This window comes from Indicator indicator, chromosome 8 (assembly GCF_027791375.1).
Source record: "Indicator indicator isolate 239-I01 chromosome 8, UM_Iind_1.1, whole genome shotgun sequence".
NCBI classification, from domain to species: Eukaryota; Metazoa; Chordata; class Aves; order Piciformes; family Indicatoridae; genus Indicator; species Indicator indicator.
The window spans coordinates 35,139,288-35,427,645 of record NC_072017.1 but is presented as its reverse complement, the minus strand read 5'-3'; the positions used below and the strand labels follow the sequence as shown (position 1 = coordinate 35,427,645).

Here is a 288,358-nt window from a genome sequence, read left to right as displayed (position 1 = left end):
ATTACTCTAGTTGCTTGCAAAAAAGTCACAAGGAAGAAACTCACCAAAAGACTCCTCAACATGTATTGATAAAATGTATTGCTATATTTCAAAGAGACATGAAGTAAAAAGACCAAGATGTGAAGCTATTTGCAAGCAAATACACTATTATTCATATTTTTAACTTGGCTTAACTGAAGCACATTGGTGCCTTTTTACTGAAGTGGTCTGCACCATTCAAGAGCATAGTCAACAACTGGGGTTAATACTGCACACCAAACAACTAATATGACTCTCCTGTGTAGCTTAACCACAACACCACAACGTGGCTATCCCCCATGTTGTAATCCTAACTCAAGGCTGGTTGATTCTAGAGTATGTAACTGCTGGGAAACTCTTTTCTTCAGTTAGAAATTCCAGCTATATCCCAGACGGGACAAAATACTGCTGACAGATTGGTTCTGCTCTCTGTGATTTGTGGTAGCAGAAGCGCTTTGGTGGTTTGCATATATGGGGCTGGGAAATCCCTGTGAGGACTTCTACACGTGCAGTTGTGTAAACCAGACTGCTGCTGTTACTTGAATTCTTAAGTTTGTTGAGGAGAACAGCAGTGAATGGGAAGAGGAGAAAATCCAATGATTTCAAACCAGTGCATTTAACTCAAACCCAGTACTGAGCACATTGTTGGAGTTTTTAAGTAAAGCAATCGATTTGGAAGCAGCGATGGCAGTACGAGTGATAGATAGATGGCAGCGTGGATTTCTTAAATCATATAAACTAACTTAATTTCTTTCTCTGATAGGATAAAAGGCTTAGTGGATAAGGTAAATCCACCAGAATAATGTGTCTCTGTTTCATGAACGTTTTTCCTGCAGTTCCATACAACAGTCTCACGAGAAAATTAGAAGCATGGATAAGATATGATTTTTATAGAGTATGATGGATTGTAAGTCATTTTGAGTGATGGTAAATATAGATGTCAAGGTATGTCTAAAGTGCTTGTCACATTGGTACTTATTAATAACTCAGTTTTGAGAGAGGAGGGAACTGTCTTTCTAGAATCAGTTCTGGCTCCAATGCTAAGTTAATATGCTCTGTTTTCATTAATTGCTTTGATGCTAGGATTAAGACTTCATTGATCGTGTGTGTGAATGAAATCAGTCTTGTTGGGACTGCAAATACCATGCAGAGAATAGTCATTAAAATAAATCCTTCTCTGGATGTGTCCCTGGCATACACCCTTGAGCCTCACACAGGGAATATGTGCATAGCCAGGCCACTTTGGGATTTCTCTATAAAGCAAAACTTCTTGTGCCCTTCTAGTTGGGGTCAACAGAATGACTCTCCATCTGCAATTACACTTGGGGGGGGAGGGGGGAAGGGGGAAGAAAAGCCAACCTAAAACCAACCTTGAAAAACTTACATTAAAAGAACATTAGGGTTGTAAAGCCAACCACTGAGTAATTAAGAAATAATAGAATTCAAGTGGTCTGTACAATTTTATTTCAGCTTCCTAATGCATATGTATTATGAAGCAAGCTTTAATTCCAGGAATCCATACTATTTTTAACTCAGGATCCTCCTTCAGTAGCCTTCTGAGTAGGAAAGAATTTCATGCAGACTGAGTTTTCTTCATGCAATTTCATGAAAAAAATCTCAGAATTTCATTCCAGGCCAGTTTGCAGCTCACTGTTTCTGATGATGTTCTTGCAAAATGGAGAGGATGTGTGCAGAAACATGGAAGCACCTCAGTGTAATGCTTCAGAAGCACTGAGAAGAAACATGCAGTTTTGAAGTGTAGCAACGATACAAGGATTTGCTGAAATCTTAACTGTTTTTTTTTTGATAAATCAGCCTGAAAAAACACTTCCAAATTCAAGTTGTAGTGTAGATATTTTACAATGCCTGTAATTAAAGCCATAATATGATCTATATGTACACTGAATCTTTGTGTCTGAAGGTTTGCACTGTTGCCTTAGATGCATGACAATTAGGCATTCTCTATTGAATGCTCTGGATAATACCATTAGATGCACAATAATTAGGTGTTTTCATCTCATTAATATTCATTTTCATACATTTAAATGCCTCTCTTATAGCATTTGTTAATTAACATACATTTACAATGGTATATTCCTCTTCCCCATTCACCCATTCTGACTAATGAGCTGACATATCAGATGACTTCTCTTACAGGATTCTGCTATTGTGTCTTTGGTGAGAACAAAGAAGGGGTTATCGTGCTCTTTGCGGGTGGTATTAGCGCAGCTATTTCTTCTCACAGGGAATTTGGGGCGTGGAGACTTTGTCCTCAGTGATGCTGTTGCAAAACAGAGGACTCCTTCCTGTTTATTTCCTTTTATTCATATTATTAAAGCCTGCCTCCCATAAGCAAAGTCTGGGCCCTAAATGTGTTTTTCAAATTGAAAGCAAATGCAGTTTTTACCCTTAAAAGTTTTATTTCCTACAACCTAGAGAATAGAGTGCAGCCTGCAAAACTGTAGTGAGGGACACTCCAACATTAAAAAATATCTTTCCTCTTTCATGTAAGCAGAGCTAATTGAAAAGGTAAACTAAAACATTCAGGGGAGTTGAAGGAAATCCCCATCTCCTGAAAATGTCTGCAAGGAGGTGAAGTACGAACCACAGTGCTGCTGTGTAATTGCACCTACTGGGGATATTCATTATGATTCGTGGGTTACTCTAGAGTCTGACTATTAGTATTAAGTTAGTCAGCTTGCCTGTGTATCGTACAAATATTGGAGCAGACTGCACAGCACCTCCCACAGTAATGCCTGTGCTTTTAGTTCCTTTATTGCTGCTGAAGGGATAATAATAATAATAATAATGATAATAATAATAATAGTAGTAGTAGTAAACACCTACAGAAAATAAACATAGGTCTTCCCGTAGATTTACCAAAGTTTTTGTGACCATACACTACAGTTTTTTTGATTCTCATCTTGTCAAAAATTAAGGGGAAAAACTCCTGTAATTTTTTTTTTAAAGAAAAAAAAAAAAAGAGAGTGGGGGAAACTTCTGTAAAGTTCTTCCTACTAATAAATCAAAAAGCAATCTCAGCAGTTAAGAGATTATTCAAATTCAAATGGAGAAAACATACCTGGAGGGGAATTTTCAAAAAAGCTCAATGTCAACTTAATTCTGTTCCCACTGAAGTCAATGGGAGTTAAGGCAGTACAGAGTCTTTTTCAAAATCTTAACCCTAGGATCTGCATACCCATCTAAGTTCAATGAGGTTTATTCTTTAGGAGATTCTAAGTTATTAAGGGAGAGATTTTTCAGTAGCACCTGAGGGATTTAGAAGCACAGTTCAATTAGGCTTTCACCGCAATTTGTGCTTCTAAATACCTGAGACAGGTTTGAAAATCTCACGCTAAAACCCCGTCTCAGCTGTTGGTTAAAGCCTCAGTGCACATGTCTATTCTGATAAAAATAGGATTCCAGTCTGAGGCACATGCAGGGTTTTGTGTGTGGCTGGATGGTATGCCAGGAGAATAGGCTGTCACATTACTGTTAACTATAAATGAAGGGCACTGTCAAGCGAGGAACATGTGAAGAACGTTGCAGACGCTGCTGCTGTGGTCCTGCCATGGGTTCTGCTTAATACCGAAGAGTCACATCCTGTGACCTCTGCTCAGCTGAGAGGCACAGAACTTCCTGAAGATGCCAAGAGGGTAAGTTAGTATTCGTTTTGAGCACAATGGAAGGATCTGGTGCCCCACTTTTTGGATTGTCATATCGTTTAGGAGTGAACACGATTTACATGGGTTTAAATGGCTCCTTTTGATGTAGTTTTTATACAGTGTTACTGCAGCCATCCAACAAAACCCTGTCCTGCTAGTGCAGAGATGATGATCAGATTTAGGTGTCTTGACAGCTCCAGCTTTTTCTTCTGGCAAGAAAAGACATATCTCTGCTTTCCCAAATTTCATGGAAGAGAAAACACCCATTCCTTTTAAGTGTCTGGAAGAGAAAAGAGAAGAGAGTTCTGTCAGGGCATTTGAAACTGGGAGAGTTTCAGCCTTGGTTCTTATCAAAGGTTCAAAGCTCAGTGTTACTTTACCTGAGAGCAGCTTGGCTGGCAGTGCCGAGTTGATGCTCTCACTGGGTGCTCTATCTATGACCTGCCAGTGGCCCAGAGTTTAATGTACCTTTTTTTTGCTCATAGGATGCGGTTGTATGTTCCACACATAGGTCAGATTCTCCTTCACATGCATCTGAGCGCTCCCACTGATGGAAAGTAATTGAGTGGCTACTGAACAGTATTACTGGCAGAGTGATGTTTTGTACCATACTGGTCCATCACAGGATCTCTTGTGAAGGTGCTTTGCTTTACATTTTTAACTCTACTGCAGTGCAGTTCAACAGGAATTTGGGAGTCAGGCAGGAGGAAATGGGAGTAAGAAGTTGATAAATGTTTCCTTTAAAAAGAATGACTAAGAAGGGATACTAAATTTGAATTATTTTAGTGTGCAGTGCACCACACAACTGAAGAGGAAGCTTGTAATTTATTACAGGGGCTGTCCTTGTCAGGCTAAAATTAAGCCTATCAGGACAGGCAGTCTTAGTCTTTACTTGAGTAAGCAGATGGGTGATGGAGAGTAAGTCTGGTTTTGTATCGTCCGTTCTTCTCAGCAAGCCTCGTACTAATGTCACAGGGACAAAAAGCAGGAACTTTACAGAGCATACCTAGAGAAATGCCAGATGCTCTTCTCCTGTGAGCAAAGGGGATTGAAGCAGCAGGAAATGAAAGGAGCCTCATCCTGACAGATGCAGGGGGATAGTGAGCTGTGCAAAGCAGGGTGAAATAGCTCCTCACTCTGTGAAAGGAAGGAGTATAGGAGGTGAAGTAGCTGTGATTCACACAGCCCATGCCAGCCTGTTCAAGGGATTACTCTCTTACTCAATGCTGAGTGACGTATTCCCGTCATCTTACAATACTGAACTTAAACCAAGCCCACTGGGGCCAAACTATTTCAAGGGAGAGTCTTTGGATTTGCACTGGAAATAGCAACTAATGAATGCTCTAAAAGGTTCAGGTTACATTAAGAATTGAGATTTGCTGTCTGACCAGGATATCTCTTTATGACAATAGAGTTGTTTAAATATAGATAACCAAAATATGAAGAATGGTATCATGGAGTTAGTCCTTGAGGGAGAACTGCTGCTCCTCAGGCCTTCTGAGTACACTAAAGCAGATTGATTCTCTGCTTTACCCACATAAAAGGGGTGGAAGATGGTTTGAAACAGGCAGTTCCTAAACTGAATGAGGCCAGGCAGCATGCAGCTCATCATCCAGTCAAAGATTAGTTTCATTACAGGCACGTTAATGATATGGGAACCTAAGATAGGTCACAAGGAGGGAACCAAACTGGAGATGAGAAAAGTGAATCATAGAATGGTTTGGGTTGGTAGGGACTCTTAAATGTCATCTAGTCCAACCCCCATGCAATGTGTGGGGACATCTTTAACTAGAGTTGCTCAGAGCCCTGTCCAAGCAGACCTTGAACATTCCCAGGGAGGGACATCTACCATGTCTCTAGGCAACCTGATCAAGTGTTCCACCACCATCACTGTAAAAAATTGTAACCTTATATCTAGTCTGAATGTCCCCTCTTTTAGTTTAAAACCATTACCCCTTGTCCTATTGCTACAGGACCTATTGAAAAGTCTGTCTTCATCTTTCTTATAAGCCCCCTGTAAGTCCCGAAAGGCTGCAGTAATGTCTTCTAGAACCTTCTCTTCTCCAGGATAAATAATCCCAGCTCTTTTAGCTTGTCCTCATAGAAGAGATGTTCCAGCCCTCTGCTTCAACAGGTCCATGTCTTTTAAGCGTTGAGGGGTCCAGAGCTGAATGCAGTACTTCAGGTGGGTTATCATCAGCATGGAATAGACAGGAGAATTGCCTCCCTTGACCTGCTGGCCACACTTCTTTTGATGCGCCCCAGGATACTGTTGCCCTTCTGGGCTGCAAGTGAACACTGCCCACTCAGGTCCAGCTTTTCATGTACCAACACCCCCAAGTTCTCCTCTGAAGAGCTGCTCTCAATCACATCATCCCCTAGCCTGAATTGATACTGAGGGTTGCCCTGACCCAGGTGCAGGACCTTGCACTTGGCCTTGTTGACTCTCATGAGCTTCACACAGGCCTACTTCTCCAGATTGTCCAGGTCCCTCTGGGTTGATTCCTCTGGCATGTCAACTGCACCACTCAGCTTGGTGTCACCTGCAAACTTGCTGAGAGTGCACTTGATCCCACTGTATGTGTCATTGGTGAAGACACTGAACAGTGCTGGTCCCAGTACAGGCCTCTGAGGGATATCCATTATCACCTATATCCAGCAAGATATTGAGCTGTTGGCTCCTACTCTGTGGATGTGACCATCCAGCCAATTCCTTATCCACTGAATAGTCCATCCATCAAATCTGTATCTCTGCAATTCAAAGAGAAGGATGTTGAGAGGGACTATGTTGAAAGCCATCCAAATAGATGACATCCATAGTTCTACCTTTGTCCACCAAAGGGCTAAGCTGTTGGAGTGGTCACAGAAAAATGTGTCACATAGAGAAAAATGCAAACGAGTGAGAAGACAGAAGTTTTCCCATGACCCAGATAAAAAAATTAAGAACTCTGGGCATCTTTTCTGATTTGGGGTAGAAAAGGTGCCTGATGCACAGTGTCTCCTGTCTGGTGGTCAGTCTCTGAACAGGTACTCACGCAGTCTGTTGTACTTTGCTTGCTGGGAACAACTGCAAGTCCTGATAACCAAATGTTAGAAATACCCTTCTGATTCTGTGTGGCTTGTCTGGCCTGTAGGCTTAGTCAAGAGTGATGTGTAGTAGGAGCTTTACTTTGACAGGAGGTCTGCACAGATTGGTGATCTGGAGAGTAATGTTTTTCTTCCTTCTTGGTCTGATCTTGGAGAAAGTGAGTCACTGCTGTCTGTCTTTCATTTGCTTGGAGGCTCTGCTGCTAGGGAGAACACATTATGGAACAGTCAAGTTTCCTGTCCTTTCTTCCTATACCTGTTTCTTTCTTGTGCTAATTTATCCCACTTAATATGGAAGAAACAACTGGACTTCAAATGGAGTCCATGAACAAGTGGCTCTAAAAGGTACAGATGAGCTATTTAATGAATGGCTTCTGGTCATCCCTGCCACTCAGCCTAGCTTACTTCTGCCTTTACCTGGCTCAAGGAGAAGAGGTGACAGGGTAGCAGCACTGTACTGTTCCCCTCCAGGCAGAATCTGAGACCTCTTCAGCTTCATGGGGAAACAGTGAACCCATAGCAGTGACCCTTGTGTGAAACGTTAGTCCTGTTGTAAGGAGCAGTGCAAAGCTCTTCTTAATGTCAGTGTTAGCATGATGAGCAGCTGAGGTGTAGAGGTGGGGGTACAAGAATTCTAAGATATTCTTTAGGGTCATCCATAAACTGGTGCAGATCCATGGCCTCTAAAGATGCTTCCTGTCCCTCACCCCCAGCTGAGCTGCTCTCACAGTGCTAAAGTCAAAGGATGGGACACTGTGCATATACTAAGATGAAAACAGCAGCCACAAGCTGCATTCGGTGCTGTTCTCTTTCCTGACGTAATCAAGGACTGTAAGTTTTACACACCAGTGCACAGATTACTGGCATTTACTAGGAAGCATGAGGAGCAGGCTGGCAACTGCTTGGAGGCACACAGAATATACAGGCAATTGCTCAGAAGCATGGGGCACACGCTGGCAATTCAATTCCCAACTGGTTTCTAGGGCAGGAGCTACCAATTAAAATTAAATGGATAAAAGGACTGGAAGCTTGGGAATGATGATATGCTCTGGAGAGAGGAGTTGCCAACAGCTTGTGCTACAAAGATGCTTCTCTTTCAGTAGATTTCAAATGGTGAAAGAAACTCAGGTAGCAGATCATTCTTTTCTTCTGCCTTCCCTGATTTTCATGTACTCAGTCGTGCAGCCAAAATTCCTACAAAGACAGGCAGGGCTGCTCCCCATGCATTCCAAGCAGCAAGCCAGCCTTCTGAGAGCTGCTGCAGTGAACATGCCAGCAGTCAGCTACACCTAGGAAGCAAGATTTTTAAAACCAAGCATCAGGTGCCTGAGCAGATAATATTGAATGATGTGGCTTAGATAATCTAATGAGAACATGGTGTTTATATACATGTGAAGTTATTTAGGGTTTAAAACAAACAAAACCCCAAACCCCCCAGATAAAAACTGTATCCATCTAATCATAGAATGGTAGGGGTTGGAAGGGACCTCTGGAGATCATTGAGTCTAACCCCCCTGACAAAGCAAGGTGGCATAGGGCAGGCCACATATGAACACATCCAGGTGGGTTTTGAAAGCCTCCAGAGAAGGAGACTCCACAACCTCTCTGGACAGCCTGCACCAGTGCTCCACCACCCTCAAAGTGACATTTTTCCTCATGTTGAGGTGGAACTTCCAGTTTGTGTCTGTTGCCCCTTGTCCTATCACAGGACACCACTAATATGTCTTTCACATTAATCGCTAATGAGTCTGTGAAGCAGACCTCCCCTTCTGATGGAGAAAACCGAAGCCTAACTAGGTTGAGGTTATATGACATATGTGCAAAGCTGGGGTTTAGCCTGTGCCCCTCATGCTGGTTCCTGAGGATCGTGTAGGAAGTGTGCAATTTTTAACTGCAGTTGCCAAACTGCAGCTACCATGGGGCAGATGAAGATGTAAATCACGATCTGTCATTGCTTATGAAGTCCAAGCATGCTTCTCTTGCTCCTCTCAGAAGTCATGTGAATGTTGATGAACTAGTCAGGTGGAGGCTACTGGTTGGGACAATTTCCACAAAAATTTGGTGAATTTACCCTTTTCAAAAAACCCACCAACTTGTATAAAAATAAAGACTATTAATGCTTCAAGATGTGGAGCACCCGGCACTTGGATTTGTTGAATGCCATCATGGTGGTGCAAGGCAAGAGCTGTGATCTTACCTGAACTCCCTGCCAACCATAGAAAAAGCTGTGCCCTACCATACACTGAAAAATGGTGGCACTAATCCAGTCCAAATGTCTAGAGGTAGCATATGCACTGTTTAAAGATGCATTTGTCACACGTAGCCTTTACTTGGAAAGCAGAATAAGAAAGTGGAAATCTCTCAAGCACTTCACCTCTGTTGGGTAACTTGGGAATCACCAGACTCGGTGCCATGGTGCTTCAGAGTCATTGCAGTACCTCATGTCAACACAATTCTGCAAGATGAGGGTTTGCTTTGTGAAAGATGAACTGTGTCGCTTTCAGATTTCCCTTTCAGAGAGCTTAAGGCAGAAAATGATCTGCCAGCAGGTGCAGAATGGAATAATTTATTATTGCTTAGCTTAATAAACGGCATCTTAAATGATGGTATTGATTACAACGTTGAATGAAAAGGCTGAGCTGGCAGTGCAGCGTTTGACACGAGCAGCGTTTTACAGTGTTTACAGTGCAGCACTATTGTTTTTGGAAAGTAGTAGACTTAAAATATGGTGGGGCATAAAAGTTCTAGGTGCTTCTGAATTAATTAAATTTTGTTCTAAAAAAAGGCAGGAGAGACTGCCTGGCAAACGGTGCTCACCCAGAGTTCTTGTCCCCATTGACAAACACAGCCTAATATTTGCTGTATCAATTCACCAAATTAATGGCATTAAAGCACAGCAAAACCACATTTGCAGCAGCCCTAGTGCGTTCTGTAGGATCTCCTGACAGGATAAACATGTCTTCTCTGCCCTCCTTTTTTTTCCCCCCCTCCCCCTCCAAACAAGCAATAAAAACATTTTGCATAAACAAATTCCAAATTACAACTAATCATAGGAAAGCTGACAAATGTATGCTATGCTAGGCTGTGAAAATACTAATCAAAGCAGCCTGTCAATTGTTAAAGTTAATGATTTAGATATGCAAAACTCTGACTAAATTTTTGTGGATAATTACATAATTATGGCTGGGTTAACACAATCAAAAATAGCAATTGCATGCTCCAACTTGAAATCACCACGGCGGTTCTCTGCTATCTTCCTCTTTACTGTTGTTCCCCCTGCACACAAAGTGCAGTAGGAAAAGAGAAAATAGCTGGGAGCCACCTGGGAAAGAAAAGCAACCTTGGTAGGTGCCTCCTGCGTACTCATCCACTCTTTGCCTTCTGCAAAAACAGTCCCCTGGAGAACAAAGCACCTGCTGGAGTGGGTGGAGGTGTGGAAAAAGCCAGCCAGGTGGGAGGAGTGGAAACAGAAGGGATCTGCTGTAATGAGCTGCAGTAGCAAGCACCTCTACCCATGTGGTAGTTCAGATTATCCTGAAGTTCCTTTTGATCCCAACCAGGACCTTCCCAAATGTACATCAGTGACAAAAAGGTGGTTAGGCAAGACGTGGGGCCTCTCCAAAAGAAAAACGGAGACCTGGTCATGACAGATGTGGAGAAGGCTGAGGTGCGCAATGACTACTTTGCCTCAGTGTTTGCTGCCAAGGGCTCTAGCTGCACCACTCAAGCTCCAGGTTGGATGAGGTCAGGTTGGATAAGGCCTGGAGCAGCCTGGTCAAGTGGAAAGGTGCCCCTGGCAGGGGCATTGGGATTAGATGATCTAAAAGGTGCATTCCAACTGAAAGCATTCTATGAATCTATGAAATGTTTGGCATAGAAGAGGCTATCAAGCTCTTGTATCCAGTGTGCCACCCACACGTGCTATGAAATGCTTCATCCAGCTGACCGCATGCTTGAAGCTTTTGCTCTCAGTGGAGGGGAAATTAAGAAGGTAAGAAAGCCTAACCTTGTTGGGGGCTGGTCTTTTTTCAGTTCCTTTGAAAACAGCTGAGTCTATTCCAAGCACCTTAGAAAAGCCCAGTCCTTGGAAATCTTGAACTTCTCTTGCAGCACCTTTTTTTTCCTTCTCGTGCTGGCTTCCTTCTCCCTTTTTATACTGGGTCTAAACTGAAAGAACACAGAGATTCCAGATGTCAGGAATCGCAAGGAGGTGACACAGTATAATTAAAATGAATACTGGGCTCTTTCCTGAATGTCACATTGACTGGGATAGGGTAATGATAGTGATGGGGATTTAAAAAGTAATATATCTCTTGTGTAATTTTTTATCATAATTTTTCTATACAGTTTCCATTAAATAGATAAATGACCTAAATGAAAAAGAGAAATAAAGTGAAAGCATAAAATCAGTCCCTGTCAAGAGCTACATAAAAAGAGTCAGGGCCCCAGCCTTCTGAAATTGGCTGTCTAAACTCCTAAATCTAAAAGTAGATGTTCAGGTAGATTGACTGGCTTTACAAGTGGATTACTAGTAGTAGGGACCTAAGATGAGGAAAGCAAATGCCCACTGGTGTAGATGGTTTTCCCCACTTTAAAACAGGCTCTCAAAGTCAGCTTCAGCTAATTGATGTTAGGGGGCCCCTTACTGCTTTTGTCCTGTTTTCAAGAGTAATTATTGTAAATCCAGTTGGTGGGTTGATCAGCCTGTAAGAAGGGCACGAAATTAAATAGTACTGTGGCTGGATGTCTGAATGAAACCTGAAATGTTGTTTTGGAAACCTCGCAAGCACCTGGAGCAATAGCAGGGCTCTGAGGCACTATTCACCAGTCTTACAATGCTTACTTCTCCTGCACTGTTGAAGCAAAAATAAACTTCCTGTACTTAGACAGATTTTAAACATTTTTTCTAGAAGACAGAAACCAGATGGAATATTTTCACAGCTGACACCAAAATTCACAGTTTTCGTGACTTCTGTGATATTGTGATTTATACAGGGACTTTCTGTATCAGCAGCCCTGAGCAGACAGCCTCTTGCCATTCAAGCTTTTAAACACTATTTGGATTGGTAGGTCAAAAGATTGTATTAACTGTGTGAAATGTGAAGTATCAGTGGATTTACATGATAGCTCTGTGGGCTGTTCTGTTTCTGCGTCTTGACTGTAAGTCATAATAATAAAATCTGTTAAGAGTACACTGCTCCAAAATGGATAGCAAATCCTTAACTGCCCTGAAATTAATCATTTCTAGAAGCAAACAAAAAATTCTTATGTCAGGGCATGAGCACAAGCCAGGCTATTGTCTTCAAGCCTTTGCTAGCTCTCTTGAAGAGAGGACATGAGTGGCAGAAGGCGTTCTGCTTGGGGCTGCGTGTTCTGCAGGCAGTATTTTCAGATAAAGATAAACCTGACCAAAAAAGTGTTGAAGTTTGGGTTTTTTTGTTTGTTTGTTTTCACCTGCTAGGGACTGAGATGCCAAGTTGAAGCTGCTGGTAGACCAGATAGAAGGAACTGGTGGAGAATGTGGGACCTGGCAGAGCTGGACACAGGCAGGGGTGTTTTGCAGCGTCTTGTTTCTTTCACTCTCCATTTGTGCTTCAATCAGCTTGTTGTTCTTTGCAGTCAAGGTTTTCCCCACCTTTCTGGGAATTCATGGTTTCCTGGGAGACTTATGTTGACCTGTGCCTGAAGAAAACTTCAGAAGCACATTGATTTTCCTGGTTTTACAGGGCTTTCTCTACACATGAGAGCATTATTTCAGCAACCCTGCTGGCTGCCTGCCTGTTTCGAGATGCAGTTTCACGTTTTATGTTTTCCTTTCCCAATGTTAGGTGATGTGGCTTTTGGCTGTGTGATATCCTTAGAAATCTGGAGCAGCACATTGGTGTTCCTGGTACTGACAGGACTCCAGAGTTCAAGCTTACTGAGGGAGGCAGTGCTGGAGGTATTCTTTGTGTGTGCGTCTTTACAGGATCCCATGCTCTGAAACCACCTCTCTGCATCCAAGAGAGCTGGTTTGTACAGGGCTCCAGAGATCAGAGAAGTGCCTTGTCTTTAATCAGCTGTTTGCTTAGGAAGGGATGTGTTGTTGCTAGGGGATGTAATTTCCTTCCAGCTCTGAGAAAGACAAAGGTATATATATTTTTAGGTGCTTATAATATGTGCACCTTATCTTTATAGGAGGATTTATTGTGCAAATCAATGATAAAATAAACAGTAACAGCTCCAATGACAAAATAAATGGTAACAGCTCCTACGCAGACAGGGAAAGGTTCAGTCTCCAATGCGTTTTTCCTGCTCAACCAATTCTTAAGGCTACAGGCAGACCAAAGTATCCTTCAGCCTTCTGTACCATGTGCCAGTCTCACCTCCAGTAGCATGATCAAATGAGGTAGTCAGATCTTCACAGTAGTACTTCGATGTTGTTTGGACTTCCCCCTCCCAAAAAAAAAAAAAAAAAAAAAAAAATTAAAATATGGTAGAAGTATGGTAGAGACAGAGCAAGATAATAACTCATGGCAAATCCTCCTGAATTGTATGCTAAATAAATGTTGGTTTGAATGATATCTGCTGAAAATTGGCATATGACAAAACATTTGGTGATAACATATGGAAGCAGGTGTGGGAGACAGTTCTAAGAAGCCTTCCACTTTTCTGTACATGTTTGTAATCTGGTGCCCTCAACAGTATCAATACTGCATATCGAAGCTGTCTCTATGCAACCTGGCTTACAAAAGCAGGTGCTGGGTTGAGTAGAAAATACTGACATTCTTAGCATGTTATTTCCCCTTTTGGACATTTATTCCCTGGGTTTTTTCCTTTCTCCTTTCCCCCACCCCCAGACAGCGTTAGTGAATACAGACACTGTATTATAAGGTTTGTGCTAATGAGCAACTCTTTAGAAGGCTGTAGCACAAATCCATAATGTTCTCCTTCTATAGACAGTCACTGAAATCCAGGAAACCACATTTTAAATATAATGCTGATCTACATCTAGGACAGTTTAAACAAATGCAGTCACTGTTGCAAGATACTTCCTCTAGCTACGCTGATCTGGCAAATTACTTAAATATATGCTCAAATCCTCTGTGTACTTGCTTTGAAGTCAGTGTGATTACTTACATACTCTGGTGGTTTGAGGCCTTAAAACACAGGAGGACATTTGGCATTTAGAAAAATAGGGCTGGAAGGAGCCTCCAGAAATCTCCCTTCTGCAGGATTGGTTATCTTTATGTCATTCCTGGCAGATTTTTTTCTTAAAACCATCTGGTGATGGACATTCCAGATTCCATATCTTTCCCAGGCTCTATCCCAGTGCTTCACTTTCTTAATTATTATAAATGTTTTTCTCTAATCTCTGATCTGCATCCATCCTGCTGCAAAGTTAAACCTGGTATTGTTTGAATTATCTAGCATGCAAGAACCCTGTTGTATGACCAGCTTTTACACATTTAAACTCTTAAAATGGCCTTCTCAAGAATTCTTTTCTCTGAAAATGCCAAAATTTTCAAATCTTTTCTCCTGGACACGTTTTCTGGATTTCTGGTCTCTCCCACTGCTTTTCTTCTGGGGCTCTCCAATTAGTCTGTCTCTGCCTTGCGCTCTCCTGCTCTCTATCCCTCATTGAATCTCAGCCCTTTTCTTGACACGACTGTAATTTGCCAACATTTCCTCAAACTCTGAGCTACCCTACTTGCAGTTGTCCTATGCACACCATCTGTGTACTCTCCAAGCACAGTAAGTGTGCTGTTTTGTGGCCAGATAGTTCACAAAAGAATCATAGCCACAGCAGAGTTTTGTAAGCTTCCTTTCCCTGCAGATTACTTGCTTCAGCCATGGGCAAATGAAAACTTTCTCTACATATCATGCCCAACCACTTTCGTACCTGTCTTGCAATCACCATGTTTTCTGGTGTGCATGTGACAGTGACATCTGAGACAGCACCAAAAGCTTTGCTAAATCAAGAAATGTGACATCTCCTGCTTTGCCTCTGTTGCGAGGCCTGTTCCCATAGGGCAGAAGGAAATTAAATTGATTTGACAGGATTTATTCTCTACAAATCCATACTAGCTGCTATTCATTTCCATGCTCTCTTCTACACGCTTACAAATGGTTTAATTACTTGTGCTGGTGGCCTTCTGAGGACTGAAGACTAACTGGCTGGTAACTCCCTAGGTCTGCTTTCCCCACTTTGTGGAATTAAATAATCTGTTTACTCTTTCCCAGCCTTTTGGCACCTCATCCTCTATTCCTGCATTCTCAGAGGTGACTGTCCAGTGCTTCAAGAGATTGCATAAGTGGCTATTTAAGAATCCGTGCGTTGAAATTCATTGTCCCCAGTCAATTTGAAGACCTCTGATTTACTTAAGGGCATTTTAATCTGCTCTTTCTAGGCCATTATCTTTCTGCTGTTCCTACATCTTCTGTTCCTTGTCTGCAGTGGCATCTGTGTCCTTTAGAAGTTTCTCAGCAGCACTACTGATTCTTCTCAACTTTTTATTTTTGCCTTCCATGAAATCTCATGAGTTCAGGCCAACTGCCAGAGTTTAATCCTGCTATCATCAATGGCTGCACTGCTTCTGAATCAAGGATTAATAGGAGACTATGGAAAGAACCTCAATTTCTGGTTCTTACTTGGACAGTAGTCTTGCTGAAGTGCAGAAGTCCTGAATAAAACTAAAAACTGCACTAATAGGATGTGTGGTGGGTTGCCATTTGGGATGTCTGCTGACCAAATTGGGTGAGGCAGGGTTGATTAATTTTCAACCAGAACAAACAGCTCAGCTGCCATTCTGGCAGCTTAATGAACTCTTGTGCCACAGTGCCTGCTTCTCTTTGTTAGAGCTGAGAATTTATTTTAACAAATAGTATGGTTAGAGAATAAATTGACCATGTTGTATTTGCCTTCTAAAATAGGGGGTTTTTTGTGGTGGCACTTTCTGGTTTGCAGTTGTTCTCTGTGAGTCAGGTAGCACAATGGTAGCCTCATCCTTTATCTGGTTCCCTCAAAGGAAGTGAAGGAGGGCACATCATTAGAGGTTTGGCTACGTTTTCATTCCTCACAATCTCCATGATGTCAGTTTTTCCATAGTCAAAAGTCTTCTGTTCAACTGAGATTGCTCTTGAACGAGTAACAATTCACTGTATATAAATCAAAACTTTCTGTGCTAATTATAATATATTTCTGAGGGCTTTTTTTTTTTTTAAGGGAAGAAATGCAAAAATTCAGTAGCTGAGGTTGTCATTCTAAGATGTGCAATGAGAGAGTAGTCTAAAAGAAACTGCAGTAGTCTATATAATTTCATGGGAGCTCCTAAGGAAATATGCCAATTTTATAGGGGTTCTTATGGAAAAATGCTGATTTCATGTGGATTCAGGTGAAAAGGTACATTTCATGGGATTTCTGAAAATGGCTGGATTTCACTGATTCCATGAAATCTGTGACAGCCATGGAAAAATGCAGACTCCTTGCGTGGAGTAAATTCTCACCGCGGTCTGCAGAACTTTTATTTTCTGTGTACATCTGTTCCTCTGACACATATTATGCATTCTGGACCTCTTCCTCATCTTGTAGTCTCTTCCTGTGAATATTTTACACTTCTTGATGGATGCATAGTGCTCTGATCCTCAGATGATAGAAATCCAGGACTGCCTACAAAGGAAGTTCAGTGTATGAGTGTGTGTGGGGGAAGGGCATGAAAAATAAGAAATACTAAAAACACAGTTCTGGGGATTTCATATCTTATGGTAATACCAGCTTACTTTATGCAATATAGGAGGGGAAATAATCAGGACTAAGGAATGGGAATAATGTATTGTATTCAACAATGTAACATCAAAAGCAACCTACTTGGAATTTGTAAAATTCTGGGCTGTGCAGAGGGTGCAGCACAAGGCCACCCGAAGAGCTTATAAAGCATATAAAGCTTCAGAGGAGAGTGACTGTGCTGTGGCATCTCAATTTATCCTCTTAGCAATACCCTCGTTGGCTAGGACGCCGGCGTGACTGTAGCATGCTTGCGTTGTTCCCTGCCTTGAGAGAGGAAGCAGAGCTGAAATAGATCTTGCTTTTCAAGGAGAGAAATTAAGACACAGAGGAGAAAAGGAATGCATCCTCAGACAGGGCTTGAAAATCAATGGTGAGATGAGGTGAAAACTTACAGGAAGGCTGTGTCAGAAGGGCATGGGAAATGACAAAGGAAAAGCGATATTAGATCAGTGGAGGAATCAGAAAGGAAAGAATTGTGAAGCAGATTAAGCCAAATCTATGCAGAGTTTTAAATGAAGAAGTCTGAACAGTGTCTTGAGACGAACAGGGAGCCATCTGATTAGCTCTGATTTAATGATATTCTTGAACATCTTTGTGTGCCTAAGCAGCCCGACTGAGAACATTCCTGACAGTGGAGATGAAGCCTCTCCTGGGGAATTGCCTTCCCTGCAGCTGAGGAGAGACATGGGGAAAAGTCACAAAGCACAGCTGAAGCAGTGGAGCTGTGGGTCGTTTCTCATGCAGAAAAAGCAGAGAAAATAAATATCAGGGTCCTGGGTGATGTTCTGTACCACTCCCACTTCTGTGAGGAATAGGAAGCAGAGAGCAGAAACTAAGGCTCGCTACTGATTGTCTGTATCTAAGGGAAGCCAAGGGTGGTTCCGAGGGGCAAGCAGTCAAATGAAAAGCAATGTCTAGTGTATGAGGGAGCTGCTTGTGTTAGCTGCAGTGGGCACTGGTATTTGTACACTGGGTAAGTGCAGAGTCCTTCATCTGGGAAGGAATAATAAACTGTACCAGTACAGGTTAGGAGGCGATTTGCTAGAGAACAGCCCTGTGGAGAAGGACCTGGGAGTCCTGGTGGACAAGTTCTCCATGGATCAGCAATGTGCCCTTGTGGCCAAGAAGGCCAATGGGATCCTAGGGTGCATTAAGAGGAGTGTGTTCAGCAGATCGAGGGAGGTTCTCCTCCCCCTCTACTCTGTCCTGGAACATTGCATCCAGTTTTGGGCTCCCCAGTTCAAGAGGGACAGGGATCTACTCAAGAGAGTCCAAGGGAGAGCTCCCAGGATGATCAAGGGACTGGCGCACTGCCCTGGGGCTTTTTGGTCTGGAGAAGAGAAGACTGAGAGGAGATTTAATAAATGTTTATAAATATCTGAGGGTTGGGTGTCAAGAGGGAGAGGACAGGCTCTGCTCACTTGCACCCTGTGACAGGACAAGGAGCTATGGATATAAACTACAGCACAGGAGGTTCCACCTCAACATGAGGAGGAACTTCTTCACCGTGAGGGTCACAGAGCACTGGAACAGGCTCCCCGGAGGATTGTGGAGTCTCCTTCTCTGGACACTTTCAAGACCCATCTGGATGCATTTCTGTGCTAGAGTCTATGGTCCTGCTCTGGCAGGGGGTTGGACTAGATGATCTTCAGAGGTCCCTTCTGACCTTCCGACCCCTGACATCCTGTGATCTAGTGATCCTGTGCTGCACGTTATGCTGGGGTTTATTGCCTGCTACCCACTCTGTTCACTGTACCTAAGAAGTTCCTAGGATCTGTATTCCCCTTTGCTCAGTTCCTATAAATACTAAATAAAATTTTGCCATGTATAATGTTTTTCAGAGAAAACAACATCACCCTTTGTTATATTATTTTGAAGGAGTTTTTGGCCTGCTGGGACCTAGAAATGCTTTTCCCTCTTCCCCATCAAACAACCTACAATCCAACTCTCCTTTGCATAATCCTATTTCAAATATGAACAATATGAATCCTTCAGTTTATCCTAGCAAGGAAATTTGGGGAATTTCATCATTTCCTTAGAAAATAAGGGCAGGGCAGCTGCCAAGCTGTCTTTCTACAGTTTTATTCTGGTGAAATCTAGTGAAGAAACTATAGTGGTCTTGATAACATATTCAGGCTTTGCTTTTCTCCTTTTCTTTTCCTCTTCCTCTTCTCTCTTCCCTCTTTTGCTGGCTCATGGTATCAGCAAGTTGTGTCTGCATTTTTCACTTGTAGTAGAAACAGCCTGCCCACCTCATTTTCAAAGGGTATAGGTCAGACAAGGTCCTACTGTCTTTCTCTGGCTGCAGCTTCCTGATACATCTGCATCTGTCTTGGTGACCCTTAGATCACTGTAGTGATGTCACCTCTAGAATTTCTACTGAAAAAAAAAGGCTAGTTGGAATGTTCTACACCAGCACATAGTGAGCTATTTGGGAGGCCTACCATTTAGCTCTAATGAGTTTTTCAGCATAGAAAAGGGATGTTCCTCTCAAGAATAACAAAGCCCAGGAAAAGATGTATGCAATAGCCTGTAGGTTAGGAGGAGGTGGAAGCCTTCATGAGGAGGTGTGGGAGGTTGTTGTGCATCTGGCTTCTGATGTAGTGACCTCTACTTTGCCAGGGAGTTGAACCATACTCTTCAGGATTGATTACAGCAAAGCTTCTCCAGCCCCACTCTTTATGTATAGCAGGGTTGGTGTTTATGTTACTTTGGGGCTTCTGTGCTGCATTGGATCCTTGTGGTGTGATCTTTTGTGAGGTTGGAACATGATGTGCTGGTGCTTCTAAGTCAAGAATATAGATCAGTTTCATTCTTTGAAACTTTCCAGTTACTCCTTTTCCTTACATAGACTGTAAGCTTGCCTTACCTGTTTTGTCAAGCCAGGTAACAAAAAAATGTCCACTTTTTAATATGTTTTGGCAGACTGTCCTTTCTTCCCCAGAAGCAATTTGTGCCAATATCTAACCACTCTACCAACTAAACATGCATGGCTAATGCCTACAAAACATATTGATGTGCCCTGCTTGGTGGAATTGTTCTGTTCACACCAGATGCTGCAACCCTGGCCATACATTTGTTGATTAGCATGCTTGATTAAACACACATACAGACCTGGAGATCACAATACAAAGACATGGACTATCTCAGCCTTTAATCTCAAGCATACCTCATGGGTAAGGGAGATGGATTAATATCATCACATGTAAATGTACAATTTTTAACTCTCAGCCCTCTTAACTGCCCCCACTTTGGGAATCCCCAAATATCTGTGAAGAGTCGTGAGGCCCTGGGATGCTTGAGTTCACATAAGCAAGGATGAACACTACCTGTGGTGGTTGTTCTTTCCACCAAGGGAGAGCTAGATGGCAACCCAGCTATTTCCTTTTGGGTGCCTCCTTTCAAAACAGTCAAAAGCAGTGGGAGCTGGAGTGCCCAATGCCCTGTTGTCTGCATATATCTGACATAATTTCTTCTCCAGAGTAAGCTGGCTAAATTAATTTGATTTTAAAGAAGTGAAGCACTGAGACTGTGGCTGACATTTTCAGGATTCCAGGACGCTATGTTCCCAGATCAATATGCTGATTTAGTAACATAACTTATGCTCAGGAAGGCCATGTGACACTCCCAGACCCATCCATCTTAGTCGAGCATTTCTATTAGAGTTGTGCAAATCCTTTCCAAGACAAGCAAGTGAGGTTTTACAAGTTTCCCATTAGAAAGGGATGGTGTAGAATTACAAACACCTCCTCTACCCCTTTTCTCACACCTGAGTCTCAAACAGGCCCTGACACAAGACCACGTCTGTATTGCTACCATCAAATAGGCAGGTACACATAAACACAGATGTGCAGATGCAACAAGCAGAGCCTACTGCCCATAAAACGTGCACTTGCATGTACAGATGGAGAAGATCCATTTTTGAGCAGGCACTTTTTTTTTCTCTTTTTTTCTTTTAATTAAAAGATGTACTTGAGAATGTAAAAGGGCACTTCAGGTAGTAAGACATCATGTAGTTAAAAAACAAGGAGAGACTTAAGTTCTTCACAGACTTGAATAGAATCAGAATAGTGCAGAAATGTGGTCTTGAGTTGATCTACATGAAAACAAACCAGCTTCCATTTGGTCATGTTGCTCATTGAATACATATCAAAAATGTTTAGCTGTAGGCCACTCCTCTTTATGACATGCACAGAAACAGCATGTTAGAGCCAGCGACTGTTGCATCACTCAAACAAAAAGTGACTTTAGGACACAGACAATATAAGTAAACTTCTTACTCTGGCAAAGTTCTTGGTAAAAGTTTAGCAGAAGAAACACTCCTCTCATTTTCTGTGTTAAATAGGTGATGTTGGAGCTTTCTTACATGACACAATGCTTAGAGTTTGTTGTTTCACTTGCAAGGTACTGGCAGCTGAATCTCCTGCAAGTGCTGGAAAAATCTTCCTATGTTGTTTATCTTAAAGTGCCCAGAAACTCTGCTTTAAACAATGAGCCAGCTTTTTCTTTTGAACAGAGCAGAAATGAATGTAGTTAGGTGATTGTAAACAGTGATGTTGCCTAACTTCTAAACCAATACCACTCGTTTCCCTATTTGCCCAGCTTTGATTTGGGGTATTTCAGTACCATACTGTTTACCTGTAGGGACATTTGCCTGACTACAAGTTTTAAGACCAGGCTTAAATTTATGCTGGAAAGTATCTGCTCTGTACCAAAGGCTACAATTTTTCTTCTAAATGCCTCCCCTCCTCCAAGCAGCCCAAATACTCCTTTAGCCCCTCGCAATGGCTGACAGAGCCTTACAGATCAAAACCATTTGCACTCACCAGGGAACCAGGATTTGAAGGATCACTAAACGTAGCCATTTTGTGTATCAACCCACGAGGCAGCACTTTAATCATGTATTTTCAAGGTTAGAGTGTTCATTTTGGCCTCATAGTTGCTAAGTGGCATAGAGATGTTATGCATGGTACATGGTAATGCTATAATCTATTGCTTACTAAAAGCCACCCAAAGTACTGCACTGTAATCAAACAGCACTTCTTGATGACACCCTGTGCTCCAGATGTGTCCTGAAACAGACTGCCACGAAGCCATTTAAAGATGCACAACCAATCGGGAAATCTTGCTCAATGGAGAACCTGTGTATAAACAGTTTTCTTTTTAAATGATGGGTTTGTTTTAATGAGGCATTTGTTAATAATAAGTTTGGTCCGTCCCTGTTATTCTAAACAAGGTAACTCATGTGGCTATGTTCTGATCCGTAACATGGGACCAGCCTGAGGTTAGTGTAGCTCTATGAAGAAGAAAATAGACCTGTGACTCCTCCTCTTTACTTGACTTTGATTGCTGACCGAAAACCCCACAGTTTTTATCCTGGGAAAAAAACCCAAACCTCAGATGACTTAACCATATGATGAAAGGTGCCCTCAAACTGGCTGTTTCTAACTGGCTTTTTATTTCCTTTTTTACTGCAGAACCTATGAATCATCCAAAATCTAACTGCTTCCTGTCTCAGATGCTCCTTACTAACATTTTCTGGTTACTTTAGACAGTATGGAGGACAGAATCATTTAGGCTGGAAGAGTCCATGTGTCCAACCGTTAACCTAGCACTGCCAAGTCAGGCCTTTGTCAGGCTTGTATCACTGAAAATCACTCTTTTGTTGCCCAGTCAATGGACAATCTTCCTGACTTCCCCTTTTTTTAGGAGGAGCCTCAAATGACTACTTCCCACCCCACTGCTCCTGGAACCCTGGCTGAATAAGCTCACGGTTCATAATGCTTCACCTCTTATCTTTGTGGATGTGCTTCCATCTCCTTGAGATGCCAGTCTTCCACCTGTGCTGCCTTCTTGGCTCCACCAGAGACCTCGTGCTAAATGTCTGCTTGTTGACTGGGGCACTGTACGGCCCAACCCAGCTGCCCTTTCTGCTGCACTCTCGTTCTCCCACCAGTTACAGGGGCTGCTCTTTCATGCCTCAGGGTACCTTGTACAGGTACCTTCAGGTATGGAAAACAGCCTCAATTTCTCTCTCTTTCTTGATTGAGGGTGACAGGTAAATGTCAGTGCATCTTTTTGCTGTATTTCTGAGACTAATGAAGAGGTGTTTGTGTGGGTTGGCCAGCCTCTGCTTCTGTGTGCAAGAGGCAGACACCTTTACAAAGTGTCAGCCAGACTTGTAGAGCTGTCTGGGACCTTTAAGCCTTGGGTGGAATACAAAGCACATACATCATCATTACTTTGTTGCCAATCACTGTTGATAACAAGTATACAAAGCTCAGAGTATATTCAATATATATAATGAATTCTTGGTGTAAGGTTGCTCTGGGTCTCTGTTGAAATGTAACCTCTGCCTTGGGAAAGAATGGACTATGCCTGGAGTCTTACAGTGTGTAGCATAAAGAGAAGCTGGCATATTTATGCCTTCTGAAGCAAGCAGAAGTCTGTTGACTTTCATGGGGCTCTGGATTAGATCTCTAATGAACATCTCCTGATGTCATTATAGGAGCAAATATTGGAACAGCATCATGAAAACTTCAGATTCAGTCGATACAAAGGATTTATGAATTTATTTATTTTTTAGAACATAAAGTAATTTGAAAATTACTTCTTTCCCTGCTGCTGTGTTCATGCTTATCCCACAGTGACCTGAGCCAGCCAAAAGAGTATTTGTCAGAAAGGAGCTGAGGCCAAGATTAGGACAAAGGAAGAAAAACCATGGAGTATAAAATCAACCAGTTGCTTCAAAACAAACAGACAAGTTGCAAATTCAGGAATAAAATCTGAATGCACCCAAGGAGATGTGGGGAGAACTGCCTGAGGCTGGTAAGAATTTCACAAGTGTGGTACGCCGGGTTGCAGAGAACCTGACAGTTTTGAAATGCAAACACACAATATGTAAAACTTAAGCCACAGAATTAATGATTCATGTTAATTTCACACTGCCCCCGCTTTGGACTAATTAGTGCAAATTAAATGCTGCATTTGTCAGGCACAGCAGTTTGTGCACCGTGTATTGCATTAAGAATTCTTTTTGGATCCGTTTGCACAATGCAAAAATAGTGTGAAAATATTTTTATTTCAATTAGTGATAGTTTCACAGTCATTAAAAGATTTCTTTAATAGGCTTAGACTCCCATGGCCTGCACAGCTGCATGAGGTCTGGTTTGCATTCAAAGGTAAGAAAAAAATGTAGTGGGAAGGCAGACATTTAGCTGACTGGATTTACTTAATTACCCCCCCACCCCATTCTAAAATGCCAAACGAGGCTGATCAATTAGCTGTCCCTTCATCGGAGGCCAATTGCTTAATTGCAAATTATCCCTAATAATTACACAGTCAAATAACTACTGGATTTATTTTTAATGAATGTGGGAGCCCTTAACAAGGATTTAAATGTACCCACCAGGATTGCTCAAAATCGACAGCTATCAAAGGGCTGGGATCTGCCACTCTTGCTTATGTGGAGGAAAACCTCCCTCTGCTTATTTTCTGTTCATTTTTAGCGCGACTCAGGAAGTGAAGATGCCGTGTCCGTGCTCAGTAATGTTTTTAAGGTCTAACATTTCCATTATTTCGGTGAGACAGGCTGAAAATGAGAGATTACTGAAAATGAGAACGGGTATCAGAACGTGGGATGCTGTGAAGCTGGAGCAGAATGTAGGCCAGAGCGTATAGAGCACTGCCTGTGCTGAAATGAGATGGAGCTGTGCCAGGCAGCAAAGACAGGGATTGTCCAAACAGCAGCAGCTCCCCTGGGAGGGCACTCCCAGTGCAGGGAGGAGGCTTTGCCCACTGGGGCCAGAGGACTGTGCCCACTGTGGGATGCAGCTCTCGGAACTGCCCTCCAGCAGGGATGTAATCAGCACTGACACCAAACACAAGGAAAGGCTTTTGGTGCTTGCTTGCCAGTTTTGTCAGAGGGAAAACATAAGAAAGGTGTCTTTCATTTCATTGGGTTTTTTTTTCCTTTTCCCCTTGCCCTCTCTCTTCCCCCTTCAATAGCTTTCTCTCTTCAAATTACCTTCAATCACAAGGTATGTGGACCCTGTTCAGTGGCACTGGCCACTCCTTGGCACACTTGTCAGACAGGAAACAAGAAGGGTACCTTGAAATATTAAACAAAATGAAGAACAGGAATTTAAATATAATGCTGTGTCTGCTCACAGGCAGGCAAAGAAGATTCAGTAGTTGAATTAGTAACAGAAAAATTGGAGTGTGAAGGAGGAAATAAACTGAATGCAAAGCAGCATGTAGAGGGGAGCTAAACACACTTTCTAACGTGGTGCAAGTTAATTAAAGTGGCTGAGCTGGTTTTGAAACAGAAGCTTGGCCTCTGTCTTTCCTTTATCTTTTTTGTATTGGTGTCCAGAGGTCCAGTTCAGAAATCAAGGTCCCACTGTGCCGACCACAATAAGCTCACTGTAATTTGGAGTCTTCCTCCACCATTGCCCAGCATCTAAGGAAAAAGCACTGTCTTGGTTCTGATTTCTTTTTCACTCCTGTGTTCCCTGCTCTTTGTAGGTCATGTGTAAGCAATTTTTTCTGCTGCTTTTTCTAGATGGGTTAAGTAATTAACTTGGAGGAGAATGGGAAGCTGTGATCTCACCTCACTTTGAAAAGCCTTTTCCTGAGAGTTCTGCAGCATGCCTCTTCCTCCTCTGAAATGTCTCACTCTGGATTCTGGCATGGGGAGTTGATATTCTTGACATCAAAGCCCCAGCTGGTGTCTTTCTTAACTGTGAAGGATCATGTGGCATGTTACAGTCCTAAAGAGATTTCCACACTGACAAACTGAGGCATGAGGGAATATTGAACTGTTTTGTGGCTTTTTTTTTTTTTTTTTTTTTTTTATGACTAAGCCCTGTCTACTTGTACTGTGCTACGATGAGTGTCAATGTTTGCTAATGTGATTACAGACTGAAAAATTCACATTATACTTCATGATTTATTTCTGAAGTTCCTAAATCATGGCTGGATCTTCTGGTTGTTGCCACATGAAACAGTGATCCCATGACTGGTATAAATTGACTTGTCATCTAAAATCTGGATTTATTTAAAGTGCAGATGATCCCTAAAAGATAAATTCAGAAGTATTCAGAGTTTTCATGTATGACTTTGATTGTCTTCTCTAGTCAACCTCTGTTGTTGCCAGTCTGTTGGCTTTATTCTGTACTGGGCTAATTAAGAATACACTCTGGTTCCTACTCATGGAAATAGCACCTTCAAGTTCATGTGGATTTCTACCTTGTTCACAGAAAGGAAAGAAAGATCTTACACTTGAAAAGCAGGTGCTGGATTTATTCTCTGTACCAGATGCCAATAATGGGGTGGAGGTGGGGAGGAATAATCTGAACAGATTTTTTTTCTTTCCCATCTTCCTGAGTTACCTTACCCTTCAGTGTTTTTACCAGTTTCTTATTCCTTCCACATTATTTTTTGGGCTTCCCCCCCCCCCCCTAAATACACATCCCAGTCACGACTGCTGTTTGCTCTTAAATTGTAATGTAGTCTTGGGTTTATTCAGATTAAGAATACCTTTTTTTCCCCAGTATTTGTCCCCCCCAAATAAATATCCATAATGGTGAAGAGTGCCAGAATCTAGTTCAATATTAATAAGAACATTCCAGCACTGGTGGTTTTCCTTCTGCTTTTCTTTTTAACCTGGAATGAGCACATCTTCCAGCTTCCTCAGCTCCTTTGTAATTTGTTCTGTGACCACTTTTCTGACAGCAACACCAGGTACAGCACCTCATCATTTTGAAGATCTCTCTTTTCCATCCTGTGCCTGGTGTGGCTTCTAATGCATCAGGAGTGTAAAGCAAGCTTTTCCTCAACCTGGGTGGAAGCACGTTTCTCAGTGGATCTTCTATTCCCGTGTTCTTTGTCTTGTCACAATAAACAATCAACAGTTCTCAAGAATGCTGCAATTAAAATTTCCTCAAGGAGCAGTGGTTGTTATGGATACTGTTAAGTACACTGCGAAGTGCCATGGGTTACTGAGAAAACAGCACTAATGTGTAGTCTTTTGACCTTATTTTGACCCGTGGAGGGAAAAAAATTAAAGGAAAAGATAATTCGAAAAGGTAGATAAAATACAGGTAAGCATTTTTATCCCGATGATGCATCGTGGCTGGAATGCTCCAGTGCTCCGCCAGCCTGCTGCTCCCCCAGCACATGTTTTCCAACAGAGGAAAAGCCAGCGCGGCCAGTAGAAACTGGCCTCTCTCACTGCCCCCCGGGCAGCCTCCCGCAGGCGCAGACGCTACTCGGGGCCCTGCTGCGGGCGGCTGCCGCAGGGTGAGCGCAGTGGGTGCCGCCGGGCCCCGCCCGCTGCCATCCGCGGGGCGGGAGGGGCATTAGTGACGCGGCTGGAGGAGCCCCGGCAGAAGCTCTGTTGCGGTCTCGGTCTCGCTACGGGAGCAGAGCGGCCGCGACCGCCGCAAGGTCTGCAAGCGGCGGGTCTGTGGGGCTTGCCCCTGCGCCCGGGAACGCTTCCCGCCTCCGGTGTGCGAACCGCTTTCTGAACCGGGACAAGTGGGGCTGTGGGCACCCCGTGCCTTCGCCTGTCCCACGGCAGTCTGGAGGAAAACCCGGCAAAGGCTCTGTGGCGCCGGGGATTGCTCCGGCCAGCAGCCTCTCAAGCGTGTAGCACATCCGAGAGGACTGCTTTTCTGTTCCCTACGTTTTTTTTTTAACTCCCTCCCTTTCTTTTTCTTAACTCCCTCCCTTTCTTTTTCTTAACTCCCTCCCTTTCTTTTTCTTAACTCCCTCCCTTTCTTTTTCTTAACTCCCTCCCTTTCTTTTCTTAACTCCCTCCCTTTCTTTTTCTTAACTCCCTCCCTTTCTTTTTCTTAACTCCCTCCCTTTCTTTTTCTTAACTCCCTCCCTTTCTTTTTCTTAACTCCCTCCCTTTCTTTTTCTTAACTCCCTCCCTTCTTTTTCTTAACTCCCTCCCTTTCTTTTTCTTAACTCCCTCCCTTTCTTTTTCTTAACTCCCTCCCTTTCTTTTTCTTAACTCCCTCCCTTTCTTTTTCTTAACTCCCTCCCTTTCTTTTTCTTAACTCCCTCCCTTTCTTTTTCTTAACTCCCTCCCTTTCTTTTTCTTAACTCCCTCCCTTTCTTTTTCTTAACTCCCTCCCTTTCTTTTTCTTAACTCCCTCCCTTTCTTTTTCTTAACTCCCTCCCTTTCTTTTTCTTAACTCCCTCCCTTTCTTTTTCTTCTCCCTCCCTTTCTTTTTCTTAACTCCCTCCCTTTCTTTTTCTTAACTCCCTCCCTTTCTTTTTCTTCTCCCTCCCTTTCTTTTTCTTAACTCCCTCCCTCCCTTTCTTTTTCTTCTCCCTCCCTTTCTTCTCCCTCTCTCCATATGAAAATGTGGCATGAGCAATTATTTTCTACTCCATGGTATTTAAGATTTGTCTCATCAGTCCTAAGCCTAGGAAGTGATAGTGAAGATTTAAATCCTCTACAGCTGTGTACTAGTGTATTTTCAGAAGTACAGAACGAGAAGGAATGCTAAAGGTCCTACCTTATGAATTAAATATTTTGTAAATGGAGGTTGTATCTTGTGAGGTGTTTCTCTTTGAGCATGTGCAGAACTCTGTGGGACTGTCCCCATGCTTGCTTAGGTGGGTATGTGTGTGTCCCTTGCTGTCAAGGCACATCATAGTGCAGCCTGGTAAAGCTCACAGGCTGGGGCAAAAGCATTCAAGCTACACAGAAATATTCATACCTAGTGAAGATACTTCAAACTTCCCTTCCTTTAAAAAAAGACAAAAGCAACCCTTTCTTTTCATTCAGTTCTAGGCAGTTTCTGATACTGAACTAAATTAGGAAACAGAGCAAGAGGAAGCAAAAAGCATTCCAAAGGTACAATTTGGAGTTAATGCTAAAAAAAATTTCAACATCTAGACAAAATTATAAGAAGCTAAGAATAGGAATTTGAGAACTACTGTGCCCTCTTAGCTGTGTCATCAATGTTGCTACCATGACACTGCAGTAATTTATTGTTGCAGAACATTCCCTCCTAGAACTCTTTAAATATTTTAAGGAATTGCAATTACATATTGCAGGGAATGTGTCCAACCATTTGAGTTTGCTAGCTTTAGAGACCTTAGAGGAGTCTATATGCAGAAAAGCAAACAAAACCAGTGAGAAGTACACACTGTTCAATTAAAATGCCAGGTTTTGGCTTGTGTAAAATCCTTTAAGTGTGCACATATATTTATTTTTGTTTTTCTGAGCTTTGTCCCAGTGGTTTGTGTTGACACCAGAAAGGAAATCATAAAACTGGGCATTTTGTTTATTCTTTTCATACGTTAATAAGTTATGTACTGTTTTGGACCATTTATGTGTTTGGTAATTTAAAGTTTCGTTGTCCTCAGAAATGTTAAATTCATAATGAGAGAGAGAAGTGATAGCTTCCATATCTTCATCTTGGTAATCAATTGTTCTGATGGATGTTGAATTGATATGGATGCAGGCAGGCAGGAATGCTGCTGGCTGAAGAGTACTACCACCCTTGGTGCCAGCCAGAACTTGCTGGCTCTCAAGTTTCATATGGAAACGCATGGGATGTTTTTGCTACGTGGGTGTGTGAAACCAGATGGTGTAGTTTCCAGGTTGTTGCAACAAAAGAGTTGGTACTTTCAACACAAAATGACCCTGCTCTGTGCATTCCACATGAATTGCTAATTCAGAGTATTTCAGATTTCAGAGTATGGTTAAGAAGAGGAAGGAGGCTTGGATGCTTCAGTAAATGAAGGGCCTTTTGTCACTCAGTTATGGGTAGCAATCCTCTACCACCTGTCCCTGCAGTGCATCACAAGGTGCATCACAGAACAGTAGTGCTATGCAAAGCACACTTCAAAATTGTAGTCTGGGAGGCAGTAGAGTTTTTTGTTTCTAACTGGCTTTAGCTGGGAGCCAAGGTTTTCCTGATTTCTGTGTAACTTTGGTTCCTAGATTACTGTGGCATTCTCCACTCCTGCTTTTGTCTGCTTTGTGAAGCTGCATAAGGTAAGTAATACATCTTGATCTTCAGAAATAAATGTTTGCTGCCTTTCAAAGTCACAACTGAGCCCACTGCTAGTAAAGTTAAAAGGAGTTGAGAGGGGTTGCCATGATGAAAGGTAATGGAGGCCTTTTGGGGAGTAATGCAGATATCTTGATGCATCAGGAAAGACTTGCTCATTCCTTGTTGTTTTCTCTTATATCATGAACCAGTGCTATGAGTGAGGGAGTGAAGATCCCAGCTGTGATTCTGGGCCTTTTGGCCCTTGACCATGCAGCATAGTGAAGTACTCCCATTTGTGCTTGCACCAGTCTAACTTCTCCCACTGGATATATCAAGGGATATGTGCTGCTGGAGCTGATGAATAACTGTGCCTATCTGTTACATGTTTTGGCATGAAAAATTTGTTCTGAGTTTTCCTCTTGGTGACACCAGTGTTATTCTCAAGCTGGCCAACAAAGAAAGTGTAGTTGAGAGTAGGGTATGGCTATTTATTTTTATATTCTCTTTTATCTGTGGTCTCAGTGGTGAGACCTGATGTGACTGGTGCCCTAACTCTGAGCATCTCTCAGGAGGCACTTGGCTCACCAGCCTGGAGTGGGCTGTACAACGCTAATTAATTCTAAAGAGGGCTGAGTGGATTCTGGGTATGATATTATTGTTGGTAGTGAGGTAACTGGGTGACACACCAGAGGAATTTGAAATTGCTACCTCAGTTCTAGCTCATTCTTCCTTAAATACACTCTTTCTATATTCCCTTGACTGCAGTGAAGCTGCAGAATATTTACCTGCCTGATTGTTGTTTGTAAATCTAGGCTCTTTCCTCCCCTACTTTTAAATCTTCCTTAGATGCTGAGAGGAAGAAACAGTGTCCAAGAAAGCGGCTGTAAAGCATTTCCTTTCTGTTCTGCCTCTCTGCATAGAGCTTTTTGTGGCACTCAGGGGTGCAGTAGGGCTTGAACAGTCCAGACAGTGTGCCAAGGCATATTCCTGTAGGACATCACTAGAGATCCCGGCTCGTAAACCCTGCCTGCAGAGCCGTAACTGGAGAGAGAAAGAGAGGGGAGGGGGGAAAGAAACAGGGAAAGAGGTGAAGCAGGGAGGACACAGGGGTGTAATTAAGGGTTTCCAGGGAAAGCAGAGAATAAAAACTGAGAGAGAGAGAGAGAAAGTAGTGGACAGATTGGGGACGTGGAAAGTAACAGTATTCGAGGGCTAGGCTGAAAACAAAGGGTCTGAGCGAAAGAAAAAAAGTTAATTGCAATCCTAGGGTAATATATTAAGATGAAAAGCTTGACCAATCACAACAGACCTGGGTGAAAAGTCCAAGAGTTGGCTGGGAATCAGCAGGCAGAGGCTGTAAGTAAGAGGGAGAGGTGGAAGAAGGAGGTTGACCACGAGAGCAAGAAAACGTGCTGTGCTTTGTTAGGGACTGAGAATCATTCAGCTGGAAAGGTCTGTTTAGTTGTAGACAAAATGCTCAGCAATTTACAGGGAGAGGGGGAAAGGGCCTTTTGCAAAGAGGCTGCATGAAGAGCTTCACATAGTGATAATTTTTAACAGAGTAAAAAGGACAATGATTTCATTAAACTGCTGGATGCTTAGCACAGTTGAATCTCAGGTCACTTGTCTGAGTATCTGAAAATAGATTTAAGGGCACAACTTTACACGTGTGAAAGACAAAGAAGTGGAGTGTGGGGCTTGGTCTTTTGTTGGTGTAAATCCATGGACATCAGAAGGCTTACCTGGACTGCAGAAGGCACAGATTACTGCTATTCATAGAATGGTTTGTGTTAGAAGGGACCTTAGAGATCATCTAGTTCCAGCCATCCTGCCATGGGCAGAGACGCCTTCCACTAGATCAGGTTGCTCAAAGCCCCATCCAACCTGGTCTTGAGCACTTCCAGGGAGAGGGCATCCACAACCTCTCTGGGTCACCTGTTCCAGTGCCTCACCACTCTCACAGTGAAGAACTTTTCCCTTGCATCTAATTAAAAGCTACCGTTTCAATTTAAAACCATTACCCTTTGTCCTAACCTCCTTTGTAGGGAGTCCCTTTCTGGCTTTTTTTTGTAGCCCCCCCTTTAGGTAGTGGAAAGCTGCTATGAGGTCTTCCCTAAACTACTTCTCCAGACTAAACAATGCCAACTTTCTCAGCCTCTCTTCACAGAACAGATGATCCTCTGATCATTTTTGTGACCCTCCTCTGGACCCACTTCAACAAGTCCATGTCCTTATACTGAAGGCCCCAGAGCTGAACACACTTCTCCAGGTGAGATCTCATGAGAGCAGTGGGGCAGGATCACTTCCCTCAGCCTGCTGGTCATGTCTGGTTTGGTTTTATTTGGTGCAGCCTGTGATGTGATTTGTTTTCTGGGCTGCAAGTGCGTACTGTCAGCTGAGGTCCAGCTTTTTACTCACCACCTTCTCCACAGGGCTGCTTTCCACCCAGCCTGTACTTGTGTTCTATTATAGTAGATTGTTGCCAAGTAAAATTTTCATTCTTAGAAATGAGATAATCTGAGGCAGTGGAAAGGAAAGTTGATGGAGCTCTTGCAAGCCTTGTTAGCACAGAATCTGCCTGGATGTTTTAGTTATGAATCAGCTTCATCTTGGTGTCTGATGAATGAGTTGAAAACTGCTGTCCATTTATGAGAAGCTCTTTATATACTGCAAATATTCTCATCTGTGTTATCTTGTTGCTCTCATAATTTATTTTTGCATTTGGCTAGCTTTCCTTAGATATGTTTAGTGTAAAACTGAACACAAATTCTATACTGCCTATGGTGTTAAATACCAATTTTAATGCAGGGTTTTACTGTATTTGGCTGTGACAGAACAGAAACTCAAGAATTCAGGCAGCATTAAGAGCCTCTTGAAAATTGCTGCCTGTCCCCTTGTTCTGACATCCGATGTGAGAAATTGGAAGGGGGATAAGTGAATGGAGCTGCTTAGGGGAGTTTGAGGATTCCTTTTCTTCCTTTCTTCAATTCATCACATCTTCCATTAAATTATGGATAAACTCTCAATTAGAACAAAAGACTAAAAGAGTGACAGCTGAATTTTCAGACTGATGACCTAAAAAACAATTACTTTAAAGACATAAGGAAACAAAAAGAATTGAGATGTATGACTGTAAACATCCAGAGGCACGTTATATTGCCTTTTCTCAGATAGATTCAGCTCCTGTATTCATGTTCATGAATAGCCCATTTCAGTGACATTACTGGGACAAGATCTATAATTTCTATTACTTCAGTTGCATCGGTTCAAGTCAACATCTCTACACACATCTGAGCTTGCTTAATGAATTTTCTGAGGTTTGTGTTATACATGCAGCAAGATGTGGCTGCTGTCACCAAATGGACACAGGCACTGGCAAGCACTGTCATTCTGGCTGCACAAGGAGAAGGCTGCAAAGTGCAAGTGGAGTAGTCCTTGACCAAGCAGCAAAGGACATTGTCAGGTGTCTTGTGCAGGGAGGGGTGAGAAGGAAGGTTGTAAATGGAGAATATCACAGAATAGCAGCTAAGGACTCCCAGGGAGCAAGTACTCTAGAAAGAACGGAATGCCTAAAAGTAATTCTGCAAACACCTTTTTGGTGAAGTTGAACAGAGCTTCCAAAAGGAGCAAGTAGCTTTACTAATATGGCTTGTTCAGCAAGCTATACATTGTTTAAATTAGCTAAGTGAGAAAGTAAGAAACTGTTACCAAACCATTGCAGGGGGTGAGGAATATTGCAGTTCGAAAGCGTGAAGCTCTTGAACTGCAATATTAGTTTTCTATGAGAAGCCACAAGAAGAGGGGGAGACACTTGGTTGCACAGGTAGTTTGGAATCCATCAATCAGAAATTGATTGTCATGGGCATCAGAGACCAGAACTGTGACCAGGGATGTTAGAAGATCCTGAGTTAACCTTAAAAACCAATAAGAATGCAGGAGGCAGCAGCACAGAGGCAGACCAGACCGCAAGTGCTGGGAGGAAAACCAAGGTGACAGTCCCTGAATCAGGACCACAAGCCATCACAAGCCCACAGAAGCGCAGGAGGCAGAGCAAAACCAATGACTCCAAGGGGAAATCTGCTAAATGCACCCAGAGCTCTCTTTAAACGCTGCTCCGGCACGCTGCGCTATCTGCATGTGATGGCTTTCAGCAGGCTGTGTGAAATGATTTGGTAGCCTTAGCTGAGTCCCACCACAGAAATGCCAAGCTTCTTAAGCTGCTTAACAGGCTTGGCAAAGAGGATAATGATTAACCGTTTATTAAAGTCAGCCCCTCCAGGTCAGGATGAGGGATATTGGTAGAGAGAGAGCGAGCTCACGCTGCTCTTGCCTTCCCAGTGCCTTTTATGCAGATAGGGGACTTCAGCCTTCAGGGATACAGTCACTGGTATTAAATTTACTTAAAAGTATGAAGTGGCTTCATTTCTGTTCTGAATACCACTGTAGGCTATTGTAAACTTCCCCTGTGCAGTCTGAATCTCCTTAAAGGGAGACATGCACTGGCTTCTAAGAATAACTCTACAGAGAGCAAGCAGTGTACATGTCAACTTAATTAAACGAATTTGTTTAAAATACGATCAATGGTGTGTGAAATTATATAATTATTCCATAAATACACTTTGTTAATTAATTAATATTTTAATTAAAGGGTAATTGGAAAATCTTTGTGTTACTACTGGTTTTTTGAAGGACTTGAATGTGTCTACCTCATCTTCACTGATTAGGCAAAAAAAAAGGGATATTAAACTAAGAGCCCAGGAGATTTAAATTTTTGTTAAACAACAACAACAAAAAAACCCTCACAAAAAACCAAAACCACCTCCCCCCAAAAAAAACAAAACCAAAAGCACAGGTGACAGCTATGTCCCAGTTTGCTGCAGGAAGGAATTTGCCTGACCTTTAAAAATCTTCCTTCTCAATCAGCCTTTGGTTTTTCTAATATCCTTCGTGTCTTTTATCCTAGGAGAGTGATTGTCTCTCTGGGAGGCTTGCCTTGAAATGTCTCCCTGGAAAAAGAACTTGGAACGAAGTGCTGTGGACTGCTTGCAGGTTGAGAGAGCTGGTATTAGCAGTTTGTCAGAGATAGACATAAATCCCCCTTTCCCCCCCTCATAATAATTTTCCTCCAGTATCTTTCAGTTTACCTGTTTATTTTGAAGACCATCCACATTAACAAACTCAGACTCCCTATTACTCACTGCCAGAGCAGCTCTGCAATCCCCAGACCACTTTTTGTAACTGCTGGTGTGGAATAAATGAAAAGAAATGGCTGGAAACTGGGAAGAGAGAGAAATGACTGTGACCCTTATCTTGCCCCTGGAAAGTCATATATAATTCACACTGAAGCCAATAGGATAGGAAGGACAAATTTGAGGCCTGTCTGTAAAAAATTATCAAGAGCTCCAAAATTAAGGCCCTGATTTTGCAGACTTGCACAGTTAAATGTGAAGGGCACCTGTGAAGAGAGCGGACAGTGTGCTGCTTGTGGGTCTAAAGCAAACTCATGCTTTTGTTTGTAGCTTTGTGATGTAGACAAATACCAACCAGGAAGTCCTAGACATAGCTATCCTGCATGTTTTGATCATCTGCTTACATGGCAAAATTAAACTCATAACTCTCTGCAGCTGTTAACTACTTACTCTGTAGCTGTTTGTGACTCCTGAATGCATCAAGGGCTAGTAGGCTTTGTTTGACTGTGACTGATCTAAAATGTCAATGCTTTTGTTTTTCTAACCTGTCCACCAGTACCACACCTTGTGTACACCTAGAAGGTCCTAAGAGAAATCATAGCTCACCTCAGTGACAGCACTGTGTGTGACATAGGAGGATTATACGAGGCTAGCACAGAAAGAACAAGGAGCACCCTCACTAGCATAGGGACAACTGAAAACTAAGTTGTTCAGGAGAAGATTATAGCACATCTAAGACAGGCAAAGGACCCAGGGTGCATAGATTGGCGCAGAAAAAGTTACACATCTTCAGTGATTTACAGAAAACAGTTTGCCAGGGAGCGTTGTTAAAACAAAATCTGACGTGGGAGTTAAAATATTCTTTAATTCCTAATTGCAGAACTGAGCTCCCTGCATTGTATCCTCACAGAAAGCTACTCTTGGTTGTCTTTACGTTCAGCAGTGAATCGCAAGCCATGCCTGACTTATTCATGCGTGAGATGTCAGGTGCATGAGAGCTTACATCACATGCCATGCCCATGCATAAAATTTTTAAGCCTGCCCTTGACAACTGCACAATTCAGCAACCTGGACTCAGGCTGCAAGGATCAAAAAGTAGGACAAAAATTACGACTGTTTATACAGCTTGGCACAATGCCACAGCAATGCTTTTTGCAAGAAGAAATACTTACTGTGAGTAAACACAGTTTAGAATGAGATTTAATGAGGCTATCTCCTCTGTGGGGATCCACACAGGGTGCTGGGTTTAGTGCTGCTTGAAGAGCCTGAGCTTTTACTTTGGTGAGTCCTTTGTTCTTTGAAGGTACAGGAAGGACCAGGGTAAAAGAAGGTGTCCATGACATAGAATCAGAGAATCAGAGAATGGTGCAGCCTGGAAAGGACCTCCAAAAGTCATCCAGTCTGACTTCCCTGCAGTCAGCAGGGACATCCCCAACTAGATCAGGTTTCCCAGGGCCTCGTTGAGCCTTACCTTGAATATTTCCAGGGAAGGGGCCTCAATCACCTTCCTAGGCAACCTGTTCCAGTGTTCCACCACCCTCATAGTGAAGAACTTCTTCCTGATATCCAATCTAAATCTGCCTTTCTCTAGTTTAAAGCCACAAAGGAAAACTTGTGTAGGCAGGAGGGAAATTTAATGTAACTGCTGCTTCTGCTTTTTTTTTTCTTTTTTTGCCATACAGCAGATTGTTTGACAAAGATGATAGCAATTAGAGCCAATGATAGCATAATTCATGATACTGACATCTGTCTGACAGAAACTGGTCCAAAATCATCAAACTTATTTTGAAGATGTCACTGAATAATCATTAGGTGATGATAATTTTCAGTTACCCCAGTGGAGAAAGGTTCCAGCATATTAAATGGACAGAAAGTTTCTGAACCTCAAAAATACTGCAGTGAGAATTTTCATCTGAGGCAGCGGGCTGAAGGTTTGCAATCCATCTTTCACTTCCTTGTGAAGCATAAGAGCAGAAAGAATAGTCTTTTCAGCAAGGCTGGAGAAAGTCTGAAATATTTGTGGAGATCTGTGTTCTGACTGGATTTACAGGTCCAAATTTTTCTTGGGGCTAACTCCACTGGCATCTCTGAAGTTGTGCCTTTTTATCTCCAGACTGAATTTGCACCAACTGAAAACCTGTAATTTTGACAGGGGCGTTTTATTTTGTTCAGGAGCTATCTAAATGTGAAACAGAATCACAGATGCTGGGTTGGAAGGGACTCCAAGGATCCAACCTTTCTAGATGGCAGTGTAGTTTAAATGAGAGTGCTCAGCATGCTGTCAAGCTGAGTCTTGAAACTGACCAAAGCAGGGGAATCCACTACTTCCCTTGGGAGATTATTCCAATGTCTTAACTGTTCTCATGAGGAAAAATTTTCTTCTGGATTCCAATCAGAATCTCCCCAGGAATAGCTTGTACCCATTATCCCTTGTCTTTTCCATGGATCTCCTTGTAAAAAGGGAGACTCAATCCTCCTGGTAGACATTCTTAATATACTGGCATGTACATTAAGGTCTCCCCTAAGTCTTCTTTTGTCAAGGTTGAACAAACCCTGTTCTCTCAGCCTTTCCTCATATGGCAGATCAGATTCCAACTAAAATCAGCTCAACATCATCTGCAAATGTTCAGGCTTGCAAAATTGAAGTTACCAATCTCCCTTGATAGGAAGCCACCTAAATAAATGTCTTTGATTTTTCTCCTCCCAGGAGGACTGGGAACAAGCCATGCTTAAGGAAAGCTGTAGCCACACAGCAGCACTGATCATTGAGCTTTCCATTTAAATGAGTAAAAATTAAGTTACATGACACTGGATGTTCATTTGGCTTTCATTTAGAGATCTGAGTAAGGCCTCAGTTATAGTGTAACTTTATATATCCTTTTTGTTTGTTTGTCTGTTAAACTCTAGAATTATCTGCCTAAGAAACAATCTCCCACCATAAATTTGGAAGGGACAAGTCCATGCAATAGACCAAATTAGGCCTAAATCAAACTAAGAGCTGAGTCTGAATAAATCTAAGCTGCTATGTTACGTACTTCTAGATTCCTCAGCCTCTTCCTGAAAGTCATAAAGGGATTGGGATTCCTTTCTCTGTAAATCCAGGAGGACAGCCAAAGCCTGCAGGGAAAATCTTGTCCCCTCTCACACTCCAGTGTAGAATGTACAACTTCTTACACATCAGCTCTGAAATTAATCCTCTTGGTCTAAGTGAATCTGAAGGAGCCTAGCATGGCATAATTTACATGATGAGGGGCTGAAAGAGATATGTAGCAAGAAAGACAGCAATCAGAAGTATGTAAGAAGATAGAAATTAAAATAAGTGGTAACTTACTTATGTCAGCTAGCTTGCTTTAGATGGAATACTTCAGATTCACTTAGATTGTTGTATGTGAATTTGGTCCTTACTGTCTGAGGGAGAGAGCAAGACCTCATCATTATTTTCTGGTGCTAGATGAGTGAGATGTAACAATATCAACATTTTTAAATTCCCATATACCAGATTTTAGAAGGAGCTGTGAAATGGATATGATTCTTGGGGTTTTTTTGAGACTTATGCCAGGAAAACAATGCACTTATATAGATGTGAACAGAAATGATTGCAGCCTGTTAAAGCAAATTAGGAAACATACTTTTCAATCTTAATATAATTCCTGGAGGAAGGAGCTTCTTGACTTGACTGGTAAAGATCTGAAAATGGTCAGAGAAAGTCATGGAGCTAAGTGAGGATTCCAATTACAGGTTAGCAATAATGCAAATACTGCTGCAGAGGGACCACTCAGCTTCTGCAGCTCGGTAGCTGTGGCTGTGGCTAAAGCACAGGCATAAAACCCTCTCCTTTTCATTATTGCTTTTAATTATGAGCACAATGACAGAGCTGGAATACCTGCCGCACACTGGGGCCCTTTGTGCGAGCCCATCAGCAGAGGTTATGCAGGGCAAAGCCTGTGGTTTTGCCTTCTGAAGATCCTTTCAGCTGAATTTTGCTTTTGTCCAGATGCCTTTCTTTGCTATTTACTCCTTATCTTCACTGGCTATTTCCCCTGCTCCACTGAAGATAAGGAACAGATGCAGCCTTACATGATGGCACCAGGGTTCAACCATCCAGCTGCGGTCATGAAGTTCCCATGTGCAACCATAAGACTCTTGTGAAGGTGCTCTGTGCAAGGCTGGCCTTGGAGCACAGACCACTTGGAGATGAGCAGTGAATGTCTAGTCTCATCCCTTTTTCATAAGGGAGCTTGCAGGCTTGGACAGAAGAGCAGGAAGCTGACAAGCTCTTCCTTAAACCCAGGAATAAGGCATTAGTCCATGCTCTGGTCTTCTGACGATTGGTGTGCCATTTGGTGTAGCATTGGAAGAATAAAAAGGACTGACTGCGCAGTCTGTGTGTCCTGAGGAAGAAGGGGCCAGGACATGTGGACAGGTAAGCACAGACAAAATGAACACCCCCTGACCACAGGTGAGAAATCATAACAGGAACCAATCATAAAAACAAGGAAGTGCAAGGAAACCTGGTCCAGGTTTTTGGCCCATTGGCAGTGCTAAGGTGCTCTAAGAGAAAAGAAGCAGAAAGAAGGTAGCGGAGCCCCTCTCCACAGGAAGCACCTTCTTGCCCATTGCAGAACCTTTGCCCCCAAATGGGTCTTGTTGTGAGGAGTCTGAGGAATGATTAATAGCAAAAGATACAGGCAGCTTCTGACTGATGCTGCTGAGGTGTCAGGGCTTGAGGTAATGCAGATACTCCTCACTCACCTTACCTATTTTCTGACAGCTCTGTGCCAGAGATTCATGTGGCAGCAAATTTCTACCTGTTGTAAAGGCATGAAGGATGACTTGTATATGTGAGGGCATAAGGTACCCTTTTGTCAACAGAGAAGCAGACAGATGAAAGCAAGAGTATGGCCTGGAAAAAGCTGTGTGGTGAGGATGGAGGAAAGTTAGCTAAAGCTGCTCTAGGGAATGGGAACCAGCCATACAAATGCATCAGCAGGAGCATGCCCACTAATAAGTGAGGAGGAGGAAAATGAGGGATGATTGGAACTCCTAAAATGAAGGGTGATTGGAAAGTAGTAAAAACCTTGGGAAGGTAGCTCTTAGAAAGCAAAGCTGGGGTAGCAGGAATAAATGCAAATCAGCTGGCCCGCATCATGGTATCCACATGAAGGCAATAAAGTGACAAACTTAGTGAATTGCTAATCACTGTTTCTCAGAAATCACCAAGAGCTGCAGCAGATCCAGAGAGGGGGGAGGGGGAGAAGTGAAGGTGAAATTCCACCGTGAGCCCAGTGGGGCTGAGCAATTAAAGCCCAGTCAATCCAGCAGCAGTCCTCCGGGAAATAAACCAGCAAGCGAACAGAGGAAAGAAAAATCTTTAAGGAAGGAGGAAAATGATGAATGGTGGGGGGGTGGCCCTCCACAGCTCTTCTCAAGGTGAGAGTAACAGTGCAAACTGAATTCCTGAAAGTTAAGATTTGAGCCCTGGGTTGTGATTTGGGGCTCTGTGTTGTTCTCTGGACAATTTGAAAGGTCAGCGTAGGGGAAGATTTGCATGGATGTGTATCTGTAAGGCTCTTCTAGCTTTTGTGGTGAGAAACAAATCCTGCAAGGGGAGGGGGCAAATTCTACTCTGAGAGTTGATAAGATATTTAAACATTAGTAGTTGTAAATATTATAATACATGCTGTATAAAACTATACCAGTGTCACATTTAGGATCTAAATGAATACAGGGAAAAGAGAACAGAGAAATTCAAGGGACAATGTAAGTGGTAAGGGTTTGAAATGTATTTTAATTTCCTACTGTAACTAGCCCATTTTTCAAATGTTTTCCTCATGCTATTTCCTATCAAAACATCTGCTTTACACAGCAAGGGCTAAGTTTTCAATTAGAGTCTTCCTCTAAGTAACCCAAGGGTCTTCTCTGAACCACAGAAACCTTCCCAGCTTAAACACTGCCAAAATCTGTAATGTCTCTGCAGAGCATTTAAGCTTTGTCAGGGCTTTGCCAAAATCTTTTCACTGAAATAGTGAATTCTGGTTATCTATGACTGAGGATACATTTGTAGTTAGATTTAGACTGTGGTATGAGTTGGACACGGCTGAAAATACGTGTGCTTTTTGGTCAGGTTTTGGATCAAGATTTAGGTTTATTGCTGCCAACTGCTCCCAATGAGAGGGGGCAAGTGGGAACAAAAGACCTCTGCTCTGAGAAGGCAGGGGGCTATTGCCTGAATGACAGGAGCAAAGACTCCCACCACCATAAAGCAATGGTGTAGTTATGAGCCCAGTTACAGCTGTATCTAAATGCTTTCAGGATTCATCATGTTGATGAGTTAGGCCAGACAACAATTTCAGTTTGCTTGTCTTTCACTTCTTGCTCTTGCAAGACTTTTTTTTTTTTTTTTTCCTGGAGGGGAGGTGGGGAAAAGGGAAGGAGAGATGGGATTTTGTAGGGTTTAAATTTTGGGTTTTTTTTTCCCAATAATGTGGCTCTGCCTGCAATTCAAATCAACAAAACCTGAGTGATACAGCAAATATAACAAAGAAAGAAATGCCAAGAAAGCTGGATAACTGGGAGTGGGAAAATAAAGTAAGAAAAATTAGAATCAGATTGGGAACAAAAATTATGAAATCCCTGATGTGAGGACAGACTGCGTGGGAAGAAAGGAAAGGCAGAGAGAGCTCAGAGATTTCTAGCAGGTGTTGAGCCTGATGCACACATCCTTTGCACAACAGTGAGTGGCTAAGCAGGGAGAATACAAAGAAGCATGACTGACATAAGCACAGTCACCATGCCGATGAGCACGGGTGCCTGTATTTATTAATAGGCCAGAGGGAAGATCTGAATGCAACAGGAACACTCGCTGCCAGAGGTGAGCTCTATCATCAGCAACATGTGGATGCAGGGTGGGAATCTGACATCTGATTATACTGCTCGCTCTCTCCGGGGAAAAAGGGCTGTTGAGGCATTTTGGAAATGTGCTTCCCAAAGACAGCCCAGGTACTCAGCAACTGGATCAGGGAAAGGTGGTGGTGGGACTAGGGGAATATGCCACTAACGTCACAAAAATCCTCAGTAGTCCTGAGCTGCTGGGGACAGATATTACAGCATATCATCAAGGAGGACTCTCTTGACTGGAGTCAAAGAGCAGCCGGCAGCCAGAAGCCTCCAAAAGCTCTGGCTGCTCTCCAGACCACCACAGCAGAGAGCTACCCCTTGCCCCTGCTGAACAAAGCTGGGCTGCTGTGGCTCCTGGAGGGGCAGAGCCCACATAGCTGTTCTCAGCTCATATGATGTAGCTCAGACTTCCAGGCTTTAAATTGCCTGCTTTGTGCTTTCCCTTATTTCTAAAAGGCAGGGACAGATAGGAATGCACTCCCTTTTTCCTGTCCTTCATATGAACACCTGGGTACTTTCCCCCATTTCTCTGGCAGTGTAGCTGTTCCCTTTCTGTGGGTTATCCTGGCCCCACCACCCTTGCCCTGGCTTAATCGCTGAACACAGTAAACATGCAAATGCCCTGGGATGTTTCAGCACTGGGAATAGCCATTCTCCTTGCTGATTGACAGCTGGGCCTCTGCTGGCACATTGGATGTGCATAGGAGTGAATGGATCTGTAGATAAACAGTTGAACTTTCCTAAACATTTCAGAAGCTATTGTGTGTCTCTGTGCGTATACCCACACATGGGCTTCTGCTGTGCTCCATGTGGGAGACCACTTTGCTCACTGAATGCATATGGCTTCTGCATTAATTATGGCTCTTCGTGTATTGCTGTGGCTTTTCATCCCTTCCCTTCAGTGCTAAAGCCTTCTTCTGCACTTGCCCAGTAAGCAGACCCCCAGTTTCGTGCTCCTTGCCTGTGCCATTTCTTTGCTTGGCAGAATATTGGCAAAGCCATTTGCCTATTGAGACTGTAGCTGAAGTGCCTCAACTAATTTCATCTTTTTATTCAGTCCTTCTACCTGCCTATGGCTGCTCCTGGTCGAGACATATCTGCCTCCTAGTTTTGTGGTTTTGGTTTTTTTTATTTCCCACCCACCCCCAGTCAGGCTTCCAGCCCTTTTATTGCCTTGCAAAAGGCTCTCTGCTGTGTTTGCACACACATTACATAGCACCTGGTGGCTGGAACAAATCTGACAGGTGCAAATGTGAAAACTAGATAGTTGCTGAGATATTTAGGAGCAAACCCCATAATTTGTCATCTTTTAATATTTGTGTTTCTTTGGGGGAATTTCTGGCTTTGGTTACAAACACCTAAAGAAGTCCTTGGATGAATTTTGAGTTTTTCAATTTTTAGCAGGTTTCTGCAGGTCTTTGTGATTCCTATCTTCATTCCTCTTTTTTTTCCTTGTAGAGGTGGTTACGGGAAACTTGCAGGAATTTGGCTCATAAAGTGCACTGCCAAAAAAAAATGGTGGGATATGCTAGTATAATAGCAAGTAGTGAAGAGGGAATTTAGTAGGCTGGAGGAGTTTTCTAAAGCCCTACTCAACATTTCATTTTATGATTCTTAATGACAAATGGTGATTGTGAATATTCATGAATTTTTCCCTGGGTTAATGTCATAACCTTTGCAGTAAAAAGGCTGTTTTCACCGGTAATAACTACCTTTCAATTTATTTATGCTTGTGGTTTTTTTTTCTACAGCAATAGACCCCAAATTAACATTCCAAGTGAGAGAAAGTGATTTTGCATGCTTGTTTGACGGGGGAAGGGGAAAAAAATATATTTTAAAGTCTTATGTTGTGTCTTTATTGAGGCAGTGGGCTCTTTGCTTTCAAACTCTTGGGCTGGAATGGATCCTGAGGAGAGCAATGAGACTGTCAAGGGGGCTGGAGGGAAAGTCTGATGAAGAAAGGCTGAGGGAGCCAGGGATGTTCAGTCTGGAGAAGAGGAGACTTAGAGGGGATCTTATCACTCTCTACAACTACCTAAAAGGAAGTAGTCAGGTGGGGGTTGGGCTCTTCTCCCAAGCAACTAGTGACAGGACAAGAGGGCATGGTATGAAGCTGTGCCAGGGGAGTTTTAGGTTGGCTATTATGAATCACTTCCTCACAGAAAGGAATGGACTGCCCAGGGAGGTGGTGGAGTCACCATCACTGGAGGTCTTTAAGAAAAGATTGGATGTGGCACTTGGTGGCATGGTGTAGCTGGTGTTGTGGTGTTAGGTCATGGGCTGGGCTTCATGATCTCAGAGGTCTTTTCCAGCTACAAGAATTCTGTGATTCTTATCTCAGTATAATTATTGTGCTGGAAAAGGAGTCTCAGTTCAGCTTTACTGAAAGACAACTCAGCATGTAGTATGAAGAATTTGCCTCTTTGAGCATGAAGAGTTTGCCTGTCTTTGTTTTTCCTGGTTATTCTAAGCATTAATTTAGGATTTTATCAGTAATTACCTTATAGCCTTTCCCCTGGTCAGTATTCCTTCTTCTCCTCCCTTTTGCCTGCCTATGGTTATATTTGGTGCCTTGTGGCCATTACATCTGATTTTGCTGCACTGAACTGGATGCGCCCTTTATCTGTCCATAAGCCTAATTTATCCACATAATTTTGAATTTGCTTGCTCTGTGTACCATTTTACACTTATGTCCTATCAGAAACAAACAAACAAGCAAAAAAAAAAATCAACTTAAAAAATTATATCCCCTTCAGGCCTTTTATATAAAAGTTGAACAAAAGGAGGTATGGTGCTGAAATTTGGGAGTACTGCCTTGCTCCTGTCCCTCTAGTCACCCTGAACAATGCCATTTTGCTGACACCTTGCTGCTTGTCCCACAGATAATTTTGAAGCCATTTGCTATTGCCTTTTTTTTTCTTTATGCTGTGCTTTACTGATTTTACAGATCAATCTCCTTTGTGGGGTTTGACACCAAAGGAATCTCTTCCATCTGGGTAAGTTATGCCAGCCACTTCACTTTTGCCTCTGTTGAGGCAAAATACTGAAAGAACTTAAAGCTGATTTGACAGACACTATGTGAATCCATCTGCCTTTCTTTTCCTGGGCTGCCTGTTTCTACATGTTGCATAACCCCATCCCATATTAACGTTTCCCATATCCGTTCTGTGGCTGCAGTTGGGATTACTGGTGAGTGAATTCCTAAATCCTCCCTTGATTTAAAAAAAAAAAAGGGGGAGGAAAAATAAGTTGTGGGGCATTTCTTGTTTGTTAGTGGGTTTTTTTAAAAACATTATTATTTTTAAAAAGTAGAGCTGGAGTAGCTGCTTTCTAGGTATGTCCAGATACACCTTCATCAGGAAGCTATCAAGCAATATTACTCCAGTTTTGCCAATTTCCCCTGCTATTTCCTCCCAACTTCGGAGATGCAGTTAATCTAAGTCTCAGGTCCTGTCAACTTTTAATAGTTCTAATTAACTAACTATCTGTCCAGATTGCATCATAAAGCCTTTTAACATTTAATTTTTTTCCCCCTCAAGAAAATGGATCCTTGTTTCCAGGATATGACCTTCAGCTTCTTCTGTACATACTCAAGCAAAGGATATTAATTCAGGCTCAGTGCAGCATCAGTCTCATCTGTCACTGAGTTCTCACTCATTCCCTTTCATGGCCCCATTGATTCCTTTCCCAGTCCTCTGCTTTTCAGATATCAGGTGAAAGATCTGCATTGAATTTCTCCTCATCCTTGCCATTTTTTAAAAAGCATTTGCTGCTCCAGTGTTTCCTGCTGGTGTTTACAATTGCTCTATTTCAAATGCAGTGTCATTGACAGACCTGCTAAGTAATATAATAACAATGCAATGGAGGAAATGGAAACCGTGGTGGTGAACTTCTCTGGATCTGGATATATTGAAATGGAAGTGGCTCTAGTTTTATAGCATGTGGTGTCAGACCAGGATCTGGCCTTGTAGGTGATACAGCTCATAAATTACCTGAGGCTTTTTAGCACGGCACAGTGGCAATGCTGCCTGGTAATAAGAGCTCTAAACAAGGTTTTGTAGAGTGCCCACAAGGATGCTTGAAAGTTGTCAGAACATGTTTTGGAGGAAAACTTCAGTTTCCTCAGGAAAGAATAATCTGACCTGGTTCTGAAATAACTCCTTTCCTTCTTAGAAGGTTGTTACTGCTGTATGTCTATGCTAGATTTTTTTGGGGTATCTCCATAGGGTTTTTTGTTTAATTACATGGCTGTATTTGGCTGCAGTTGTGCCACCCTACTCTCATTACAAGCTCGGGTCCTCATCTTATAAACATTTTCCTTCTGTCCATGAAGATACTACACTTCAGAGACCTGCTGTGAGGCTTTCCATATCCAGGGAGAGCATGGAGGAAGGTGCCTTGGGAGGGATGTTTCTTGTGTGCAAGTGAGGTGACTCCCGACAGCTCTGTGACCCAGAAAGCACCTTTGGGAGGCAGCTAAAACATGACCAGGCACTCAGGCCTGCAGGCATTGCTCGCCTGCTTTTGCAGATCATTAAGCAGATCAAGAGAGGGCAGAGGTGACGTAAAGCTACCGCAGTTTATCTATGAGGTTTCCGTAGCCTGCTTGATGGATGATCCCTATGCAGGTTTGGCAGCTGGATGCAGAGCACACACCACCTGTGCCAGAGCTTTGCACTGGCACAGAGCTGTGTAGGTCTGAGGTGTCACAAGGCCAGCTATTTCTCCAGCAGAGATGTGTAGGCATGGCAGCTCCTGTCTGTGCTCTGCTTTGGAGGGTAGAAACACCTTGTAGATGGGGTAGAGAATGTTTTTACAGAAGCTGTTCTAGCCTAGCTGTAACTGCTTCTTCTACTTTCCTTTCTCCCTCTCTCCCTTTCTTTCTGATTTTTTATTTTAATACCTTAATGTCTTAAATCATTCTCTGTGTTGCTTAGTACCACATCTGGCATTCTTCCCTTCCTTGCCGGTTTATGTACACATTGAATTAGAAAGCCGTCTTGTACCAGACCAAGATTTGCTTCCTCTGCTTAATGTAATCCACTCTGAGGTCTAGATAATTAAACTCTCTCACTATCACTGCTGTGGTCTTTTACATGTTCTGCTTCATACATGCTGTGTTTCAAGCTCCTTCCTGGTCAAGCTGCACACAACATATTCCTTTTAGTACATCTCCAGTGCAAGTATAATCCAAATCTGATACAACATAGTTTATTCCAGGCTTAATTTTCAAGATAAACAAGATTCTCTTTTGGAAACATGACTGAGACTCTGCAGCTGTGTTCTTACCTGCTCTTATTAAGCAACTATTTAGATACAGGGCTTTACTGAGGAGTGAGAGCTGGATGTGGTGAAGGTCAAAACAATATGCAGAGAATGGCCCGTGGAACTTGTCCTTTTTTCCTCCTTTTCTTCCACTTCCCAACTTCACCTCTGATCCCAAAAGAGCCTGCAGTTAATGTTCAACCTTAGACACAGACTGAAATCCATCTCTTTTTAAAGTATTTGATTGTCAGGCAAATGGCTTCAGAGTAAACCAGTACTTCCTCCTTGGCACTAGCTAATAAATTACGGTGGCAAGGCAAGCCAGTGAGGCTTGGGCAGAACCCTTCTGCAACCATGGTCCTTAGTGCAGCTCTTGCTAGGACACCCAGCACTACACACCTGAGCAATGTCAGCAGCAAAGTAGAATAGTGTAGATGGATAGCGAGTGGCCCATGCTCTTACAAAACAGCTGTCACTGTTAAATAGCATCCATGAAGAACATTTTGAAAATTGTGGAGTCAAGCACCAGTCATTCACCTGTGTAGAGCTGTCCTGTTGTCTGTTTCAAGTCCTGGTAAATGGCAGTCTCATAGTATGTCATATAGACCGTAAGGGCAATTTGTTAGGATGGGCACGCTCTGTTAGAGGGCTCTAGAACTGAAAAAGGAAGGGAGGGAAAACCAGAAATGTATCACTGCTTCATTGTGCACAAAGCATGCTTAGCTCTAGCTGAGTCTTTCAATCTAAATTCAGAATCGTTCCAATTTGATTTCAAAGCAGAAGTGAGGTGTACGACTGTACGCAGTTGTTTTCACGGCCGTCAAGGGTTAGGGCTGGGCACTAAACCAGTGACAGATGCTCTCTGTTAACCCCACTCCCCTCCCAAAGGGGAAAAGAAAGAGAATAGAGGAGAGAGACTTATGGATTGAAAAAAAAAAAAAAAAACCAAACCCAAAACCAACCTAAAACTTCTGTAATGAAAATAATAATAGTGAAATAAAATACACACCAATATATACAAAACTAATACTGGCCCCAACCGCTTTGATGGCAATAAGCCACAGTTGCCACTGATACTGTGGCACAAGTCCCAGACTGGGCTTAGCAGCAGATGGGAACTGAATTCAGCAACTTATGGATCAGAATCAAAGGTAGAACGGACAGAGTCCTCTTCAGACACTGGCCAGGAAAAGAAAGAACTTGACCCTTGTGATCCCTCAGCTTTACACTGAGTATGATGTTTATGGGGAATGGATACCTTGTTGGTCAGTTGAAGGTTGCCTGTCCTGTCTGCTCCTCCCTGAAAGTGCAGCCTTTCTTCCTACACCTCCAGTGTCATACATCAGATTTTGCAGTGACCTTGGCCTGGGTGCTAACTGGAAACATTGATTGTTATCACTGCTAGAAGCAGACACTGTCTAACAGACCATGCTGTTAATTTCAGAAAGTGCAGCTACTGCAAAGAGACTGAGCTGAAAAGTAAAATCACTGAACAGAATTAGTTGTGTTCTGACTCAACCCGGGACATCAGCTCAGCTTTTTCAGTCAGCAAAAGTGTAAATAATGTAAAATAGGATGTCACTTGAGGAAAAGGAGAAAAAAAAAAAAGAAAGCTGATGCTCTTTGTGATGTTCTGCAGTGGAAATAGAACTAAACAACATTAGAGATTTAAATACATTGGTACGGCTCAGGGCATGCCTTGCATCCAACTTATTCTGGAAAAAAAGAACTACAGAAAATTTTATTTTGGTTGTTTTTAATTTTGCTGTCTGTGAGTAAGTCTTCCTGTCACCCACCGTGGGTGTCTTTCAAGTGTATGGGGGGTGCTAAACATTGGTATTTATGTTAAAGTGGAAGCATTACATGGTTGTACTTCTGTGCAGCACTCGCTGTTTCTTTCCCACATGGAAAGATATGCTACTGCTTTGGTAGCTTGGTTTTATGAAGGTGGTTTGGGGCCTGTGTAAAGCAGCATTTTGCCTCAAGAGCTGATCCTATTTGAGAGGCCAAAATAGCAAAGTTCCTTGAGGTTTAAGCATATTGTGTTTGGTCAGGATTCTCAAGGAAGGAAGCACCTGAGATGGTGTTTTTTGTAGAGATGGCAATGCAAGTCATCTCTGTGCGGTTGATTCCCACTGGCACTCTGGGTATACAAGGTAGCCACATCACTGCCTGCCCATTTATTCGACCCAGCCTGCCACCACTGCAGCCAGAAAGACTTGTGAGGGTCCTGGTTGTCTCCTACTACTCAGCTCAACACTGAGGCTAGAAGAATCTGCTTTTCTTTGGGGTTGTTTAGCCTGGAGAAGAGGAGGCTCAGGGGAGACCTTATTGCTCTCTATAACTACCTGAAAGGAGGTTGTAGACAGTTGGGGGTTGGTCTCCTCGCAGGCAACCAGTGGCAGAGCGAGAGGACACAGTCTCAAGCTGTGCCAGAGGAAGTTTAGGCTCAAGATGAGGAAAAAGTTCTTCACAGAAAGAGTAATTAGCCAGTGCAATGTGCTGCCCAGGAAGGTGGTGGAGTCACCGTCCCTGGAGATGTCCAAAGAAAGATTGGATGTGGCACTTGGAGCCATGGTTTAGTTGTCCTGAGGTGTTTGGTATTAGGTAATAGGTTGGACTTGATGATCTCTGAGGTCTTTTCCAACCTGGTTGATTCTGATTCTGTGATTGTTTTTTATTCCCACTAAAGGGCCTTGTCAAGGAGTCACCTGCATCCTCCTTCCCTGGCAGCAGCCAGCCCATCAGATTGTGGGCTGTATCCTTCTACCTCTGTTTGGTTGCAGAAGGGAATCATCCAGCTGCCTCCATACCTCTTTCTCACAGAGCAGGTAAGTGCCTGTCACTGTTGCACTTCCCAGCCCCCCTGGGAGGCTGTCGAATGGAGCTGTGCTCCCGAGACCTGAACGTGTAATTTGCAACACGCAATTTGTGTCGCATCATACCTAGCTGGAGCTCTAGTTCCTGGAGTACCCAAAATATATCTACTAATAGATCATGTCATGTCAAAAATGAAATGGGAGGTGATAGTAATTGTGGACTATATAATTAGAAAGCAAGAATCAGAATGTCTGGCTAATGGCAACACCTGGAATACCTGCACAAAAAAAAAAGCTAACCAAAAATCTACTTGAAATCCAGGGAAGCAGACATAGGGCTGTTTCTGCCCCTTTAAAAAACTGCTCAGAATATTGCAAATTACACTTTCATCACACTTCTGATGGTGTGAACCACATGGAAATCAGGCATGAGACAATCTGATTTTTCAAAAAGGTCACATAGACTTAAGCTACGAAATTGCACACAGTAGTTTTTCCTAAATGTAGACACCTGCCTATAAAATCATAGTGAATCCGAGTTAATAAAGTTTGGTTGATGTTTTGGAGTCCAAAAGTCTGTCAGAAGTACAGGGGAGGACAAGGAGGGAGAAGCAGCTTTAGGGCTGTAGAGAAACAAAACCTTTTGTCTCTTCTTTTAAATATTTCTGACGAGCCCTGATTGAACATGGGATGAAAAGCTGCTGTCTTGAGATTTGAGGAAAACAAAGGATATCTGTTTCCACTATTACACTGAAAAGTTCTTTACTGCCTGAAAGGTCACCCCTTCTAAGCTTCCTCAGACTTGGGGCTTAGGTTTCAGGGGAACACAGCTGCTGGTGCTGCAGAAATCTGTTAGCAATAGCATGTGGTGTCTCTGAGTAGTCCATGAGGTCAGGAGCATTAGTTCTCTGTTTTTTATAGGAATTTCACATAGTGTTTTGGGTAGTGTATTTCACAAATGAAGTTTTGGCTTTTAAGGTTGCTGTGATGACATAAAGGGGTGGTATGTTTTCTCAGGATCACAGGATGTTAGGGTTTGAAAGGGACCTCCGAAGATCATCGAGTCCAACCCCGCTGCCCGAGCAGGACCATAGAATCTAGTGCAGGTCACACAGGAGCGCATCCAGATGGGTCTTGAAAGTGTCCAGAGAAGGAGTCTCCACAATCTCTCTGGTGACTCTGTTCCAGTGCTCTGTGACCTTCACAGTGAAGAAGTTCCTCCTCATGTTGCAGTGGAACCTCCTGTGCTGTAATTTATATCTGTTGCCCCTTGTCCTATCACAGGGTGCAACGTAGAAGAGGCTGTCCCCTCCCTCTTGACATACAGCCCTCAGATATTTATAAATATTTATGAACATCTCAATCTTCTCCAGACCAAAAAGCTCCAGGGCTCTCAGCCTCTCCTCATAGGGCAGTGCTCCAGTCCCTCAATCATTGTGATAGCTCTCTGTTGGACTTTCTCAAGTAGATCCCTGTCCCTCTTGAACTGGGGAACCCAAAACTGGATGCAATATTGTAGGTGTGGTCTCACCAGGGCAGAGTAGTGGGGGAGGAGAACCTCCCTTGATCTGCTGGACACACTCCTCCTAATGCACCCCAGGATTTTGTTTTGTTTAGCTTTGACTCAAACTCTGTTATGACATGGTAAGGATGGCAGAGTAGTGATCTGAGGTGTTGTACTGAGACTGGCACACAGTGTCAGGGTGGGCCATGGGTTCTTCTAGAATCAGACCCTAATATTTGATGTTGCTTTTGAGCTGATGTTTCTCTCTGTTATCTGGATTGTCAAAAAACTGCTCCCAGAATCTAAGAGAGCTTGTCATGACAATTGCTTGAAAAAAATGAACCAAAAACTTCTAGAAAACATTCTTCTGTCAAAACACAGCATTTTACAAAAACACAGAATGTTTCATGGGAGTGTGTTGGTTTCAATGAAAATTTCTCTGGCAAAATTTCTCAGGGGTAGGCTGCAGGTTTTAGTAAAGAAAGGGAAGATAGGATGACTACCTGGAAAATAGAGTGACCAGGTGTGGCATTAATGATGCCATAGACTGTCCAGCCTGGGTTTGGAGATGATTTATGCTACACACCTGCCTATCTGCCTGCCTCTCCCACTTTCTATCAGCCTTTGTCAGAGATAATTTGTCATGTGAATGGTTCACCATTTTCCAGTCATAAGAGTTACTGTGCAGGCCAGTGGTTAGGGTCCTGGTATCCACCATAGGGCACAGAGGCTAAAGTCCCAATGGGGATAAAGGCAGAATAATGACTTTGACCTCAGTTTTTCCACTTGTGAGCAGGCAAGTTGGCCACCTGGCTATTAGCAGTCCTATGGTGGTTATATCCAAATGTCCCTCTTAACTTTGTCACTTTTAAAAACATTTCCCTTTGAGACTCTTCTTTCTCCCTTAGGCCCCTTCATGGCCAACTGTAGCCTATCCTGCAGGAATTATTTCCAAGAGAGTCAGGTATCACTGACATCTTCATGACAAACATAGGATGAAGACCCACCTTTAGATGTGTCCAGTGAAACTCTTTTTCAGACAAAAACACGAAGAAGCAAACTCTGCTCTCCCTGATGAGCATATAAATCTGGTGCAGCTCTACTGAAGTCAAGAGTGAAAATCAAAGTAAGGGACTGGAAATTTTACCTTCTGGCTCAGAAAATAAGATTCAACAAAGAGTCTGATTCATCATCAAGGAAATCCAAGTCAACACCAAAGGTACATATTAATTTGCTGATTTGATTTAGTACTTGACTTGTGAGGCAAGGTGACCCACTGAAACATTGACTGGTCAACCTGAGCTGCTCTTAAAATGATATATTATTGAAGACAGGCATTGCTGTACCTGCAGAAGGGTGTATCTTTGGCATGTGTTACTGCTGCAGTGACTGGGCAGCCTAGTCCCAGACTGTGATGCATGCTAAAAAAAACCCAGAGAATTAGGACAAACTTTATCCCAGATATTTTTCTGTGTGCATGGAAACCATAGAAAATTCAGGTATTAGTTCACAACTAGCAAGCTTGTAGGAGATCTTTATTCTGTGTCCAGATCTCCAAGCCTAGCAACATGCAGCCCTCCCAAGATTCTAGTGTTGAAAAGCTCAGCCATCAATGAAAGGTGTGTATCCAAATGTCCCACTGTGGATGATGACCTGGCCCCAAACCTGTTTCTTTGCCTCACATGGTGAAATGGATGGAACAATTTGCACAGGCAAGTTGCTTGAATGGCTTTGGAATGAAAATGAAAATCTCCTGTCTGGCATGTCGGTCAGTTGGAGCTATGGGTGAACTGGTATGTCAGATCTCCCTATTGGAACTCCACACAGCAGATACGACCTAGTCTGGGGGGAAGCTGTAGGAGAGATTGCTTTTTTTGTTATTTATGAATGATTTCTTTGTAGCAGCTGTGTGAATTTGAACATCATGGTATAAGGCAGTGGAACATCTTCCTTACAAGGAGAGACTGAGGGAGCAGGGGCTCTTTAGCTTGGAGGAGACTAAGGGAAGACCTCATTCATGTTTATAAAGATGCAAAGGGTGAGTGCCAAGAGGATGGAGTCAGGCTCTGCTCGGTGATGCCCAATGACAGGACAAGGGGCAATGGGTGGAAGTTAAGGCATAGGAAGTTCCATGGAAACAGGAGGAAGAATTATTTCACTGTGAGGTTGACAGAACACTGGAACAGGCTGCCCAGTGGGGTTGTGGAGTCTCAGTCTCTGGAGATATTCAAGACCTGCTTGAATGAGTTCCTGTGTGATCTGTGATAAGTGATCCTGCTCTGGCAGGGGGGATGGACTGGATGATCTCTCAAGGTCCTTTCCAGCCCCTAACATTCTGTGATATAAGGATTTTATTTATTTGAAATTAGAAAAAGAAGATCTATAGGATTGATGCATTCCAACTAAAAATCCCCAATAACCTATTATGACGTCGTTAAAATATTTTAAACTAAATAGGTTATAATATTGTTATGAATGGCTGGTTTGTGAAAGCAGTAGTTTCCTACCACATGCAATAAAAAGCATTTCACATGCATGAAAAACTAGTGTACCAAATTTCAGGCTATAAATAAGGCAATTGTAAAATGTAAATGCTTAGGAGCACTGGCAAAATTCAGCCAACAAAGCGGGGATCAGAAATTTATACCCTCGTTACTGGTAATTACAGTCACATTCTTTACTGAACTGTATTCCCAGCCAACACATAAAAGTGTCCTAATGCATTACCTGCTTAGAACAAAGTCACCCCTCACACATGTGTGCCAGAAAGCGAATCCCCAGCTATGTGGCCATGTTAGCACATGGAGTTCTGCATGCTCTGCTGTAAATGTATCTACCTTTTAAGCAAAGTAGCTGGAAGCCCCTCAGGGTGTTCTTACGAAATGTAAATTCCCTGACTTGGAGACCTCAGCATAAAATTGCTACTTTTAGTAGATGGCAGTTTAACACTCTCCTTTCCATAAAAAAAAGTGAGGAAAAAGGAATGCAGTCTCATGGCTGGTTTTATGTATGCTTTGTCTTTGACCAAAGAAAACCAGTTTAGGCATCTATTAAAAGTAGCTTGTTTCTTTTTTTCTGTTTGTTTCCTTTTTCTTTCTTTTTTTTTTCTTTTTCCTTTTTTGTTTGTTTCCTTTTTCTTTCTTTTTTTTTCTTTTTCCTTTTTTGTTTGTTTGTTTCCTTTTTCTTTCTTTTTTTTTTTCTTTTTCCTTCCCCCCAGAAATAAGCAATAAATTCTTAATGCCATTGTGACAGATCAGTCTCAACCTGTCAATAATTCGTATCTGATACTTCCACTGCTTAAGAAGGAGTTGTGCAAAGATGAGCTGCCTTCTGGGTTCAGATTGACATCTCCTGCCAGGACTGTTAATATACCTGAGGAATAAAAGAAGCACACAGGTGGGAGCTTAACTTCATTAGTGGTCTTCTTGCAAGTATTTTGACAAATGAACCACATGAGTTTTCTTTTAATGATGTGAACTTGATGAAGGTGTCTTTAAAAGTCCAACTAACTAGATTCAGACACATGGAAAAAACAAACCATCCAGGAAATGTAGAAAGCACTCACAAATTTGGCTTCAGTGGAACAGTTGTTGTCCCTTCATATGAAAGTCTCCTTCTCTGGAGACTTTCAAGGCCCATCTGGATATGTTTCTCTGTGCCTGAGCTAGATTGTATGGTCCTGCTCTGGCAGGGGGGTTGGACCTGATGATCTCTTTGGGTCCCTTCCAAACCTGACATCCTGTGATCCTGTGATACCTTAAAATCAGGCCCTTTTCAATGCAGAGTGGGGTATCATGTGCTGTTTCTCCAGTTTTAAGACTGCTAAGCTGCAGCCATTAGGAAGACAGGTGCTCTTGGGCAGAGACCTTGTTGCTTGGAAAGCTGTGGTGACTGCAGCAGTCAGTGCAGCCAATCATTCAAGTCAAAGTGGTGCTCTTGATGGGACAGCAAACCTGGGGTATGTTACAGAAGATGGGAAGAAGATACTACTTACCTCAGATGAGCCGAAGTCCTCACTACTGCTAGCCAAATTCTGGATGTTCTTGATTTTGAAAGTGAAGTATCTAAACCAAATCACAGAAGTCAGGGTGGAAAAGTTTTCCTCTTAATCTTTCTAAGCACTTTAAGGCTTTAAAAAGTAAGCATCGATATTCAGTGCATTTAAAGATCTCTTTCTTGGGTGAATGGACCCACTGTCCTAGCAGTGTTTTTCAACCTTTTCCAGCTTGGACATACCTAAACATTTTCCAGTGGACAGGCAGACGCCCTGGTTAGCAGGTGTAAGTTTCCTTACAGAAGGTTTCCTTTTCTCAGGTTTGTTTTGTTTTTTTTTCATCCTATTGGAAGTAGTTAAAGGAGACCCAGCAATGTTGTTGCATTTCAATAAGCTGATTCTCTTCAGGATTTTTAAAGAGCAATGGTAAAACAGCCCTAAGTTTTAAAGCATAGTGTCACTCTATATAAAAATGTTCTTCAGGTACAAACAGCTTTCTTCCATTTAGAAGCTGAATGTTTCCTTGTCCAGCTCTCCAAATGTATATGGGCTCTGATAGTCATGTCTGTTATTTTTATTTTTCAACACTATTATTTTCTTTCTCCTTTTCTTTCTTCTTTTTTTTTTTTTTTAAAGATGAAGTAAACTACTTCTTGGACTTGACAATTAATATTGTTTGCCTCTGGTCCTAAGGACAGACTGTGCAAACATAGTGGAAGAAACTGTCCCTTCCCTGAAGGTCTTCCCTGATGACCTAAAACTAGAAGGACCTGATGGAGATTAGAACAGATCTTGCAGGTCAGTGATGCTGTCAGTAGATTTTGGCTGGTGTGAATGAGCAAACAAGTTAGCAGAAAATTTCATTGATAATGCACAAATTGGAAAAGTTCAGCACCAGATCAGAGATGTGTACAGAAGCTGGGGAGACCTTCCTCGTGGTATGCTAAGGGAACAGGTTGTACTCATCCTGTTCTCAGGGCTGTGTATGAACTGCTCCACAAAGCTTAAAGGGTGTATCATAAGGCTAAAGAGTGCAGTCCTACCTACCCCTCCAAGGAACAGGCAAGAGGAAAGCCATCTGAGCCTTCCAGTTACGTCATGCATTCTTCCTGATGTGTAGCAAAAGTCTTCATTTCTTTGGGCCTTTGTGGTCCTGCAACTGTTTTCCCTGAAGGAATTCACAGCTGGTTTCTCCACCCAAGCAAACTCTTAATAGAAATTTGCTTTTCTATCCTGTGAATGCATGCAAGAAAGAAAATGCTGTGGGTTTTTTATGTAGTCACATTTCAGATTGAACTAGATAATATAAGCACTAGACACATCATTATCTAGGGGAATCTGTTAATACTCATAATGGATAAATGGCTACAGGACTGTTTCTTGTATTAACAGTCACCAAACAATGCATAGTGTTTGCTAACTGCTGTTCACTTCTAAATATTTTGCGTTGCTTCCTCATTAATTACTGCCACAGTTTGTGGGAATTATTCCATAATTAATTGGCCTCTAAAACACTCTGCTGTATCTCTTTCACATTTGGGAAGTGCTACTCAACATCTTATTTTTCATACAAGTTGGTTTGGTTTTTTTTTTCTTTTTTTTTCTTTTTTGTAGAAGCTTTGCCAGAACTCTTTGAACCTGTCATCCTGGCAGCTAAAAACTTGGCTTAGGAATGGCTCCATGAAATGAGGTAGTCTGAAAAGTTTCAGAAGCAATGAAATATCACTGTTAAATGTAAAAATAATGTGGCATTTCTACATTATGAAATCCTTCCTACCAAAGTATAAGCCAGGCAATACTGTAAAAAGTTTGAATGCAGGCTACTTAATAATTTACGCAGTAACTCAGGAATTGGTTCAAGTCTTAGACTAATTTATTTGAATCCATTTGAATGATACGACTGACATAATGGCATAAGTAATAAGCTATACAAACCCAGCATCCTTCACCACTGTGGATCCCAAAGTAAAGCATGGGCTGTGGGAATGAAGCCAGAGCTTCAGGCACCTGTGCCAGCTCTATTATAGCTCCTGTCTTCCTCACTGCCTCTGGTGAGCTGTAGGGATTCAGCGTCACAGATGAGTGGGCCAGTTGCGCTTAGGAAAGAAGTGTCTGCTCTGCAGAGAGTTGCAGAGAAGAGAGAGGCAGGCAGAGATGCAGATATTTCTGGGGCACATAGCTCTCTATTATCTCTAATGACTGAAAATACTGGGAATGATTCTAAGTCTCATTTGAAAAAGCATCACAAATAGTAAATAGCCCAATCCCCACTTCACAGGGCTCGGTTTTCAAGAGCCAATCTCACAGTGCCAGTCTGTGCAGCACTCGACATGCAGGGCTCCTGGAAAATCTTGACATTTATTTAGGTGCTTACATGGGAGCAGAAATCTGAAAATCTAGTCCCAGCTGCAAGGGGTGCAAGGCCTTTGGGAAAATCCAGCCAATAGCTGGATTGTAAAGCGAGAGATCACACAACAACCTTGGGGTAAATCAGTTTTATGCACTGTTAATCCACACCCACTATCCAGGTGAAATAAGTAAAATAAAAGCTCTTAGTGCATTACACTAATGCAAAGCCCAAGATAATACTAGGGACACTCTCCCATAAGCCAGAACACCCACCTGGCTGAGGTCATGAGCACTGATGATCATGGCACAACCCAGAACACTGAGGAAGAGGTGTGAGGGACAGAAACAGTGGCAGAATAGGAAAAGTTTCCCACAGTGCCACCCCATCTGCCAGAACCACATGTGCCACAAACTGCTAAGTCCTGCCTGCTCTGTGCTGGTAATGACATCCATCTTAACCTGCCTGTTGCCTGCTCTACCAAAAGCTATTCTGCCCAATCAAAACAAGTAAACAGCATTTCAGTTTTCTGTACCTTCCTCCCTAACAGTCCTCTGTCATGAAGCTTTTGAACTATTCCTCGTTGGCTTTGGTTAGACCAAACAGCAAGTTGGGGCTTGCTTTTCTACTAAACCCTTTTGGGTGTATCACCTCTGGTTCCCTGTCATAGCCTGTTTTGCCTGTGCAATGAACCCACACTCAGAAGGCAAACACTTCAAGAAGGGCAAGATCTTCCCAGGCACAAATCTGCACAACACAGTGATGAGAGTTGCAAAGTGCTTCCATGAAAATGAGCTCCTAAGACATCACCACTACGTAGTAGATGCAGTTATGGCTTTTTATCGGAGAAAAGGATTCTGATATATATATATATATATATACATACATACATATGTACACACACATATATATATATATTTTTTTTTAAAGTAGTTGGTAGTTGTAGAGATGGAGGAGATCAGTAGTAGTGGCTACATTTAGTAGTAGCTGGAGATTGACTCAATTTGAACTAAATGAATACTGGAACTGAAGGACTGATGTGTAAAGGTGGGCCTCCTAGAATAAAAATACACATTGCATGGTTAAATATGGAAGAAGATTGCAGGATTGTGTGTTCAGCTCCTGTAAATCATAGAATGGTCTGGGTTGGAAGGGACTTCTGAAGTTCATCTAGTCCAACCCCCTCTGCAGTGAGCAGGGGCATCCTCAACTGGATCAGGCTGTCCAGAGCCCTGTCAAGCCTCACCTTGAATATCTCCAGGGAAGGGGCCTGGGCATCACCTCCCTGGGCAACCTGTTCCAATGTTCACCATCCTCATAGTGAGGAACCTGTTCCTAACATCCGATCTAAATCTACTCTTCTCTAGTTTGAAGCCATTGCCCCTTGTCTTGTGACTGAAGACCTTTGCAGTTCCTCTCCATCCTTCTTGTAGCCCCCTTCAGGTACTGGAAGGCTGCTATTAGGTCTCTCCAGAGCTTTCTCTTCTCCAGGCTGACCAGCCCCAACTCCCTCAGCCTGTCCTTGTAGCAGAGGTGCTCCAACCCCCTGATCACTTCCATGGCTCTCCTCTGGACCCACTCTATCAGGTCCATGTCCTTCCTATATTGAGGGTTCCAGACCTGGGTGCAGTACTCCAGGTGAGGTCTCACCAGAGCACAGTAAAATGGCAGAATCACATCTCTGGGTCTGCTGGCAACGCATCTTTTGGTGCAGTCCAGGATGTGATTGGCCTTCTGCATCAGTGTACTTTGATCTCCAAAGCTGCAAGGCCAGCTTCCACTTTTGTTAAATCAGATGTTTATTATTGGTTTTTTTTAATGAATCTGCAGCAGATGTGGTGGGTTGTTGAGACAAGTGGTTGTGGACCATCTAAGCTGAAAAGCATTAGCAATTAAGTTTTGATGGCAGAATTTGATAAAAGAAAGAGTCATTATCCTAAGTTTGCTAAGAGGAGTGATAATATTGTAGACTATTGAACATGACTAAGAGTACAAATGTGAACTTGGATTAAATGAATGAAAAGTGAAGGAAGTTAGTATTTAATTCAATACAAAAATGTTTGAACTCTAGGTTTGAGCTGGAAGTTAGAGATCTGAATTTTTGCATAGTAACAGAAGTTTTACCACCTATTTGATGACTGTGTGGTTATGTACGGTTGTGTATGTTTGATTAGAAACCAACAGCCAAGAGTGATCCAGAGCAGAACAGAGAAATGTACTGAGGAGTGCAGAATCAACCTGCTCATATTAATACTGTGACAGCAAATACAGCTAAGCTATCAAGATAGTAGAAAGGCTTTCTAGCTCTAATACAAATTCCCAGATTGTTTTGGCACTGAACTCAGAATTGCACAGGCAGATGCATAGGATGACTCTGAACATGATAGGAACGCAAATAGCTCCCATTGCAGAAACACAGAAATGCTATCCGTAGTACTAAATGGAAAAAAACTGATTTGAGGAGACATCAGTAAAAAACCCAAGTGTTGTCAGGTAAGAAAACGAGGTCAAAGTAAAAGAAATGTACTTTCTTCTAATGTTTAAGGAGGCAGAACCAAAGCTGAGTTTCAAACTAGCAGAAAAAAAAAAATCGAGGGAGATAAAATGATGCAGGAATCTGACTGAGACTGCAACTAAATCAAAGAAGCAGGAATTAATGATCTACCCTGAGGTATAATACACATGGCACAGTTTAGGTGGCCCAGCAGCAGCAGCAAATCAAGCTTAGTGAGAGATCTGGAATGGAGAAAACTGAAAAGAAAAAAAAATAAAGAAAGAAAACCCAGTTTACTGCAGAGGGAGAAGTTTATAATAAATGGGAAACAAGGTATAATGCAAAGTGAGTATGTGGGATTAGCTAGATGTATTGTTTTCTTTGTGAGAAATGTGACTGAACACTAATATAGCTTCTGTGTATGGAAACAGCAGCAGTGATTTGCAGGAAGAGCTTTAATGTCCTACCACAATACAGTCCCCAACCTAGAACTTGAGGTGAAAACCCTGCAGTTGTCACACCTCCCCCCCCCGCCCAGCCTTCTGGGGAGACTGAGTTAGATCAGCTGATACACTATACTTTCCTACCACCAAACCACCATCTAAACCAAAAGCCTTGTCTGTTTAATTATCTGCTATGGCTACTCTAAGTGGTACCCCAAACTGTGCAATTATTGTTACTCAGTCCTCTTTGTCCTTAGCCTGCTGTACGTGTATGGCACTTGAAGACAAAAGTGGGTTTGGGTGAATGGGGAGGTAATCCAGGCCCTTCACTGATGTGTGTTAATGCTGTGAGAGCATACACAGATGATACCATATTCTATTTGATCTACCTGGCTCCATCTCAAGTGCTTTAAAAGATGGTCATAGTCAGTGGAGAAAAACATCAAACAAAGAGTGAGATGAGAGCACGGCTGAAGGGAATAGGCAGGTTAAAATTGTTGATGCTTTTTACAAATCATAGGACCTGAATCATCTCTTCCCTTTCCTCCTACTGCCAAATCAAACAATGTACAGCTAGAACCAAGAGAAGTGTCCTTTTGAGGTGGAAAACAGCCTGTGATCATTAGTATACAGTTTTCTGTGCTGTGTCAAGCCATGCATCCACCTTTTCCTGGGTCATAACCAGCTGCAACCAGGAGAAAGGTAGCTTCCTAATGAAGTGGAAGCATTATGATATCTGACTTTTATCATTGTGGCTGAGCCAGCAGACTTCCCTGCTCACTAGGCCTATTTCAGAGCCTATGAGGTAAAGCCCTTTGGGCAAAAAGCACTGGAGGAATTAAGTGGTATCAGAGCCATATGTGTGTATGCAGATCCTGTGTGTTCTGAGGTTCTTCCTAACAACTGTAACACCCCCCCCCCCCCCCCCCCAACTTTTAAAAGATACACCCAGTGTGCAACAATGATATCTACAATCCCTTGTTGGGTAGTCTTCAAAAACATCCCTCGTGGCAATTCCTCTTCCAAGACAGGGACCACAAGAGGTGTTAGAGCTTGGTTTCCTTTGACTTACATGTGTTTGGACTTTCCAGCAATGCAAGAGGTAAGGCTTTTTCCCTAGTTCAGCAAATGTACAGCACTAGGAACTTCTGTTTGGAAAGATCTGAATAGATTACCCTTAATGAAGAGAGAAGAGGTGAGAGTTTCAGCCCTTTTGCTCCTTTGCACCAGATAAAAAGGAAAGAATAAATTAAGGCCACCCTCAGTATCCTGTATCCAGCTGACAGATTGCTGGAGGCACAGAAGAGGCCAGCTGTGAGGGTCCTGTTTTCCCTGTGGTAGGCATTGGCAGGGACAGGGCTTGGAGTGGCAAAGAAAGGAAAAAAAAAAAAAAAAAAGACAAGTTTTGTGATGTTTATGAAGGCTGCAGGACATTCTTAATTATATCACTGACTTCTCCAGCTCCCCAAATCAGAGTGACCTAAAGCTCTAGGACAGCTTCTCACTCTGGAGTAACTCTGGGTTTTATCTTTTTAGTCTCATTATTGGCATAATGGCTAATATATTAGAATAACATAAAATAGGAAGGAAACATCTGGGAATTTCAGGTACTTAGAGAAAAGAGAGATTTCATAAATATAACAATAAATGCAAACTTTATAATTTTCAATTTAAAAAAAAAATCAATAAATGGAAACACAGCAAGGAGAACCAAGTGTTGGAAGTGTAATACCAAAAGCTCTTGAATCATTTCATGATAGAATTTAAAAAACCTAAAAACCACAGGGAAAATAAACAGTGAACAGTGAAAATTCAACTGGACAAGAGGAAATGGTTCAGATAGGAAAAAATAGTTCGTTGGGGTGTTTTTCTGGGGTTTGACTACTTTGTCTGAGCAGCATATATTTCTGACTATTCCCTCTTTCACTCATTTTCTCTCTCCTAAATGTTCTAGGTGAGGAATGTGCCAGGGTCAGTGGGAGGAGCACTCTGACTGTACGTGCATGGGGTTTGAAACTTCCTGATGAGCCAGTGTGCAGGCTGGGCTAGAGTAATTGCAATAATTTTATGTTTCTATTGACATATTTATTCATCCTGGTGGCAAAATTTGCTTTGAGGGAAATGTTAACAGGCGTTTGATGGAGGAAGAAAGTATCACTTGCGTCCTAGAGATTCCTGGAAACATACAATCAATCTTACGACTGGAGTCTTCCACAGTGACAGATGCAGTGATCTTATGTGTCTGCTAGACCGAGGGAAGATCAGTGAGTCAAAATCATGTCCACTTTTTCCTCCCATGGCAATACTGATTTTCTGTCCTTCCATAAGGGTCTCTAATCCATCCCAGCTGTGTCTGCCTTTTAAATCCTTCTTCAAAATCCACTTTTTACTGTGATGCATGAAGAAAACACTCTGCCAAAGGGTACCTGGCTTGGCTGGTAATTGAGGAGAGATGGTTTTATAGTTAAAGAGGTCATACATAAACCAGACCTAGTAATAATTAAAACTATTTTGATTCATAGCTACCCTGTTGTGCACAGTTGCTGTGAATGTATGGTGGTGCTTCTATTGCTCATATCATCTTCAGTCTTCACCTTTTCATTACTTCCCACCATTGTTAATTGTATTGCTTCTTAAATTGTCTGCCATAAATCTGATCAGCATTTGAGTTTTGAGTCTTCTCTGGATCAGTCATGGAATGTACTTTGGAAACCTGTTGGTTCCTTGTGTGCTCTTGTCTTACAAGCATCTGATGCTTTGGCCTCTTCACTGTGAATGGATCATTTGGGCACTCACCTCACCTGATTGTGTCTTTTAATATATAAATCCAAGTAAAGGGGGATAAGAATCTTTAAAATGCCATTCAGGCCTAACTGTGACCTGTACTCTAAAGAAGATTGTGTTATTGACAGCTCAGGTTTGGTGCCCCACTGGACTGCTGTGCAGACAAACAACCATTGTACATACATCAATGTACATATGTTCATGCATGTAGTCATTTTTAAGTCTACCCCAGGAAGCAAATATCATTAGGAAACCCCAGTGCTTTGTCAGGAAAAGTAAAAAGGCTTGTTGAGTAGAATCAAAGACAGGGGAAGATCAGGTGAACAAATGACACTGAAGTGTCACTGCTCCAGGGTGAAGTGACCAAGGAAGGATATCAGCCAGCCAAAGTGAACAGTGAACTCAGTTCTGGAGGCTTATCAAGGGTCTGTTTAAGTCTGGGGTGCATATATTTGCTGTACACTCTATATCACAATGGAACAAGCGGGATGCAGACAGGTATCTGAAATACAGCTTTGATAACAACAGACATGAAAGATGAGTAACCCTAAAATCCCTAAATATAAAAGGGCATTTATCATGCTGCAGCAGGAAGTGTACCACAGGAATGCAGATGGAATTATACAGAGTGATGAATTTCATATGTTAGGAAAGTGTGGGAGCGCAGGAAGCCTGTCAGTGTGTGAAGATGTCCCTTAAAGGCCTGTTTCTTTCAGGTACTCTGTAGGTCTGCTGCAACTCCATTGTTTCACAGTCACAGCATGGCACAAGTGGGAAGCTCAAGTGTCCCCATTTCGTTGAATTTTCTCTTTTGTCCACAGTCTGCAGCGGATTTGGCAGTGGTGGGCTTTAGCAGCTGAGATTCTCCAGAGAGGAGGAGGAATGGTGGGAGAGAGCAACAAAAAGCTAATTCTGAGGTTGACTTTAACAAAGAGAAAGGCTAAAAAGTTCCAGTCATTAATGTCAAAATATTTAGAGACATTCCCAAAGGATACCTTTCATTTCTGATTCAGAACAAGGCTAATGTACCATTTCACCTACAAGTTTACCAGAGACTTAAATGATACACAGTAGGAACTCTGTCCAAAGACATACAAAGCTCTACAACTTGTAGCATGCATTGGATGGTGCATGAAGATGTTCAGATTGTTGAGGTGAGTGTGTTATTGGTGTTCTTGGTCCCTTGCTTTTAAAGATGAAAACCCAACACCTGTTTTATTCACTTATAGTAGTGCTTTTAAAATAACAGAGACATTTAAAGAATCATAACACCTGTGATTTGTCTAGAAGTACTAAGAGAAAATAATGTATTGTTAAGCAAAGTAATCGATGTCTTAGGTCTTTGACAACTGTAAAAGCAGCACCCTTTCACAGGCAGCACTATTAACTAATTTTTAATTCTCAGTAATAGTTGGGCTCAGGCTCTCTAATGATCCTGTGAAAACATCCACACACAAAAGAAATTGAGAGAATGTTTATTTTGTGACAGTACATATCATAGGTGACAGACAGTGTTCTCAAGGCTTTTTTTGTCGACAAAGACAACAATAATACTCCCTCACAAATAGCTGCATAATGACTACAATCTTCAAAATCCAAAGTCATTAAAAAATCTACATTCAGAGAACACATTCCTCACTTTTTCTGAAAGACAGTTTTTCCTTATTATGACTGTTTCCATTTTGATTGAGACAGATGCCAACAAATTTCTTTTGGGGTCTAGTCTTTAAAAACAGAACAAATTATTATCAGAAGCCAGCAGTAGAGAAACAAGACTGCAGTTTGATAGAACAAACTTGAGAAATAATCACCAGACATCTTTCTCCACGTTTTTGCCACTGAAAATCAGGATCACCATTTCCATGCAGATGCCAGCACAGCTCCTTACTTGTAATAGGACTTGATTCAGCACAGCTGTGATGGGGAGCATGGATCACACCATCTTAATATGACAACTGGAAGTCCCTGGGACTGCAGAAGACTGGCACAGCCCCTTGATCAATCTTGACTAGCATCATTTTGCTCTCGGGACATCAAATAGTGCTGATCTCTCATAAGTTTGACCCATATCTTGGTGATTTGGGCCAAGAAATAAATATCAGTTAGCATCACAACCTCACTAGAAATGACATAAACAAAAGCAGGAAGTGATACTTTCCCCTTCCCACCTCCCAGCTTTTCCCTAGGATTGCCATAAAACAAAGATCATTAAAAAGGACTTTTGTATTAATGACTGAGTGTACATTACAGTAATCAGATAATGGTTATATCAGCTTTCATTAGAAGTCTCAAGAAACCCATCATTGCTATGCATGATAAACTAATTTCTCCTAAACACTTTGACAGCATTGTTGATTAAAGCTTTAATGTTCACTTTATCTATAAGGGCAATTGTTTTTTGGTCAGTCTATTGCTTTGTGTAACAGCAAACCTGAATATTAAATGGGCTTGAGAGGTGTTAAGGAAAACTCTGCATACTGAGTGATCTCTACCCCAAGGTATTTGTATAGCTTTGGGTTTTTTTAATATAAGGTATAAAAGAAATAGCCCTTGATTACCTTGATCTTAATTATCAGCTAAAATGTCTTGCATCTTAAGTACCAAGAGTGATACAACAATAACACTAATTAACAATGGGCATTTCTGCCATCCTGCTTTGCAACTTGCAATCAAGTGGATCCAATGGAGCAGCAATAACAGACAGGATTTCAAGACCAAAGGTATATTGGTCCTTGTTCAATCACTTGATAATATCTCCTGGACTGCCTATAGCATGTTTTAACAAGATCTCTGTACTCAGGGCCTTGTTTCTTCTGTTCTGCAGATGCAGTATAAAGCAGGTGTGTGTCTGCTCCAGGAGCTAAAGTTACACCCAGCGAGGATTAACGCACCAACTGTAACGTAACCGCTATTCAGAGCACGTAGCAAGGTGTGCAGGGAATCGGCTGGCGTGCCAGCGACTGAGGGAGAGGTGAGAGGGCTTTCTCTGGGGGCTCTTCTAGGCAGCGCAGCGCTGGCTGCCATAATAACTCTCTTGTTGGCAGGAGAGAGCAGCTTAAAATATTTGTGTGACTGCACATTTGGATGGGACTGCACACACGTGAGAAAGGAGAGCTGTCTTGTTGAAAGTAGAGTTTGCTCACATGCCTTGTGGCACCTTCTGTATGTTGTTCTGCCCTGCTTTTCCTCTTGAATCCTGGCAGCACAGTTTGTCCATATTTCTTCCACTGCTCTTACCAGGTTTCTGTTTGTTTGCTTGCTTTTCAGTGTATTTGTTCTTATCCTCCCCAAGTCCAGCAGCTCATGTCTTGTCACCATTCTTGGGATGTCATGGATTCTTCTGACCATCTGTTGGCATCTGGGGTCTCGTATCCCTTCCCAACATCCTCTTTCTTGAATGTCTTGAGCCACAGCTGTCAGAGGATGAATATTGAGAAGGGTGCAGGGAGGTGGGATGACAGTCATAAACTGATGGAAACTGATCTAAAACTCAGCAGTTACCTCTTCTGTGAGACAATATCTGCTGCTGAATGTTCCCACCTTACAAAGGAGGTGCTTAGTTGCAGTCATCTAGATGACAGGCACTGTGCTGTCAGCATACAGCTACCTGTAGCATCTTTTAAACCACTTGATGTGTGAAGCAAGCAGCTGGCCTCCACACCCCTGTTTGTCTGTGAATACCTCTGAAGTCAGAACTAGGAACTAGTTCCAGGGACATCAATAGAGCATAGTACTTCTGTAGGATCATCCATCAGTTGTACACAGTGCAGCATCCAGAGTCCTGTGTTTTTACACCTTCTGACAGTAAAGCTGAGGGCTGATTTACATGACTTCAGGGTACAGTAAGGGAAATGGCCGTCTGCTGCCTGCTGGTGCTTATTGCAAGTCAGAATGATGGCCTGCAGAAGGATACAAGTGCTTCTGACACTGAGACCAGACCATCTCTGAGTCATGATTGATTGTCATTCTTCCCAATGAAGACTTAACCATAAATAATAGTATCGTGTGAAATCAAGTATTTGAAAAACATAAACTTATTCCAGACAAGCCAGAATCTTTAACAGTGAAAATGTGACAAGGGATGAAGGGAGCAAAAGGTTTACAAAACTGGATAGTAAAATGTATGTGTGCCTTTCATCAGTGTGAGGATTGAGATGGTAACAGAATCTTGGGCTTCTTCAATGAAGTGACCAAAGCACCACAATTACAGAGAAAAGAGTTTTCACTCAAATTCCCTTCCTGTGGAAATCACCTGAAGCAGATACTACTTTTCTCTTCTGTTGTTTTAAGAGGTTGTAAAAAGGTTGTCTTTGATTGCTGTGTTGGTTTCAGATGCTCTTCCAGTCTAACAGAGCCTGGAACAGCTTGGTGTAATCTATCCTGGGCATCCCAGGGCCCAAGTCAGAGCTCAGTTACTAGTGGGATGAGCTTAATTTTTCATTGATATAAACTACCAGGGGTGCTTGATCACAATGATGTATGCACATGATGTGAAACGAAAGTCTGGGTCAAGATGACTGTCATTCATCTGAAGATGGTGTTAAATTGACAAAACTCTGCTTTCTGGTTAAATCTTTACTGACCTTGATTCATTAAATAGAACTCCCTCAACATAAACTTCAGTACTGAGGTCAAGCAAAATCTATTGCTGCCAAGACACGTATCAACACTGAGAACGCGGCCAAGCCAAGGGGCTGGAAACCTCTCCCTGATCTTTACAAGGTCACAAACTGAAGTGCTCAAAAGCTAAGAGATGCCTGAGCTGAATTTATCCATGCAATCCTTGCTTTGCCAGCTTGGTGCATGGCCAGGCTCGCAATTGCCTGATCACATACTAGTCTTCCCACAGGATGGTTTCCTCGCTTAGTCCATGATCTCACTTCAGCATCAGTCTTTTCTTCCTTTACAAAGCTGCCCTCACCCCACACAGCCATATTCCAAAATTTCTATGGGTTCTGTCTATGGGTACCTGTGTACTTCTCACATATTAGTGAGTCTGTCTCTACACTCAGAAGTGGGATCATCCCTGTTTTCATAACTTGATAAGAGATCACTATACTTGAATGGGCAGATGATTACCTTGTGCTATTGTCAGATCTTCCAGTGCAGGGAATATGTTTACAGAAGGAATCTTTTTCAAAGAGCAGCCAAAAGGAGACACTCCAAAAAATATTTCCCAGATGCACCTCTCACAATTCTGTGTGAACTAAGATTCTTTTTTTCCTTATAGCTCAGAAATTTGTGCAATTTGGCCACATGAGGTATGTTCATGATGACCACATTTCAAGCTTTTGCTTCTAAGTGCAAAGGCATTAGAGCTCCCTAGAAAAGTAGTTCTTAAATAGTTAGCATTTTAGCATGGAAAATGTGTTTGTAAAGAATGAAGACTCAACAGGTTTAGAAACTGCATACATCTCAAAGGGGGAACTTTTAGTTCACAGAAGTCAAACTTGACAAATCGAGAAGGATCTGAAAGTAGGACCTGAAAGAAAAAAAAAAACCAAACACCAGCAGCAGTGATACAAATCTTTCATACTTTTTTTTTTTTTTTGGGTGGGGAGACACCTGAGCCCTGAAAGAACAAATACTCTTTCTGAGTAGCTGCCCCGTAGGAACACTTGGGCAATGCTATTTGGCAAAAAAAGAATACAACCCTATTGGCACTGAGGAGCCCTAAAGCTGATTAGGTGAACAAGCCCTCACTTGCTGTGTACCGGCCAGAGAGTGCTTATTCCGAACCCTCTTGTTAGCTGCTGGCATGACATTTCTGGCATGTCATTTAGATTCGTACACCACATGCCACTCCAGCCCTCCTCCAATGCAGGGCAGATTTTAGAACCAGAAAGCAATGAAACTGTGGCACTGATGCATGAGCTATCACTGAAGGAGGAGAGACATCTGGAAGTACTGAGCTGGTCTAAACAAACCCAGGTGTTTTTAGTAGCCAGGTCTTTGGACGTGGGTTTTATAGATCTCTGTCTGTCCCTGTGAGAATCTCAGCATTGAGGGTCTGAGGATCACGGTGGGAGTTCTTTTTCCTGGGCACTGCTGTCTCTCAGCTGGCAGTGTCCCATCGAACACAGCGCTGCAGCATTAACTCGCATCAGCGACGGACAGAGCCCTCTGGGATTCAGCATAATTGGAGATCAGCAACCTGGACTCCTGCCTAGGAAGCAGCAGGAAAGTGGCTGTGCTTGAAGCAGAATCAAACCAGATTCACAGTAATGGGAATATTTAAGCTGTGACAACTTTTTAAAAAATCACTCTGCTCCATTATTTTAGTAAATATTTGTAGGTGTCTGTAATAGGGGGGTAATCACTGCATTTCCTTTCAAACAAAAGCAAGGAAAGCAGTTTTCAGTAATACAGGATGATAAGTAAGGCATTCTAATGGATGGTTTTAACCTCATTTTTGCTGGCAGATTGTGTTACAGCAGCTCTCAGGTGTGTTTTTGTGCAGCACACAAAGAATAGTTCATGCCTTGTCTGTTCCTGTACTGATGCAAGAATTCCGCAGTAGCTGGTAAGCATCAAGGCATCCACTTTTGGTGAGGAGCTGGGATGGGTGGCATGACTTGATGACATCTTGGACTTCGTGATCCTGGAGGTATATTCCAACCCTAATGATGCTATGTGTGGAAAGCAGTGGGGACAGACATGAGGGCAGTGTTCAGGAAATGACTGGCCACAGCCATGAGAAGGAGGAGTGGTACATATATGCCAGCAGTCAGACTTCTACAGAGGAAGGAAAGAAGGTGCCTTGCATTGCTGGAAGCCACACAGATGAACCATAGCTCAGAGGGACTGGGTTCAGTATCATGTCAGTGCAAACAAACAGCTTTTAAGGTTAAACTGGAGCCTAGGTCCCAGAGAGTCCATGGAATCTGTAGCACAAAGGAAGTTTAAGAGTTATGAGGGATTCCAGACAACAGGGTTCAGCTGTGCTGTTGCTGGTGTGGATGGTGTACAAGACATTTCCATACGTTTCCATGCGTTTCTTATGCCAATGGAATAATAAAGAAATTGGTTTGGGAATTTCAAGAAATCTCGTGCATCTCTTCTTTGGTTTACCCCCTGTTCCCAGAAGGGGAAGACTGTACATTCAGAGTGCCCACAAGACTGGTGCTAGAAGAAAGGCTGTGCCAGAAATGTGTTTCTTCTTGAGGATAGAAAACAGGTATACCACCATTTCCATTTTCATCAAGGGGTGAGGAACAGAGCTGAGGGCAGGTAAAGGGCAGGTCCTGAATGAAAACCTACCCTCTCCCAAAGAGAAAGTGAGAGGAGCAGAGGCAGCTGCTTTTCCAGATACTAACTGCAGTTCTTCTCTAGCAGAGGCCCACACTCTAAGGGCAGTGTGTTTGGGACGTGCTGAAAGCTGGAGTCACAGTGCCTTCTGTCAGGAACATTTTAGAGCTCTTGGCTCAAGCAGAAGGAAACCCAAATGCTGAGCTGAGCAAGAGTCCTGATGGTGGATCTTTGGACTTTTGGAGCCCTAGGAAAACAGCACAGGAAAAGAAAGAGTAGTCATATGAGAAAAAGGGACCCAGCTAGCAGTCTGAAATGAACTCCTGCATACCCCAAGGGTCTGCTTCACCTCTAATTCTGGTGCAATGCTTATACTACTGAGGGATCAGGGTAGGTTTACAACAACAGCCTTGCAGATATATACTAGAGCCAGTCAGGGAACGAACAAGATTGGAAAGTCAATTTCAGTTTGTTTCCTTTTTTTTTTTTTGCAACTTTCTTTCAGAACAACCTTAATATTTACAAAGGTAGGGCGGCTCCCACTTTTCCCGTGTTGCAAAATACTGCTCTCACTGCATTCCTGCTAAAAATGAAACAGAAATGTTTTCTGGACAAAAAACAGAGCCTGTGATTTTTAACTTTCTGTCCCTCCTACCAAAGCACAGATTATGGTGAAAAGGACAATCTGGAGTTGTATTCTTATACTCGTCCTGACAAAGTTGTAGCTGTAAGGTTGGCTAACTCACCAATAAACACCTGCATGTTTTCCACTCTTCCAGTCCTCATCAGCTCCCAGGCTCAGGGCAGACTGCGAGATAAAAAAAAGACACATCTGAAAATAAAAACACCTTTCCTGAGCAGAAGGTTTCAGAGAAAACCCATCTGAATTGGATTCCACACTTCTTCCCTGACACCAGAGAAGTGTACAAGTTTTCCAGGCTGAAGCACAAAAGTTATATATAGTGCTGCAATTTAATTCACATGACAATTAAAAATATATATTAAATAGTCTTTCTTATACATGAGCCAAGATTACCAGTTTTCCCCTTTTCCTCTTTTAGGTTATTAAAAATGTAACTCCTTCAAGAGTAATAAATTAAGTTGGGAAGGATTGCTTAAGTGAGACCCAGGTTGTGATTAAAGGAAGTTTGGAGTTCAGAAGTCTGTGTTTGAAAAACATCCTCAGTGTTTGGAGGATCGCATATGGCTTTTGACAACTAATTTGGGAGAAAAGTGGTAGGGAATGAACCTCAACAGGAAAAGCGCTTGTTTTTGTCACTTTGTGACACTACCGAAACATCGTTTCCCCTCATTTGTATTTTTCCCCATAAGTTCATATTAAAATGTATCAAAACAGAAAAGACTTTGAAAAAGGCAGCAGAACTGTCAGCAGGGCTGACACTAGCTAGTTGGGAGGTTACGCTTTATTATGTAAATACACGTTTGGGGGGTGTTTTAAAATGCGTATCGTGTGGTTAGAGGTAGGTTATTAGCCTGAAAAACTGTACTGGTTCCAAATAAAGCATCCCAATCCATAATGTAAATGCCAGTGGTGTGACTTCTTGGAGTTCAGCAAGTTCCCTGATCAACTGTAACTGTCCTGTGTTGGTCAGTCTTAATTGTTTGAGTATTAGCCATGAGGCCACTGGTCCTTGCCAAATCCACCCCTTCTTACTGTTCGTGGGAAGAAGTTCCTGCAACGCTTTCTTGCAGGTAATTCCTTGGTTTTGAGTGTCTGGGTCTTGAATTGAGATTGGAGCAGAAGAAAATAAAACTTTGGTATGAGAACAAAGCCTTCATTTACTCACACATAACGCCAATGAAATGGTATGACTTTCACTTATTTTTCTGTAATTTACAAATGGCTAAAATTATTTCTGTGACAGAGGCATCCATTTCTTAACTGCTTATTGCCCGTGCTGGCTGCTCCAGGCTGCAGTAACATCCACGTAATTGCCAGCAGTGCTTGACCTGAAGGTACCAAGAGAAGCTGGATGAAGAACTTGTTATGCCTAATGTGTTCACTGAGCGCAGGCCCTTTTCTGTGCTTGCTAGAGCTCCGGGAAGGTTTTGGGTGGCTTTTTTCTACACTTAGTGGTTGAAATTTTTTAAGGCGCTGCTGTGTGTTTGCTTGCAGTGCCTGTGTGGCAGTGGCTTGCTGAGAGATGCATTTTGAATGTTGGTGGTGATTCAAGTGCGGGGTGTATGTGGCCTGCACTGACAGGTGCCCTGCACCTCCTGGTCTCTGGCACCAGTATCCACGCAGGCAAAGGGCAAATGTTCAGAAACTGCTTCCAGCAGCTGCTGAGACACTCCATTTCACCTAAAAATGTCTCAAACCTGCAGCACCTCTCACACCTGCAAAAATAATATTGCGGGGTGGGTGTCATTTAGGGACACACAAAGGAGTAAACGGGAAGGGAACTGCTGCGCGGCCGTGCACTGAACTGCTCCCGCTCTAGCCTGCCGGCGGCTGCCGCCGCTGCCGGGTAGAGAAAGGGGGGGGGGAGGGTGGGAAGCGGGGGGAACCCCGCCAACTTCCCGAGCCACAAACTTTCCCGGCAGTTGCCGCCCGCCTGCGGAGAGGGTGAGCGGACGGCACGGTGGGACGCGCCCTCCCCTCCCTCCCCTCTGCGGCGCAGCGCGGCCCCGCCTCCGCCGGCAGTCCCGCACCGGGCGGCCGCCGGCCGCAGCGCCCCGCTGCGCCGGGCAGAGCCGCGCCGGGGGAAGGGGTGGTGGCGGCGGTGGCGGCACCCCAGCGCTAAGCCGCGGCCGTGGCCCGTGCGCGCCTCTCGGCGGCGGCCCCGGCACCGGCGGGTGTCCGCATCCCTGCGTCCTCCCGCCGCGCTCCCTCACCTCGGCCACGATCGCCCCGCCGCCGCCTCCTGCCCGCCCTCACCCTCCCCTCCCCCGCACCGCCACACGCACACACACACACACACGCACTCCCGGCGTTGTGTACGAGGGCGGGCGCCGGGAGACGGGCGGCGAGCAGCGCGGCGGCGGCGGAGACCACCGCGCACACGCACACACACACACACACACACACACACATACTCCCTCTGTGCCTGCTCCTTCCTCGCCCCCCGCCGCCTCCCCTGCTCCCCCCCTTCCTCCTCCTCCTCCTCCTTTCTCTGCGACGAGCGAGAGAGGGAGAGGGGGGAAAAAAGCCACTTACAGGTATTTGTTTAGTGGATCGGCGGCTTCAGCTATCCCCCCCGCCCCCCCAGCCTCCCCGCCGCCCCTCGCAGTTTGTTTACAAGTATCAAAGTTGTAATTGAGGAGCTGCCAAGGCACATCTGGATATTTTTTCTTCTTCTTCTTCTTCTTGTTCTTTGTGTTAGGGACTGATGTGCAACTAATTAAAGGCAGACAGGCTGGTAGCGTCTGCACGCTCAAGCCCCCCCAAATAAAGAGCCTGGTAAGTGACTGGTTTGCTTTTCTCCCCCTTTACTTTCCCCCCTTCTCCGTCGTGAGTTATTTTTTTTTTCCTGGGGGGTGTGGATGTTCGTTTTTTTTTTTCTCCCTATTTTTGTTGTTGGGGGTTGTTCGTGGCTTTTTTGGGGTTGTTTTTGTTTTTTTTTTCTTGTCCTCTGGGAACGTAAAAGTAGATTAATGCTAGACTTGAGCAATAAAAGGGGCCGCTATATTAATTTATTAATTAATCTGCACGCGCCCCTCCTCCTGAATGTTAAATATGACCTTTGATCTCTGTCTTTGGCAGAGCAGACATGCAATATTGAACATGTACGGTCACATTCAGCTTCAGCAGGGACAGAATCGCGAAGCAAATTCTATTTATTTCATTCGTGGAAATGAGGGCGATAGTTAAGGCGACGGGGTGGGGGGAATGTGGGGTGTGAAAAATCAATAACTGCGTCTCGGGTACCCTTTTCATGCTTCGGAGATGCATCGATTAAACAATAATGACCCGGTTGGTGGGCACCATCATTTTCTCTCTGCTGGTGGCAATAAACCCCGAGAGGGGGCTGCGGGGAGAGAGGAGGTAGCCAGCGAGGGAAGCTTTTGTGGAGAGAAGCCACTTCAATGCTGGGGGGGGAATAGGGCACAAAATTGCGTATGTTACTTGACTTCTGGAATAAAAGGCTGAACGCTAACGTTTTCTTCCTCACCAGATGCGTGGCTTTCCTACACATGGCTGGCAAAACTAGTTTTATTGAGTAGTTGTTATCGAGGATAGGCGACTAGGTTTTCCTTTCTGGAAACCAGCAGAGGGTTTGGAATTTTTTTTTTTTTTTTAATTCTGTATGCAAATCCTTCGCATCCCCCCACAAGACGACGCTTAGCCCAGAGCTTTCCGCGGTAGCCTTTGTATTGCCACCAGACCTCTGAAGGCAGATGGAGCCTGGTTTTTTCCCTGACGTGGAAACACGGAGGTGGCTCCTGCGGGTTTGGGGTCGATTTTTTTACGAAGGAAAGCCGCCCGCCAGCCCCTAACGCGGCCGAGGGTGAGGTTTCTGCTGTAGACTTACGCTCCCTTCATCTGTATTTGTTTACAATAAAGCCCGCTTTTTAGTGTACGACGTCGGGAGAGGACGAGGTTTTTGCACTCGGTAGGTTGGGTTGCAAACGGTTCATTAATCTAATTATGATGGTAATTACGGTAATTGATAACCATTTTGAACTAAACATACCGGAGTCTGGAAACTAGACGTAGCCCCACGAGTGTCTCCCAAGTGAACGTTCCTGATCTATAGCCCCGCATCAGCAAAGATGCTGGAAATATCTAAACTATTCAGGTAGAGCATCTGGAAAACAAAGAGGCAGTGTTCATAAACTGAGGGCTTTTAAAGTTATGTTTATGTTTTGCTTTAGTTCGCGTAGGCTGCCATCATGTACCTTCCTCATTGCCATAAACTAAAATACCCTGCTTTCACCTCCGGAGGCGGGGGGGGGGGGGTGGGGCGGGGGGGGGAATAAATCGAGCACAGCGTTCTTACCCCCTCCTAAACTTTCCTCCCCCCGAATCAGAAAGCCATCTTTCCCCGCCGAGGGCTAGTTCAGCAGGTACGGCGATGTGCCCTCCCGGCTTCTGTCTCCTGCGAAGCCCTCCCTGCCCCGGCAGCGCCCGACGAGGGGTTGTCCTCGGGTCGGTGTCTGTGTGTGTTCGTTTTCCCCCCGCCCCGCAGCCCTCCCTGCGCAGCGGTGGCGGGGAATCCTCCCGAGAGGTTGGGATAAATACTCCGTCTTTAGTACAGCTGCAGGCGCCGGGATCACAAGCTGTGAAATTGCCTGCCTGAAGTATTTTATATTTTTTTTTCTAACCTAGCCCCGTTTTTCTCTGCGGCCCGAAGGTAGCCCACCTCCTCCCCCAAGCCGCGGCAGGGGGGTCCGAGGGGGCCAGTGCCGGCGCGACGAGCGCCCGGCGGAGCCAGCTGTGCCGGCAGGCAGCTAATGACCGCCGGGCGCAGAATGACACCGTGGCAGCTGGCGGCTCCCCCCACCCTAGCCTCCCTTTCTTTTTGATTTAATTAATTTTATTTTGTTTCCCCCTTTTCAACCCCCTTGCTTTTTCATTTTCTCCGCTGAAGATGGTAGGTGGGCAGCTCCCGGTCTGCTTGCCCAGTATCCCCAACCCTCGCCGCGGTGCCACTGATTTGTCCCGGGAATGGTTTTGCTCTGCCTGGGCTGCCCCCACCTCGCCCTCCCGCCCCCCCCCCCCCCCCGCTGTGTGTCTGTGTGTCCCTTTCGGCCCACCTGGGATGGCTGTTGGTGGCGATTAGAGCCCCCCCCCCGCCCCCTCCAGCGCGCGCACCCCCTCGGAAATGACTTTCTGTGTTTCAGCTGCGGCAGCTCCCGTGAGAATGCAGAAGGAGAGGCTGCCCGGCCAGACATCGACCGCGGGAATGCGCCCGGAGGAGGAGGAAGAGGAGGATTAAAAGACCCCCCCACCCCAGCCCTGTCCCTCTTCCCCAGACCCCCCAACCCCCCCTCCCGCCCCGTCCTTCCCCGGTCGTATCCCCCTCCTCGGCCATCATGAACACCAACGTGTGCGTGGAGAGCGGCCCAAACCCCGAGGCGCCGGGGCTGCCCAAGGACAGCCACCTGCCCGAGGGAGCCCTCAACAGCCTTGTGGATTACAACTCGGAGATGGAGAGGTACCGCTCGTTCGCCACCTTCTACAAGACCAACGGTGGTGCGTTCCCGCAGGCGGCCAAGATCGCGCGTATCACCACCCCCATCTTCCCCAGCGCCGCCGCCGCCGCAGCCGCCCGCATCGGCATGTCCCCCTGGAACTGCGACACCGCCACGGCCGCCGCTGCCACCGCCATGCTCTGGGGCAGCAGCAGCGGCGGCGGCGGCGGCGGCGGCGCGGCGGGCGGCGCGAGGAAGCCCTCCTCCGCCGCCGCCGCCTCCGCCTCCGCGGCCGCCGCCTCCTCGCTGCACGCCGGCAGGGGCGGCATGCACCACCGGAGCGACTCGCAGCGGCTGGGGAAGCCCGGCTGCCCGCCGGCCGAGCAGCCCGCCCTGCCCATGGCCAACGGCAACTTTCTCTCCACCCTCTCCCCCGAGCACTGCCGGCCGCTGGCCGGCGAGTGCATGAACAAGCTCAAGTGCGGCGCCGCCGAAGCCGAGATCATGAACCTCCCCGAGCGCGTCGGCACCTTCTCGGCCATCCCAGCGCTGGGCGGCCTCTCCCTGCCCCCCGGGGTCATCGTCATGACCGCCCTGCATTCCCCCGCCGCGGCCTCGGCCGCCGTCACAGACAGCGCCTTCCAGATCGCCAACCTGGCGGACTGCCCGCAGAGCCACGCCTCGGCCTCGCCCGCCTCCGCCCTGGGCGCCGCCGCTGGCGCGGGGGGCGGCGGAGGCGGCGGCGGCGGCGGCGGAGGGGGGGTCGGCGGCACCGGCGGCAGCGGGGCCGGGGCCGGGGCGGGCAATCCCGCCAAGAAGAAGCGGAAACGCTGCGGGGTGTGCGTGCCCTGCAAGCGGCTCATCAACTGTGGAGTCTGCAGCAGTTGCAGGAACCGCAAAACGGGACACCAGATCTGCAAATTTAGGAAATGTGAAGAGCTTAAGAAAAAACCGGGCACTTCGCTAGAGGTCAGAGGAGATGATTTCTTTTTCCCCAGCCTCCCGCCGTCCCTCCTCAACCCCCTGCCTCCCCCCCTCCAGTGCTTCTTGTCTAGCTTCAAGATGCAGCATCCCTTTTCCGAGGCCTCCTTCAGGCTCTGAAGGTGCCCCCATACCGCGGGCGCACTCCCCCACCCCCACCTCCCAGGCTCCCTCCCCGAACCTCCGCGGCGCTGCTCCGCCGCCGCTTGCCCGCCCCTCTCCGCCCCGCAGGGAAGAGAAACGCCGCCCCCCGCGGCACCGAGCTGGGCCCTGGCCACGGTCGCCGGCCCCCGCCGAGGAGGGACGGAGCGGAGCGAGAGCCGCCCCTGCGGGCGCCCCTGCCGCGGGCCGCTGCGCCTGGCGTTGTCCGACCCGGGGCCCGGGTGGGGAGCAGCGGCCCCCGCCCCACCAGCTCCTGGCCGTTCCGAGACGCCACTCGCCTGTTGTTACCTGCTATGCTGTTTCTGTCGGACTGCTACTGGCTGTCTCTGGGTCCTTTTTCCTTATTCTTTCTTTCTAACGGCGATCATGGCGGTGCGGGTCGGTGTGTAAGGGACGGGGAGGTGGGAAAGGGAAAGTTTTAGCTGGACGCCTAGCCCCCGCCGTCGGAAGTTGGGGAAAAGTAATGTCGAGTTCATCTCCAGGTTGGCAGGTAGCACTTTGTCCAAGACAGACAGCTGGCCGCAGAGCCCGGTGGTCGGTGAGATGTGCCCAAGTAATCTCTTTGGCAATATTTTTACAAGATAACCCACTCACGGTGTTCGAAACACAATGGAAAATAGCACAGGTATGACTGACCTCTGACTGCACTGTTCATTTTTAGGACGTGTCCTCAGACCTGGCAATGTGTTGCCTTTCCCAAAGCTGTAAGGACGGGTGTTCGGGTTTGCTAGAGGTAAAAGAGACAGGCAGACCCCATGCCGCAGGCATTTCAGTTAGTGCATTGGGTACGACAGACAGTGGGCACCAAAATACACACCAGGAGGAAGGCACCTGGTACCGGTAGGCCAAGGAAACAAGTGAGAGGAAAGACTAGTAATCATTCTCAGTCCCTTGTCGTTATTAAAATTGTGTGGCTGGTTAGGTGTACACATCAGATGCATCTGAAGCTGTTGAGGTTGATGAATTTAGTACAGAGGAGCAGTGTGTGCTGGGTGGCATCAAGAGTTGTAGTCACAGAAATTAGCAAGTAAGTGATAAATAGCAACTTCCCTCTGTGTGTGTGTGTGCAGAGCAGTTTTATACCCTTACTCATAGCTTGCAGGAGTTCTCTCCAAGAAGAGGTGGGATGAGGGATTCCAGGGAAGAAGCAATACCAAGAGCCTATTAGTTTGATCTGGGTTAAATAAATAGAGATAAGGCAGTTGCTCTTGATATTGCCATGGGACAAAAGCAACATCTGGGGATTTAGCTGAATTTTGGCTGATACCATTAACTCTTTCCTAACCAGATTCATATACCAACTGATTAAATCTTCCTTGCAAGAATGAACTGTCCTTGCTGAAAGTTTGTTCTGTAGCTCTGCATCCTCAGCTCTTCTCTATGAATGTATGGTGACCTGGCATAGGGTGCACTTCCCAGCTACAAAAAACTAGATTGGGTTTTTAGCTCTTATTTTTCTCAATAATATGTCTTTGTTGATTTCGTAGCAAGTTCACACAGAAGATACTTGATACCTCAGCTGGTTAATGAAGGATAGTAATGCTGAGTACAGCCTAAAAGAGACTTCTCTGAACCAGAGATGTGGAGAATCCCCTTCCCATGCAACCACCTAGCAGCAGGGGTGCCTTTGTACACCAGGTTCCCTCATTAGGCTTGCAGACCAGGACACTGCTGGGATTTAATGTTTGTGATAAATGATAGGTTCTGATGGCTTATCGATTTCTGCAGAAAGTGAGTTATCTCTGGAAGGAACAAATTTGTACGTTATCAGATCTTCCTGTGGGTTTGTGTGCATCTCTGAGCACAGTTCCAGAACTTCCTTGGTCCTGCAGAGGCATTTGTGACAACCTTAAAAATTGCTCAGTTTTGTTGTGAGGATGACACCTGTTAAGGTTGTTTAACTACTGTGACTAGTAAAAACCATGGGGTCATTAGCCACTTATGCACTCTTCTAACTTCTTCACTCTCTCTTTGTCTGGTTCTCCCTTTCCTGTTTGTGCTCTGCTAGATACATAAACAGAAAAACTCCTCTGCTGTGATACCGTGACTTGAAGGAAGCAGGTTTCCCTTTCCAGCTGTGGAGATGTCAGTAAGGTATTGCTTCTCTGCAGGCTCTGGCCCATCACAAAGTTCTGTCACAGGATGTGGTTAATTTCTTTACAAAAATGTGGTTTGTCAAGAGAGGAAGAGTATTCAACCTCAGTAACTTTCTTCTATGGCCATTTTTCATACGTCTTCATTCCTTTCCTCTTTGTTTTTTTTTCAAATTTTAATTAATAAAGAGTGACAGCAGGGCTTCCTAAAGCACATGTGGAGCAGCCGTGCTCTGGCTGAAAGGCCACCAGCTGGCAGGGTGTTGGGGAATGACAGGGCCTACGTGAGGGCACTGCAGCAGTGGTGATGGCTGTGGTGGGTGAGAGCAGGCCCAATGGAGCGAGCTTCTGGGGCTCATTTGGCCTGTTCTCTTGGGGAAGCAACAGCTCGGCTTGGGTGACCCTCTGTCACCTTGGTAGGCATGGTGCCATGGAAGTGTGACAAGGATCGAGGGGCTCACGTTCCACTACATGCTTGTGAGATTTGTGAATTTTGTCAACAGTGGCTGCAAGTTGTGGAGATGATTGAAGGCAGGGGGAGGAACTGGGTTTAGAGACTTAAATAAATGAAAAACAAGAATAATAACAATAAACAGTAAACTGGCTGATCCCACGGAAACCATTTCTCTCCTTTTCTTTTAAACCTCCTCTACTGGTGCAATCAAGGCATAGGATATAACTCTCAAGGTTAGTACATGGAGTTGAAGACAAATTCACGTGGATGCTTTCCAGTCCCTGACCCTTGCATTTTTAATGGAATGCTTCCTTCCCAGCATTTTTTTAAATGCTTGAATTATTTTTTCCTATTTTTTCTTGTACTCTTTTCACTTTAAAAGTGTCCCAATACTCTAGTATTTTTCATAGAATGTTATTATTACTAGGAAATTTTATGTACGGTAGTAATAAATCTATAAAAATAAGATTGACGTCACAACACAACGCTGCCTACTTGTGTATGTATATTCTGTGTTCATTCAGATTTACAGTCGGTTTAAAGAGTAATAATCTTTATTTACCCATAGAGACTACTTATTTTCCTCTGATTGGTGTATGCACCCATAACTTATGCTGCAGGTTCTGAAGATTAGGAGCCTAGCATTACTTTACATCCCTCTCTCTTGGAAGCAGACTGTCCTGACTCAGCCTCAGTTGTCTCCCTCCTCGTTTTCATTAGTGAGGCTGCAAACTCAAACAGAGGGAGGGGGTGGCTCACATTGGCAGGGTCTGAAAGGTTCAGCCCAAGTGTGAAATAGCTGCTGTTTGGGCATGCTGTCATCGTAGCTGGTACTGCTTGCTTTATTCATAACAGCTGCGCTAATTGATATGTGCACTATTAAAGTAAACATTTGCATACTGACCTGAAATAGTCAATACCAGCAGCCAAATCTGAGGCACCTCACTGAGTTGCATTTTGAGGTAGGAGAAGCGTGAGCTGGTCTTCTCCGAGGACAGAGTCACGGTGATTGATTTCCACAGGAACGGTGTCTGGTTCTGAAAAATCTTAACGCCATATGGCATTGCCACGAGGGAGGGAGGCTCCACTGGCAACCTCCAAACTCGCTCTCTGTGCTGTGATAGTGTGTGTGAGTGCTGTAAAGGGAAGACTGCTGAGCTCTGTGGATAGGGGTCAATTAGTAGGGGCCTCAAGAGGAAGCAATTTCCCTGCCGTCTATCTAGCTTTAAATTACATGCATAAGTTAAGCAATGGCATGATGGAATTGAGTAGCATGAGGAGGAACTGAAAAGCTTGATAAGGAGCAGGCAGCTAACACGATCCAAGTGGCTAACTGGAAGGTGGAAAGACAGACCACCTTGTAGTCTGCATTGCCATTCTTCACTGGAATGTTGCTGTATAGCAGTGCTTCTCTAGTCCCTGCCACTGCCTCATAGCCCTCCAGCTGGCTGAGGCACCCCATGTGGTAAAAACCATGCAAGTGGGCAAAAAACCAGTCCCTGTCCCCAGGCATTTACAGCTGGAGCAAGAACCATGGTCTGTCCGGAGTGCAATTCTCAATGGCTATTGGCTGTAAAACCCTGACCATCCCTCACTGCTGGCTTTTTCCTTTCCTCTGTGTGACTGCCCATTGCACTCTGCCAGGGTGCTCTCGTTTTTTCTTTCTCAGGCCTGAACCTGCAGACAGGGTGCCGGGCTCTTACTGCCACCTCCAGCAGAGACCAGAGCGGTTGCAAGCATCTTTGCTTACCAGCACCTGCCCTCTGCCACTTGGAAATCTTGTTGAAGCTATTTGCCCTTCCGCATTAAGATCGTGTCTTGCAAGGTGGGAATGGATTGCAGTTGGTGGGAGACATGGGGTTGAGGAAGATGTTGAGAGCCCAGCAGAGCTGAGCTTTTGGTCTAACTACGATTCTGGCAAATTACCAAGCGCAAGGAATAGCCTCTGAAATGAAGTTGGATGTCATCTGTTTTACTGTTTCATACATTGTTGTTTCCCTTTCCTCCTGTGATACTTACAAAGCAAAGGAAGTGCCCAAACCTCACAACGGTGTCCAATTTAGAATATAAGCTACTGTTTGATACAGCATAGTTTGTTAAAGGGGTAGGAAAATTCAGTTTCTCCTGCCTGAGGAAACCTCATAGTGGTGGGATTTGGTACTGAACTGAACAGAATTTCAAGAAATTCAGCAAATTGTACACCAGACAGGGGCATAACAGCCTCTTTCATACAAACACTGCTTTCAGCTTGCATTGGAAATTGCTTGCTTTAAATCCTTGAACTACAGTTGCTTACCAGTGAAGTTGGCTGTATGGTAAAAGAGGTTAATTGGTTGTGCTGGTTCCACATTTTGACTGAATTGAACAGCTCGTTGCCCTTTTTTCTAAGTATACAGGTGGGGTGTCAGGATTCTGCACACCAGACTTTGGATTTCAGTGTCATGGCTGTTTGGTCTGTTCTTTTCAAGCTGACATGAAGGAAATCTCTGTTTATTGTTTAGGTTGGACAAGTTGCATGTGTCTTGAGAAAGATGATGAGTGAAGCCATTGTTTTTTGTTTGTTTGTGGGTTTTTTGAGCAGTGATTAGCATAATAAGTGATTTATTAAAAAAAAATTGTTTCCTTTTTCCCAGATTGTCTAAATCACTTCAGACTACGCATTTCTATTAGAAACCATCATGACTTGGACTCCTATGCCAGCTACAGCACTTTGGGAAAATCTTAGGAATTCTGCGTTTGTACAAAACATTGTGGACTGTACACATCATGCCCCATTCACATAGACTCATTTAAGCTGGTAGATATATGAATGTCATGTTAATTCAGGGTGGGTAGCAGTAGGTAAGAGTTTCAATTTTTTTGCCTGTTCATGTGTGTTCATATTATTGGATTTTTGGGCCACTTTCTATGGAAGTCACCTAACACCTTTATTGAAGTCAGGGAAGACCTTGCTCACTTGGAGAATGAGTTAGGATGTCAGGAAGCAGTTCCTTTTGAAGAGAAATGTCTTGGTGGTGGTGTTTGGTTTTAAAAGAAATGTGCTCTAGAGAGCGAAACAAAAGAGGAATATTAATTTGTGTGCTCTTTCATGCGTTCAGTGCATAGCAATGACTGAGCACAGGTCCTTCCCAAATACTCCAAAAATTTGTAACTGTAAAAAGAAATGTAGTTTTCCAACTCTTAACATGCATGTATTGTGAGGGTTAGGCTTGGTGAAATGTTTTCTAAGCAGGCAAACCTAGAGTGTGCACCTGAAGGTCTCATCAAATACAGCATAATCCTTTCGATCGCTGGTTGCAGTGGGAAGCGGATGATGATTGTGTTGGGGAAAGTTTTTAGGATAAGGTTTTGGAATATACCCAGGTGAGTTAGGAGCAATAAGAAAGGAACTTGTGTCACCATAACAGAATCTTTGGGGCTTTGCCTCAGTTTCAAACAATTCCTGAGCAACGGACTGCATGTGTAAAAGTTGCCAGCAGATACCATGTCTTCTGAAGAGTACCACCACCCAAAGACGGTGTTTTTCTGCTTCTGTTACTGTCTGTATGTTTGGATAGCTCATCTGCTTTGAATGATCATACTGAACCACAATGTCTTGAAGCATGTGGTTTATTTTGACACTTTTTTGCTATTTGGGAGCCCAGCCTGCTGTGCCTGTCTCCTCTCTTCTTTTGGGTACCTTTATTGTTTTCCACAGTCATATCTCGTTTAGTCACATGCAAACGCCTGTCCTGAAACTGACTTGTTCTGTGATGTAATCTAAAGTCACCCCCCATTTAAGCATCCTGTGCTGCTTCTTGTGTGTTATGTTGCACCATACTTCAGATGCGACAGCTATTTAATAATGTTGAAGCCTTAGCTCTGCAGGGGCTAAAAAGATCCCAGCAGGCTTGTTAACTTCTACTCTCAGACATTATGGGAAATATTTTATCCTCCCTGGAACTCCTAGGTATCCTCTTAATTAAGACTATAAAAATCCATAGCTAGGTATGTGAAGTCTGTTGAGTTTATTTTTTTTTTTTCTTTTCAGTTTTCCAGAGTTTCTCCATTCCTTCCCATTTAACCAGACACTCCAGTTCCAAGTGAGATATGGGAACGTAAAAACGATAAAGGCAGCATGGGTCATGCTGAATACTGCTTTCTTGTTGGGAAGAAAACTCATTAAATGACCTTCCCTTACTCACCATAGGTTTTTTTTTTTTTTTCACCCTTGTCAGTATTTTCCTTTTTCTCAGTCTCTGAAGTGTCATTTTAAAACTTTGTACCTCTGCTGTGTCAGGGTATTATTCCTTTCAGTTTCAGACTTCTTTGGCCATGGTCTCTCTTGTACTTCTATAAAGGATCACCATTAGCTGGTGTCAGACTTCATTTGACTAGGAGTTATTTGTACAGAGATGAGAGAGATTGTCTAGAGGAAGCAGAGAAGCAGTATTAGAAATTGAGGTGGAGGGAGGAACTTAACACTGCAAAATGATGGAAAATCCTAGGGAGTTCAGGGTGGATATAAATTAAGGGCAGAGGAGGAGAAGGAAGGAAGAGCTGCAGAGTACTCAAGCAGACAAGGATGCAAAAGTGGTTGAAAGTTGATTATAGTATGCAAAGCCTTGGTGAGTGGGTACCTGCTGCTCTGTAGGAGCGACTCTCTTACTGTGGGGCAGACAACTGAGTGCTGGAGGTGATATGCTGACAGGAAGGGTACGATGGTAGTGCTGAAGATGGCAGTGAGATCAGCCCTGGTGAGAAGAGGGTAGAGTATGGGCTGCTGCTATGAGCAGGTTTGCTATTAGTAATTCAGGTGAGGCAGGTAAAAAGCTCACCAGGAACCATCTTCCCATGTGTCTTTGGGGGAAGGCCGAGACTTCATGCAGCAGAAGGGGACCTTGAAGAGGGTGTGCAGGGCTTTCCATGTGCCCTTACTGATAAGAAAATATAATTTCTTTAATTAATTTTTAAAATCAACTAGAATTTATTAAGAGAATCTGGGTATTGGGGTGAGTATGTGGTACCGGAGGAGCTCCATGATCTGAACAAGCTAAGGAAGTGATAAAGGAATACATACATACAAAGAAGCTGACATATGTGAAAGAAGGAGGGGATTCTTGCAGGTGAAATGCTGAAAATGATGGTTTGTTGTATGAGGACTGCTTGGCCATGGAGGTTTCTTTGGTGGTGTGTACTGTGTGTCCTAGGGAAGATGGAGCATGCTGACAGCATGTCAGCTTGCACTGTGTTAACACAAAGAATTTCTAAAAGAAATACCCCCAAACGACTGTGGTTCAGTGACATCCATCCTTCTGCACATCCCAGCCACTAGATGGGGATGTAAAGGTGGTGCAGCAATCTTTGTAGTTACAGATTGGCTTGAAAGAGAGCTGAAGAGCCCTAGCCATCTGTGTAGAAGGTACAAGGAGGGCAAAGTGGGATTATTGAGGTGCAGTTAAAGAGGTCAGAAATGGAAGAGGAGAGGCAGAAAGCATGTATTGTTAAATACGTGATCCCCCATATGAGTGGTGTCAGTCAAATAGAGGCCACTGGTTTTTGGAGTAAGCAAAAGAGGAGAGAATATGTTTGGAAGGATTGTGGGTTTGAGTATCTATCCACCAGGGAGTGGGTGGGAAAGGACTCGGTGATAGAAGCTTAGTAATGATTCAAAACATGTTGCCTCCAAATCGCCAGTTCATCTGGGCTCTGGGAGGCAGAGGTCACAGCTGGCTGGTTGCTTGGAAGGTGATGTAAAATAAATGTGAGGTCAAAGTCCAGTGGAGGTGACAGTGTCATGAAAATAATCACTGAGATGGGTCTTCATTGTCATCCTTGAACATTTCAGAAGACATTCCTGGGAATGAATGGAGTTCACAGCCATTTACAATCTTCTAATGATTTCCCCTCCAGTCAGGAATTGTGGTGGCCTGCTGTGTAAGAGTTTGCATTGCTGATCCTCTCCCTGCATCTAATCAGACAATACATGGTGCTCACTGGCTGTGAGAGAGACAAGCTGGCACCTGTAATGAGTCCTAGGCCTTGCATGAAAGTCCTCCTACAGCCCAGGCAGCCGAGTGCTGCATTTAAGTGATTTTCCCCCCACACAAGTTTTGCAGAAAAAGAACCAACCAAGCAGAGGACATAAGTAGTTAGCTAACCAGGCGATTTTTAGGTTCTGTGCAGGAGAAAAAGATGCTGAAGCCCCAGCAGCTCTAGGGGAAAGAGACTTAAATGTAGGTTTGGTCCTGAGAAAAGTGCCTCCTCTCTGCTTGGAGACCAGTCCATAAGAGATTACTGTACTCCAGAGCAGCAGTTTGGAGGATGATAGAGATGTCAGCCTGTGAGTGCAAAGACTTGTACCACTAGATGATGAACCAGCAGGGATTTCTCATTAACGGAATGAATGTTAACAAGAATAATTCTGGTTTGTGAGTTTGTGTGTGTGGGAAGGATAAATGATAGGGACTGATGGATGGTCTACACAGAGATTTGATTAGAGAGAAGGTGAATGGCAGTGTGTGTGAGAGATAGAGGGGGAGGTGTGTGCACGTGGTGCATCCATGGCAGAAGGCAGGCACGCTTCTAGTTGATAATGTCTGACAGAGAGTCAGCAGAAGGGAACCAGGCAGGTCCTAGGAGGAAGTAGAAGCTGGGCAATGATGTGGGTATTTAATTTTTAGTGTCGTTTGCATTGTAGGGTCTTGGGTTTTGTGTTGTGAGGGGGCAACAAAGCTGCACCCAAGAATTTCTCTATAGAACTTTTCTTACTAACACAGGTTTATGCTTTATGCAAATAGACCATTGGGATATTTGATGCTAATTCCCACAGCCAGTATGAGAGCACTGAGTGACAGCTTTTCTGACCCACTTAGCATCAGTCTTGTCTCTGAAGTGGCATAGAGTTAGGGCATGTATGAGCCCCTCCATGTCCCTGAAAAAGGAGACAGGCCAAACCTCCTGTTTAAGAGGCCAGGCCAGCAGACCAACAGAAACAATTCCTCATCTTGCCTGAGGCGTTCAGATGCCACTGGAATGCAAATAATTAGTGAGAAAAAAACCCAACAAAATGGTCACGTAAGCTGAACAGGCACTCTAACAAGCTTAGCAGCTTTATCCGTAGATACAGGAGTAGCTGAAAAACCTCAGGAATCGCAAGGACTGCTCAAGAGGGATGTAGAGATAGGGAAAGAAACGTGAATCCCTTTGGCAGTGCGACAGGAGAGACCCCCTAACCTGGAACTCCAAACCTCTGATGTCTTCTCTGCTGCCTTTGCCAGAGAGCTGTTGGGAGTGCCCGCCAGAGGCCGGAGCGCAGCCAGCTGGAACGTGGCTGCAGGGCAGCAGACGGCAGAAGGAGTTCCCGACCCCGGCTTGCCTGGTGCTGCCAGCCCCGTGCTCGGGGTGCCAGGCACAGGGAAGCCGGCGGCCAAGCCGCCTGCCCCCGCTGGGAGCAAGCGGGACGGCAGAGGTGGAGACTTGGCTCTGTCCCACAGCTTGCTGGCCAGAAGAGCTGTGCGGGCACAAGGGAGGGAGTGTGCTGGAAGGCAACCGCAGCCAATTATTCCCAGCCCGGGAGGTAAGGGGGAGTGGGCTCTGGCTGCATCCCGGGGCGATGCTTTTGCCTGCCAGCCTCGGTGCAAGCCGTGCTTCACCGCTCGAGCTGCCCTGTGGGCATTTCAAGGCCTATGGTGGAGCCGTGTGAGCCGCTCGGAGCTGGAGGTGCTCACTGGCATGAGGAGAGGCTCTGCTGCTAACATTTCCTGGGACCGAGCTGTTTTCCTTTGACAGCATTAGTCTGGATTCCTTATGATTATGGATCTGTTTGCCATCTGTTTTCCCCAATGGCGTTATGCATTTTTTTCAGATCAAAAAGGTGAAATAGTTTACTGATTCCCCAAATTTAATCTCATCTATAAAGTGGAAAAAAATATATAAAATAAACAATGATGCGTACTGAATGTAGATGAGGGACACGTTTGCTCGTTCTTTCTCCTGTGGAGAAACACATTACTCCTCAGACTAATCCTATTGATTTAGTTGGGGAGCTACTGCCTGCTGCTGATGCTGAGTCCAAGTGGCAGGATCTGGCCCTACAGTGGCAGGTCTCTCACCACCATGGGCACAGATCCTTTATTCCCCAGCTAGCCCCACTGAAATGTCCTGAGGTTACTTCTGAGTAAGCTATTTGAGAGGAGCTGGGTTTTCAAAACACGACCCTGACTTAGGAGTACATTTTTTGGATTTCTATTTGCAGTGTCCTGTGGCAGAGGTTTACTTTTCACTTAGTGGAACTGGCGGCAGAGAAAGTCAAATGAGTTTCCTAATCTGGTGTGTTCTAAATCTGGTTTGTCTCAAATATGGCCTGAGAGATGTGCAGTGCGAGTGGAAAAATAACTGCCAGCACGCAGATGCCTGTCCTCTCAGAGCAAATAAAGCTGACTTTTAAAATAAATGGTAAATCTCATCCATGGTATGGAGGGAGACAGGCCTGTAACTTAGGTAGGGGGAGAGATATTTTAAGGTGGGCTGTGGAAGCAAACTCGCCACCAAGCCTCTGACCAGGCGTACGTGTCCCTTTTTATCTCCTAAGTCCAATAATAAGCTTGTTATTAGGGACATCTGTTACTGCCTGATAACGCGCGCAGCGAGCGGCAGTGCAGCGTCGGTGAGCAGACAGGGGTTTGGCAGCTGAGGGGAACGGCAGCTTCGTGGACTGCCTCACACCTCGTCCAGTGCCAGCACGTCCCTCCCCTGGGCCTGTGGCTGGGTGGGAGGACAGCAGGAGCTTGATGCCTGGCTGCTCCCATGTGGAGCTCTTCTATGCCAGCTGGCGTGCACGTGTGCTGTGATGGATGGGTGCCTGAGCAGTGCCTTGTCCTCCGGGGAAGCAGCAGGTCCCCACAGTGTCTTGTGCTGTGGGACTCGGCACAGCTCTAGGGCAGGGAGTGGTGGTTGAAACATGCTGTGTGCCAGGCTCTGCCATTTCCTTCCTTCTACGTTTCCAAGAGATGCAATTCGCACATGGGGCTCTTGCCCCTGAGCCTCCTCGCCTGAAGAAAAACATTCAAGGAGACTCTGTCTGAGCTGAATCTGAGTGTTGGGAGGTTTTCCCCAAAGTCTTTGCTGTAGGTAATGTATATTTATGAGTGGAACAAAGTAGGCCATAGATCCTTTCAAAGGCTGCTTTCCTCTCAGGGTGGCTCAGTATTTAAGCAAGTAAGGAGTGGAGAGGCTGTCCAGATCACATTTGCTGGTGGCAGGGCAGGCTGGTGCCAGCATCCTTGGAGAATAAATTTTATAAAGAGTGGCTGACGGATCTGGGGCTGTTCAGTTTGAAAAAGAGGAGGCTGAAGGGAGACCTCATCACTTTCTAACCTGAAAGTATGTTGTGGAGAGGTTGGTGCTGGTCTCTTCTCACACGTAATTAGTGATAGAATATGAGGGAATGGCCTCAAGCGGAAACTGGGTATGTTTAGACTGGACATTAGGAAAAAAGTTTTCACAGAAAGGCACTGGGCGAATGGGCTGCCCAGGGAGGTGGTTGAGTCATCAACTATGGATGTGTTTAAAGTTTAGATGTGGTGCTTGGGGATATGGTTTAGGAGTGAACTTTGTAGAGTAGGGTTATCAGTTGGACTTGGTGATCCCAAGGGTCTTTTTCAACCTGAATGTTTCTGTGATTCTGTGATTCGGTGATCCTTCAACACCAACTTGGGGGCTGGGGAGGGCACCTGCCTGTGGCCCAGAGGGTGGTGTTAAAGGTCTTTTCCAAGCAAAATGGTTCTCTGATTCTGTGATGTTGCTCTGGGGGTCAGGAGATCACGTGGCTCTGCCACACAGGGCCACATTCCAGCCATGAGTCTGGGTCCATGCCACCACACATACCCTGCAGCCTTCTTTCCAGAGAAAGGGATGGAAAGTGAGTTTTGGAGCACGTGGATTCACACCAGATTCTGCACTCTTCTGTAATACTGTGTGTATAATTGATGTAATTTCCAGTGTGATCAAGCTGACTTCTAAAAATTAGCTTGCATCACTGGAAAAGCAAGGCATGATGTAGAGGAAAGACCAGATGCTTTCTTGCTGGCAGCCATGTGAGTTTTGTGGACTGGTGAAGTGAGTGACCCACATTTGCACAGCTGTAAGAACATAGTCACTGGTTTATTGCCAGTGGTGATCAGAGTTTCCTAGGCTGGGCTGCTGATTGATACTTTTCATGCAGGGGCCATGACTTCCCAGGTGAACTTTTTGGCTGTCACGTAGCACTGTATTTCTCTGTCTCTCATCATATATCTGTAAATGTGTATATTGAGATACATATACACACATATAAATGTATATTACTTAACAGGCCAAATCTCATATAGCTCCACTGGCCTAAGTACCAAACTGCTGCTCTTGTGAAAGCCATTTCAAGAAGGGATTGTCCTCCATGCTGAGAAGCTCACTTGAGGTTCTGTGCAGAGCTTGGTAAGGTTGTTTTTTCCCGATGTGGCTGGCACCAGTCCCAATGCTTTAGGAAATCCACCAGTTTCATTCACCTTGCCATGTGAATCTGAGGTTCATTAAGTTCCTTCACCCTGTCTCTTTATGTGGCTGTATAGGTCTTCGTAAAGACTTTCAGGTAGCCCAGATCTTGTTGAACCTATCTCAGGTACAGTATACTTCTCAAAGGGCTGTTGCTCAGTTGGATGGTTTTGACCAGGACTCCTCAAGAGGCATGAGGAGTGCCACATCTGGCCAATAATTTGCTGTAGCCAGCGTGTGAGTTTGCTTCAGTGAGAGCAGGATTTTTGCTCGTGGATCAAACATCAAAGGAGTCTTTCATAATGCAACATCTTTTAACATTGGTAAGGTATTAGGTCAGAATCATGTAGCACTCTGATATATTTTACTATTTTATTTCTGAATGTGGTTCACCTCAACCCAAGTGATTCCCTAGTCTCTCAGAAAATAGTTATACAGGTGACTTACACTTAGCTTTGGTTATGCAGCTGTGAATTTGGGCCGCTCCCCAAGCAGCAGCACTTAAAGCAGCAGCATCCTACTCTCCTGACTCCTGGTCTGTGTACCAAATCTTTCAGGCAGCTGTGAGACTCAGATGAAGAGAGAGGCATCTCTAGAAGGTTTCATAGGCATTAGGTCGCCAAAGGATGGGGCTGGGCAAGCAGGCGGGCCTTGGGTGAGCTTGCTGTCTGGCACCCCACACCTCATTCCATCAGTCAGTTGGTCACCCCATGGGGCTGTGGGAGGCATCATTCTCTAATGAATACTTCTACTGTGAAACTACAGAGCTCAACTGTCAAAACAGAGTCTCTGCTGAGGAATTTATACCACCTGCCAGTGTGCTGTTCTCATGCGTTGGCAGCATGTGTGCACACACACATGTAGCAAGGGTCTGCTTTTACTTTTCTGTGTGGGGCAACCAGGACAGATACATAACTGCCATTTTTCCATTGCTGCTTAATTTATGGGATTTTTAATCTTCTGCTGGTTTTGGTTGCCTTTTCTGCCTCTTCCAAAAAATGCAGCATGCTCAGTTCCTTATGTAAAGCTGATTTTTTTAAGCCAACAATTAAAAAATTCAAATGTTTGAGCTACTTTTTTTTTTTTTTCCTTGGTAGTGAAAGCTGGCAAGAAGAGAACAGAATAGAGAGTTTGAAAGCATGGAGGTCATTTCATCCTGAGTTTGTGCAGGGAAAAAAATTCTCTTGAGTGCCACACTTTATGGCATTAGCCTCTCAGAGACGTGGGGGCTGTGGGTTTTTGAGCTTCCTCCTGGGAGCGAGCCTGCCGTTTGTCAGCATTTGCACCAGCACGAGCAGTGAAGGCTTTTACAGCAAAGCCACACTGATCAGCTCTGTTTCTGCTCCTCGCCACCCCCCTCCAGGCTTCCAGGGGGATCTGTCTTTCCTGTCACTCAGGATAACAGAAGCACAGAGATCCAGAAATGTGCTGTAATCTTGCTGAGAGCTTGATTCCCCAGCTGGGACGCCCAGATTTATACAGCCAGGTAGTACATGGTCATTGCACTTAAGCTTGTATGTTAATGGGCTAAATGGGCTGAAGGTTCTCTTTTTTTTCTGGATGGGAATAACCTTGACTTTTGGAGTCATAAAATCTATGGATTTCATCACCTGAACTGGTTTAGATTTAACTCAATCCACCTATTCCATTTTAAAATCTTGCTTTTTTTTTTTCCTTCCTGTTTAAGTGTGGATTAATAATTCATTTCCAGATTGGGGGTTAGCACAATGGATATTTAATTGTAAATGTATATCTTTAATTAGAACTTGGTACACAGATGGAAAAAAATTCCTTATCATGTAGTTTTTTTGAAAGCACATATTAAACCACAGCTTTGCCCTTCAAAAATATTGTTCTGTTCATTTAAGGGTCTGAGTGACCTTTTAATCAGACATTGCAACTTTACTTCCAGCTGACATGACAACGTCTGACAGTAACTCAACCTGATGCTGCAAGAAAATAAATAAAGGCCATTTCAGTCACTATGTCTTTAAATCCCTCTGCCTGGCTGTGGTTTTGTGTTCAGGCAGATGGACCCACAGCAGTGTGTTGCATTTAGTTTTCGGGTTAAGGCAGTCTTTTGAGTTTATTGCCTTTGCATGTTTGGCTGTTCTTTTGAGGTCGATTTGGTCATGTGATTGTTTGCTGTCATTCAGAACTCCAATCTCCTCTGCAGTCAACCTCTTTATAAATTATAAATCTGTATACCTCGCTCTCAGCAGCCATTTTACAGCCCACACAGACCGGTGTGGATGATCTAGCAATTGCATTAGCTCTCCTCGGCTTACCTGGGGAGGAGGGCTGCTGTGCATTGTCACTACTTGTGCTCATGCTAAACACGTGTAGTGGGGCAGAACAGGGACTGCCAAAGGTGGGATATGTGCAATTCCTGCTTTTGGACCACCAACATGAAAAGACTCATTCTGCTCAGGGTGGTGTATTCAACAAACCAGCTTGTTGTCTCTGGAAGTTAATTCTTGGATGATTTATTGAAGCCTAACATTTGCAAAGAGGGAAAGGGTGTTGAACTGACCACAGGTCGAAATTCTGGGGGCATGGCAGAAGTCTCTGGTATTTCTGTGGACACAAGCAATAAACACAACAATAACAGCTCCCCTTTCTTATGGCTTTTACAAAGAGGAGCCATGTACTGCTTGTCTTGACTATCACCAAATGGGCTAATTATTCAACAAAAAACACTTGCTATACTGACAAGCAGTTCCCTGGAATTCATGCTGTATGCTGTAGGGTCTGTGGTGTATTGGATTTTTATGGAAAAAACCTAGGAAGACATTGAAAAGCCTCTCTTTGAAAGGGAAATGAAAGAATTCCTCTGAAAAGAGGCATTTATATATGATGCCAGCAAAATCAGTGAGAACTCTTCAATTGCAAGCATTTATTTGCAATTTCCAGAGTTTTGCTTGTATGGGAATTACATTGGATGTGATGCTGCTGTTTGTGGGCAATTCTTACTGAAACAAGTGCTTGTGTGCTGGGACAGACTGACACAAGGTTGTCTCAAGGCTTGCTCTCATCTCCCTGGTCAGTGCATAGTCCTTAGTTCTGGAGGAGAGACGTGGGAGTCTAGAAGCATGGGGTCAAGGGCATTTCCTTCATCTTTTGACTTTGAAGGTAATTGAGGGCGAGAAACACTGCACAGAAATAACATAGCCCTTGCAGGCTCATCGCCTCAGTCTCTCCTGCATGTTGTATGAGGGAATTTACTTGTACTCAGATGTGTATGGAGGCAGCTGAATGCAAATGGGTATAATTTTGCAGGGGGACATGACAGGCAGAGGACGGGGGGAGCGTAGCAGCTCTGCAAGTAGACTCTTTCTATGTAAGCCAAGCTCCAGCATATGTGAAAAAAAAACAAAAAAGGGTAGTCTGGGCAGCTGCCCCAAGTCAGTAAGATATTTCCCTCACTGAAATGAAGTCAAGGATGCACTTAAGTGTTTTTTGCATTGCAACCTAAATATGGAATGAGGTGACCAGCCTGAGGTTTGCAGATGCTGACCTCTACTCCCAAGACACCTGTCTGAGTGACAGATCAATGCCTTCATTATCCCCCTGTCAGAAGTGTTTTTGCCAAAGTGTGTGTCCAACCTGCCACCCCCCCCAAGCTGTAACCGTGCATCCAGTGTGCCAAGGCAGAGGCAGAAGCTGTTGTACAACTGTGTGGTTATTCTGAAAGCGCTGTCTGTTTGCCAGGAGATTTTTTTTTTCTAGCAATGTTTACATTTCTGTAACTACTTTGTTCAACTAACTAAGGAGAAGACAGCAGGTTAGGGATGTTACATACTGAGTACAATGTATCAGGTGTCATCCAAAAACGGTGTGTGTTTGGAGAAGGGATGTTTCTATTAGTTGTCAAGCAATGGGAGGCATCATATTGTTCCTAGATAACTGAAAGTATGCCTGAAATGTAAAGGAAAAGAACAACTCAAGTATGCCAATGCTGCAAAAGAAAGCTTAACTTGTTTTCTTGCTTTTTTTTTAGAGAACACCTGTTCCCAGCGCTGAAGCATTCCGATGGTTCTTTTAAGCAGTAGTGTATCTTATTTTCAAGGCAGTCCGAAGTGAATGGCAAGCTAAAGTCTTGTTTTAAGAAACTGCTTAGTCCACCATTGAAGATTATACTCAGATACTATTTTCATTTATGTATAGGGGTTTCCTCAAAAAAAAAAAAATCCAACCAACCAACCAACCAAAAGACAAAAAAATCTGGGAGCCTGGGGAATTGGCCAGCTTCTTCACATTCAGTACACTGATTCTTTCTTTGATGTAACTTAGCTATACTAGTGAAGTTGTTGTCTATTTTTAAAGTGGCTGTAAAAAAAAAAAAAAAAGAAAAGAAAAGAACAAAAAAAAACTTTGGGTAAACCCCTGCTGTAAAGTCATGTATCTTTGAAAAGTAACATATCTATACTTCATTTTCAAATCTCTGTGTTTCAGTACTGTAAACTGTACAGATAGCCACTTGTATTTTGTGTGTTTAGATACAAGGAGACAATCATGTCTGAGCATCTATGGAGATAAACGGTTTGTACACAACGGTGTGGTTCTGCGACTTAAATCCGGAGCAATAAATTTGAGCTTTAACTATGATTTTGCTAGTTGTTTAGCAGCAGCAGCAGCAGCAACAGCAGCACTGTTTTGCCACACATCCTTCCATAGAGACTTGATGCCAAGTTTCCCAGGATATAAAGATGGTGATGCATCTAGCAATTACCTTCCGTTGTGGTGGTGTGAGGGGGGAAGATATAACGTTTAAAGTTAATCTTTGAAGCACTGTATTAGAGTAGTGGTTTGTGCACTTGCATTGCTTCCAGAGGAGCTTTACAGAGGAGTATCTCTCAAAAAATGCTGTCTGGTGTTTGACTTGCTTTTCACTGTGCTCTGAGATGGAGTGCCCAGCATAGGTGGATGTGCAAAACCAGTCGCCTATATAAAAGTTGTTCTAGGATGCAAAACAAAGTGAGTATGAGACCTTAGAAAACATGGTGTCTCAGTCCAATTACCCTTCACCTGAGTCACATTTTCAGTCAATGGAGTAAATATTTTATAAAGTGGAAGGCCATATTTTTGGTCCAAGTGAGCTCATCACAGTTATAAATGAGTTTTGACAGTTGTACTGGTTTGGGTCTCACTTGCACTCACGTGTTCATTTGAGAGTTTGGATATTTTTGCAGTATAAAAATGTGCTTTAAAAAACCCCAAAAGTTTTGAAAAAAGACCACTTCTCCCCACATGTTTCTTGGTCCACTGATCTTAACTTTGTTGAATGCCTGGTCCCTTAGGACCCCTGAAGAATGCTCTGCTGTTCTTCTTCCTGCTGTAGCTGTGCGGAGGAAATGCCTTCTCCTCAAAAAAGCAGCACACAGAGGGATGTAACTCGTGTCGTAAAAACTATGGAGGGTACTGTACTTAGGGATACTTTTTACCAGTTACCATTGTTTTTTACTGCTTAGCTTCGTCATACTACTCCTGAGTGAAAAGGCCATGCTTTGAAAGTAAGCAAATGCTGTTGTGCCATGCATTTGATAGATTTCTCATTTTATACAAGATAGGACTACCGGTAGTTTCACAAAGAAGGTGCTGGGCCTGGAAATAACTGGCTAATTATACACAGCATGTTCTAATCTCCTGTCATTTCAGATCTTTCTCTGTTTTTCCATTAAGTTCTTCAGCCTTTAGCCCCTGGTCACACTCACTGGGTGAAGCGCATGGGATGGTTGGGAATGCTATGATGTGGGACCTGCGTAGTGTGGGGAGAAGCTGACTTTGGCAGGGGAGATATCTCACAGGACTGATGGGAGTTGGGAATGGCTCTGAAAGTGATGGAGGAGTGGAAACCTCCTGCGATCCCACATGTATATCAGCAGGGCCAGGCAGAGCGTGGGTGGTCCAGGGTAACTGGAGGAGCATGGGTGGGCTGGGCTTACACCTGTGTCCTCAACTTAAGGTCGATGCACGTGTCTATGTCTTCATATTGTATGGCATCACACACACAGCTTCAGAGATGGAATGTCACACTTGAAATGCTTCTATCATGGTGCCCCTTTTACAGTTTGTAAGAGATCCTCAGTTGAATACTCATCCAATCCCCATTCAATGAGGTCTGTTTGTATGGCAGCTGTGTATGGATTTATTTTGTGTTGGAGACTTTTTGGTTAGGGCCTCTGTTACTGACCACTAGACCAACTCAAGCTTTGTAAGGTCTTCTCTACCAAAACGCTGATTGATTTACAAACTGAAGTCTTATTTGCACATCTGGTGGTAAGCTTGCCTTGCTTTTTTTGGAAAACTGTGATTGCTTTTACAGAAGCAGAGGCAAAATTAATTTCAGGCTACATTAGGTGTACAAAGATATTCATAGCAATGTACCTACTGTCTAATACCCTAATGTTGCATGTCTTGTGTGGTTCCATTTTTTGTTTTCTTGTTTTGTTTTAAAGAACTGATGGATCTGTAAATTGTAATTGTGGTGTTTTACATGCCAATTCAAAACTGTTAAACAAACAAGCAAACCTGTTAATTATTGAAAATGAACAGGAGTTGTTGTTTTTTTTTTTCTTTGATTTTCCCATAAGGTTTTCATTTTGAATGTTGTTCCTTTGCACCATCAGATTTTGAGACTTTGCTGAAGCAGTATTGGTATGATGTAGTATGCATAGAGCATTTTAATTAGTGATGTTTGAAGAAGGTAATCCTTTTTTTCTGGCCTGTCTCTCTTCTCCACAGCCCTACACCCTTCCACCCACCCCTCTTGCCCCCGTTTATACACGTTTATCAATCGGATTATTGTCAAGTTCTAATTACCAGGTCTGTGCTTTTCACAAGGTCCAATGCCATTTTCTAGTGTGAAAATTTGTACTCCTCTCTCTCTCTCTTTCATTCTCACAGTGCAAAAAATAAAAAAAAAATAGAGGGGAGGAAAAAAAATAGCAGAACATTCTTTTGCCATCTTCTAGGTGTGAGCACTAAACCTAATGGAAGCATTTTTGACATACCCCAGATAAACTTAGGGAAAATGCTAAGGCTGAAAGGGAGGCACACATACCTGTTCTGTCAATTAATAACAGACCCTCCCTATGAGGGGAAAATACTGCCTTTTGTACAGAACCCCTGGTATGTAAGTCCTACAATTAATGTTAAAGAACATAAAGTCTTTAAATGGGCTATATCTGTAATCAAATAACGAAGAAAGAAAGTAGTTAAATGAACATAGCATTCAGGGTCGAATGCATTCAGCAAAAAGCAGTAGTGGGTCTTTGATCATGGTTAGATGCATAGTGATATCAAACAGTGGGTTCTCATGTAACAGCTAAATGTTTCAGATTTTGTTTTATTAAATTTGGCAGTTTCACGCTGAGCTCTACTGTATTCTTAGTGAATAAAAGACAGCTCCTATGTTAGAAAATACTCCATTTTCACAACTGCAGGGAACTAGGAGGGTTTTTTCTCAGAAACACGGGCCACAGAAATGTACTCCTTTCACAATGTTCTCCTATTTCTGAACTGTGCAGTTATCTATTAAATTTTCTAATAGATATTTGTGTAAGGTGTATGTATGCTTGTGCAATTATGGAAAAAAAGTTTTGGAAAACAGTGTATTTATGAAAAAAAAAATCACTTATGGGGCATGTACAAAACTGTATAAAAACATTGAATTTGCCCAGTAAAGTTGTTTTTTGTGATATTTCTGTGTTGTTGAATAAAGGACTTTAGTATTCAAAATATCTCTCTTTTTCCATAAACAGGTTTTGTTTGTGGGATCTTAAGCAAAGAAAACCTCCTTTAAAAAAAGAATCCTCGAAATGAGCGAGAAGGTTCAAATGCTGACCTCAGTCTTGCCTATGGGAATGAATGCTTATGAAGTGATGGTACCGTAGCTACAAAACTAATTTCTTCTCAGTTGGCATTCAAAAACCCCATAAATTGTGTAACTGAAGGTAACATTATACTCTGGATTTTTTCTAAATAGCCAAGAATACTGCCTTTTTAAGACTAGGAGTGTTATGTTGAGATTTTGAGGCTATGAAAAGGTTAGTGAAGTAGGAGCAAGTAGTAAGAGCTTTGCAAAAAAAGCCCTTCAGAAACTGTTTAATGCAGACCTCTGTTGTATAAAAAGAGTGGACTAATGAGGATGATGTGCTGAATTATCTGTTTAGCTTTGAAGGGAAAAACATAGGAAGGGGAAATCTTGTCTGTAACTCTTGCAAAATGCAAACATCCCGCGATCAGAGCCCCCTGTTGCCATCGGATTATTTGGGATTGCGAATACGGTTTGTGGGACAATGACAATAATATCTTCCTTTTTGTTTTATACTGCTTAACATTTCAAACTTCTGCTCTTTATCTGCCTCATAAACTACACCTAGCAAAAGAAACAGTTTCCTCTTGCCATTTCCCCATGCTACTTGCCAACGTTAAAGGAACTTCAGATAGGTGGAAAAGTTCATGACTGTGCTGGCAGCAGCATGTCACCTGGTTTTGGTGAAATTTGGAATGTCGTTTTTTTGCAAAATATTCCTTTAATAAACAGAATATCTGCTTTTAGGTGCCAAAAGAGGATTATGAAAGGATTTGAAACATGAGGTAGGTCCTTTGGTCTGTAAGATTCTTTCAATGCCAACTGATTTTCCACAGGAAGCCTCGGTGTATCCTTTGTTTTCTTTAAAGAAAGCAACAAAAGTGAAAGGAATAGAAGCGGATTTTCCATTGATCCTGTTTGTCTCATCAAAATCCGTAAGGATATATGTTCTTGGGAGATGTAGACTGCTCATTAGACAATGCCAAGAGTGAATCTTGAGATCTGTTTGAAGAGGAGGAAACAGGCTGCCAGGCTGCTCAGGTATAGTCAGTGATCTCTCTGGATTAAATATAGAATTCATAGGGAGGAAATACAGGCACTTCATGAGACGGTCGATTGGGAAGTGGGAAGAGGTCTCTGAGTTCCTATTCCTTTAATGCTTTCTCTTTCAACTTTTTTTCCCCTCGAGTATTGTTTTATACTAGTCTGAATGAAAAATATCCCTCAGCTCCAAGAGATACTCGCCCCAGATATGAACCTTGCAGTTTAAAGCTACCTCTAGCTTTTTAGAACTTTTTCTTTTTTAATTAAAAGAAAAAAAAGCCCCAGACAACAAGCAGGTAATTTTTCAAATCCCAAACTAACAAACTCATTACTGAGCCTATTAAAAGGAAGGAAAATACCCTTCTGTGTGAAAGCTCAATTCTTCTAGGCTGTGTTGGACTCGGTTTGGTTTTGCCGCCAGCCATTTCAATCCTCTCTTATATTTTTCCAAGGGACAAGTTTGAAATTGCAAATGGTGTAGTGATACAGGGCAACATGCCTTCAGGGAGGCTCTGGTCCTCTCCAGATTCCCATGAGCTTTACTAGATAGCTCATGAAATTGGAGAATATTATATATGTGACAGTTATGAGTTCTGCTTTACTTCCCTGAAAGGATCTACTCAGTCACCAGTGTGTGGTGAGCACAGATAGGCAGCCCCCAAAATCTATGAAGGTAAGAAATACATCTTTTTTGGTAGCAACCACAGAACACACAATGACATTTGGGACCAATGGAACTGTCTGAGGAAAAAGTTCGGCATGAGCAAAGATGTTGGGATCCACTCCCACTGTAGCTTTGTTTTTGTTTGATGTTTGTTTTTGAGGATGGACAGGCTTGGCTGGGTAGCTGGGTCCTTCAGCAAGGCAGCTTTGCCTAAGATAGGCAGGATGAAGGAAATGTGGATAGCAAATTGTAAACTTACAAGCCAGAGATGTAGACTGCCTGAAGAAGGTGCAATGTTCGGGAAGTAGTTCCATTACTCTTTGAAGTTTTGGAATTATCATAAAGGACTATCACTTTCTTTTCAATTTAATAAGCAGGAATAGTTTGTTGTGCTACTGCTGATGCCCTGAAAAAGAGGCTTTAAAAATTAGCTGTAACAGGTTAATTTCCCAATAAACTTTTAAAGTATTTCATAGCCTAATATGACTTCCCCATAAGAGAGCAGGTGCTGTAACTGTTGGGTTTGTTGGCCTGTATAAGGCCTTTTGACTTGCTGAGTCAAGGATCTTTGCTAGAAAACAGTGCAGCAGAATTCTTGCAGAAAGATATCTAGGTGTCATGATGTCAGCCAGAGCCCAAATTAATTATTCAGTGCAGTTCTTCCCAGCTTGGTTTATGATGTGTATAGGCATCCTGTATTTGAGAAGTAAACACTTTTCTTCCCTTACTCCTTAAAATCTGCTCTCTTTACAGAGTTAATAGCACTAAACACCCTGCACTTCTTCAGGAGAACCCAAAACGTTAGAAGAAATAAATCTCTTTTTTGGCTAGATGTTTTGCGTTGGAAAGAGAAGAGTTAGCCCAGGTCAGAAACCCCTGTTGCTTGCCCAGATCACCTAACACAGGTTTTCTCTGCATTGGCCATAGCTTGTGAGTACAGTGCATACATTGGCTTGCCAAACAGACACAATGCTACAGAAGAGCTAACCCAAAGCAAATGGGACCCAGTGGAGGATGTTCCCTCCACCTCCTCCCTCGTACATGTGGCGTACACAGTTTGTGCTGCCTGTCCAGCATGCCACCTGCTTCCAGGAGATCAGCTTTGCCATCACCAGAAGAAAAGTGAATCCCCCCCCAACTCTGATGAGCAGATAGCACGCTGGAGAGTTTTTGAGAGAAGGTTGCCACATCCAGTTAGTGACTAGAATATCTCGACCCATGTGTTTCACGTTAGCTTCTGTTTTCTTGCTGTGAATGTCTGAGGCCACCAGCTTTAGAAGAGGTAGCCTGACTGTTGAGTATACCTAGTCTCTTATGTGCCTACATTTTAATAGTCATACCTAAAGACTGATCCTGAATTTGACCAGCTGATATGTTGACTGAGAATGTACTGTTTAAAGCAAAATTACAACAGCTGGCTTTCAGCCTGGTTTTGGAGCATTAGTGGCTAAATAACTTGCTCTAAAGAAATCTGCCACCCACTTTAGGAGCTATCAACTAATTATTGCTTTCTGATATTCTGCTCTTACTTGTTTTGCCTTTTTATCCTGATTGTTTGCATTCCTAGGACTGATTTGCCTTTTTGATGCAATGCCATGTGATCGGCTGATTAATTTTTGTGAGCAATCATAAACTCTAACCTATGGCTGACTCGCTATATTTTTATGCTATGCTCCGTAAACATTCATTTATTTCTCATGATTACTGTGTGGAAACAGACTTTTACAGGCTAATAAACTTGGATTTGAACTGGATAAAGAGTTTCCTTGTGTCACTTCTTTGCTGTTTTAAAGAAAACAACTTAAATGAAGACATAACTGCACGAACCTTGGTTTAACCAGTTATCTCCACAGGTGCTGGAAATACCAGAAGCAGCAGTACCTTACTCTTGAGTTGATTTCATTGACAGTGAAGAACTCCTCTCCTTTAAAGTAAAACAAACTGTCAGGGTTTAGGGCTGGGAAGGGAAATCAGGGGTTTTCTGTAATTGGTTACTGTGGTATCTTCTCTCCTCTAGACCTGCTTCCTTAAATAGGCTGACATGCACAGAGCAGCTTCCAGCTGAGACCAATTAAGCAGAGCATTAGCCTCCAGTATGGCTCACTTGCTCTAACCAGGCAGTGCTCCTGGCAGCCCGTGTCTCAGTGCAAGGGACAGCTGGAGCACATGCAGGCGGCTGACCTCTCAGACAGGTGTCCAGAGCCAGCATCTTCCTATGCTTCTGGAGTCCAATGCCGCATCCTCAACCTACGATGCACAGAAGAAGTCTGATCAGGAATGACTCTGCAGGTAGTAGTGGTATTTTCTCTCTGAGATGGTTACCTCAAACCCAAGCAGCTTGGAAGTGCTGTTAGTGTAGTAAACAGAAGTAAGAATTCTCAAGTTGTTGCTGTTGAAGGCACCTCAGTAGATGAGTAAGCTGGCAGTATCTGGTAAAACTTTAAATGGTCCCTTCGAGAAGACCATTGAGGTGGAATAACGTTACTGCAGGGAGGGGCATCAAGGCTAGAAACAGGTTGGCCTACATGTAGTCCTCTGATGTAAAGAAGTCAGCATCCTTTCCATATGTCAATCTGATGCATGTCATGAGCATTATGCATAAAAACTGTGTTTTTCAGACCTTTGGAGGCCTAGGGCACACATGTGGTCTTAATCTTACTGAGGAGCAGAAAGAGTGCTAATGCTTTGTCGACTTTCAGGCCTTGGAGACAAGCAGTGAGATCAAATATCACAGCTGTGAAACTGGGCTAGGCAGGATCCAGCCTTTGTATACACTGAACTTGTCAGAGCTGCAGCTGTCCTAGCCAGAGGTCTGTGGGGGGGCACCAGTCTCATCCCTGCCTTTCATTTCCTAGTTCTGCTGGAAAGAGTGAGTTGTATAATATGGGCATGATCCCAAGGCAATCTCACCACAAAAAAGATTGCAAGAGCAGGATTATTAGCTGATCTTTTTATTTCCTTTTTTTTTTTTTTTTTTTGTTGATTGGTTGGTTTGATTTTTTTTCTTTTGCTGTTGTGACCCAGCACATTGTATTGAAACATAAGCTAGAACTGTGGCAGCTGAGAGAATCCAGGGAAAAGTACAGCTCTCCCGGGCAGGCAGAGGGAAGTCTTGCCCCTTCCTAACCCTCCTTCCTTCAATTCCTCCCATTCCCCTGTATTTTCTTCCTTTAACTCCTTCCTTCCCTCTCTCCTTCCGTTTTCCCCTTCCTTTAACTCCTCCGTTCCCTAGAGGAAAGCAGCTGAGGCAGCTGCCATGGCCCCTGCCCTCTGGATCCCCAGTGGCGTGGTTGGCATTCCAGGAAGGCCGTGGAGCTGCTGCTGCAGAGGCCTGAGCTCCCTGAGGCTGGAGTACCTGCAATGTAGGGTGCTTGGGGTGTGGGGCAATGCTCCAGCAAGTGGGGAGAGTGGGAAGGTAGCAATACTCTGGGGCTGCTGCTCTTCTGTCTGCACCAGGAGTTTCCGTAGGGAAATGGTGGGGGGTGCTGGCCTGAAGCAGTCAATGCTGAACTTTTCATGTTACCAGCATGGCAGTGGCAGAAAGCCAGTGCAGAGTGCAAGGGTAGAAATGAATACATAGACTACTTTTGCCCTAAAATGCCAGCACTGGCCAAATCTAGGGGGACTTTAAGGGGCAGAAAATAAGATGTGTGTTTGATCCATCACTGGCATGTCCTAAACTTTTCCCTGCCAGAGCTGCGGGTTCTGCAAAAAAGGTTAAAATAAGCCAGGCCCTAGCTAGCTTTTTTCCTAATTATTTTCTTGGAAATGGCTGAGTTAGTTTTCTTAGGACTTTGAACACACAGGTAGCTAAAGGCAGGCACTGAGCTCAAGGCAGACACCTCGCCTGGAAGCTTTCAGCCTGCAGAATTAAAGGTCTGACTAAAGCTACAAACTGCAGCAGACAGAACCTTGTAATAGGCGCTTCAGGTGATGGGAACTGCAGGTGTTGCCATTGGTTTTGCTGGAAGTGAAGGAGGGGGAAGTGAAGCAGTGCTGTGTGGAGAGAACCAGGCTGGTTCTCCTCTGGTGAGGCTGGAGACAGTCGAGGTGGGTTAGTGCTCCTTGGGTAAGCATGCCCTTAGCACAAAACATCATGGAATCATAGAATTGTTTGGGTTGGAAATGATCTTAAAGGTCATTGATTCCAACCATTACCTAGCTCTACTCTTGTAGGATGGAAAGCACAGCCACTGGGCAAGCCAGGCGGGTGGTTGTGGCTCCCAGTACAGTGGCAATCCTGGGCAAACAGCTCCCACCAATGCTGTATCTTGCCCTGGGGAACAGGCAGGTGAGATGCTCAATCCATCTTATGTGCCACGTGCGGTTTTGCCACAGAGTCTGTCTCTGGGTCATAGAATCATACAATGGTCTGGCTTGGAAGGGACCTCTGAAGGAAATACAGTCCAAATGTCTCGGCATTAAGCAGGGAACCCCATCTGAAAAGAGCCAGCAGCCCAGCTGGCTTCACCTTCCCACTGCAGTGTGCTGTGCACAGAGGAAGGTTATATCTGGGATGGTTGTTTAAAGACCTCTCCCAGAGGTGCTGGTGATGCCCTGGTGGAGCTGTGCTGGGGCTTGCTGCAGCCCCCTCTCTGCTCCTCAGCACTGGGGCATGAGCTGCTGCCATGTTTCGATGTGACACTCCACACAGTTCTGTCACATCGCCACTCCCGCCGCAGTCGCTGCGTCTCTCTTCTGCTTTATGTTAAAACAAGGGAAGTGTTGAAATATTTATTACCACCACAAACTCCAGAAGCCAAGTTTCATTTGTATAAGTGACTGGGATTTTTATTTTTCTTCCCCTCATTGTCAGTAATAATTCATTAATTATTATCTTAAGTTGTTGTTCTTCTCCCTGTGATGTGTCACCTTGCCACCGACTCGGCGGCAGTCTGTGTGAGATGTGGGGTATGCAGCACCATGGTTCTTGCTCCTGTGGGTTGTCACTGCTCCTTCAAAGCTCTTAGAGTGAGCACTGGAGTTCCCAATGTCAATTTTACGAAAGGGAACTGTGGGCTTTTTCTTGCTCATTCTCCAAGTTATTTTTGTGTGTGTGTGTGTGAGTGCCTTCTGCTCTGCCATAACCACACCTGCAGAACTGGAGTCTGCTTCTGTCCCTCTACAGCCACAGAAGACAAACCTTGTGTGACTTGCAGAGCCCAGGGATGCTGCACTTGGCCACTGCTGCTGGATGAGTGTTTATGCTCACTCTGGTGGGTGCACTGAGCTGTGTCAAACCTCAGTGGCCCTTAACATAGGCTCTAAGCATTGAAGTGTCATAGTGGGATGCAGAGCTGTGTAAAAGCAGTCTCAGTGGCTGTGGCAGGTTGGCATTTTTCTTAGATTACTCTAATTGCAAAGCCTTGCTTGCTTGCTTTCCCCTGCTTCTCCCTGCAGAGGCGGGGGGGAGGTGGCTGGGGAGTGGTAGGCTGCACCTGTGGGAAATGGGAATAGGAAACTTGCACTGGCAAATGCTTCTTGTTTGCTTTTTTAGAACAGAACATGAAGTCTGTCTCTTAAATTCCCTTTTCCTGGTGCCTTTTCCTCAAACACTGTCTTCACCACTTGTGCTTTTGCCACTTTTTCTGGTCAGAATTGTTCCCAGGGAGCACAGCCACTCCCCATGTGACCTTGCTAGGGGTGTGCCTGTGCCTGATGCCACCACTGCCATCTTCCCATAGATCATTTTGCTGGGTAAAAAACTGTCTGGTTGGCCAGACCCAGACAGTGGTGGTGAACAGAGTTAAGTCCAGTTGGTGTCTGGTCACTAGGGCTCAGTTTTGGGGCCAGTCTTGTTTAATATCTTTATCAATGATCCAAATGAGGGGCTTGAGTGCTCACTCAGTCTGCAGATAACACCAAATTGGGTGAGAGTGTTGATCTGCTTGAGGGTAGGAAAGTTCTGCAGAGGGACCTGGGCAGGCTGGATCAATGGGGAAGGGCCCGTTATATGAGGTTTAACAAAGCCAAGTGCAGGGTCCTGCTCTTGAAATCACAACAACCCCATGAATGCTCCAGGATTGGAGAAGAGTGGCTGGAAAGCTGTCTGGCAGAAAAGAACCTGGGGGTTCTGGTCCAGAGTTGACAGAACATGAGCCAATGTGTGCCTAGGTGGCCAAGAAGGCCAACAGCATCCTGGCCGGTATCAGAAATAGCACGGCCAGCAGGACCAGGGAAGTTGTGTTCTCCCTATACTTGGCACTGGTGAGGCCACACCTTGGATACTGTGTTCAGTCTGGGGGCCCTCATTACCAGAAGGACATTAAAGGGCTGGGGCGTGTTGAAAGAAGGGCAATGAAGCTGGTGAAGGGCCTGAAGAACAGGTTTGGGGAGGAGTGGCTGAGTGAACTGCAGTTCTTAAGCCTGGAGAAGGCTAAGGGGAGACCTTCTTGCTTTCTACAACTATCTGAAAGGAGGTCATAGTGACATGGGTGCTTATCTCATCTCCCAAGTAAGAAGTGATAGAATGAGAGGAAATCACCTCAATTTGTGCCAGGGGAAGGTTAGATTGGATATTAGGAAAAAAATTCTTTACTGTAAGAGTGGTCAGGCATTGGAACAGGCAGCCCAGGGACATGGTGGAGTCACCACCCCTGAAGGAATTCAAAAAACATGTAGACATAGCACTCTGGGGCATGGTTTAACATCCATGATGGTGTTGGGTTGATGTTTCCACTTATGATCTTAAAGGTCTTTTCAACTGGAAGGTTTCTTTGATTGTGGCTAAGCTGGTTACCAGAGCCACCAATGGCCATGGACACATCAACAAACTGATCAAGGCTGTGCTCTAACGGTACTGTCCAAAACCTTTGCCAGGAGCCAGGGAGAAGGCAGGAAAAGAGCTCCTGGGATGGGTGAACCTGCTTTTGCCTTTGGTAACTACAGGAGCTGAGCATCCCCAGTGAAACGTGCAATGAGGACTATCTTATGGGATGACCAAATGTGGCTGGCCAACTCCCAGCTTGCTTGGGAAGAGCAGCAGCTGCCAAGCCTGGAGGTATGTGGCTGTCTTGGTCTGTCAAACCTATCAATGCCACCATGTCCTGGAGCATCTGCACTTGCTTGTCATATGTGTGGGCATGTAAATGTTAACAGGCTGTGCAGGTTTGTTATTCTGACTCTACTTTTCGCTTCTTGAAAGATACACTCTGCATTTTGGCTCCTTTCCACGTCTTCCCTTCCTCCTTTCCCTTTCCTTTCCTGCCCTTGCCACCATAACACCCATTTCCTTATGGGGAGAAAAAGAGGAAGACCAAGAAAACATTAGACCTTGCTTTGTACAGTGGACCAATTCCATTGGGTCTGGCCTTGCTCTCCCCAGAACCCACTGGACCAATGCTGTACCAAGGCAGGGAGCTGCCCCTCAGTTTGCTGCTGGAACATCTGGGACTGCACCAGCGTAGCAGCAGCTGTGCTCTTAGTTTTGTGGGGTGGTGAGGAGGTGTTAAGATTTTGCCTCATTTCCATCTTTAGCCTTTGCTACAGTAACAGCTGGTGGGAGATGCTTCCTGGGAAGCAGAGCAAGCTGCTGGAGCTGTGGGGGTGAGCTGCCAGGGCTCAGTGGGATTCACCGCCTGGATAATATGTGGCCAGGGTTCAGCCTGAACGGGCAGCTCATGCTGTGTGGTCACAGGAGTGATTTGCCAAGAAGGGCTAAGATGAATTGCTTCTCCTCCAGGGAGGCCCAGGAGTGGGGGGGAGCTCAGCCCCAGCCCAGCAGTGCCCATGGATTCTGCTGCCTCTCACCAAGAAGGCTCAGCCCCATGGGAGAGCTGCTTTTAGGAGGTTCTTAATGGGGAGCTCAGCTTTGGATCACAGCTGTGGTGGTAAAGGAGAGCTTTTGGTGAGGATGCTTTAGCCAGGGAAGGAATGAGTGCTGAAGCACTGCTTAAAACACACACTCCCACAAATAAACACACAGTAGCTTTAGGGGGTCACCAGGCACTGAAAAACCCTGAGTGCAGCCCCAACCAAATGGATGTGAGCATCACTTGCTCTGCCAGGAAACGTGGTCAGCCTGCTCCCTGTCCCTTCATCAGAGAAAGGTGGTACCACAGCAAGGAGAGGAAATGGGAGAGAAAAAAGCCCAACAAGTGCTGCCCAGGTGCATATGAAGGAGGTGAGCATGGGGTGCTGGGTGCACGGCTGTACCCCTGTGGGTAGAGCTGAGCTCCTGGCCCTGACTGTAGCCCCAGTTGGGCTCTCCTCCCATGTCACAGCTGCCCCAGGGGCCTGCTTTTCACTGGTGACTGCCTCCTGTGCTGGTGCCTTTTCTGCACCATGGGCTTGACCTCCAACTTCAATGGCCATATGGCCATTGATCATATTTGCCATTGAGCCAAGTATTGCTGTCCTTGCACAGACTTCTACTGCAGACCAGAACCTCTCTCCTAATCCCTTCCCCAGTTGTTGGGGCATTGGCTGCTGCCATTGCCAGCAGGGCTGGCATTCCTGTGCCCACATGTGCAGGAGAAGGAGTCACCAACTGCTCCTGCTGTTGAACCATCAACCTGTGCAGAAAGAGAGCGCAGGTGGGCTGATAGTGTCTACATTGCACATGAGTATGGCAGGGTGGACCTGTGGTCTGGGCTTACTTCTGGTTCTGCCTTCATCCAGGAGCATCTCCAAGTCAGCTGCATTTCAGATGCTGGCAGCAGCTGGGGTAGGAGTAATTTGCTGGGCTGGGGTGTCGGTGGCTGACAGCTGCAAACGAAAGGGACGTTTGTTTGCCTTTAGGATCGAGGGGATGTGACACCTCTTGTCAAATCCCATCCTTGCAAATTTGGGCTGTGAGGCAAGAAGGCAGAGGTCATGGCAAAAGGTCAGACAAAGCAGTGCTGTATCTAGGTGGGTGTTTGCCCAGGCACAGACATGGCATGTAAGTAGCGGCTGGTTCAGCTTCCACAGGCTGCTACCCTGAACAGCTCAAGTGGTTTGACCAGTAGCATCTTGCAGGCTCCTCATTTTAAGAAGAACATTGAGATACTTGAACGTGTCCACAGAAGGGCAACAAGACTGGTGAGGGGTCTGGAGCACAAGCCTGGGGTTGTTTAGCCTGGAGAAGAGGAGGCTCAAGGGAGACCTTGTTACTCTCTACAACTATCTGAAAGGAGGTTGTAGACAGGTGGGGGTTGGTCTCTTCTCCCAGGCAGCCAGTGGCAGAACAAGAGGACACAGTCTTAAGCTGTGCCAGGGGAAGTTTAGGCTCAAGGTGAGGAGAAAGTTCTTCACAGAGAGTGGTTGGCCATTGGAATGTGCTGCCCAGGGAGGTGGTGGAGTCACCATCCCTGGAGGTGTTCAAAAAGAGATTGGATGTGGCACTTGGAGCCATGGTTTAGTTGTCAGGTGGTGTTGGGTGATAGGTTGGACTTGATGATCTCTGAGGTCTTTTCCAACCTGGTTGATTCTGTGTGTGTGATTCTGTGTGTGTTTTGACACATGCATACTTGATTTTACACCACGGTGATATTTCACACCACGAGAGATACTCAGAAGACCAAGTGAAGCCTCACATAGAATTGCTTCACTTGGAAAAGATCTTTAAGATCATTGAATCCCAACCATCATCTAACTCTAGCGCATCTTGTGCTAAACCATGCCCCTTAGCACCACATCTCACCTCCAGGATTGGGGATTCAGTGACCTCCCTGGGGAGCCTGTTCCAATCTTTGTGAACCTCTTCAATGAAGAAGTTTCTTCTATTACCTAATCTAAACTTCCCCTGGCCGTTTCCTCTCCTCCTATCCCTTGTTACTAGGGAGAAGAGACTGACACTCGCCTCCCTTCAGCCTCCTTTCAGGTAACTGTAGAGAGTGATAAGGTGTCACTTTCTGGTTTGATGGTGCCCCATGTGGGTTTTCACTGCTTTGGAGGCCTCTTTGAGAACTGGCCGTGTGCAGCCTGTCTGAAATAGAGGTAGGAATATGGATTTTTTTAAATGGATTTCTAAAATCTCTTTGTTTAAATACAGACTCTGGTCTGTAGTTGGACTCTGCTGGTTACCACTGGCTGAAGCAATGCGAACTACATCGGCTGTGGACTGTAAGGGATTTCCACAACCTGCTGCTGTTAACACAAGAGTTAAAGACAGGAGACTAAACAGATCAGGAAAACACAGGTAAGAGACTTCCATGTCCAGGAAAGTGGTTTGTGCCTGACACCATGCAGGGTGTCAGGTTTGTGTCCTGGGTCTCATTCCCACTGCTCCCACTGTCAGTGACACTGAGGTCACCCCGTGAGTCTGTGGCATGTGTGCAATCCCTGCCTCTGCCCTTTGCATCTCTAGCCCTGCCTGTGCTGCTGAAAGCTGCTCTTTTCAGCATTCATGGGAAAACCAAGCCTGCAGTTTACAAAGACCCGCATAGCTTCCTCTCTTCCCATCAGTAAACGCTTATAACCAGCACTTTGCACCATGACACCTCCTTAGAGATGCAGAAAACACATAGGTTGGTTGTTTTCACATACACTCACCTAACTGATGGATTGAGAAAGGGGAGGTGGGAAGGGAACTTCAGCCCTATTAAGCTGTTGGGAATTCGGTGCATTGGATTGAGGTGTTTGTATTATAAATACTGAGAGGAGCTGAGGAGCTCTCGGCATGCAGGGTGAAACCCACTAGTGATGGTGGAGCCCTTTATAAACATTTGCATTTTTCCAGAAGCAGGGGATATTAATCCAAACTATTTGCCTGGAATTTAGCTTCTGTGGTGGTGGCAATGTTGCCTCCATGCTGGGATGGGACCTTAGGCAGCAAGGCTGGGATGTGCACACATCTCTGCCTTGTCTACGTGAGGAGCTGCTGGCAAGCTGCCCCCTGGGTATAAATACCCACAATATTTGCACATGGATTTTAAAATCTAAAATAGAGCTTTGGAGCTCTTATCTATTTATATACAACATGCAGGTAGAAGCATACGCAGGTGAAATTTTTCAGGGGCTAGGGGGATTTGCAGCTTATTTATAGATAACCCAAGAAAAAAATCCCTTCAAAAATTACCCAGAGTTTTGTCTTTTGTTAGTTAATTTGTTTGTTTTTATTCTATGACTGTGCAACACACTAACAGTTAACCAGAAGGAGAGCAACTGAAACAGACTTAGACAAGGGAATAGCCCCAAGTTTTGCCACAGGATGGTTAGGTTGGATGTTAGGAAAAATTTCTTCACCAAAAGAGTGATCCAACATTGGAACAGGCTACCTAGAGAGGTGGTGGCATCACCATCCCTGGAGCTGTTCAAAAAACGTGGAGACGTGGCACTTTGAGACATGGCTTAGTGGACATGGTGATGTTGGGTTGATGGTTGGACTCAGTGATCTTAAAGTCTTTTCAATTCTAGGATTCTGTGATTCTAAGTGTCTGAGAAGCCATGTTCATATTTCTCAGGTAACACTGATGAGGTTTTGTTTCTGAAAGCAGGGCTCCATCCTGTGGAGTCATGACACCTGTGGAGGAAAGTACAGTTATTGTGGAAAACAGAACCTAACAGATCCCACTCTGCCTTCTCATTTCAGGAGGCTGTGGTGAAATTCAGATGGACAAAACTTCCTTTGTGGAACCTTTCACTTTTATCCTGATGGATGGGCCTGGCACTGTGTGAGCACTCATAGGTTAGACATCTCTCCCTGTGCTTCTTCCCAGAAACATGTCCTTAATTGTGGGCTGCTGCTCCCCACCCCCTGCCTCCAGCTCAGGCCAGACAAGCATCTGAGGGCATTTTGGAGAGTTGTCAGGTGGATTGGGCTGTGCTAAGTGAAGTGTGCAGTGAGGAGAGAGGGGGGAAAAAAAATACCAGGGCTGTGTGCCAGTTCTTCAACCTCTGGTAGGGTGACAACCTTGCAAGGGCAATGGAGCTAAACGTGGCTAAAACAGATCCTCTGGGGTGGGGACTCCCCACTTGTCATCTCCAGCACGGAGCTGAACTCAGCCTGACTGCCTGTAAAGACAGAGGAGTGCATGCATGTATTAGTGGTTACCTTTTGCCTAATAAAAAAGAGGGAGAAAAAAGAAAAAAAAAAAAAAAAAGGGAGAGGTCCTTTAGCGAGTTACTGCTTTTGTACACTGCTGCACCTCTGTGCACTGAGCTGAGACAGCTTCCTCTGTGCATTCAACTGAAAACAAAGAGTGAGAAGGAGAATGAAAGAGCAGGACTCAGCCTTCCCCACAGCTGTCTCTCGAACCTGAGCCTCGCTCCACTGCCTGCCTGCATGGGTGGGGGGATACATGCACGCTGTCCTGGGTGTGGGAGTCTGTAGGGGGTCACCAATCAACTTGCCCGTCTCTGAAAGAGGAGGGAGAAATAACAACCAGGCACAATTAACTAAAACAAACAAAAAAACCCCAAAAAGCTTCCCTCCACCCTCAATATTAACAAAAAAAAACCCCAAAACAAAACCAAAAAACAAAGGAAAACAACCCCACTCAGGATTGTTGAGGCAATAATTTCAATGTGCACAAACCAGTCTAAAATGGAGAGCGTTGCAGCCCCGCGCTCTTGCCGTGGCTTAGGTAAAATGGGTGCGTTAGCTGCAGTAATAGAGTGATCTGGCTCCTTCACCTCCACTGCTCTGCTGGCATGGAGGCGACTGCACACACAATGAGCCACCCCTCACTCCCTCCACCTTTAATTCCTCCGCCCCCAACACCCCCCTCCCCGTGAATCTATGCAATTTTTCTGTTAATAAAAAAAAAAAAATAAGAAAGGAACTAAGCCCTTCCTCATAAACCTAGCCATTAGCATACTCACCCTAATACTTTAATCCCCATCATTGTTTATAATCAGGCTGCACACAAGGTTAGGTGCAGTGCTGACTGATTTATGAATATATATATACACACACACACACACACATATATATATATATTTGTTGTTTTAATTGAAACTGCAACATTTAGGTTCCACCTTAACAGTGCACCTTAAAAGATTATCTCGGTTATTTCACAGGCACCGAGCCGGCACTAATAGTCCAAGGCAGATATTGAAAAGCAGCACAGGGCCAGGCAGATCTATTAGAAATTCCCATCCACGCGCCTCATACATATTGATTTCTGACACCAAGCAGCAGTGAAAGCCCCCGTGGGAATAATATATTTAGCAGGGTTCGCTGCGAGGAGGTCACAGAGTGCATACAGATTAGCTACAGAGGACCAAGGCACTAGTGTTGGAGCCAAATGCTAGATTTTATATCATTTTAATCTGAACTTTTATAATCCTTTTAGTTCTTCTTTCTCTGGATGGCAGAGGAAAGGCTCCTCTGCACGTATCATGCATCTTTTTTTTTTTTTCCTTTTTTCCCCTTCTTTCCTCCTATAAATGTGCAAATGCTGTTGTAATAGGGAGGAATTTACCCTTAGAATTAGCAGGAAGAGACACAAACAGGTTTGGGGTTTATATATATGGGTATGTGTGCGTGTGTATATATGCATTATATATATATCTATATATCTATACGTGTATATATATGCATGCCTGCTTGTGGATCATAATGGTCATTTCAGCTGGAGACATCTTTATCTGAAGGCTTCCTTCTGTGTGTGGATCTGTAAATCTCAGGCTCTAGTTTTAATGTGCAGAAATAAAGAGCTGCTGCAAGACCTTCTTTTATTTTATTTTTATCCCAAAGCCTAATTGAGCAGAAGTTGCATTTATGCTGTTGAGCCTCAGAAAGCAACAACAGCAACAGCAAAAAGACCTAAACAGTTTTAATTACCTTTCTGCACATGTGGGTGGGGAGGAGATGCTGGCTCATTATGTGGTGGGTGTTGGGGCTGGCAGGGCCAGGGAGGCGGGGGGGGAATGGGGCTGGAGGGGTGCCAGCATTGAAGGAGGGGAAAGGTTAGAGTTGACACACTTGGACATGAGGGTGAAATGCACTCTGACAACAAAGAAAACCAGGAGGTTGCAGCTAAACAGACACAAAGGCTCACGGGTGTCTTGTGGCCAAGAGAAACACACTGATTCCCATCTTTTTTGCTTTTTTTTTTTTTTTTTTTTTTGGGGGTGGGGAGGCAGTTCTCCAATCTTCCCACTAATCATTTGGTATTGCTGCAGGGCTCAGACCTGCCTAAGCAAGAGGTGGATTTTCACTCATCGCCTCAAACAATTAAACCCAGATCACAGCTACCTCTGCTGCACCAACACAAGTGGGGACCTCTCTCTAGCATGGAAGTCCCTCCCAGGAGGCAAAAACTCATCTGAGGCTTGTTGTCCGATTTGCAAAATGAAAAGGAGGAGCAGCTTTTGCCGCTTCTGTTGTCCCTCAAGCCAGCAAGATGCTGTGCCTCGGGCTAGGAGAGGCTGCAAGCACAGCCTGAGTGACACCATTTGTCTGGTTTTTCTTTTTAGGTCTTTGGAGGTCGATTTCCCTGGCAGAGGTGCTCCCTGGTACCTCACAGGGTGGAGCAGCGGTCAGGATGTCATGCAGGAGGAAAGCTGTAAGCCTGCAAAAAGTGGTGGGCATCAGCTGGGTCAGAAAAGCCCTGATGGGTGCTGTAATGCTCCCCAGTGCCTGAGGAAGGACACTCCCCCCACTCCAAAATCTCACCCCTGCAGCATGAAGCATCAGGTGCCAGAGCTGCAGCACCACCAGGTTTTGTCTGTTTATGAGAGGCAGGCAGGTGTTCCAATCGTGGATTGTCTGCTCCATTCTTGATACTTAAGAGAGCCCCAGACCAGATCAACACAGGGTGGATGACATTAGTCACCCCTTTGCTGCCCACTTGAGGTATCAATAGGCAGCCAGCTGCAAACCTTTTGGCGATGGGTGCTCCTGATCCCTTGGATGCTACAGGACAGCCACTGTGGGCTTCTTACAGTCTTATTGTTGATCTTGTCTTTGGATGCCCCCTGAGAGTAATCTTCTTCCTGGGTTTCTGTAGTGAGGAGAAAGATTCATAAGCTATGAGGAAAGTGCAAACCAGCTATGCTGGGTCACGAGAGAGACTGGAGCTCTTCTTCCCTTGTCCTTCAAAAGTGCAATGGTTATGAGCACCTCACCATCAGGTCTTGTTGTCTGCTAAAACTCCCCAGACATCTGCCTTGGTTACCTTTCCATAGACTGCTGGCTAGCAGTGATCTCTGTGAGCACAGTCACCTGTTTTTGTGGGTGGCTATGCTGAGCTTGGCATTCATCAGTGGTGCAGAGCTGCAGTGGCACACATCTCCCAGCTTGCACAGGTGCACTCTCTTGAAAAGCCCCTTTGTGGCATATCTGTGCCACAAACTCTGTGGCAACGGGTGCTCTCAGTCCCAAGGGTACTGTGATGCAGTTAGTGCACTACCTGTCCTAAAGGCCAGCTTTACAAAAATGGCAGTGATGGTCAGGTCTGTAAAGACCAAGAAGACTGTCCTCTGAACCCTCAGCTTATGAACCCAGGGCTGCTTTACATCAGTGTGGTTCTGTGAGCCTCAGACCAGGGCTTAAGCTGATGCCAAAGCTTGTCAGGGGTACGTCTTCCCACCTGGGCACTTCATGGGCTGCTAACTGCCATTTGCAGTTACCAGCAGTATGTCCACCACCTTATTGTGATGGCCTTGAGAGCAATAACAACTGCTTTAAATGGTGAAATGAGCAAAAAGTTCTTTTCATCAAATTTCACCTCTTGTACCATAAACCTCAGCATTTCTTATGAGTTGTGCTTGGATGCGCCAGTTGTTGGTATTTTGCAGAAGAGCTTGATGGGAACTGTGTCCAGCCCAGTCCTTTGACATTTGGAAAATCCTTGGTTCATGTTACATCTGCACTGCTGGTGAAGTTATTCAATTGAGCAGCTGCCTGGAGCCAAGTCCCACCTGCAAAATTCATCCTTTGTCTGAGATGGAAGTCAGTACTTGTGCACAAAGTAGGTGTTGCCAGGTATCTCTCTTGGAAAATAGCATATTTATAAGATTTTAATTATCTTTGTCAAGACAAAAAAATTGGGTTTTATCCTCTGTTACTTATTGCTGGATACTTCAAATTAAATTACAGCTGAAAAAAAAACCATATTCATTGACCTTAAAAAATAGTGGAAAGGATGCCTGAAGTGTTTAGGAGTGAGGGCCTTTACAGCAACTGCAGCTTGATCCATGTGAATAAGGACACTGTATGGAAAGCCACATTTTAGGTTTGTATACCACCTCAAATACCTGCCTGAACTTTTTGTTTACCCAGGATCCAGCCCAGAACCAGTCCATCCATTCACCACTCTAACAAGATTATTGCTGAGAACCTGGGACCTGATGCACCTCAGGTTTTGGTGGTCTTGTTTGTTGGTTTTTGAAGATCTCTAAGTGGAAAACAGAGACCCAGCATGCTGAGGTAAGGTTATCGCTTGCCCTTGCCTACTTCCATACAAGTACCCCATGCCTGAAGGACATGACTTTGCTTGTTCCAAAGTTGTGTTTGTCAAACTTCATGCTTTATCCTTCCACCTAGGTGCTTCCCTGAAGCATGCTCTGCAGCTTCTTGGTGAAAACTGTGCAAATCCTTGAAGGGGGCAACTGTTTCTTGTCCTGAAAGCTTTCTGCCTCTCAGGCACGAGCCCCATGCAATACTTGCCTGAGGCAGCTCTTGTACCAGAGCACACCTAGAGAGGTGCAACAGGTGAGTAAAAGCTGATGGTGGTGGTTATGGTTGAGGAGCTCCTGTACTCTAGCTGGGAATGGGTACTCATCAGTAATGAGAAAATCTGTGTTCACACCTATTATCAGCTGCTGTGCAAGGATTGAAGTCTGTCAAGGAAAAACAGGGTGAGAAGGCTGAGGGCATGCAGGGTGGTCTGGAGAGGAAACAGGCAGTGTGGCTGGTGATTGTGCTTGTGAGGCCAGTTCTGCAGGAGGAGCTGATAATTCGGCAAAAGACCCAGGACCAGAATATGTAGGTTTGAGGTACCTCCTGTCAGAGCAGCTCATGGGACCACTGATGTCAGGGGACTAATGAGTTTAGGAGGTCCCTCTGCAATGAGCAGCTGATTGGCTAATGGCAGGCATATTCCTGGAGTGTGTGGTCTTGATGTCATTACTCCTGACAGGAATAAGAGCTGCCAGGCAAACAGCAAGCCTCTATTGGGGGTTTGCACCAGCTGCTTGCAGTTGTTGGAGGTGATTCCTGGCATTGGGGTGGCTCTTGATGCCTGGGCCAGTTTAGTACCAGTCAACAGCCATCCTTCCCTCCTGTGTCAGGGCTTCTCACAGCTATGGTGGCTGGTGCCTCACTGTGAACTCAGACATGTTAATGATGAAGAGGTCTATCCAAAATCAATGTCTTTCTATGCTGTTGTGCTTGGTGTGTGTCCATATACCACATTACACCTCTTTTCTCCTCTTTTACCCAAAACTGTTGCCCTGATACCGTGAAACAGTGGCCAGGTGTTCATTGTCACTTGGAGAGCAGGGCCAAGGGAAAATAGCAATAGGTAGGGGGATGCAAACTAACCTTGCAGTCTTAGAGATCTCTTCCCAGTGAGGCAGAAATTAATATTTTTTTTTTTCTTTTCTGACTTGGGAGTTTGGTGGCTGCTTCCTTAGACCAGTCCTTGGGTGACTGATTTTTAGTCAGATGGACAAAATTCCATCAACACTTGTGCTGAGGCAACATTTGTTTCCTATTAAGTAGTGTAATTTATCTCAGATACATGTGCCCTGGCATATAGATAGGATCTCTTAGCACCATGTTTCTGAAACATGCTTTTGACTGTCATGGATAGCCAACATTGTCTAACACAATTGGTCTAGTGACAGCTCCCCACAAGTATATGAGGGGCTGCATGCTTTCTTTGGGAGTATGGTAGAGGTTTATATATATATGTGTATATATATATATATATATATATATGTAGTGCATATATATGTGTAGTATATATGTTTGCATTCCCAACTAAACAAAGGTTTTTTTTTTTTTTCTTAAGAAGTAGTCTCTGTTCATATTTTCTCTCTTGAAGAGGGAGTCCTCAGCAAATACCATCAAAATCTCCCCAAACTGATTTTTAATTTCAAGCTGTTGGGATCATTTAGAGATGTTCCTCCTCAATGCAGACCATTGTGTTGGTCAAAACAAATGCAATGTTTGTTGCCTAAGTTTCTGCATGGAGGAGGAGAGCAGGATGTGGGGCAGATGGGGCAGACTCTGGCTTTGGAAGGGTTGCGCTTCAGCTGGATTCACCTCTGGCTCACACTTAAAAGCATCTACACAGATGCCAGCTTCCAACTCTTTATACAGCTGGGCTTTAACACACCAAACTTGTTCTGGGATTTTGTCTCATCATGTGGTAAAAAGCTGAGGCTTGGTAGCATGTGAAAGAGTACAGTGCAGAGCCACAAAAATGATTAAGGGAGTGGAATATCTTCCCTATGAGGAAAGACTGAGGGAGCTGGGGCTCTTTAGCTGGAGAGGAGGAGACTAAGGAGTGACCTCATTCATGTTTATAAAGATGTAAAGGGTGAGTGCCAAGAGGATGGAGTCAGGCTCTGCTCGGTGATGCCCAATGACAGGACAAGGGGCAATGGGTGGACGTTGAGGTATAGGAAGTTCCATGGAAACAGGAGGAAAAATTTTTTCCCTGTGAGGGTGACAGAACATTGGAACAGGCTGCCCAGGGGGCTTGTGGAGTCTTCCTCTCTGGAGATACTCAAAACCTGCCTGGATGTGTTCCTGTGTGATCTGGTATAGGTGAGCTTCTGGCAGGGGGGATGGACTGGATGATCTTTAGAGATTCCTTCCAGCCCTTAACATTCTGTGATTCTCTGATTTTTGTCACACTACCTCACAGGCTGGGATATCTGAAAAGGAGCAGCGTTGGTACAGGAGGAACACCCTGTCCACATGGGCATCCCACCCCTTATGGTTTTAAAGTACTGGCTCATTTTATATCCCTATACTGACATTTGTTATATATTTATACATTTATATACATCCATATAGAGAAGGTTTATTGAGCAGTTCTAAGAGAGGGAAAGGAAATGTCTTATTTCAGTGCAGGTGTGCACATCATCATGTCTGCATGGTTGCAGATCAATGCAATGTGTAGTTTCAGCTCAGATTTGGGCAAGTAATGGTAAATGGTGAAAGTTAACAGCTGAAGCATTGATCCCTGCTTCTATTGGAAAGGGAATGCAGTGCAGTGCAACCTGTCCAGGGTGGCCTTGGTCATGCTGAGAGGAGGTGCTTGGGACAGTGAGTAAGGAAAACAAGTGGATTTTATCAACAATTTTGTTTAAAATTTGAAGCTAGAAGCTGAATTAGGAGAATCAAAACATAAAATCATGTGGTTCATAATTCATAGAACGTAAAGGAACAGTGATGGACATCAATAATCCAAAAGATTTGGTAGAGGAAGCCCTGTGAGAAACAGGGCTGTAGTCAGTGAGTAGGAAAAAAATACAATGGAGCTGCAGGGGCACAATGAGAAGGTCCAAGGCGTAAAATGAGATGCAGTCTGCAGAAGACAGAGACAAAAAAATAATAAATATGTTCCAGGAATATTTTAGTTACATCTCATGATGACCAGGAGAGGATGGCCCACTGTTAAATGGGGTGGAAAAGCCAGCAATAGGTGATGTCAAAAAGATAAAATCACCCCGTATCTTTCTTTTTCTTTTTTTTCTCCAGTTTTACCTGTGTCATTACCAATGAACATTTTTTGTTTGATGATGTTCATCTCAGCAACTAGGAGGTCAAGTTTAGGGTGGAAGGAGAGGACAGCAGGGTATTTTTCAGTAGACTGAATCTGAGGGAGCTCACAGAAGCAGTCATGTTGGCAATTATTTTTTGAGAACTGGTGGTGACTTGGAGAGGTTCCTGAAGCCTGGGAAAGGATAACCAGTGTCCATCTTTGAAAAAAAGGCAAACCAAGGGGGCCAAGGAGATGTAGACCACTCAGTCTACTTAACGTGTGGGAAAATGCTGGAAGAAATAATCAAGCAAATTATTTATGAGCCTCTAGAATATAGTACATAGATAAGTAACAGCCAACAGGGATTTGTCAAGAACAAATCATGTCAAACTCACCTTATTTCTTCCTATGACAGGGCAATAAGCCTTGTGGAGAGGCAATGAATATCATATATCTTCACTCAGCAAGGCTTCTGACACCATCTCACACCGCAGTCTCCTGAAGATGCTACAGGAACGTGGACCAAGAGGGGAAGAAAGCCACCCATGAAGAGGTACTACCCATGTGCCCCATCCCCATGGTGGGATGCATGGTGTTTTTGTGAATCCCTCTGAGATGGGCAAGGAAGAGCAGAGGCATCAAGGGAAAAGAGGTGGGGAGCCTGTGGAAAGGCAGGGATTCAACACACTTATGGGAGGCAGTGAAGAGAGCTGGAGGAAAGGTAATGTGCTTCAGCAAGGACAAGTACAAAGGGCTTGGTTTAGATAGGCATAAACCGCATGCACCCCAGGTGAGGAACTGTTACCAAAATAATGTATCAATGGGAAAAAATGGATCTGCTGAGGCTGAAGAGCTTCAGAAGCTGAACACAAAACACTACTGTGGGTCTCTTCACTAGGTGAAGTGCAGGGGGGAATTGCAGGTGAGTGAGGCTTTCTGTACTCCTCAGTGCTAGCAAGGGCTCAGCTGGCACTGTCTGCCCTGTTTTGAGCACTGCTCTTCAACAAAAATATGGATTACTTGGCAAGAGTTCAGGCAAGAGCACTGAGGGGGATGTGTGGTCTGAGGAGCATCTCCTGCACAGGAGGCTGGAAAGGGTTTATTTAGGCTGAGTCTGGTGCTCTCCAAATTGTGGATACAGGAAGGTGGGAGGTGAGGTGATGCTCTCCCTGGATCCTAAACAGGATCAGGAGCTGTTGCTGTGTGTCAGGAAGGTACCAAGAGGCTGGGAATGAGGGAGATGAATGGTAAAGGTGCAAAGCTCTGGAAGAAAGAGCGTGACCCGAGGGGGCAGTGGGTTGGCTGGTGTGGTGAAGAGTTTAGGCACAGCTGATCACACTGGGTGAGCAGACAGGGTGGTCAGGGCTCCTTCCAGCCCTTGTTTCAGGGGTGGAATTAGGGAGAGGGGCGTTTTTGTTTTCCTCTAATTCTCCCTTCAGCCTGGGCTTTGTGCCATGTGAGGTTGCTCTGCTGAAATCAGAGCAGGCTGCTGCTGCCTTGTCAGCGTTTGGGATTCTCTTCTGTCGACACGCCTGAAACGAGACCTGTGTTAATCAGCACAACGGGGAGAAAATTAATTATTCTCAGCACCTTCTCAATGGAAACGTTCGCAGGGAGGGCTAACCCATCCCCGCTGCCCCCCTGTAATCCTGTGCCGTGGCTCTGAGGGGAAAAAGAGGCACATTGGTGTCCGGGCTGATACGGTGTTCAGCCTGCTCCCTTCACAGGCGCATGCAGATGAAAGTGTAATTGCATGGAAGGTGAATTGATTGCAATTAACCTCGGGACTCGGCCTCAGGCTGGGGTGTCCCACCTTGCTCCCTGGGAAAGTGCCATCAGGGGCAGAGCGCACGGCTGATGAATACGTATATCACGGCGTGAAACACATCCGTTAGGGGAGCGAGTACATAAATCATCTAAGAAAACATGTATTATACCGAAATGATCGAATTATAAATGAAGCACATAAATCATGAGATTACGCTGTGGGATTGTATCAGGGGCCATAAATTATAGAGTGAAGCCCGAGGTTCACCAAGAGGTTCATGGAATAATGAAATGGGACTCGTATAACTTCAGGAAAATGCCCTTATCTCCATGAAATGCAAAGGCAAACTATCCAGCCCAACCACATGTAGTTTTGCAACATCTTCTGTCAGAAAGGCTCGCAACAATAGGGCCAGTTAAGCACAATAAGCCCCAAGGAAGCCTCCCCTGCCGCAGCAAACAACGATTACGCATTAAAAAGCATGTTCGAAAGATAAGTTTGTAAGGAAGATAAAAAGTCTCCTGCAGGGCTGATAGTTGGACGACGAAGCTGCTCCGAAGGTTGGTGACATGCGAGCAAGCTGAAAAAGCCTCACTGCTAAGTGTGAAAAGTAGGAAGAGTTATTCTGTGAGCCACCGCTTGATTTCCTATTGATGGAGAGCGCGGGGTGCTGGGGCTGGTGGGGCGCTTCGGATGGTAGCTGGAAATGGGCTCAGCAAGGTGCTGCCTTGCAGCTGCAGCTAGACAATTAAAAGTTAACATGAAAAAAATTCAAATCGATATGCTCTACAATTGGAAGTCGGTGGAGTTCAGGGGAGAAAAAGGGGAAAGGGATATTGAGTGCAGTCATTTCCTACCTGATCTTCTGCCGCTCTTTTTGCTTTTGTTGCTCTATTTTCCCTTCCTTGCTCACTCCCAAAAGTAATTGTTCCAAACCGATACAATTCAGCAGTGGAAAGGCCAGTCCGATAAAATGCAGGCTTCTCGTTTATTTTTGTGAAAGATAGCTTTGTCATTAATCAAACAAGCAGTTGTGAAAGAGAGTAATTCTCCTTCAGCTCCTGCCAGGCTCCCACATAATGGGATGAGTCTGGGTGCTAGGTTTTCTCCTGGTCAGCCAGTGTGTGAATATGTTGGTGCTATAGCGTAGCCCTGGGATTTACACCTGCTGCCAGCACTGCTGAGCTGGGTTATGGTTGGCATGTGTGTGCTAAGGGACTCCTTAGTCATAAACAAGGTGTTTGACCTGTTTCAGTCCTCAGGGCAGGCACAAGCTGGAGCCATCTGGATTACTGTACTGGGAATGGCTGGTTTATGGCTGACCCAGGAGGGGCACAGACTCAACCCTATTTCTGGAAGAAAATGCTAATAAGGATGCAGAAGATGGCTCAGGTGGGCAGCAAAACTAACATTTTAGGGAGAGTGCCTAAAATGTTTCATAGTACATAGCCATAATTTTTAATTAGCCAACATACCAGATGCAGCACTCACTAATGCACAGTTGCAAAATCCATCTTCAGCAGCAAAACCGGCTTCAACTTGGATGCTCAGCTCCCTGCTAATTTATTCTCAGTGAGCTTCAGATAGGAACCTGGGTTTGTATCATGGGAAAATAAATAGACTTTTGAAGGAAGAATGGGTTTTGGACTGCTAATCCCTGGGAAGGGCCACGCTCAGCCTCCTAACCAAAGTAAGTTGGTTAAAAATAAACAAATGGTTGAGCCTGCTAGGTATGAGCATAATCATTTTACTATATGATCTATGCGTTTCATTAGTCGAGGTACATGTTTGGCCATAATAAATGTGCTCCAGGAAATGATCTATGCATTTCTTTCTGGGATGTATGTGTTTCTCTGGAAAAGGTATGTGTTCATCAGCTATGAGTAATGCCCCTAACGGCACCGCATTATATTGCTCGGCTGGTATCAGCGCAGCATTACACATCCATTCCCTCGTGGCCGCCGAGACGCCAATTCAGCAAGACAGCAGATATCAGGCCCTGTCACTCCCGCACAGCCATGCGGCGCGGGCCGGAGGGCTCTGCTGCCGGGGGAGATGGCGTGAAGGAGGGGAGCGAGAGGGCTCTGTGCGCTGCCTGCCTGCCAGGCATGCATTAGGGGTGTGAAAAGCAGAGGAGGTGGTTGCAGTGGGTGGCTGGGCTTTGGCAGCACGCACGAGGGGTGAACCCGCTGGGGATGCAGATGGAGGTTTGCCCAGAAGCTCTGTCTTGAAAGCGCTCATCAGTCATTTCTGGTGACCTGGCAAAGAGCAGGGTGATTTCTTTAGCTTTCCAAGCTCACCCAATGCAGTATCATCCCCCACAGCTCCAGCTCCTCCAGCAGAGGCATCCCGGTCCCTGCTCCAAACCTTGAACCTCCTCCTTGTGCTCCTTGGCATTGCCACTGCCTTTTGGAAACAGACCCTGCCAGCACTTAAGGTGACTAAAACTCCACAAATAACGGAGAGAGGAGTTCCTAACTGCTTGATAATCAACCTCCTCCCCCAGCAAGGCTCCTTACCCATTACAGCATTGTTATTCACTTGTAATGACATCGCTTATTACAGCAGAATATATATTAGTCTTGGCCATAGGACTAATGATTTGTATCCGAGCCTTCATTTTAAAATCACTTTTCATCAATACATTCATTTTTATACATACAGCTTTATATAATTCATTACACATATTTCCTTTAACTGACCTATTTTCCTGTACCCTGCATCTATCACTGTAGATGCTATTCTGCTCTTCTGAAAAACAATCTTGCTTTTTCTACTCTTCTGTTCATTAATACACTCTGAAGCTGTGGTTACATGTAATTTTATATTAGCTTATAGTTTTCTCCCTTCCATCTGAGAAGAAACATTGATTCTGGAGAGCTCTGTAAAACCTGAATGAATCTGATTTAATTAGGAGCTCTACTGATATTACGTAATGCCCGTTTTGGTTTAGCCAGTATATGTTTTTCTGATTAGTTCCACTTAATTTCTCTCTTTCTGGAGAAAAATAAATAAATAAATAAAATTAGACATTTCATAGCGTGTCATTTGGTGGCAGCCGTTTTAAAGGAAACCATTTCTGATGGAACTAGTTCAGTGCTGAAACAGGGCTGAGCATAGCTCATGCTCCAAACTGGGTCAGCCAGGAACACTGGAGACCATTAAGAGCCAGGGAGTTTCTGTTTTCCACGAGGGAATAAATATTTTGGGTCAGGTCTTCAGCAAGTAGGAAATAGAATAGGTCACTGATTTACAAGCATCTCTCGATATATGTTGCTATATGCACCTTGGTAATGCGCCAGTCACCGAGCAACAGGGTCATCATTAAGGGCCTCGTTAAGAGTGGATAATGATAGTGCCTTTTGCCTGCAAATTTGGGAAGCAGCAGTGTCATGGATGAGCCTGCTGCTTTGGATGCTTTCATCACCCCTCTGAGTCGGTATTGGTGTGGTACCTGCAGGCTCAAGGGAGGGAGAAACCCACTCTGTGCTGGGCTCTGTATGTGGTCCTGTTCTGAAGGACCTACATCAGGAAGGGGAGGGGGCTAGGAATGTGCCCCAGGGGCAGAGAGATGGGCTTAGGGCTGCACTGGAGGTCAGGGGGTGTGGGTAGGTTGCAGGTGTGTGTCTTACTGCTCACTTTTGCTCACTGCCTAGTGCTGATGAAGCTGCCCCTGATGAGAGCATCTCCATGCTCTGCAGCTATGTGCTGCTCTCACTGGTGGAGGGGGACCTGGCTGAAGCAGAGTGTGTGCTCCTTGAAGCCGAACCCCAGATCCCACCCTTGTATTAAGTGTCATCATGCCTAAGGATGTTTTCAGGCCCCCCACAACAGCTTTGAGCCTGTGGTTGCAGAGCTCAGTGTGGGGTGCGAGTGGAGAGTGGGCCTGCCGGTGCAATTGCTGGTGAACGCTGTAGCTGCTGTTGTGGATGAACATGCTACAGGTCCACAGCTGGTCTGCTGCGCCCTCCTTCCCTCTCAAAAAAAAAATGATATAAGATGCAGTTTCTTCCTCCCCAAACAGCACAACTCCCAGTTTATCTCCTCCTTCAGCCTTTTTCTCCATCCTATTTCATTCTAGGCTAGTGGAGCCTGTTAGGATACCTGCCAAATTCTTGCTGAATCAGGACTATGATTTGTGTACCGGCTTCTCCATACTCGTTTGCTGACTACAATTTTTTTTGCGTAGACTCTGGGACATGCTTTTTTAATTTGCTGTGAACTGCTGTATCCTTTTCAGATGTTTTTGCTACCATAGCATTATGGTTATGAAATAAAGTTCAAAGAGCACTATTGGTAAGGAGATAGACTGGAGCATAAAGCAAGAAAAAAGCTGTCTGGCGATTTCCAAGTGGTATTTTTAGGGTGTCAGGTAGTGATAGGACTAGGGGGAATGGAGCAAAAATAGAAGTGGGTAGATTCAGATTTAATGTTAGGAAGAAGTTCTTCAGTATGAGGTTGGTGAGACACTGGAATAAGTTGCCCAGGGAGGTAGTAGAAGTCCCATCCCTGGACATTTTCAAGGCCAGGCTGGATGTGGCTCTGAGCAACCCATCTAGTGTGAGGTGTCCCTGCCCCATGGCAGGGTTTTGGAACTAGGTGATCCTTGAGGTCCCTTCCAACCCTAGCAATTCTATGATTCTATGATTACTTTGGCTTGTAAAATGTCTGTAGGTTTTGACAATAAAAAAATGAGAGAAACCAGATTATACAGATGGCCACAAATCCAAAATTACTCTGGTGTTTTGGTCATCGTCTGCACCCCCCAATGGGGAGATAAATCAATTTGCAGCAACTGCAGACAGCTATCTGAGTCAGAGCCAGAACAGCTTGCCTGCAGAGGCACAGTAAAAGTTAAGCGGCTGCTATCACAGGAGGTTTCCTGAAGGTGCAGAGGAATTGGGGAAGGACAGAGAGGAAATGAATCCATAAAACAATATTCCAAGTGAGCCTGCCATTTCTGTGAATGCAAACCTGTATGCAGTGCCTGACATTTGCAAGCTTGATGTGCTCCCACCTGTTTCCAATCTTGGAAGGTAACACAGAGTGGAAGAGGTTGCAGTTGTCCGAATCCACTTCATTTGTTGCAGTCAGCTGCTTCTTATTAGAAGGTGATTTAATGTGCATGGTGGCAGTAAAACTACTAGTTTTATGTTCTTTTAAGCTCAAATGGAAGCTAAACTTGGTTTTCTAAAATGCTAAAACCAGCTGTGATCTACTACAAGATTCTTGAAGGCCATAATGCTGGGCTCTGGTCAGCATACAAAATCTATAGTAACAGTGTCTCAGATTGTTGAGCTAAAGTATTTACAGTGAGAAAATGTTTTTCATTAAACTATGGAAAGAACATTGTGTAAACTAGAATTACTTTCCCCTTACTGCTGTTTTGCTTTTTTTATCTTATATGCAGTTAATTTTGGAATATATCTCCAGAGAGTTTCGAAGGAGCCTTTCTGCCAGTAAGGGACCTGCGGGTTCTAATTGACAAGTAACCGAATATGAGCCAGCAGGTGGCCAAGAAAGCCAATGGCATCCTGGCTTGGATTAGAAATGCTGTGTCCAGCAGGTGTAGGAAGGTGATTGTCCTCTTGTACTCAGCTCTGGTGAGGCCACACCTCGAGTATTATGTTCAGTTTTGGGCACCTCTGTACAATAGAGATATGGAGGTGCTAGAGCCAGTGCAAAGGAGGGCAATAAAGCTGGGGAAGGGCCTGGAGAATAAATCTGATGAAAAGCAACTGAAGCAGCTGGGGCTGTTGAGTTTAGAAAAGAGGAGACTGAGGGGAGACCTTATTGCTGTCTATAACTACCTGAAAGGATGTTGTAGAGAGGCTGGTGCTGGTCTCTTCTCACAGGTAATTAGTGACAGAACAAGAGGGATGGCCTCAAGCTGCGACTAGGTAGGATTAGGCTGGACATTAGGAAAATTTTTTTCACAGCAAGAGTGGTCACGTATTGGAATGTGCTGCCCAGGGAGGTGGTTGAGTCACCAACCCTGGCTGTGTTTAAAGGTCATTTGGATGTGGTGCTTGGGGACATGGTTTAGGGGTGAGCCTTGTAGAGTAGGGTTCTGGATTGGACTTGGTGATCCTGAGGGTCTTTTCCAGCCTGGATGTTTCTGTGATTCTGTGATTCTCTAAGCGTGTTGCTCTTATCCTTGTTGCTTTGAATCTACTAAGGCACAGCCTGAATTGGTTAATGATTTTCTAATATTTGTGACAGGCCATCTTCTCTGCAAATCCATTTTCCCTGTGTGATAATCACACTCAGTTGTAGACCTATAGCCACAAAAGTGTTGAGCAACACACTTGACGCATCCACGTGATGGGTGGCGTTCTTATGCCAAATGATTTCGGAGCAATATCAATGCCAAATATATTCCTGGCTTTAAATTCTGTTTTTCCCCTCATTGTGCACATGAACGCTTCTTTCCTTGCCATAACTCAGTGTTTGGAGTGGCTAATGGCAGCTGCTGATGATGCATTTTAATACATGTGGAAGATGCTCCCTGCCTCCTGTTCTTCTCCCCATGTCAAACAGCAGGCAAGCAAAGGCAGAGATGGAGTTTTTATTATTTGTCTCAAGACTGGTGATGCAATACCAGATGTTTCTGGAGGTTAAGGCAGAAACCCACTGGGAGAAATTGCTTCTTGTGGAAATGTCCACAAAGGTTCTTTCCTGGCACCTACTTCAGGCACTTCCAGGGTCCTGCACTTTGGCTACAACAACCCCATGCAGTGCTGGAGACTGGGGGATGAGTGGTTGGAGAGCAGCCTGGCTGAGAGGGACCTGGGAGTGCTGGTTGACAGCAGCTGAACATGAACCAGCAGTGTTCTTGGCCTGTATCAGGAATAGTGTGGCCAGGAGAACTGGGGATGTAATTCTGCCCTGTACTCAGCACAGGTGAGGCCTCACCTCGAGTACTGTGTGCAGTTCTGGGCCCCTCACTTCAGGAAGGATATTGAGGTGCTGGAGCAGGTTCAGAGGAAAGCGACAAGACCGGTGAGGGAGCCGGAGGGAAAGTCTGATGAGGAGAGGCTGAGGGAGCTGGGGGTGTTCAGCCTGGAGAAGAGGAGACTCAGAGGGGACCTTATCACTCTCTACAACTGCCTAAAAGGACGTTGTAGTCAGCTGGGGGGTTGGGCTCTTCTCCCAGGCAGCTAGTGACAGAACAAGAGGGCATGGTATGAAGCTGTGCCAGGGGAGGTTTAGGTTGGATAGTAGGAAGCACTTCCTCACAGAAAGGCTGATTAGACACTGGAATGGACAGCCCGGGGAGGTGGTGAACTCACCATCACTGAAGGTCTTTAAGAAAAGGTTGGGTATGGCACTTGGTGGCATGGTTTAACTGATGTTGTGGTGCTAAGTCACAGGCTGGGCTTGATGATCTCAGAATTTTTTTCAGCCTCAATAATTCCGTGATTCTGTTTCTGCCTCTGCTTCTGTTTTCTCGGCAGAATTTTGGATTTTGAAGCCTTTAAAGGATAAAGCAAGAAAAAGCTGTCTGGCAGTTTCCAAGTGGTATTTTTGAAGCATAAGCACAGACTGACCTTCTTACCCTTCAGACATACAGAGATCAGTGGATGGAGAAAGAGCAAGGAAGAGAGCATGGCATGACCACCAGTCAAATCAACAATTTCCCTGCTGACACTGCTGGTTTCTCCCATTTCCTTGACACTTAAACTTATGGTAAGGATGAAATGTTTCAGACCTCCTTTGTGAGCTATTCTAATGCATCATTTTTAAGGATTGCTTAGTAAAACCTTACTGATTGCACCTCAAATCTTGATAGACTAATATCACAGCTGAAAACAACTGTTTATGAGATTTTTTTTTTTGACTGGTGAATAGTACTAGTAGGTTGGGGGGGGTTGTGGGGCAAGCCCACAGAAGAGTGGGGAAAAGTAGAATTTTCCCTGTCTGAATCAAGACTATGTAGGAAAAATGTAACATCAAGGTCTTTGTGACTAGAAAAGATTTGACAGCACAGAAGTGTACTGTCTAGAACTTTTTACAGGTGTTGATATGGAGTTCTCCACCACTATATTAAAAAAACCTCCATGTCCAAAGCTCTCCTCTTGCTCTCCTGAGCAATACAACGCATGATTGAGGAAGCACCTGTAAGGAGAAACTGTGCTGCTGAAAAACTCCAGAGAGGGCTCCTGTTGGGAAACAAGTCTGTGCCCTCTTCTCATAGTTTCCTGGTTGGCTTCCCAAAGGAAAAATTGCCAGTGGGTCACACATGTTTTCAGGTCAATGGCTGAAAACAGGTCATCCTGACAAAGAGATTTTCAGACATTCAGGGTCTCTCAGGGCTGGTGGTTACTCCAGAGGGGCAAAGTAGAGGAAATGGAGAGCTTCAGAGAGCAGCATTTTCACATCTAGAAGTTTCACCATGATCCTAATTACCATCACTGATGGATTACTCAAGCTAAACTTAATTCTTCTTCTGCTGCTGCTGCTGCTTCTGCTTCTGCTGCTTCTTCTCCTTCTTCTGCTGCTTCTGCTGCTGCTTCTTCTGCTTCTTCTTCTTATCATCACCATCATCATCACCACCATAATGGAGTTTGAGGCAGGAACATGTATGTACCCCATAATTAGTATTTGACCAAGATTTAAGCCCTCAACAGGAGGACAAGGTGGAGAAATAGACTATAAAGCCATTTGGGCCTCATATCAAAAGCTCACTTGCATGTGATAATCAAGATCAAGGCTTCAATTCCGTGGACCCTTCTAAAAGGTGGAAAAAACAACAGTCCTTCAGGGTCTGGTCATAATCTTTGGGTTGCACATTTATGGTGAGACTGGAGAGCTCTTATAATATCCTATTTGGTGCCTAAAATGCCATTTGGAGCATGAAGCTTCTCCAAATCCATATGATTATGTCACTGTAATCGAGTAGAATCAAGTCCGAGCTTCCACCTGCCATTGGCAATGGCATTTGGACAGCATTTTTGCATAAGCAGTTGTGTCCTACCAGTAATGCAGGCTGATTAATTCAGGGGCTGACATGATGCTAGCCTTACAGCACAGTTGCTTCCTGGGTTTGCTCCAAGAGGAACCCCACGTAATTAACATGACTCTCACCCTTTCACTTTTAACATGCTTCCTAATTAAGCTCTCCAGAATCTGAACTTCACTTTCTAGCTGCAGTGGCTGCAAAATGATTTATCCCCTGATGATGTCCACTAGTGCCAACCTCACTGTCAGGGAAGCACACTGATGCATTTAACTCTTTGAATTATTTGATGTCTTCTCTTCTCCTGTTTAAGCACACAGGTCTGGCACAAAAAATGAATGTGCAAATGTATCTGTGGGCCATCTCTTCCTCATTTGGCTATAATGAGCCTATATGTAAGAAATTATAAGGGTGCATTAAAAAAGCTTTTGACCTGTAATTAGCTGCCTTGCCTTTTTTTTTTAAAAAAAAAACCCTTTATGTCACTCCATTTGCAGATTAATTAAACCTAATAGATGTAATGAAACACAAAGGGAGCTGATCGTGTTGTAGAGATTTGGTATTGATTAGTGCTCTAAAGCTGCTTTAGTGGATTTTAAACAATTATTGTCAATAGATAAATGTCTACAATCACTGTTTTATGTATAGAATCACAGAATGGGATTGGAAGGGACCTCTAAAGGTCATCTAGTCCAACCCCTTCTGCAGTAAGCAGAGGCATCATCTACTAGATCAGGCTGCCCAGAGCCCTGTTGAGCCTCACCTTGAATATCTCCAGGGATGGGGCTTCCACCACTTCCCTGGGCAACCTGTTCCAGTGTTCCACCACCCTCATAGCAAAGAACCTGTTCCTAACATCCAGTCTAAATCTGCTCTTCTCTAGTTTGAAGCCATTGGCCCTTGTTCTGTCACTGCAGGCTTTTGTAAACACTCTCTCTCCATCCTTCTTGTAGGCCCCTTCAATACTGGAAGGCTGCTATTAGGTCTCCATGGAGCCTTCTCTTCTCCAGGCTGAACAACCCCAGCTCCCTCAGCCTGTCTTCATAGAAGAGGTGCTCCAACTCCCTGATTATTTTCATGGCTGTCCTCTGCACCATCTCCATCAGGTCCATGTCCTTCCTATATTGAGGGCTCCAGACCTGGACATAGTACTCCAAGTGAGGTCTCACCAGAGCAAAGTGTCAGAATCACCTCTCTGGATCTGCTAGCAACACATCTTTTGATGCAGCCCAGGATGTGATTGGCCTTCTGGGCTGCAAGCATACACTGCCTGCTCATGTCCAGCTTCTCATCAATCAGCAACCCCAAGTTCTTTTCCACAGGGCTGCTTTCTAACACTTCATCCCTTAGTCGGTATGAACAGATCATATTGAGATACAAAGTCAAGAAACGTGTGGACTTGGCATTTCAGGACATGGTTTAATGACCATGGTGGTGTTAGGCTGATGGTTGGACTCAATGATCTTTGAGGTCTTTTTTTCCAACCAAAACAATTAAATGATTCTACAGTTCTATGTGTACAGTGGATAATTAAAAGCTCCCAGCTCATTGTATTTACACAGCACCTCCAGATCTTTGGCCGAAAGGTGCTGTTTACACAATATTAATGCAATTTCACATGACAAATGTGCTACCACGAAACTAAACATTCGTCATTCCCTTTCTGCGTGGAGGAGTGCCATCAGCCACTGACACACGCTCTCTGCAGATAACACCAACCGGGAAATAGCTGTTGCCTACTGGAGAAATCCCATTTCCCAAAAAAAAAAAAAAAAACCCAACACAGGCATGGCCATGGGCTGGAGGGTCACCAGGTACCTCGGGCCCCATATTGGGCTGGGCTGCCACCTTCCAAAGCCGTGATTCCCCATCCGGTTTGAATGGCGGCTGAGCGTGCTGTGAGGGCAGGCAGCCCCGCCTGCCTGCATCCATCGCCGCCGCTGAAATGGGAAGGATGTGGAGCCGGCAATGATGAGGAGGGTTCGCATGAATCCCCCGAGCCAGCGAGCCGGGCTTCCTAATTGTCAGCTGCGCTGCGCCGGGCTTGTTTAAATAATTAGAGTGCGGCGGCTTAAACAGACCGGGGGGGGGGGGGGGGGGGGGGGGGGGGGTGGAGGGTGGGCTGCCGTTTGTGTTTTTTTTTTTTTAATCCCTCCGTATGGGTTTTTATCGGTTGCTATCAGCTCCCTGCTCATTTCTGACACCGTCACTCTGACAGGCAGGGGGATGGGCAGGGGGGGAGGTGGAGGGGGAAGAAAGGTATTATAAGTACACGAATGCGGTGAGAAAGAAGCAGGATGAACCAACCCCAATGTATGCGATGGATGGAAACAATACACCAAACTATTATTTTATTTCTTTTTTTAAAAAAAAAGGGGGGAGGGGAAGGGGGAAAAATCTCTTTTCTCCTCTTCCGCCTCTTTTTCCCCTCCAAGAGGGCTAGCTGAAATCTTTCTTAATTACCGCTTATTTCAATGACAGAATTGTAATTTATCATTTAGTTGTAATTTGACATATGTTCACACCTTTGCCATTTCCAATTTCCTCCTTCACTCTAATTGTCTGCCTGGCTCGCCTGTCACGCGTGCCTCCTGGGATTAATTCGAGCTGTCTGTCTGCAGCAGGCTGCCGGCGCGCTCGGGGCTGCGGGGAGCGTGACAGTGTCACTGCGCACACACCGCTTAGCCAAGGCATTGCCCACCCGTCACGCTCCCGCCCCGCCTCGGCCTGCCCTGTTTATTGTTTAGCCCGGGTTTGCATTTGTGACTTTTCGGGGTTTTATTAGACTCTAATTACGCTCCCTGGCTGTCAGCTGAAAGCAGAGGGAGCTGTGCTGTAATTAGTGGAAGGGGGCCCTGGCAGCAGAGACGCAGGGACCGGTAGATGTCTCTCGCTCTGCCTTGAAAACACACATTGGCTTTCAACACTCTGCCAACATTTTCCTCTGTGGCTGTTTATGCTGCTCTCTCTCCCACTGATGTGGCCTTGATAGAACTATTGAACCTTCTTTCCTTGCCTTTTAGTCCTCCTAAGCCCACTCTCCCTCTAACACACTGCATTCTGCTTCAGCATCCTCTTAAGACAACCTATCCATGGCTAGGTCATCCTCCACTTGCTAGCAATGAATTTGGACTTGGTTATGTTTTATTACCATGGATGGAATTATAGCAGGGAAGGGCACTGTATGCCCAGCATGTGAATATACCCTGTGGCTAAAAATTAACGTGCCAGAAGCTGCTTTGGTCACCAAGGAAGTGCATGGGCACCTTTCCCTGTGGCCAGTCCCACCATGCTCATCTGGAGCCAATATTCTCCTTGATGTACATCTGCAACATGTGAGGCTGGGCTGCTGGTCCAAAAAAACCTGTCTTCATCAAGGGAAGTGATACTTCACTAGTGTTGCAAAGTAACACCAAAAATCAGGTCCTCAGCCATACTTTTCATGGGCAGCAGCTGAATTTGCATTGTGGTGTGCCACCTGGTCCACCTTTCTCTGTCCCACCCAGAATTCTCCCAGGTGCTCCCCTGTGGGCCTCTGAGGCACATATGGATGCTAATACACCTTGCTTCAGCAGGGCAGCTGGTACGGTGGCAGCATCTCACTTTGGCCATGAGGGACCACCCTCAGAGCTCCTCTTACAGATAAAGATGACCAGAGAAAGCTGTTCAGCGTGGCAACTGCTTTGTTGTTGTTTTTTTTTTTTTTTTAATTCAAATTATCTTTAAATCTTTCCTTGAAAGGGCAGGAAACATCCATTCCATTCCTGATTTTCCTGGGGGATTTTTTTCCCACAAACATAGACACATGTGCCAGGGTTGTTTGCAGCTGTGTCACAAGAGCAGGTCCGGCCCCAGCCACAATAAAAGTAACTTTTCCCCCCCAAGAGAAATTTGCCTCAACCAGCCAGCGGAGCAGATAGTTTGAAGGCAGAAAGCAGGCATACCCCTCTAGCTTGATTATCAGCATCCTCTATTGTGCGACCTCCTGAAAACCCCACTCCTTCTACTGTTGCCTCTGCATTTCTTTTGATACCAAAGTAAAGAGATATAAAGCAAGGGAAAGAGATAAACCACCTATTCCAACTGTTAAGTGAAGCCTGAAAATGCTGAACAAAAAGGTTTTAAAGAAAGGAGACAAATATTTATTCATTTCCCAATGATTTTAAGTGTTCCATCCTGTGTACCTGCAAGCACAAAAAGCGTTCCATTTTGTGTACCTGCAGGCACAAAAGAGAAACTTGGAGAAGCTGGAGTAAATTGGCCAGTATTGCCCCCTCTAAGTACTGAAAGGCCACAATAATGTCTCCTGGAACCTTCTCTTGTCCAGGTGAAAAAGCCCCAACTCTCTTAGCCTTTCTTCACAAGGTGGGTGCTCCAGCTCTCTGATGGTTGTTGCAGCATTCCTTAGGACCTGCTTCAACAGTTCCATATCATTCTTGTGCTGAGGACACAGTTCTCTGGGGACAGGATCTCACAAGAGCCAAGCAGAAGGGTAGAACCACCTCCACTGACCTGCTGGCCACTCTCCTTTTGATACAGTCCAGGACAGGATTGACTTTCTGGGCTGCAAGTGCACATTGTCAGCTCATGTCCAGTTTTCCATCCAGCAATACCCCCAAGTCCTTCTCCACATGGCTGTTGCCAATTCCTTCACCTACCAGCCTGTACTGATACTGGGGGTTGCTCTGACCCAGGTGCAGGACCTTGCACTTGGTTTTGTTGTTTTTTCTGCACTGCATACTGTGTGTCCAGTAACCACACATAACCTCCAACCATCACCTTTCTTTTCATCCGCTCTTCTCAGTGCCACAGCCTTAGATGTAAGTGATTTTAAGCCCAGTCTTCATGCCTCAGAGTGCCTTAATAGGTGCTTTAATACAGCTATTAATAAGCTAATACCTTGAAAACACAGACTCATTCAACTGACACAATTCCTCCCTCCCTAAATTAGCCTGAACCCCTCTCTGTACCATCCTGAGCCTTTCCTGGTGTCACCTTGACAACACACCACAAAAACAGAGTGTGCATGCCAGAGGTCAGCACATCTTGGTGCTTTCCCAAAGGAATTCATTACAGAGCCAAAGGTCACTGTGGGGGGGAAAAAAAAAAAAAACAACAAAAAACACCAACCAAACCAAGCCAAAACCTAAACCAAACCAGAACAAAATAAAACAAAACAAAATAAAACAACTGAACCACCACCTCAGTCCTGTTGGGGACAAACAAGCAGTGGCTGGCAGCACTGTGAGAGGTCAGCAAGATGCTGCCTGTCAGAAACCCCCAGAATCTCCTTCTCAGGAGACCTGTAAAGCCCACCTGGATACATTCCTATGTGGCTTGCCCCAGGTGATCCTGCTTTGGCAGGGAGTTTGGACTTGATGCTCTCTGGAGGTCCCTTCCAACCTCGAACATTCTGTGATTCTGTGATGTGCTGTCCTGCAGCAGATGCTGTGTGAGCCCAGGTACATTGAGCAGCCAAGGTAGTGCTGATGGAAGATATTTCATGTCTTGTAGGAGGCAAGAGTGAATCGTTTTATATTTATTTGGATTCTTCTCCCTCCTTTCCAACACCTGCTTCCTACACCACTGACTCTTTAAAACAGTTTTGGAATGTACTGTTTTTTTACTATGAGCTGCTGTTGAGCAGGATTTTTATCTTCTGTCTTCCTGCCTTTTTGCTATCCAGGATGGCCAGCCTTCTCAGGCAGTTTTGTTTGGATACCAGGATCTTTCTGAAGTGTCTGCAAACTTGTAGGAGCTGGCACTTCTGGCTTCCTTAGCTACCAAATTGTGAGAAGCTTGTGAAACTGCAGAGTGCCACAAGCTGAGTCCTAAAAAAGAAGGTCCTCCAAATACTTAGCCACATGCTCCAGCCTGGGGTACAAGGTGCTTATGGTTTAGTATTAGATCTTTGCTGTATTTATGGCCTATTTCGTATGTCAGAGCTATGGTGTTGAAAATCAGTGTGCTCATTAGAAGCTGATCCTAAGTGCTTTTGAAAATTCACTTTCTTTTTCATTTCTCCTAGCTATCAATTCTGGTTTTGTTTTGAAACTGACTTCCTGAGGTCTTATTCATTAATAGATAAGCAGCAATAAGTAGGTTATAAGCATACAGTAGGCTCATCTTCCATGCTGCCACATCCAGTGCACTTCCTACCTAGGAATAAATCTGATTTTTCAAGGATGGGGAACTCCTTCAGCTCACAAAGGGGCTCAGAAAAAAACCAAATCAAAACAAAACAAACACACTTTTGCTGTATCTGTGATGAGACCAACCAGCTCCAAATGGGAAGGAAGGAGTCAGTCCAGGCCCTAGCTGGAAAACAACCTTACAAGTAGTTGTTCTCTACAGTACCAGCTATCAGTTCAGAGAGTAAAGGGGATAAAATATATGGACTGAAAACTGAAATTCTGGGATAGTGGAAGGAGGTACTGAGTTCTGCTTTTTTTTTTTTTTTCCTTTTTAAATTATTGCCCTACTTTGGGGGCACTTATTGTCTCACCATGGGTATTCATTCACTTGTGCCACAGAAATGCTTCAGTACTGTCTCACCCTAAATTGTCTATAATAGACATTTAGGAGCAGAAACCCTCTCACAAATAACTCAAACTCCAAGCCTTGGTTGGCTGTTCCTGTATGGCTGAATGGTCAGTGTGGCTACACCTGCTACAGCCCATAAACATGCCCAGAGCTGGCAGGAGTAGGCTGTGCCTGAGCAGTGCACCCTGAGTGTGTAGGACAGGTACTGGGTCACCTGGTCTCACAGGAGAATTTCTAGTGTGGCTTGAATGGCTTGCAGAGAGCTGTGCAAAGAAGATAGTGGAGTGCTACTGCAGCAGTCCGGGATGGCTTTTCTTTGGTGCTCCCTCCACCTTCTCTTTACATTTCAATAAAAACCTCTGTTAATCCTGTTGCTGCTAAAGAAACAAAAGAGAGAGGAGGAGACTCCAGTAACACTTGACTGAGAGGCCTTCCGAGTCCTTTCTGAGCTTGTAGTAGTTTAGTATTGCTCTAGCTCCTACTTGAACAGGGTGTAGTGCTCTTGTAAATGCTTGCTCAAGAACAGATGAAGAAAACTCATTGTATCCTCAGTCTGCAAGCTTCACTTGCAACATCCACATAAATCAAACATAATTTTCTTTCAAAACAAACCAAAAAAATCCAACCCAACTGAACAGTAGCTGTCTGTAAGAATATGAAACACTTATTCCAAACAACAGAGGGAAAAGCCTCTTTCATTCATGCATCAAAAAAGAGACCTGAAATAATTTTGCTTTGAAGAAAGCACTGTCCTCTGTCCTTTAACCTGCACAGAGAGAACAAGCACCAATGTCTTGATCTCTAAATGCAATGTTCTGGGAAACTATGAGAAGGCAAAACCAAGGCAGTGTCCTCATGGAAATTGGTTTTGTACACTAAAATATAGTGGTCGCCATTGGTGCCTGCTATAAAATTTTTATAGGTAGAAAGTGGTAGGCTATCACACTTTTTATATATGCATATATAAAAGTGACAGGCAGAGGTATAGGATGCCTGAAGCTGCAGGATGTGAGTGTTATAGGCCACAGCCCTTTTACTTTTTTTTTTTCATCTGTAACATAAAAAGTTTTTCTGTCATTAGCTTAGCAGCTCAAAAAAACAATATAAATGCCTTCCTCTTCTCAGGATGGAACACACCAAGAGGCCTTCCTGCTTTCATCCAGGCATTTAGTACTGCCACTCTCTGCTTGTTAGCATTTCAGGGTGAATTATGGCAAGTTGTGGGGCTGGTTCGGGCTGCCAGGACTGTGGGTACCTGCTGTATGACTCAAGCACCCTGGATATGTCCAAGGCTAGTATGGGTGGGAGGGTGGCCGCCAGCACCTACCAGATAAAACCTCACAATATTGGAGGGCTGGCTGAAATGATCTTGCTAGCATTGTGGCTTCTGTCCCCAGGTGGCTTAAAAAACTTATGGCCTGAATGCAGAATTAGAGGAGGTCAAGAAGAGGATATACCAAAAGACACAGAAGCAACACCAGCCATCCCTCTAGTCCAGAGCATTGTCTCTGGCAGCAGCAGCACTGGAGGCTTCAGGCCAATAAACAGGAACCCCTTACCTGCTGTCTGAGCTTACCACACACCTTCAAAGACAGACCTGTTCCCAGACACCTTAAATTCAGCATTTGCCCATGGCTAGTGGGATTGTTGACATTCCTGTGGTAGTCCTGTCATCCAGAAGGTCCTGGTTCCTGTTCACCCCAGAGCATGCTGGTGGGGCAGTGGCTGTTGCAGCACATGATGCTGATGTGGTGGTGATGGTGTGGTGCTGATGTGGTGGCGATGTACCATGATGGTTTCATGCCATGGTTGGAAGAAGGCGTTTGCAAGGCATAAAGCTCCCCAGTTTTGTTAGACATGCCTTGCAATCTGGACCTGGAAATTATATTTGTGTGGAAGTTGAGTAATTCAGGCAGGAAGGTCAGATGGAGAATGGTTTAGGTTTGGGAAGACTTGGAAATCTCAGAAGACATCACAGGTGCAAACATTTTGCTGATGTTTTGGTGGCCTGCTAAACTTGCCTTTGTGTGTTGTGGATACAATTCCTTGTCTGGGATAGCCCAGACGGAGGTATGCAAGGTCCACTTGTGAGTCCATAAACACAAAATAAATATACTTCTGTTCTCTTCCATAGATCTGTTATCTTCCATAGATCTGCAAATAACTCTGGGCTGCAGCTCTGCTTCTTGCCTCAGCCAGCAGATCATGACCTGCACTAGCATGTCCTGTGCCCAACAGGAATATGCCCTCGAGGCCAGCATGGGACAACCTCTCTTGAGCAGCAAACATCTGTTGGGCTTGGGGACAAGCAGGCAAAGAAACTCTGGAGACTTTGCAAGAAGCATCCAGTTCCTCTGATGCCTGTCACTGTAAGTGCAATTTGTTTGAGGAAAAGTAGTCAGGGAGTAATAAAGTAATAATCTGAGCAGAAAAAGAACTGTTATCAGAAAATTATTTGTAATATAGCCTTTAAAATAAATATCCCAGCTATTCCTGTACTTTACAGTGTCATTTCTAACTCTAAAAAATCAGTATATAAATCTAACAGAGTAGCTATTCATAAAAGTTCAGCTTGAGTAATAAAAGTAACAATTTTCTGTAATGATATTTTATAGATTTGAATAGGACATATAAAATATTTTTGCTTTTATAGCATATGTAAAGGGAGGAAGTATACTATGCCTATAAAACAAAGATTACTTTAAAATTCTTTAAATATTTCTTTAACAAAATAAATAATAGTCATGATTTTTTTCCCTGAAAGACTGATTAAAGGCCATGTAGAAAACTTTTCAAATACTTTATAGAAAAACAATTCTCCTGCAGCTTCAGAGAAGACAGAGCACACTTCCCTCTCTCATCTTTTAATAAAGAAAATTCAGAGACTCTCTTTTGCCTTCCTACTGTGTTTCCCTCCCTCTGAGCCCTTCAGCCCAGTTCTCTGCCAGTCTGAGTGTGATACATGTGAGGAGAAGTTGGGCTTTTATCCCCTGTGATGCAATTTTCACAACTGCCAGCTGAACACTGGAGAAAAATAGATTTTCATCAAGTGTGGAGGAGAAGGAAAAATACAAATCTGAAAGGTAGGAGGCCTGGCCTTCTGCTTTATGTTGTAGAGAGTCTGGGAGGAAAAAAAATGCCAAGTTCTCAAGAGTTACTGTGGAGGGTGCATGAAGGTGAGCAAGATCAGAGCCTGACTCTCAGACCCAAACCTCTGGCCAAGCAGCACCATGCTTGGTGCCACCCTCCAAGTAGGATGGTAGTGGGATAGTGCCACTGCTGCACCATCCAGGCTCTGGCACAGGCTTCTGGGCACTACCCAAATCAGCCTTTGCAGCAGTGTCCCCTAATGGTCCTGTTGTGTTCAAGGATGGGGTCATGGAGCACCACTGTTCTTTGTGTCCAGTCGAGCCACACATCCATCAGTGGCACAGGGACGCTGGGAAGATTGCACAGCTAGGATGCCCATGAGAGGGTGATGGGTGGGCAATGGGGCACACTAGTGTTTTACATCCACAGGAAAACCAGCCCCCTGCATAGAGCTGAGGGGGTAACCTGTAACCCCGTGGAAACTCAGAGCCTAGTGAGCCTAAATAGCTCTAGTCTGGCAAGCTTTACAAAAGAAGCCAGACCATGTGATTATCTCTAAACCTATCTCTATAGGGATTCTCTAAGGCACTGAGGAGCATGAAATTTCCCTCTTATCTGTAAAATACATTTCAAATTTGCTTTGTCCAAACATGAGCTGAGCTACCTTCAGTGAAAAGCAGAGGAGTGCAGTTTGATTATGTGGTTAAAATAAGTCATAAAATAGGTGATAGGAAGGATGGCCACAAGTGGGGCTGCAGCCTCCTGGCCTTAGACTGCCACCCATACACTGCCTGGCATGCCAGTGCCCCCACAGTCAACCCTTCCACAGCCAACCATATCCTATTTGCTTTCAATCACAGCCCAGCAGGGTAAATTAGGAGCTGAGCAAGCCCATGCAGCCACCCGGCTTGGCCTCACCACCCACTACCATCTACCCCGCTGGCCTCTCTGCTGGCGCTTATTGGTCTGTTCCCCGTGCGCTCGCTGCCTGCGGCTTGCCCAGCAACACTGCAGCTGCCAGCACAGCACCAGCAGGCTGCGTGTGGCTCAGCGTGGGTGCCCAGAGGCATGCACACACACGCACTGCAATGTATAGAATGTGCCATTTCATCTTCTCTGCTGCCCTGCTCTGACATCCCTGCGTGCACAGGGTGTGTGCACAAGCGGGAATGCACCAACACGCCTGCGGGCCTGTTACACAAACACTCCCCTGGGTACTTACCTTCTACAACTGCTTGTAAGGCACGTTTAGAAAGGAGTCTTCAGCAAAAATGAAACATACCTTCTCATCCATGTGCTTTCGTTCAGCCTGGGGAAGAGAAGGCTCCTGGAAGACATTACACCTACATTTCTGTAGCTGAAGAGGGCTTACAGGAAGGCTGGGAAAGGACTGCTCAGAAGGCTTCTTGTGATAGCACAAGGGGTGATGGTTTTAAAATGGAGCAGGGTAGATTTAGGTTGGACATTTGGAGGAAGTTCTTTGCAGTGAGAGTGGGAACAGGTTGCCCAGGGATGTGGTTGAGGTCCTGTCTCTGGAGACATTCAAGCTCGGACGATGAGGCCCTGGACAGCCTGATCTAGCTGAAGGCATCCCTGATCAATGCAAGGGGGTTCGACAAGATGACCTTTGAGGGCCCATTCCAACCTGATGCAATCTGTGAACCTGTGAGGACCGTGACAGTTGGCTGGGGTTGTCGTGTGCCGCTCGCCGTCATTTTTGAAAGATCCTGGAGGATGAAGCAGGTGCCTGAGGGCCTATGTCGTTCCAGCCTTTAAAAGGGACATGAAGAAGGACCCAGGAAATTACAGGTCAGTCAGACACATCTCCATTCCTGGAAAGGATGCAAAATGGAACACAGGAAGCTCCTCCTCAAGATGGGGAAAAACTTCTTTACTGTGAGGGTGACAGAGCACTGGAACAGGCTCCCAGGGAGGTTATGGAGTCTCCTTCTCTGGAGACTTTCACAACCTGCCTGGAAGCATTCATTTGTGGCCCAGCCTAGATGACCCTGCCTTGGCAGAGGGCTTGGACTTGATGATCTCTGGAGGTCCCTGACACTCTGTGATTCTGTGATATATATATGTATATATTACACCCTCAAGAGATGGCACATATATATATATAAATGTATGTAAGCACATGAAGAAGAAGATACACGTTTTATTTTTAGAGCAATACATAACAGCTATCTCGATTTGCACATCCGCTTGGTAGTAAACCTTTGGGTGTGCAGCATGTGGTACAGCCATAAATAGATATACCTACAGGAAAAGGAAAACCAGCATGACTTTTACACAGATGTCTATTGCCTTGTCAATGTGTCTACATCTAAGACTTGGTTTCTGTACCTAGCTCAAGGTATAACCATCTCTCCCTTCCTTTGAGCACAGAGCCCTTCATGATGGGTGTCTCTGTACATATGACCATACACAAACCTTTTTTTTTTTCTAAGGTTTTTCAAGTAGGAAAATCCATAAGACCTTATGCATGACATGTTCAAGGGCTGCTGGCAGTGGATCAGCAGAGGCTGGTGTGATGAGGCTCAGGTATCTTTAAGACGACCACAAAGACAAAGTCTTCCAAAAAGAAAGAGAGTCCTAAGGGACAGACCTGGTCATCCCAGGATATTGTAACAGGTTATTCTATTCCAGTGTCTGGTATCACACTATTTAAGCAGTGTCTAGCTGGTATCACTCTCTTCTTCCTCCCTTCTCTTTTCCTCCTGAGAGCTTGTGCCTTTTTATCTCATGGTTTGTGTGGGGAGACAGCTTTTGGTTGGCAGAGGAATTTTGAGATATGTCACAATGCCTGCTAGGCCTGAGGTAGGGAGTGCAGCTTTGGTCTGCTCACAGGCCTGCTGAGGCTGGTAGGGGTGGAGGATTCTGGAAGGTTTTGGCCTGGTACAGAATCACAGAATTATCGAGGCTGGAAAAGACCTCTGAGATCATCAAGCCCAGCCTATGACCTAACACCACATCAGCTAAACCATGCCACCAAGTGCCACATCCAAGCTTTTCTTAAAGACCTCCAGTGAAGGCGACTCCACCACCTCCCTGGGCAGTCCATTCCAGTGCCTAATCAGCTTCCTAATATCCAACCTAAACCTCCATGCCCTCTTGTCCTGTCACTAGTTGCCTGGGAGAAAAGCCTGACCCCCACCTCACTACAACTTCCTTTTAGGTAGTTGTAGACAGTGTAGACTCAGCCTAATTTGTGAATTCATTCTAGCTGAATGCCTTCTGTATGTACATTTGGAAATAGAATCTCCAGTTAAACTTCCAATCAATGTGCAGCTTTTTTAATTGATTTTTTATTTCTACTCCCCAAAAAGGAGTAGAATATTTTTCTGTCCACTGGTCCTGAGTAGCCCATGGCTCTAAACCAGGACAGCTGGGTCAGACTAACAATTACAAGCAAACCACCCTTTGAGTCAAACACCAGGCCACATACTGGGGCTAAATGTTATACAAAAACACTTTTTGGAGAATTGCTGTGTTGTAACAGTGGCTGCAGTTCATGGTGCTATTGAGGACTTCATGGTTTAAATATTGGTTAGGTCTGATATTTTTTTAAATTTTACTTTTTATTTGACAGGTGGCATATTTCTGAAAAGTCAGTGCACATTTCTGAAATTTCATTGCACATCCATGCATCATTACCTGTTTTCTTGGAGCTCGAGGGAGATGATATTGTTGGGAGTTTTCTCTCATGTAGGCAACGAGGCATAACAGAAGTGAAGGATGGCCTTTGGGAGAGCAGCGTAGCTTTTCTGAAGCACAAGTCTTTGGTCCAACTGAAAGTCCAAAACAAAGGAGACTCTCTTTCTCTTTCTACCTGTACCTTGGTAATGAAAAGGAAACAGCAAGAGAAGGGGAAAAAAGAAAAAGAAAAAAAAAGTAGAAGCTTACTATTTTTAAAATGTGGTCTTAAGTTGAAGAGGCTGCTTGAGCAGAAGCAAATCCTCTTCAGAAATGTCTGACTGCGGTGCCAGGGTGAAATATTCCAGGAAAACAAGACAGAGGAATATTTTTACCAGTAAATATTGGAGTTGAACAAGATTGGCTCATCTCAAAGAAAATGATGGACAAATGCTGCAGGGCATGCTGAAGAAAATAAAATACTTACCCTTTGTCCCAAACCCATTCAGCTAGGGACCATTTTAGGAGCTGAATGAAGCTTTCTAAGTTTTTTTTTTTTCCTTTGCTCTTGTTCTTTTTTTTTTTTTCTCAATAGCAAACCAAAAGCATGCTAGTCTCTCTGTTGTTGGCTCTTTCTTGGACTGCAAACTCCTAGTCTGGAAGACAGAAGCTTTTCTCCCGAAGGCTGAGCTTTGTTATTTTGTTGAGGATTGGAACTGTTACCAAGCTCAGGGGATACCATCAGTGGTGGGACTTAAAGATAGGAAAAACTGGAAAACTCCACATTTCAAATACACTGAGACCTGCAGGCAAATCCCCCAACTCTCTCACCCAAGGCAGCCATTCTCCAAAAATGGTTCTAATTTATTTTGTATTTTGTCAATAATCTTTCTCTTTAGGCATGACTGCGTTAGATGTGAGAGGTCTGGGTGCAGGTTCAGTTTCTAAACTTGAACAGATGTGGGTTTTTTGAGGAGGTGTGGAGGGGTCATATTGTCCAGCTTTTTGCTAAGCTCATTTCTTGTTCTGTGGTCTGGACCTACAGCCCCTGCACCTGACGAGGACCAAAGGCACAGTGGTAAAAGAGAAAAGTCATCCTGCAGTATTTCACAACTTTTGCCACATTTTCGTGAGTTCTCCAGAGTACAGGAAAGCTTAGAATAGCTTTTTTTGTCTTTACGTTTGGGCTGAACAGACACTATTAATTCCTTCAGATCTCCCCTTCTTGCCAATCAAGGGGAAAACAAATGACTCCTTCCCACCTGCCAGACCCTTCCCTGCTCTGGGGTCTAGGCATTTCCACTTGTGCATTGCAGGCAGAAAGCTGAGCAAGATGTCAGGTGTCTTGTGGGTTGGTGCCCACGTTCTTGCAGGTTTCCTGAGAACAGAGCAGACAGGTGGCAGATGCACGGTGGCTTGGGAGGCTGCTGCTGTTGGCCTGATGAGCGACTCCCACTGTGTGAAGGCTCCACATGCCCCTGTTTACATGAAGGTTAACGCAGACCTTGCAAGGTGCCCAATCGCATCTGGCCCTTGTGTTTGTGCATCTGTCTTCCCACCCTCCCATTTCCCTGCCCGTGCCAGGAGCAGCCACCCTGCGCTCCCTGCACGCCCCTGGGCCGCAGAGGTGCTGCAGGACTTATGTTGCACACATGCCGAAAGCCATTAATTAAATTAGAGCTCTCCGGCAGGGGCTGCAGAAGCAGCTGTGTCATCAATCATCGTGCCGCAGGCTGACACGCAGGAAGCATCACATGGAGGGAAATTTCTTCTCTTCTAAGCTGACTGAGGGCTCTACTGGGGGTCCTGTGTGAGAGGGTGGCAGCATGGGGGCTGAGGCACCTGCTGGCCTGGAGACCACCCTCCCCACATGGCAGCGAGGAGCAAGTCTGTGGCTGAGGTGCCTGGATGTTGCTGCAGTGCAAATTAATTGGCATCATCAAACATCATCCTGTGGCTGTTGATGTCCCATTGCATTAACATGCTGAGGACTGACAAAGCTGCCAGCCCTGGGGCTGAGCCTGTGTTTGGCAGTGGGTGAGCGTGATGAGCTGCTGCTGGCCTACCTGCCAAGCCCTGGCTTGCCTGGATGGGGAGTCCGTGGCCCTCAGGGCTTGGCACAGGACACTCTTGGGCCCAAGCCAACATGCGTGGTAGCATGGCGTGAAATAGAGAAGATCAGTGGATCCCAACTGGGCACAGAAAAAGTGAGTATCTGTTATTCACAGGCACTGGACTACTCGATAAGAGACTTTCCACCCACCACCAAAGAACTATGTCTTGTAGACAGCTAATCAAATAAGAAAGGCTAAGAGTAGTCATTGCACACTCTGCAAATAGTAGTCCAGACACCAGAGCAAATAATTTGTGTCAGCATGGCAAGAAAAAAATGGAATGTAAACCTGTAAACAGCCAACAGATAGCAGCTTTTATACAGATATATATATGTGTGTGTATACATATATATATGTGTATATATATATGTGTGTATATATATATATATATATATATGTTTTTCTGTGTCAGCCCAAGGAAAGAACCCAGGCACGTTTGAATCTGTGATCCATTTATAACATCAAGTGCTCTTCCGCTCTTGCCCCATATTGGTGGGGATCTGGGGGGAGGCAGCAATATCTTAACATTCCCTGGGCCAGGACAAGGGGCAAGGGGTGGAAGTTGAGACACAGGAAGTTCCATGGAAACAGGAGGAAGAATTATTTCACTGTGAGGGTGACAGGACACTGGAACAGGCAGCCCAGGGGGGTTGTAGAGTCTCCCTCTCTGGAGATACTCAAGACTTGCCTGGATGAATTCCTGTGTGATCCTGCTCTGGCAGCGGGGTTGGACTGGATGATCTTGCGAGGTCCCTTCCAGCTCCTAACATTCTGTGATTCTGTGATTCTCCACATCCACCTCTTGGTATGCTACCTATGGAAGAAAGACAAAGCTTGAGCAATTTTCTTCAGGCCTGTTTTGCAGTGTAGGTCATCTCAGCAGAGAGTGGAAACAATAGCGCGTGCCAATCTCTCGGCACAAACGCTGACCCACACACAATGGAACGCTCCTAGCAACCGTCGAGAAAAACAGCAAAACTTTTAACACTTCTTTGTGCAAAACCCAGAAATAAAATTAGTTTTGCACCACCGAAAAGTGGCCTGCTCGTAGGCGATCTGCGAAGAGAAAATTGTCAGATAAATTATTTGTATTGAGTAATTTGATCGTCTCTCCTCAGAAGCCTAATGAATAGGCTATTTTCTGCAACAGCTGCTGCTCCAACTCTCAGTCACAAGTCCACGTGGTCTGGCTGTTCAATGGGAATTACTGTGCTGGCTTTTTTAAAATAACTTTTAAAAAAAGTAAAGCTAGGCATGCTCTGCTTGTCAGCAGAGGAAGGATGGAGCGGAGGAGATTTAAGCAGGTGGTTGAGTTATTGTGAAGCCCTAAAAATTAGCAGTAAAAAGGGTAATTGTGTGAAGGCACAAGTAACTTGCTTGTCACTGGGGCTGCAAGAGCCCATCACGGCTGCCCGTGATGCAATTCAGACGTGTCATCTGCATTTCACGTACGTTGCTATGGAGAGGAAATGCCTCCCAGATGGGCTCTGAGGCTGGATGGCCCTGGGGACTCTGCTGCCGAGTATGCTGTAATAATGCAACCACCTTGGTCTGGAGACGCTCCTCTCCGGTTGTCCACTTTATTTATATAAAGCCAAACACCATCTGCACACGTGTGCCAGTGGAGAGGGCTAGGAAAAGTAAAAGGTCTTGTGTCCCGCTTTTGAGCCACAAGCTGCCCAGGGCAAAAGGACAGAAAACATATTCTACCCCTTTCCCAAGGAGTAAAATAAAAATGCTCCACACTGGGTTGGAAGTTGAAGTAGAAATTCTATTTATGAACATATACAAAAGGTATTCAGGTGAAAGGAACACATTCACAAATTAGGCTCAGTTCTTCACCTGGGCGTACCAGCCCAAAACCTTCCAGAGCTTTCCAAAAACCTCCACCCCATTCAGCCTCAGCAGGCCCAAGAGCAGCCAAACTGCCTCATACACTTCGCCCCCAACTAGATTCAGGCTTACCATAGGCTTCAACAGGCCCTGTAGTGTAGCTGGAAATTCACTGCCAGCCCAGCCCAGAAACCATAAGATAAGAGCACGCACATCCCGAGCAGAGAGAGCTTTGGCTGTATGCTCCCTTAAATAGAGAAATGCAGGAAAATGGAATAGAGTAACAGATTACAATGTCCTGGGATGAATTGCCCATCCCCCTGGGACTCTTTATCCTCTGGAGAACACTTTCTTTATGGTTATACCAATCAACTCTTGATTTCCCTTAACCTACAACATCTTGTAACGGCTATTGGGTGGGTGGTGTGTGTGTGTAAAGGGTTAAATGCATTCTGCACTCACAAAACAATTTGCCACTCATGATATTTAGTCCATCAATATCTGCATTTGTCAGGGCATGCATAGCTGTGGTAGGCAAAGGCTGACTTGAACTTCCTTTATGAGTGATATTTATCTGTGTTTTTCTTTGACTAGATAGGGTAAAGTGTGATCTACTGACCACAAAAACCTGAAGTCTTCCACCAGCAGTGTGATATAAAAGCACACCTCTGTGTGCCTGCCTTGCTCCCTTGCCCTGCCAGTGCATTGCCTGTATCTGTCCTGTAAACGTTCCCATTCTTTGGGGCTCTTTGCTCAGGTCATCTTGCAGTTCAACACTCAACTTCCACACACTAGACATTTCTGCACCTAGAAAGTTAGTTGCAGGGGCAGTATTTCATAATTCTCTGCATAATCTATACAGAAAGTTAGTGTTTTACGTCTCTTTTTCTTCCTTTTCTTGGTGAGGTAATCAAGAGGAAGCCTACTGAGTGAACAGTGATAAGTATGGAGTACATACTGTGGTGAACTGAAAAGCTGCTCAGGTAGAAATTGGCTGTGTGCCATCTTTCCCTTGTGTTTCTGCAGGAGTAGATTTAATCAAACTACTGCAATAGGAGACACTGAAGGTGGATGCATGCAGGCAAGCAGCCTAAGGGAAAGAAAACGGCCCCAAAATAACCAAAGGAAGCAGTCAAATATGCATTTAGAATGAAGGATTTGGTGGTTAGCTCTTTGAGGCATGCTTACCACTGTGAGGACCAGTTCATTTAGGATGCCTCAGCTATGAGTCCAAGGTGGATACTCTCTCTTTCTGAGGCCATCTCAATTTCCCCAGGTAGTTAAAGTAGCTGGGGAAGCTTAGGAGTGCAGCAAAGGAGCCTGGGGGAATAATGCAGCCCTTGCTCTTGTCCCAGGACTGTAACCTTAGACTGCAGCATCACTTTTCTTTTGGGACAAATGCCAGGTTCCCTGCTCTGTGCAAACCAAGGGGAACATGCTGGCTTTGTGCCTGCTGTCTTTGAGCATTGGCTCTGACCCTTGTGGTTTGATCTGCTTGTATATTGCTTTTCTGTATGGATGGATGCATCCCTCATCTCATTTGGCTTGGGAGGGGCTGAGAACCCCCCAGCCACACTGAGGGCTGGTGAATGCAGGGAACCATTTGCACCCATGCTACTTTCATGGTTTCTCGTGGCGTTTGGTCTGAGCTGTGGAGAAAGCCATGCTTTCATCTACTAACTAACTGCAAAGGGAACCCCCATGCTTTTGTCATTTTCAGTACAGAACCTCCTTTGCTTTTCATGAAGGTCATTTGGCATATTGCAAGAGTATATGGAGTAGTTCACGTTTCATCTCAATTATTGATTTAATGTATATTGATACTGAAAGTTTTCTTAATTATGAAAGAAACTTTAAAATGCCCATTAGTTTTGTTTGTGGTGAATTTTGAGTGTCTCAGCCTCAAAAGAAACCATAGTTTCTGCTGTTGTCTGTGGCAATTGTGTTCCTGCCAATTTCAGCGAATGGATTTTGTTCTGAGTGCAGCCTGCCATCAGCAGCTGAGGGTCTCCATAGCCAGCAAGAAGCACAAGCTCTGCCATACCTGCTCACATCTCTCTTCTCACTCACAAAATCACCTTCAATCAAATAATCTTTTGGAAAAGCAACCTCCCATTCTCTTTTTTCTGCTCCTCCTGCTAAGTTAGTGCATAGAGATACCAAGGAAGGACTTTGTGACTAGCAAAGCAGCCAAGTCACCCCATCACCAGTACCACATAGGCCAACCACGAGCCACAAGACAAAAGACATTTGCTTGGGTTTTTAACAAGAGGCTAGCACAAGTTCAGAAGATCCACTGAGACATGCTGCCAACCTTAAGGCTGAAGGAGTGGGTGCCAAAAATTTGAAGAAAGGCACGTATTGCCAGAGGTTTGTCACCACCAGCAACTAATGTGTCCAGCTACAAAAAAGTGCACTTATAGGGGAGCAAGTTTAAACACAGACACCTGTAACAAGCACTGGGACTTTGTGATTCTGTGAACTAGACAGGGATGCATGAAATACTTAGGCTTGTATTCCTAAATAAGCTTCAACATGGATTTTGGAGTTCCCCTCCCCGTTTGGTGTCTGCTCATACCTGCACTCCTACTGACTGTGTGTGCAATGTGTTGAGTTTGACACTCACCTGGCTGAGTCGCCAGTCTGTGGACATTACCAGTCTCTGAGGACCTAGATAGTAAAGCAATATCTGCATGTTATAATTGCCATTGGTGTTGGTACATATGTGGCACAGGCAGATTGTAACAGCAGGTAGGACCTGGCATTCTGTCACATTAGTCAATTTTGTTTCCTCAGTGCATTTGGATGTATATATATTTTCTAGATAACTAGGATACTCCTTTTCAGTGAGGAAGAAATTTTTGCAATACCTTTCCTAGACTGCTCTGTGTAGGGCGCCCTTTTTTTTCATCTGAATTGATTAGGATTCATGTTTCTTTCCTTCAAAAGTTCTCTCTACAGTTCCTGTTTACACATGATACAAGATCAATGGGCTAATAATTAAGGCAGTAGTGTGATGCTATTTCAGGTCTGGTGTCTGTTTATTTGAAACAGCTGTCTACAAGTGTGGGCTGCATGATACAGAGGTTGCCATGGCTAAAGCCCATGTTTACTGAGTGCTTGGTAAATGGTTGCACAACTTTCTGTGTAAATGCCAGACAGCACATTGGAGTTTCTGTTGGGCAGTTTTGCTCAGGCACAAGCCATCTCCCCAATTTCTGTAACCATATTGATCTTATTTGCTTGCACATACCTGTATGGAGCGAGGCGAGAAAGAGATGTGCCACCAAGAAAAGACTAAATTTGTTTTTAGCCCAGAGAGGTGAGGGCTGAAAGGAGGCATGAAGCCAGCCTTTGCAGAGATGAAAGCCCACTGCAAGGGAGATGGGAATAATCTTCCCCTTCTCTGGTGGCTAGGAGAGGAGCAGTGGTCTTCAATTGCCGCCAGGAAGAATCGAGTTAGGCGTCACAGAGAGACTTTGTAGTGGTAATGATGGCAAGGCAGCAGCCTGCAGAGGCTATCAAATCTCCATTGATGAGGATCTTGAAGAGCAGATTAGACCTAGCTTTGGCAGGAGTGATATACTGTAACTAATCCAGCCTTAAATCAATGAAATGGGCTGGATGACCTCTTGAAGTACTTCGTAGTCCATAAGTCTATTTATGCCATTAATATGTGGAGGCAGAGTCTGATTAAACTGTGGTGTACACCAAGCACTGGAGCAGATGCTGTTTCTTCCATCCATAACTTGGTGAGAGAACAGTTAGCAGAGCTCTGTGGGAGGGAGGATGCTCCAAAGGAGGACAGGCACCCATGTGCCTCTTCCATGCAGGTCTCAGCTCTTCAGAGGCGGACATGAAGTCAGCAGGGGCTGCTTTCCCAAAGACGTACCCAGTGCCCCCTCTCATCACCTGCAGGAGGTCCAAAGCCCTTTGTGGGGTGCTGGGTACCTGGCTAGTGCCAGCAGCACACCCATGCTCTCATCCTCTCCGGGGTGAGGGGTGCAGGTATCCTGCATTATGCTTTGTGTTCCCCTGTCCAGTGCACCTCTCTGAGGGGCAGGGAGATGCTGGCCCTTAGCATGGCCATTCTTTTCATCTCATGCTCCAACTGAAGAAATTATTAGAAGAAAAAAAACCCAAACAAACTAAAAGAGCAATAGCAAGTGTGCAAAAAAAAGGTGTAATTTTTGTTCCCAAACAGCACATGCATTCATTTCCAGACGTGTCTTATTTGCGTTTGGTTCTCCAGATGTAAACCAGACCCATGGGGTCAGGCAGTACAGGTTTTCTATTTTTCACATCACTGCATCCGCAGAGGGACAGCATTCGGTATGGCTCACATTATACTGGGGAAAAGCCTTCCTGTTCATGCCATTTTTGAGAATTCTTGCAGTAATATTAAAGAAAAAAACAAAACACCTCTTTTTCTGCTGTGAAGGGCTGCTGCAGGCCCAGGTAAGGCTGTAGGCTGTGAAAGAGCACAGTCTTCTCTGTAAGATAGGGGAGACTTGGCAAAGGCAAAAGCAACTGGCAGAGACTGCACACCGTAAAAAATGGATTAGCAAGGAGATGACTTCTTGAAATAGAAAGGGCTCGCTTGTCACAGGAGCCTGGATTTACTTATCTGCCATTCAAGTACTTGCGTAATTATACCTAATCTTCATGTGATAAATTGATAAAATAGACTTCAACGTTGAGAAGGCAAAAAACCCCACAAAAACTGGATGTTTGGCTCTCTATTTACCTCAGCTGAAAACATCATTGATGTTTTTTGATACCAAAGATTTCAATTTCCTCTTCACTCCCTGGACCCCTCTAGCTTCTGGAGGCTTCCACTCCATGGTTTCTTAAAGGCATAAGCCTTAACCCATGACAGGTATCTGTGAGAAAATTAACAGCATTTACTGTGAGAGAAGCTTATGCGCATGTGATGGATTCTCAGATTCTTTCTTTGGCTGCTGCATTTTAGCTGTATCTCTTCTGAAACAAGAGCCTGTCCTGTTTGCAGTGCTTTGCAGAGCTGGCCTGATATGCAGCCACCTTTCTTTCAATATAATAATCCAAAGCTTACAGAGCTGTAAATAAAAATGCAACCTCTAAGCCAATGTGGAAATTTCTCCTGAGTCCACAGATGATCAAAATGATATTGTTGGAGGGCATTATTTAAGCTCATTCCTGTCAGCAGTTACTGTAATGCTCAGTAGCTGTGGTGCAAAAGAGTTTGGGGGTAAACACCCATTCCTGGCTGGAAGCATTCCTGTGTGATCTGGTATAGGTGATCCTGCTCTGGCAGGGGGGTTGGACTGGATGATCTTTAGAGGTCCCTTCCAGCCCCTAACATTCTGTGATTCTGTGATCCATCTCTCCCTGCCGCCACTGCAGAGGCATCCAAGCAGCAAAACACTGTGAGCTCCTTTCTGTCATGGCACAAGCCACACCACTGACTAGCTGGCCATTTCTAATCAAGCAGCAGTAAGCATTTTCTGCCTTACTCTGCTCCAGCTCTCAGACCATTAAGAAGACACCTTTAAAAGTGGCTCTTTCATCGACAGATTTCATAAGATGTAGCATTAATTATGTAAACTTCACATCAGCTCCACAAGGTGCTGGCTTTGTAGCAAAACGAAAGGTAGGTTTTGGTGGGTGTTTTGCCATCCCCCAGACTCATATTCCTAGCCAATATCCAGGTGGCCTGATGGCCCTGACTGAGGATGGCATTATGTTGTGAGAGGCTGTGAAATTCTGCCTCTGACAGTTATAGATTAGAAAGTAGAGGCAAACAAAGGATGGAGGAGAAAGTCCTAGCCATTAACTCTTGCTTTAAATATCTGTGCTTGAAAAAAGCTGTGCTTTTTCCAACTGGGGAACTGACAGGTGAGCTATGGGCCCATGGGAAAAAACAGCTCAATTTTTAATATCAAATACTCTAAGCAGTAATCACAGTGAGCAGCTTACCAGCAATTCAGTCTAGAATATGTTTGCATTGCTTGTCAGATAATTTTGAGCTGTGGACATATTCATGGAAATTGTGATCTGTTTCAGGACAATTCACAAACATGCAAAAGGACTAAATTCGGCAAATTGATTCTGCACCATGAATAGTTCAACCAGAACTAGTTCCTCATGATAAGGTATCGTGCATTTCTCATTTCTAACTCACATAAATGTGCTACTGTGCTATTGCATTGTTTATCACCACAAATGTTGACTTCATAAGTACTGAATCATGAAATTGAGATTGCATACAACTCTCTGCATGGAGAAAAGGAGCCCTGCATTACCTGGACTCTCTCTTCGGCTGCTCTTGCCAGGTACCACACTGTTGCCTGGAAAAAGAAAAAGACTAGGTGAGCTTCTCATACTTGAAACGAGATCCTTTTTCACCTGGGCTTCTAGCCATTGGGGTGGCTGCTGACATTAATTCTGTGCCCTTTGCTGTAACGCCATTACAATTATTTTTTCACATTCAGATTATTTTGAAAGATTAGAAGGAGGGATTTTTATTCCAGATGCCCACTGAACCCTGCTGTACCACTGTTAGTGTCCAAGTGGTAATGGATTCCAGTTATTTTGAGTTCATTTTGCCACAGGTCTGCAAGGAAAGAGGTATTTTGCAGAAGCAGTTTCATGCCTAATGGCTCTTAGCATTGTAGCTCCCCTAGCCCATGGTGACTCACACCACGCTGAACCCAGTGGGATTTCCTGCTTAGCAGGCAGTTCTGCCTCAAAGCTGAGAGGAATAAGGTCATTGGAGAGGAGCTGAATCATCTTTGCTGGAGGTGAAAGCCAGTTTTGGGGAAACACAGTGTTGTGGGTTTATGACTGGATGTCTTAACCATAGAGTTGAACAGTCCTCCAAGGGACTAGAGAGACACAGAAAATGGCAATCATTTGTTATTTTTATCCTGTGAGCCCTGCATCTGCTATATAAACAGGTTGCAGAGTCAATTTTCCTCTTTCTGCCTCTCCCTCTCTCCCTTTCCCAGTGTGGATCCCTTATCTCTGGCAGTGTGGGGGGAGGTTTGCAGCCTGGCTTGGCCTTGGCAAACCTAATTTGGTAGATGCACCATTCAGCTTAGCTTGGGAGGATAGGAAGGAATGGTGGGAGGCCATGGAGGGCAGTGAAGCCTGGCTTGTTGGAAGGTTTTTGGCTTAATGAGGTTGTTGAAAGCTGAAATGTGAATTTGGTGTTTTGCGTTTGTGTAAATATTTGTAATTAGTATTTCCATTTAAATTTCCAATTGTGCAAGGAGCATTTTTATTTTACTGCTTTGAGGAGAGGTAAAATATCTTTCTGTCTGCTCTAAAACCAAAACTAAGGCACTTGGAGAGCTCAAGTAGGTTTGGCTGTAAGTGTGAAGAGCTATTATTGCCAGCAATGTCCTTCTCCACAGTGGAGACCATTTAGAACCTGAAGGGGAGAAAAGATGCAGTCACTGAAGCCACACAATTGTGAACTTGGGAAAGTCAGCTTCCAAGATCAGGGTAAAAAGAGATTGATACATCCATGACTTGTCTTTATTGTCTTACAAAGCCCACAAACAAAACTTAAAACCTCATGGGACAACTTCAGGTTGATGGCAACCTCTGACTGCCCTAGGACTGGATTTTACCTGAGGAACATATTGTTCAGATGTAACATTGACAGTAATTTGTCTCAGCTGGGCTGGTGATTGCACACAAAAGCTTTCTCTTATGCTCCTACACTACTTGCATGGTTTTCTTTGTACTGCTGGCTGCATTTGAGGCATCCTAAGAACTGTGGGGAAGGATAGGCTGACCAGCTCTTACCCACAGGTCAAGCTTAAGCCATGAAGGACTATGATTTTTCTCTTACTTTTACCCCACTTGCTGTTCCCTTTTGGCAGCAGACCAGGCCAGCTGATATGCTGTGTGCCTGCTCTCAACCCCAGCATTACTTTTGGAAACAACTCACATTCCTCCAGAATTGTTGCTCAGTGGTTTCTTTTTTTTCTTTTTTGCCCCCCCTCTTCAGGTCTCCAAATGTACTAAAGTGTCATTAAGACAAATGGCAAACATTCCTTCTTTTCTCACATCTGTCAAAACTTCAGAAATCTACTTTCATGACATTTCACACAGCATTTTTTACGTACCACTCAAAGGACATAGAATCCTAATGAGCCATGCTGCTGTGATTTTCATCATCTGTGTGCTGCTGCCCCTCCATAGTAAACTAACAAAAGGCAGGCATGAGTTGGAAGGGACAAGTGTTATGAACAGCTGTAGGGTGGAAAGAGAGGGATAGAGAATAAGGCTGGTACCCACATAGGGTTTGGAGACACGCTTTGAATGAAGTGTCTATGTATTACTACCAAGAGGGAATGCTCCTAAGTACCTCAGCAGAGCATTTCCTCAGCCTGCAACCAACAAGGAAGCTGAGCTCCTCCACAGCAGAGAAAGGAGTCACCAAAGAAATACTCTGTATGACTTAAGACTAGCCTTGCATTTCCAGCCTCAGCAAAGCATTAGGAACTGAAAGGGGGCTTCCTTTTTGACCCTGGATTTTAAAAGCAATTCGTTGTTTCTGCAACTGCATACTTGGCCTGCAGATGTTAACTGATGTGCTTGCTTTTACTGTCTGTAAATGTACTGTCTGCTCTATAATAGTTTCTAATGGGAAAAGGAGAACACTACTTTTTCCCATCAAAAACAGAAGGAAAAATGTGTCCAAAATTGCTTAAGTGCCTCCTTTATGGAGGGGGAAAAAAAAAACAAACGGACAGCCATATCTTGCAGTTCAAGTCTGAGAAGCTAGTGGTGCTGGTAGCTCAGGTCCTGCCTTGTCAATCACTACAATACAAATAGTAGCCACCTCATCCTCTAGATAGGGGAAGGACACTTTCAGATGGACTGGCTGGCCTGTAATAGCTTGGATAACAGCAAAGTATTTAACAAGATGCTGGGCAAGTCTCTGTTAGTTTGTTAAAGGCCATGTGTGAGCAAAAGCCCTACTGCCAGTATGAGAGACACTGAGGAACAGCTCTGCTAGCAGCAGTCTGAAAGCACCCAGGAATGATGCAGGGCCTCTTCTGCCAGGAGAGTATTTTACCCTGATTACAGGATCCCAGTAGCTGTAGTTGTTGTAGGATGGTTGGTTTTGCATCCTCAGGATACAAACTATTCCATCTGGATGTAGTCTGTACTGCTAATTTTGTAGAAAATGTGGAGCTTGGAGGGTTGGTTCTACACAAGCAGAAATAAAGTGATACTGATTGTTGTTGGGGTAGAGCACACAATTATTGAAATGCCTAAGGAAAGGTCTTTAGGCACTGGTAGACCAGGAAGTGTTTCTGGTTTAGACCAGAACTACTATCAGGGGAAAAAAAAAAATTATGAGAAATATCATAAATGCCCATGCTACCAAACCAGCTAATAAAGAAAACTACATCTTGTTATTTCCTTGTCAACCTATTTCAGTTTTAACCTGATGGTTCATGCCCCATATCTATCTATCTATAAAAAAGGAGTGCTGTACATAGGTACATTTTTTTTGCATAGCCCTAACAGCTGACAGCACCCCATGTCCATCTGAGCAGTATGCTCAGTATGCTGGATGGCAACATGGCAGTCTCCCTTTTTATGCTCCTTCACAGTAGAGAAGATGACCATCATCTCCTGGTGACTGCCAGCCTTGTGGGACTGCTGGTGCCTCAGAGCCCTTGCCTGAAGCACCGCAGCCCTCCTAAGTGGCCTTGCAGGCTTGAGTTAGGTGAGACCTGCAACCTCCTTCCTGCCTGAGATGTGATGCACAGTCCAAATTACTTTTTGCTGCCTCCCCTGAAGTCAAAGTTCAGCTTTCTTCAGCAGCATCAGCCAGCAGGAAGCCTAGATAATCATTTGACATGGTAGTTGTTGGCACAGGGAAGTGCACTCCTGCCTCTGTACGGAGCCTTGTACAAGTTTTTGGATACACTTTGAGAAAGTTTCCAAATGAAAGAGATAGAAACTGATGAAAGCTGGATTTCACTTGCAGTGGGGGAAAGGGAGGAGAAAGATGGGTTACCATATTTCAGAGAAGATCCTCCAGGAGCAATGCTTACAAGGTAGCCACCTGCCCTACTTTTACCTTTCATGTTGGGTACTATCTTCTACTAACTTTCCAAGATTTTGATTCCCATTAATAGGAGCTTTGGAACACTAAAATTTCAGGCAACCAGCATGTATTTGGGGGAGCCCTAAATCTGAGTTTAGAAGAATAGTTGTAGTGCTTTCACACCACTGGCAAAATGTAAATTTCATTGGTGCAATGTTCGCTCATTATCACTGAATCAAAGAGAAGGCTCAGTTCCTGCTGGCACCCTCTTTAAAAGGGAAATAAAAATCTCTTCCCTTGCAGACATACATTGCTGTGTGAATGGATGCTGCTGCGGCTGCCTCGATCTTTGTGTCTCACATTTGTGTTGATTAGCTGCCATATTTTAGGGCTCTTTGCATTAGGCAAGAGGCTAGTGAAATCATTAGCATGCAAATAAAAGTAGATCTTTACCTTAAGAACTGATCATACAAAAGACACGACTAAAATGATGGAGATTATAGAAATGGGGAAAGCCACATGAACTAGGTGAGACCCCATGGTTTGAGGCAGGAAAGCTTCACTGGGGATAAATGACAGGGCTGAAGTGCACAAGTGAAAATAATCAGAACTCCTGTGTGAAGTGACACTGATATATTCTGAATGTCACATTACACTGCACAGTGCTATGCTTGCTCCAAAAAGGCCCTTTAATTACAGTTGCTCAAGCCTTAAACCCACAAAACTCCAGTATGGCCAAGGTGGGCCCCATTTAAGCAACATAAATCATGTTACTGAAGATGCAAAGCAAATGGGAAGTTAATCTCCTAGATAATTTAGCAAGACTTACCTGTGATATTTAATTATCTATGCATCTATTTAAGGCTAACATCAGCAAGGTTTAAAGGAGGGGGTCTAAAATTTTTTATTACAACTGTTATCCTTTTAAAATGTTTCTTTCCTCTTTATCTTTCCTTTTTAATGCTTATCTAATAAATGGCTTTTGGGGTTTGAGGGGCTTTTTTTGTTTGGTTTTTGCTTCTGTGATGGTTACCTGCTCTTCCTATGCTGTTGCCAAGGGTGGCAGCCTGTTCTGGAAATCCATTCCTAATTATCATCCCTTCCCAAGGATCTGCAAATGAAGGCAACACCCCCTAACTGATGTCCCAGTTCAGCAGCCCCAGGGGAGCAGGAGCAAATCCTATGGGGCTGAGGAGGCAGGAGTGAAGGTACTTCAGAGGTTTTGCTGTAGAGGTCAGGATGGCAGCATGTCAGCCATCTGTTGCAATTTGGCAGGCAGAAATTACTTCAGCAGTTTCATCCTCATCTTCCTGTTGCCTGTCAAAAAGGGGACCCATCCCCTCAGGCACCACTAGAGACATCCCACACTTGGATACAGATAAATAGGGGAAGTGTGCAAGCCAGAACTTAGCTCCTGAATTAAATGAGAAAACTCTGTCCATAGTAGTTTGAGTGTCCTGGAGAGTGCAACCTGGGCCTTCGTTGGCTTTGTTAACTGCTGGCCTAGCTATTTAAGTGAAAAATAATTCTTTCCTTGAGAGCTTTTCTCCCACAGTTTTCTTTTCACAGCTTGGCACCAAATAAAGTAGCTTAAGAAAAGAAAAATCCAAACTGGGGCAGAGTTTCATACAGAACAACTGAAAAGCCCTCTTGAGCTGTGGCCACACACAGTGGCATGTTCTCAGCTGTCCTGGGATCCCTCTCTTGCAAAGCGTGCTGCCTGCATTACTGTAGAGATTTTCTTTCTTCTAGGTGGTACTGATGCATCCATTAACAGGTCTCTGAAGAATGATTGTAGGTCTAATATCATCTCAGCCACCAGTTTTGTTTCACGCTCTTCTATGATTTTCCTATGCTAGGTTTTCCCAGAGGAATGGGGTTTATTGGTGTAAGGCTGGAGGGCCTTTGCTGTGCTGCCAAAAGTGCTTTGATACTTCACAGCCAGGATCTTGAGGATTCATCTGCTAGGCTGCCCCCCTAGGATGCCTCCTTGGCTGTCCTGCAGCTCCCTTCCTTTCACTATTTCCCTTTGGAAAGGCAGAGTTGACTCACCTCTGTGCAACCAAGCTCTAAAAACTCATCCCCATTTCAGGGAACAGCCACACTACTGTTGTCTTCAGCAAAACTCATCATCTGCTGAGCTCAGGGGCTGGGTGTGTGCATTCAGAGGTGTGCTGGCTTTGCAATACTAACTGCAATATTTTGCAGTTAGGAGGAAATTAATAAATATTACAAGTGATGATTTGGCAGGCAAAAAGAGCTGGGCTTCTGTCTACATCCAGCCTATATGTGGAGCTAAGCTATAGCAGCTGCTCCATCACCTACTGTCCCCTTCCTGGCAGAAAATGGGGATAAGGAAGAGGAGACTCACAGATTGAAAACAGATCTAGTGAAATAGCCAAGCTGCTACCAATGTCAATACAAAGTGTATAAAGTTATACTCAGCCCAACAAAGGCACAGCAGTCAGCGTCCAGGAAGGCAACCCTCAAGAGCAGAAGAAACAAGGAGCAGGGTGAAGCAGAGTCCAAGCAGGAAGCTTTAGCATAAAGATCCCCCTCTCTGTTGGGTGGGGAGAAACTTAATGAAATACCACAAAGACAGAGCCCTGGAACAGGCTGCCCAGAGAGACTGTGGAGTCTCCTTTGAATGGAGACATTCAAAACCCACCTGGATGTGTTCCTGTGTGACCTCCTCTGGGTGATCCTGCTCTGGCTGGATGAATTGGACTGAATGATCACCTGAAGTCCCTCCCAACCTCTAGCATTTTGTGATAACAAGTGTGATGTTTATTGTATGGGATACACCTGTGAGCCGACTCAAATCAGCTGTACTTGCTGACTCAGACCTGCTAATAGCCTGTAGCCCACAGCTGGCCTGGGATTCTGTCCCAGCAACACCAGGACAGTTCCTTAAACCATTATCAACAAAAACCCATGACTGGATCAAATATTTATTGAGAGCAAAGCATGAATAAAAAATTTAAAGAATATTAGTTCTAAACTAAAATGCTAAAAATGTTTTCTAGGCAGATCCACATGAAAAGATGAAAATTGCAACATTAGTGAAAAAGTCAAAGAAATTAATTATTTTTCTAAACAAAAATAAGATATTGGAAGGCATGTGAAGCGTGAGCCAAGAAATGCTTTTTAGTATCATGGTGCTCTACCATGTTCCCCACAAAGAGAGGATGTTATTTATCAAAGCCCTTTAGATCAGCTTGTTGAAGAAGAGAAGGCTCTGAGGAGACCTTATTGTGGCCTTCCAGTATCTGAAGGGGGCCTACAAGAAAGCTGGGGAGGGACTCTTTAGGATGTCAGGTAGTGATAGGACTGGGGGGAATGGAGCAAAACTAGAAGTGGGTAGATTCAGATTGGATGTCAGGAAGAAGTTCTTCACCATGAGGGTCGTGAGACACTGGAACAGTTGTTCAGGTTGCCCAGGGAGGTGGTGGAAGCCTCATCCCTGGATGTTTTTAAGGCCAAGCTGGATGTGGCTCTGAGCAATCTGATCTAGCATGAGGTGTCCCTGCCCCTGGCAAGGGGGTTGGAACTGGATGAAATGAGCTGTGGCAAGGGGGTTGGAACTGGATGAAATGAACTGTGGAATTAGTTCGAGACTTGTTGAGTCACTTGGATATTCACAAGTCCATGGGACCTGATGGGATTCATCCTAGGGTGCTGAAAGAGCTGGCAGATGAGCTGGCCAAGCCTCTCTCCATCATTTTCCACCAGTCCTGGCTCACTGGAGAGGTCCCAGAAGACTGGAAACTGGCCAATGTGACACCCATCCACAAGAAGGGACGGACAGAAGAACCTGGGAACTACAGGCCTGTCAGCCTGACCTCAGTGCCAGGGAAAATCATGGAGCAGATTGTCTTGGGGGCAATCACTGCATACCTGAAGGATAGCCAAGGAATCAGGCCCAGCCAACATGGATTTAGGAAGGGCAGGTCCTGCCTCACCAACCTGATCTCCTTCTATGATCAGGTGACCAGCCTGGTGGACGTGGGAAAGGCTGTGGATGTAGTCTACCTGGACTTCAGCAAGGCCTTTGACACTGTCCCCCACAGCAAACTCCTGGCCAAGCTGTCAGCCTGTGGCTTGGACAGCAGCACTCTGCGCTGGGTTAGGAACTGGCTGGAGGGCAGAGCCCAGAGAGTGGTGGTGAATGGTGCCACATCCAGCTGGCAGCCTGTCACTAGTGGTGTCCCCCAGGGATCAGTGCTGGGCCCCATCCTGTTCAATATCTTTATGGATGATCTGGATGAGGGGATTGAGTCCATCCTCAGTAAATTTGCAGATGACACCAAGCTGGGAGCAGGTGTTGATCTGTTAGAAGGTAGAAGGGCTCTGCAGAGGGACCTTGACAGGCTGGACAGATGGGCAGAGTCCAACAGGATGGCATTCAACAAATCCAAGTGCTGGGTGATGCACTTTGGCCACAACAACCCCATGCAGAGCTACAGGCTGGGGTCAGAGTGGCTGGAGAGCAGCCAGGTGGAAAGGGACCTGGGGGTACTGGTTGACAGCAGCTGAACATGAGCCAGCAGTGTGCCCAGGTGGCCAAGAGAGCCAATGGCATCCTGGCCTGCATCAGGCATAGTGTGGCCAGCAGGAGCAGGGAGGTCATTGTACCCCTGTACACAGCACTGGTTAGGCCACACCTTGAGTACTGTGTCCAGTTCTGGGCCCCTCAGTTTAGGAAAGATGTTGAATTGCTGGAGCATGTCCAGAGAAGGGCAACGAGGCTGGGGAGAGGCCTTGAGCACAAGCCCTACGAGGAGAGGCTGAGGGAGCTGGGACTGTTTAGCCTGGAGAAGAGAAGGCTCAGGGGAGACCTCATTGCTGTCTACAACTACCTGAAGGGAGGTTGTAGCCAGGAGGGGTTTGCTCTCTTCTCCCAGGCAACCAGCACCAGAACAAGAGGACACAGTCTCAAGCTGCGCCAGGGGAGGTTTAGGCTGGAGGTGAGGAGAAAGTTCTTCACAGAGAGAGTGGTTGGCCATTGGAATGTGCTGCCCAGGGAGGTGGTGGAGTCACCATCCCTGGAGGTGTTCAAGAGGGGATTGGACGTGGCACTTGGTGCCATGGTTTAGATAGGCATGAGGTGTAGGGTGACAGGTTGGACTCGATCTTTGACGTCTCTTCCAGCCTTCTTGATTCTATGATTCTATGATTCTGTGATCTTTGAGGTCCCTTCCAACCCTGAAATTCTGTGATTCTGTATGTGCTATAATTTGCTATTAATGAGCAAGAATGTGGTATTTCAAGTGTATTGAGGTAGAGGTTTTCAAAATTGCATTGTTGTTGTTTTAAATTAAATTAATGTTCCCCCTACCACTGATCTAAATGTGGAGTAACTGACCTGTTTGTTCCTGTTTACAGTGTTATTCATTTATTTGTGGCTTCTGAGAGGGAAACCCCACCACCACCTCTTTCCTCAGTGTCTACTTTCATAAAGCATTGGCCTTGCTTGTCACCCAGTGGCAGGAGTTAAAACTTCAGGAGAACCATTCTGGGTGGTCAGCATCTCAGGATGCACTTGCAGGAGTGGCTCTGTGATCACCACATGCTATGTTTTAAACATTATTTTTATTTTATTCTAGTTAACATGAAACCTTCTCTTCCAAACCCACATTTGGAGTATTGTGCAGCAGACAGCAGAGCAATGCACAAGAAATGGCTTCTTTCCTGGAAAATCAACAGTTCCTTTTAGTTGAGAAAACTGGAGCAATGTGTAAGCACTTGTGCTCACTTGGTCTCTTTCACTTTTTTCTTTTTCTTTTCTTTTTTTTTTTTTTTTTTGCTAAGATTATTCTGCTCTTACAGTGCCAAAGGAAAATATCAGTCAAAGCTGTGTCTCCACAAAAAATACAAGAGGTTTGCTGGAGTCCCCTGCTGTGAAGGGAAGAAGCACCAGGTGATTGATCCACCATGTCATTTTACTTTCTCCCAAGATTTCACAGCCTTAAATGTCTTTCTCTGCAAAGATCCTAAGGCAGGTGTAAATATGATTGAGGTTTTACACTGGAAGAGAAAATCAAATGTAAGCTTTAAGGGAAAGTGGAGTATGTGTGGAAGAAGCAGTAGCTGGATTCATAGGTGTCATTTTTGATGTGAGAACATACTTGCATTTTGCGGTTTTGGAGACCTGGGAGTAAGAGGCTTTCAACACCTTCCCCTCTCTTTCTGATGAGCCTCAATTCACCACCTTTGTGTGCTTTTTGCTTGGAACATGCTGGCTGCTGTGTATGTTGCACGTGGAATGCTGCATCCTTGCAGCCACAGCCCTTTGTGCTTGGTGCCTGCAGATGGATGGCTTTTTCCATCATCCATCACGGCTGTGACAGCAGACGGATGATCTACAACTCCGAGCGCTGTAGTGCTGATGATGTGGCTGTGGCTCTAGTAATAATGTGGGCCTACTCCAGGGACAGCAATGCTGCATGGGGTTCTTTTAAAGGTGAAGCATAAGGCTTAAATCTTCCCTTGTTTCTTAGCTGCCTCCCTCCCCAAAGCTGTTTCAAGTCCCAGATCAATGGAAAGGAAAAAAAAAAAAGAAAAATAAAAGAAAAAGGATTAATGCATCTCCGGCAGAAATATCATCAGTGGTGTGAGAGAGCTCACTGATTTAGATGCTGGACAGGATAACAGAAAACCAAGCTTTGGGCAGAAATGCAAAGGAAAGTCTGACTTTTGGGTCTCTTACCCTGACAGGTCAATACTGTCGTATGGGATGCAGAACAAACCTGTCTTCTGTGTAGCTGCAGTTTGACTCTTGCAGTTTTTCCACATGGCTCCTGTCTCTAGCCTTCATTAAAACTCCAGCTCCTGGAGGCAAGTGAGTTTGTAAAATTCCATTTTTCCTAACTAAACAAACATTACGTTTCTTGAAAGGAGATGTAAACTCTTCAAATGATGACATCAGTTACCTACAAAGGTTCAGAAACAAAAAGGTCAGGGAAAGAACTCATGTTTCCTTATTACTGCATTTCCTGGGTTTTAAACCTTTCCACAGATTTAGGGTTAAGCCATGATGCTCAATTGCTTAGGGGTAGCAGCCATACTGAATTTAGATCCTCACCTGGATCTAAATTCAGAGACACTTTCTGTCTCACTGCAGGCTGGCAGCTGGTGGTGCCAAGCCGGAAGCCAAATTTCTTTCCTTCCATCTCCCAAGAGCATCAACCAGAAAGGTACTGTCTGCTTTTAACAAGCTGGATGGCTTGGAGGCTGCATGCAGACCCCAATGCCACTGCTGTCCCTGCCAGCCAGGCACCACTTATTTTCTCTAGGAAATGAAACAAAAAATCCACTGGCAGGCATATCTGCTAGTGTTAGCTACAACTGTTTGCAGAGGACCTGACAGACGTGTGGCACTGAAAATGAAAAAGCACCACAGGTGACTTGACCCCTAGCTCTGGCTGAAGGAGGGAGGAGCTCCTTACATGCCCTGTACATAAGCTCCTACCTTTGCTAAGTTGTTGTTCTAATACTGCAGTAGTAGTAGAGAAGACGACAAGGATGGGGTTTATTTGCCCATATGAATTGCATCTTGTGGTAACTTCAGTAAACAGGGAGTATTCACCAAGCACCACTGCATTGCTAGGTCAGGATGAAGTATGCCAGTGTTGTGTATCAACTCCAGGGAGGTCAGCTTTCTTCTGATCCAGCTCTTTCACACCCCTAAGGACAACAACCCCATGTTGTCCACAGCTAGCAGAGGTCAAGCCTTGTCCAAAATGTCCATGCATACCCTGAGAAAGTAATTTGGGATCTGTATTGTTTCCCTGTGCCACCTAAGAACAAGACAGAAAGACAAGGAGCTGATTCAGACATCAATTCCCTCATGTATTTCACAGCCAGCCACCAGAAGGACCAGCCACAGGGCTGTCTCTTTTCATCTCTGGTGAAAAGCCCAGTTGGGAACCAGTGACAAAACTGCTTGACAATCCCCATCACTACTGACTCTGCTGCAGCAAAAACTGTGCCCCATCACTAAAGATGCTTTTACCTGGATAGTTTCTAACCTTCTCATGTACTCTTTCTGGGGTGTCTTGCCCTAGTCACAAACCCTTCAGCTGAGAGAAGATCCTCAGTGGCTTGGCCATCATCTCTAGTGGGGCTGCTAGAGGATTGCTCAGTTTTCTGCTGCCTTTGGTGACCTGGTGTCAAGTCCCTCCTGGCATCTTGGTGGTAGTAGGCATTATCTGGGCTCCCTTGGCACATTTCTCCATTCTCTGTATGATCTTGGGGAGTTTTCCCTTAACATGCTTGTAAACGGTTATATCTCTTCAGCCCTCTCTTCTCCGGCCTGAACACACCTTTCCCTCACAGGCCTTATTTTCCAAATCCTTTGTAACCTTTGTTGCTTTCCTATGAGCTCTTCCCAATTAATCTTTAAAAAAGTAGGTGCCCTACACCGAACAAAGTGTGCAATAGGCTCTGTTGCTAAAGGAGAGAAGCATAATTAGCATAATTATCTCACTGGGTTTCCCCACAGCTCAGCTATTAACCCTTTTACTGCTGGGACACCTTGTCCAGCTGGCAGTATGCAGATCCAGGCTTCTCTAGAGCACAGGTTGATGCAGGGTTTGACTGTCTGCCTGCTCAGCTCTGAGCCATTTTATGAGTTCCTGCAAAGGCAGGCTCTGATGTGCAGGCATAAGTCCAACCCCTGTCTTCAGGAAGGTCTAGGCTTCAGAGAGTGATGCAGAAAGTATTGCAACCTGGGAAAAGCCTTAAGGAGCGCCTGCCCCAAAGAGGCTCAGGGTGGCAGGTGGCTGCAGGAGGAGCTGGTGGCCCTGTTCCTGCCAAGGGGATGCTGCCACATTGAATGCCAGCCTGGGCAAACCCAGCAGCAACATCAATACCTCCATGGCAAAAAAACCCTTGCCACCTCTGGCTGCTGACAGAGAAGCTGGCTTTGAAATGGCAATGCCTGCAGAGAATGCTCACAAGCTGCACAAAGTGCTGCTGCCTGCTTGGGGCTGTGGCACCCAGCAAATCCCATCTTGGCTGGCTGGAAAGTTGCACCTGTCCAAGAGCAGTGCTGCTGGTTTGCATTGTTCTTGGGGCTTGAACAGTGACCTCTAGATCCTATAGCAAAACAAGACTTCCCAGCATTTTCTATTGCCATGCTACAGTGGTGCAATTCATTACTCTCTGTGTAGAATATTGACTTTGTTGAAATCTCAGCACATTTCTTCAATTTACCTCCCAAACACCAGGTTATACTTTAATCCTGTCCTTCTCAATATTTTCATATCCTCCTTGGTTTGAATAGTACCTAAATAGGGGCTTGCTCTTAAAGGCATGGACAGATTTGCATATCTGACTGTGCCAAGAGCTGCTAATGAAAATACCAATGAGCATGGGGGAATAAACTCACCACCTGTGGAGCCTTGTTTGGCATCCTCATTCAGCCTAATAAAGAATCATTCATGTTTAATTGCTACATTTGATTGTTTAATTACAGTTATTTTACATGCCATCTTGTAGTTATGTCTTGGCTTTAGATACTATCTGCTACCTTACTCCTTCTTGAATAGTGAATTATGCTATAATAGAAAATTACTTCAGGCAAAGAATTAGAACTAGGCCTTTAAATTATTATCAGGATTTTTTTTTTAATATCTGTTCATAAATCCCTTTCTATTTGATGTTTCTGTATGCATTCAAGTCCAGGCTTTTTCTTTCTGTGCAACACGAATTGTATGAATAACTCTCTCAAATGCTCTTGCAGAGCCACAATATGAGTAGCCTCATCTTCTCACTGAAGTTTTATCAGATTAAGTTGACTATGTTTAAATGCCAATTCATTTTAACCACTGCAAGGTTGGTGTTTTGGTTTGTTGTTTTTTTTTTTTGTATGGGCTTAACTTGGCATAAAATTAGTTTATTGCGGGTTCAATTAGTTGGGCAATGCTCTGGCTTCAAATCAATACAAATCTGTCCTAAATGTCAATAAGATGGTCTGCTTGCAAACCTGGCACCTGTTTAACTAAATGCATGGAAAAGAAACCCGAAAAACTCCTCTGCATCTTCAGCTGTGCCTTTTTGGTTAAACAGGGAGGAGGTAACTAGCTATTTGAAGTCCTGGGGCAGCCCCTTGCTTTGGTAGCTGGAGGATTTCTCTCTGTCAGAAGGTCTCCCTGAACCAAATTCCCAGGGCAGGTGTTGATGGCCTCTCCAGGTTGATGATGGACTTGCCCTGGGCAAACACCGTCATCATGTTCTCCGCAGCGGCAGTCTGGCTGTGAACCACCTGCCCCTGCCTTTCACTTACCTTTCAATAGTGCAAACTACTTTTTAACTAATGTGCTTAAGAACCTCTTCTATGAGCAATGAAGCACCTCCAGGTCATCTGACAATCTTTTCTTTCCGTTTCTGTACACCATGCTGTGTTCCCTGCAGGGCAGACATCAGCATATGGAGAGCAGTCCCTAGCTCCCCTCTTTGCTTCCCAAGCAGAGAGAAGTGGCACTGCCTCACTCTGAGCCCCTCTGGTTTTGCTTCTAATCTCATGTCTTGCCACATGGCTCCCTGCCTCTAGACTCCCATCCATGGGAGCATACTATGCCTCATCTTGCTGGTCATTTGTCCTTTCTGATCTTTGTACAAGAAGTTGACTGGCATTGGTCAGTCACCCTTCCTGGTATGCTCTGACAAATTTATGGAGAAGCAGCTGAAGAGATGCCCAGGACATTTAAAGTCTACCCTTTCTATTATCTTCTCCTTCAATCTTATGGTCTTCAATCCCACAACCAATGTCTTCAGGTGTTTTCCAGTCCCCTCCTCTCTTGGACAGCAGCATTCCCCCCCATATCACACCATCTTCTCTGCCACAGAAACACCTAACCACACAGTGCTCCTCCCCTCCCACATCCAAAAGCAAAAGACAGGTACCATCCACAGTCTGTGGTTTTGCCTTTGGCCTGCTTACCAGGGAACAAATTTCTTGATGCTTAAAATCCCCTCTTAGACAAGTAAAGACAAGCTGCTCTTTGTATGCCCAGGCACCCACAATGGCAAAGGCTGCACTCATCCTCCTTGAATCAGGCTGCAAAGAAACACGGCAGCATGGGGAAATGTGCCTGTCATAGATAGTGCTCTGCCTTTCGATCCTCCTATCTCCTCATTCTAGGCACCAGAGTAAACTCTTTACTTAGGCCATCTCTGTGTGACCAACAGAGCTACAGGAGGAGGAAGGTTTCCCTTTTACCCCTCCTTTTATTCCTGTTTTGCTAATGCCCAAAGTCTGTCTTTGAAGTGGTTGCCTGTGTGCTCTTCCCACCCTGAAGAGAAGTGACTTCCTCAGCCCAGTCTTTAATGGCATTCCTTAATAGGAGAAAACTTTAGGATGCTAGCAACTTGTACCCAATTTAGAGAATTTAGAGAAAAAATAGGGAAAAGGTACTTAGCAAATCAAATAAAGAATGAATAAATTCAGAGCACTGCACTCTGTGATGGTTCTCCATATGAAAGAAAGAACATGAAAAAACAGAAGATAAGTGAGCTGGAGAGCTGCAGGACAGTTTAATGCTAGTTATTTACCTGCTTGGAGGCCCTAAGGGATTTCCCTTTGGATGCATCTTGAGCTCATTCCCAGGAAATTCTTCCCTTGCTTTTACTGCTGCCTTGCCTCTCCCCTTCTCACCTGGTACAGCTAAGAAATGGATGCCACCTGAATGCTTGCTTTTTTTTTTTCAGGATAATTTCAGCTACTTCTCACTCAGTTAAGGTTCGTGTGCTCCAATCAATTTAAAGTGCTTTGCAAGAGTGTGGCACAGGCATATTAAATCATTATTCAACATTTGACCAGACATGAAAATAATCCACACTCATAACTAGGTTCATGGCTACTGCAATTACTCTGTGGAGTAAGAAGGGAGGAAACAACTACTGTTTCTGCAGGTGAGGAGCATCTTACTGAGACAAAGCTACAGCAAAGCAGGCAATTTCCAGTTCTTCTTCAACAAGCTCTCTACATCCTTTCTTGCCTTTGCACTCCTAGAAAGTCAGTTTTCCACATCCTTGCTACAATCAAAACAGGGCAAGATTTTAAGCTACAGTTCCACTCCATTTGACTGCAGCAGACTAAAAGAAAAATGAAGTTCAGCACTTAACCAACCCCCCTGCAATATTTCAGGGTAAATTAAAAATCAAAATGTCAAGAGGTTCAATATGTCAGTGGGCCTTTTGACAGAGCAGCCACTTTGAAGCCTAAATGGGAACTATGCTTTTTTTTTTTTTTTTAATGAAAACTAAGTGTGTGCAGCTGCTGCTCTCTTTCAAAATTCAGACTCTTCAATTTTGTATTTCTTTAGTAATAAAATTAGTAAAATATTTTGGCTGCTGTTCTACTTATTCTCAGAGCAGAAAGCTTTCATTTCCTAGAACAGCCACCTACCTATTTCAATGACTATTCTTCATTATCTGCATTAAGGTAAAGCCTGGGAATCTCACAGTTTGCTTCTTCTACTAAGCAAAAACTATATTTACTGCCTGCAATGTGTTTATCTTGCCTAGCCCTCAGCAAGTAATTTTTTTGTTTTGCCATCTCAGTTTGTGTTTGTAAAACAGGAAAGATAATAAATGATAATACTTACCTCCTTCACAAAGATGTGGTGAAGATTAATTAGTTCTTGTTTATACAAAGATTGGCAGTGGTGATCTGTGGGTTTGCAAAACAGGGGAGTGATTGCTATCACTGCCCCGCTTGACAAAGAGGTAGAGCCAAGGACAGGAACTGGTGCCACTGCAATGATTTACAGGAGTGATGATACATGCAGCCTTGAAGAAAACTCTTCCAAACCATCTGCACCTAAAACAGGAAAGAAATGCATATCTGGACATTCAGAAGTTGAGTTTGCAGAGTGACATTCACAGGGCAGCCCCAAGGCAGCCATGATCCTTTGCTTCTCATCAAAAGCAGCATTACCCAAGAGTTTTAAGGGGGTGATTTCGCCTCATTGGAGTCTGCAAATGCAATCACATGCCATCAGCACATACGTATCACAAAGAGCCTTGCCACTCTGCAGGATCCATGCCTCCCCAGCCTCACTGCAGGGACCAGTCCCAGCACAGCATGACACTGGTGCTCTGGACGTGGGCCTGAGGTAGAATTTGGTGAAGCTCAAAACTTACTCTGAGCAATACAGGGCGCAGCCAACTGGCTGCGGAGGTGCTTCTTGCTGCCCAACAGGCTGCTCTGTGCCTGGCCATACAGCCTCCTCCAGCTAGACAGCGTGGGCTGGCATGGACCTGACATTGGAGCCCACCTCAAGGAAGGTGCTCCTTTGCCACTTTGTGGCACCCCTAGGGTCTCCATTACCCACCAGCACGCACCCCTGCTAACGCTTTAGTCTGCTGTAAAAGGCACACAGATAAGCAATCCCCAGTGCTTATTCAATAACCTCCAAGATCATGTTAAACTTCTTACTCCTGAACTTTGCTACAGACGTGGTGATGGACTCAACCTCTCCCACTGCTGTGTGCCTTCCCTGCAGACACTGCCTGTGTGCATTGTGCTACAGCAAACTGACACCTTTGGCACTCAGCCTGCTGTGTTAGTTAGATACAGGCTGTCCAGTCAGCAGGTTAGGCTATTTTCATAGTGAAGCATCTGCAGTGGAATGTGTTTTTCCTCACAGCAGACCAATTTGTTCTCCTAGGTGCTTTTGAGCATGGCTGGCTTTCAGCCTGAGTTCACTGCAAGACAGAATGACAGGAGGATGGGCTGGCCTGAATACTTTCCCTCTGTCTTCCCCCCATTCCCTGCAGCTTTCCATAGGCTCCAGCTGTTGCTTTACTCCTTCCTCAGCAACTCCTTGCCACTCTGACATCCTTTGCTCACAGAATCACAAAATCACAGAAGGGACCTCAAAAGATCATCCAGTCCAACCCCCCTACCAGAGCAGGATCACCTACACCAGGTCACACAGGAATGCATCCAGGAAGGTTTTGAATTTCTCCAGAGAAAGAGACTCCACAGTCCCCAGGGCAGCCTGTTCCAGCTGCACCACCTGCAGCAAGGAGGAGCTATGGCATGTCCAGACATGATGATGCAGCAAATGGCAAACCCTCTGTGGGCAAACTGGGGCCTGTGGCCTGTAATGGCAGTGACCAGCAGCTGGCAACAGGCCAGGTTTGGGTGCTACAGGTGTCATTGCTGTGGCTGAAGTGGCATTGGTGACTAGCCAGGCCAGCGTAGGAGATGCTGGTCCTGCATAACTCCTGACTGCTTCTGACAACTCACCCAGTGGCACCTGGATAAGATCTGGTGGTGATTTTTCTGCTTTGATAGCGACCAAAACACTCTGTTGAGGAGAGGTAAATTTAGCAGAACATGTGAGATCTGGGAGACCGATCCCACAGTTCCTGTGTTGACCAGCAGGTCCCCAGACAGGATGGTTGGTCCATCCTCAAACACCTGGGTATCACCAGGGCCCCTTGAATCCCAGGATCTTACTTTGTGCTCCTCTACTTACAGCCCTTACTGCATAGCTACAGTTTTGTGCTGGTTCCTCTTCAGCAGCCTGCTTGCTCCTCTATTAGCCTTGTTTCTGCTGCACACCTTCCTAGATACAGGCTACAGCCATCTGAATAAAAACACAGCCAATGCCTTTCTCCTTTCACATTGTAAGAAAAGCAGCTCTGATAAAAATTCCCTGTAATGATACAATTTACTAGCAAGGATTTTTAGCAGCACAGACTCAGTTACTATGGTGGACAGCTATGCCATTAAGGTCAAAGTCTACAGGTTAGATTGTGCCTGACATCACAAAAATCTGATGTCAGGCTATAGACATGCATTTAGTGGTGTGAGTATAAAGGAAGGATGTATTTGGGACAATTTGAATTGCAAAGTATATGCAGGTGACAGTGCAATATCATGGGAGATGTTATTACTGAGATTAGAATTTACACTTACAGCCCAAATTGGGATTGTGTTTGTCTGAGAAATCATGGTACCCTGGAAAAAAAAATACTAAACATCTGATAATTTAATACTGACTGTGTCCAGTAAATATCCCTTTAGTTTCCTATTTCCAGATAAGATTAATTTTCTGATCAAAGAAGATTTGATCAGAACTGCATAGACAGTGCAATAGCAGTAATATTACATGGCTTGAGGATATATGTTGTACCTCAGAATCTCTACAGGAAAGCCAGCCAGGAGGGGATGATGATGGCTTGTGGTAGAAGCTCTGCAAGAAATAATAACTCCTCTTTGGTTTTGGAAAGGAGTTATTTTTATGTATTTCTTTCCTGCTGTCAATCAGAGAAGTCCTTTCCTCATGTTGAAAGCAAAGGCAGTGTTTGTAAAACTCTCAGGATGCTTTTGGCCAAACCCTGTGCTAATTACAATTATTGCTTGTTTGATTTCTTTTAAATAGTCCAGAAGTAGAGATGAATTTGGTTTGAATTTGTTTTGGTGTTTGTAAACTATGTTAACAAGATTAATCTCCATCTTCCCATGCTTCTGCCCTGTCCAGTGTGACAGATAGCCCCCTTCTCCTTTCCCTCCCACTTCCATCTATTCCTGCTAGATCAGCTTTTCCCATCACAGGTGGAGCATCCCACCCACACAAGCTCTGAATGGTTTCTGGTTAGCCCTTCACTGATCATTTTGCACTGCTGCCTTCCTCACTCTTCTGCTACCATCACACTAAGTATTTGCTGCTTCACGGTGCCTGTTAACTGGATGGTTTGCTGCTAATATCTGGCTCTGAATAGAGACATCTTACTCAAAGTATTCCCAGCACCATCTGCTGCCTTCCTTTATTTCCATTTCTAGAAAGGGTTTTGCTGATATCTGAGAAGCAGGGGAGGAATCTGGATATGGTTGACACAAATCCCAGAAAATATTTGACTGTTTGTCTCGTGTGCTAATTAGCGCAGACTCGGCCAAAAGTGTTCTGAACTTTTATTTATTTATTTCACTCATTTCTATAGCATCTATCACCATGACAGCAATGTGCTTCAACAGCAGGAAATTAAAACACATAACACAGGCAGCTAATCAAATGCAGAGGCAAATAGAAGAATTTTGCACAGAGCCCTCTGTGTCACTATGGTCCTGCTTTGACAGGCAGTTGAGGTTCCCTTTCTGCAGAAAAAAAAAAAAAAGATGTTTTGTTTGTTTTGAATTCCCTTTTCCCTTGGAAGCATAAAAATGAAATTGCTCTATCTTCCTCTGTTGGGATGTCTTATTTATTTTCCTGCTCATGGCTGTTAAAGTAGATGATGCTTAATTATTTCCCGAGTTTAATTCATGGCTTGCACAGTTCAGCATGGAGATTATGGTAAGACTGATGGTTTAAGCAGCCAGGAAGACCTGCTGAGGAGAAAGGTTAAACCTCCCTGGGTAAAAGGGGGACACCAAGCTGGTGAGGTTGTGTTTTATTGCTTTGCCTTCAAGGCAGCAGGTAGCAGCAGGGAGGGATTGGAAGCTCGTTGTGCTTGTTAGGAGTCACTGAGCTAGTGAGTTGATAATCTTAAGTCCTTTGCTTAATGAAGAAAAACTTAGGGACTGAACTAGGATGAAGGCAGGAAGGTTGTGCAATGGGGCTACAGGAGCCACAACCACAGGGACAGGTGTCCTCACTGGCCTGTCCTCACCCCTCCTCGTGAGGCAAGGACAAGGGCAAAGGAAAACCCAGAAGGAAAACAATTCTATGCCCACCTCGTGTATCTGAGAATGTTTATTTTGCAGGATTCAAACTAGATCTCTTATCTGGGCTTTGTGAAGCTTATAATTTTGGTGGTATTTGAACACAAGTGTTACTGCAGTTCCCAGTGAGTTGTGATTTTTCTCCAGTTTTTCCTTTCTAGGCTGTAGCCAGTTTCTGTTCCTGCACGTTGCACACTCTGACATGGGCATCACTTGCACATAAATTCAAATCCTTCCAACCCCAGCACAGTGCCTAACCATTGAGTCAGTTGCTTGACAGCCATGTGTGAGTAGTGTTTAGGTAATTGCTAACTTTCAACTTATTCTTTAAAAAGAAAGCTCTTTCAGAATGAATTTCAAATATGCCCTGGGAAGAGCCAAGCGCAAGAGTAACAAAGCCATTTTGGGCTCTTTTTAACCTTGACAGGGACCCTTTGAGCTTTTTACGTAAAGTACTGCATATGTCAGTCACAGTCTTGAGACTTCAGTCAGAAGTCTCCTATCTTCTCTTGCACAATTTCATCAACTCCTAGTCTTACAATTTCTTTTGGGGGCCACAGATTTTTTCCAAACCCCAATCCTTGTAATATTGCCCTTGCACTTATTTATTTGCATTTTTGTTTGAATTCTTCTGAGTCAACAATTCAAACAGCTAAGTATACCTATCAAGGAGCTTTCCTATTAAGCTTTCTTTAGTACTGAAAATTTAAATGCATTTTTCATTAGTTCTGATATAATGTCACAGAGTCACAGACTTAACCAGGTTGGAAAAGATCTTCGAGATCATCAAGTCCAACCTATCACCTAACACCATCTAATCAACTAAACCATGGCACTGAGTGCCTCATCCAGTCTTTTTTTAACTACTTCTAGGGACAGTGACCTTTGAGATCGTCCCCACACCATCTCATCAACTAAACCATGGCACTAAGTGCCTCATCCAGGCTGTTTTTAAACACTTCCAGGGACAGTGGCTCCACCACCTCCCCAGGCAGCCCATTCCAATGGCCAATCACTCTTTCTGTGAAGAATTTCTTCCTAACATGAAGCCTAAACCTCCCCAGCACAGCTCGAGACTGTGTCCTCTCCTTCTTTCACTGGTTGCCTGGGAGAAGAGACCAACCCCCACCTGGCTAGAACCTCCCTTCAGGTAGTTGTAGAGAGCAATAAGGTCTCCCCTGAGCCTCCTCCAGGCTAAACAACCCCAGCTCCCTCAGCCAACTCCTCTTTTACCCGATCAATGAAATCACACAAAACTTGAGTCCTACCCTACACCCAGCCAGTCTATGTAACTGGGCAGAGGTTTTCCTGCTTTCCTCCTGCAAGCCAAGTCTGGATTTCATAGAGTCATTCAGTAACTCCTCTCATAAATTCACATGCTAACATTAGCAGTCTAACTCCTCTCAAAACAATTATATTGCTACCTTAGACTGTAAACTTGGGTGTGTTGCTAAACAGCTGTTGTGTTTCACTCTACAAATGACCAGAATGATTCAAAGTGTAAAGCAATTGAGTCTTCTCCCAGGTGAGAGATGCTTCATGAATCTAAGAGACCAATTATTTGCCTGTCCCTCCAGATACATGCAGGACAAAGTAATTTACCAGTAGAGATTTTTCATCAGTGAATTATTGAAATGAATGCATTAGTCTCTTTTTTTCACATCTCTATCCATTTTTGGGAGTTATTTACTTGATATTAATTACTGCAAAGTCCTCACTATTTTGAGGATCCCAAGCAGTGTTATTTCTTCCCAGAAGGGCACATCAGTGTTAAACTCCAAATGCCACTTGATGTGATTTTGTAGAGATTTTGGGCATATGGAGCCATAAAAGTGCCTGAGGCCATCATCAGATCCACTTGGCATCTGTAATCAGGAGGAGTGAACTGATTGTCTTTGCTTTTTGTAACTCTGTGTTTGAGTAGGAACTCTCCAAACTATTTCATTTGATAACATCTTGGCAAAACTTTCATTTTGTGTATGTAGCTAGGCAGTCTGTCCTTGCTTTGAGAACTAATTTTATATCACAGCATTTTTCTCTTGTCTTTGTTTGTTTGTGGGTGCCAGTCTTAGAGACTGCTCTTTTAAAGTTTTTTATTTTCCTTGCATGCTTGCTTTAAAATTATTTGTTGGTATTGAGTATGATGTGTTTTAAATGGCTAAAGTAGAGCACATTGATGCAGATTCAATAGTCTCTGATTTGAGACTGCAGCAGCCATGGAACCTTCATATACTAAAATCAGAATGTACCACATGGATTCTGAAGCAGCAAATGTTAGCATCTCAGCAGTCCATACCATCAGTCAGGTTCAGACCAAAGCCTTTAAAAAAAAAATTATTTTTTGATTTGTAAATAGTTATACAAGGCTGTTTTCTGCACTGCAAATACAGTTTTCTATACTTGGAAACAAATCCAAGTTTGATTTCCCTTTATCCAAGGAAAGTAACTTTACAGACCCTAAAGTGAACAAGTTTTTTACCATGAGGGTGGTGGAACACTGGAACAGGTTGTCCAGGGAGGTAGTTGAGGCCCCATCCCTAGAGATATTCAAGGTGAGGCTCAACAGGGCTCTGAGCAGCCTGATCTAGTAGAGGATGCCTCTGCTTACTGCAAAGGGGGTCGGACTAGATGACCTTTGGAGGTCCCTTCCAACCCAGACCATTCTATGATTCCATGAACACTGCTTTGTGAACCTGTATGAACACAATCACACAATACTTTTTAAAACTGAATGTAACTGAAAGGTTTTTGCTGCACAGGGAATGGGTGGAGCTCACAAACGCCTACAAAGAGTAATGGGCTCTAAATTTCACCTCTGTTCTCTGATCCACAGAGGCAATTCCTTGTGACCTGATCCCAAAGTCTGCAGCAAACTGTTGTATTTAAGAGCCCTTGGGAGAGTATTTCATGGAATGGAGATTAGAAAGCAAGACCTGAAAATTGGAAAGTGCTTCGTGGTGTCTCCTTAACAGCTTAGGATTGATTCATTTTAGTATTTGTGTCTGGGTTGTATTCATTGCTGCCTCATAGATCAATGGCACGATGGAGTCCCAGCTCTTGTTGATGCAGCATATGGGAAAGGGATCCATTATCTTTAGTTCCCAGGACTATAAAATGTCTAATAAACTCAGCAGCAAGAGTGCCAGATTTGTGCAGCACTGCCAGCTGCTCTAGCCTCGTTGTCTGTTAAGCTATGTTTTTAGCTTCATTATTGATGGGGAATGCTGATAGTTGGGCAAATGATGCTGCTTGCAGATTTGAGACCCTTTACTAAAGCATCAATGGTATTAGAGAGTTGAAAGAGGTGAGCAGTAAAAGAAAACCAGTCAGAAAACAGCCCTTGGCACCTACAGAGTGAGCTCATGGTTCACCTGGCTTAGTTCTACTTTGGAAACTAGGAGGCCTCTGAAGTTGTGCCTATGGGATTTGTACATGAACACTCATTGCAGGAGACAGAGGCAAACGAAAATCATGCATGCTGGAGCAAGAAGGAGATCCAGCTGTGGGACATCAGTATTCATAGCAGGACTAAAGTTTTTCAGGAGAAATCCTGTTTCCCATGGCACTGTCCTAGCCTCTTCCCACCCCGCTTCCCCCTTCTTTCTCTTTTGCCAGACAGAATCTGGATCAGAAAACAGGAGAAATCCTCAGTTCATCACCTAATTAAAATATTTCTTTGTTGTCCCATAAGCCTCTTTCTCCCATGTCAGCATGACTTGTAAAGGTGACTTCAGCTGCTGTGCCTCCCCTTGCAGGGAGGGAAGGAGGGATTCATGCTGCAATGAGAAACCAATTTAAATTCACATGAGCACAGTCAATCATTAATTGACTGAGCAAACTCAAGCTGGCTGCAGGAGTCTGAGCAGGAAGTTCAAATGCCTCAATTCCAAACGTTCATCCCCTATTGCAGAGCCCTACTCAGGGTGCCTCTGAGCACTAGTTTGCTGCTCCTGCACTTTTCTCACAGTCTCTTCCTAACTGCTTACATTATAATTTGTCTGTCATCTGTTTTCCCCACCCACCAATCTGTGGCTCCTGCTATACCTCTGAAATAAATTCCATAGCCTCTCTGAAAATGGTACAAAACGTGGTCTTGCATATGGACATTGTTATGGTGGGTTGGGTAAACAGCTTTCTACTCTGCTTTGCCTGCTCCCTTGGCATTGTCACTAGGGGCACATTGCAGCTGCTGACCAGCATTGGTTTTTATTGCTTTCTTTGCTCCTGTGGGACATGGAGACAAGCACTGCTAGGGGAAGTTAGGTGTGTCAGTGTGAGCTGAAATTCCCCCCACACCAACAACAACCAGGCTAGCTCAGTCTGGAAGTGAATGAAAGCTGTATGTACAAGCAGATCTACAATCTATGGTGAAATGCAATGAATGTGTACAAATATACAAAATTCACAACATTTACAAATATATACAATCAACAGAAAAGCACAACCAAGTTCCCTTTGATTCCCCCCAAAGGGGACCTTTCCCAAGGGGCCTCTCTCCCAGGACCTTCCTCCCCCAGACCCTCCTGGCAGAAAGCAGTTAGGTAGAAGCAAAGAGAATTGTTAACTTAGCTCGCCAAGGGCAGTGTGTTATCTTCAGCCAGAAGAGAAGAAGAAACAGCAGCCAGACAGCCCAGCAAGTTGCCCTGACTGCAGACTGCCCCACTTGGTTTTGAGTAGTAGTTCTTAAACATTTCTATCTATCCAATGGAAGTGTTTAGAACAATCGTTATTTTGCTTTCTTACACCCAATAGTGACTTATTTACACTCTTGTGCTTTCTCTGCTTGAACTTTGAGAAGAAAAATTAAAGAGACAGTTTCAAACCATCACGTTAGGCAACATTTTCAGTCTCTCTTGTCTTTAGTTTAGGCACTTTGAAACTAACAGCAGGCACTCAAGCAAGTTGTTATGAGCCGGCATCCATAGCTCTCATTTAATCCATTGACTATTGATGCCTTTGATTAATCCCTAGCTATTTTTCCTTGAAAAGAGTATCCTGTATTCCACAGGCAGGATCAGTTAATGTATCTTGCACAATCTGGACAAGGAAAAACAAAATTTGTTTCATTAATGGTGGTATAAATGCAGAAAAAAATGTTCTCTTGAGTCTTACCTGGGCTAAGACCTGTATAGGTTTATCTGTCACCGGTACATGTAGCTAGGCTGCACTTGGTTTGCAGTCTGTTGTCATTGCTTAGTGCCTGCTGGCTCTTGACAGCCTTCCTAGAGGACTTCTGATCTCTGTCTTTGCCATCAACAGCTGCAACACTGGGAGAAAAAAAAAATGTTAAATGCTGGTGTTTCTGTGAGGAACAGACAGAAAGAAGCTCATGAGCCAGGAGTTTCTTTTCACGTGGACCAGAAGTTTTGTGCTAACTACTTTCTTCAGTTATTTAAAACTTATTTTAAAATATTTTAAAAATTATTTATTTAAAAATATTCTAAGAAATTTATTTTAAAATATTCTGAGTATTTAAAAATATTCTGAGAAATAACTTGGGGTCCCTTCAGGTTTTCCCTTCTCTTTACTGCCACATAGAGTCTCAGCCATTAGAAATGCTAAAGGATGACTTTCATGAAAATTATGGAGATGAGAATGGCATATTTGACAAAAACACAGCTTCTGCTTGGTGAAGCTGTATATCCTGATCAGAAGACACCAAGAGATCTATCTTTACTTTTGATAATGAATCTGCCTAAGGATTCATTATATCTATCAACACCTTGTTCAGAGCTTTTCACTCTTCTTAAAAATGCACTCCTACCATCTCAGATTTATCTCTCTCAAGTTTCCAGCCACTGGGTTTTTTTATTTCCTAGGTCAAAGAACCTCATGGTTCCTACTCTTTTATGAAGGTAATAGTACACTGTAATCAAGCCATCTCAGTCTTTTTTTCATAAGCTAAACAGATTGTGCTCTCTGTTTCTCAGCCTAAAGCACTTTCTTCAGCTCTTAAACCACTTTTGTGGCACTTGCCCAGGCTTTTTTTCTTTTCTGTGCAGTCACCAGTTTTGCTGCACTCTTATTAAACAAGATGAACTCTGGAGCTGAGTGTTGTCAGGAACTGGCCTCATCTAGACTGTATACCACCTAAAAAGCCCATGCCTGAACCTGCTCATGTTGCCCTCACTGCATGTAGGGATTATTTTACCTCTTCTTAGTGTGTCTTTGCTCTAGTAATCTGTGTTCAGTTGCTTCTCCATTATGACATTAAACATCTTTCCATTACTGTGGGATTACCCTGCTGCCCATTTCCAAGAGTGGTTTCTACTCCTCATCCCTAACCTTTACACCTGCTTGTATTTAGATACAATTTATTTGAATTGAATCATCTTCCACATGATTTTCAGTTTCTATGAGGAACTTCTAGACAGGTGGCTAGCACCTAACATAGGATGCTGACCTAGTGCCTCCTGTCCCAGCTCCACAGCAGATTTGCCCTGGGAATGGAATGTGGTCCACGGAAGATCATAAAATGAATCCCCCAGGCCTGTCTTCTTTGGGTAATAAAATGAGAAAAAAATTAACTCAAGTGTATTTAGTGCTCCAAGAATGGTGCCCCTTTCTTGTGACAGACCTGTTGCTACCTGTCACATCTTAGAGATTTCATGAAGAATCTTGGATGGAAAATGTTTTCAATATCTTGGTCATTTCTGATATGCAGTGTAAAAATCTCTGAATCCCACTCAAAAATATCTCAGACTCCATTTAATGCAGTCTTTACTGATATTGTGGAGTGCTTATTTTTTTTATCACCATGCTGTATGGTACTAAGTGAAACACCTGCCAATGGAAAGAGGATCACTGCCTCAACAAATATGTCATCAGAAAGAGAAGTGATTTTTTTTTTTGAGACAAGGTTTCTATTTATAATGATGCTGACTGACATTAATAATCACTTAAAATCTGTATTAGCACTTATATTTGGCATAAGAATGATGCCAGGAAGCCACTTCAGCAGTAAGAAAAATATAATGCCTCCACATTAGGTCTCCAGTGGTTGCTCTGGTGTTGTCTGCAACCATGCATGGGTGTTGCTCTGTGACAGAAATGGAAGGGATTGCCCTTCCCCTTTAAAATCCCTTGATTTTCCAATTGAGTCTGCATGCTCAGGCCTTTGCTTTGCTGCTCCACTCCACTTTATGAGGATGGCAGGATGATTTATTAGGGACTTCAGGAGGGAGACATGAGGGTTGCAGTCGCACCGCTCTTGCAGGGCTGGCCAAGCCCCCCCTCCCCGTCTGCCTCTGAAGCCAGGAAGCAGCTATTTGTATAAGACGTGGTGGCAGTGCAGCAAGGCACTCACCCATTAAAATGCTTTCAGTGCTTGTCCTTATGACTTAAATAAAGGCTTTGGCTGTCCAGGCAAGGGTTTTAGAGATGTCCTTCTCATTTGTGGTTTGTCTGGGGGGGGGGGGGGGGGTGGGGTTGTTGTGGGGTTTTTTGGTTATTTTAGTCCTTTGCGTGTTGTTACTGCTTACATTTCTTAAAGCTCCACAAATCGTAAGCCTGTGGCTTGCAGTGAAGGCATGCTGGTAAGTGATTTATAGAGGGTCCTACAAATCATATCGCATAGAGCACCACCCCTTCCCCCCACAGCAACAGTCATCATTTCAGACAAGCACAGTCTTCAAGGGAGCTAAGCTGTCCTTTCCCTGCTGAGATTTAGGAAGCCAAGCAGTAAAACGCAGCTAGAAGTGAAAGTAAACATGCCACAATAACAACCTGGCATTTAACTTTCAGCAGGGCTTAAGGTGGCCTCAGAGAAGCTCTTGCTTATCATTGGTATTATATTACAATATCTACAGGCATCTGCATATTGCTTTAATGCTTTTACACACACACATACATATAAAACCCCAATATGTAAGTATGTCAGCAAGGAATTAAAATTACTTCAGGAATTAAAAGGCAAGCAGGAATTCTAACAGTTAAATGCACTACAGAAATCTCCATTATTAATTGTGGCCTTGGCTATAGCAATTCGGCCAAACCTCAGAGTGGTTGCAGCAGACCTGAGAGCACAATTTGGCTCTGTGACACTAACCTCAGGATTTTTCATCCAGCAAACCCTCAGCACCACCTGGGAAAGACATCACATATGATACTCCATAGGGCACATGGAAATGCCCATGTATACAATACATGCTTAAAACCCTCTCAACCCTCCCAGGCTCCCAGACATGGTGAAGGGATGATCTTACCTGGCTACCCTCTCAATGCCTGGTGCAGCTCCCAGGCACTTGGGTAGAGGCTTTCAGTGTGGGAAGTTTGGAGATACAACTTGGTCTTGGGTGGCACTGGCAGATGGTGAATATGAAGTGGTTGTAAAATTGCCTAGACTGTGTTCTCCTTTCACTTGTTCTCTGTGCTGATCACAGAATCATAGAATAATTTAGGCTGGAAGGGACCTCAGGGGTCATGTAGGGCAACCGCTGCACTAAGCAGAGCCAATTAAACCAGGTTGTGCAGAGCCTTGTCCAGATGGGGTTATAATATTGCTGAGGACAGGGATCACAGCCTCTGTGGGCTCCTGCTCCAGTGTTCTGACTGCCTTTCTTGTGAAAAGATTTTTTGCTGTTATCTAATCTGAATTTCCTGGCTGCTGGCTTGCATCCACTGCCCCTTCTGCTACCCTGCTGCACCACTGGGAAGAGTCCAGTTTGGACTTTTCTTTGCCCAACTTTTAGGTAGTTCTTCCAGGTCAAAAAAGCAGAGCCCCATGTATTGCAAGCTCTGGTGATTTTAGCGGCTCCAAAGAGTTAATGCAATAGAACACCACAAAGAAAACAGTTCTGGTGCCTAGAAAGGAGCAATTTGCTGTGTAGTGAAACAACTGGATTAACAGATTGCAATTTAGAACAAAATATTTCACCAGGGAAGTTTACAAATAGTAGAAATTAAAAGAGTTTTTGGTTAAATTAAAAGTTCCTCTGCGGCTGGGAGGGGGATGTTTATCAGCAAGTTATGCCCTCTTAAAAATAATCAAAGCATTGCTGGAGCTATGGACTAATGCCTTAGCAAGATACACAATCTCCTTAATGAAAAAGTGAATTCCAGCCACTGTGATTCTCCATTTGATGAGGACACTTAGCTGTGATGGGGTGGAATAAAGTGCTTTATTATACTAAAGTGAACCACATTGCAAGTGTTGGGGATATGGTTAATGCAAGTACAGAGAAATTACAGTGTCTGTTTTGACTTTCTGATTTCCTCTAATGGACACACAGCCCCCAGGGCCAAGCACTCGGAGAGTTTTGTGCCATGCCATTTTCTCCAATTATGAGCGAGGCTTTTCCTGCAAAGTACCTGGCAGCAGAGGCTCATTCACAAACCTGGCATTTATAGCTGGGAATTTAAAGGACTCGCCTCCCGCATCCAGCGTCCTTCATTTTGATCCCATTTCCCTTTAATGATGCATTAGCCATTTTAACACCTTAACTGATGTCACCTGTGTGATGTGGGAAAAGCAGCAAAATTACCTCCCCTCAGCATTTTGCCTGTGGATTTTGTTAGCTCAGCATTCATCCTCCGACCCTGGTTGTTGTTTTTTTTTCTTTCAGGTCCACCTCAGCTCCCTGTTCAGACGCTTCGTTGGTGAAAGCAGCACATGCCGCTGATGGGGAGATGAGCAGGGCCATGCTGCTCCTGCCACAAAACTGCTTTCTGGTGTCAAAGGCTGCTGCAGAGAGGGGGATAAGGCAAATCCCCCAGGGTAAGCACACACCACCCTGGTGCATTCAGTTAGAGGGCTCTTGGATGGTGCTTTATGAGAAAGCCTTTCTGTCTCTGAACTGCTGTTGCTGATTTGGGCTTGGTTTTCTTCTTTGTTCATTTATTTTTCCAGTTGGAGTGCCTGAGGCAAACACCTCTATGGGAGCAGAGACTGTTGGAAGTAAAAACAGTTAAAAACTTGTGCATTTTACCTGTTGGATGAGAAGGTTTTAATCTAAATATTCAACATCCATTCATATATATTTGTATACACATACCTATACAAAAGGACTGCTTTGTCCCACAGCCTCTTTTCCTGATGTAGCCTCTCCCAGCTGCTTTCCAGTCTCTGCCAGTTTGTGTTGAAAACCCAAATCTCCAGCCAGTGTAAGATACTCTGCTTCACTGTTTAAATTTCTCTTCCCATCAATCCCCAGGCTGTTTGTTTTCCCCATTGCTACTGAACTGAGCTTGTTGTGTGGAGCTGAGTTATTACAATGGTCTAGCTTCAAATTTGTCTTGGTCTTGTCCAGACAACGAGGAAATACATGCAAAAATAGTCTCCTAGGAAAACTGACCGTGGAAAATTCAGCTTAAGGAGCAATAAAAGAATTTACTACTGTCACGCAGAAACCAACAGGAGAATTTACGTCTCCCACAGTAAGCTCCCTCTGAGGGCATTTCCATCCTTGGGAAGGGAGGGAGCTATCTTCAGCAAGGCCACCTCAGAGGCCAGCAGCTCACAGCAGTGCACAGCCATCCTCAGCCATCAACTAAGGACTATCCTCGCTGGGCCCACTTGGGTGCTGCAACATCTGCTGATAAGACTTTGCCCTTTTTCAGCTTTGGGGAAAAAAGCATCAGCAGCTCTCTTCCAGGAGCTGACACAGCCCAGCCCATGCGAGGGGCACAGGAGATTTTATTCCTCAGCAGGCTCTGACACACCCCCGGCCATGTGAGGGCCAAAGGGGATTTTATTCCCCAGCAGGCTCCCCACCAAAAGCCTTTGCCCTTTGTGCTTCCTACAGACACACTGCTCCATGTCCTGGGGGTTTCTCAAAGTCCCCTCTGCCCCCTGGTAATTTTCCAGTTGTTGCCTTTTGTTAGGCACAGCGCAGGATTTGCACTCCTCATTGACCTGGAGGAGGTCTCAAGAGGAGTTTTTTGTCTTCTTTCATGCAGGCAATTCTGCTGTTTCTGAGTTCCCAGCCCAAAACTCAAGGATAAACCAACATTCAGGCTGCCACTGGGGTGAGGCAGAGAAGTGTCCCCACAGGGAGTTTTGGGGAAGGGCTTTCCTAAGAAGGTTACTCCTGCACACATGGCTCCAGGTATCTGCACTGCTCCTGCAGAGCTGGGTGAAGGCAAAGAGCAGTGCACAGCCCTACAGGTTTCTTGTTCCCTGTGGCTGGCACATAGGTGCCCCGAAGACTTAACAAGTTTGTATGCAGGCATCTTTTCCTGTGTCTTTGTCGGTTGGTTGTTTTTTTGTTGTTTGTTTGGGGTTTGTTTTTTTGTTTGTTTGGTTGTTTTTTTTTCCCCAGTCTTGAGCTTTTTTCCCCTGCTTTACGTCATGCTTTCCATTTTAGAGATGTGTCAGATGATCTGTGATAAACTGACAGTATGTGCTGGAGCAGCAAGGAGACGAGGTCCATTTTAATGAGACTAACTCTACTGGGTAGTGAAAACTGTGCCTCGACAAGCTCCTAGATCTTAGTTTCTCTTTGCACAGCTTTTTAATGGCATAAAAGGATTTTTACACAAATAAGGAAAGGCAATTCCCAAAACAGATTTCTTTCAGTAGTCACTGAAATGGAAAGTTACTGCTGAGACTTGTGTGCTCTCCTTTAAGAGGTAAGCATGATCAGAAATCAGTATTCTCTTGGCTCCTGAAAACAGCCTGAAGTATTTCTGAATAAACAGTGTGTTTGCTTGGGATTCACTATTCACCTAGCAGATCTGCAAGTACCCTGTGTTTCCTCTGTGGTCATCTGCAGGAATTTGAACAACCAAAAGAAGAGGGGTGAGGAGAGAGCAGAGAAAAAGAATGCATGAAGGAGAATGAAGCTTTGACTGGACTTCAGTAAAGGGAACCTTGCAAATAGTTACAGAAATAAAAGCTCATTATTATCATGTGTGTGCCCTGAATTCTCTTGAGATGGTTATTGGTACAACCCCTGCACACTGGCACAGGGATTAAATCACATGTATAGATCACAGTGCTAACTCAATATCACAGAATCACAGAATGTTAGGGGCTGGAAGGGACCTCAAGAGATCATCCAGTCCAACCTCCCTGCCAGAGCAGGATCACCTAGAGCAGATCACACAGAAACACATCCATGTGGGTCTTGAGTATCTCCAGAGAGGGAAACTCCACAACACCTCCTGGGCAGCCTGTTCCAGTGTTCTGCCATCCTCACAGGGAAAAAATTTTTCCTCATGTCTCCATGGAACTTCCCATGCCTTCCACCCATTGCCCTTTGTCCTATCATTGGGCATCACCGAGCAGAGCCTGACTCCATCCTCTTGGCACACAGTCTTTACATCTTTATACACATGCACGAGGTCACCCCTCAGGCTCCTCCTCTCCAAGCTAAAGAGCCCCAGCTCCCTCAGTCTCTCCCCATAAGGAAGATGTTCCACTCCCTTAATCGTTTCTGTGGCTCTGCGCTGGACTCTTTCAATATGACCAACTTCACTGCACCAGCAGTTTGGATGATGCTCATGAGGTGAAAAGAAGGAAGACATCCAGCAAAGCTCAAGGTAAATGTGGGGAGGCACCACAGCACTCTCCAAACCTTTGTAATTTCAGGAAAGGACTCAGGTACCTTTCATCACCTGTTTTGCATCATTATTTCCTGTGGATGAAGTCAAGTCAACAAAAAGCCGTTCAGTGCCGTTATCATCTTCTAACTAACATGTTGGTAGGCAACTGAATGTGAAGGCAACCTAGTGTGCATTTCAAGGCCACATTCATTTTCTGACTCCCCACGGAAATTACTGCTCCTTCTTACCTCCAAGGCAGACTCCAGTAACGTGGCATGTGAAGTTGATCTTCCTGCTTAAATTATTACTCTTCAGGGCAGCCTGGGCTCATTCTTCATGCTGGTTGCCAATACAATCTTGGTGAAATTTGGAGAGGTAATCACAGTTCAAATGGGGCCAGCTGTACAAGGCCAAGGCTATTGATGGCTATTTTCTGAGGTTTGCTGTGGTCAGGAATGCTTGTGACATCAATTTCGATTCAGATTCCTGCAGAGACCAGAAAGACATCTTCACTCAGACCTTTACTTAAAGAATTCCTCACCATGCCTTACCAAGACATCTTCACTCAGACCTTTACTTACGGAATTCCTCACCATTTCTTACCAAGACATCTTCACTTAGATCTTTACTTAAGGAATTCCTTACCATAGGATAGAGGCTTGAACTGCAACGTGATTTTTCTGGAAACATTCAGCAATTAAGTGATACACAATGTAATTTATGCACACCAGCACTAGCTAAATGCAAAAAGACAAGCTAGTACTGCTCCAAGTGGCAAACAGAAGCTCTCTTTCAGTGGTTCTTTTTAACCTAGACTCCACTAGTTTAATATGTTCTGGAGCATCTACAGAGAGTAATTTTTATGAAATATATATATTTAAAATCTTGCTTTCCAGGGAAGCACTTTTATTTTTTATTTAGTACTTTTTCCTAAGATATTTTTGGACATTAGTGCATGAATTCCAATATTTTCTGGGAAACACTGTGAGTGAGTGAATAGATGAATAGGAGATGGAAAATACTCCAGACTGCGTAAGAGTTATCCAGGCCAGTTTGCCTTTATTGAAATGTGGATTTAGTGATGATCTGTTCAAGCCTGCAGGAAATCTTATTTAGCTGTGTATTAAAAGAAAATAATCAAATGTTTCTGACTACAAACGACTGCTATATTTTTTCAGCTAGACCTGGAGTATCTCTCCAAATTGACTGCAGTCTAGTCTTGAGTTTGCTCTTTGTTTGTAAAAGTCAGATTTATTTAAATAGCTATAGGAAATTTTATATATATATATATATATATATATACACACAGATATAGATAGATATAGATGATACATAGAGAGAGTTATAGATAGTTGTATGAGGATATCAACCAATTTTTAAAGGCCTGATCAGAACAGTTATGGGAAAGAGGTCAGCATTAACCAAATGCTAATTTTGAACTTCAGCAATACTAGACACTGGGTGTCCACTTAAGAATTGTGAAGTTAAGTTCCCAGCTAAGAATTGTAACTAGCATTTAAAGAAAAAGAAAGTGGGATCCTAGAAAACAGATGCAGATTTCTCCACACCTCTGTGAGTGTCCAATCTTTACTCATCTGATCAATAGCTTTATTCATGGGACACGTGTGATTTATTCATTTTCAGATCTCTCTAAAGAAGGTAACAAAATGATATTAAAATCTCCTCTTGCTAGTCAGTGACTAGATGGTATTCACCATGGGAAGAGCAGTAAGGCTGGCTGGCAAGGCCACAGGCAGCTTTAACTGCTATCTTTGTAGATTAAGGTGAATGGAGTAAGGTGATAAAGAAGGATTGGATTTCCATTCATCAGGATGGCAAGCAAACAAAACAGAGCAGGTGGGCATGCACAATGACACCGAGATGTGCCAGGGAATATCATCCCAGCACAGTGTAGCTCTGCATGTGTCACCAAAGTGATATTGGGGCAGTGAGACAGACACACTACTGTGGTGCTCTTACCCAGCCAATAGACCTTGCACTCCTCTCTTCAGACAGCTAACAGATTAGGTGCAGATAGGGCTTGTTCTGCACTAAGCACCACCCCTCATGCCAACCTCCCTCCTTATTACTCCTTCAGGGACCCTAAATGTTGCTAGCAGCATCTTGGGGGCAAAAAATTCCAGGGCCTTTGGGTACCACAGACCTCATTTATAGCTGTGAAACTTCGGGGAAATTCCAGGGGCCATATGGAGTACAGCTGGTGGCAGTTACTGTCCGGGCCCCTAAAAATAGCTCTTTAAATGAGTTAACAGCATCATGGCAACTGCCTGCTTGTGCTTTCTGTGCCTCATCGTGGGAGCACTGCAAAATTTGTGCTGCCTTGTACAATTAGACACCAGGGACTGCAGAAAACCCAGCTGTTTGTCACCCCTTCCAAGTGAACTGATGGGTGCTCTGCCTCACTAAAGCAGCATGCACTGGCTCCCCAGCCCCCACCTCCTGGGAGAGACTCTGCCAGGCCCACACCAACAACCAAAAAGCACCAGCAGCAAGGAGATTACAAAGATGCATCAAAAAAGCTTCCCTGTCTGTCTCCCCACACAGTGGACTTGGCAGATCTTTGATGGGTTTGAAGTCCTAAAAGGAGATTTCTGTGTTCTGGTAATGCTTGAGCCTCCACAAAGGAGATGAAAAGGAGGAATAAAACATCCGAACAGCTCGATCTGGTCTGAACTGCAAACATTCATTATGGCAAAGATGAATTTCTTCTGGTTCCTCCTCCGTATCCTCCTCCTCAGTGGTGGCAGCAAGAAGCTTGACACTCCAATTACAGGATATTCATGTTAAACAGAGAAGAGGGACAGCTAGGCAGTGGCAGACATCTAGAATATGGCATCCAAGGCTCTGTGCAGCCAGCAGGAACCTGGAGGAGCAGATTGAAACTACTCTAATGGCCTGGCTCGTCACAACTCTGTAGCACAGACTTAAATCAGCTAATAACAGTGTTACTCATGAGTTAAACCAGGGTCCAAATATGCTCACTTCAACAAAGCTACTGTGAAATAAAACTGCTGTCCCAGAGGCTGGAAGGGGCTCCTTCATGTGGGGCTGCTATTGCACACACCATAGTGAAGTGTCTTTTCCATGTGGGTTTTTTCCCCTCTAAGTTTTCCATTTGGGTGTATCTTGTCTCAGAGCCCCCAGCACAGTGTCTCAGGACAGGAGAGCTACTCACTCTACCCACTTACAAAACGGTGCAGATGAAATCCATTCAAAGGCTTCTGCAAAACCATTTGATGTTTGCAGCTCTGAGACTGCTTTGTCCTTTCAAACTTGAGAAAAGTTTTTTGTCTTTTTTTTTTTCCTCTCAGATGGAAGTGGCAATGCAGGCTAAGAAAAATGTCATTAATAATACAAACTGGGAGCCTTTGGGAGAAAATTTTAGTTTCAAAAAGTGACTACTCTGCATGAATATGTCATGCCATCAGAAGTTTATCTGGATTGTCTTGACTCTTCCCATATGCATATATTCCGCTTGTGCCACACATGGTTCTTTCTCCTTATTTAATTATGGTATAATTTTAAGTGCATACTTAAATTAGAACAAAAAGAGAGAAATCCATTCAATAGATATTTTTCTAGAACAAGAAAAACGTTTTCTTCAGATATTGATTTTTTTTATCAGTTTTTTTTTTCTCTATTTTTAATTTAAAGATACTTCTCTTATGTTTTATTCACTTGTTTTCATTAGGTAAAGAATACCTTGGCATGAAAACCTGTCCTGAATCTACTGCCTGCTTGACAGACAGATACAAAGACTTGAAACATGAGAGGAAAAGTGGATAGTTGCAAGGGAAAAAAAAATATTCAACAAAAGAAAGGAATTAAAACCCAGCGCGGGGGCAGGCATTAATACTGTGTGAGTATTATTGCATGCATTGGTTCCTAGGAGCGATGCACAGCATCTTGCTTGACAGGCTCAGACTGACAGACCTCGACGATGAATCTCTACTGCCTTCTAAAAAGGCAGGGGCCTCCTTTTTATCTCTAGATTGATCCCGACCAGTTTGCTGCAAGTAGATACTGCTTGAATTTCAAATATTGAGTGCTGGTATCTGCGATAGGTCCCGTGGCTGTAAATCACATGCTAATGTTTCTCTGTCTTGACTGGATGAGAATAAACATAATCATCAGGAAGGGGCCTTGAAGAAGCCACTGCGGCTTTAAATCTCCCATGGAACAGCAGCAGTTTAGGGAGAAGCGGCTGATAAAGCGGATTAGGGAATCCTAAAAAATGTAAAACCCACTCCTTTCTGGGCCACACAGAACCCAAAGCATCATTCCTAGCAAAATTAGGCTGCTGTGAAATTTATTGCCAGGCTGCAGAATTCAACTGAAAGTTAGCAAATGTAACACCCGTCTATAAGAAGGGGCAGAAGGAGGCTCTGGGGAACAATAGACCTGTCCCCTCTGACCCGGGGGGAAAGCTACAGAGCAGATCATCTTGAGAGCCATGTGTGGCACGGCCAGGCAGGTATGGGACAATCAGGTAATTGTCAGCATGGGTTTATGAAAGGCAGGTCCTGCTTAGCTAACCTGATCTTCTTCTACGACAAGGTGACCTGCTTAGTGGACGAGGGAAAGGCCACAGAATGATTAAGGGAGTGGAACATCTTCCCTAGCAGGAAAGACTAAGAGAGCTGGGGCTCTTTAGCTTGGAAGAGACTGAAGGGTGACCTCATTAATGTTTATAAATATGTAAAGACTGAGTGCCAAGAGGATGGAGCTAGGCTCTTCTCAGTGATGCCCAATGACAGGACAAGAGGCAATGGGTGAAAGCTGAGGCATAGGAAGTTCCATGGAAACATGAGGAAAAAAAATTTCCCTGTGAATGTGACAGAACATTGGAACAGGCTGCCCAGGAGGTGTTGTGAAATCTCCCTCTCTGAAGATATTCATAACCTGCCTGGATGTATTCCAGGTGATCCTGCTCTGGCAGGGACCTCGGACCAGATGATTTTTGGAGGTCCCTTCCAGACGCTAACATTCTGTGATTCTGTGATACGATGTTGTTTGCCTGGACTTTAGTAGAGCCTCTGACACCATGTCCCAGAGCACTCTCCTGGAGAAACTGTCTGCTCATGGCTTGGATGAGTGTGCTCTTAGCTGCTGAAAAATTGGCTGGCTGGCCAGGCCTAAGTGTTGTGAGTTAAATCCCATTGGCAGGCAGTCACGAGTGGTGTTCCCCAGGGCTCAGTGTTGGGGCCAGTTCTCTCTTAATGTCTTTATCAGTGTTCTGGATGAGAAGCTCAAGGGCACCCTCAGCAAGTTTTACAGATGACACCAAGTTGGGCAGGAGCATTGATATGCTTGAGGGTAGGAAGGTTCTACAGAGACACACAGGCAAACTGGATCAATGGGCCAAGGACAGTTCTATGAGGTTCAACAAGGCTAAGTCCCAGAGCCTGCACTTGGGTCACAACAACCCCATGAATGCTACAGGCTTGGGGCAGAAAAGGACATGGAGGTGCTGATCAACAGCCAGTTGGATATGAGCCACCATGTGCCCAGGTCACCAAGAAGGCCAACAGCATCCTGGCTTGTATCAAAAATCACGTTGCCAGCAGCACCAGAGACATGATTGTCTCCCTGTACTCAGCACTGATGAGGCTGCACCTCAAATACTAGGTTCAGTTTTGGGCCCCTCACTACAAGAAAGACATTGAAGTTCTGGAGCATGTTCAAAGGGCAACAAAACTGGTGAAGGGTCTATATGCCCTGATGGCCCAGGTGAAGCTTCCTCCATTCGGGGGTGGGAGTGGTAAGTCTTGAAGATATTGACTGAGGAATTGAATAAGAGGAAGAAGAAAAGGAGGTAAAACATTTTGATGAGACAAATTTGGAGGCAGAGGAAAAGAAATAGTGAGAAATGAGACAGAGTGCAAAAAAATGAGATTGCTGATGATAAAGCAATTCTGGAGAATATTTGGTCGAACTTCTTAATAGGGTCACCCCTGCCCCTTTGTGCTCTATGTTACTCTCCTTGTCAAAGAAGTCACTAGCAGAAAGCTTTGCAGAAATGATGATCATTACATGGATATTCATAAATATCCAGCATGCTGCCAGTCACAGGACAAGAACAGGCTGTGTTACCTCTCAGCCTGACCAGAGTTAGCCACAACAGCTGGAAATTAGCAATGTGTTTCTCTGGGGAGGAGCCTAAGTCCTAACACTGATGTCACGAGTAGCTGAAATGATGTCTAAATTTGAAAAGACAAAACCAACAATACTTCTTCAGAGGTGTTTTGCAACTGTAAACGAGGCAAAACTTGCATCAGCTATGAACTACGATGAAGTGTTATTAGCATTTGAGTTGCATTTCTCTTGGAAAGCCAGAACGAATTCTGACCCTGATTAAGGGTCCCTCCTGATACTTAAAAATGGAAGTGCATATGGAAATGGAGCTGTCCACGGTGTCACCACGTTGAGGCGAATAATAGCTTGCGGTGGAAGGGTGGAGAATAGATGTTACTGCAAGAAAAGCTGCTGAATTTCCTTTTGAGAGACTGATAATCCCACAGGCTTTTGCAAAATCAGCTTTTGATTATCATTGCTGATGATATTAGAAGACATCTCTGGAGTCTGTCCTTTAAAAACTGTTTCCCTAGTGCTACTTGAAAACATATGGGTTGGGAACTGAAGTGAAAAACTGGTGTTTTACTAACTCTCTTGGCATGATGGAGGCTTAGAAAATGATGTGCCTGATACCAGAGATGCATTTTAACAGTAAATGAAACCAGACTGCATAAAATTTCAAAATACTAGGCTAGTAAATGTAGATGAGAAAAGCTGGAGCAAGAAAAAGAGGCTGGTTAAAGAACCATACAAGAGAAGACAGATCAGACCTGCAGCTGGGGTAAACTGAAGCAGCTTCACTAACTTTAGTGGATCTATTTTGACTTGCATGAACTCACTGAAGGTTTAGACACATATTAGCAGGTTTTGAGTAAAACAGGTCTAACAGAGCATTTTCAAATGCAGTGAGTTCCTGAGGGCTTTATTAAGTAACAGGATGGGCAAGAAACTTGTAAAGTAACAATTGTGAGGGGAAAGGAACAGAGAGATGGAGCTGGTGTCAGTGTATTTGGTCAGCTCCAGTTACCACACCACCGATGCCTAGTGAAGAACTGGTTTCCTGGTTTCAAAGGGGGCACGTCTGCATGGGTTACTGAAAGGAAAATAGGAAGGGAAGAAAAGGGAAGAAAAATTAAAGAGGAAAGCTCCACACCCTGGCTTTCCCAAGCTTCCTCAGTCTAGTATCTTAGGAAACTGGACCATACTGCCAGTATCTAACAGACACATAACACCTGAGAGAAGTTCATGCCCTGCTTCCAGTGACTCTTACCTGTACCGTTTAAACCTCTTCCCAAACAACACAGAATAACCTCCAGAAGATGTTTTAAACCAGAAGAAGCATGCCTGTGCTGGAATTGCATGGGGTTAGTTTTGTTGGTTTAATAGGATGTTTTAAAAAAATAAAAAGCATTATGCTGATACCTCTTTGGTGTATTCGTTGGGCAAAATGCTGGCCTTCAACAAGGGAAAATGCTGGGCAGATTTCTTCCCATCAGTGGTACTACCTGTGGAAAAAGTGATACATTTTGACTATTGTAGAAGAGGTTTTGAGAAAAAACTGCTTTGGCAAAGTGCAGAATCATTGCATCTCTTGGCTAGGCATGCAGTTTTGATCCCCCACAAACAATTACTGATTTTGTAAACTTATTGCAATAGAAAAGCATTCCCTTTCAGTGGCTTTTTGCTCTACCTCTTTCTTTCTTTTAGACAGACACACCCCCACAGAAAGAGTCAGATGACTAGCAGATTTTTTGCCAAACATGCTACAAAAGTCCTTCCCCTTCCAAATGAGTGGATGGTGACTTTCAGGAGGTTTCTGTGTGCTCTTAATGAAAAAAATGAAAACTGCTTGCTGAGGTTGAAATTCTTTTGCACCAGCATGGGCAAGCTTTCCATCTGCTCCATTTCCCTAAACAGGTCAGATATCTTGTCCCATGGAAATGTTTGGGTTTTTTTTCAAATGGCAGAACTAACCTTTTTGCTGTGTGGTATTTACAGGGTCTGTGGAAGCTGCAAGGTTCTGCAGCATCCTAAAGAAATGGTAGATCCTAAAGACAGCTTTCATGTTTAAACACAATCAATTAACATCATCTGTTTTTCAAATTTCCCAGACCCTCTTTACACTCTCTAGCTAGGAGCTTAACCTCTTTTCCGAAAACCAACATAGCTAAAAACCACTTACTGTCACTCCCAGTTCTTACAGAAATCAGAACAGGTTTTGCATTTGACTACACACAGAAGTTTTATTTCAGTGACTTGAGGTGCTGGGGTTTTTCCAGTGGAAATAAGCTTGTATCCTTTATCCAAGAGATAGATTGTGTTATGAGAAAAGTAAAATTATTTTCTATTAAATGATGTCTAATTAAACGGAACAATAAAAACTGTTATCCTTTATGACTGCCAAGCAATTAAGTGACCTGGTGACAGGGAATTAAGTCAGTCTTCTTCCTTTGAAATGACAGCTGAAATAACAAAGGCATGCTTCTTTGTCTTCTGTATGTGTGCTGGAGGCAAAGGAGAAAGTGTGGGAACAGGACAATACATTGCCAGAAAAATTCTGTCCTTGTTGCAACTGCTGAATTGTTCCCCATTAATTTTCCTAAAGGCAGAATTTCCACCATTGTGCCACACCTTAATAAATAAACAAAAAAAAAATACCCTAAACACGTTGATCCATTCTAGTAAGATTTATAATATTCTCCAGATTGTTAATCTAAAAAGCTCTTTGGGTATACTTTGCTGGTTTTCTTTGTCTTCGACACCCTTCAGTGCACATGACAGTGGAGTAGGAAGACTGCTTGCTAGCTCATTGAAGGTGTGTGCCAACGAAACTTGTAATTTAAATGTGCCATCACACAGTGGGAACAGTGGGATTAGGGACATTTGGGTATAAAGACAGGAGCATCTAAAGTGGCAGGGCTGTGGCAAAATCACCAGCATTGCAGACCACAGCTTCTCTGTCAAAGATGGGAGATAAAGCCTCATGGGCAGGTGACAATACGGCTGCATAGAAAAGTTTCCCTTTTGCACCACTACAGTTGTCTTAATGATAAGAACTTAATTCAGTAGGCACAGGGTTGCTTTTGTTCAGTGATAGAAGCACGCAAGGTGACACAATCCAAGGCAAGAAAAGGCACGTGTGTATGAAAACAAGTCAGTCTGTTTGGGACATTATATTGGCATACCTATTATTTATGAACAAATATGCTCCATCTTTGGCACCCAGTCTTGGGATAGCTGTTGATTACACAGCACAGGGTGATAGGACCAGCATGTATAAACATCAGTGGGTGTTTGCCTATCCAGTAAAACCATACACAAAAATCAGTTCTGTACAAATGATCTCAAAAAATTGGTCCAAAGCTTGTAAGACAATAACAAACTGACAAAAAAAAAAAAAAAGGGGGGGGGGGGGGCATCTATTTTGCTTCCACTTGCCAGTTAGTGTTAGTTACTTGTCACCAGACATCTCACTAGCATGGCTGAAAGATTGGTTTGTTTCCTTCTGCCATAGCTGATATAATGGTGATCTACTACTGGACTCGCCTTGAAAAGGAAAAAGTCACTATCAAGTGTCCCTCATTAAGTGGCAGAGTCCATCTGGAACAAAGTTTATGTTACTCTACATAGATTTTGTTGAATTTTTAATTACTGCAAGTAATTAACTTCTATGGATGGAAAAAGATGAAAACAAAAGCTAAAGAGCAAGACAGTTTCATGCAAATATTTCTATAGCAGCTGAATACTCCCTGCTTTCACACCATGGTTGTAAAAGTTCCCACTTTGAGCTTGGAGTTTTCCTTGATGTTGATGGCATTAATAATTTCCAGCAGTGACAGACTTCAGAGTGTCAACAGAATTAGGGCAGTAGTGTCAGAAAATAGGAACATAAGCCACGCAGACCAAACATAGAGTTTTTAAATGTGTTTAGATTTCAAATCCTTTTAAGGGGTAGCATTGCAGGATTCAAGTGCCCTAGCAAATCATTAATGATAATATAAAATCCCAGCAGAATTATAGCAGCTATTTCACCATGAACTTGGCTATCCAAGCATAGAAAGAGTCCTTTTCGCCTCTGAGTCATTATGAAAAAAGTAATCTTTCCACCAATTTAGCAGGGTAGCCTGATTAGAGATTAAAACTAGAAACAGTGCCCCATATTGGCTGTACTTCTTAATACAGAATCAACAAAAATAATGACTGGACAATTCACACTACAAAACTCTTCAAGGACTATTAAATATCTCAAGAAATTTGTGAGCTGCAAATAGTTGCAGGCTGGAAAAGTCCTTGGAGGGAGCATCTCTACATGCTTGTCCTGTTCCCATACTTCCTAGGCACTCATTTGTTTCTGTGTTGGACTTGTGTTCAAGACAGCAACTTCAGCAGCAGATTCTAATCACTGGTCTAATTTTAGACACTCTAATTTTGGCAGAAGGCCAAAAGTTGCAATAAAGCAGCTTTGGTGTTTTGTGTCATCTCCAGACGTAGAAAGGGGCTATGGATTCACTACAGGGGTAGATAACGTAAATATATTAGAATGCATTATTAGCTACAGTGTTGCATGTTGCCAGTCTCATTTTTATTGCATGGCAAAGGTCTACTGAACTACCTTAGGTAATTCAGAGAGCCCAAAGGGTGACAAATTGCCAAGAATTTATCTATTCAGCACCACTGGCATAGTGCTAGCACTCTCTGATCTACATTAGACATTTCTTTGGGCAAAGAAGATTTGTCTGCCATTGATGGTGGATAGATACTGAGGGCTGAAATAAGGTGGAACTTCATTGTTCTTCAGCTGAAAGGTAGCCCATGGTAACAAGATTCAGGAGTCTCTATTCCTACTAAAAGCTGAACTGTATTGGTCTTGGAAAAGTGCAAGAATATTTTTATTTCAGAATGTCTTAGTGTTAATCCTAGAGAAAAGGAAAGGAGAAAAATAAAAGAGACAGATCCAGACTTCCTTTCAGTTGAAAAGAAATGGAAATAGAATGAAAATAGCAACCAATATGGGGAGAAAAAGGGACGTTCTTCCACAGCTTTCCCTTACAGGTATCAGATTTGACAGTCTTTGCTGGATCCTTCAGGATAAATTAATCTCAGTTAGAGGAGATTGCACCTCGCCACTTACTTATGATGCTTAAGTAAGCAAACTATTATAACCGGTGCTGCAGAGCATTGGCTTTTGATTGGTCTCCAGTCTTCATTAAAGCATTTTGGATATACTCTAGAAGAATCTGTGATACTAGATATTTGGGCATGTCACATGATAGGAAAAGAAGCAAAGATGTACCACATCAGACAAAGAGTTCAAATACTGTGAAAAAACTCTGTCGTTTTCGCCCTAAAGTTTTATTCTGATTCTAGACTGCTGTTATATCATCTTGTTACGTCATCTCATGTTCTATCACCTCATCACTGTTGAGGCTCTTATTTCTCATTAGCTGCTGGCCTCAGTGGTATCCTGTCACAGCCCATTCACCACAGTGGTCCTTCACTGGGGAAAAAGAGTTTTTTTAAGCCTTGCCACCTTCTAAATATAATGAAGCTTCTTTCTTGTGTGGGATGAGAAATGGTGACTAGAAATGTCCAGCTGACCTTCTCTTCTGCTTCTCTTGCTTCCCCTCTTAATTCATTTTCTGCACTGGTCTGACAGAGACGGAGACAGTTCCACTTCAGGCCACATTGCAAGACCTGTCTATTATTCTGTCTTTTGCCAAAGAGGCTGATTTGAAGGGGTGTGAATTTTTGTGAGGCTTTGGAAGTGTTGAATTGACTTTTCTGTCACTTTCACTACGTTTTACTTCCCGTGGGCTACAGCACTGATGGAAGTATTCTTATAGTCTATGATAGGCATGTTCTATAAGTAGCATGCAAAAGAAAGGGAAATGTTTTTAAAAATTAAGAATCACCCAAAAGTTTTACAAATATAGATGCTGTATGTAATTAACCAAAAATAACCACTGTATTTTTATTTTTAGCAAAAGATATGTAGTGAGAAGGAAAACTATGCAGTTTAATCTACTCCTTGGTATTAACTCTCATAGTATTTGCCAGTAATGGCAACATTATAATTTGTAGAATTAATTAATGATCTGGCATCTGATTTTGATTCATTAATGCTTAAGCCAGCTAAGTCTCAATTATCCTCTGGACTATTTATTCCTTAACAAGCTTTTAGCTAATGTGATTTTAAAAATATGAAAACAGGTCTTAACAAGCCTTTAAGAAGTGGCAATATTTTAACACTCCTCCTTTAACATTCCTATAAAATAAAAGAACCTTTTTTTTTTCTTTTATTATAGTTACATTTGAAATTAGACTTGGGGATTTGCAATGTATTCCCTAAATATATATTATATTTATATGTACCTGAAACCTAAGTTCAATTTAGTCTTGATTAAAAAACGTACTGAATTGGAAACTGTGTAATAAAGGATGCCTAAAACATACTGGCCCAGAATAGCTCGCTCAGTCAGACAGTTAGCAAATAAGTGCACAAGCAAGCAGATGCTACGAAAATTCAAAATTAATTCTATTCTCAGAGGATGCATGGACTAGGAGATAGCATCTGATTCTATCTGCAGAGGTGTAAATCCAGAGTAACACCTTGGCTAAAGACTCGTTACCCTGAATTTGACTGCTTATCCTCCCAATGATCAGAATTGGACTCTTCTGTGCCCAAGGCTAGGTTAAAGTAGCTGAAATATCCCATATTCCTTCATGACATTTTTGTGATGCAACTGAAAGCCTCTACCAATTTCCAGGTATTTATTATTTATAACTAATCCATTTACCAAAGTCATTTAAAGACTCCTGAAAATTTCTTCAAATGACTGGCATTTCTAAAAGTTCAATCACCACATCCTTTAGGAAAATCTGCCCAATGGAGTTATCTCTTGTGCTGCAATTGTGCTATGATAGAGGCCACTCAGGAGCTGCATACCTTTGATTTGGGATTGTCAGGCATCAGTTTCAGAACTGATCTGAACTGATCTTGAGCAGAGGCTTCTGTTGCCAGGCACTGGTGCACTGTTCCTGCCTGCCATCATTGTACGTCGTCCCTACTCACATCAAAACTGAAATGCATAATTACAAAGACAGGCAAACGAATGAATCATGAATGTTTTAACCAAATAATCTTACTTAATCACTTTAGTTACTAAGATTTGTTTTGAAGGTACCTTCTGAAAGCTTTCAGGCATTATGTAAATGGCAGAAAATACAAATTTAAACCATCAGTGCTGCAGCAGATGAAATAACTCATCTCCTGAAATCATGCTTCCTGCTCCTAAGGAGTCATTCAGTGGCCTCCCAATACTTGCTTGCCAACATTACACCATTGCCGCTGATACACTTGTTCTTAGTTCATGCTGCTGCAACAGCTACAGCTTTCCCCACACTTCACATCATGAAAAGTCTGAGATGAACATCTAAGAGTACCTTCCTTCCCATTTTTAGATCAGTACGCCTGGGTCCTTTTAGCCCAAGCTGGAAAGTTAGTCCACAACAGTAGAACTTTTAATGGAGTAAGCCACAATACCAACTTCTTGAAACCCAAGTAGATGTTAGCTTAGTCAGCTCCCCAAAACCATTGAGTGGGGAGACTGCTGAAGTCCCAAGTCCATTGAGTGGGGAGACTGCTGAAGTCCAAATCAAACCCTATTTGCTGAGTCAGATCCTCTGGTCCACTGAGTCCACTCTGTGAAGCTCTGGGGACACGAGGCGGATCTGAATTCAGTTTATATGGCTGGTGCAGAACTCCTGGCTGGTCACAAAACCAACTACTGGAGACATATCAGAAGCAAAAACCATCTCTGGCATGAGGAAAAGTCCAAGGTACCTGCATTGTTATGGCAAGAGTTCCTCTGGACTAAGAGGTGAAAAGAGATGTCTGAACTCAATCTGTAAAGCTAGGGCTGGACTGCTGGAAGCACAAGCTTTCTCAGTTGCTTAGAAAAGAGTATCGAGTTGAGAAATCACAGCAGCCCTGATAGCTTTTAATCAACTGAATGAGGAAGAACGAGGAGAGGTGGAGGCTTGGGAAGAAAAAATGCATAAAGCTTTAAAAGTTCCAGCTGCTATTCTCTAATGGAGGCTTGGTTCCTCATGAACGGTGGAATGGTTAGGCCACCTGGTGGTAAACAGCAAACCAACAACCTTTGCAATTGCCAAGCCACAATAAGTACCCTGAGGATCAGAGAGCTATGGGAATTGTCATAGGCTGGGGAGCTTTTCATTCGTAGGTGGCTGGTGTGCAGCCAGCGCTGGAAGAGAGCAGCTGGCAATGGCTTCCATCAGTTGCTATTCAGGTGCAATGCAGAACAGACAGGTTGGTCTGGTGTCTGACCAATTTCAGCCAGACAGCTGACCATCACAAGATTTTCCACCACAGTCAGCCTCTCCTTTCCATCAGCAGCCCAGGGACAGCTGAACTTAGGTAAGCTTCTGAAGCAGGAGCTTGACATGATGTTTATTAAGTGGCTGAATGAGGACCTCTGTCCCTAAATGCAGCATCAGGTCTGTGCAGGTAAATCAAGTGAGGCTCATGTGAATGGTGATGATTACACATTTGGGTTTCATATTTTAAGGAATACTCTACAACATAGTTTTCATTTCTCTGCCTACAGTTTGCATCTTTGAGCAAGTCCAGAAGTATAACAAAATATCAAATATAAATGGAGAGTGCATAGAAGATGCCAAACCTGTTGGTGAAGTCCTTAAGAAGCATTTCTAAGTGCTCATCTTTAATATCTAAGAAATTAGCTGAGCTAGATAGTGGTATATTTCTAGAGGGCATCCAGAGATGGGTTCAGTACAGCCAGATGAATATAAACGGAAATTTGTTTGAAAATATACTTCTTCTTAAATAAACAACTGTCAGTTATTTTGCCCAGTTCTGTCCACTGGAGCTTTAGTCTGATCCTAGTGAACAGTAGCCATGTCCAGCAGTTGTTCTGAGCATTGCTCCTAGCTGCTCTCTCCTTGCTGTTTGCACCTGATTCCATTGCTGCATTCTCTAACACTCGAAAACTCACCAGACTTGTGACTCACATTTTAATCTTATCCAAGTCACAATGTTTATTTCACAGGATGCCCAATTAAATGGTAATTCAGTCTGCTCTGGAGTTGTTTCCTTCCCCTCTGGTGATTAGTATTACCTGAATAATGTAGGAAGCACAGAAAAGGAACCACAATAAACAAGTTCAGTGACATCAGGAGACCAGCCTGCAACTTTCCCCACTGAAGAAGAGGGGAAAAGGGCATGCACAAAGATGTTAACATGGGCCACAATTTCTAATGTTCTCTGATTCTAAAGAATGGAAAGGAAAATTACACTGTCTTAGGATGTCTTAAGGACTCCCTTTATGCCCGGAGAAACACATGCAAGTGTGGGGCTATGCAAGCCACACAAAGTGAAAGAAATCCTCTGGCCCCATTTTCCCTGTCCTTTCAAGTGCCAGCTGCTGCCCTTTGTTGAAGCGAGTGCAATGTGACTATGCCAGTCCTTGCATCCTGCCTCCAATGTGAGCACTGGAGCTCCACGCTCTCAAAGTGAAGGAGTAAGCTCCTGCATATCACTTGCTGCATGCTAGTGTCCAGAAGCCTGAAAAACCTACCAGCTATCAGCTCACTGATTGACTGAAGGGGATTTTTATCATGGCACAGACTGGCATGCTTTCTTGGGGCTTCCTTTTCATCTTCATACAGGCATGTCAAGTGCCACGTGAGGCACAGAGACATAACTCTACTTCTTATCTGCTCCACAAGTGCTCCACAAGTAGCCTTCTGCAACACTCCAGGCTTATGTTGGAGGCTCCATATAAAACAAAGGGGCTGTTCTTCAAAATAAGGAAGAAAAAATGACTAGACTGTTAAATGTTGTCTGGTCTTTAAAAAGCAAATAAACAAAAGCCTCTTGGGAAATGTCACATGTGAGAAGCTGCTTAGGAATGCAGCTCAGAGGTATCCTGCTTTCCAGCTCATACAACTGCTAAGGCAAAGCCATCTGGGAGGTGAGTATCACCAGTTAGGGGAAATATTCTGGTTTCAGAATGGCCCTTTGCTTGCTGAAAGGAACTCAGTGTTGATGTAAGCACAGGCATCACTACCAAAGACATCTTGTCTTTACACAATTGCTTAAACCAAAATGTGCTTCTCATTCCTTACTCTACAGACACACACCACATGCTAGTTAGCTGAGCAGAGGCCACATTGTGCCTCTGGAGTTTACTGTGCATGCCCTGAGACAAACTGTGAGCAGGAGCTCACAAGGGCTGCTGAGGGCTGCCAGGAGTCCTGCAGAGCCAAGCAAAACTGTGGCAAGGCCCCAGAATCCCTGGGCATGTTGTGGGGCATCTCTCTCAAAATGCCAGGTGCTCTCTCCAGCTTGCAAAAGGAGCAATTTTGTGACTTAGAAAGAAATATTTCCATTTGAGCTCCTGCTGTGATGGTGCTTGTTACTCTGGGCTGTGCCTAAGTGGCATTACAAAGAGTTTCTGGCACAACGTGCCCTGTGCTCCCTGCCTCGTTTTTTGTTTCTTGCCTCTGAGGGAGGAGAAGTTTGGTGCTTGACTTTTTTGGCAATAACATTGTAAAACTCTTCCCAAAGAAAATTTCATTGTGCTTTGCAGAGGCTTTCTAAAAAAAATATAGATTAATTGTGATAATTAAATTTCCCTCTGAGTGATTTCTTTGATAAATGGGACTAGTTAGGACTTTCAATTAAGTACCAGGCCCTGCTGTGAAGTCAGACTGAGCTTCTTGTTGCAGGCATTTATTGCCTCATTTACACAGAGACAATCTGAATTATTTTACATTACAGCATTTTCTTTATCTGTCTTTTTTTACACAGGTATTAGAATTCCTATTAACCCTTCTATCAGGAAGCCAATTAAACAGGTATGGTCAAGCAATTTTTAATTGTTTTGTTATGGTTTAAATAAGCCTCCTGGAAGCCTGGTACTTAAAATCTGTCTCTTGTCCACGCTGCAGTTCTTTGCCACATAAACTCACTGGTTTGTTATCGTGCAGATTCTCACAGACTCCAAGTCGGTGATAAAAGAATATGAAAATAATATAAAGTGGAGGAGACAAAACACTGACCACAAAGACAATGTTTTGATGAATGGTGGTAATATGCAACAATTCTGTGAGCTGCAGCTTATGTGTTTATGTGTTGTCCGAAATTGTGAGGAAATGGTAACTACCCCTTGGAGAATTCCAGTTGGCAGGGGTGCACTCCACCCTTAAGGCTGCTATGCTTTAAAATTACATCCAGGCACTCAAGTATGGTTTCATGTCGGTTCAGAGTGTGGACTGAAGTACTTAAGATACACAATTTCAACCTTTTATGATGAAATTGGGACTATTTGGGGCTTTCTTCTAATTACTGGTATCAACAGTTACAGAACCATGCTGTTAACCAGGAAGAATGAGAGGTCCATTAATTTAACAAAGAGACCAAAAGTCATCCAAAAGAAAGTCTGTTTTCAAATGAATTCTACATCTAGACAGCAGAATGCACTGTCATTGCTAACAGAGAAGAAAAAGCCTACTAGACTTAGAAAATAGTTTTAAATTTTTATGAGTTTTCTGTAAAGCCATCCGCTGCTGTGCAAGCTAAGATACAACTGCAAGGTTTACCAACTGATGTGCTTTGAGATATAAATCAGAAACTAATTGCTTGACGTAAGGGAAAGACACGTTTTTCTCTCCTCCCACACTACCCAACAATATATACTTCTTCTTCCTTTATGCTATGTAGCATGTTTGAATCTGTGTAAGGAGAGTATAGCAATTTCTGATCGTGCTTTTGAGCTTGATTCTGATGCAAGCAATGAAATCCATGTGCTTCCCAAATGAGAGCTGGTCAGAGGCAAACTTTAATTCGCAGCACACTGAACCTTTCTCAGGAAGTGGGACGATTTCAGGAGAATCTCTGCCATGTAAAGGCATCATTCTGTATGTCCATATATGAATCTAAGCACAGGCAGACCTCAGATTGTCTCCATGGAGCAAGAGATGATATTAAATGAGTTGTGATTCCTGAGAGTTTGAATAATTGAGGGAAATCTCAATGCAATTAATGTAAAGCAAAGGACACGGACTCGGGGCTGAGAAATCAGGGTTTGTGGATTATTGAAGTATGACAGTAAATCCAAATGTCAGCTCTCTCCCCCCTTTCTCCTCCCCCCTTTCTCTACAACATAAACCACCAAACTCCCTGCTTCTAATGCCAATTTTTTATGCTCTGGCATATCTGATTTCTTAAACTGATAAGATCAAGATGACTGATACCAAATACTATAAGAGTACATTTTAAAAATCCAAATGCTATTTTAAATGCATGTTACAATGAGAACACTGAGTGGTTAATATTTATCTAGCTGCCTCTTTCTTGGAGCCACATATTGTCCTACAGGACTATGCTGTTAAAGTGGTTCATGGGAGTGGTGTGCATAACTCCTTCTTTTGCTAATGGGAGCTGGGTGCATAGAACAATTTAGCTGTTAGTGCTCCGAGGAGAAGAGAAGTTGAATAGCAGGGGCTTGGAGAGCAAAATAAAAAGAAAGCTGCTAAGGGCATTTGAAAATACACTCACTATTCTTTTTCTTCCAAAGCATTGCTGCAGTAAACAACTGCTTCAAGAATTCTCTTTAAATAAGTGACATGAAAAGGAAAAAAGCGTGACTTTGTAGCAAGAGCCATTCAAAACGTACCCAGGGTCCCAAACTAACCTTGGGGGCAGGAAAGCCTTTGCCAGGGGTGGGGGAGGGTGCTGCCATGGTGGTTGTTCATATTGGCTTCTTTCTTTGCTTTGGCTGGTTTGAAGAAATAATCCCTAGTGGACCCAAACATCAGGGACACGGTGTTTTCTGTGGGGAGTATATTTAGGCCTGGATTTAAAAATACAACTGCCTAAAATTAGACTCCCAAATCCACGTAAAGAGCTAAAGAAATGGCCTGGTTTTCAAAAGAAGCAAAAATCCACAGACTCCGGGTCAGGGTCCTGACCCAGCAAAGCAGATGAATATTCTCCCCAACCCCCCACCCGGCGGCAATGTGATTGCTCATGCATTTAAGGCTCAAGTGCTTAAGTGTTCCCTTAGGTAGGGGTTAGGGAACTTCAGCATGGGTGTAAAATCGACTGAGCATCAACCACTCTTTCAGATCTTGGCCGGAGGGAGGTTTTTTCATTTGATTGTTTTTTTATCACTTTGCTTGCGTAGAATTTTCCCAACCAAACCATATGCAGCAAAGTGCCTTTAAACACATCAAAGACCGTGGTCCCAAACTCTGCCAGGACAATTTCCTTTGTGGAGAGAGCTGCAAATATTCAAACTGTTATAGGGCTGTGTGCAGTTCCTAAGTGTAAAGCACACTGGAGAGCAGCTCCTTTAAAGGCTAAGCTAGTAGCAAGCTCTTCTCGATGATTAGTCAGGACTAGAAGAACCTGGGATATTAAAGAAGGCCAAAGAGCATTACACATCACACAACCCTTTCCTAAATGTTATGATGCAGATCTGTTAATGGTTAAAAAGATGGCTTAAGGTACTGGACCAGGACACAGAAACCCAGACTCCAAGCCCCACTTCCACCAAAAGATTTACATATGACCCTAGCAAGTCACTGGCAATTCACTTCTAAATCTGTAAAAGGGCAAGATACTTTTCTGCCTTTAGAATGAAAAGACTAAAATCCATTAGTGATTGTGAGGTGCTCAGATATTAAATTCTTAAGTGCTTAGATACATCAGTAGAGGAGTTTTCCAAAGAGACATTACGGAACAGATCTATGCATGCTTTTTGGTGTATTTGTCATAATGTGTTGTTGTATATCTTCATCCTTGATGTTTTATTTATTACAAAGTATTAAAGGCTGGGTTTCCTTATGGGGCTGGATTGACTTGGAGGAGTTCCACAGGGAAAGAAAATGTTTTCCATGTTATAAGACTAATAACATAACGGGAAAAAGAAAAAGCTTATGTTGCTGTTTGATTGAGACAATAAATAAATGCTTTCACTTCAGCCTATAGCATAGCATCTAACTACTATGTTCTTGTGCCTGTTCAGTCTTATTAAGTGTCTTGCTTTTCACCTATTGTGTTTTCTTTTACTTCTAGAACAGATGTGCTAAATGTTGCCAAAAAAAACAAACCCCAAAAGCCCCAAACATACCCTCAAACAAAAGTAATTCATGCCATAAAAGATATCACTCCATACTTCCTAAATTAAATGTCACTGTGGGATGGTCCCCATGACATCAACAAAAAATGCTGTATTATTGTTTAATTGTCTCCTCATTAGTGACAGTAATCAGGGCAGAAAAAGGCCAGATTAGAGATACCAGGGTCATTTTAAACTGAGGAATGATGGGCATATGACAGGAAAAGGAATTTAAAAGACTGACTTAAAGGGAGCTGAATATTTCTCATACTTAAACCAAGGCTGCATCTAAACCTTGTGCTTAAGATCCCACATCAAGACTTTTTTCTGTATTTTCTGTTTTCTCATGTGTTTGAGCTCTTTCAGGCATGTAACTTATATTTCGGAAATCAGCACAAACCTGATGACCTTCCTAAGCCTTAGTTGAGAGCAGTTGACAGAGGATGCCTTGCTTTAAGGTCTTCAGTAATTTGCGTTCTCTTTCTCAGAACAAAATCTCCCTTGGGCTGCTGGCTCTGCAGAGTATCAGCACCAGCAGGCAGAGCACTCTCACTGAGGATGAGCCTGACTTTACAATCCAGAATCATGTGTTCCAGCTGCCTACTGTTATGCTCATTAACAGTTGCTTCCCATGTTCTTCTTTTGGGGCTCTTTTTGTCTTTTATTAAGAGTCCCTTTGAGAAACTAATTCAACAAACAGCACCACATCTTGCTTGCACAGAGGTGATAATCATATATTTATATATTTTAATATGATCAGTGACTATGTTCTGAAACACAATAGAATGTCTTCATCTTTCTCAGTTGCTATTCTGAAAGCATTTTGGGAGCTTTCAGATTAAAAGGCACTAAATAAAATGCAGGGCTTCAACTATCACCCTAAACACAGTCAAGACTAAAACTCCAACTTTCTGTGGTTTTTCATACAATTGCTTTATATCCCACTTCATACTTGTCCTATTTATCCAATACTTTGATATAGAATTTGTAACACTGCACTCCACTTTATTACTCACAGTAATTCCTTTCTGTCAGCTTTTGGCTGGTACTGTAAACCACACAGGCTGAGGTTCAGTGTTGTAGTGCTGTTTGTAAGTTACTTTAACTCACTTTTGCACAGTTTGGATTCTGATCTGATCCTAAAGATTTCTAACTTTATATCGGTGTAAAGAGAGCTCTCTATGGATAACTCTGCAATTCAGAGCCACAGAGCATCCTGTTTTAGAGTGTTCTGTGATACAGCAAGGTGCTGAACATCTGGAGGTTGGCCAGAGCAGGCAGTAGAATCAAATAAGGTTTGAACCCATTTTGCTACTAAAACTGAACTCAAGTTGTCACAGAATAAAAACAACTCATAACATACCCCTGTCAATCTTCAAAAGACTTACAAAATAAGGGTTACTGCCCCTGTGTTAGAGCAAGAGATGCTCAGGTTACAGATTAGGAAAGTAAGGCAAAGACTCAGTTTACTACTGGCTACGAAAATAGCTGAGGATTAGGCTTTTAAAGTAGTTTTCTTCCAACTACACAGGGCAAAAGGTGAAGTCTAAGGATCTTCAAAAGTCTGGGTTTTTTCTTCCTCCTGCTGTTTACAGCCCTTCTGTTGTATTTTTCAGAAAGAAACAAATGCCCATAAACTTTTGCCTTCTTTCCCCCCTGCCCTTTTCTAGAAGAAAATTACACAAAACTAAAAGGTTGTCCCTGAATCTGCTCTATACTGCCTGACAAAAAAGACAAAAAGGGGGGAAAAGGGGGGGAGGGGAGCGGAGATGTGATTTGATTAAAGGCATTTTGGCCAACATTTAGAATGGAACACATAACATTGCTCTTCCCTTTGCTCAGTTACCCACAAGACCAAAACCACATTCATGCAATTTGCTCAGCCCACAGCCTGAAATCAATGAGGTCTATGCAAGAAAAGAGCACCTGCCACAGGCTGTTACTGTTTTTATTTATTGTCTGTATTATTAGACTATGCAGGAACCCAAACAACAAATATTGTCTAAAGCACTGTGTAAACATCCAGCAAAATGATGGCTCTGTCCCAAAGTGATTACAAACTAAACCAAGGACAAGAGACCACAGATGGATACAGACACAGGGAGAATAAAGGAAATGAGAATGCTCGGTGTGGCTGACAGCAGTATTACCTCACTAGCAGTCTAAGGGTTGTCAAAGCTTTTGTAGACATCATGGCACAGGAGTGCTTTAAGGAGATTCTAGAGAGCTACTGACAGAAATCTGAGGGTATTTATGCAGGGCACCCTCCAAGTATGAGAAAGACCACAGAGGAGAAAATGAGAAAGGCCTTGCTTTGAGATGAACATAAGAGGGATGAAAACTCTGAACAAAAGGAGACGGTGCATTTTAAGGTTTCTACAGCATTTAAATGTCATAGCTGCCTGCATTCCTAACTGACTTTAAGTGCGAGCCCTTTTTTTTTCCCCTCCTGACCAATCCTATTCACTCACATCCTGCTCCAAAAAAGTATATAAGGACCCAGCACAGCAGAGCTGAAGCCTGCTCAGGTTTGGCAGTTATTGGAGCTGCTCTGTTCCCTGTTCCTGCCTCCTGACAATGACAGATGATAGGTAGGGTCCCATGAGGCCTTGAATATGAAGATAGGCAGCTTATGTTGATGGGAGATAGGGGAAGGGGGAGGCAGCACAAGGGTGCCAAGAGAGGAGTGACATGTTCAAAGAGGCAGGCTAGGAAAATTATCTTTGAAGCAACAGCAGCCATATGCAGTATGGTTAGGGAAAAGGCAAGCCTGCGTGTGTCAAGGCCAGAGAAAAGGATGTTGCAGCAACTGAGCTGTCAAATAATGAAAACTTAGGTAACAATTTTAGCTTCATGGAAGAGTGGGAAAACAGTCATCTAAAAAGCTGGAAGATTTAAGAATTGGAGGTGGAGTGGTATAAGCAGCTGAAAGATGAATATTTTACCTGTATGTAACAGAGGACAGAGCTAACGCTTCAATACAGTCATGAGTGACAAGTAGCACGGTATGTTGTCTACAAGGAAAACAAGGTGGTAGAGGGCTTGAGAGAACAGAGAATAGTACCAAGTTCCTGTTCTGCTCTTATCTCTGCAGCTATTAAATACAGGCAACTACAGAGTAGCTGCCTAGAATAAGAAAACAATTCAGAAAAAAATTTAAGTGCAGTCCCATTAATACTTCCTTTTTTCCCCCCCATTCTTTTCAGGTTTAGATCCTGTCCAATATACCCATGAGGCTGTGTTTCATCTAACTCAGAAAATATGAATTCTTTCCTCTGTGCTCAGTAATAAACCACACAGACCTTGTGCTGTTTTCTGCTGTATTCCTAGAATAAGATTACCAGCAAGATTAAGGCCTCTGGTTGTGAGAAGGGAGATTTCACAGGATTAAATGTTATCCAGTCTGCTTCTGAAGCAGAGAATAAAATACAAGAAAGGACGGTGAATTATATTATTAGAAATATCACATACCACGGTGGTGCTAAAAGGGATAATGAAAGACTGAAAATTTAAATTATATATAGAAATAAAAAAAAACGAGGGGGGTGGGGCGGCGGATACTGCAAGGCCTGCAGATCTCATTTGTTGCCACAAGAGGGCACTCGTGGCTTTTTTTTGTTTGTTTCGTTGTGTGACTTCAGAGATTTAAATCAAGATTTCCCTTGGTAGCGTTTCCCAGGCATAAATCAAGCACAAATGAATAACCTTTGATTTATCATTCCTAATGGAGATGTACATCATATTGGCGTGTCATCACATTTCAACATTGGCCATTATAATGCCAATCATATAGTAATTTTCCTCTGTGTCATAATCAGCGATGAAGATGTACATTTCCATTCAGTACAATTAGATTTTCATGTTTCTTAATGGTAGCTGAGGGCATTAGGCAGAATACCTGCTTTCTCTGTCTCTAACTCTTTTGTGCTTATATTTTTCTGAAATTGTACCCAAACCATTACCCAGTCACCACTTCCCTGTAGTTAAACACCACATCCACTCATACAGGAGAGGGTGAGGAAGGTTTACACCATTAGTGCAAGCTGCAGGGGAACAGCCATCAAAATCCTGTAGGCAAATACACACTCTTGGCAAATACTTGACCTTGAATATTTGAGAGCTGTTTGGTATACTTCGTAAAATCAGTTTGGGCTTGTTAGTAATGTCCTAAGCTACCACACAAACCACAGTGAAGGTGTCCTGTCTAGGCCTGATCTTCAACTGACCACACTGAAGTGATACTGCTAGGAGCAACCATCCAGAGAAAACATAAGCCATTGCTGGTGGGAATGAAATGCTTCTGCGAGCATAGGCATTCTACTGGATGGTAAGGCAGAAGATGTGTTACCGGCATTTAGAACAGCTCCTGGCTCAACACTGCTGCCGTTCAGGGTCTGTGTACTACGAGTTCATACCAGCTGAGCAAGTGAAACACAAGTAGCAGCATTTTCAAAAGCACCTCTGCCTGTCTGAAAAATCCCAACAAGCATCTCTGGTGGCTGTTTTGGTGGCCAAGCAAGTCCTCTTCTACAAGGATGACGTATTTTTTGGTGCCTTCTTTCTCTGTCCGTCCAAACAGGCAACGCTGGTAGGGATGCCAGAGAGGGAAACGAAGACACTAGGACTGGAGGACCGGGACACTGCGCAAAGAGCTTTGCCACTAAACCCCGAAATCCATACACTTAAAAAATGAGCAAGTAAAGCACAACCCGACCCGTAAGAAGGCTTGTGTGTCCTCAGCGCCGTGCCCGCAGCACGGGAGTCGCTGGAAGAGTGCCACTGGGGCCAGCCCCCGCGGTGTGCTCGGCTCAGTAGCATCCCCGGTCAAGCGCCCGACGCGCGGCTTAAATGACACCCGCCACAGCCTGCTCCTGTTTCAGACTGTACGCGAAGGGGTCACCAGCCTCAAGGCAAGCCCCTCCGCAAGCCGCGGGGCCGCCGGCAGTGCCCGTAGCTGCCTCACCCGGGCGGCGCAGAAGATGGCTCCCGCGGGAGGTGGCGAGCCCGGCGGCTGCAGGGGCACTGCGGCAGGCGGGCGGGCGGGCGGCAGGGGGCGAGCGCTGCCCGTGGCGCAGCGGGAGGGGGGGCGTGAGGTGCCCCAGGAGACGCCCCCCGCCACCCCCTCCTGCGGGATTTCCCTGCGAATGCCGGGAAGGCTCGCACGCCCCCCTCCCAGCAGAAGCGCCCCTACTCCTGCACAGGGAAGGGACTGCCGGCGGGGGCGTTTGCCGCCGTCGAACGAGCCCGGGGCGGAAGGGCCAGCGCGGAGGGGCAAAGCGGCACCTCGGGGAGGAGCCCCGGCGCCGTCAGCGAACCCCTAACGCCAGCCACGGCGGCCGGGGCGGGAGCGGCCGCGCTGCGCCCTCTAGCGGCCTTTCGCGCCGCCTCGAGCAGCGCCGGCGGCGGGGTCAGCGGCCGGGCCCTGCCGCTGTTTAAGGGCTGGGCGGGAGCGGGGCCGGGCGTTGCACGCCGTTCTCTGAGCGCTCACGAGGTAAACCTCAGCAGAGAAAGGCTAAGAAGCAGCTTTGGGTCAGTAAAGTAAAGGGAACTACACTTTTCCTATTCCTTTTTCTCCTCAAAATGAACACTCTACTACAAGCACTCTGGTACTGAGGTCTTACCATATTAACAGGCGTGCTCAGAAGAGGACTACGGGGACAAACCGAACCATGGTACCCTGAATGGGTTGTCTAGTCCTTCTATGTAAGACATCTTCTATATATATTCCAACTCTGGAGTCCTGTTAAGGAAGCACATTTCTGTTTTAGCAAGACAAAATATGAATTTTCTGCTTGATCCAGGAAAAACTTTATTATTATGTTGTTACCAGGCAAGCTTGGAGATTTTATCTGTTTATGAAGTCAGAGAACTGCTTTAGAACCATAGAACTGTTTCAGTTGGAAAAGAGCTCTAACATCATCAACTCCAACTGTCAGCCTAAGATGACCATAGCAGTTAAGCCATGTCCCAAAGTGCCATGTTCACATGTTTCTTGACCACCTCCAGGGACAGTGACTCTACCACCTCCCTGGACAACCTATTCCAATGCCTGACCACCCGTTCAATGAAGAAATTTTTCCTATTCTGCAATCTAAACCTCCCCCTGGAACAATTTTAGGCTATTTCCTCCTATCACCTGATAGTAGGGACAAGAGACTGACTCCCGCCTCACTCCAACGTCCTTTTAGGTAGTTATAGATAACAATGGTGTTTCCCCATAGTCTCCTCCAGACTAAACAATGCCAGTTCCCTCAGCCACTCCTCATAAGACTTGTTCTCCAGATCCTTCACCAGGTTTGTTGCCCTTCTCAGGACATGCTCTAGCAACTCAATGTCCTCCTTGTAGCGAGCACCCCAAAACTCAACACAGTATTCAAGGTGCAGTCTCAACAGTGCCAAGTACCAGGGCACGACCACTTCCCTGCTCCTGCTGGCCACACTACTTTGTTCCCATGTGTAGCAGAACTGAGCTGTAAACTCAGCTTGGACTAAAAAGTTACTGTTTTGAACCTGGATTTAAATTACTGTTTTAAAATATATCTTATTGTGTTGATACAGCAAATTGCTTGACCTTTTCTATCTACCCTGGATGTAAAACCACTTCAATGAGTCAGATATCCTTGAGAACTGAAGTGGCCTTCTTACCTACCCTTAACTGCCATGGCTGCCTGCAGAGGCACATTTGACCTATTTGCAGATGAAAGAAACTTTATGTAGCGAACTTGAAAATGTGCTCAGGTTCAAACTGAATCAAGGCAATGCGTGTGTGGGGATGAGGTCAGGAAGGCCAAGGCACAGCTTGAACTGAACTTGGCAAGGGATGTAAAGAAAAGCAAGAAAGGCTCATTCAGTTACATAAACAAGAAAAGGAACGTTATAGAAAGCATCCCCCCTGATGAGGAACAGTGGGGAACTAGTGTCAACAGACAAGGAGAAGGCTGAGATTCTCAACATCTTTTTTGCCTCAGCTTTCACTAGCAAGCCCTCTCCTCATGGCTCTCATGTTGGTGGCTCTCTAGATGGAGACCAGGGAGACAAAGTCCCTCCCAATGTAAGCAAAGCAAGGTATGTGATCGCCTGAGGAACCTGAAGATATACAAGTCCATGGGACCTGATGAGATGCATCCCAGAGTCCTGAGGGAATTAGCTGATATAGTTGCCAAGCCACTCTCCACGATATTTGAAAAGTCCTGGCAGTCAGGTGAAGTCCCTGGGGACTGGAAGAAAGAAAACATTACACCCATTTTTAAAAAGGGTGGAAAGGAGGACCCTGGGAAGATCATGGAACAGATCTTCCTAGATGCCATGGTAAGGCACATGGAGGACAGGGAGGTGATTCAAGACAGCCAGCATGGCTTTACTAGGGGCAAATCCTGCCTGACCAACCTAGTGGCTTTCTGTGATAAAGTGACTATGTCAATGGCCAAGGGACAACCTATGGATGTGATCTCTCTGGACTTCTGTAAGGTCTTTGACATGGTCCCCCACAACATCCTACTCACCGAGTTGGAGAGATACAGATTTGATGGATGGACTATTCAGTGGACAAGAAATTGGCTGGATTGTATCCAGAGGGTAGTGCTCAATGATTTGAAATTCAGATGGAGAACCGTGACAAGTGGTGTCCCTTAGGGGTCCATGCTGGGACCTGTGCTATATTTTTATCACTGCTATAGACAGTGGGATCAAGAGCACCATCAGAAGTTTGCAGATAACACCAAGCTGAGTGGTGCTGTCAATACACCAGAGGGATGGGATGTCATCCAGAGGGACCTGGACAGGCTGGAGAGGTGGGCTCAGGTGAACCTCATCGGGTTCAACAAGAGCAAGTGCAGGGTTCTGCATCTGGGCTGGAACAATCCTCACTATCAATACAGGCTGTGGGATGAAGTGATAGAGAGCAGCCCTGTAGAAAGGACTTGGGGGTGCTGATGAACAAGAGCCTGGACATGAGCAGACAGTTTGTGCTTGAGCCCAGAAGGCCAATGGCATCCCGGGCTGCAACAAAAGATGCATCACCAGCAGATCCAGAGAGGTGATTCTGCCACTTTTACTGTGCTCTGGTGAGACCTCACCTGGAGTATTGTGTCCAGCTCTGGAGCCTTCAATACAGGAAGGACCTGATGGAGCCGGGTCCAGAGGAAAGCCACAGAAATGATCAGGGGGTTGGAGCACCTTTGCTACGAGGACAGGCTGAGGGAGCTGGGATTGTTCAGCCTGGAGAAGAGAAAGCTCTGGGGAGACCTAATAGCAGCCTGACAGTACCTGAAGGGGGCTACAAGAAGGATGGAGAGAGACTGTTTGAAAAGGCCTGCAGTGATAGGACGAGAGGCAATGGCTTCAAACTAGAGTAGATTTAGATAGGATGTTAAGAACAAGTTCTTTACCATGAGGGTGATGGAGCACTGGAACAGGTTGCCCAGGGAGGTGGTTGGGGCCCCATCCCTGGAGATATTCAAGGTGAGGCTCAACAGGGCTCTGGGCAACCTGATCTAGTTGAAGATGCCCCTGTTTATTGCAGAGAGGGTTGGACTTGATGAGTTTTGGAGGTCCCTTCCAACCCAGACCATTCTATGATTCTATGATCCAATGTCTAAAAGGTCTGAGGGCAATCCCAATTCTTTTCCTGGTAAAATATGCTCTGCAAAATCAGGACACCTCATGACAATAATTATAAAACAGAAAATGTACCTATCAACAAAAAGGCCCAGTCCTGGTTGTGGACGACTTACACAATTAATTACTTAAAGATAGAACTTGGGAAGAAATAAAAACTACCTTTTTGTCAAAGAGCAGAGAGCAAACACAAATTATTGCTGCCAGGTAAGGCCAGGCTGGCTCCCATTTTGAAGATGGAACCTTTTTCCACTTATACTAGGGTGAGTTAGGGATAACTCCACTGAAATCAGAAGTCATAACAGTGCAGAAGCAGACTGAGAGGAAAATGAGGTTCTTTCAATGCCTCCTTCATATGAAATGTGTTACTAATCAATGGCAGTTTCTGTAAATGTCACTCTCAGTTCCTATTTTCACTTTCAAATTTGTCAGTAGTATCCTGGTTAAAATTGTATAGTTCTGAAGCTGAGGCTTGGATTAAGTTAAAATTATTAGGATTAGAAAAAGTGCAAAACCAGGACCTCAGATCTGATCCTCTTTAAATTTCTGTGGGAAGGAGTTTGGATTCAAATCCCCAGATATGAACCTGCTTGCATGGTTTAATTCTGGGTCAGTAGGAGCCTAAATTCCTAGTCTGGTTTTGTGGGAGTATAATCCTGCAAGAGCGTTTGATTGTGGGATTTTGTGAGTTTTATGAATGATAGAAAGTGAGAGAAAGGAGGCATTTCATGGCTGTTGGTGGACAGTTTCCTATTCACGGGGTATGAAGGAACAAAAGACAGTTATTACCCTCATTTTATAAATCATTGAGAATACAGGACTTGGGAGGAAGAGTGCCAAAGATCATGACTGAAGGTTCAGAACAAAGACCATTTCTATACAGTGCCAGCACAATGGAACATCATTTTTTGGTTAGTTTTGAGGCATTATTATAACAAACACAATATTTAAAAGAGAAGTTTTGCAGGTTGACTACTTTGGTTATCATCATTTAAATCTAAACAAAAACATCAACATAAATTAATTTACACTCTGTTACTTTACCTAAGTCCAGAAATTGACCTACTATGGAATCTGGGTTGAATTCAGCTGGAGGAAATAATGACTGTGGGGACACAGCTGGTGTTTTGGGGACTGAGAGCATGTAGCAGAATGAAAATGTATTATCAGGCTAAAGATAAAAACCACACTGTGTGGGAGAGGCTCAGGCAAGAATGCAGAAGATGAAGAGAGAAGTCAGAGTGTTTAAGAGGAGTTCCTGAAGCGTAAACCACAACTTACTGGTGCTAATAGATCAATAACTGCTTTGGTTTGCCATAGCTCAGGGGAAGTCCAGGCTATTTTATCTCTTTGCACTAGAAGAGCATCCGGTATGAAGTTGCTAACGTAGGAGAATTATTCTGAGTGAAAAAGCATTTCCTTGTGTAAGCTACAGTTACTATGCTAAGCATTCAGCTGGCCTAAGTTACTTACCCCCTACTCAGCTTTGTCTTTGTGCATGTAGAAATGAAGTTGGAGGTTGCTTATTTGATACTGTAATGAATTTGAGTGATTCTGCAAGAGCATCTCAGTCCTGTGGTTGGTAAAATTATTACACATTTTCATTTCCTTTTCCAACATTTTAGAAAACTCTGTTTTCTCCTTGTTGGGTTAAAGCACACCTGTAAGTTTCCCCTTTCCCTCACTACATCTCCCATCACTGACTAAGGGCATTGTCATTATCCTGGAACAGAAGGAGTCTTGGACTAGATCAGCTATTTCACTGCCTCTGTGTGTCTGTGAGATAAGGACACAGGATTCAGTCTCTGAAAAGATCTTCTGAGTAGCTTTTGCATGTTTTTATGTGCCTTGCATTTATTAACTTCTGCATGTGACATGTATGTCTAAAAGCCAATGTGCTGTATTAGGGCCCAATCCCACAATGCTGATGCCAGTGAGGGTTTTATCAATTACTTTAATGAGCATAGGATTAGACATTTGTGATTATATGAAGAACCAATTATTGGGTTTTTCTACAAACCTACATTAAAACCTCCTTACAAATGTAACTTGCAGGGTGTGAATCAGAGAAAACATTGCCTTTCTGTTTCACTTTAAATTGGACTTCAATACTAAGCCTATTATATTTGGGCTTTGAAATGCAGCACATTGGCAGAAACAGACACATTTTGCCCTGTACTCCAGCTCCAAATAAGACAACATTGTGTGGTTTAATCTCTTCCTAGGCATTTCTTGCTTAAGGACTTTTACAGCTTCTGTATTAAAAAATACTTCTAACATCTTCCAGAGTGAGACCTCCCAATAGATTCTGCATGAAGGGGAAGGGGAAGGGGAAGGGGAAAGAAATAAGAACCTAAGCTAGAAAGAAGGCCAAGTCTGTGACTTACTGTGATGTATTCTTCTTGGGTTTGTTCACAGTCATGCAAATATGACAGCTGTGATGTGATCACCCACCTGGCCTACATACTGCACAGCACAATGCTGCAGATCGTTGTGTTTTCCTACTGTTGCTACTAATTATTTATCATTTCAGGTGATTACCAATCATTTCTTACACAGCTCCAAAGAGAGCAAACACATCTTCCAAGCCACACAATTTTTTATTTTTGAAGCTCAAAGAGTGTCTGACTTCAGTTGGTCTTTCTGAAAGTCATTAGTCCACAGTGCAGGTGAACGTAATTCCCATGTAAATCTAGTCTCTGCATCAGTAATTCATGCTTAAAATCAGAAACTCTAAAAGCATTCAAGTGAACAGCTGCGTTATGGACACAACCAGTCACAGGGTAGATGTAGGAACTTTTGAGGGTGTCAGGTAATGAAAGGACTAAGGGGAATGGAACAAAACCAGAAATGGGTAGATTCAGATCGGATGCTAAGAAGAAATTCTTCACTATGAGGGTGGTGAGACACTGGAACAGGTTGCCCAGGGAGGTGATAGAAGCCTCATCCCTGGAGGTTTTTAAGACCAGGCTGGATATGGCTCTGAGCAACCTGACCTAGTGTGAGATGTCCCTGCCCATGGCAGGGGGGTTGGAACTAGATGATCATTGAGGTCCCTTCCAACCCTAACAATTCTATGATAATGTTTTATCTTTTATGTCACCACAGAGTCACCCTGGTATTTCACTGCACATCCAAATAAAAAGATGGGTTTTCACAATCACTACTTTTGTCTTGTCTTTGGAAATATTCTGCAAAAGGTAGATATAAGGTGCATCATGTTTCATATTGGAATAAAAGTTTCTAGTATTGTTATGGTGGGGTGATTGGAGCAGGTTATTTTTTTATTGGCATGATAGGAAAATACTAAATGCAAGTTATAAACATCACTAAAAGATACAGTAAGAGAATCTTACTGTCACATAGAAACTAGAAGTAGCACTGTGTTCACCCTGGTTAAAACACTGTTTCCTAGAGGATATATTTCATGCTTGTGTATGAACATACAGATCTTATTTTAAGCTGAGAAAACATTAAATAAGAAGGGCTTTATGTTTTGGGTCATTAGGATTCAGGATAAAGCTCTAAAGTAATCACATGAAAGTAGTGGTGTGATCTAGGGGAGGGACACCAGCTTAGGGATCAAGGGGCTTGTGTTTCATTTCTAGCTACCTGTCTCTCTTGATAGTTCTGGCCTCTTCATCTCAGCTCTTAGTGATGTCATTTTTCACTGGTTGTCTGTCTTCACTATTTAAACTGTAAAATTCTTGTGACTAGCATTATTCTTTGTTATGCTTTTTTACACTGCTTACCGCAGGGGAGCTCTGTGGACTGTGTCGAGTATTTTTGTGTCTGTTCTAGCACAAAAATAAAAGTCTCCCCTCTAATTTGATAAAAGGAACAACATGATGGCGTCAGAAAAATAAAGGAGGGAAATTAATATCTGAGTTTCTGATGTAAATCTTAAATAAGAACAGAGTTTTCCTTATTATGCTACATGGTTCAGTTGGAGGAATTAACCAAAATTTATTCATGAAGCCAATTTAGCATTGCTCAGAATATCCATGAGTATGTTTGTGCTTTTCTCCAGCTGCTGAAGCATGCTACTCAGATTTACAAGAGAGGTGTTCACCTACAGGTTAATGACAAGTAAGCCCAAATTGACCAAGATACTTTGGTTGCAAGAGGTCAGATAGGTGTTCTGATAGCACCTCAGTTCTTTTCTCCAGCAAGCACACCAACACCTGCGGTGTCAATAGGTTGACCTTCACATAGAGAGCCTGGTGCCCTGAAATATCTCATTGCAACTGAGAATTGCTTTTCTATTTCATTTCCAAGAGCAGTTTCATGAGACAAATAGTTTTGATAACATACACAAATAAGGCAGAAATATAGCCGAAGGTGATTAATTTGAGACTGAAACTATTGAAAGCATTCTTCATTATTTTGTTACCTGTAGATTTAATTTGGTGAACAACTTTGTGTATTGAGAGACAGGTGTAGTTACTGGGTACTACTGTACAACAGCCTTAATGATTTCTTCTTCCTTTACATTTTGGTTCTTTTTTGTTTTCTTTTCTTTTTCCTCTGATTCTCTCAGACTGTTCCCTGTGTTGGTCTTTATGCAATTTCCTTCATAACATCTGTTTATACATTTATAAATTTTAGTGTTAATCCCTAGTCTTAGGACATCATTGCTTTCCAGAAAGAGGGCTAGATCTACCTGTGCTTTTAGCTACTTTGTGGTGTTCAGCTAATGCAAAGCATCTACAAAGCCACTGTAATCTGTTAAGCCTGATTTATGGCTGCTTTACTTCACCAAAGCAATACTAAGAACCCAGAAAGAGAACTTGGCCTCCATGCTTCTTTTCTTATTTCCCTTCTTTTTTAAGCATTCTTTTATCTGTTTTTCTTGAGTACATTCCCTTATTCTTCTATAAAATATAGCCAAGGGATTAAAGAGTAGTCAGGAGCTGGAAATAATTCCTACAGTAATTTATGTTATTAATAATTCTTCTCTTCATTATTCAAACAGCCCAATTACCACTGTATTCTCTTCTCTACAGTTCTCATAACCTATTTCACAACTGATTTTCTTACCATCTTTCACAACAGTTTTATTACTCCATCTCCTTATAACTACTAAGGTAGAATCAAAAACTCTCACAATAATAATCAGAGCAAGGCAGTATAAATATTCTATATGCCAAATCAACAACTAATCCTTACTCTTTGCAATATAAAAATATTCATACCAGCAACTTGTAAAAGCCAGTGCTAGCTAAATCCAGATCTTCAGAGCCCCCAGAGCTCAAGCATAATACTGGTAGTGCTGGAGTGAGTGTGTGTTTGCCTGTGTGCATACTGTGTGGGGACTCGAGCTAGCAACATTTTCAAAGACCTACTGGATGCCACACAGCACACACCTAGTGGTGATTTATCACTGCCAGTTGCTAACATCTCAATGATGACTTCATTACCAGCTCTCCAGCCCACAGAGCATTTAACCTACATTTGGGAGGCATGAATGCAGTGCTCTTGAGGGGACTGCAGTCATCACGAGGAATATGCAACACCACCAATGTGCAAAAGATGTTAGGATGAAAGAAGACAAGGGCTGCTCTTCTTCAAAAGGCAGTCAGGTTTCAGATCATAGTCACTGATGCCAGTAAAATCTAACGGATTGGATACTTAAATGGGAGAAGGCAACATGGGGTTCCAGCTCTGCTCTGCTGAGTGTCTAGTTTTTGTATTAGATGCTCAGCAGCTCAAGGACTAGAAACGAAGCCTTTCCTTTTCAGTCAGGCACTTCAGCTTCTCACTACGGCATTGCTCTTACTCAGCCCATGCAAGGTGGAGTACCTTCAAAAGGAATATTAAAAGTGGTCCTTTTCTAAATCTAGAATAACCTACAGTTTTGCAGAAAGGCGTATTGGGTTTGTGTGGCAAGATTTAGGTAGCAGGGGGGCCCACAGCTATGAGAAGCTGGCTCAAAGATGGACCAATCACTGGCCAAGCCTGAGCCCATCAGGAGCAGCAGTAGCACCTCTGTGATAACATATTTAAGAAGAAGGAAAAGTTTCTAAACAACAGCCGGAGAGAGGAATGAGAATATGTGAGAGAAACAACTCTGTGGACACCAGGGTCAGTGGAGAAGGAAAGTGAGCAGGTGCTCCAGGCACCAGAGCAGATTGCCCTGCAGGCCATGGCGAAGATCATGGTGGGACAGGCTGTTCCCTTGCAGCCCATTGAGGTTAACAGTGGAGCAGATATCCACTTGCAGCCTGTGGAGGATCCCACACCAGAACAGGTGGATGCCTGAAGGAAGCTATGACCCTGTGGAAAGCCCACACTGGAGCAGGCTCTTGCCAGGACTTGTGGGACTTATGCAGAGAGAGAAGGCCATGCTGGAGCAGGTTTACTGATGGAACTTGTGACCCTGTGGGGGACCCATACTGGGGTTGTCTGTTCCTGAAGGACTGGACCCCATGGAAGACACCCACAGTGAAGCAGTTCATGAAGACCTGTAGTCCAAGTGAAGGACTCACACTGGAGAAGCTAATAGAGGACATCCTGGAACGGAGGAAGAGCATGAGGAGTCCTCCCCTTGAGGAAAGAAGGAGCAGCAGAAACAATGTGTGATGAACTGACCACAACCCCTATTTCCCTTCCCCGCTGTGCCACTTCAGGTGAGGAGGAGACAGAAAATTGGGAGTGAAGTTAAGCTCAGGAGTGAGGGAGGGATAGAAGGAAGGTGGTTTTAAGGTTTGGGATTATTTCTCATTACCTTTCTCTGATTTGATTGGCAATAAATTAAACTAAATTCCCCAAACTGAGTCTGTTTCACCTGGAATGGTAATTCTGATGGTGATCTCTCCGTGTTCTTATCTTGACCTATGAGCCTTTGTGCTGGTTTGGGGCCAGACAGATCGTCTCTTGCCCCGAAAGGGACAAAAGAATGAGACTCACACAAACGGATTGGAGAGTGATGGAAAGTTTAAATGGAAAAGCGATTGGTGAAGCTACAGAGAACTACAAACTACAAAGCATAGTGACAAAGAGTATCCCAAAGCATACAGAACCCCTCACAGAATTCCCAAAGGCTTCCCAATCCTTCCCTTCTTCCCACCTGAGGGTAAACCCAAACCCCCCAGGGCTCTCTCTTTCCCCCTCCCACTGCTAGGAAAGTCTCAGGCTGGCCAGGTCTGAGACTGTCCCCCCTCCATTCTCCTCCTGGCATTAGGCCTAGACAGGCCTAAGAGGCCTTGAGGATACTCCCCCAGCATTACCCGATAAGAGAGGACATCTCCCGTGGGAGCAGAGAGGGAAGAAAGAGGAAGAGAATGACTTTGCAGATGGCCTTATAGGGTGCAGGATTTATGGGTAGAAATACGCCGTTTCCTGTGTCCACCCCTGTGGGTGGGCACCCAGGACACCAGAGGTGTATCTCATGCGGCAGTGGCAGGGGGCACCCAGCCTAAACTGCCACAGCCTTTCATTGTATTTTTAATCCCCTGTCTGGTTAAGGAGGAGGAATGATAGAGCAGCTTTGGTGGGCACCTGGTGTCCAGCTAGCATCAGCCCACCACAGAGCAATATTCCTTGCAAGTCACAGGATTCAGTACACGTCTAGTAAATCTAGCATTAATACTCTTACCATTGATTTTAAGAGTCACTGAATTTAAAGAAGAAAGGAACCTAGCTCTAGACTCAGCTTCACGGATCACAAAACCTATAGGTATTTCTTTCGTGGGACCAATACAAGGAACATTAGTGGTTCATGAATTATTACTTCCAAGAATGTCTTCCTTAGTGGCAGTGTTGGATTCAGAAAGAATTTGCTTCTCAGTGATGATTTGGAAATAGGAATCTTTTTCATAGTGCACTGCTAATCAATATTCTCCTTTGTATGTATAACAGATGTCAGTGCAGTGACAATGACTCCATTACACTCATCTTTCCACAACACCACGAGCTCTGATATCTTTTCCAGACATAGTTTATCAGCCTTTTAATTCCAAGTCAGTAATCTATATCTGGAGCTACCTGTATGTTTCTTTTTATACTGTCTCTTTCTCATCTTGACTCCTAAAAAAAAAAAATCACCATTACCACTTCTTTCATCATCCACCTATGCTGTGCAGCTTGCACACAAGATTTTGATGTGCAGTGCAACTTTTTCTCATTTTCTCTTTGTCCCTTCTGCACAGATAGCATCCATCAATATTAACATTTCATCTCTCTGATTTATCTCATTACATTTCTACATTACCAGTCAATTCATAATTTCCTTCCTGTAATGTCGCTCTGAGCTCATTTCCCATACACTCTGCACGTGTATATAGACAATTACTGGGTTTATTGCCTGCTTCCTTCCTACTGGCCTTAGCTTCCTTCCTTTGTCTTTATCCTCTAGCATTCAACATTTATGAGAGAGCTCTGCACTGAATTGTAACATCCCAGTCTACATCCAGAGCTGCCTGAAATACCATGACAGTAGAATCCTCTTGTACTTTCTTGTACTCAGGTGGCTGCCCACCCTTTCCACAAAGAGCAAGATTCAGTCATACTTTGGTCCCATCTGCTGTGCAAGGTCCCAACAGACCATTGAAGTCATATATGTGGAGTCTGCTTCCCTGGAGACTTTCAAGACTTGTCTGGATGCGTTCCTGTGTGACCTGCTAGGTTCTATGGTCCTGCTCTGGCAGGGAGGTTGGACTTGATGATCTCCAGACTCCTAACATCCCGTGATCCTGTGCGATCCTGTGAAACCAGGTAGAAGGCAGTGCAACCAGCACCCAACCAGTAAAGGGTTGCTCGTTCTGCCAAACTAGAGCAGGAGAGATGCACTGATTTTGCACCAACAGTTAGTGAGAAGACACTCTTCATAACCAGTGAATTCCTGATGGTTTGTAAGGAAATAAGTTGCAAGAAGGACTCCTGTTTCCAAGGACAGCCAACCTTTCCCTCTCAAAAGGCCACACTGCCACAAAGGCTTCTAGTTAGGAAACAGCCCTCTAAGCCTTGTGGCTAGAGGGGCAAACACTGTGTGCTGCATAGGAGGACAGCAGCTGGAAGCAGTGCCCAGGAGATGCAGGACTCTCTCCTGCCTGCAGGCCAGTTGCATGTGGACATGCACAGGGAAGAGCAGGTTATACTGTAAGACTCCTGCCATTTCCCTCCTGTCTGGAGGCAATTCCAACCATGCAGCTGGAGCCCCTGCTGCCCTGACAAGGATGCTGTTTTAAACTGTGGCGCTATACTTTGTCTCTGTGCTCATGTAAAACTTTTAAGTTTAGTACTCCACATAATTCCCTATCCTCAGCTGAATTCCTCCCCAAAACTTCAGTGTCATAGCTCCCCCCACTGAAAAAAAGGGATCAAAGCTTTCTTACATCCATCTTTCTGAAAGAGGAGGTGCTTGTATATATTTAATTGTTCACTAGAGGGCAACATTGTCTTAAAAATCAGTTTATTTCCCTTGCTCACACGGGAGTGAGTTACCACAAATGAGGACAGAGAGAAAATATACAAATATATATATATATATATATATATATACACACACACACCCCCAAATACACTGCTCCAAGAGCAGAAAAAATAGTGTCTATTGCAATGGTAAGGAAGTATCTCAGACTGAGACAGATATTGGTGACTACAGAACCACGCTGAAATTAAAAATATGTTTGTAGAAAATAAGGTCCTCATTCAGTGAGGTATTTAAATGTGCTTTATTCATCTGAGTCAGGACTTTAGCTCTGTTGCCCTCAATCAGACTAGACAGTGTTTTAGATATATTATATAAAAGCTTTGCTGAAGGACTCAGGAATGCTTCTGCATCTGGAAAAGCCCTTTGAATCACAGGGGACTGTAGATGAGCTGTTTCTGTTCCTGGGGAGACCAAGAGGAAAAGGAAGGATAGAAATAAACTCATGATATAGGAATTTATTAGGCAAAGAAATAACTTAGAATTGAAAAAGAGAGGCACTAGTGAATCTGGTAGCAAGAAGAGCTTAGCAGAATTTTCTTGGTTAGAAGAAATTTGAAGGTGTGGTGAGAGACACCTCTGTGGTCAAGAGTCCTCTTTGGGCTGATGCAACACCTGGCACAGAATGGAATTTGTTCTGCTTTTGTCTGACAATTTTTACTTGTCTTTTATCCCTGCTGAGGGAGGCAGTTGCTCTTGTTTGCTACCACTGCTGCCATAGTGGGATTGTTATCCCTTCTCCCTTATAACACTGCTGTAATTATGTCCCCAGACAACCCTGCCTGCAGACAGCTTCTCCCAGTCAGGCTTTGCACTCCTGCAGCTGCAAATTCTGCTGGTGCCCACCCATTACCTATTTTAGATACTCCTGCTGGGAAACCACAGGCTGTATGCCCACTTAGCAGCTGCATGCTGGTAAATGAGGTGGTGTTAGAAGTACCTGAAAACACTTTTGCTAATAGCATGGCTTGTCAGAGATTTATAATACAGGTTTATAACTGGATTTGAAACAAGAGGCTAAATTCACACAGTCCTTTGTGGGGACCATGTCTCTGTGCTAGCATAGGTTGCTGAAGGATGGAGAAGTGGATATGTGTGCATACCAGTTGAGGTGGTGTTGGTAAGCTGTGGCTGGTCAGAGAAGCAGCAGTTGTGCTTCATCTGCAGTCTCACTGATCCTGCTGCAGGGCTGTGGTGGTTGTGATAAGCCCAGAAATGCTCAGAAACATTTGCTTGTCTGCTAGCAAACCTGTACAGGATTAGAATTTTGATTTTGAAGTACCTGCCTGCCTGTGATCTCAGGCAAGATAGTCAATGAACACATCTGGATGCCGACTGTCAGGGCAAGTACTTTGCAGGGGAGCAAGCCAGTGGGAGGCTGTGGCTTGCTACAGGTGCCTGCTGCTGCATGTCATTAAAAGCACAGAGTTGGAGTGGCCAGTAACACTGTTTTGAAAGGAACCCTGAGAAAAGTCCTATTTGCTATGAGGATTGTTAAAAGGTGCAATAGTAAAGCAACCCAAGGATCTCACCATATCATAGAAAGGTCCAGGCTGGAAGGGACCACCAAAGCTCATCCAGTCTGACCTCCCTGCAGTCAGCAGGGATGTCCCTAACTAGATCAGGCTGCCCAGGGCCTTGTTGAGCCTCACCTTGAGTATCTCCAGGGATGGGGCCTCAACCACCACCCTGAGCAACCTGTTCCAGTGTTCCACCACCCTTACAGTGAAGAACTTCCTCCTGATATCCAATCTAAATCTGCTCTTCTCTAGTTTGGAGCCACTGCCCCTTGTCCTGTCACCTCAGGCCCTTGTAAACAGTCTTTCCCCATCCTTCCTTTAGGCCCCCCTCAGGTACTGGAAGGCTGCTATGAGGTCCTGCAATAGTGAAGCAACCCAAGGAGTTCCTCATATCCTGTTTGTAAGCAGTGTGGGAATGGCTTGACGTACACAGCTGAGTTATGCTATTTGCTGTTCAACTATTGTGGCTGATACCAAGCACTTCCAGAGTATAATTTGTGGGTCAGATAGCCTGTGTAATAGCCTATCCATAATGTTTGATTGTGTCATCACTGCTTAGAGAGAGTAATGCACAGAGATTATGGTTCTGGAGTCAATACATAGGGCTCTTCAGATTTGCATGCACAATAATTCTCTGGGGTACTAGCTGTCATCATGCATTTACTCCAATAATACTGACTGCTTGCTGGTTTGCAATTCCTTAGCAACTCAAAGATCAATCCAGTCAGCTACTGTGATGACTTCCTCAAAATTCTAAAGTCTGAAACCATAAATGTTATCACAAATGGGGCCAGGATCTTTGGTTGATAGCAGGCTGCTGTGAAACACCATCATAATTTGTAACAGTTTCTCTCCATTCTTTCTACTCATACTCTTTTCCTTATGGCTGATGTAAAACTGTATCATCAGGAGTCTGAAATCCGCTGTTTCACTTTCCTCAAAGACCAGTGCATGTCAGCTAGTGCAGGTGCATGTGAGGAATTCCCAGAAGTTTACTAGAAATCTAAAGGGACCAAGACAGGCTGGAGAGGTGGGCTGAGGAGAATCTCATCAGGTTCAATAAGGCAAAATGCAAGGTCCTGCACCTAGGCTGGGGCAATCCTAGATATCCATACAGGCTGGGGGATGATGAAATTGAAAGCAGCCCTTCAGAAAAGGACTTGAGGGTACTGGTGGATGAGAAGCTGGATATGAGCCAACAGTGTGCACTTGTACCCCAGAAGGCAAACTACATCCTAGGCTGCATCAAAAGAAGTGTGGCCAGCAGATTGAGAGAGGTGATTCTGCCACTTTGCTCTGCTTTGTTAAGACCTCACCTGGAGTACTGTGTGCAGCTCTGGAGCCCTCAATACAGGAAGGACATGGACCTGATGGAGCAGGGGCTGTAACACCTCTGCTACGAGAAGAGGCTGAGAGAGCTGGGGTTGTTCAGCCTGGAAGAGAGAAGGCTCCAGGGAGACCTAATAGTGGCCTTCTAGTACCTATAAGAAGGCTGGAGAGGGACTATTTCAAAGGCCTGTAGTGACAGGATGAATACAGTGGTTTGAAATTAAAGAGTAGATTTAGATTGGGTGTTAGGAACAAGTTCTTTACCATGAGGGTGGTGGAGCACTGGAACAGGTTGCCCAGGGAGGTAGTTGAGGCCCCATCCCTGGAGATATTCCAGGTGAGGCTCAACAAAGCTCTGAGCAACCTGATCTAGCAGAGGATATCCCTGCTCAGTGCAGGAGGGTTGGACCAGATGACCTTTGGACGTCCCTTCTGACCCAAGCCATTCTATGATTCTATTCTATAATATACACGTTCAGGTGATGAGATCAATGAGCAGTGGAAAAGCACAAAAATAATATTTATAAAAACATGGTGACCCCAGTGGCACATGGGCTGGGTGAAGATCCAGTAGTCTACGCTGCCATGTCACTGAGAACGAATGTGGAGCTGAGGGAAACCCATTCTTCCACTGAGTGGGCCTGGAGCCTCATGCCTCCATTGTCCCCTCAAAAAACTGCTTAAGTGCTTGTGCAACTGATAACAGAACAATGGTTTGGCCAGTCCCACCCTCTGCTTTCTACATAAGAGCAGAGAAGAGGTATAAAAGGTATAAATATCACCCTAGCTTAGTTTAAAGAAAGGGAAGAGAATTTGACACCAAGTAACAGGGACATATCAACAGGTCTGCCCTCCTCCCCCCCAAGAAGGGATGCCTTTTGTGCAAAATTCATAACCTCAGCTACACCAAAGTGCTTCCCCAGGAGATTTTATGCTTGCAGTTACAATCCTATTTTACCTATAGAATAACTATTCTGAAGTTTCATATACACATGGCCAGCAATCTTAATGAACCTGTGTATGTTGCATGTAAACAACCTGTACTACTGGTGCACCTGACTGCTGCTTTTGAATGTGGCTGGGCCTAGACAGGTGGTTCCTGCATGGGGTGTCAGACTCATGGTCACAGCAACAATTGCCATATCTATCAAGAGATAAGTCCCTAGCCCCTCGAATCTCTGAGGACCAGCTAGAACACAAGTGGATTCATCTCTTACTAAATTTATTCCTCACCATATGCAACAGGCATTAGGGCCAGCCCTCTTGCTGGGGAGGAGGGAGCAGCTGGTGAGGAAGTTCCTCCACCTCCCTGTTCCTCCCACCTCTATCATCTCCCTTCTTTCCCAGCATGACTTTTCATTTCCTGCCTTGGAGGTGGCAGAGCTTTGTAGTGGCAGTTTCAGTGAACGCTTTCAAGGGGGCTCAGGGGGACTGAAGTCAGTGAAGACAGAAGGAGGCTATAACCTCTGGCACCCAAAGTGACAGCTGCCACAGCCTATCATGTCATGGTTTTTCAGGCTCCAGAGGGGAAACATCTTGTAAAAGATAAGCACGTATACATATATCCAGGAGGTTTAGGGCTGCATGTGTTCCGGGCAAGATATTCTCAGCTTCTTTATTAACAGCTGAAAGCAGGATGGATTTACAGAATCTGTAACAAGAAGTCATCTCATGATATGCTCTGGTGACAAGGCCAGGGATGGACAGAGGCATGCCCCCATGTTACTGAAGAAAGTCAGTTTCACTTAATACCAGTTCTTGTTTACAGGTTTGCTCTGCTTTCTCATGAAGTGATATGTGGCCCTTTGAAATGTAGGTGCTGAAATGCTGCCCGTGCTCAAAAAAAGTATGTTAAAGATGCTGTGTGCTCTGGAAGGAGCCCTGTTCCTTGCTTTCCATTTGGAACTTCCTCACATGTCAGATATCACAGGATCACAGAACATTTGGGGTTGGAAGGAACCTCAAAAGATCATCCAAGTCCAACCCCCCTGGCAGAGCAGGATCACCTAGAGCAGGTCACACAAGAACATGTCCAGGCATGTTTTGAATGTCTCCAGAGAAGGAGACTCCATAACCTCTCTGGGCAGCCTGTTCCAGTATTTTGTAACCCTCACAATGAAAAAGTTTTTCCTTATGTTCATATGGAACCTCCTATGCTCCAGCTTGCACCCATTGCCCCTAGTCCTATTATTGGACAACCTTAAGAAGAGCCTGATTCTGTCCTCCTGACACTTGCCATTCACATATTTATAAACATGAATGAAGTCACCTCTCTGTCTCCTCTCCAAGCTAAGGAGCCCCTGCTCCCTCAGCCTTTCCTCAAAAGGGAGATGTTCCACTCCCTTAATCATCATCTGCTCTGGCAGTGGGGTTGGACTTGATGATCTCTGGAGGTCCCTTCTAACCCCGAACATCCTGTGATCATTGTGGCTCTGTGCTGGACTCTTTCAAGCAGTTCCCTAAGGTCCTTCTTGAACTGAGGGACCCAGAACTGGACACAATATTCCAGATGTGGCCTCACCAGGGCAGAGTAGAGGGGGAAGAGAACCTCTCTCGACCTATGTACTAACTACTCCCCTTCTAATACACCCCAAGATACCATTTGCCTTCTTGGCCACTAGGGCACACCACTCCTGGTCCCTCTCCTCTGCACTGCTCTCCAACAGGTCAGACCCCAACCTATATTGATCCATGGGTTGTTTTTTCCCAGGTGCAAGACTCTACACTTGCCCTTACTGAACTTCATTCAATTTCTCCTTTCTCAACTCTCCAGCCTGTCCGGGTCCCGCTGAATAGCAGCACAGCCTTCAGGTGTGTCAGACACTCCTCCCAGTTTTATGTCATCAGCAAACTTGCTGACAGTGCACTCTGTGCCCTCATCCAGGTCATTGATGAATATATTGAATAGTGCTGCTCCCAGTACTGACCCCTGAGGAACCTCACTAGACACAGGCCTCCAATTAGACTCTGTCCCATTGACCACAACTCAGACTTCTTTCCTTAATCCTGGATGCATGTCACTTACAGAAGGAAACCTCTTGCTTTTTGCTTTTCACAAGAAAAATGACAAGGTTCTTTAAGCAGATAGTGCTAGTTTTTGCATTCATTTCACACAGAACAAATCAGTTTGGCAGAATGCCTACTTTTTTCAGATAACTGATAACACAGTGGGACAGCAATGACTGAAATGTCCTCTACCTCAGGAAGAGATTATCACTGCAGCATGTATCTTGCTAAAACCAAGCAATGAGTGTTTGACTGATCAAAAAGAGTCCTCACTAGCATAAACACAGGTATTAGTCTCAATATAATGAATTGCTGCACTTTAAATAGCATTTCTGCCAGGTGAACTCATGCATTTTGTCAAATCCCACATTGCAAGACTCTTTAACAAAGCTTTTCCTGTAATCCTCAGTTTCTAAGCATAGATGACTCTACATGGTATGCTTAAATTTTTTGTTTGTTGTGGGTTTTTTTGGTTGGTTGGTTTTAACCAGTTCCTAAGTATTAAAGGCACAAATTATTAAGAATATACAACTGCTTTATCTTTCTTAACATCCTATGGCTGTTGCCAGTGACCATAATGCTGAACTTTGAGTCAATTTGTGCAACAAATTTGAGCCCATTCTACACAACAGGGCACTGAGACCCATGGTAGGGTACCTAGGTGTGGATATGATATAGACTGAAATATTTTTGCATTTCCAAGTGCACTGTGTTTTACAGAGAGTTCAGCTGGCATTTCTTCCCCAGGGCTAAGTGCAGGCAGAAGGAAAGCTTTGTGGGCAGCAGGGTAGAAGCAGGGACACACTGCATGCCCTCTGAAGCTTTTGTGTTTGCTTGCCCTGTAGAGCTTTTTGTATCTCTCTTTTATGACTGAAATGAAACAAATTCTCTGGGGAGAGTCAAAAACCATAGGAGAAGGACCACATTTGTAAAGATTCTTCATTTCAAAAGTACATTTATCCAACAGCATCATCAGGAACTGCTGTCCCAAAAGGGTATTAGTGAGTGTGCTGGAGGATGCTGACAGTGGGTAAAGTTTGATGTGGATCTTTTATGTCACGCTTCATTCCCAAGAGCCATACCTGAGAAATGCAGTTGTAGCACAAGAATAACAGAGTTTTCTGTGCCCTTTGTCTCTCTGCAAGTGATACAAGTATCTCTAGATGGTGAAGATGCTGGAAATCATTTACTCTGCTTACTCATAGCTATCCTGGAAAACATTCACACCAATTTCTTCTCATTTTCTCTAAGTAATCATCCACAGTGACATTTGTGATTCATTCAGTAAAACAACTACTTGGTGGAGATAAAGACAGTATAGCTGACGTTATCAGCATGGGCCACGGGTGACTATTCTCAGCTCTTATGAGGATTTCATCTGGCAAGGACCTCAGCACAAAATAAACAAGTTCTACCACCTTGCAGGAGCAGCTCAGTGTAATAGCATGAACTAACCCATCGCTTGCAGTGAGTAAAGGTTTCTCAGCCTTTGAGCTTACACCGCATAACAGAACATAGGCACGGAAGAGCTGATGTTCCACGCTTTTTGACAAGGGAAAGCAGAGAGGTGAACTGTAATCAAGGAAAGTGTGTCCAGCAGGTCTGAGGAGGTTCTTCTTCCCCCTCTGTGCTGCCCTGGTGAGACCACATCTGAACTACTGTGTCCAGTTCTGGGCTCCTCAATTCAAGAGAGACAGGGATCTGCTGGAGAGAGTCCAACAGAGCCAACAAGATGCTTAGGGGACCTGAGCATCTCCCCTATGAAGAGAGACTGAGAGCCCTGGGGCTGTTTAGTCTTAAGAAGAGAAGACTGAGAGGGGATCTGATTGATGTCTATAAATATCTGAGGGGTGGGGGTCAAGTGGATAGGGCCAATCTCTTTTTGGTGGTGTGCAGTAATAAGACAAGGAACAACAGATACAAACTTAAACATAGAAGCATAGAAGGTTTCACCTCAACATGAGGAGAAATTTCTTTACACTGAGGGTGACAGAGCACTGGCACAGGCTGCCCAGAGAGATTGTGGAATCTCCTTCTCTGGACACATTCAGAACCTTTCTGGATGCATTCCTGTGCAGACTACCCTAGGTGATCCTGCTTTGGCAGGGGGGTTGGACTCGGTGATCTCTGGAGGTCCCTTCCAACCTCTAACGCACTGTGATTCTGTAAATGGCTGTCACAGATAATTAACACAGGACCATTTCTGGTTTTGAAGCTTGGTTACTGGAATAGTGAGACCTCTGAGCTTTATAACATACCCTTGTAAAATGCCACAGGGGATCTAAAAGCCTACAGGACAAGATCGGGGGGGTTCCTTGGTTTTGTTTTCCCAAGCAATCACAGGCTGTTGAACTTCAATGGTGACTTTACTGGAGCAATGACAGGACTGTGACAGATGATTTACAGAGTAGTGGGACTGTACTTCTTCCTGATTGACAGGGAGCTGCATCTCACCTTTGCTGCTGCTTTGGCAGTGGAACAAGATTTGCCTGGGCTGCAGCTCAACAAGCATGAAGTCACCCACCCACTTCGACAAGCAGAAACCAGCAAGACTTTCTACACCCTCAGCCAAGCTCTTTATGGTTCTTTATTATCCAGCAGGTTCTCTACAGATAATATAGTGACTATATTTTTTTGACAAACTTAAGCACACTTAGAAAATTCCTGCACATTTCCAGACAAGACGCCCCACACTGTCCTGCACCAACTTACTATGCCTGTTCTGTAAAAAAGAAAAATCTAGCAGGCAGAGGATTTTCTTTTCCTCTCTCTGTTTAACTATGCAACTGTTTTGGTTAGAATAAAAAGAAACACAGCACAAATAAATGAAATATAGGTTGTGAAAATAGTGACATTTATCTCTACTAATAACTTTCTGGATGTTGTGTGGGGAGTCTGTACAAAGGGATGGTTATTTTCCAATCCCAAGATTGAAATTTGAATTGACTTGTGTTATGGTGCCCGGTGGGATGAAGGACACATGAAGCAGACTAATTCTATTCCCTCCATGAGTAATATGCTCAGTTTTGAAATGGATGCTGATGTTTTGTATTTTAGAGACTTGTGCCTACCTTCCAAATCTGAAGAAAAACTCATTTCTAGATTTAACAACAGCAGAAGCATATTTTCTTAGATGTTCAGCTAACACTGTAGTATATAGGATCTTTAGGGAGGAAAAAAGTAACAGTCTTTCAGTCACCAGCTCAATTCTGTTAGCAATATTAAATTGAAATCCTCACAGAAATCCTGTTTATTCAGTTTATTCCCCACCAACACAACCAAATGACTGAAGTGGAAAAGCATCCAGGGGACTTCACAACATTGAAGGTTAAAATAAATCAGAAAAATTATTTTCTGTGATGGAATTGAAATAAAGGGATTTTGGCTTCACTTTCCAAATATTTGATGTACACTAAAAACCTGCTCAAAGCTGGATATATAAGAGAAATAATGGTAATATCTAAATCAATACATCTGCTTTGAGCCAGACTCTCAGAGCTGATCTACCAAAGGTACAGTCAAGCGAGCACCTCATAAGGCAAGTCTGTCTGTCACCATCACTCACTGCTAGCCCTTCCACGGGAGCTGAGGCAGCACACACCCTCAGCTACTGACAGTGCCTTGAGTCTCTACTGAGTGCTGAGAAGCTGGAAAAGACAAGGATGAATAAATGACTGAAATTCAAGGGAATGTGAAACGCTCTGCTTTCATTGCTGACTGCAATAACTGTCATCCCTACTATTTATAGGCATTAGGTTGCCAGCTCTGCACAGCCCCTAGCAGCCTGGCCAGAGTCACCAAGCACACTGCCACCAGCTGCTGGGCAGTGGCTGCCTCAGAGCCATGGCCATGCAACTTCAAATGCAAGCTGTGCAGCCTTCTGCACAGTCCTCTGTGTTTTCCCCTGCTGCTGCTGCGCCATGCCATGGGATCAGGGTGGCACATGTGCCAGCACCGCTGCCTTCTGCCCACAGCAGTGGGGAAAAGGTCCTGTCTGATGGAGGTAACCAGCACCAGTGCTCCCCTGCCAATGCTGGGGGTTTTATTCAGGCAATGAAAGCAGAGCAGGTGTCTAAATCAAAGTGCTTGCTGTCTGTCAGCAGATCCTAGAAATAATTTAGGACAATAAACATGGCTGCAGATGTTGTAATTTCTGAGTATTTTCTTTTAAAAATATTCTCAGCTCTGTTCACATTGTGGTTTTTGTACCCACGGCCCCTGAGCTGTACCAAAACATGATTTTACTTTCCTTGTTACCTTGATGCAGACAAGCAAGGAGAAAAAAAGGTAAAGACAACTGCAGCCAGCAGTAAATCAGCAACTCCAATTATTTTTGGCCCTTATTTAGGTTTACAGGGGAATAAATCTCTAGTTTAGAGTTTTCAGCACTTCTAATTAGCAGAAAACAAAGCTAGGAGGCTTTAGCTACTTTGAAAGACAAAAAGCAAACTATAAAAGCACGAGGCTACACTTAGCAAGTAGTGTGGGGGAATGAAACTGTGTAACCTGATATGGAATTACATACATCTCCACCGTTTTCTTAGCTTCAGTCATAACAGTAAGCAACGCTTTCCCTAAATCTTACTAAATACATCTCAGTAGGTCCCTGAAGCATGTTTACTGAGCATATTAGATTAAACTTACAGGACTTTGCCTTTACCTCTATTTACTTCTCTCCTACTCCACTCAAATCACTGGGTGCACTTCACCACCTTGGGTAGGAGAAGAGACAAGCCTCACAGTGTATTCTTTGGGCAGTTATTTCCTCAAGGCTCAACAGTACACAGCAGGACTGTAATTCTTCCAGCTGATGCTGGTACAAGATTAGATGCTGTGTGCAAACATCCAGTTGCACTGGGCTGCAATATCCTTGTACTAGAGGAACTGCAGTTGCAATTTAGCTTGAAACATTTCGCGAGTGTATGCTGAATATGGGCAGTATGGTGGCCCTCACTCTGACCCAGATTTGTCTCTGCTCACCTACAGGAGCAGATTCAGCTTCATTTCATAGACTCAGTGGTTGAAATCCCAGTGAAGTGTTTCCAGTAAGGGCTGTCCCTGTACCTGCTTCCAGCCCTAAACCATGTTGACTCCGTTTATTATACAACTACTGCTTCCACTGACTTCATCCTTCTGTAGCCAGGTGAGTGAGAACAGAACCAGACCCAGGCTTTAACAGCTTTTGTTACCATCAGCAAAGCAAGCAAACCAGACATGTATTTAGCCAGATCACTCTGCCTACCTTAACATCACCTGACATGAATTCAAACAGAACTACCTCTCCTCTACTGAAGCTCCTAAAAGTGAAAAAAATACCACATTTGTTCCTGCTCTGTTGACTGTGAAGGAAGGAAAAACCTGCAGAGAGTTAAATGCCAAGTATGGGGCAGTGAGATCTGTGGTATGTTTCTAAAAAGGCTAAAATAACTTGTGCTTTATAGAAATGGGATGTGAGCTGGAAACAAAATAAGATGACTTGTGTGTTTGATTGTCTTCACTGTTTTGGGTGCTGCTTTTTATTTTTTCTCCATTTACCTTGATTTGGTTTTGTTTTGTAAATTCAGTACATCAGGGTCTGTAAACAGTGGGAAACCTGCTATATGTTGAAATAGCAAAGGCTGTGCTGAACCACCCAGGAGGATGGATAAGGAGGAGAAAATGACAGGATTCCTAGGTAGATTATCAAAATAAATAATTTTAGGCATCTAGTTAATTCCAACAAATAACAGACAGTAGAAAGAGAATAAGACTTCATAAAGTGTTTCCCAGTTAAGCGATCAAAATGCACATGCTCAGAAATATCCAAATGGTCTTCTAGGGAGAAAATGGAGATGATCAGCACTAACATTTTAATATTCAATAGGACATTCCAGGTCCAACAAATCCCCTTTTTAAGCTACTTTTTACACACAGTAAGGCAACTAATAAGGTGACAGGATTCTTTGCAAATCAACTTTAATATCCACATTATGCTTTTGCATCCACACTGTTTGTTCAGTCACAATACAACACAATTATACCAAATAGAACAGAAGAGGTTCAGACTTATTCTCCTTCCCTGGGAAGCAAAAAAAAAACCAAAAAAACCACCAAGTTGAGTTGGAGGGCTTAAAAATGTAAGAAAGAAGCAGATGGATATTAAGTGACCAGGAACACATTTTAACTGGGAATTAGATGATTTCCAGTCATGAGAACTGTGGATTTATGCAACAGACTCTCAAGAGAAGTAAAGAGGGTAAAAAGCCAAACTGTCCTAAGATGGTGTTTGGCTGTTTTGAAAAATGGATGATGTGTCAGGGTTACCTCTAAGAACAGGGAGAGAACTTGAAATTCAGGGGATTCCTACAGTAAGTGATTATTGTCTGTCTCCTTGCCAGCTGTTTAGTCTGGTATCTACCAACTACTGCTAGAAATAGCCAGCTTCCTTTGGTGAGTGGGTAGGTGGAAGGCAGGGCAAGGGAAGAACTTAAGATGCCAGCCAGGTCTCCACTGAACACAAGAAATGAGGCAAGCTTGTTGCAAGCCAAAACGTCCAATGCTAGTTTTATGTGAGCTGGCTGAAGATGTTTTGGTATTTGGCACGTAATACCATGCTGCTAACAGAGCAGCCTTCGTACAAGATTGTCCACTGTTCAGCTATTGTTTGGGCATTCAGATGCTCCTGCTGGGACACATGACTACGTGTAGCATAAGGATGTTGCTGAGGTTCAGAACTGCATGCACAGATGCTAATATCTGCATTCTCCTCAGGTGCTCACACCCTTTCACTGCTCTCCCAGCCTTCTGCTGCATGTTACAGCCTGGCATCACCACAGGGGTAGCAAGAGTAGAGCTGTGCCCACCCACACCTCCCCTGCTGCAGTTGCAACCTGGTAGTTTCAGTTGAAGCATACTTTCAGCTGCATAGCTAAAGCAAACTGTGTTGGGACAGCGAAGGTGACGTCTGGGGCCACAGCTCGGTCTTGCTTCCTTTACAAGGTTGCACACTTTTGGGAGATAGATGGCCAGGAACAGCCACATCTTCAACCACTTCACAGAGGTATGCAATTGCTCATCCCTTACAGCAACAGTCAGCTCTGCACAGACTTCAGCTACGGGACAGTGAGAGAGAGGGAGTGGGAAAATGCCAAGTCCCTGCTTAATTCGACCACATAACCCTCTGAGACACATGGAAAGGTTTGGAAAGCTCTTGAGTGTCACAGCTCTTGTTCCAATAAATAGACTTTTTTAATGTAGTCCTGATAATTTCAGCATTTTTCAGGCTGAATAGCTCCTGAAGGTCAGTTCTTGACCCGCTTACTGTCTCTGAATATTACTTTTCTGCAGAAGCAGCTCTGCTGTGTCACTGACCTTGTTTCTGCATCTGTGCAGAGAGATCTAAGGGACACACACATCCTAATGTTCTACTCAAAGGCAGCTGTCAGAATGAGCCTCTAAAATTCAATCTGTTTGACTAAAGACCAAAATCTGCCAAAGTAAATGGAGCTGTACCAGTCTGTCTCAGAGAAAACTGAAGCAACAGAAACTCTGAACCACAATAAAATTAATCTCAGTTAGAGCACTGAGAGCAGCAGCAAGAGATATTACCGTCTGAAATACATTCCAAATACTGTGAAACACTTCAGAATCAAATACTGAGCAAACACTAAACTGGAATACACTATGACATTGCTTGAGAGTCTGATTTATCTGGTAGTCATATTGGATAGCAAAAGCCTGGATTACCTCTTTAAGAAGTCTCTGCTGGCTGGAGAATGTTCAGCCATGAAAGCAATGATTAGACATGAGTTAAATTATATAAATATGAATTTGTCAGGCTAGAAGCACCAACAAGTACACCATCCTCAATACAGACTAAGGGCCCTAGTTTCCCCAGTTCCTAAAGTTAGTATAATGACTATAGTCCAAGATTATGTCCTGGGATCCTCATTTACCAAAGATGATATGAAGGGACAGTTGATTCTGATAGTTGGAGCCTGCCTAATTTACAAGCTTGATTTCTATTCATGAGGCTGTGTTTACACGTGGTGCTAAGCAGTTTTCTCTCCTTTTCTGCCTCTAATTCAAGTTTGAACTGTTAAGCATTTGGGTTAGAACAAGCTAATGACAAAACTGAATGTGCATCTTTAATTATAGTGTGGTATGGACCATATTCTACACATAGACTTCTTCAAAAGCACATTTTATTCTCTAGATCTGTAATTCATAGTGTTTAGACCTAGAAAGTTTTTTTTGTATTATCCACTTAGGCTTTAATTCTAATTATGCCTTACCCATGGATATTTGCCATAACATCTCACATTTCTATTCCAGCTCTTTTTAATTAGAAACTGATTGTTCCAGTGGAGCTACTAAGAGAAACCTGTTTTCACTTGCACTTAGGCAGAAATGTTATTGCCTCTCCTGCCATAATTGTCTGTTAGCCTTTATTAGTTTGCATTGATCTGACACAATCCACATTTTGGGATGCTCTCTAAATCTCTCTGTTTGAATTCAGCTTAAAATGAAATCGATGTTACGTCTTCTTTCTTTTCTTTTTTTCAACACACCTCTGAACCACATAAAAATAGCTTCAGCTCTTTCACAGTTCAGATTTCTGTCCACAACAGGCTGAATATTAGTTCACTGCTACAGGGCAAAGCCTCTGCAGCAAAGCTGAAGAAACAAGAAATAGTACGAGACAAAAAAAAAATCATAGTACATCTTTGACTGCTCATTACAAATTTATCTCTGAAGCTCTTATCTGCTGGTCCCAGCCCTCTGTCCCATTCCAGCCAAACTGTGTGCACAGCAATCACCCAAAATACTCAGCTATCCTGGCTGCTGCAATGAGCTCTGAACTTTACACTCCTCTATCACACCTCAGAAGTCAGAGGCTAGATTGCTTTATAGGTTGCTTGCTTTCCTCCCCATCTGTCTTCAAGGAGATAAATATGTAACTGGTTAACTGCAAGACCAAGAGATGTGATGGTTTGCTATCAAACTCCCTTAGGCTTTTGACTAGTGCTGCTTTACTATCCCTTTCAAAAGTGTGGGTGACATACATTAATCTGCAGGCACTGCTCAAGGCTGGAAATCAGGAGACATCGACTCCGCCAATGTTCTGCTGCATGACCTTGGGGAGCTACTTCAGCTTACTCAACTTTTCTTTCCACTTCTGCCCTTGGTCTGTTGACTCTGTTTTTGACGGGAATACAATCCGAGGCAGAGATAGCATCTTATCATACTTCTAAATGACATAAAATACAACATGACTGGCACTTTTTTGTGTTTCTAGATGCTAATGTAATATGAATAAGGAACAATTAAGTTACTCCTAAGTCCTATTGATAGCATTAGTTCACTTAAGACGAGAAATGTTTGGTAGCCGAATGACGTCAAGGAGTGAGATATGCAGCCTAAGATCATTACCTTCAGATTAGCCTAAACCACAACGAATTGTCTGAACTCAAAGTACTTTTAAGTTCTGGGGGTTTGAGCCAACAGTATTGGAAGCTAGTTAGTGTTTCTCAAGAGGCCTTCAATGCTGTGCAATGACTAGTTCTCTCAAGAACTGTTACTGGAAAAGCAGAAAGTGATTTATGGGCTACTAGAAGAGAGGCATATATTAGCTTTCTGGAGCCATTTCATAGCTCAGTATTTTACAGCAACCTGGGCTTTGACAGTGACAGATCTAACATGACTGCGCTGCCTTGAACTGCATTTCCTTTTTCAATTCCTCACAGAGATGATAGACTGCCAAGCCAATTTCTGAGGCATGCTGGCTTCTTTGGGTGACCCAGAAAACAAGAGCACTGCATAAATGCTCCAGCTCTTGGCCAGACTGGGTTTTATGGAAAGCATCTCATCATTTTTCTTCAAGCACCAAATGCTGAGGCCATCCACTCCATAGAGCTAAGTGGATAATCTATGGAAAATTGAGGGCTATTCTCAAACCATTTCCATCCAAAGACTTTCCCCAGCCAATCAGGAAAGAAACAGTGCATGCTAATTTCGACCAGCAAGTTCCTGATTTGGCTTTCCCCCAGAAAACCTGCTTGTTTTCTTCCTTGCTTATTTCTGTTCCATTAAACTTCCTTTGCCAATTGCAAGAGCACAATTTGCACTATATTTGGGCTTTGTTAGTTATAGGCTTAGGTTGGGTTTGCCTGTTTAGCACCTTGTCACAGTATTTATGAAGGTGGTCAAAGATCACTAGCATACCACTGCAAACAGCTAAAGTGCCCCAAATGTTTCCTTTTTACAAAGAAAGTATTCCTAAGTGTTAATGTTTAAGAATATGTATTATCACTTATTAAGAATATCAATCCATTCCTTCTACAGAAAGACCACTGAGTGCCCAAGCCCATCAGGAACAAAAATGCTTTATGGAGGTGTTCCCCAGTCAAACTGGCCTTTGTGCTAGTCTCCCGGCATCATCAGGTTCCCCAGCCTGTACAAGGCTGATTTGCTCATTTGATGGGAGTTCTCCACCCTGGCCTCTCCCATCCTGCTTCAGCACTGCTGCAGAAGACAGTGCTCCCTAACTGTTTTTCCCATCCTTGTGGGGGTGAGCTGCTGGGGCATAGTTGCAAGAGTGGACCTAGGAGTTTGCTGTCTGTGCTGGGGAGCTGGCAGGTGCTCCAGCCAAGTTTTAATCCAAAAGCAGTTGGATACATATTTCACGGAAAGAAAGTGTCTGACTGAAGTGAGGTCCCTTACTCACTTTCAAGTTTGGCATTTGGCCAGGCATATTTTGTGTCAGAGAAGCACAGCTCTTCATTAAGGCAACAAAACGTATAGGAGTTATTTTCAATTACAGCTTTGTCATCATAAAAGTGGCTTAGCAAACTGCATCAATGTTCTGAGCAAAAATTCTGTGATGGTCTCTTTCTGCCTTCTTTTGCTACTGTATTGCAGCATAATCACTGAACAGCAATGTCCAGGCTCAGAGACCAGTGTGCTTTGGGGTTTGTGCCTGTGAAATGAAGGTAAAGACTCTGCTTTCTAGTCAAGTCCTTTTTCTGAGTGTATTTTCTCCACATATTGTTATGGAAAAATATTGGCATTGTTTGCTTCATTTATGTAATAAACAAGAAATATTGGTAGGACACAGCGCAAGAGTACTTAGTTGCTTGGTGTATTTTAACTTGACAGCATCAGAAGCTGCTTCCAGAGGCCATCAGCCATCATCAACCTGACAAAAAAATGGTGCTAATGCATACTTCCCTCTCTGAACTATGCCATGCACAGCAAAGATAAGCACTGCACGTTCAGGGAGGCCAAAGCTGAGGCAGAGGTTTTGCCAAGTGAAACCACAGGGTGCAGCAGAAAGTGGAAATTGGCAGTGAGCTAGGAGCAGCGATGGAGACTGAAAATGAGGGGAGAAAAATAAGAGCAGTTTCCTGGCAACAGAGCTGGACGTAGTGGTCTGAGAGCCCTGCAAGTGTAATTGCTTGTGTGCCATTTAGACCACCCCACCTCTGTTTAAAGCGGTCTTGTGTATGCTGTAAACACATTATCCTACAGCAAGTGCTGGGTCATGTCTTAGGCCAACAGCAAAAAAGAACCATCTGCCAAATGTCCTCCTGCTTGGCAAAGTAGAGATTTGTTTCACTTTGGGTGATATTACATTGTCCACAATATTATTCTGCAATAACTAGAAATCCAGAAACAGCAGCTGAGATGGAGAGATTCTGCTAACTGTTTTCTGAAGCACAAAACAAGAGAAAATCACCCTTTGGATGACTTTATGTTAGTAAGTGTATCCTTGTGTCTTCAAAAGAGAAACCCAAACTATGATTGAGGCTGGATTTAAAAACAAATCCTTATTCAGAGGTACCCAGGTGAGGAGAAACAGTTAGAAACTGAATACAGTCCCAGGGCAGTTCTTGAGCCAAGATCTTTCCTCATTTGCTTTGATGAACCTCTGACTTAATTTGTACAAAGGAAATCCTTTACTGCCTCATCCCAGGGGCAGAGCTGGCACCTTGCTCCAGATTTCTACATTCTGTGAGCGTCACAGCACTTGAAAGTGCAGCCTGGGGAATGAGCACAAAAAATTGCAAATTCTCTCTCAAGCTACTATCCTTTAATTTAACTTGAATCATGTATATTTGAAAATAAATTATACAGCCAGAAAAATCCACTTTCAAATCCTGTTGAAAGTTATAGTGCAGTGAGGCATCACCTCTGCCATTATTTGGCTTCTTGTTTTACCTCTACCTTACTCTACCTAAGAGTCAACCTTAATTTTCCCTAGTATCTGAAATACACTTCTGAATCAATCCCCCTTAATCCAGCTCATACACAACTGTAAGAATTGTGTATCACAACAAAGGCACACTTAGTCTAGTGTGCTATCTCCAGTGATGGCCAACATTGGACATCTGTGGCTACATGCCAAAAGAGGGACAACAAATGGTGTTATTTGTATACTCTCCCAGTCTTCAGTGATTTTTTTTTTTTTTGGACCAAAATCTCTCTGCCAGATATAGTGACTTTGTACACCACAGCCCACACTCATACCTGATGTTAGGAGAATTGTAAATAGAGGCAGAACTTAATTTCACAGCTTCTCTTTATGAATAGGAGGCGTTAATGTTTTTCATTACAAATCTTATTCAGAAATAAGGTATTGGAAATTGTAAATTTTCCAGTGGGTTGAGACTAAATGTGTTATTTCCTGATTTGCTCATCACTGTTGGCTGCAGCTGGCAGGACTTTGATCCATACTTTACATTGCCTCTAAAAAATACCAACCACTCTCCAGAGTTCAGCTGTTTTTTCTGCACTTTTTAGCTTACACAAATGCTGAACTCTGGACAGTTGACTTCTAAACCCATGTTTTCATTAGTCATCTGTTAGGGATAGCCATCTCACAAAATGTTTCTACTCATATTCTCAGTGTAGATGCCAGAATTATTGATCAGTCATTCAATTGCCTTTCCAAACTCTACACATTTTTGAGTTTCTGAATGGTAAGGATGATCTCTAACTCCTTTGAGGATGACTTCTAACTCATTGGAAAGCTGAGTTAGAATAACATAGAGTGTAAATATAAAATACCACAGCTATTCCTAAAGTAGTTTGTGTGTAGAAAATTGTATTGCAGTATAAAAGTATCTTCTTGTGGTACAATTAGGAAGCAGGTTGAACTAAATTAAACTGGGGTCAAGAGCAAAAATTATGAAAAAGAAGTGCATATACATGATAGGAGTTATTCAGGAATTTCTGAACAGTGATTCCAAACTAATTCCATGCCTCTGTGTTACCAAGTAACACAGCTGATTTACCCATCTGGGCAGTAGAGACATTAACACAGACCTGTTGCTTTTAATACCAAAACAAACTCATTTAGAGCTCAGGTATTTCTATACAGTACTTCCTGAAGGTATATGGTTAATAGAAAATGAAAAACCACAAATACAAGCATCAGAGCAGTTAAATACCTCATGATGATCTCAGATGGAAGGTTACTGCGTCCATGGGTGAGGCACGGTAACTGGCTGTACTCAGGCTTCTGTACAGGGCTAACCTAGGGAGGTATAAGCACCATCACTCAGAAGAAAAGCTGCTTTACTGCTATTTGTGGTCTACCCTACATAAGGTTCTGCTTCAGGGCTCTCACTCCAAGAAGGACATGGAGGGGCTGGATTGTGTCCAGACAAGCGCAAGGAAGCTGGTGAAGTGTCTGGAGAACAGGTCTGGTGAGGAGCAGCTGGTAGAACTGAGGTTGTTTAGTCTGGGGAAGAGGAGGCTGAGGGGAGACCTCATTGTTTTCCAGGACTCCCTGAAAGGAAATTGGAGTGAGGCAGTAGTGGGTCTCTTCTCTCATGGTACAAGTGACAGGACAAGAGGAAACGGCCTCAAGTTGTGTCTGTGGAGATTCAGGCTGGATATTAGGAAAAATTTCTGCCCAGAAAGGGTTATTAGCCATTGAAACAGGCTGCCTAGGAAGATGGTTGAGTCACCATCACTGAAGGTATTAGAAGATGTGTGGATGTGGTGCTGAGGGACATGGTTTAGTGGCAGTGGCTTAGCAGCAGCAGTGGGATTGTGAGCTCTAAGCAAGTGATTGGACTTGATGATCTCAAAGGTCTCCTCAAACCTCAACAGTTCTATCATTCTATATCAAACATCCTGGATCCTAACCCCAGGTTTTCCTCACATGGCTTTTGCAAATCATCTTTCATCACAATCAGTGGTCAATGGTGTGAATCCATTTTATTTTGCATTGCAACAGGTTAAGACTGCACACACAAGAGTTGGCTAACTGCCCAAGAGGGATCTACAGCAAGATAATGACTTGCTAAATTACGGTGAAGAACTCCCTCGTGCTTAATAGTTCTGCATATGTATGCTCTGGATCCAAATATTTGGCACAGATTTATACAGGAATGACCATCTTAAATGGCTTCCAAAGTGTTTCTAGATTATTTTTCAAGGGGAATTTTAAACACTTGCCATTTTCTGGTGCTAATTTACCTGCTCAAATCATCCTAATTAGCAGCTAATGGCAAACTATTGAACTGGGTGATAGCATTATTTCATACTTAAATTTTGATTACTGACCAAGCAATACTAGGATATGATCTACTGATTTGTTTTGAATTAAAAACCCATCAACCTTTATTACATCTATAATTTTCTGTTTAATATTCACTGTTTGTTCCTTCAACACAGATACACTGCCAATTTATTTATTTTTAGAAATAATGAAGTGATAATTGCCATCTCAGGTTCTTTTCATCACTATGTGAGATTCACTGTGACATGAAAGAATAGAAGAGGACTGGGCAGGGGGTGTATGTGTATTAACCTGGACCTAGAAGAACCAAATATATTCATAGCCAGTACATCTGCCTGAGATTTGACTCTATGAATGCAGTCCTGTGAGGCCAAGAAGTTGTAACCCACAAACAGCAGTGGAAGGAATATAAGAAACACAAAACATATCCCATCTAAATTTTAGTATCAATAACAGCCCTGTGGATGAACAAAATGAGCTGTGAGAGTCCCAACACATCATCTCCAGTCCATGCTAACTCCCTGCAACATCAACTATTAAGAGACCAATCTAATTTTGCACCTGAGCTGACTGAAGTTTGGAACATCAACTAATGTTCTGAAGTGTGAAAAGATGCTTTAAGAACCAAAAGTTAGTGCTAGCAATAATTTTTTTCAAGGTCACAAGCTTAAAATTATGAGCCCAGCTTCTCTCCATCTACTGGATAGTTCAAACACAGCTTCAATTCCTGCTAAAAAGTTTATTGACAGCTGCTCTCTAATTATATTTTTTTTTTTTTGGAATTAGTTGACCATGGGGTTTGAGGAATTGATATTGATCAATCACATCTCATGAAAATTACACAGAGCATACAAATCCTAACTGACATTCGGTGGATAATAAATTAGGCCACAGTTGCCGTAAAAAAAAAAAATATTTGTGTCATTACCCAAACTTCACACCAGCAAATAAGTACTCCATAAAATACAGTGAAAGAACTTTGAAGAAAAACTAATGTGTAAGTAGGAGTGCTAGATCAGAAATTAGGCTTTTATTAAGTTTCATTATTAGTGCAGAAAGGGGTTTTCTGGTGGACAAAATGCCTGGGATATAACATTATATATGCAAATATGCAGCAGTCTTTATCGGGGTGGTTTCTCTTCCACAATGATGATGGCTTGATTTTGCTGCTTAGACCATTGGCAAGGTAGTATTTGCCCATGCTAGGATAATGTTGAAGCCTGTGTCTAACCAGAAGCAGAACTAGAAGGCTGAGGAGTGCCTTATCAAGAGTAAAGGATCTTACAGACAAAACTGATTTTTCTGATACCCAATCCATCCAAAAGATTCTTGAATTCCTCTGGTAAAGAGCCTGCTGACTACTTACACATACCATTCAAAAGGCTTTTGTAGGCACCCGGAAATAAAGATTAAGGCCATTAAACAAAGCAAACCAAAGTTTTTGGCTAAGCAGCCTGCTTTTCTTCTGCTTTGGCACTGGTGATGCTGTATGACAAGCCCCTTAGAAATACAGTACCTAACACAGATTTGAAATCTTCTTTCCTCAAATCATGACAAAAAAGAAATGCAGTAAATTTACAATGGTGTTAGACAGACAAACTAGCAATTTAATATCCCAAAACACATAAAGAAACACTGGGTTGGGCCCACGAAGCATGCTGCATGAGCTGTTATCATATAGCCATACCCAGTGCTGTCTCCTCCACTATCACAGTACTTTGCAAAGGCTTGGGTAAAACAATCCAGGCAAGCTGACAAAACACTGCTTGAACAGTAATTACAGACAATCCACTTGTACAAAAGCTGAGCAACAACTAAATGCATTTGCAAACTTCCATGTGCTAGACAAAAACATAAAGGTCACTACTCTCACAAAACAAAACTGTTCAGTTGATTAGACAGTCATGCTGCAATCAGAGCTTCTAGTCTAAGGGTGTATCCCCTCACTGACTTCCCTAGGACTATGCAACACAGTGTTATTCCCTCCAGGTCTCCCATTCCCTCCTGGAAGGAGAGGACATTTCTTAAAAGCCTTGTCATTTAAATGCCAAAAAAAGCACTATGAAATCTTCTCTCTGTAGATGACTGATGCACATTCAAAATACTGTCTGCCCTCTGAACCTGTAAATCAGTTGCAGAGCCAAAACGGCAAACCTACCTGAAGAGTTTAACCATGAGCACAAATTTGCTCAGTTGCATCATTACAGATCATTCACTGAAGTACCCCATTTCCAGCAGTGCTTTGCCTTTAAGAGCAGAGTTACACTAGACACATGCATAATTGCATCAACAGTAAGTGGAGTAGAATTTTGGCTTTAAAAAAAAAAAAATCACATACAGCAAGTACAAAAAGGCTAGAGAGACCTAGTCCAAACTGGTCTGCCATCATCTCAGCATTGTGACCTACCAAAAGCCAGACCCAATTTGCTTACCACAAAACACACAGCATCATTCAGACCTAAATTTCCCACTTAGGAAAAATCTTTCACCTCTTGACAACAGAATATATGCTAAAAAACTAAACCAAATCAATGTGCTCTGATGTGCTCAAAAGCATTGGGTACATAATAGGTAAATTTCAAAAGCATACTGGTAAGTGCCTCACAAACAACATTCCTGGTCTTGCACAGCATTTTTTGGAGTAGATTTTATGCACTTGTAACTTCTTAAGCATTTCAAAATCCATTTTGCATGTGGTTCAGGACTTGGCAAGAGCCAGGATCTGGACATCTTATGACCTCCTGATCTTGTTAGCAAGGAGAACAGTTAACTGTATTCTGAGTTTCAGACTTGACTGATTTTGTTTGTGTCTGGAGATAACCCACCACTGCTTTTCCTCTTTTTCTGTCTGTCCTAACTCATGCTTCTATCTCCCCAGTTTCTCATTTCCAGCTTTCTCTTGTTAAAGCTCTATCTTGTGCATTTTGAAGTTGGTTCTTTTGGATCTCTGACATGTTTGCTGATCTTCAAGGCCGATAACCCTCTCTTCACTGATTCCTGAGCTCACAGTTTCACGTGGACAGCCAGCTACTTGCTGCTACAGGGATTGCAAGAACTCAAAATATTGGTAGCAAGCAGGAGCATAAAGACAGTGTAGAGAAAACCCAAATGCAAGGCCAAGCAAAAATACCTTCGAAGCTATCATGTATGATGCTAGAGGGTGGCCAACTCTTTGCTACTTCAGTCAATCACACCAGGAAATCCAGTCCTGCTTCTGTCCTAAATTTGGTGCAAATTGCTGCTGGACATCTGCTCCAAAAACAAGCCACTCTAACATGGGAAGAAAGCTTCTGTCTTTAAGTGTAGCAAATTTGTGGGCATATATTGTTGCAACAGTATCATCTTTCACATACTGTAGCTGTTCTTCCACTCCAGCAGTCACACAAATCTTCTTTCAGCCATAGGGGCATCTCTAAAAGAAGCTTTAGCCTCCTCTGGCCTTTTTTAGCCCCTTCATGTGTACAGGGGAGTGAGTATGTATGCACATATATTTCCACAGTAAAAAGTTCTTTAAGGAGCACTGCATAGCATACAGCAGGAAAAAATATAGCTGAGTATAAATTATGTCATCTTATGCTTTAAAGACACACCCTTTTTTGTTTTTTTCCAAAGCTACAGTGAAAATAACACGAGCATTTCCTTTGCTTTATTAGATTGTGGTCAGAAAGGCATCCTCATGTGCAGGAAGAAAAATGTTCAAGGGTAAGTATAAAATCCATGAAGTGCAGAAGGTTTTGGTAGAAAAAAAATGAAAAAAAAAATCAATATGACCTTTTTGACAGAATTCTATAGAAAGTCTTTATAATAGGTGAATAGAGCCTTCATATAAGTACAAATGAGAGTTATTAAAAGTTACAATCCTGGCAGCTTGGAAGGTGCTATAAAGGGCACACGTAGCAGTGACTCTGGGCAGACAGGCAGGAGAGTGCCGTGAGGCTATGCAGCCTCTCCTCGCAGCCTCTCCTCACAGCCTCTCTGATGAAAAGAATGAGACCTTTGCCTCCCTAATAAAGCTCCTGGAATAGAAATGCTGTAAATTCAAGCCACTGGGAAATCAAGGTCTAAAATAAAACCTCATGTCTCTGGGTCCCAGAACATCTACTTCAGCTTCCTTTTCTTTCATCAAATTGCTTTTTCGTCTTAATTGGCTCTTTGCAAAATTAAAATCTCACCAAAACCTCACCAAAAATAACCAGCTCTAAGGCAGAATTCCTAATGATTTGGAGGTTGCAGAAAACCATCTCACAAATTCCTGTAAATGCCTGGCATCACTATGCACAGCAGCACAGGTCAGGGGAAGTCAGAGAACTAACAAAACCATTAGCTCGGAAGAGCTGCTGCTGGGGAAGGTGTTCAGTAGAGGGAAGGATGATTAAGAGAGAGGAAATGAAATAGTGCAGCTGACAGCTTGCCAAATCAAGTGGATCATTTTGGGAGGGTTTGTTTCTAGGCCTTTTGTATTTAGATTAGCTTGCTCTTCTTCCAAGGAAGCAATACACTCTGCAATTTGAGGATTTTGGATGTTATTTATTATTCATTAGCCCTCTTTGGCTAATTGGACCACTACAGACTTCCCCAAGTGTTCTCCATGCACTGGGCATTGACTTTATGGTAGTTCCAATTAAGCAGGCACAAGAAGGGTCAAGAATGCATTTTTCAGTTATTTTCCATAGAAACACAGAATCATGAAGGCTGGAAAATACCTCTGAGATCATCAAATCCAACTGTCAACTCAACACCACCATGCCCACAAAACCATGTCCTGAAGGGCCTTTTCTGCTATTTCCCAGTTACCTCTACCTAACTTTGCCATTATCCTTGGCTTCTCCCTCAGATCCCATGTATCTTGTCTACTAGTCTTTCATGCTGGTACTTCATTCCCTCTTTCCCAGTGTCCAAAACATTCATTCTGTCATCATCCAGCCACCTCAATTCTTTTTTCCGGGAAATGGCAGGAATAAAACCATACTCTCCTACTGGTCAGGGTGTGAAAGATGAGTTTCCTAAGCTGAAAGCAGCATTGGTAGGAAAATCCACTGAGGTGATTTGTGATGATTGGTCCATATGGGAAACCAGATAGTGCTAAGAACATTGAGCAAATATGCATTGATACTAATGTTATAGCAACAAGAATTGTTATTCCTCAGGTAGTCTTCTCTCCCTGATTTCAAGGAGGGAATCTTGGCAGCTGAGAGGCTGTCCTTTACTTCTGTGAGCAAAATGCAGCATGTGCTGTGCTTGAGGACTTAATACGCAGTCATTGGAGCCTTGCTATTTTAGGTTTGTAAAGTCAGCAACATTTCAGCTGCTTCCTGGGAAAAGATGCAATGTACTTGGACTCAAGGGAATGAACTGCACCTACTGGCTGCTGTAAAACACCTCTGCTCTTAAAGCAAGAGCAAACATGGGAAACAAGCAGTCTTGTTCACCCAGAAGAGCTCAGGCTGACTTGATGCAGGGGGACCAGCTTGGCCCTGTGCAAAGATGAGAAAGCTGCTAAGGCGAAGGGAAAGGGAGGAGCACATGGTGCTCTGCTACCAATCACCCACAGAGCAAACTTGAAAAGCTAAAATCCAGCAACAGAAGAATGTGGTTTAGGACAAACAAGATGTCATCACTGTTTCCTTATGCTTTTTTCTCTGTTGGAAATCTTGATAATATCCAAGTCTTTTATCTGTGTTTATTCAGCACAGGGGACAAGAAAACCCAGATCTTGATGCCATCTTTGGGCAACACTACATCACATCATAATGCTTACTAATGTGAGTTTTAAACCATATGCTGTAAAATGAGAAGAAAGAAGCATCCAGAATCGATCTGCTGTTCACTACTCATTTAGGTTTTGTTGACTCTGCCCATAAATCTCTACCATATGGGCAGCTTCTAGAATAGTTTGCAATCAGACAACATTTTCTTGAATGTGAGATAACATGAGAAAAAAGAAAATGGTCAAGTAAGCATATGGAGGCAATGGGTGAGAGCTTCAATTTCTGAATCAGAAATTAAATAGTCTTGGAAAGATATGACGTTATTTAAATGGGAAGGACAACTAATAACAGAAGGTCAAAAGAGAAGATGCCAGGCTGAGTGCCTCAGATTTTATTGCCAAACAATTACCCCTGTCTTTTCAGTGGTTCTCACAATTAAGGAGGTGTGCATTTTTCCTTCTTCAGTGCTGCAAATTTTACAGCCTGAGAACTCCTCTAATCAATTTGAAACATTTCTGCAACCATTATACAAGGATCTCATCCTTACACTTCATAACTCTTTTCCAGAGAAACCCCTAAATATATGACTTCTTCAGATTCATCTATTTCTATTTTTTTAAGCAAGCCTTACAAAGACAGTAGTTTGGCTCAGGCTGGTATTAGCAAAAGTGCCTTATGGATGGTATCACTAAGGGATTAAGGTGCTCTGTGCCACCACCCCCCCTCCCCAAAATAATTGTTCATTTAAAATTAATACAGAAGTTTATGTAAACATAGATATAAATTCTATGTAAACCTTTATGCAGTTCAGAACTTCATTTCATGTATTTGTACTTCTGTTTAGGTTAAAATGTGGAGAAAATGTTAGTCAGGGAATATTTTCCTATTAGAAGTGTAGGACAGTGCAGTATTTTCCACTCTTCCAGCCCAAACTAGCAGATACAACTCTGCAACTGGAGATTCAGAGAATCTCCATGGCATGCAGTTTGCCAAAAGGACTTGAACCCTTGAACAGCCTAGAGGAATGCCTAAGCACTACACTGTCATCTGTCTCAAGGTAACTGAAGATCTTTCTTTCTCCCTTGCTTATTAAAAATCCTCCTACTGTCAGAAGTTACAAGTGGTCCTAAAGAAAGCTTTCTGGAGGCACCTGACATCTGAACAGCAGCTTTGGTGCTTGCAATCGTATCCTGAAATCCATCACACAACTGCATTTTAAATGAACAAGAAACACTCAGAAATGAAGCACATTTCAGGAATGCTTGGTTAGTGAAACCACATGCTACCCTAAATAATGCTAAGTAATACTGAAGTCCTGACAGCTTCTGAAGTAAGTGTTCAAGCTCTGGCTAAAAGACAAAAGCCTTTGTACCTGGGAGAGATTCACAGTTTAGTTTTGGCTGTTGCCTTTGGAGAAGCTTTAGTTTGTGCTGTCAGTGAAGAAGAGTCAAATCTTTAAATGTGTCATGCAGTCATAAGATTTGCCTTCTTCACACAAGACAACAGGACCACATCCCAAAGGATATGATTCATGTCTAGATTTACTGTATCTGTCTTTGCCATTGCTATAATCTAGCAGACTCCAAAAACACAATTATGGGTTTTTTCCTCCATCATTAAAAGTCTCATGCATTCTAAGTGTGACCTGTCTACATTTTTTCTGTTTGGAAGGAAATGTACTGTGTCCATTTGCTTACACAGAGTGGGGACATAAAGTATAGGAAGATTTAAGTGACTTTAGTCACTAGGCTTTAGATTTTAAACTTAAGAAAGTGAGTTTTGGAACAATTCCTCTTCAGTCGCTCATCTCAAGCTAGGTGCAGTGCTTTACCCTTTGATGTAGGGTCTCACAAGGAATTCTCCCATGGAACTAGTGATAGAACAAGAAGAAACAGGTTTAAGTTGTGCCAGGGCAGTTTTAGTTCGGACAGTAGGTCGAGAGAGGTTCTCCTTCCTCTTTACTCTGCCCTGGTGAGGCCACATCTGGAACACTGTATCCAGTTCTGGGCCCCTCAGTTCAAGAAGGGCAGGAAATTGCTTGAAACTGCTTGAAAGAGCACAGAGCCACAAAAATGATGGAGTGGAACATCTTCCTTACAAGGAGAGACTGAGGGAGGTGGGGCTCTTCATCTTGGAGAAGAGGAGACTTAGGGGTGAGTTCATTAATGTCTACAAATACGTAAAGTGTGAGTGCCAAGAGGATGGAGTCAGGCTCTGCTGGGTGATGCCCAAAGACAGGACAAGGGGCAATGGGTGGAAGTTGAGGCATAGGAAGTTCCATGGAAACAGAAGGAAGAATTATTTCACTGTGAGGGTGACAGCGGACTAGAAGAGGCTGCCCAGGGGGGTTGTGGAGTCTCCCTCTCTGGAGATATTCAAGACCCATCTGGATGCATTCCTGAGTGATCCGGTATAGGTGATCTGGCAGGGGCACGGACTGGATGATCTCTTGAGGTCTGTTCCAGCCCCTAACATTCTGTGATTAGGAAAAAATTTTTTACTGTGAGAGTGGTGAGGCATTGGAAGAGGCTGCCCAGAGAGGTAGTGGAGTTGCCATCCCTGAAGGTGTTCAAGAAGCATGCATATGTGGTACTTCAGGATATGGTTTCGTGGTCATGGTATAGTTGGGTTACAGTGGGACTCAATGATCTTAAAGGACTTTTCCAGCCTTTATGATTCTAAGAACTAGGGGTTACAGCAGCATCTGAGAGCCCTGGCAATATAAGTGGCAAGCAGCAATGAGTGTCTGGTGGATGTCTTCAGATGAAGTTAAGCACCTGTTCAGTGCTGGCCCTTCCTACAAGCCAGCTACAGATTTTTCCCATTCTTTGTCTCAAAAGCCATGTTCCTTGAGAAAGTGCTGCAATTTTGCTCAAATAAAGACTGCTCATCACTTCCATTTCAATGCAGAAAAACCTGAAAGGAAAATACTACTTTAGTCCTCTTAAGAGGGAATCCAAGTACATGCAGTACAATGGAGAATTATTATTTTCTAGATCAGACAGCTTGAGGAACAACTGGAGATATCATTACAATCACCTCTGTAGTTCATGACCACTGGTGTTATTTGCATTTCAAAACAGCAAAGTTTGACAGCTTATTGCAATTCTCTACTCCTAACTTGTTGGGTTCCTTGCTAACACACTCCCTCCTTCCTGACTGTCCCCAAACCCATAGACTCCTCCTTTTGAATGATTAAAATTATCCCGCAGAGGTGAAGCATATTTATCACTCAGGAGTGCTCAAGAGCAAGCTGGCATGTTCAGAAAACATACATCACAGTATCAGGGCATTCTTGTATCTCATACTCTACTTCAGTGCTATCATTGCATTCTCCTCAGCTGAGCTGACCACTATTAAACAGAGTTCAAAGTAAGATTGTGGTGTGCACTTCAGTATTCTGTGTGCAAGCTTCCCTGCTCCCCTACACACTAAAATTTCTTTCTAGGGCAGTAAGCAAGAGTTTAAATTTATTTGCTCACACTTGTACCTCTCTGAGCCTCCTGTTCTATTATTTTTAATAAATTAAAATCCAAACAGCCTAGGACTCTGACTGCAGGTTCAAACAACTCTTGCATATATTCCACCGAATTTCATCAACAGCTGGGGGGAATATTCACCACCAATATTATGTTTCCTGTTCATTCCCCTCATTTCTCCTCTAGTGCTTAATGAAGCAAAGATGATTGCACACACTGTGAAAGAGATAGCAGGTGAGTGTGACAGCAGGAAGAAGCTCAAGCAGTGTTTGATGGACTCTGTGGTCCTCTAAGTCTCCCTGCCTCAGGATGCAAAAATGCCTTCTCTAGGAAGGAGCTTAAGAGGGCTGACCTAGGTTAGACAAGAAGGCTGAAAGCCACTGACTCCACCGTTAGCTAGACTCTGATAAGAAGGTGAGTTGGTGGGAACAAAGAGAACAGTAGTTTTGCCCCTAAAATACCAGATCCACCATTGGCAGCACTTGAAGGTGTTGACTTGTGGGGAGCATGAAAGGGAGGGAAAGGAGTTTTGAATTGTGAGGTAAACTGGGATTTGAAGCAGCCAGATTTTAAATATCTGGGAGCTGCTGCCAACCTGCTCCTCTTCCAAAGCCATGCAGAACATGGCTCTGCTTGTAGGGACTGAAGAGGCAGCCCATCTGCTGCAGAAGCATCTCACATGCTCTGTGTTTTCTTTCCTTTCCTTACCATCGTCACCCTCATTCCCAGCAAGGACACCCATCTCACCCAGACGTACATAGAGTGCCCTAGAAACACCATGACATCTAGCTCCAGAAAAACCCAGGCTCTGCTCTGAGGAAGCTGAACTCCAAACATCAAGACCCACTAGGCTGTAGTAACTGCTAATCTTTATCTTCCTAAAATCCTGCATCTAATGAATTACTCTGAATTTCTTCAGTGAGTCGCAAAGAGTGGGAGTGACACCATTAGGGAGGAGTTTCATACCAATACAGGAGATTGCACTTACTGCTCTTAATTCTTTAACTTAAGATTTAAAGTATACCTATACGGTGTAGCCCAGTTCTTTTGGTAATAAAATTTAATATTTCCATCAAATCTGCTACTCAATTCCCTTAACCTTCAGCACTATATTTCTTTGGGGGCTGCTGGCACTGTGGCTTGACATTTGAAAGGACCTCAGTAATAAACCATCTCTTGTTGCTAATTTCTAAGTGGCTGTTTACACCAAGCTGTCAGTGTCCTGAGTGATTAAATCCCACCCCAGGGGAGCCTGTGAAGTGGTTCATGGCAATTCTGCAACCACTGAGGTGCCCAGCTCAAGTCCTCCAATGACACCAATGTTATCCTCCACAGCAGCATTTTAAAGGCACATAGACACACATGTATTTCAGCCTACATCAGTGTTTTAAGGCATGACATACATTTTACTAGAAGGATGTAAAGGATGAAGTGCCAGAAGTTTGAGCAGTTTGCCCAAGGTCAGAGAACAACCTGGGTACATGAGCACAAGCCTACCAGAACCAATCCTGACCAGCAGAGCCAAGCAGATGAGGCCCTCCACAGGCAAACAGAAGTGGCTTCCAGGTCACAAGCCCTGGTCCTCATGGGGGATTTCAACCACCCTGACATCTGCTGGAGGGACAACACAGCAAGGCACCAGCAATCCAGGATGTTCCTGGATTGCACAGATGACAACTTCCTCCTCCAAATGGTAGAGGAACCAAGAAGAAAAGGTGCTATGCTGGACCTTGTTCTCACCAACAGGGAAGGGCTGGTAACCAATGTGAGGCTCAGAGACAGCCTTGGCTGCAGTGACCATGAAGCAGTTGAATTTAAGATCCTCAGGGCAACCAGGAGGACATATTCTAAGCTTACGACACTAGACTTTAGGTGTGCAGACTTTGATTGCTTCAGGGATCTGCTGGCCAAAGTGTCGTGGGACAAAGCCCTAGAGGGAAGAGGGGCACAGGACAGCTGGGCAGTATTCAAGGACCACCTCCTCTGTGTCCAGGAGCAACGTATACCAACAAAGAGAAAAGCAGGGAAGAATGCTAGGAGCCTGCCTGGATGAGCAAGGAGCTGCTGGACACACTGTCACTTAAAAGGAAACTCTACAAGGAGTGGAGGAAAGGACAGCTGGAATGGGAGGTATATAAGGAAGCTGCCCCAGCAGCAAGAGCCCTGGTTAGGAAAGCCAAAGCACAGTTTGAATTGAATCTAGCCAGGGAGCTCAAAGGGAACACTAAGAATTTCTACAGGTATATGAATGGTAAAAAGAAGCCTAGGGAAGGTGTGGGCCCCTCAGAAAGGAAACAGGTGAAATGGTCACAAGTGACCTGGATAAGGCTGAGGTTCTCAATGACTTCTTTACCTCAGTCTTCACTGCAAGGGCCTCCAGCCACACTCCTGGAATAGTCATGGAAGCTAATGGCAAGAACCAGAAGGAAGAACTGCCCATCATAAGTGAAGATCAGGTTCGTGATCACCTGAAGAACCTGAAAGTGTTCAAGTCCATGGGACCCGAGGGCATACACCCACAGGTACTGAGGGAACTGGCAGATGAGGTTGCTAAACCCCTCCCTGTTATATTCCAAAAGTCCTGGCAGTCTGGGGAAGTCCCCATAGACTGGAAAAGGGGAAACATTACTCCCATTTTCAAAAAGGGTAAGAAGGAAGAACCAGGGAACTATAGACCAGTCAGTCTCACCTCTGTTCCTGGTAAGATCATGGAGCAGATCCTCCTGGGGGCACTACTGAGACAGAAGAATAGTGAAGAGGTGATTGGGTACAGTCAGCATGGGTTCACCAAGGGCAAATCCTGCCTGCCAAACCTGGTGGCCTTCTATGACAAGGTCACAACATTAACAGATGAGGGGAGAGCAACTGATGTCATTGACCTGGACCTGAGCAAAGCCTTCCACACTGTCCCACACCACATCCTGGTCTCCAAACTGGTGACACATGGGTTTGATGGGTAGAGCATGAGATGGGTAAAGAACTGGCTTGATGGCTGCACTCAGAGAGTGGCTGTCAATGGCTCCATGTCCCAGTGGAGGCCAGGGACAAGTGGAGTCCCTCAGGGCTCAGTCCTGGGACCAGTCTTGTTCAATATCTTTGTTGGTGCCATGGACAGTGGCATTGAGTGCACCCTCAGCAAGTTTGCTGATGACACCAAGCTGTGTGGTGCAGCAGACAGGCTGGAGGGAAGGGATCCATCCAGAGGGACCTGGACAGGCTGGAGAGCTGGGCACAAGCCAACCTCATGAGGTTCAACAAGACAAAGTGCAAGGTCCTGCATCTGGGTCGAGGCAATCCCAAGCACAACTACAGGCTGGGCAGTGACTGGCTGGAAAGCAGCCCTGAGGAGAGGGACTTGGGGGTGCTGGGGGACAAGAAGCTCAACAGGAGCTGTCAGTGTGCACTTGCAGCCCAGAAAGCCAACCAGAGCCTGGACTGCAGCAAGAGAAGTGTGGCCAGCAGGGCAAGGGAGGTGATTCTCCCTCTCTACTCAGCTCTGGTGAGACCCCACCTGGAGTACCGTGTCCAGTTCTGGAGCCCCTATTACAAGAGGGATATGGACATGCTGGAACGTGTCCAGAGAAAGGCCACCAGGATGAGCAGAGGGCTGGAGCACCTCTCCTATGAGGACAAACTGAAAGAGTTGGGGCTGTTCAGTCTGGAGAAGAGAAGGCTCTGAGGAGACCTTATTGTGGCTTTTCATTATCTGAAGGGGGCTACAAGAAAGCTGGGGAGGGACTTTTTAGGATATCAGGTAGTGATAGGAGTAGGGGGAATGGAATAAAGCTGGAAGTGGGGAGATTCAGGCTGGACGTGAGGAAGAAGTTCTTCACCACGAGAGTGGTGAGAGCCTGGAATGGGTTGTCCAGGGAGGTGGTTGAGGCCCCATCCCTGGAGGTGTTTAAGGCCAGGCTGGATGAGGCTCTGGCCAGCCTGATCTAGTGTGAGGTGTCCCTGCCCATGGCAGGGGGGTTGGAACTAGATGATCCTTGTGGTCCCTTCCAACCCTGACTGATTCTATGATTCTGTGATCTTGTAGGCTCTAACAGTTCACACAAGTTAATCCCCAGAGAGGCTTTATTCACATTTAAAGGAGTGCTTCCCAAGGTGGCACTGTTCACACATATGAGGCCTCCACAGCACTTAGGCCAAAGAGACAGGAATGCTGATGGCAGAATAGTTATTAAGCTGTTTGTGTCCAGGCCTGCCAGAGTGCTAAGCTGTATTTACCCCCAGCAGCATAAGCAACCCTTGCTCTTGCTTGAGGCCTTGGCAGCTGTGCAGTCCTACAGTCAGCAGCAGCATGGCAAAACTCAGGGAAAATGAGCAGCCCTCCTAGTGCCAGCCTGGCTGAGAAGATGGATGCTCCTGTCCCCAGTGAAGTGGCTCTGCAGCATGCAGAGCTCCCTGGGCCATTGCAATGGACCCCTCTTCAGGAGAATCTCTGGCACCCCCAGAAGGTGCTTCCTCTCCACCTCATGGAATGGATCAAAAAACCCCTCATTTTAAAGGCCAATTCCCCCTCTATAATAAAATCCCATCCAGGAGACAAGTTCCTTTTCCCATTCATAGCAAGCAACAGCCCAGCAGCAGACAGAGGCCATTAGGCAGCTATTATATTTAACTGCTGGGCAATCACTGATTGCACACAGAAGATAAACTCTAATATCAGAAAAGTTCCTACCAACAGGAAGGAAATGTCACCATTGTGGTGTCTAGACATTACCAGGATGCCCTAAATCAGATTGCAAATGCAGGTCAGCACTATGAATTCTTATCAAAGTAGCTAAAATGGTGGCTTGCCATTAAAGGGACTTCAGCAACAGTCAGTGCCCCATTGTTCTCAGCTCAGCGGTGCTCAAGTCATGTTGTTTAGGGATTGCCATCAGAATGGCAGCCTGAAAGACTCAAGAGCAGAACAGGAGCTCCACAGCTTTAGTAGCAGACTTCTTACTCTGTCCTTGTCACAGGCACACAGAAAATAAACCAAAAGCCCAAGGATTTACCTCATTCTAGCCCTTGGAAAACAAGCAGCTCCTCTGCAAGGAATCTTCACCTGCAAGAGACCCTTGCAGAAGGGAGCTACTACCATCACCACACCTTCAGATTCCCACTCTTCTTCCTCATTGACCTCAAGACTACCAAGGCACATGCTGTACAAAGGAAAGAACAGCCTCAGCATGGGTGCTGCAGAGGCGGGGCAAGACCCACTAAGTGGTTTCCAGACCCAGCTACTGCAGGAGCAATCTTGGCTCGCAGCTCCCCATCCTTCAGTCTTACAAAGGGCATTTGAAAGAGGCAAAGTAGCCCTTGGACAACACAAGTGAGAATAGCTGCTGTACTGAGCATCAATAAAGGCAGCTATTTGAAAGGGTTCCTGAGTTTGTAACAGTGAGGACAAGCCCCGTTCTGTGCCACCAGTGGTGCTGCCAGCAGAAGCAATTCTGGCAGTGGTTTCCCAGGTACTGCCACTAAAGAACAGCATGGTGTGAGGATGGCTGCTAAAATGCTGGCATCATGCTGCATGTGAGACCAACCATCAGCAGCTGGTGAGACCAACCATATGCACACAGCAAGGCAGCGAATGAAAATTTGTAGTAGCTGCAGACAGGGATATTTCTGCAGGAATTTGTCTTGCAGCCTGCTCCACAAGATTTTTTTCCAGTAGCCAACAACATAATACAAAAATTTCAGACCACTCTGGGGCATTAATAGGTACTGGAAATGGCCAAGTCTTTGCTTATTACAGAACCAGCAATAATAGCTGCTCCCCCTCCCAAACTGAAGCGTAAAGACACTGAGCAGTAGCTGGTGCTCAGAAAGCACAGCTACAAGTCAGCCTGGAGCCACAGAGAGCCCTTTCACAGGGTTTGGATGTTCAGCGGGAGGCATGGACCCACTTGCTGCTTAATTCATTTTTCAGTCACCATAACCACGCAAAATTGCACCTCAGTATAGCCCCAAAGTCATACAGGATTGTTTCTGTGTACAGCGTTGTCTTTTCATAAAGTACAGCTCTTGAGGACCATCCTGTTGTGCTCAGTGGTCTTCATAAGCACAGACTAGAAGAAGCCAGAGGACAACAGTGGTACCTGCCAGAGGAACTGCCCACTCCAGCACAGCTTGGAGTAGCAGCTGCAGAAGTGCACTTGTATGCGAGCAAGATGCACCTTTATGAATTACTAAATGAGCACTGTTCCTGTAAGGTACTGCTCTCCTTTCGCTTTCAGTTTATGTGCCCTGCTGTCCTGTAATGCCACTCCTGAACAGATGGATTAGTAAACTAAATTCTACAGCATTTTGACTCTGCTCCAGCCAGCAACTTGCAGCATCCTACTCCTTACACGGGAATCAGTCTGCGAAATGTGCCTGTGCGTACATCATCCATACTGAGGTGAATCAACATTTAACCTTTTAAAGAAAAGCTATACAGGAATGAAGGAAAAAATAGAGCAGGCTGTATAAAGTGCACCAACGGTCTATAAATTCCCTCCCACAATCACTTAACTGTTTTCCAGCACCTCTCAAACAACAAGGAGTGCACTGAAAAGCCATGTAGACCTACAGTAAGGAAGCACCTGGAGAAGAGGGTTGTTTATTCACCCCTCACCTTCCCTCCCCAATACCTGAACCACCAACATTAACAGAGACACATAAAGGGTGCAATGCCCCAATTCCTCCTTTCACACATAGCACAACATTGCTTTCTTTTGTCCCTGCATGCTGCGAACTGTGGCAGAGCAGCCATAGCTCCATCACTGTGTTTGTACCACATCTGCTCATGACACAACTCATCTTCAGCAGAGGAGGCTCAGCAGCAATGAAAAGTTACACCTATGTTCATGGTAGACAGGGTGTTGCAGATACACCAGCAGGCGAAAAGGTATTTTAAAAAATAAACCAATGTACTCACAGAAGTGGAGCCTGAAGGGAAGAGACTGAACTGCCTCAACAGGATGAAGGAAAGCAGCCCATACCAGAGGGTCCACACGAGACATTGTGCAGTAATAGCAACCTCCTCTGCTTGGGAGACATCAACATTCAGCATCTTTCCACTACACCTGTATGGAAAGAAAAAACACCAACAAGCTCTAAACTCTTCAAACCTTCTTTGTTGCCAGACATACTCTTTAAGATAAGTGAAAACAAGGGGAACAAGCTCTTTCTCATCCCATATATCCAAGCTGGGCACTGTGACAGAGGTAAGAGATTTAAATTTTTTTTTTAAGTCCTGAGCAAATTCTCACAGAGACTGTTTGCAATTTGTGTCATTAATTCTACGATCTGGAAGACAAAAGCACTCTTTGTGAGGCCTTGCCTTTGCTCTGGTGAGTCTGAAAAGGGAGAAGGAAGAAAATCACTGAATAACCACTACCATTCAACAAACACCCAAAACATGGTTAACAAGTTACTATTCTCCACAGGAAAATAGGTCCCCTGGTTAAATCACAGTGATCTGCTGCTGCTTACATGAAGTCCCACATTGCTTGCTTTCAGATATTGACGATACTTTCTGTTTCAGCCCGTGCCAAAACAAGCATGAGGAGCAACTACACGCAGCTCTTCCTAATATCCCAGCAATGCTTGGCTTTTCTTTTAGAACTCCAAGCAGAGTCTGTGCAGCTTGTGCACTTTGCTAGCAAAGATGCAGCTTAGAATGCCTCAGAAAGGCTATGCATTGCAATATACACTGGGGTAGGTCTGGTCCCTCTAGCACAGGCTGGGCTCATTTACTCCCCATTACACTCCGCCTATGTCAAAAGCAAAAACCATGCAGTGAGCCTGAAACACAAATACTGTTTTACAGAATGTTCACAGACACACCTGAGGCAGCATATCACACCCCATCAGAGCTGCATTTCATAATCTGATAGTGGTAACCTGTGTAGCCTGTTCTGGGACAGGGCTTAAGTTCATATGGATTAATTTATGGTACCAAGCTTATTGAAAGGATGCTGGATGCTTGTCCTGAGGAAGAAGCATCCTGCTGACTGCTGTAGTCTTGTGCACAGTGTCTAGAGAACTATCCTGGAATGCATAATCTAGAGGTACAGTAAAGCTGCCTTTACTTTGGAGTTTGCTCCAAAAGAAAGACCAAGACTGCAGAAAAAGACACTGACTGAAGTTCCCCGAGGAGGCAGGACCTAGGAGCTTATGGCCATGGGTTAGGAAGGAGTTGTCCTGCCACAATCAGCCATAGGGCAATGCCACACATACACCTGCCTCAAAGTCAAATGCAGGCAAAAGAATGAAGTGAAGCAGCCCAGTCTCTGCTTGGGTTATAGTCTCAATAGTAAAGCAATCTGCTATATATCCCTAGGCCATAATTTCCTGACCTGGCTGAGTTTACAGTGAAAGGTCATATTAAGATATGATTTAATTTTACTCTTTTCCTTGGCAGCCCCTCCTAAGGGTAGCCAGCTGTCTTTGCCCACTTCCTAAATTATGCTATACTGCAGTTAAATACTGTTATTGTCAAAGTGAAATGTTTATGTTCTTTCCTAACCTTTTGTCTAATCTCATCTTCCATCTTCTACCCAGAAGATGAAGACAGAAATAGAAGTAATTACACTTCTGAAAGTCTGTCAGGATTTACTAATAGCTTCCCCTCAACCCTTTCCATAGTATGAAAAGTGAAACTGATGCTGCAGTGATAATGGCACATTTCTACCAGGATAAGCAGGGACAAATGAGACACAGTGGAGTTTGATCAGCCATCTCCTAAAACCCCCAGAGATGTTAAACCTGACTTGAAATATACCTGTGGCTGGCTGGCTGAAAGCCAACATAAGCCTCTACCCTGCTTCTCAAGTAGAAGCTGCATGCCCCTTTCCAGAAGTCGAGAGGCCCTTCTCAGAAAAAAAAAAACTGACTTTTTTTCTATTTCTTTCTCTTCAAGCTCCTCTTCACATATACATATCCATATTATACAAATGTTGTAAAGCAAAGGATAACAATTCTAATAGCAGCAACCTTTAATCTAGGCCAGGAACCTACTTGCAGACCTCCAATACCTGGGGTCTTGTACTGCTGTGTTCAAGAATTGCAGACGAATGACATCTCTGTGTGACACTTCATATTAACAAAGCTGAAACACTTTCAGGTGTACAGTTATGTAAGCCTTCTCACTCAATCATCTCCCAGTCTTCACACTGTTCCCATCTTCCTTTCATCATTTGAGTAAATAAAGCCCCTAAGTTGCACTGCACCTTGTTTTTTTGAAACCACAAAATAGCTCAAAATAGGCTGTATTTAAACTTAACTAACAAGAGGTTCTTTGGGAGCTGTTTGCAACACCAATATGCAAAAATGGCTTTAATCTGCAAGGGGGCAGATTTAGACTGGATATTAGGAAGAAATTCTTTACAGTGAGGGAGGTGAGACACTGGAACAGGTTACCAATGGGAAGTTGTGGATGCTCCCTCCCTGAAAGTGTTCAAAGCCAGGTTGAATGAGGCCTTGAGCAACCTGGTCTAGTGAAAGATGTCCCTGCCCACAACAAGGGGGTTGGAATTATGTGATCTTTAAGGTCTCTTCCACCCCAAACTGTTCTATGATTCTATAACTGATGCAAATCACATACCCAGTAATTAGAGCATAATCTCTGGGTAGGTTACACAATGAAGGACAAGTTACTTTTCTAGTTATATCTCGCCCAAAAGTGACTGCAAGGTCCTCTGCAAATACCATTTCAGCAGAACTGGGAATTGCACTTGAAGATGAAGGCTGAAAAGCAGCACCATTTGTTCACATACACAAATTGTTAAACTGGCCATGTAAGTTTGAAATATTTCTCCTCCGTATGATTCATTAACAGCAACAGAACTGGGCTGCATGAGAGATGCCTACAGAATGTCTGACATTCTTTACAGTAATGACAGGTTGGACCAGCAGTAGGAAAAGAAATACATGGCATTTTGACCTAGTTTAGCCACACAGTCATTACTTACACCAGAGGAATATGTCATTCAATGGTGATTACAAAGGCAGTTACAAATTGCCATCATGCTATTTGATAATAATAATAAAAATAAATGCATACAAAATTGTCACTTCCAAAAGCCAGCCTGTTATGAGGGCCACAGAGGATTTGGGAAATAGCAAGACTATTTTAGACTTGCATTTAGCAAAGTTAGGAATCCTTTGAAACATGTAGTTGAGCTCTGGCTTTAAAAAGCAATTACTGAGCAAAAAGACTAAATTAAAAAAAATAAACAAACAAAAACCCCAAAAAACCCTATAAAAATCAACAAGATCAACTGCAAAGAACTTGCCTTGGCTTGCTTGTTTTTCCACTAGTGAGAGAGACTGAAAATAAGAACAATGTTCTTACTCAGGATATCTGTTTCTGCCAATAGGCAGTGCATTTTCACTTGTTTTTAAAAGGATTGTTCTAGCGTCTTCATACCCATATCTGCATGTTCACTGGATCATCCCTGTATAACAAGACATCTGAGCATAGTCCTGGCACCTAGCACCTGATCAATAAGCTCAGTTCTACGCTGATTTCTTCTGCAGAACGACATCTTCTGCATTGATTTTTCTCATTTGCAAAAGCAGAGACAATAACATCAATCCACTGACAGGTGAAGCCTATTCCAGTGATTCTTTAAATTAGTGTTGTGAAGGGCTCCAAAGGCAAGCACTCAGATGGAGAGCCATTACCAGCATCTTTCACCTAACATGTTTATTTAGCACACTAGAAATTACAAAACAGTGCTGTTGCAGCTGACCCAAAAGGCAGGACTGAAGGTGGATGCTCCCCAGCCTGTCTTCCTCTCCATGTAATTAATTGCCATCTGGTCTGCTCTCAGCTGAGAGCCAGCAGTGAGCTACACACGCTAACCCCAACTAATATAACCACATCTGTATGATTAGAAAGTTAAAACAGGTACAAAGACATTCAAGATTCAACTTGAAGAGAGGCTTGATTCTGCATTTTAAGTATCAAGCAGCTTGATCAGAAACAATCCAATGTCAATAATGACATATCACCCAAGCACAGGACTTGGCAGTGCTCATTTATAACACAGATAACTCCAGAGACTGAGGCAGCAGCTTCACACCTCTCTCATTTATATTTGTAGCTTAGTCTGTTGAGGATGCCCCAAGAGCCACACACTCCAAGGAACTGAGATACCCCACCACCACATGTAACCCAGTGAATAAGACTCAAGAATGCCACTAGTGCTGTAATAACTGGTGTCCTCTGTCAAGAAGCCCAAGAACTTGCTACTGCTAGGTAGGTCAGATCATTTCCTACTAACAAGCTAAATATATGTGCCACACAAGTTTAACTCTCCTCCCACCATCCTTGTTTCTGTGCTGAGACAAACTTCATACAAGTTGCACCTTCCTAATGTTTCTCATTAAGTTACCAGAAGAGACACTCATCAAAATGGAGCACTACAAGCAAATACTCTTAGGAGGACTCCACTGGCAGATAAAGTGATCAAATGAGTTTGTAGAAAAGTTTCAGAAACATTTTGGCCTCCACACTTTGGCAGTACCCCCTACATGATCAGATATGCTTTGTGCCTGAAAAGGCGTTTGACAGCACACTGAGACCACCCATATGTGCTTTCCTGTGATTATAGATCCCTCTAGGTATACAAAGACAACTTGGCATTGACACGGAATCACAGAACGTTAGGGGTTAGAAGGGACCTCGAAAGATCACCCAGTCCAACCCCCCTGCCAGAGCAGGATCACCTATCACAGATCACACAGGAACACCTTCAGGCAGGTTTTGAATATCTCCAGAGAGGGAGGCTCCACAAGCCTCCTGGGCAGCCTGTTCCAGTGTTCCATCACCCTCACAGTGAAAAACTTTTTCCTCCTGTTTCCATGGAACTTCTGTGCCTCAACTTCCATCCATTGCCCTTTGTCCTGTCATTGGGCATCACCGAGCAGAGCCTGACTCCATCCCCTTGGCACTCACCCTTTACATATTTATAAACATGAATGAGGTCACCCCTTAGTCGTCTCCTTTCCAAGCTAGAGAGCCCCACTCCCTCAGTCTCTCCTTGTAAGGAAGATGTTCCACTCCCAAGTGACATGTAAGAATTTCTGCTATTTAGGATACCATCCGTGGGTAGATAAAAGGAGCACAAGCAAAAAATGAATAAAGCTTGTGGACTTTAGAATCATATAAGCTCACAGTTACAGTAGTAATTTTTATATAGCAAACTGAATAGAAAACCAACTCATATTTGTTAAAATTTTGAATTTAATGTTATCCAGAAAAAAAAAAAAAAGAGAAGAAAAGAAAAAGCTACTAAATCCTGCTATTTTCTAATCATATGGTCACTGCTTCAGAGCCAGATCACATACTCCAGTAAAAAGCAACTTCTGTTGCCCAGTGAAAAAATAAGGCAGGTGGCTAAATGGCATTAAGAGTAGTACATGAAACTCTGTAGCAATGGCAGGAAAACACTTAAAATTCTTAGCATGTGTAAGAGTTGTCAGACACCACACCTCCCTGCAATCAGGATTCCCTAGCCAACATAGAGGAATCATTTGTAAGTCAAGACACTGCCGGGAAAGGCAGTTGCAACTGTTTTTGCCTTGTACATTTCTATGTCTAATGGCAACTCACACTGTGAGCCACAAAGACCTTCCAGCAAATAACTTTGTTAAAACTATCTAGTTACCATTGATAGTTGATCAGCAATAAATTGAAGTGCTCTAGCCATAAAAAGTTAATTAGAATATTTATTAGAGTGCTACACTACAACAACCAACTCTCCTAAGTTTATACAGTTTTCCCTATTTTTCCTTTGTTTGGATTACATTTATATGTAATGCAAATGCAAAAGCTTAGGACAAAGTTTATTGCATTGTTTTTAACAAGCTTCTTTCCTCGCCATCCCAAGGAGAGTATTTTAAATGCAGTTAGTTATGCCAAAGGTATACACATGGAAAACATCACTGGTATGTCCCAGAAATGTATGTGGTACATCTTAAACAGGTATGACTTACACAGGGTATGCAGAATCAGGGACAAGTGCCAGAAGTGAGCTGACTTTGAAGAAAAATTCTCTGATCACTCCATCCTGAAGCTGTGCTTTCACTGCTGATTAACATGCTTTAAAACAACCCTAGCATTTTTTTAAGCTGCTTTAAAAGCTCTTGTTAGCAGGAGCATCAAGAAGAGCAGGCTACCTCAGCTTCAGTTATGTGTAGCCCCTAAATATCTGATATGATAGTAGTAGGACTTCACTATCTTTTCAAAGGCTACACTTACCATTAATACAAAGAATCACTGAAATCTGCCCAAGTCCTTTACAGCAGTCAAGAGAATTCCTGCAGAGAGCATTAAAGGCTTTGTCTTTGACAAAGGATTCCTGCTTCTTCAGGCTCTTTGGTAACCTCCTCTGTTCCCTGCTGGCATCCCAAAACAAGTTACCTGAACCACACACCCTTCTTAGAAGGCACCTCTGAAGCACCAAGCCATGCCTGTTCCCCTGCCCAGCCTGGGGCTATCCCACAGGACCTCATCAGCAGTCACTCCAGGTGCACCCAACAACCCCCATCTACACAGCCCAGATTGCCATTAACCCTCCTCTCCAGCTGCTGTTTTCAGTCACCACCAGGCAATTCAGTGTGTTATACTGAAACCCACAGCATGCTAAAGAGAGACAGCTCTTTTCTACAAAAATAAAAACAAAGAAGCACCTTCTCTCTCCACTAGTAAGGTTTGCTTACATGAAATTCATCTGCTCAGAGCTGGTAATGCTCAGGTCAGGTTCCCTGGTCCTTACAAAATTCTGAGAGCTCTGAATGCTGTTTCATTTCTTGAAGATTGAATTGAGGAATTGCATCTTATCTTAAGCACAGCAAAGGTTTTTCAACTGAATTAGCTTTATTTATTACTATCATTATTAAACTATCAGCAAGTGAATTTGCAATGTTTTAGATAATGTATTCTAAAGACTTGTTTCTAGCCCAGCTGCAAAACCTCCATTCACTTCCATACAAGTAGTGCCTGACCACCAGCAGGAAGGAAACCAAACAGGACAGGACAAATCTGTCATCACTGTAAGAAAGTGGGAAATTTCCATCAAAAATAAAACAGAGACTTAATTTGAAACTGATTATGTTGAAGGTGTTCTCCTTTGCACACTCTTTCTAAGTCTCCTCTCTTCCCTACCACACTCCTACCCAGATGGGTACCCAAATCTCTAGGTTTTCCGTGCTCCTCTATCACATTTGGTGTAAAAGAGCCCTGGTTAAAGAGAAAGTTCCAGCAAAACAAGCCTTGCTTTGTACTATGCCTCTCTTCCCCTCTCAACACTACTCCTAGATCAAAGATGACAACTATACAGTGATGACATGGTGACTGCTTTGTATTTATGGTAGATTGTCACACTGATGAACATCCAGGCTAGGTATACAGGATAAAAAACCCAACAGCCTAGGGATGCTTTAGTACTGCACTGAAAACAGCATCTGAAAGTTAGTTTACACCTGCTACCATGCACAACCAATGGTTCATTTCACAAAACCACCCTTCTCAGTTAACCACAGCATCTTTAAATCACAGCACTGGCTTTGTGCTGCCAGGCTCTCCAGCTACATAATGAAAAAAGATTTGGGTGTCAGAAGGCCAAGTTCTGATTTAGGGACCAGTACACCAGACATGAGCGTGTTCAAATCATCCAAATCTTTGCCAACTCATTTCCTCATACATCAGTGGGAATCCTAACTGATCGCTTTGCCATTGCAAAATTATTCTAAGGATCAGGTGTGATTTAGGTTCCATATAAATATGATTTAAGTGCTGTGAGATCGATTATTGCTTCTCACATATAAACCAGTAAAACCTTGCTTTGCCCTTTTCTGAAATTAAAAACTATTTTCCCTCCAACTGTTTATCATTCTGCAGGTTGCTAAGTCAGTATTCTAATTGCTTTATCACTTATTATGTGGTGATGATGGCACTAAGAGGAGAAAGTCCATTGCCATTTATCTTGGTCACTGCTTGGAGACAGCTGTTTTTCTCAGTGGAAACTAGTGAATATAGGCAGTGCTACAATACACAGAAAATCCTTCAAATACTCTATCAGAGCTGCTTTGAGACAGTTTAATAGGCAGAAGACCAAAGACTGTCATTATTTTTTTACTTCGTTTAGGCAGCTTTGCCATCAGATTACACAGTAACTATCACAGAGGGGAAATACTGTCTTCAAAGTATTTGAATCTCAAGTATAATACAAAACAGTGATAATTCCCTACAACCCCCACATAAATGTTTATGCAAACAAATGGGAATAACATACTGATTTTCTATAAGTCAGAAGTCAAGTCTCTAGTCACATCTATACACACTTTGACCTATTCCTCTCACAAATATAAGGACATCAACCTGTACAGTGGCCCTGGCTGCTGGTGAAGCAGTCTGCACCTCATTTACAATCACAGGAAGATAAAGAGGGGCTTATTCAACTTCTGTAACTACTTGGAGTCAGAGGTAGCTTTCCATCCTAGGATGACAGACCAGCTCAGCATCTACGGTCGACTTCCAGTGACAGGAGAAGGGGCAGTTAGTTTTAACGTGTTTTGACTGTCAGGGACATGAGCGTCTAGGTTCACAGGAGCATTGGTCCTTCCAGCCTCCACCCTGAGGAGCTCCTGGCATGGGATTTATACTCCATGAGCTGGCTCTCACCTCTGTGCACAGCCCATATGCAACATGGCTCCCAGAGGAGCTATAAGCCACAGGGTCAGTCTCAGTTGCCTCTCCCTGTTGCTGTTTTGTTCCTGCCTCTCTGGCAACCTCCTTCTCCCTCTGCTCAGAAGCTGGGAAGCACCTTGTAACTCTCCTTTGAGGAGAGGGGGAAATTGTGTTAGAAAGGCAGGCAGACAAGGGGTTGTTCCCAAGCAATAACAAGGTATGCACTATTTTGGTGAATGGAATTGTGAGAATGAGTATTGCAGGAGAGATTGACCATCAGGTAAAGAACAGCAGGAAGGGATGACAAGCTTTACCTGGCTGGAAAGTACTGAATTAATTTGCAGATATACTGACATGTATGTATTTATGATATACTATGAAAGGAACCAATGACTGCAAATCATATCAAGGAATGTGTTGCATACTGCCAGGTAGATAGAAAGTGTGGAATATCTGATCAACATATGAAAAGTATTGGTAATGACACTGATGTCTTTTTAATGGAAAAATCCTGGAATGTGACTAGAATTCGAAATTCTTTAAACTTAATACAGCTATGGTGTCCAAGGGAAATAAATCTGAATAATCTGATGCATTTTGTTTGAATATACAGAGTGTCACTGGGTAAGGTAAAGAAGCACAAAGGATAAAACAATTAGTTTTAAATTCAGTTCAAGAATGAGACAGACAGAGTGAATAGGCATAACTGGTAACAACATGAGAAGTAAATCAGAAGAGGGTTAGTTTTGACAGCTCTTGTATTAATATTGTAGTTACTCTAACAATACAATTTACAAATTCTGTTGATTCTAACAATGTTGATTATTATCCTTAAATGGCAAAATGAAATGATGAAATCTAAGTATGGCATTTAGCTTCCACTCAAATTTTGGTAATGGCTTCAGGTGACTTTAAACTAAGTAAGAAATAAAAGTGTTCCACAATAGGTTACAACCAAACAAGGCAGAAACTCCATACCTTTGAGATAAGCTCTGCTCCCCACTCCTGGTTCTTTAGACAGATATGTTCATGCTGAAGATCTCTGTTATCTGGCCACAAAGTTTCACCAAGTTTACTGGGAGTAGAATCTAGTTAACCTTCCCAGGCAAATACGTGACCCCTTGTAGTGTGTCCTGTGCCTGGGACTTACAGGTACTGTTGTAAAACACATAGGAAAAATGGGTTAATATATTGTCATCCATAACAGAGGGTCAAGACATAAAAGAAGCCCAAGTAGCTACCAAAGAGCACAATACATCTGTAATTGGGACTCCAGTCGGCAAAGGGGACTTTATGAAACTGTCATGAGTCAGTGGTCCATTTTCCTTCACAGTTACATAAACCATAGTGATTTAATCCCATGCAACCAAGTGAAAATCTCTTCATATTTTAATTTTTTGCCCTCAAGGGAATGGTTAAAGTTAAGAAGTTAAGATGGTTTTAGTGGATGTCACAGGATATCTAAGAAATATACAATCTTATTTTTTCATAGTCAAAACACTTTAAAACTTGATGATCCTTATGATCACTAATTGGCAATATTTCATATTTAATATTTGTTATGAGATGACAATCTGGTTTATCCTAATTGATAGTCCCATTTATATTCTGCAGCTTTATTAGAAAAAGGCTAATGTTCCCCAGCCATTTACTCATTACCTAGAGCTGTCTTCCTTGTGCTTGGGGGAGCAATTGTGGGAGATGTTTTACACTTGTGAAAGTTTCCTTCCTGGAGGTCACACCTGTGATAACTACATCTAGGTTTTACTGTTTTTGTCAGTATTTATAAGGTAAAATTGTGATGTATTTTTACATTTCTATATTTTTGTCCTCATGCCGCTTTACTTTAAGTAAAACCCAAGTAGTCTCTCAGCAAGGAGCTGTGAAGCTACTTGTGCTGTTCATTGCAAGTATAGTAAAGGCCTTTTGCTCCTTAGGAATGGTACCTCTTGTTCTCACTAACACACTTATTGAATAAGTAATTGTCAGCTCAAGAAGAACAAGTGAAAGTGATTTAGGATAAGCCAGCCACCCCCTAGTACAATTCACTGGTATGGATCAACTGTAATGACAGCTGTTTCTGAAGAATCATGAGACTTGGATCTCAGTTTGGACTTGTCTGTCTGATACATGTAAGGTATGATTTCTTTCATTGGATGGATAGTGCTGTGGCAAGCTTCAGAGGAGTCTTACCTCTTGCTACCTGCAAATTAATTTCTCTATAGGGGAGGCTTGAACCTCTGAGAACATGCACCACAAAAATAAACAGGAAAATCCTGAGCATTTTCTCTGAGCTGAATGTAACATTACTTCTTTTCAGAACAGCACAGAACAGCTGTGTTTAGGATCTGCTTTCACAAGAAAAGCTTTTGTGTATGTTTGCCCTCCTCTCAAGTTTGCAATGCACAACTTAGTATAATCCCAGAATACAAACATGTGAGGGTGGGAGAAACTAGACCCTGATCATTATATATCAGAAATCTAGTAGGGTAAGTATTCTAAAAGGAGATTTACTTTGGAGTTCAAAGGAAGAAAGTATGGAGAAAAGGAGAGGGGAGAGGAGGGGAGAGGGAAGGAGAGGGGAGGAATTAGAAAAGCTGACTAGTGATGTTAACTCAGTTTGAATCTATTCTGGATAACTAAGCATTACAAATACAGCCCCTCACATATAAATAAAAACACTGGACTCATTATTATTTCACCAGCTGTTTTGTAAAAGCAGGCTTTTTCAAGGCTGTTTTGCCACATGTGGTGAGGAATGAAACACAGGATTTGGCAAGTACATTTATATTTTGAGACAGCACTATTTGGTATAGATAAAATTGCCACACTACATATCTCCCCAAAAAAAGGATGAGGGAAAACAGTGAAAAGTTTAAGCAAGATAAATTCTGCCTGCATGAATTGAAAAAATTTGCACTGATGATGGTCAGGCATTGGACTGAAGGCCCAAAGAAGCTGTGGAATATCCACCTTTGGTTATATTCAAAATGCAGCTAAGCAAAGCCCTGAGCAACTCCCTTGTATTTTAAAGTTTGCCCTGTATTACACAGAGGGTTAGACTGGAGGTCTAAAATCCTAAGCCAGTGAAGTGTTTTCATTCCAAATACTCAATTTTACATTCCCAAGAATAACTGAAAGTTTCTTACATGCACATACACACTGCCATTTCTCAGCCCTATCCAAGAGACTGAAAACTTACATTAGATTACAAATGGAAAGAATAATTTATAGAATCATAGAATGGTCCAGGCTGGAAGGCACCTCCAAAGGTCATCTAGTCCAACCTCCCCACAGTCAGCAGGGACATCCTCAACTAGACTTTTATAGCTGGAAATATAGCCATGCCAAATTAAAAGCACAGTACATGTAAGAACGGCAAAAACCACTCAGGATAATTTAGTTCTGCCTTTGGTATTTGGATTAAGACCAGTATTTTTGTTTCCAGATTAACAAGAACTCAGACCTGAGGAACCATGACACAGCATGGTAAATTTCAGTATTTTTCTCTCTGTCCTTTCTAAATCAGGATTATGATTACAAACATGAGAAGGCATAACAACTACAGGCAAGAAAAATCATTTCCACCAGCTCTGAATACTTTAAAGCAAAGCTAAGCAGAAGGGAACACAAGAAGTCATGTGTCAGAGTGTCTTTTAGACTTTTCCTCAGAAAGCTTTCACAATTGGCTTTCTCTCTGAGGACATGTCAGCTGTGCAGAAGCTCCTTTTTGAGAGACTTATATCAAAATGAAGTCTTTCCTAAACTATCTAAAACATTTAAACTAAACTTCTCTCTCTGATCAGTCCTGCTGGTTTTAAGGGAATAATAATGGATGCTCTTGACTAAGGATGTAGCTGTGCTTTAGGCCCTGATGCAAACAACAGTCAAGATTTGCTGATTAAAAATCAGCACAAGCAGCAAAATCTAGCTGAGAAACTGCATGGAATGTAATAAAAATCCTGTCAAGGTAATGAATTGTATCAGAACAACAGGGGTTATTACTGGGATTACATTATGCAAGGCAGAATGGACCAACACAGGGGCAGGAGGAAAGAAAGAAGTACCTGGAAGTTAAAGCTGTATCATACAGAAGAATAATCTTCCTTTTCCTTATAGACAGCTTCCATGTTTACAGCTACAGATGCAAAAAAAAGAAAGAAGGGAAAACTGAAACAAACAATTTCTAGCATATTTGAGACAACATGAGAACAGCCCACACATATTTCTTACTCTTTCCATAGGTAAAAAACAAAACCATCAAAGCAAGCAATAAGAATAGTTAACGGCATCTTCAACTAATATGAACAAAACCAGGTTTGGTCCTTATCATTAAAATGACCAGAATGGCGCTGATATTTGTTTTGTTTATTTAAAAAGGAAGTTGTCTGCTTCTCTGTAAATGAGAAGGACCTGGGAGTCCTGGTGGACAAGTTATTCATGAGTCAGCAATGTGCCCTTGTGGCCAAGAAGGCAAATGGTATCCTGGGGTGCATTCAGGACAGTGCGTCCAGCAGATTGAGGGAGGTTCTCCTCCCCCTCTACTCTGCCCTGGTGAGACCTCACCTGGAATATTGCACCCAGTTTTCAGCTGCCCAGTTCAAGAGGATCAGGGATCTACTGGAGAGAGTCCAACGGAGAGCTATGAGGATGATTAAGGGACTGGGACACTGCCTTAGGAGGAATGGTTGAGAGCCCTGGGGCTTTTTAGTCTGGAGAAGAGAAGACTGAGAGGGGATTTAATAAATGTTTATAAATATCTGAGGGCTGGGAGTCAAGAGGGAGGGGACAGACTCTTCTCAGTTGTGCCCTGTGATACGACAAGGGGCAATGGATATAAACTACAGCACAGGAGGTTCCACCTCAACATGAGGAACTTCTTTACTGTAAGGGTCACAGCACTGGAACAGGCTCCCCACGGAGGTTGTGGAGTCTCCTTCTCTGGAGACTTTCGAGACCCATCTGGATGCATTCCTGTGCAACCTGTGCTAGATTCTATGGTCCTGCTCTGGCAGAGGGGTTGGACTCAATCTCTGGAGGTCCCTTCCAACCCCTAACATCCTGTGATCCTGTGAATGAAGTATGATTTTTATTATTTGTAAAATGAAGTCAAGTACATGGTAAATAAATCACTTGAGTTATTAGTCGAATAGCTGGTAGGTTCATGCATCTCCAACAAAGCATCCTTCTAGACCTTGCTATTTTGCCTGCAGTTTGTAATCCTGCCAATAGATTTTCTACTGTTCCTATCTCCACCCATCATTAAGCATTCTGCAATGAAAAAAAACCCTGTGGTATTATCTAAATCAATACTATACACGTCTGAATTCTTGCAAGACAAGGCCAATACCTATAAACCTGAGCAACGAGGCAGAAGATTCCCTTCTTCAAGATGAATCCAAACAGGATTGTGCATTTGAGTTTAGTTCATTAAGTGGACAAAAGTCCCCACTTGATTTTCACTATTTCCAAAGATGCTTGTGGAAACTCTTTGGTTTCAAACTGGAGTGACAGGATCCTCTTGGGGACAATTCAGCTCCATTTAAGCACAGAACCCTAGAGGTGCTAATTCCTCTCCTTTGGCTAAACAAGGAGCATAGAGAACTAACTGAGATGTAGAAATCCACCTTGCAGGCATCAGAAATAAGTGAGATTTTCTTTCCTGGCCACAGCTACTAAATGAGCAGTGAGCATATCTGTTTACAACCTCTTCTGGAACAGGGAACACGTTTTTTTGCCCATGCATATGTAAGAATGTTCTTATATGAGTAAGGTACTCTTCTCTCTTGTGGTAAACTGCTACATGACTTGCATTAAGCAAGCATTCCTGGGAGACACTTTGGATACCAGCTAACCCCACAATTGCTTATGTTTTGATGAAAACTGGCTATAGTTATTGATACCTGACAGCATGACTGATAGCCCACAGAGGAAAAACAAGGAAAGCATTAATACAAAATTGAGTGTCTGAGTCATTGAAAGCATCCAAGACATCTCTGTGAAACTGTTAAGAGCCATCTCAATGCTGCTTAAGGCTCTGATTGTATTAGTTCTTTCACTCTCACCATGCAGAGTCCTATCAGTCATTCAGTGTCACGTCCACTGTCCCCATTTTCAATCAAACATTTAGGAAAAGCATGAAGCGAAACATCAGAGGACACAAAATCAGCCAATATCAAATGTCTCAAATCTTCACTTTCTTGCTAAACTGCCTTATCCCCCTCCCCAAGTTATCTACTTGCTGATGCATGGATGAATCACACTGCAAAGCTGATGAGGACTTTAACATAAAAAGTCTGAATATAGCATTCCATGTAGTTTGTCTCATACACTCTGCAAGCAGCTGGAAAGGACTGCATGACTGTTAAATCACTCTCATGTCAGTGTGTGTCACAGTCTTTTCATAAACCTTTTTTCTCTGAAAATATAAGAAGCTGAATCCTTCTCTAGTATGAGCACATTTGTATTTGCATAGATAATTTTGGGTTGTGCATTTCACAAGATCGCTAGCAGGCACTGCACAAGAACAATTTATGACCTTATTATGAAATTCATTTTTCATAATTAAATTCATGGCTACAAGTTTATTTTTGGTTTGGAACTAGACATAGATTAATTCAGTTTGAATTGGATACGTGTTTAAACAGCAGCAATATTCTGTGGCATTTTCATCTTGTCCTTTAGGATACAGAAATACTGTTTACATTTGGAATTATCTCCTGTCATTGGGTGTAGAATACAGGAGAGTATCCTGTATGTTGTTACCATAAAAGTTACTTCTCAGTGTAGATTATAGCATTATGGTTCTCATTCCATGCTTTACTAGAATAACGGTTCATATCATAGTATCTCCAACTAGGAAGAGATTTATTTCTTAGTATCCAGTTGATTAAGCTATACAGCAGATGGAGTAAATTTTTAGACATATCAAAATAACAAAGTAGTTTCCATGAATTCCAATATTATAAAAATTCCCCTTGTACCCTCTGATGTTAATTAGACACAGTCACTTAAATGCATCTTTGTAATTACATCTAAAATTAGCCTAGACCCTGCAGGGACTCTTGTAAATTTGTCAATGTGTCAAGATAAATACATTTACAGCATTCAAAATTTCACTTAAAACTCCCATGATTTTTTAGGAAAGTAATGTTTCAGCATAACTGCAGAATGAAATCACTAGGAACATCTGAAACAGGTTCTGGAGCACAGGAACAATTTCTTTACCATGAAGGTAGTGGAACACTAGAACAGGTTGCCCAGGGAGGTAGTTGAGGCCCCATCCCTGGAAATGTTCAAGGTGAGGCTCAACAGGGCTTTGGGCAACCTGATCTAGTTGAGGATGCCCCTGCTTACTGCAGAGGGGGTTGGACTAGATGACCTTCAGAGGTCCTTTCCAACCCAAACCATTCAATGATTCTATGATCTGTAGAACTTCAGTTTTCAAGTTTTTTGTCTATATAAAGAATTGATTTTTTAAAAAATCATTTCAAAAAATCAAGCAAGCAGAATACTTGCTACCGTCAACAGATTTCCAGTGCAGCCAATTTTAAGCTAATATATACCTCCTGAAGACCAATATACTGTAATGATATTACAATTCCATCTATCTGAAACATTTGGAAGGAAAACAAGCAGTGTTAGAAATCAGTGAAGACTATCATCACTGACAAGATAAAAGAGAAACATTTTGAATAGATCATGTTAAACTTTTTTCAGTACCCCTGTAAATGTTGTTTTCCAGACTTCAGGTGCAGATGCCATAGAGTACCAGCACTGTAGGAAAGAGCATTTAAAATGATCTTACTTTCTTTAAGCACTAATTCCACAGTCATTCATACACGAATAAACATGAGCAGATAATTAGAATGATCCTGTGACAGCAGCCTCAGCCTTCAGAAACATAAAATGCATGTGCAGAAAGGACAGCTGCTAAGTGATTTTATTATTTATATTACAGTGTGTTCATCTCTCTGTACCCGGCACTGGTGAGGCCACACCTTGAGTACTGTGTTCAGTTCTGGGCCTCTCACTACAAGAAGGACATTGAGGTTCTGGAGCATTTCCAGAGAAGGGCAGTGAGGCTGGTGAAGGGCCTGGAGCACATGGCCTACGAGGAGCACCTGAGGCAGCTGGGGTTGTTCAGTCTGGCGAAGAGGAGGCTGAGGGGAGACCTCATCACTCTCTACAACTACCTGAAGGGAGTTTGGAGTGAGGAGGGGGCAGCCTCTTCTCCCTGGTGTCAAGCAAGGCTGGATACTAGGAAATATTTCTTCACACAGAGGGTTATTAAACGTTGGAACAGGCTGCCGAGGGCAGTGGTGGAGTCACCATCCCTGGAGGTGTTTAAGCAGTGTGTGGACCTGGCACTTAGGGACATGGTTTAGGATTGACCCTAAACTAGGTTGAAGGTTGGACTGGATGACCTTTGAGGCCTCTTCTCTCTCTTTTTGTTATGTTCCTTTTAAGTACAATTATTTTGATTACTATTGTTCTCTTTTAGTTTAGTTATTGAAGTGTTCTTACCCCATGAGTTATACCTTTTTTTTGTGTGTGTGTCCCCCACTGGGGGCAGGGAGGAGTGAGCAAGTGACTGTGTGGTGTTTGGTTGCTGTCTGGGATTAAATCATCAAAGATGTATTAAAGGAGGAGAACAGAATAGAAAGAATTTAATCTCAATTTTGACAATGATTTCCCGAGGAAACTGTAAAATTTGCATCCACATTATAAAGGAAAAAAGGGGAACAGTCACATATATCTGATAAATGGTACCATGAAATGCTCTGTACGTGCAAAGCACAAATGGCCTCTGGCATTAGTGGAAATCAAATGCAGAGGTCTTGGTTTCTCTTCCCTTTTTCTCTCTAATTTAGTAGCAGTACCTTGCAGAAGCATTTTATTTTCCAGGGATGATTACATATAGCTGTTAGAAATTAATTCATCTGAGTTATCAAATTCCCTTCAAGTTCCTCTGAGTAATATGTCTTCATATAAACATATGCAAGGCAGTTTGAAATTCAGTAATTTCCTGTTCTTATGTAAAATGAATGAAAACAGGGGAAAAAACTTCCTGACTCCAAACTAGTAAGTGCCCTCAAGATTGCAAAGAAATCAAATTCAGAAGATGTATAATATCTGGAGTATTGACAATACTGCTAAGGTGTAGATGGTAAGCAGTTTTTCTCATAGGAAGTAAAGTAGAAATCAATACAGCAGAAATCAAAATCAGATTTCTTCAAACATTAGCTGGAAAGCTGTTCAGTGTCTATATGTGGTTTGTTACTTTGCTACTTAGGACATTACATGTCAAACAAATACACTGAATTAAGAGTCCATAAACATATTAATCTGTATTGTAGAAGATGCCAACCCTCAGAGGCCTGAGACAGAAAATTATGCTGGCAGCTTTCCAGAATCTTGACACATATAAATAAAGTCAAATTGAAGGAAAATAGCAATAGCTGATCTTTCTGTTGCTGGCATTTCCAAGACAGAGCAGTTTAATGATTCATCAGTGAAAATAACCTTGCAAAGTGTCAGTAGGAGCAGAGATGACTTCATGCACTAGCAGTCCCATAATGCTGTTTTAAATCTCTCCTTTCTAAAATTCCTATTTCCCTGATGTCTTCTCTCTTAATGCTCTCCCAGGACTTCAGAGTCCTGGCAGTCACAGACATGCCAGAACATAAGTATACCAACCACTGTGTCAGAGATCAATGAAACTACAGTAAATAGTTTTTGTTACACTTCAGAGATCTGAGATCTGATCTACCCTATTAGAAATCTATATCAGGGGAAAGACTTGGGTGATAGCCTCACCCAGCATCCAACTATTCTGACAGTGAGTATCAGCAAATGCCTAAGAAGGATTATAAAAAATCAGATGTATTTATTCCTTCCTATAGAGGCAACTGGTCACAAGTGATCTGTGGTGCAAGAAATTCATAGACCCATAGACTCAAATAATGCTTTGGGTTGGAAGAGACCTCAAAGATCTTCTAGAGATCTTTATTTAAAAATCCTGGGGTTTGAGGTAACCTCTGTGATTAACAGTTCTTGATAACAGATCAAAAGCTCTTTTTAATCTATTTTCAACTTTTTGATCATGGTTTGGCTTTCTTTCCTTTTTTTTCCCTCTATGACCACATGAAGGGTTCCTACAGAACAGCTGGAGAGGGACTTTTTAAAAAGGCATGTAGTGACAGTACAAGGGGTGATGGCTTCAATCTGGAAGAAGCCTGATTTAAATCAGACTTTAGGAAGAATTTCTTCACCATGAGGCTGCTGAGGCACTAGAACAGATTGTCCAAACCATTCTATGATTCCAAGAGGCTTTATAGTGGTATCCATGCAAATATTGGCCTTTGCAACCTGTTGTGGCAGAGCTCCCCAGCACAAACACAAATCTCCACTTTTTTAAATCTACCTTTTTATAATTTCATTTTATAGCCTTGATTTATTGAAATCCAACTTAATATTTGAATGGCAAACCTAAAATAATCTTGCCTCTTTGTCTTTCTCATGAATTCCTATCGTTTTTCTTTCCTGTCTTCCCTTTTCCAGGCAGAAAATCCCTAGTCTTTTGCTCTTCCTTTTATTACCTTGTTACTTGACTGGTCTTTGTATCCCAGATACATAGAGTGAGGAGGTCCTCTCTGTACTCCAGTGCAGGATCCTTAGTTTAGGTGGTGAGGAAATCAAGCAGAATTTCACTAGCACTGCATTTCCTTTTGCTGGAGGTGCACCTAGATGTGTAGCTGCTGATGGCTTGCTCAGACAAATCTTTTTGGATTAATCAAACACTAGACCTGCAGGCAGCTTCAGGGCTTGACACTGAATATCTTTACCTACCATACACTGAGAACTGTAACTTTTCAGCACAGAGAGAACTAACATTTATAAGTGTCAGTAGCACTCCTGTTAATTTTTTGTGGTTGTTCATTTTGCAGTGTTATTCTTTGAGACCAACGGGGAAGAAAGTTGCTTGGGATGGTGTTTGCTTCTAAGTACAAAGGAACTAGGCAATCTTTATTTGCCCTCTTGTATATTCAGCTCTTCCCTCTGCTCCACCCTTCTGAAAACTAGCACACAAGTTTCTCTATAGAGGTAGAGTATGCATGGTATAGTCCACACTAAGGAATCCACTCTGATATACTCAGCAGGACCTACCTCCTAGGCCATTCAAAGAAGGCATTCAAAAGCAACTACTCTAAGAGTCAGAGGAAAGAGTCCAACAACTAATGGAAATAATCACTTCTTCTAACAGTTCAAGTATTGCCAGCCTAAGTGTGTTTTCTTATCACTAGCAATTCTCTATGAAAAATACAACTCAGAGTGAATATTCTTTACTACTGGCTAGATTGAAAAGCTGCAGACAGAATGTGCCCACCACATTCAGGTGGATCTCTTGGTTGTCTGACCAGAGTGGCTTGCCCTTGAAAAATCAATTTGGTCTGTAGGGGTTTTATTACAATCTCCCCATGTATCTTTAATGGACACTTGAGAGCTCTTTAGGTGTCTAGACTCCATTAGAGAAACTTTTATCCTCCTTTCCAGTACCCCCCAACCTTTGTTTCCATTTGAATTACCTGACTGTAGAGATTTATTTTTTGCAGAGTTTTGAAGAATCAGAATATCACAACCTCTACTCCAGTGAACAGCAGGAAGGAGATGGTGGGAGTGCAGAATGTGAGATCAATCTAGCAATTATTCTAAAACACTGTCCTTTCTCTGATTAACATCAGATTTTTACCTTTCTGTGTGAAACATTCCCTGCCTGCAGAGAAGGTTTTTTCTTTACTCACTAACTAGAAAGTAGTGTAAACCCTAAATGTTACCTACAGTGAACAAAGAATATTTTCACCCTGCACTCTTTTAGTCCTTTGACTACTGCACTGACTTTTAAATACGTGTTTTTGTATGTTTGGCAGTACTATTCCAAAGGTAGATTTTGAGTAGACCATCATCTCAGCACACAAGTCACCAGAATTTAGGGCTCCCTTGAAATTTCTCCAATTGCCCAAAAGTGAAACTCAATCTACACATCTATATCCAATTTCCATATACACTCTTTGCTCTAAACTTCAATTAAATTTAATTGAAGACTATTGTTTTTTCTGAGGGTTGCATTACTCATCTTACCATTAAGGTATTAAAAATGAGTGAGTTTCCTATTCAAATAAATGCTCACTTCATACTAAGAAACAGGAAACTCTATCTCTTCAATCAAAGGTGTACTGAGACAATCACTGTTTCAGCAGAACATTTAACTTCAGGAAATTCAGTCTGATTATTTATCATTGAAAATACAGCAGACCACAGCCAGTTCAGTTTGACTACCCCAATAAGAACTTTTCTAAAAGAAACAGAAGTTTTACAAACACAAAATACACAGTTCAGGCTAAGGAGTTTGAGAACACACATGGGATGAAATTTTAGTCTATCCATTTGCCCCACTGAGTGCTCCATTTCTATCAGACAAGTCCCCACTAACTTGTCAGTTCTGTTCACTTTATAGTTTATCTCAGTATAGTTTTGTAAATGAAGAACATATTCAATTAAGAAACCAAGAAGATGTGTTGCTGGTAAGATCCGACTTTCATATGCCACAGCATTTCAGGAAGGCCCACAAGCATTAACCTAGAAGTTTACCAACTTTATTTTCTCTCCTGTAAGTCCCTGGGAAACACAGATGCAATTGATGAAAAAGAAAATGACAAAGTACAACTATGCAAGAATTGTCTGTGAAATAATTCTGCCAAAGATTAAAGGGCACTTGTGTTCTACTGTAGGACCAAAAAGGAATTATTTTTCTAGGGAACTGACTGCATCAGATGTAAATTTATCTGGAAAGCAAAACATGCTTTGCATGAAGAGAATTCATAGGCATTCAACACTTGTACTATTCTATTCAAAATAATGCCCACAATTTCTCAAACAATATCAAGGCCTTGTAGACCAACAGCTTTTTTATAAGCCAAACAATTTCTAGAGCAATTTCCCGTGCATAAGCCTGTGTCAATTTTTAAGAGTTCAGGAACACAGACAAAGGGAAACAGGCAAGGAAAGGATGGGTGAGGCATCAGGATAATATATTATTTTTTTTATTGCTCAGAAGTGCATATTAAAGTCAAAGTTATCTTTGTTTATTTAAAGCCTCGTTATACACAGAAAATGCTTTCCAAATGAAGGCATTTAGTGAGATCTTTCTTTCCTTTTTAATAAGACCACTGTCTTATGGACCACAAGGACTCAGTGATCATACCACAGAATCACAGATTGTTAGGGGGTAGAAGGGACCCCGAAAGACCTTGCCAGAGCAGGATCACCTATACCAGATCACACAGGAATAAATCCAGGTGGGTTTTGAATATCTCCTAAGAGGGAGACTCCGCAAGCCCCCTGGGCAGCCTGTTCCAGTGTTCTGTCACCTTCACAGTGAAAAAATTTTTCGTCATGTTTTCATGGAACTTCCTATGTCTCAGCTTCCACCCATTGCCCCTTGTCCTGTCATTGGGCATCACAGAGCAGAGCCTGACTCCATCCTCTCTGCACTCACCCTGCACATCTTTATAAACATGAATGAGGTCACCTGTTAGTCTCCTTTTCTCCAAGCTGAGGAGCCCCAGCTCCCTCAGTCTCTCCTCATAAGGAAGATGTTCCACTCCTCTAACCATTTTTGTGGCTCTGTGCTGGACTCTTTCAAGCAGTTCCCTGAGGTCCTTCTTGAATTGAGGGGCCCAGAACTGAAGACGATATTATTCCAACCTCACCAGGGCAGAGTAGTATGAACCCTGCTGGTATTTCTTAGGAGGTAAAGAGGATCGCTTACCAGGTTTAAATAAAACAACAGCTTCATGTTTAAAAAGATTCAGTGAGAAAATGGGCCAATCCTAGAATGCCAGCTGAAAGATCTGTCTAGTTCAGTATGCTGTGCTCATAATGGCAAATAGATGATTCTAGAGAAAAGTCAAAAAAAGGAAAAAAAAAAAGTGAGAAAGTTACTGCCCAAGAACTGCCTCCCAGCTTTCAGCTCTTTTTCTGAAATTTCTCAAACCAGAGTTGGCATCTTTTTTAAATAGCCCCAGAATTTTTTTTTTTCTTCTATAAATGTATCCAATTTGTTTTGAACACCAGCAAGTTTTTATCATCTGCAACAGCCTGTAGCAAGGAATTACATAGCTTAGATCTATATTTTGGGGCTGGGGGGTTTGAATTTTGTTTGTTTGTTTATTTTGTCTATTTTTAACCTGCCATAAGCAATTTCAATGCATGCACATCACTATTACAGTAGCTATGGAAAACAGTCCTGACATCTTAATATTGGTTTTGCCAAGATACTTAAACTTCACTCCTATTTCACACACTCTTGAATTCACTGAACAAATTCTTTTAGAGTCTTTAAACCTAAGTTATTTTATATAATAGATATCCAAATAATCTGTTTCCTTAGACTGTGAAAATCCTCTCAATAGATTAGTCAGAATTTTCTGTCATTTGTGCAAAACTTTAATTATCTAAAACTATTCAGTAGCCCCCATTACATCTACCTAATTGAAGTTCAACTGTAATTAGCTGTTACTCTAACAACAAGATTGGTTGGAGCAATTAGAGCAGTCCTCTTTGGTTTTGGCCTTTAACACTGTTAAACCTTTCCCAGTAGCTAGCAGCATTGACTTTTGACTATTCTTTTGTGGAAGAATAAAGTCAGCTAATTATTTTCATTTTTATAATTTGGCTTTTTTTTTTCTTCTTTTTTTCCTCCTAAATTTCCATTCAACTTGTAAACTTTTCTGGGACGTTTTGTTCCTTTAATCAAGCAAATTAGTTCCACATACCTCACAATGGGCTGCTTTCTTCAACGTGAGCTGTGTTACACTATGCTGGCTATGTAATCTATCACCATGTTTCAGGACCTTGGGAAATAGGTTTAGGTGATTCACATAGTAGCAGTTCTGCCTTGATGATCTAAAGTTAAGTGAGGCAAGACTGTTTTTAATATAAAATGCACCTCTCCTTGCAAATCTTACACTGGCAAGATAGCCCCATTACTAATGTATAGCACACAATATTGATGTAAACTGGGCATGCTGGGATCAGAAATATGGTTTGGGGAATGAACAGCATCATACTAGGAAACTGAAATAAAGAATTCAAGGAAATGAAAATTGCTCCTGAAGAACCAGACAAGACATTTTCAGGGATAACTGATTCCAGTGGGTGGCAGATGGATGCATACTGGACTAGTGAATCAGGCCTAATACATGATGGCCTGCCCACACCACTAAGGAAAAACTTTAAGTCTTAAATAAATTATTGTAATATTGGTTGTGCAAAAAATCATTACTGCAGCCCTTTTTTGGTGGGTTTTTATATTGTGGTTAAGATTAAAGCTCTATTCTGTTGGAGGAAATCTCCGTATCACTGCAGTCTCACTGGTTTCAGCTCTTGAAGGAAAGACCTGCAGATGACCAAGTGCAGGGTTAAAAGCATTGTGAGTGTACTGCACAGTTCTAAATGTTGGAGTAGGGGAGAACAAGGTTAGGGTTAGGGAAAAGTATGAGAAAAAAATATATAAACCCAAGAAACACACTAGCCGAAAATGGTGCATGCAGGAAGATCCAGAAAGAAGGCGAAGGAGCGTTTGACTTGGTAGCAGTAATACATTTAAGTTTTTAATTCATCTGTCCTCTCCGATCCCAGTCTTTGAAACTCCAAAGCTTTGTTACTATTCTAATAGTGGCTGTCATATCAGTGCCATGTAAAGAAGAGTTCCCTGCCTTAGAAGCTCTCGCATGGCACGTCAGCTTTGAAAAGACTTTCTCTGAGCCACATTGTAAGCACACCCTAGACCTCCTTCATTATAACCACTTTTCATAAAAGTCTCTTCCTACTAATGTATGTAAGTTCTAATAAGGCATCAATGAGATGCTTCTCAGCTGTATAATTTACCTTTTTTTCCCCCCAAGGTTCACCTTATTTTCTCATATTGTAACTTTGTACTTTTTTGAAACTAACTTTATTACCTGCTTCAACTAGTCTGAGCATCTCTTTCTCATTTCAGTACTACCCTCAGATTTCATTAAACTTATTCCTCAGATCAATACCTTCTCTGATTGTTTAAACAAGGAGACATTTAATAAAACCAGCAGCAGAACAAGAGGACACAGTCTCAAGCTGTGCCAGAGGAGGTTTAGGCTGGAGGTGAGGAGAAAGTTCTTCCCAGAGAGAGTGGTTGGCCATTGGAATGTGCTGCCCAGGGAGGTGGTGGAGTCACCATCCCTGGAGGTGTTCAAGAGGGGATTGGACGTGGCACTTGGTGCCATGGTTTAGATAGTCATGAGGTTTAGGGTGACAGGTTGGACTCGATGATCTTTGAGGTCTCTTCCAACCTTCTTGATTCTATGAGTCTATGATTCTACGAAACTGTTTTTAATGTCAATTTCCAGACAGGCTGCTGTTATTCATTACTTATTACATTCACTGTTCTGATTAGCTTAAGATATATTCCTGTAACTCTATTCAAGGTAGTGCATACTCGCAATTAAGATTTTATAGGAAATCAAATCAAAATCCATGCAGTTTATATTTTTGTGTTGCTACCTTTTCTCCCCCTTTTATATTTCTATTAAAAACCAAACAATTTTTGATTGGCAAGGCAATCTTATTTATAGAAAGAAGGTGTATAATAATGTTTAATTTCTGGTTTGCAGAGTAACTATTAGACATATCCATTGATATTTTTCACATACCAAAACTCAGTGAAAAGAACTGAAAACCAGTATAGCTGAAAAGCCTTTCATCATTCTTGTCTGTAATTTGAAAGGCTGCCCTGAAGGTTATAGGAGCTTAACTAAAATCAGCCTTAAAGCTGACTTAGTTGAATTGATAAATACATTAATGGCAAACAGCTTTAAGTATCAATTGCAAATAAACTGCAATTTCACATTTATCTCCTACCCAGGTAAAACCACAGTAGGTGTCTCAAAGCTTTGAACTCATTTCATTACAATACTTCTGTTGAAGTTGTAATAAAGTTACCAGCTACTCTTTCTCCTTTCTCATCTCTGTGGTACATAATTTAATATCCAGGCTGCCTTTTCATTTTTTAGGATCAATCTTCCTATTCTTCCACTCTTGGATCAGACTCACACACAAAGTGTCTGATGTTCATCCAAGTTCTTTTCTTTCCTAATGGTTTGATTCAGATGGACTTTTCAGTGCAGGGGAACTCAGAGACAATTCATAAACCAACTTTTAGTCATGCTGAGTTTGATCCCATGCACCAGATTGTCCCTCTTCCAAAACCTGATTTCTTCATTTGTACATTGTCATATGAAATATCTTGCTATCCTTAGAGTGGATTTACCCACAGAGGAGGATTATCTACAGGGAATTTAGTGAAAACACTGACTTTCACTTGTTATACTTGTTTCACTTGTGTTATACTCTCCTGTCATCAGTGAACTGTAATAATTGCCTGGGTGCCTATTACTACACTGTAAAATACGACAGATGAGCACCTGAACAAAAATCTTCCTTTGTTATTTTATTCCTGTTGTTTCACCAAAGACTGGACTGGATGGCCTTCAGGCATCCCTCCAGCTGACATTGCTATGACTCTAAGAACATCATCTTGGAAGGGAAGCACAGAAGTTACATTAAAATTGCAAAACAATATACAATTGAGATTCACTGTTCATTCAGCCTG

The 288,358-nt window shown here is 43.6% G+C and overlaps 1 protein-coding gene across 1 annotated transcript; it reads left to right on the top strand.

The window, feature by feature from the left end:
* Positions 1-76,533: 76,533 nt before the first annotated feature.
* On the top strand, positions 76,534-77,736 carry CXXC4 (CXXC finger protein 4). Its single transcript, XM_054383238.1, has one exon. It carries the CDS (start codon positions 76,537-76,539, stop codon positions 77,734-77,736), a length of 1,200 nt encoding a protein of 399 aa, XP_054239213.1. The 5' UTR covers positions 76,534-76,536.
* The last annotated feature ends 210,622 nt before the right edge of the window (positions 77,737-288,358 follow it).

Bases quoted from the DNA above. Each gene is read 5' to 3' on its own strand.
- CXXC4 (XM_054383238.1), top strand. From the start codon at position 76,537: ATGAACACCAACGTGTGCGTGGAGAGCGGCCCAAACCCCGAGGCGCCG.